The sequence below is a fragment of the Falco punctatus genome, assembly GCF_963210335.1.
Source record: "Falco punctatus genome assembly, chromosome: 12".
Taxonomy (NCBI): Eukaryota; Metazoa; Chordata; class Aves; order Falconiformes; family Falconidae; genus Falco; species Falco punctatus.
In genome coordinates, this window is record NC_137592.1 from 26,449,757 (window position 1) to 26,738,114 (window position 288,358).

The following is a 288,358-nucleotide window of genomic DNA, read 5'->3' on the forward strand; positions in this document are numbered from 1 at the left end:
TGACTCCAGGGGGAGTTTTCAAAAAGGGTAGCGTTTAGCACGCCTAAAAGTCAGCAGCAAGTCTGTACCGAAAACTGAAAAATTTGAAGGCAAAATTAAAAGCAGATGTTTTATCTATAAAGTTGATGTGGGCACACTAAACTGTACTGTACAGTGTTCATGACATTCTCTCCAGTCTTTCAGGCATTTTCTCAATGTACACATGCATCACAACGGAGAAAAGACGAGCAAAGGATACCAATGCTCCCCATTGAGCCACACAGAAAAAACCACCAAAGCACATTACAGCTCACAATACATGTTTATTATTAGAGATGTTTACAGAAAAGTCTGTGAATTACTGCTAGCCTAAGACTGACAACTGGGGCAGGTTTATGGTTTATGGCTTTGTTTTTTAAATCATTTAAAAAGTCGCAAAACTGATTAAGTTTGGGGGTTATTTCAGTCTTATTAAAAAAAGTTCAATTCACAGATAAAGGAGAAGGTGCTTTCGCTAGTAATTTAGTAACTACGACCAAATAGGGTGTAAAACTTGGCAGGGTTTTTGCCACAGACACATCTTGCCCCACACTGCAGTTCACGGAGAGGCTGAAAAGGTATGCAAAGGCTTTTTGCTCCCATGGAGGGGGCGCCAGGCTCAAGATCTTGATCCCTGAAATAAAAGCGTACTCATAAATAAATACTTTCATTTAAAAATAAAGATGCAATAAAGCGTATTACACATAAACCTCAAAAGCACACTAAGCAGTCTGAAAGTTTCCCAAGTAAGAGAGTAAATACACTGAATTATGCAGGACAGCAAGAGTCAAGGGTGAGGACTGTACATCAGTGTTATACCCAGAGGCATCTTACATCCCTGTTTTATATTCAAAACATTTTGATTTTGACTTTGGTGATACTCTCCAGTTCAGTTATATTTTACCTGGCAGTGGTCTTCTTGATCCAGTCCTCACACTCAATTTCCCCACAGAAAGGGATTTGTACAATCTGAAGGATGGGGGACGGGGGGAAGGGGAAGAAGAGAACAACAGTTATACGTCTGGAAAAAAAAAGAAATCATCCTTGCCTATGGAAGATTACTAAACCCTAACATCTCGCATACAGTCAAAACCGGAAAAGTTCCAATTGCCACAATTAAATTTTAGTAGTTCTTTCTTGTCAGAGAAATAGATAAGCATAGTCATCTCTCCATAGTGCAGCATGGAAAAACCTACACCAACCCACAGCAGCATTTAAATCAAGTCGGGGTACTGGTTTTATAATTTATTTTTTTTTTAACCCAATATATCTTCCTTCTGTGCAAACTATAATCACTGTTTTCTCCTGGAATACTTTGTTTTTCAGGAAAAGTTTAATACTTTCAGACTGCAGAACAAATGCTTGCTTACATACTGCAAGACAGTGCTTTCATGATGAAGTTTCATTTTTAATTCCATTACTATGAATTTTCATATTTTCTGAATAAGACAAGAACATACATATTTTAAGAAAACAATCAACAGCACATGTTTCTTGGGGGCAGGGTGAAGTGGTGACTATTTTCCTGCTCTTTCCTTTCGTTAGCTTAACTGAAGAAAACCGAGAAAGATGAAATAATAATCCCATACACTCTTCTCAGTACTACTCTTAATTGTTGTAGCAAATCTCTTTTCCCAAGTCTCATAGTCTATTTCACTGATTTTTTTTCATTTTATAGGGCTTTCACAGTGAAAATTCTGTTTACTACTAAAAAGTAGGATTACTGTTAAAAAAAACACCCCTTACACACATATGAACACTTATGTAATGCTAACAGCTAAGGGCAACAACAGCTACTAAATTAAGCCTTCAGGCATTTTAATTCTATCCAAACTGTGAATAAGGTTTGCTCATCTGTGGCTTGCTTTCACCAAAATTGTGTTCTTAGTGCAAAATTCTCAATTTGCCTTGAACTGGAAGACACCTTCACTAGACTTCATTTTATAGCTTCACTTTCTTGCAACTGAAAAAAGGAACTATTACCAACCTACTACACTTTTCTTGCATTAAACTGTAGTTAGATGATTTTTTTTAAAGTATCTATGCAATTATTCTTAAAGTTTCAACTAAGCTTTGCAAGCAACTTAAAAGAACACAGAAGCAGTCAGCATTTTTAAAGAGCTAACAGTCTACATTGCAATTATAGTAAGGGGAGAGCAGCAACAGGAATTAAGCTTACAAATTTTCTTCTTAAATAGCAGTCAGTGCTAACACCGTAATTTCAAGAAATTACAGAATACATATGCTATTAAATTTTGTCCACACGACATATGTAAGTAGAGAGTGAAACAGTCATAAAATGATGTATGTAATTTTTTTTCAATTCAGAGAAGCTGATTATAATAAACTTATGTTATATAAGTACCAAAATCTAGCTGTACACAATGGTGAATGTTGGACATTGAAGACCAGGCATTTTACCCTCTCCACAGGCAGAGGGTATCATCTGGAACCTCTATGGCAGGAGAAGAAAGGGGTTTCTGCAGTATTTCATCAAAATTAAAGTGCATGTACAAATACAGAATTAGCTTCACATTCCATTCCTGCTGCTCTTGGAATGAGCTTGATGCTTCATTTCAGTTTATTTTTTACGTACAAGTTTACTGTAATTTTAAAGATTTTTTTAAGAGCTTATTTCTTCCTTAACTGTTTCTTTGTCTTGAAGACAGTCAAAAATAGTTTCAGTGTGCTTGTTTAATTCAGAAGTGAAAGGTACATGATGGGCCATCTTGAAATCACAACACATGAGAGCAGTAGTACCAGCTGAACGTCTATGCAGAGCACAGTTATTTGTTAAGCCAAGAGTAAAGATTTTTGGGTTTTAAAATCGACTACCAGATGCTGTAGACACACTCGCACCAAGGAAATGGCACGGTCAGCAGAAAGAGCCCAAAGCTCTTTGGAAGCAGAATATTTCACACCTGTATTTAGTTATGCAGAGGAAAAAAAGGTAGTACTACTACTAGAGCACCTACGCACAGAATGTCTGAAAATTCTACATCCTCAGCTTCATAAGCATGCTAAATCAGTCCCTCCTCGCTTCATAATTATTTCTGTAAATCTTCTTATAAATTGAATTTAAGTGCAACAGAAGTGCAAGTTAACAAAAGTACTATGAATTCTTGGTATTTGTGCATTTTCCATCAGAAATTTTGTAGTTTTCAGAGTAGATCTAATTGATACACAAAACCCCCTGATCTCTTTTTATAAAACATATAGCCTTAATGATTGATCCCAGAGAACCTACTACTTGAAGACATTAATGTTAATACATGAACAATTTCACAAGCTGAGGTTTGTGACAGAATTTCAAGGTTAAGAACTTCTGCAGTGGATCTCTGAAAAAGAAGCCGCAGCTCAGCTCTCTACTGAAGACTTTAATCTCTCACCTAGAGTACAAATACTTTGTCAGAACTTTACATTTTTCACAGATCTCTAGATCAGTAGAGCTCAATCATCCACATTATGAGCTATTCTTACTATCAATCCAAGGTTTCAGACTTGCAGTAATTATTAATGAACCCAATGGCTTCTATTTGGGTCATAAAAGTAAAACTCTATGACGTAAATAGCATGTACTTTAAACTCCTACTTGAACCCTATTATGAGATTTGACAAGTGTTTTTCACTGTTACCATTATGATAATGACAGTAAGTTTATCTTAATCAGAGTATTTACATTAATCTCTCTGAAAAGCACCTTCTGATAAAAATGTAACACTCTAAATACAAATTACCAAACTGTAGCATTGTAAGTCACTGCAAGACACCCTGTCACTGCTGGCATAGGACTACACTTTGAGTGGTGGTAACTTGAAACACTGTTTTATTTAGTAAATACAGTATTTTAGCAAAAGAAGAAAGCTATGTGTATCATAAATTTTGGGAAAGCTGATTATTTTTGTGTGCAACTCTATAGGAGAGGCTTCATCTGCTTGTGAGGGGATGTTCCATAAAAACCACAACAGTATTCATATAAAAGCTTTGAAATTCCTAGCCCCTGATTATCTATAAGGGACAGAAAATATGCAAAGGCACTTCCTGTGATAGAATGAGGTAAAGTTCCTTACCTTTCCTGAATCAAGCTCTTTTTGAAAGTCCTCCATAGTATTGGCCACCACCATATGACTTTTTAGGTCCTCAGAAGCTCTAAGAAAACAAAACAACCAAAAATTCAGTCAGGGCAGATTTATGCACATAACCTTACTGGCCAAATGAACTAAGTTTGCAGAGTCAGTCAAAACAAAAAGTTACAAGAGAAGATACATATTCATTTGAATCAGGTTATGTCTTTCTATCATTTCCACCTTCAAAGACAAAATCTTGATTAATTGCCAATGGGGTGTTCTCCGGGCTGCTGAACATTTCACTGTGTTAATTTACACTGTTGTGCATGTCAGTTCAACGCCAACCAGCTGTAGATAGAAACAGTAAGTACTATAGATGCAGATTTTTCTTTTTTAATCATGTTCTAAAACTAAATAGCAAAATGCTTTTTAACTAGGTTAAAAACTACAACACCAGGTAAAAATATTCTGCTTGTAAGCAACTTCTATCACCACAGAAGAAAGCAGAAAAACTCAATCTGCTGTTGGTGCTGGATCAGCAGCCTGTTCTTAGTGTACTTACAAACAACAATTTGCAATGACAGACACACAAGGGATTTTGGCACATGCAATAAGTGCTAATAACAGTTCCAAATGCATTTGATTGCTTATAAGAAAGCAATCCTATGAAAGTCAACAGGATATAGGGTCTAAAATATACCTCTGAACACAGAACTTCAACTACTGAAGTTTCTTGGAAAGCTTTGTGTCTTTCCAAATCCCCTACCAAAAGCATCTTTCAGGAATGAATCCTGTGCACTATTATCCCATTAACTATTTATGGTGCATTTGTTTATTAATACTTCACATGAATTAAAATAAGTATTTTAAAAAATAATTTCAAAACCTTTAATATTCTTTTTAAGTAGCACAATAGGAAACTTCTATCACTATACATGAACAAGTTTCAGAGGCACAAAAATGAAATGTCACAAAGATGGGCCTAACTCGTCTTTCTCCACAAATGAAGCAACAATGGGAGAAATTCTTCTGACAGGTGAAGTACATCTGCAATTAGCACAGCTGTTTACTGTACTACTCAATTTACCTGTTGTAAAGGTTAGCATGGATCTCCTCCAAAACCTGCTTCAGTCTATCTTCTGCTTCATGTTCAGAAAAGGTCAGCTTCTGTCCTGTGTCTCTTCTAACAGCTACAAACTGTTGGCTCTTCATGTCTCGTGGTCCCACTTCAACCCTGACTGGAACACCCTTCATTAAAAAACATTAGGAGTTATAGAAGGTACAATGAGTAAGTCATTCTCAGAAGTCTTTGGGTTGGTTGTTTTTTTTTCCTCTCTCTCTCCCACCTCTCTTTCTTTTTGTGTTCTAAAGCCCCATCTTAATATGGAATCACTCTACACATTTAAGTTTCTTTGGAAAAGTATCAGAACATAGTCCAATGCTTTTATGCATTTCTGTCTTTTCCATCCATACTCTCTTCACTTGTGCATTATACCTTCCTCCAACCTTGCTTCACTAGCTTGGATGCTGCATCTGTGCCAACATGCAATTAATACTAAGACAGTTAAACCACAACTAAAATTACACTAAGACACGTATCCCCAATAGTGCAAATCCAGTTTTTTGAAGATTTTGAAGATTTTTTTTAATTTTAAAGAATTATTAAGACTTCTATAGTCATTTTAATGTTTTAGTTCATCCAATAATACCTTTTAATTCTGTTTTTACAGAACACTTCCAATGGCATGAACAGCAGATAGCAAAAGTTCTGTTAAATATAGCCCTAGTATCAACATAGAATATTAGACTACAAACAGACAGCTGCTTTATTTATGTAAAGCTTTTATGATTCATAAACTTCAGTGGTAAGAACTATGTAATTTCTCATCTCCCATATAACATCAAACAAAAGAGTTTCCATTTAACTAATAAGTTAGGAGTCCACTGAGTTTAACTTATTTTCTCTACATCCTGCTAACACATGTCCCAAGCTGTACACATTTTTTCATTGGAAATGAAGACAGTGGGTGTGAATGCATTTTGGTGGGTGGTTTTGGTTTGATGTCATACAGGTTTATCTTTGCTGTTCCACTGTGTGCAGCACTGTTGTGACCCTGGAGGCACTTGAGTATTAGCAGACATTTTTAAACATGCACGTAATTTGCGCTATTAATTTCATTTTCTAGTTATACGAAGTGGAGACTTGCAAGTTCAAAAATCACTAATGACATGTAAATCCTAGCGAAGAGAACAAGTCTCAAAACATCTTTTCTTCATTTATTAATGGAAGTGACCACTGATTATCAGGCAGAAACTCTTCACTTAGAGAAGTATTTGCCTTCAAAATACAAGGCATGCTTAACATGCCTCATATATACCCCCCACCTACAAGCTTCAAAACACCTCCTGAAAACAGAAGTACCTTAAGTTCCCAGTGGTTGAACTTCCAACCAGGTGAATAGTTGTCTCTTAAATCAGCCCGTACACGGATATTAACACCAAGCAGCCTATTACGATATTCATTGCATTTCTTCAATAAAGCCTCTTTGTCCTCTTCAGAAAGGGAATTTGTGATACCACAGGGAATAATTACAACCTGCAATATAACATGACATGTACTTTATGTTATAAAAAAGTTATCTCATAGTTATAAAAAACTTTAAAACAATGTTGTGGCCTTATATCACAGTAATTTCTTTCAATTTCTCAGAAGTGAAGGATACATTTCCCTTTTCATCCAAATGATACAGATAAAATTACTTGAAATGGATGGACTATTAAAGGGAGCTTGTCCACCACAATACCCTAATAATCTGTATTGACTACATACAGCAAGCTCTGCAATTCAACAGCTCCTATACTATGTTAAGTCTTCCAGGTGTCCAACATGAAATGCTCATGAATTCCACAACAGGAAAGGAAACAAAATTGTAGTTTAAGGAATTTTTACACACCTGAACACAGGCTACTCGAGGTGGGAGCACCAATCCCATGTTATCTCCATGAATCATTGTCATTACACCAATAGTTCGAGTTGTAATGCCCCAGGAATTCTGATAAGCAAACTGTTTTTCTCCTGGTTTCTTGGGATCTTCAAATACAATTTCAAACATCTTTGAGAAATTCTGCCCTAGATGATGTGATGTTGCTCCCTGAAACAGATGCACACAGAAAATTCTACTCAACTGAAAGTTAAGTCTATCAAGCATCAGTTTAAGACTTTCATCTTACTGTATTTACTGAAAAAAAAATATTCTTCTAATAGATAATCACCTGGATTGCTCTTCCACTGGCAGATATAAATGCCTCTACAGTAGTAGTATAATCACCCCCTGCGAATTTCTCCTTCTCTGTCTTCCTTCCTTTCACAACAGGTATTGCTAGGAGATCTTCATACACTTGAGCATACAGATCAAGTATCTGCATTACCTATGATGAACATATTGTCTTTAAGAATTACTCAGTATTTTGCATTTGCTAAATCATGAAATACTTTTATGTACCAGTCTACAAACTTAAAAATTTAACGCTTTCTCAAGACTGTGATTGAAAAATAAGATTTTTTTCAATTGCTTTAAACTTTGCCTGTTATGTTCTGTGTCAAATAGCAACAACTATAAACCACAACAGAAAACAAGAACAGTCACTGCAGAAATGCCAGCCCAATGGTTACATTAACTTCTGGTTTCCAGCTAAAAGTTTGATATGCCATGACAGTCAATGAAACATCCGTATTTCAGGCAAAGAAGTGTTAAAATTTCTAGCAGTTAACATGTGAACACATTATATAGATTTTTAACGAAAATAATTTTTAGGAAAAGCATTCTTTATATATCACACTCTTCAGACTCCCCATATTGTTTGAAGAGACTAAAGCCTCAGACACAGGCTACACCTAAGAAAACGGTGAGTTCTAGTACACTTGACATTTTTCATAAGGACTCCCAAAGAAAAGGAGACAGATTTCCATGAGGTCCTAGTAAAAAGATTTGTGTTGCTATGGAGTAAAGTAATTTTGTGAAAGTAAAAGCACCAGCACATTTGCTTTTTACCTCCTCTGCTGCTTCTTCATATGTTGCAAATGCTGTGTGACCCTCTTGCCAAAGGAACTCACGAGTGCGAAGAAAAGGTTGGGGATGTTTGAACTCCCAACGCTGGAGGGGAGGAATAAAATAATTGAACACCATGATTAATGCTGAAGTGCCAAATTATTGTTAAATATAATGTTTATAAATAAGTATTAGAAAATTCTCAACAAAGACAAAAAGTCAACTATTCACAGATTTCTACTTAAACAATATAAACGTACATTGATAAAGCACGTTTTACTAGAAAGTGAGAAAAACAAATCACACAAACCACATTCATACTTTTGCCATGAAATATGTGCTGTGATCAGTACCGTCATGCCACGTCCACATACAATAATTGTCCTACACTGCACTTAAGATACAACAGTTATTCAGAAATCATGTACAGACATACCACAACATTGCACCACTGATTAAGCTTGATAGGAAGATCCCTGTGTGACTGCACCCACTTTGCATAGACAGGATACATGACTGGAAAAAGAAAGCAGCTTTGGGTCTCTGCACAATACAGCCAGTTTATGCCAAACCTTTCTTTCTGCTACATACAAGCTGTATGTAATTCTCTGCTGTAAAAACTATGCTTTTATGTTTAATTCTCTTTAAAAAGCATTTATCTTAACACATACTATTTTCACTGAAAAGAATACTTTCATGTCATCCTGTTTCTCTGCAAAACTGCTTGCTTGCTAGCCAAAGTACAATCCAAGGCTTAACATCCAATGACACTACGTTTGAGTCACTGACTTTGAGCATGTAAATACATCTAGGTTCAAAATAGAAATTCACTGACCTAGAGATTTCAGGATGCTATAACATACCTGGTTCAATTAAAAACTCATCCAGCCTTAGGTCTTAAATTGTTTATTTAAATTACTCTGAGGAAATTTTAGTAAAAGCTAGTTTCACAGCCATAGTCAAAGTACATGCAAAACTAAAGTGAATTATGAGATGAAGAAATTTTCCTATGAACAATATAGAACAACAAATGTTGTTCAGTCAAATGAAATCATTCTTCAGGATACTAAAGGAAAAATTCCTAGAGTGTACATTTCCTAGAAAAGTCCATTGAAGGGAGCATACATGCTGTGACATTTGCTCTAAGCAGCAGCAAATTTAGGAAATTTTGGTAAGGAGTTACAGAAAACGTTCTAAAAAACAGGTTTCCGCTTTTCAAAATGGAAACTTGTCTATCAGCTACATTATACCTCTAACTGTGTTATTTACAGCCAAACTGCATGAAGTCTACCTGTTTCACTTGTGGGACGTATAGCAATTGGTTCAGCCAGTTCTGTTTTCCCAGATCTTGTGACCCACGCAACCTAAAGGAAGGGGGTGAGGGAAGAGAGGGAAAAAAAAAAATCAAACAAAGTAAGTTTGAAAAAAACCTTTACTATCATACTCAACCACAGACTAAGTTGTTGGGTTTTCTTGTACTCAGATTAGAACAAAGTTTTTAAGTGTACCTCAGGAGCAAAGTCAGCAATGTGAGTCTTCTCCTTCTCTAGGGCAGCCTGGGACACGAACATGGGGAAGTAACAGTTTTCCACTCCAAGTTTCTTGATCTCTGCGTCGAAGAAGTTCTTGATAGCTTCCCAAATAGCATAAGCCCAAGGACGAAGAACATAACAGCCACTCACATCATAGTATTCAATCATCTCTGATTTTGTGATCACCTTTCAAAAGATTATTTAGATACTGAAGTTTCAATTTTATACACAAAGAACATTTAGTAATTCATGTGTGCGGCATGCAATTCAAGAAAAGTCTCCTATTTACAACTTTGTGCCCAAAAAGTTAGCAAAGATATGCTTTGGTATTGCTTCTGTTTCTTGTAATTAGAAAAAGTTATGCAGGAACATTAAGTTTAATAATAGATCTAAATAATGTAAACACACTTAACTACAACTGAATTTCAAGAATCCAAATAAGAGACAGTAGCTAATTTACAGGAACCAACAAACTGCACTTCTGTAACAAATGTCTCTAGCTCACGTCAGAAAAGATTTTTATTTCTTAGGGTATAATTAAAAATTATACCAGCAAGAGGCAATGTACACCACTAATATCTCTTTACAATCTTTCGTAAGTAGGCTAATCTAAACTAATCATCCCTACTCCGGTTGTTTTGAACCTTATGAGCCAGCAAATTCATTCAGTATCAACAGATTCTGACTTTTGTTATACACCATCCTGAGGTGAAATCAAACTCCCAAGCCTGTGAAATACTCTTACTTCACTGAAGTTTTCTACTCTTAATGAAAGAGGAGTTCATATGTGAATTAAGAAAATATATAAATATATATATATTATAAATATATATATGTATCGATATATATATATATTATAAATATATATATGTATCGAGATATAGATATATATATATTATAAATATATATATGTATCGAGATATATAGATAGATATATATATATATAGATAGATAGATATATATATATAAAAGGAGGGAGGGGTGGAATGGTTGACACTCATCCTTTTTACAGCTTTCTGAAGTTAGTCAGACCTTCAAGTTAGTCAGGCACTTCTACATAAGACTATGATAGAAATGCAGGAAACAGAAAAAAGCAAGTATTTAAATTCAAACTGATGTGCACTTACCTGGGAGAACCAGTCTGCAAGATTTTCTTCTTTTTTAGCTTCTAGACCCAGCCTACAGTATTAGAAAAGAACCACATTTGTGCTGTACAGTATTTAGCAGTGAAATTTACCCTTGCGTCTTTTTTTTTTTTTTTTTTTTGAGGGAGGGTCAGGTTGGGGTGGAGAAAAAATGGGCCATGGAACAGAATATTTTAATCTTACTTCATAAAGCTAATTTTTCCTTTTTTTTTTTTCCTCCTGACAGTTTAGTACATATTGCCTATTACAAATTGCTAATATTTCCTTACCTTTGCTAACAAGATTTCATAAAAAGGGCTCAGTTCCTTTTCTACTGCTCGAACCCTTGTAATTCTCACCATAATGATGCATTAAAAATCTCAAGCACCTCCAGTAAGAATCTAAGATTAACCAGACCTGGGTGTAAGCTGTTCTACTCTTTGTTTTAAAAATTTCTTACCTAGCCAGTGGCTACAATTTCAGGAAACATATGCAACTTGAATTCAGTACTCATGTGAGCATCAATCACACTGTTCTAAGACAGAAAACTGACCCTACCATCACGATAAAGATAACCAGTAAAAGTACATGATTCTAAAGAAGGCTAAACTCACCAGACTCAAATGACAGTAGACAAAAGTAAAGTTTTTACATCTCTACAGAGAAATTTTAAGGGTGAAAAATACATTTTTCAGGCATAATTTCTATACAAAATAACCACATCTCTGTCTCTTAGCATGTAATTTGCGTATCTGAAAGATGAAATAAATAGTGCTGCATAAGACATGCTGTGCAAAGACTTCTAAAATTCAGGGTAGTAGCTAGTGAGGGAATGCACAGCAATCATCACTGGTTCCACCATTAACAACAGCAGTACCTTGCTCTGGGCTGGGCTACGTACTTCTCATGGTACTTGCAGTAAGTATTTTTGGAAACCTTGGTACAATGAAATAAGCATAAGGGTGGTTTTTTCCTCCAGGGTTTATACTGAGCGAGATACAGCAGCACATTTGCAGAAGCATACCAAGTTCTCAATGACAATAACAGTACCCACAGTTACTAGGTATGCACACTGCTTTATATTCTTCCTACAGGCTAGGCAGGATTTTCCGTAGTAGGATGCCAAGGTACAGCTGACACTAAATAAGCTTTGATCCTAAATATGAACACAGTTATTTTGCACATGTCCACACTTTCAAGTGAAATGAGAAGCCTACACAACTCTAAATCTGTATAGAAGTAAACAGTTAAGGTTTCTAGAGAACAGCTTAAAGATCGTATCTTTACCTGGTTTGTTTCTTAGGGCCTTGACCCTCTCCTGATCCATCTGAGGACAGCTCATTGCCACGCTGTCCTTGCAAAGGTTCTTTTTTGGGGCCATCATTTTGCTTCGGTTGCTTACTCTGTTTTTCAGACTTGTTGTCTTTCTCTTTCTTCTTCTTGTCTTTGTCATCAGTGCCACTAGCCGAAACTGGTTTATAATCAACTCCTGCAACAGACTTATACTGGGCCTTCAACTGAAGAAGTTCCTTAACAGCTGCATCTATCTTTTCCTTGAAGAATTAAAAAAAAAAAAAAAAAAAAAAAAAAAAAAAAGAAGAGAGAAATTTATACAGAAATCACAGGAATAAAATGGCTCTTATCAAAGAAATAAAATAGATCAATGTATGGCATTGTGGGCATCCATACAGCATTGGGGAAAAAAAATCTGCAAAAGCCAATGCTTAACTTAAATGCATTACCATTTTAAGGACTGTATCTGACAGGAATAATTTTAAAAGTATATTTCAGATCGCAGAATTCAAATGCTGCCTATTCTAAATGTGTATTTCTAATTCCCATAATCACACTGTTTTTAAAATAGATTTTTAGATTACAGTACATTTTTACCTTTTCTGCTTTTTCTGCTTTCAGTTTCCTAACTTCATCTCCTTGAAGAGCTACTTTGCTAAACAGAGCTTTAGCTTCAGGTGTGTCTGGGCCACTGGGTACTGTGTTCAATGCCTGAGGCAAAGCAGCTTGAGCTACTGGTGGATGTCCTGGCTTGTAGTCCTGCCCAGTCTTTTCCTTGTAGTCAGCTTTTAGAGAAAGAAGGAGTTTTACTGCTTCATCTATTTCATCCTATATGGAGGACAAATAGCAAGATGTACTGATAAGAATTAGAGAGAACTGACAAGCAGCATTGATTTTCAGGCTAAGAAAATAAAATTTCCATCTAGCAATAAACAGTGCTTCATAATTAGGCAAGGACTCAAGTAACAGCTCTTCTCCAAGCAACAGGAATATGAGAGCTGGCACATTGTACCGGAACATTTGCTTAGCCCACCTGGCCAGCTATAGCCTGTTAAAAACTGCAACAGAATCTGTACTGAAAAATACAAGAAACTGTTTCAGAAAACAGCCTTTTAAAAAAAAAAAACAAAAACAAAACACACACAGAAAAAAAACTAATCCAAAACCAAAACCAATTCTGCAAGGTAAAATATAAGCAAAAAAAAAAAAAACCCAGCAGCTCCTGAAAACATATACGTTTGTCTTGTGTTCTTTTCCACAACTATCACTGGATTTGTCAAGTTTTGAAGTCTTACTATTGTTGCAGGACACTACATACTTCTATCTTCACCCGTCTCAAATACAGTAAGAAAAAGTAAAATACACTAAAAACTTCTGCAGGATTAACGTCTGCCATGCATGTGTCTATTAATTTAGATGTGAGAAGTTAAGTTTGACTTTCTACACGAGCTGAATTTAGAATTCACATCTCTGAGTCAAGAAAGTATCCAGCATCAGAATAGTCTTGTGTGGTGTTACCAGACCATGCAAGTTTGATGGCTAAGCTATGACCCAAACATAAGGGAGTTTGATCATTATTTGGTGACAGATTTCCCCCCAGTGGCAAAAAGTGGCAGGAGTTACAATTGCTTACTCTATTGACTATTATACCTTGGAAGCTTTCTCTGCTTTGAGTCTGCGTACCACTTCCCCTTGTTCAGCTACATTATCGTACAGTGCTTTGCCATCCACTAAGTTACAGTGTGCCAAGTTACTGCAGCATACAGAAGATGGAAGAGTAGTAGAAGGTATACAAGAAGGAGCTGAAGGTGGGTTTCCAGGCTTGTACTCTTGACCTGTCTTTTCTTTATATTCTGCTTTTAGATTTAAAAGAATTTTCACAGCCTCATCTATTTGTTCCTGAAGCAAGAAAGGAAAAACAACAGTTGCAGATAAAGATAGAAATAAGAGAGATGCAACACAATAGGTAAGATAACATAATCTTTACTGGAATTGCACTAATGTTGCTGTTACAATAAAACTTTTAGAGCTAACTTGTTAGTGTAAGTTGTCATTATTGAGTTCTGTAGTAAAACCTGGTAGCCAGAATACTGACAAGTTGCACATCAAAAGGACTGAATCAGGCAGTATATGCAAGGGTTGATTTCTGTGCCATGAAAGCTTCCCATTCAGGCAGCTTAGCACCCTCCAGATACAGCAGTCCATGACTTTGTACACTGGAGAATGAAAGCAAATACTCTCCCATTAAAACATATGAATTTATTTTATATGTATAAAAATATATATAATATGAATTAATTTATATGAATTAATAAATAAAAAAGAGAATAAAGAATGGTTCCCTGGCCACTGTCAAATTACTACCAAATTTATTATTGCCATTCTAGCTTTCAAGTTCCAGCCCTTTTTTCAAGTTATTGCTTATATTCTACTTCACTTATCTTATATCACTACAAAAAGGACTAGTTTGTTTATTTTCCAGGCTCTCCATACACTATTACGGAACTCATTAAGTCAGTCATACCAGCTGAAGAGAATTTGGGAAAGCGCTTTAGGAAATTTGAAAGTACTTGCTTATATTTTGTTCCCCAAGCTTCACAAAACCTGTAATGAGGTTTTAGTCTAAACTGAAAACATTGTTCCACTCAGAAGTATTCACTATTAATACACCTTTGAAGCTTTCTCCAATTTAAGTTTGCGGACCGCTTCGCCTTGTTCAGCTACTCTGTTGTACAGAGATTTGCTGTCTACTGGACATGGGGATGGAAGAGTAGAAACAGGAGAAGACTGAGGAGGGACAGAGACCACAGGTGGGCTTCCAGGTTTGTACTCCTGGCCTGTCTGTTGTTTATATTCTGCCTTTAGGGATAAAAGGACTTCCACAGCAGCACCTATCTCATCCTGAAAAAGAAAGAAAGGGGAAGAAAGAGGGAGGAACAAAGATATAGATACGTAAGACTGAAGTGCATCTTAAATACTTTCATGAAAAGACCTGCAGTTTATGTGCACCTATTCCATTTTCTTAACTATTTAATAGAGTTGTTCAGAGAAGTTTTCTCTATTAGTTTCCTACTTTTAACAAAGTAATTCCTGTTAAGGGATATACAACCCTAATAACCCTATAAATTAGTTCAGACCTTCCCATTTATTCAGATTTTACAGTGCCACCAAGACACTACTATGAACAGTATTTAACCACCAGGCAAAGAGTGTTATTTCACATCTTTTCTTGTTCTGCATTAGAAAGGATGGAAAGAACACAGGTACTAGTAGATATGTTTTCTATTTGGACCTTTAGTTTCTTTTTTCCTTTCTGGTTTCTAGGGTTTGTTTTGTTTTTAAGGTCTAAATAGCAACAAGTCAATCCTATGAAGTCACATAATTTGACCATCTTGAGTTAAATCAATTAAAAAAATACATAAATACTGCAGGACATTTTAACCCCAAGGACCATATGTGAATACTTAATCAGCTTATGCTGTGGGGTGAATTCTGTCCACATTTCAGAACAGCAGTCTAAGAAATATAGGAATTTGCTTGCATATTTATGAATATTGACACAAATTTTGGCAAACATATCTAGCTAAAAGAGAAGTATCGGAAAACACAAGTCTTGACAGGACAGAGCCCAGTCCAAATGATGATCACTAGAGAAACATGGATCCATAAGCACCCATTCATCTACAGAGAGAGAGGACAAAAGGCTATGCAAACCCAAACAAAAAAATATCAATCAGCCACCTTAGGTGCTTTCTCAGCTTTCAGTTTTCGGACCACTTCTCCTTGCTCTGCTACTTTATCATACAGAGCTTTACTGTTCAGAGTACCAGAGGTCTCAAGCTTTGAAGACTGTTCAGTTACAGATACTGGAGGATTTCCAGGCTTATACTCCTGGCCAGTCTTCTCTTTGTATTCTGCTTTCAAGGCCAGCAATTGTTTCACAGCTTTATCAATATCTTCCTTTGGTGCCTTCTTAGCTTTCAAGTCACGAACTGTATCACCCTGTGCAGACACCCTGTTGTACATAACCAGGTGACCTTCAGATGAAGTACAGGTTGGAGTAGAGGTATCACCAACAAGTGGAGTAGATTTTCCTTTTACAGCTGAACCAGCCTTAACAATGAGAAGGAAAAAAAAAAAAGAGCCAAGTATTCAGCATAATAATCTTGTACAGTAACAGATGTACAGTAATACATTTTATGTCACTTTTCTAAAACACAAGGTTACCTCTTTCTTTGCACTTTCAGCTTTGGTCTTCTCTTTTGACCCAGATGTTGGCATTTCCTTAGTGTGTCCATCAGGGATGTAAATCAAAATGCATGGGGCATCTTTACAGCTGTAAGGACTATAAAATGGTTTATAGAAAATACAACGATAAAGGAAACACAAGATGCATACGAAATGTTTTTTGAAACAAATCTTTCTACAAGGTGCTCTCACACAACTGCAAGTTTACGTTTGTACACAACTGTAGTTACCCAGATTTACACAATTGTGGATCTGCATAGAATCCTGTTATGCACAAGTTTTCTTTATGTTACAATATTATGCCAAAATGCAGCGTAATTTAGATGTTTGGTAGCTTGCTAAAGAACTGTTACAATTAAATAGTATGTGCACACCAATTGGGGAAATGTCTGTTTTATTTTGTAACATGGTTTCTTAATTTATATACTTAGAATCACAAGGAAAGCATGATCTCTTCACTGAGTGGGTTAGCTGGGGTGCACAGAAGTGCCATGTACTTACTTGGCTTGGACAGTCTGAAGAGGTAGGAATGTACAAACTAAAAGCCATGCCAGTCCACAGAAATATTCCACAGAAAGATCACGGTAAAGGGCAAAATATTTGCAGGCAACATTACTCTTGCCAATGCATGTATGAAAACATCAGAACACAGCAAGCTAAAGCAAACTCTGTGAAGTCTGCTCAGGCCATTCTTAGGTAGCTTACCTCACTGGCTCATAGGGCTGATCACAAATAAAGAATCCTCTTCTCTGAAGTTGTATGATGTCCCCTTTTTTTAACTCTCTAAGGCAAGGATCACCCAACATCAGTTCTTCTTGCTGCAAGTATTAAAAGAAAGCAATCCAAATCTAACAGAGCACAAGAAATAGTAAGAAATACAGTAGAGCTGTAGAAAGATACTGGTGATTTTTTGATTTTGGAAGTGTTGAAATGTTAGTTAATTCCAGGGGCAGCAGAACAAGTACTAGCAAGAAGATGCCATATCGTAAGAATGTAACAAAACCAAAACTCAGATTATTGGTCTCAGATGTGTAAAAAACAGGTAATGTCTGAGAAAAAAAACATGAGTCAAATTTTAATTTTAAAATTATGAGACCTTAAAAGGAAACATGGAAACGAGATACAACAGCACAGGATTTACTTGTCTGACAAATTAAATCTTTAGATCAAAAAGAGTAACTGGAAATAGTGATGGCAAAACACCCCTCTAAACATTAACCTTTGTGGAATAGAGAAGACAAAAAGATAACTTACCTTACTATTTTGGTTGATGTATTGCTTGAAATCTTCATCTTTACCTAGAACTGGCTTAGTGATCAGATGCTCATAATTAACACAGACAGTTGGGATGAGTGGTGCACGTGGAGTTTCTGCTAACCAAGTGATCTTAGTCGTTTTTTTGAAGTCCTTATTCTCCAAGTTCAACTTGCCATTGATAGACACAATTTTTCCACTTGAATTTCTACAGGAAAACAGAAATAAGAGTAAAGCCTAAATGATTAGTTCTCATTTGGAACTACAGACCATCAATAGATTCACTGAAAAACAAATGTTTAGAGTTTAGTCTTGAAGTTTGAGAGATGTTGGAAATGAAAGACTGTATGTATTCACTCCTGTTGAAGTTCTTTAATTTTGATATCTTAAATATCAAGAGACAGTAAAAATCATGGGGAAAAATTCTCTACATATTTATGTTCTCTGTCCCAGCTCACCCCATTCCACCACTGATTCAACACATCCATTTCAAAGACATTACGAATGGTCTCCCCTTCCCCACCTCAACAGTTCTGCAACAGAAACTGTGATAGGATTAGGTTTTTAGAATGCAAAACCAGTATGCATTACAGGGTGAAACTGGTTAAAATTCCAGGTGGGTTTTTTTTGTCTGAAAAAGCTGTTTCACAGTGGAAATAAGACCGTAGAAACATGGAGAATGCTGGATGAGAGGGCCATGCAGTACAAGGACTGACTGGTAATTTCAGACCTGAAAATATAGTAAAATACATTCTATGCTAAAATGCAGTTTTGTGGCATATTTAAAAGTGGATATCTATATAAAGAATCACAGAATGGACCTATATGGACAAGCATTAATATTTTACTGTTACAACCTACATCTTAAATCAACCAAAAGCTGAAAAGCAAAAATTAATTTCACCTCCTAGTAAACGGGTTACCTGTCCAATTTGGTGATGATAATATTGCCCCAGTTTATGAATGTAACCACCTCTCCCTCTGTTAGGGTCTCTGCATCTGCGCCCTCGATCAGGACTCTGGAGCCATACCACACAGGTTTCAACCCAACATCGGCGTTCTGTGAATAATGATTTTAATTTCAAAGGAGAGACTGTTATTATATGAAACTGACTAAAGTTAATGCAGAGGCAAAACACTGCTTTATGATAGAAGATAGATGAAGATAGAAGATAGACAATAACAGTAATGCAAAGCTGCAGTATTCCTCCACAACTCTCTCAGGTTTCCTGTTCACAAGTGTTGCACGCGTTCCTCTGACAGTACGCTCAAGAAAATTCTTCTATCAAATACTAGCTCCAACACAACCCATAGCATATCCCATCTCCTTAAGGTCCATACATCTTAATGATCTTACAGGTAGAAACTATCTAAGTTTTTCTCAAGTTTCCATTCTGCTATGCAAATTCCCTTCAAAAATAACTTTGTAACTCTCATTTTTTCTTTTTATATAGTTAATATGGAAACAAATGTGAAGCTTCTGTCAGCTGCATAGATTTTTAAAGACAGAAACTGGAAATATGTCATAACACTAAAAATACTCAGCTTTAAAGCATCTCAGCAATGGAGATACAACTTTTTTATTATTTTTTTTTTTAAAGTCAGACAGCTGGGAGTTCAGACTTTTTCAACTGATCAGGAGTTTGAAATTGGTTTCCTCTGGTCAGTATTTATTTCATTATATACTAGAGGCAGCATTTTTAATATCAGTGTTTCAGTATATTGACTTGCATCTCCCCAGACTTCAGACTTTTTGACTCTTAAAAAGGTCACAATTCTCACTTGCTCTAAACTCTCTAAAACTGTTTCCTTGTTTATCTGCCACAGAGGAGAGGGCAAAATAGATGTCCACCTCTCAGTTACAAGAAACGGCTACAGGAACACTCAGAGTGACAAAATAAAAACAAAGAAATTAAGCAAAACCTCAGCAATATTCACTTGTTCCTCAGTATAAGTGTGATATCTAAGGGATGCTTTCAGTGAAGCTTAAGTACAATTTGAGATGCCACACTCAAAAGAAAGCATCCTTCCTAGCAGTAGTGCCAAAAAAGAATTTTATCAGTAATGCACTCCCCTTTCTCGGGGATATTATTCCATTTACTGGATACTAGCAGTATTAAATTAGGAAGTTCAAACTTTTGATAACTATCTGCTATCCAAATTTAAAAGTGACATTAAAAAATCCAGACTGGTGCAATTAACAGGTTAGTGTGTCACTTCACATTAAGTCTAATGTTATTAACTATTTTTAAAAGTCTCTTGCATTCTTCACTCTCATGGATAAACAGTATCATAATGCTTGAATAAAATTTTATATTTAAACTACTCTGTGCAAATTAGTATTAAGCAATAATAAAAACAGTCTGAGCACGACTCCACACTCCTCTGAAAACTCCCAGAGAGGCCTTTCAATGCACTGTCTATATGCACTCTATATATTATTTACAAAAGCAGTTTCCTACATCCTCCTACAGAACAAACATGTTCAGTAGTTGCCCAGTTTTTGACAATTCTGTGAAAAAAAATACACCTTGGTTTTATCTCATGCTGTCTGAGCAAGTTAAAAGCAGGACTCTCCATGCTGACTGCTCCAAGCCAAGATACTTCCAACCTTACTGATCTGCAATACAAGAATATCAAGAGAGTAAAGCAAGAACCTTTGGATGCTTAGCCACTTCTCTCATCTCCTCTTGAGCTTCAGGAATATTTACTGGGACCACTGCATCTTTCAGTAAAGCAGTGTACCGAGGTGCTACTGGGTCTATAACCTACAGAAAACAAATGAGGTGGATCATGAATATATGACATTGACAGAGAAATAAGATGTTGTATAAAACAACCACCACCAAAATGGAATATTAACTGGTATTCTTTATGTTACTGCATTTTTTTATGTTTGCTTTAATGTTACTCTAATCCAAAGCTATAGAAGACAAAAGGGAGAAAACAGTGGTAATACTTCACAATTTCCCATCTTTACTGAAATATTTTGAGTAAAAACTATGGACTGGGTACTACTGATACCAGAAGTAACCAAAATTACAAGCTAATGCCTCATAGGAAAGACAGCAAAATGTACTTTGACATAGTTATACTATGCACATAGGCTAGCTATTACATCTGGACCACTTTCTCTCTAGGTAGCTGAATTTAAAGCAATAATTTATCAGTGCAGTTTGTTCTTTTTCCAGAAGCACAAGACCTGATCCCATACTAATTTTCCAGGTCAGTACTCCAGCAGCATCAGGGACAGGCCTGGCTACAGAGGAGGCACCAATTAAATCTGGCATTTTAATACAGACGCATTAGATACTATAATAAGGCAACATCATAACACTGACTTCATCAGGATTTCTACGACATCAGTTTGGCAAGAAAAAGCTATCACTAAAATGTCTTCCTTTATTTTTATTGCCCACTTTCAAACTCAGCTGACCTAATTTTTCCACAGCATTTTCATACCTGAAACACTGGTTTGTCAAACTGTTCAGAAGCACTTAAAAACATAATTCAAGTAAGCCAGTTGTCTAGGTCGAAAAGGAATACCAGAGATCTACCAGTTTAACTGGAAACTAACAAAGGAAAACACCTGCTTTTATTAATATAAAGTTACTTTTTTTCTCTCTTTAGTTTATTCCTGCTCAAGTGAAAAACTACACAGCAATTTTAGAAATTTAGCATATAATTACATGGTATTAGCAAGTAAGGTGATATGATTATATACTTGTAAGAAGTTACATTTTTAAGTTTGTAGTCACTGAAATCAGACTCCTAAGTGTTAGATACTTTAAAAAAAGGACTTGTGTATCTATCTCAAAATATAGGTGTATTGTGTGATTTAATATCATAATTTTGATAACTAAATGACTGAATTTTACAATGTTATTACCAGGCTCTTTACTTCACTCATTAGAACTCACAATCCTTACTCAGACAACAGGTGCTAAAAAGTCAGTAACGTAATTACAGGATAACATATAAAGTAAGAGCTCTCACACTGATCAAGTCTTTGAGCTCAGAACTACCTGCACGCAACCAGTTGGTTTTGCTCATATTGCAAATTGAAAACTATCTGCACAGATACATGTAAACAAAATTGGCTAATAAATATGGTGCTGTCCAAGGAGTTGAGCCAGAGGTCTAAGAAACTCAGTTTAAAAGCCAATTCAAAAAACAAGCCCTGAAAGTCCACTGTGGATTTTTCCCCAAAATCCAGTTCTTAGTCATAAATATATTTATGCAGCAACAGAAAGAACCAATTCATAAACCTTTGTGTATGTAGCAGACCAAATGCAAAAAAAAATAAAGAAATACAAGACACATGCCAGACAAGCAAAAACTACTTAAATGAACAGATCCAGGTACTATCTAAGCAAATCCAAGCAGGAATCCCAATGCAAAATAACAGGTGTTTCCACAATCACACAAAATATGCAATCAGCATTATAACAATTCGCCTTATTATAGTGTCCAAGCATCCACTGCCAAAAAGCGACTAACCATGTCAAGATGCAATATTCCTTATTTGACATTCAGTCAGAAACATCAGCAGTGCTGGCTTTATCTACATAGGCAGTATACGCAGTGCATTGGTCCTTTTGCCACAGAACGTAAAAGCGGCCAACATAAGTCAAATTTAAGATTTCTGTTTATGTTAACAAATAAGCCAAACCAGAAATGGGCAGCCTTTTAAAACTAGGAATAATGCATTTTCAGTGGGTTTGTAGAGCTCCTGTTATATAAGCAAATGTGACAGTGCTATGAAGCTGCAAAATGATCGCTTATGTTATGTATGCTTACAGCACTGTAAGCTATATGCTAAGGTAAAAAGCATTAAGTAATACCTTCTTACAGATAGCTCGCAGCTTGAAAGCAGAAAAATGAAATGCAGTTTTCATATCAGATTTACAGCAAATACCGTTATCTTTCCCGTACTACTAAGTAAGGCAAGTAAGTAAGTGTTGGTATAGGAGAATCAATAGCATTAGCGCTAGTTCAGGTTAGACGGCGAGGGGGGACATTCCATTTTCCTGAAAGTGTGCCAAATGATGCAACATACTGCTACTGCTACTTGTTGTGATAAGCACTCCAATGAATGCTGGATTCTTTACATATCCCAGAAAGAGAATACCAGGAGTAGCAACAAATTCAAGTAAGCACATACCTTTTTGTTAAAAGACCAAATTTTATCCCACTCCATATTTACAACAGATCGAGAGGAGCCCTGGAAAAAAACCCCACAAACTCACATTAATATAAACATTCCAGCTCTTTGACTTACCTAAACCAAAGTCCTTCAAAGACTACAAGCCCTCTATGGTTTGCATTCATCAAAACAGTTTAGAAAGGCATTTTGAGCTTGCAAAATAAACACTTCTTAAAGTAAGAAACCCCATTTTGCCCGGACCTGTTCACAGGTGTTCATATTGTTGAGGTGGTACACATGAAAGCAGCATATCTTCAAAAGAAGAAACATCCCGATGACAAGTACTTTAACTGAAACTTCACAAAAACTTATCCTTTTTCAAGTGAGATTCAAAGAATCAGAACAGAACACCCACCTGAGCAGCAATAAACTGTTTTAGCCCTTCAACTGTCATGCCTCTTCTTAGGACACCACGCACAGTGGGAAATCTTGGGTCATCCCTAGTAGAAAAAGATGTTTCATCAGTGTCACATACTAAGTTCTACCTGTGGGTTACACTGATCAAAAGCTTTACTAATACTGCCACACATGAAAGGCACAGCTTCAGTGTGTTTTGCTTGCATGAAATAAGAGCTAGATGAGAAGATCTAACTGAAAAGACTGAGCTCTTATCCATACAAAAATGTATGAGCAGGTTTTCTTCTAGCTCACCCCAGAGAGGGACCTCTTGGTGAAGTAGCTCTTTTCCTGTACCTATTGAATCTTAAGTCTCTCAAAAACTGGCAAGGCAAAGTTATGTCCCTATCACGTTACTTCCTTTTCATAGCACCTGAATAATGGAACCTGAAACAACATGGCTTGATTCTTTCTTGCCCAAGAAAAAACAGAAAGATTTGAGTGACAATAACGTTATCTCTCAGTGACATAAGTGATAGAATTCTATTTTATTCTCTTATACAAGAAATAAAAAGGCCTAATCTGAAATGCAAAATAAGCAGTGGTGGGGACACAAATCAAACCTTGCTGAGGACCTTGCTAAGAATTTTGGCTCTAGCAGAGTGGCTCCGTGCATAAGCTAGGAATCCAGGCTTTCAACACAATAAAAAAATAAAATCAGAAAAAAAACCCCAAACCTCACACTTGGCACACCTTAGTAAGACAACCAGGCAAGCTAGGAACTTGTGTAAAATGATGCTCTTATAGGCTGAGCACAGAATAACCTAAAACCAGCCCAGGAAAAACACTATAAGCAGTTGTCTGACAGCATTATCCATGGATTTCTTCAGACTCCTGTACTATGAAGAGATGACTTCAGACGGCATGCTCCCACAGCTAGCCCATCACGGGAATGAACAAAGGAGCCTCTCTAGACTCCAAACTACTTGCATAAGTGTAAAACCACAGCCCACCCTTTCCCAGAAAATACTCAGGCTGCTATACCACCAAGTAGTCTCTGCAGAAATTCAGTTAAACATGAAAAAAAGAAAGAAGGCAGGGGGAGGGCAGGGAGGCAGGAAGCAGGGCAGGTTTGACTAGATGGATAGGTCCAGAAGTTCTTCAATTCAGGCCCCGTTCTGGCATTGCTCAGGAATGTATCCAATGACTCAGACTGGAAAATGTGTAAGTAGCATCTACAGGCAAAAGCCAGAGTTCAAAAATAAGCTACCGCGTGTTTATTACAGGATATGAATTACTTACTGTAGAGTAGTAAATAGACTGAGACAGTAGTGGCACAGCCAGTGGCAGAAGCCACTGTAATTAAGCAGTGTTCTTAAATACTGCTTAAATATTCATTCATGCTGCGTTGATGTCAAAGCATTGTCCAAAACAGAGAATGCATGCATGCATCAGTCATGAGTATCTTAAGGAACAATGCTGAACTACAACCATGTAACATACCATCCATCCACAAGCCCTTCATTGACAAACCACGTAAGCTTTCTCTTAGAGAGCACGGTGTTGTTGAGGTTTAGGCGGCTATACTCCCATATATATGGTTTCCTTATGCCCAGTGCCTCAATGATCCAGTAGAATTGTTCATCTCTGTCATGGTATTCAGTTGTTCTCAATGCATGTGTGACACCTTCAATACTATCAACAATGGGGCAGGCAAAATCATATGTGGGATAAACCCTGTGAATAAAGACCTTCAATTAGCAGGGCAGAAGCACAAAACACTTTCTTCACATGTAAACATTTAAACTAAGGATATGAATATTTATAATATATTAATATAAACTAATCTATGATCCTGAAAACTTTCAGATCAAGACTAAAATAGCACATACACAAGAAATTGTCCATAAAAAGATCCAGAGGGCAGTAACTTTTTAAAACAAGAAAACCTTCAAGAAATTAATTCATTGTAACCTTAATATTCAAGACTAAAAAAAAAAAATAAATCCTACACTGCTATTGTTCTTTTCAAACACATAAAATGCTGACTTATAGGGGTTTCTTCCTTAAATATCAAAAAGAATAATTAGTTAACTGAATAATGAGCAAAGCCTTCATGTTTAAAAACAACCCCCTACCCATTGCAATAGCTCTACTATTATACACACATTAAATCAAATCAGTGTTTCCAAAAAGGGATCTGTATAGCTGGAAAAAGAGGTTTCAAATAAGCGCTGAACCATAGCCTTGAACAATTGGGTAGGCTTACTTCAATGCACACCATAGTGATTCTTCATTCTGCACAAAGACAGAAGCTGTTGTGAAAACCAAAGCAGCCACTCAGGTAAATAGATCAAGGATGTTTTGCAGCAATGTAAAATTGTAGCAACACAGAATTGCCATGGTTCTATTTAAGCTCCAAGAAATAAAGCAAACAGCTCTGCTGTCCAAGATAGGGCCATTAATTCATGTTTCGACTGAAAGATCTTCATTGGCACAACATATTTACGGACAAAACTGAAACAATATTCACTGCTGACCATAATGGCCAACTCAGAGGTTTTAAGCCTCATGAGCAGAAGTTTCAGAAAGTCAAGAGACTCATTACATATTCTGACCGAAAAAATGCTAGCAGGTTCCAAGTATTAGAAGAAGTTTACTAAGGAATGGTAAATGCCCTGAAAAGAGCAAAAATCACAGGCCACACAAGGAGGAAGCGGACATACTTGTAGGTACTTCCAGTACGTGGGTGAGGCTGGTTTTTACAACGATAAAGAGTTGGATCCCTCATACATCCATTGTTACTATTCATATCTATTTTTGCTCGTAGACAACAAGTTTGTCCATATTCTGTTCCCTTTTTCATTTCTTCCCACATTTGCAGATTCTTATTAACACCTAAGTATAAAAAATATAAATAGTTTTGTAAGGTATTATGAAGTTGATACAGAACCACATTTTATTACTGCAGTAACAAAATGCAATGTCACCCCCCACTTTATGGGATTCCCACACTGGCATGCATTTTTTTGCATTTTATAATTTCAATTTTTTAAAAGTAGTAATGAATGGTGATGAATTCATACATACACAAGTTTACTACACCTGTCAGTAGAGATATGCAATTAGTCATCTCATCCAACTTTGTCAAGAAAAATGAAGTTTTGATGCCAAATTAAAAAAATAAGAAAGCAAGATGGAAGCTTAAAATATCTTACAGTTATTTCTGTGTTTAGATTCCATTCTTTGCTCACGCTCTGCTTTCATTTGTTCTGCAGGAGTATCATCCACATACGCCTTCCCTTCTTGGATAAGCTTCTCTGCATATTTCATTATTGTTTCAAAGTGATCTGAGGTATATGTAAATTGATCTGGTTTGATGTGCAGCATCGCAACATCTTCAAGAATAACCTGCAAAGTGTGAAATTGTATACTTTAACATTTGGGAAAGCTAGTTTTCTTAAAATTTTATCCTCTTTGTACCAGATGTGATGGTTGTAATGCTCCATTGTCCAGGAAGGATAAACCATAAGAATAACATGACATGCATGAAAGAAAAGAGAGGCAGGCACTTATCATTCATTCACAGCCTATAATTACAGGAGATCAGACTTCAAACAAATACAAGAAAGAGGCAGGAAAAGAAAAGGAGATCAAAGCTGAAACAAATCACTTGTTATTGACTAAGCAGTATTTATACAATGAAAACAACAGTGTATTGCAAGAGTTGAGTATCTTTATACTGTAGAATAAACACTGGAGAAAGAGCAGAAATAAGCTAACGGTAAAAAGGCTTTAAGCTTTTTAAGGTAAAGATAATAGAAATCTCTTCCAAGACCAAGACATAAGTATAATACTAATAATATAATAATCTAGTGCACAAAAAGTGTGCAAGAGCAGATCTGCATGTCATTTACCTTTGAATTAGCTAGTGAGTGGATTTCCCTGCTCTCTTATCATACCTTTTCAAAGTCTTCCTTCTCTTTTTCTGGATTTGTGTCATCAAATCTCATAATAAGTTTTCCTTTAAAGTTAACTTGGTAGTGCTGATTTAGCAGGGCAGCTTTGGCATGACCGATATGCAGATATCTAAAAAGGAAATAAAAAATTAATATATACACCAGCACTACTTCAGCCAAATATTTGTGTGTGTGAGGGAGGGAATGAGAAAGAATGGAAAGCAATACCTAAGTCTAACAAAGAAAACAACCCAGGGTATTTCTTGAAATACTCTAAATTTATGAAAAGTAGATTATGTTTTTTCTACCACAAATTTAGTAGTTAACTGTTTAAAAATACCTAAATTTGTAAATTAGAATGTCATTATGGATATAAAGGCAGGACTCCACTTATCACAAGTTTTACAGACTAACTTAAACCAACTGTTGATGATACTCAGTAGTAGCTATCAGATAACCTGAACCTACCACATTCAGAAGAGTGGAATTTTCTGAAACGGTGGTTGCTGTGTATACTTAACATAAGCTAAAAAGCTACTGTCAATTTAAACTAAATATAAAAAAACCAAATCCACAAAACAAAAATAACTCTCAATGTAAAATAGTGTCCCTAAAGAACAGTGTTTTAAGTAAAACACCAGAATTAAGACACTAAAAGCTACGAAGTAATGTGAGAACAATATATGCTGTATACATACATGCGCATAATACATAACTTATGATATCTGAGCAACAGTTTATGCTGCACTAATAGAGTACGGAACACTACTACAGAAGTCACACGATGCTGAACAGCCAGTTTAATGAAGAAATGCAATCATGGAAGTTTTACAGCTCATCAGACAATTCTAAAAAGAAACAGAAAATTAAAAGCTGGCTGAAACTCGATGTGGACAAACCTTTAAATACTCATTTGGCTTAAAAGTCTTGTCTGATAAGCTGATTAACATCCTCAACAAGCACACTTTTTTTTTTAAAAAAAAAAAAAGCACAGATAGAACCTTCTCAAAGCATTTGTGTTTCTTACCCACTTGCTTCAGGAGGAAACCTTACAATGACCTTTCCCATCTCGGCACCAGGAAGTTCAACAAACTTCCCAACATCTGCTTTCTTTTCTGTTGCCTTGAAAATAAACAGAGACATACTTACAGAATGCATTAACTGTATAATCAGATATAAAACTCTAGATAACACCTTTTGCACCAAAATCTCCTTTCAAACCAGAAGACAAAAAGCTGCCATATTGGACCCCAAATACATCTCTTCGCAACTTTCACATTATTCATAGTACATTAAAACAAGATTAATTCTGGAGTTTTAAATTTTTCTGTTACCAAATTTGATCCAGGACTGGAAGTCCCACCGAGTTGTTCTATTTATTTCATAGAAGAAAACAGATGCTAGCCAAGTTCTTATATTAGTGTTCTTAAAATGAATGTGATCAACAAGTTCAATCAACTAAAGACTGCAATCTTTGCAGGTCTATCTGGATCTCAAAATCCTCTTTAGAAAGAGCAAACAATATAACTAAAGAGAAGTGCTGATTAAGAGGTGCGGTGCCATTTTTAAATTATTCCATTTAAGCACTGGACTACACCACTCATGCTTTTCTAAACATGAAAGTGACAGCTTTATTTTTAAAAAAGAGTTTACAAAAATTGAATTTACTCTACAACTGATTCTCTTTAGCTCTTAAATCTCTAACTTAAAAAAAATAATTCTCTTATAGTGTATTCACACAAATAAAGCTAGTCTCTCCAGAGGATCTGAGTACATCTTACCATTTTAGCCATTGGTTTACCAGAAGCCCACTTGGCTCCTACTGACTGAAAAGCGTGCTGTGCTTCAAGAAAGCCATACCATCGCTTTGCATGGACAGGAGCTTTGTTTTGCTGTAATTGCTCTTGCCATATGTTATTATCTGTTACAAAACAAATAATTTTTCAAGCTATTAAATTAGAAAAATGGAATGATTACCAACAGCAATTTTTAAGAATAAAAAGATTATGATTTCAAAAAAAAAAATCTCCTTACGCTCACTTCTGAAAAGACATTTAGTCACGGGGACACAAGTAACTCTAAAGCAAATTAAATAAACTCTTCCCAAACCCAAGACATACTGCATTCTTTCTTGGATTCATCAAAGCAGAAGGTGGGAGCAACTGGGGAACACACATTTTTATTTGTATCACCCACCTCAAAATTAATAACAACGTTATTCAAGACAGAAATGTAGGATATCCCTCTAGTGTGACTACATTTGACGTTTTCTAAGCTTTATCAGAAGTGAAGCATGTACCAATAATACCCTTTATTTCTAAGGGGCTGTATTTCCACAGTCTAATTTTCCAGGAACACAACCTCACTAGAAAGATTCTGACAGAGAAAGGAAAAAAAAATTATGAAAGAAGTACACTCCCTTCAGATTTCTCTCAAGAGCAGCAACTTTGAAAAAATACCAAAAGATGTTAGCTTTTAATCTTGAACATGCATTTTACTTTCAAGAGGAAGTTGGTTATAATGAATGGTAGATTGACACCTATCAACTTTAGATACACATCTAAGAGAATATAAAACCCAAACCCATAAAAACAGATCAAAGTTTCTTTTAACCTCCAAAGGGTATTTCACAGAGTAACGTAAACCTCTTGTAATAATTCAAACAAAACACCAAAGAAATTTCCTCTATTCAGAAAACGTCATGGAAAGGTCTGTGTATATAATTTTACTCTGGATTACAATATAATTTAAATATTTAATCCAAAATTTTGGGCCACAGCAAATTTTCATATTTAGGCAACACATAATAAAAAGACACTCTTAGAGTTAACACAAAAGAAATGACAAAATTCCCATCAATGATTACATCTCATAAATTTTCAACTATAACAACCACTTATAAAAAATTCTAGTGTTTCCTATACTATTGCCATCACCAGCAGTGCACAGGCCAGAGCAGTACGCACAATAGTATACAGTCTGGCACACAGCTAAGATTTGCTACTGGCATCCAGAAAAAGGTAAATTGGAGACTCCTGGCATACACCGATTGCAAGCCAGTGAAAGTGAGAACATGCAATGATACCTTTTAGTACAGCCCAGACACACAAGTCTGCAAGACTCAGAGAGTTTCCGACCAAGTACGTTCTTAGAGACAGACAGTGGTTGAGCTCTTGGACTGCCGAAAGAAACTGGCTGTCTGTAGACAATTTTGTAGCACTAAACTCCAGCCAGTGGTCAATCTAGTTTTAAGTGACAAAAGATAGTCAAAGTTACAACAGGAGTAAGAAAGTAGCTTGTTAAAAAAAAAAAAAAAAACAGAAGTAATATACAATCCATTTAATAGCTGAACAGAAAATATTAACTGGAACATAAATATATTGGACAATAAATCACAATATATGCTTAAAGAACATTTAAAATAACATATACTGAAACATTCACCCAGAACTATACTAAATGATTAAATTTAATTTTTTCCTTCAGGATGTATTCAAACTGCTGAAAATACTGACTTTACTGAAGCTATTCCCACTGGTAAAAATAATCAGTGGGTTTTATCACACAGAGTATATAATAATCTTCATTATCCTTTAACTATTTAGATACCATATTTGCAAGCTATTTGATTTTCCTGGTACTGCTACTGCATAAGTACACCATTTTCCCCTCAGTCCCTATCTTCTCTGCCTCATCTCTTTCTAGATTTTAAGAAATCGAATCCCTCCCCCGTTTCATTTCCCTCCCCTCTCTCCTGCAAAACAGTCTTCCCCTATAACATGAAATGTATCTTGATCCATAAACAAAGAAAAATCAAGAATCAGGCCCTTGGTTAATAATGTAGCCCTGTCTATAAATTGAATCCTTCAATCCTGGAAGAGGCTAAATGTCTCTTCTAGTCCTCTGTCCCTATTTCATGTGCAAGTGTTTTAAACCGCATCAGGAATCCTTCCAACAGTCAAGCCAACGTGGCAGGCACAGATGTAATTACACCACCACAGAATTCATTTCAGTCATTTGCAGTTATACTTCAAAATATTTCCACCACAAATGCAGCTGTCACTGTAATTCTCAAATTACAACTTTATTTTTGAAAGATGCAGAAGTGAGTAAGTAGTATTTTATCAAAAATACCAGTCTAGAAAGCGCGTTCGCAGAGCTCTTGGGTCTTAAGTTAAAAGAAGGGTTTTGGTCAGAAAGTTTAAATAGCAACAAAATAACCTACAACTTCTTAAATACCTTACAAGCATTATACTAAGACACACTTCCCTTGAGACCAGCTATAAGGGCTGAAGAATGATTACTACTAGCTTCAAGTAGTTGAAGAAAAGAGCTAAATCAAGACCTTCAGTCCCTCCCCAGATCTCAGAGGAAATAAATTTCAATTTATCTGTAAGTTTCAGCTACCAACTTAAAATTCAGCATACGATTATTCTGAGCTAAGCTCAAGATGAATTCCCTCTCATATCACACTCACAGTTCCTGATAACTTTTTGTAACCTGTTTAACCAAGGCAGACCAAAGCAGTTCCCTCTTCGGCACAAAAATTCTGATGCCCTCATGGCATCATGAGGGAAGCGTTACAGAATACAGGACCGTGCAGGAGGGAAGAGTCCATCTGTGTGGTGATGTCTCAACACATTTCACTGAATAGAACTGGGGTCAGGGGTTTATCCATCATATACAGCAAAAACTAATTCAGTAGTGTTCCTTGGTGTTACACTAAGTGTTACAAGGTAGCAACTGATGGCAACAGAGCTGAGGAAAGTGAAGAGGGAAAACTGCAGACACCACCTTCAACCTGAGTTAGTGAACTGTCAGGTTAGATGTTGCTCTTGCAGGGGTGGAAAAGGGCAACCCTTTCAAAGCTCAGATTTACAACTCTTCTTTATAAGTAGGAGCAAGCTTAAGAAAATGAAACCTCAGCATAACAAAATGCAGAACAATAGACACAAATTCAAAAAAAAACCCAGATGCATGACTCCTTCTCACCTCAGTGTGTTCCAACAGATTCAAACCATACAACCCAGCAGAACCAGCAGCTCTTGCCAGATAACGAGCTATTGAATTCACATCTGTAAATGAAACATGCCTAAAAAAAGAAAGAGGCAAGATAAAGATATATTAAATTACTACCTCCAGTTCAATTTCAATTTTAATCATACACATAGTTGAAACAGGTGTAAAACAAATGCAAAATAATTTCTGGGTGAATCAACAGGTATCAGATCACCAGAATAAAATTTCAAAAAAATCTAACAAAAGGATATATTAATCTTTGATTTGCTATCACCAGATGGTACAACAAGCTTCTAAACATGAAACAATTTTGGTCAGACAGAGAAAAATCAAGAAAATAAAACTCTAATTATACTTTCAAAGAATAAAACTCTCCCCACATCTGACAGAATGCAGAAGTGTAACCTGAGCTACATATTTTCCAGAACATAAGCAGCTAAATCAATATTTGTTTTCTTTTCTTTTCATACAAGAAGGCTGCCTTTGAAGAGGATTCCTAGAGAATCTACAGAGGAAACAAGAGGTCTCCACTACGGTTTTAAGGGCTAGCATCAGGGTTAAAAAACATGTTTATTTGTTACTCACTTTACTCAATTCACACTTCATAGAGACTGTCCCCTGTTGAACAAACCTAGCTCTCTGTATTTCTGGTTTTTACCCAGTCTTCTCCAAATAAAAGGCTAATTTAAATTTGTTTTTCCCATTCTGCTGTTGGAAATTCTCAATAGATCTGCAGGCGAAAGGCTCTCCAAAGAACATAGTTCTTTCTGTTTTAATCTCCCTTTCTACCTTCACATACAGTATTTCAAAAAGCTGCATACTGTCAGAAATCTAACTTCAAACTCATCTAAGATAAATCTATTTTCATTAATATTTACTAAAGAGCTTTGGAAGAAAGACACATCATAACCATCAGTTCTCCAGATAATACTCATCTCCACAGTCCCACATAGGTGTAAATTATAAAATTAGAGCTCCAATTGCTTCTAAGCAAGCATTGACATCAACAAAAAGCATTCCTGTAAGTGTTCTGTTCCACTCAGTTTAATGGACTGAATGCTACACTTGTCCAAACAAGGTTTCATTTCTGTTCTGCCATTGTTCCGTACTTCTCATTACACCTATTGTGTCCTTTATAAAATCAAAAGAATTTTTGATAGCCCTCAAAAAGCCTTGCAAAAAATCAGTGGAAGTTCTGGAGAAGATATAGAAGACTTCTTGATATATTAACAATTATAATGAGTCCTATTTTTAATACAAATAGATCAGCCAGTCACATTAACTGCACTAAAACCTAAGGAACTTTGTTCATTTGTAGTTTTTTTTGCTTCTAGCTTTTCAAGCTTCTAGGATCCAGTATACAGAAGAGTCATAAAATATAACTAAAACCAAAAGCCACAGTGGAGGGCCAAACATACACAAAGTATGTCCTATTATAATTTCATACTTCTATCAGATTTTAATGAAGCTTTTTCAAACTTAGAAGAAAAAACATCTCTAACACACCTGCATCTACAGAAAGTGTATGAAAACTAGACGTTTTGTTTGCAGTAGTTCATACCAAACACATCCCCTTGATTACTCCAGCAAAACTAAATAAATACATGAAATGTAACAATGTTACTCTGCCTAAAATCTAACTTGTGCTTAAAAAGTTGTTTATTTTCTTTGGGAAATAAAAGATCTACTTCCACCCAAACATAGTGCTAACTGGCCTCCTTTCTTTGAAGAAGTTAAAAAACATTAAGGCTGCTCCTTGCAGCTAGCGCCAGCTGACTCCAGGAATAAGGAAGAATAAACCAGGGACAAGGTAATGTTACAGGAAAAGAGTAAGTTTCTCAAAAGCAATATAAAATGCCACATAATTAAATACTAGGGCAAATATTCAAGAAGCGAAAGACAAGATGGTAATACTACTCTGAAGTATGCATGTGCTCACAAAACAAACCAGAAAAGTTGTACTGCAGTTTGTTATCTGTTAAGATACAGCTACACTAAAACACTCCATAAAGCCATCAGCATTTAGCAGACTGGTTTATTTAGGAGCATGAAGTTTTGAAGCTAAGCCATCAAAAATAACCTCTCAAGTAAAATTAATAATCTCAAATTAGCGTTAATCTTTTCAGCTAACTAGCTGACAGTGAAGTTTCAGCTAGTTAGCTGAAAAGATTATCACCAGATTTTAACTGAACTTCAAAATATAACCCAGAAAAATAATAAATAAAATGTTCTCTCTTGTTTAAGTCAAGTCATTAGAACTAATGGTCTCCTGAAAAAAAAAGGAAAAAAATCAGCCTGAAATATCCTAAGTGAATTTCAAAGTCATGCCAAAATAAGATGGCTTCAGCAGAAATGATGCCATGAAATCCATTTACCAAAAGCATTAGTTGAGATATGAGTTCGGCTGATGCTTCTCAAGTTACAGATACACTTTTAACAGACTTTAAAATAGAGAATCAATTTTTAAAATTATTGTTCAACTGAGCAAGAGAAGATTAATGCAATATTGAGGTTTGGAATAACTTTTGAAACGTAATCCAATGGCAGGGATGAGAGGACATAAACACACAAAAAATTCCATCTGATGGAACCATGATTCTAGATATTATCCACACATGGCCAAAATGCAGAAGAGCTTTTGCTTTACGTTTCTGACAATTTCCATTACAGTTACAATGAGTGTTTTTGTAATGCAGTGGGAAGAAGGCATGGTACTATAAAATCATTTAATAAAATACTATTTCAAAGCCAAGTACATAAATTTGTATTATTCCAAGATTATCCCTGTGTGTCACAGCACTTTCGGTATATACATACACACAATGCCTGAACTCTGAAAGGAAAACAAAACCAAAATCTGACTTAATGCAACTTAAGGGGAAAACTCTCTCATGCAATTAAAAAACCACCCAATTTACCCTCTTATGTAAGCTGTATCCCACATGTGCATAACACGCACTGAAATTTTTTAATGTTGCACCAATTCAGTCCCAGTACAACGTGCCACATTCCTCTGGCTTCAGTTCAAAATCACAATTCCGTGCCATCACTAGCCACAGCAAAAACACGTAAAATTAGAGATTACAGGAAGGAAAGAACTCATATCTGAGTTCAAGTCCAACATTTTAAACAGAAAGCAATATTTGCGACCAGTAAAACAATCCTTATGATTGAAGATTGTGAATCATCCTGTGCTTTGATTTTTTGTAGAAATATATATATAGTGGCACTCTTTCCCTGAGGTTAGAAGACAGCAGGAAAAGCTCAGTCTGTGTTAATTTACAAGGATCACGTCAGGATCTCTGCAACACAACATAAAAATACTATGTTGTTTTTATAGCAATTCTATAGACATTCAGGAATACTAATTTATGATGCACTGGTGGCTTTAACAGCATCTTCTACTGAAATAGCTTACAAAATGTGAGTTTGTCAGCAAGTCTGTGAACAACAGATTTTCCCCCTGTTCTTTAAAAAAACAACCAGTATTCAAAAACTACACTTATAATCACTAATTCCAAACTCATCATAGTTTTAAGATGCTTTAAGTTAGGACTGCAATATTTATGGGTCAAACTATGCTCCTTACTGTAGACACTAGACATCAGGAAATTTCCACTGATGTGTCACTGGTACTTAAGATATCAGGATATCTCCTCTTGATATATCCAGGTATCTTACCTGATACGGAATCTAAGATGACAGTGCAGCTTCCCAAAACCAACAGCATTGGTCCTGCATTTCCGATATCCATACGATCGTACTCAGATCATAAAAACAACCTTCATGCCATAAACTTGGAAATATTTATTCCAATGGCAGAGTGTTTTTAGAAGGACAAACAACAGATTTCTACAAAAAATTCCAAGATCCTTCCTACAGGATGCAGAAGGATACACTGGATAGCATGGCACAGTTAATTAGCACTTCTCAAGATAACATCATGCCTTCACTTATATGCAGCAGTAAACCCAAAATAATGCCATATAAACCTTTGGAATTCCTTTCATCACATATGTACAAGTCCAAGGAATCATGTATACCAATCTTGCATAACATAAAATGGCCCTACTTTTGATAATCCATGGCACCTTCAAAAAGGCAAATATCTAAACACTGAAGTGACTGGTACAGCACAAATGATCAGAGGTATGTGAATGTAAATAAGAATACCAGAGCTCTTTCCTCAAAGATCAAGTTTAGAATGTATTGTAAATGTTTTGCCTGTGCGACAAGGAGGCATCAGTAATGCAGCGATGAATAAAACTGTATTCTTCTCTTTCCTCTACCTGAAAAGGTTATTGTCAGTGTTACAAGCATGTGATTTTTAAAACTGCTGACCCAAAGCTAGAAGGAGAGATGCAAAGTCACTTACTCAGACACACGGAGGATGGTTTCTTTGCCTTCTTCCACTGAAATTTCAATATCATTCTTCACATGCTCTACCGTCAGCAGAACTCCTTTAAAAAACAAGAGAAAAAAATACTGAACTTTTTTCCAGGAAAGGTATCTTTCATAGTAGAAACAAAACAGCTATGTTTCTTATCAAATAAGACCAGGTGACTGAACTGGCTCCTTCAAGTAAGATTGCCCAGGGAAGAAATCAATGTTCAGTCTCATATGCAAGAGGCTTCTTATTCTTGGCAAGTCTTACAGCTCCAAATTGATTATGTCCAGCATACAATAACCTGCAGTGAGCTCAGCAAGTGTTGGCAGCAGTACATTTTGCTTCCTAAAGGTATTATAATATTAGTCCTGTCCCCCAATATATGTAGAGAATGCAATCAAATTGCTTTTAATTTTGAACAGTAATGTACTCTATCCCAGCCCTGATATATGCATCAAAGGAGATCAATTACTTTATATACCAGTGCTTTCTGAGCAAGGATGAGACTTTTTTTAACCTGATTTAATGTTTATGGAGAGATTAGCCACTCAAAACTCAAGAAATTCTATCCATGTAGAAGTGCAGGAGGGTTACACAGGCTTTTCAAAGTGGTTCACCAGTGACAATAAAGGATGGCCTCTAGAAGTAAAAGAATGATAGAAGTTTTTAGGCTACATCATCAACTGGAAGACAGCTCTGCCCACATCCAGAGAGGCTTGATGCAAACCTTCTCTGATCTTGATGCTCTATAGCACGACAGCAGCTCAAACAAAGCACTGAGCTAACTTGGCTGTATTTCTGGATTGGCTCTGGTCCAGATTCAGCCTGCTGAGCATAAGTAGAGGAGCTCATGTTCTTTTACTTTGCTCAGAAGCACATATAAAGACAGCAAGCTTTTGAATAGGCAACTATTACTTAAATTGAACTAGGCAAAGAACTATACTCTAGGTCTCAAAAGGCATTTAACCTGCTAGTCTTCATGAAGTGTACGGCACGCTATCTTCCCTAGAGCAATGCACAGGCTACCCATGGCAGACGATGTTGTAAGCTATTAATACGCTGGCCTAAATACAAAGCACTGGCACTAGGAATTCCCTAGCTCTCAGCCCTCCTCAGCTGCAAACCCTTCTTGTGGCATTAAGCTTTTATCCACAGTAAGTCAAGGTTCTTCTTCCCATCCCTCAGTTACCCATCTGTGAAAGTCAGGATGACATCCCTTATGCAATATGTTTGTAAGACATAGAAGTATTTTAATAACATGCACGGAAGTGCTTTGAAAATTACAAGTATTATGCACACCAAGCTATGTAATTAATACTAATGATATTAAAAGCTACTACACTTTTCCCAGTGCACAACTATGGTGAATAGTACGAGGTTGGAATGAATAGGATGAGTATGCTTGCCTTCTCAATACAAATGTTTACTCAAGTGTTTCATCTGTAATATGTGATATTTCTGACATAATTATGCAATCTCCTGAATTAAATCTCCAGTACCGCTCACTAGCTATCAAAATAAAAGAATCCTCCAAAGCCCCTAAACCCATGTTAATCACTGCTCACGTTGCATCATACCTTTTCTAGCAAAGCAGCTCAAACAAGTATCAGGAGAAATGTTATTTAAAACTTAGGTATTATTACTCTTTAAATCTGTAATTGTGCAGCTTGTATTCAACTCTGAAATGCACCTGGGAACGTCAGCATGAAAAAGAAATCAGTAAGATGAAGAACGGGAAGAAAATGTATTTTGAATATTGTAACAAAATGGAGAAATGGTATAGAATACGTATAAAAGGCTGTTTCCAGCTGGCAGAAAGTGCGATGAAGGAGGTTCTCAGATTTTTAAAGGTAAGATAACACCGAAGAACAGCAAGTAACTGAAAAAGCAGGATTTTGCAGTGCAACTTCGACCCTGCTCCCCAGGCGAGCCCAGCCTTAGCAGCAGATGAGAAGTGACAGCGAAAGCCAGCCGCGATGAGGCTGAGCTCACACGCCAGCGATCCGACTCGGGGCTGCCCTGCAAACCGAGCCCCAGCCTGCTAAGTCACCCCAGGGGCTCGGTCTGCCTGCGCCTCGGTTGCTCCAGCGTGAGGCGGCGCTGGGCGCCGACAGCTGTCACCGCTACCCGACAGGCGGCCCGCGGGGACCCGCGGCGGGACCAGCCCTGCCCCGGCCCTGCACGACGCGGCCGGGCCCGACAGGCAGCCGGGCCCGGGGGCCGCCGCCTCCCCGGCGCCTCAGGTGCCAGCGGCACCCCGCGCGGGCAGCCCCGGCGGCCCCCTCAGCGCGGCCTGCTCGCGGGGACCGGCCCCCTCGGCGGCAGGGGGGTCGCCCTGGGGACCCGCCGGCCGCCCCGCCCCGCCCGCGCCAAGGCCGCAGCGGGCACACGGCGCCGGCCGCAGCAGGGCCGGGCGGCGGCGGGACGGACGGACGGACGCGGGCCTCCCCTCACGCCTCGCCCGTCCTCGTACACGGGGACACGCGGCGTCGCATGATGCAACACAGCGGCCCCGCCGCAGCCGGCCGGGCGGTGAGGGGGCAGCGCCCCACCGGACCCCCCGTGGGAGCAGGGGGAGCGGGGCCCGGCCGCACTTACCGAGCGGGGGGCTCCCCGCGCTGACGGTGAGGCTCAGCGCCGCCATCCCGCCACCGCTGCCGGCGCCGCGCCGGAACCAAAGGGGAGAGTGGGGCGGGGCGCGCGGCGGCGCCAGCTCGGCAAGGGCCACCCGGGAGGGCCCCGCCCCTGTCCCCGCCCACCGCCGCGGGGCGGAGCCGCGGGTCGTCACTTCCGGCGGGAGAAGCCATAAGGGGGCGCGTGAGGCGGGGCGTAGTTTGCTGGCTGCCGCTCTGTGGGGTTCCCGTGGTGGCTGCCGCGGTTGGGGACAGGCGGTGAGGCTGGAGCCGTGCAGGAGGTGACTAGCGGGTTGTGCACAGGGCTCTGCCGGCTGGCACTAAGTCAAGCCCGGAGGGGAGCTTGGTGGCTGTGAGGAGGCCGCCCTGTCTCTCGGCGTGGCCGGAGGCCGCTGGTTCTTTTCTCACAGCTGCACCGGCGATTAGGCAGAGCCCTCCCGAGAGCTCTGCGGGCGTTAACCGTAAAAGCTCTCATGAGCTAGGTGTCTGGCGGCAGCTGTAGAGATAGCTTGATCCTTTTTCTGTATATACTGAAACAAACAGCGCCATGTGTACCGACACTTTTGAGTACAGTGGGTTAACCTTTCTGTTTTCGTATTGTGTTACTTGTTACGCTCCTCACAAACGCACAGATTTTGCAGTGGGTCAAGCGAGCCTTGGAATGAATTACAAAAAATGCTGTGTCAGCAGTTTTTCACAGGAGACAGATTCAAGTTCACATTGTTGTAAGGACGTTGCAGTGTCACTGTGCTTTTTTTCCCCAGTCTATTTTATGGATGGTACTGTAGCGCCTAATGTGCTAGCAGAGAAATTACCAAATGCTTGATTGGTAGACCAGTGCTTTTTTGTGCAGTGGGCATCGCGGTATAGCTAAAGCATGACTGAACTTTATGTGCTGGCTTTTATCCTTGATTCCTCCTGCTGGATTTTATCTCAATTTACCTTAATATTTTCCTGTTTTAGCAGTCTTACAGTTTCTGTAAGCATGGAAAATGGTTCCATACATAAGTGTCTTTATACATGAGGTAGAAGCTGATGATATATGCTGTGTTTTGCTGCCAGTGAGGTAATACTAAATGAGCAAGCACATAAATTACAGAATTAGAAAGAAGCTTGTGCTGAGGAAATTTTCAAACAGCAGATTTCAGAGGAAAATAAGGATGTAGAGACATAGATGAAGATTACTCTGTACGTGGCTTTGTATTTTAATGATTACACGGAAAGACTTATTATGGCAGGCTTTGTGTTGTTTAAGTCATTCTATGTTCTATCTTAATGTGCTTTGCAAATTCATGGAAGACTTTGGTGTGAACACTAAAGCATCTATATCCAAGAATCCTGCAGAAGGTAAAGGTGAAAATTACATGTAATTTAGGCAGTGAAATTAGATTAATCTTGTACTTGCTATGTGGTTCAAACTTAAGTCACTATCAATATGTGGAATGAATAAATGTACAATGGGTCAAAATATGAAAAAGGCTGTAATTAAAGCAGGCTGAATCTGTCTTGCGTGCTCTTACTAGTCATGTGCTTGAGGAAGGACAAGAAAGGTAGGCTGTAGATGAAAGGATTAAAAGCATGCGTTGTTCCTATATATGCAGCTTTAATCCAGTGTCATGATAGCATTATGGACTGGCTGATGATGATAGAATGAGGTAAGTGACAATCTTGCTGATTTGTCTGTAAATGTTATAATAAGCTGACCTCACTAGGGAAGGAACTTCCTTAGATCCTTTTCCATGTGTGCACTGGGAGAGACTGGGAACAGTTTAGGAGTTGTCTTGTTCATATCTTTTGGTGTCAAGGTGTTCCTGCTTGCTGGTAATAGAACCAGGTTTAAACCAATGAAGTCACATTGGTGTTACCCTGCTGTGAGGGAAGGACAATTAGAGTTGTTAAATATGTTGTGTGATTCTGAGAGAGGTAACTTGAACACACTGTTGAAAACTGAATTTTGAAGTTTTCTTCTGTATGGAATACATAGCTTTTTGTATCTTGAAGTTCATTGCTAGCGTAAAGATGGTTTGAGTGGACCAAGAGTGTAGTTATTCACAGGAGTTAAATCTTGTGGGCGGGGAGGAAATGAGAATGGGTGCAGTGTAACTTGCAGGCTACTTTGCCATTTATAGTGTCAGGAGAGGTTAAGTTAAAAAAATGCTCAGAGAGCTTAGGTGCTCAGTCTTTATGTAAACAAGCAGCCAAGTTCAGGCATCCTCTGTGACACCACAAGCCTGAGACCTTGACATATGCCACTCTTGTATCCACACAGAGAACAGAAAAAAAAGCACAGCTATAAGCACAACTATGGTGTTGTCCATTTAAACTGATCTCTCTTCATGGTATGCCTCAGTATGTGTCACATTTGTTAGGGAGGCCCTAAGACTCCCTTAATCTGAGTGTGAGGGACTAGGGTCAGAAATTCTGGAGAAAACAAAGTACATACAGGCCCCACTGGTTCAAGATACTCCAGAATCCTCAATTCAACTTGAAGAGGCTTCATCTGTTTTGGCTGAGGTTGCCAGTTTTAGCTGATTTACTACTTGTTCTCTTTTGTGTTCAAGTGGACTGAAGAGTTGAATCCTGCTTTCCTAACTCCCACACCTATGGAAAAGTTGACTGAAACAGGCTTTCCAGTTTTCAAGTTCCTCTTAGGTAACCTTGTTCCCTGCTCTCTCCCCTCCCCTAACACGCTTGTGTTCCACAGGAAGGGGAAGTGGTAGTGTCAGGTTCTTCAATTCTTGGGGCTGTTGGAAAGGCACCTGAACTTCATTTCTCTCAAAATTTGGACATGAAATTTTTCAAGTTCTGGCATTTCTGTTGTCCCCATGTATAACAAAGTGACCTAGGATGCCCAAAGCTTTTCAAGACTGAGGTTGTATAGACCCTGACAGAGATCATCAGAGAGGTGCTGTTCCCTCAGGTTCTCCTCAACTGTGTTTGGTAGTGTGCTCCCCCTGCCCCTCCATCCTGCCCTTGGTTTCCCTGACAATGCTCAAGTGATAACTATCTGTGGTGGTTGTGATGGCTGTATCCAACTCAAACTGAATTTGTAGGGGACAGATACTGAAAATGTGCCCACCTAACAGTGCTGGTCAAGGTCTGACTTGAGCTAAGTGGGAATGAAACTAACTTATGTAGTCAGTATGCAATGACAACCATGAGTCTGTTATCTTACTCCATAAACAGTGGACAGCCCAAGGCCCACTGAGCTCTCCTGCATGGCAGCAGGCTGCACGACAGGGTCTCCCCTGGAGCCAGGACACCTCTCAAGGTTATTCCTCGAGGCTGAGACACTCCTTGCTTCAACAGATTCTCGGTAAGTGATTAATAGCATGCTAAACTTTTGAAATCTTAGCTAAGTAGTATAAAGGATCGATTGTGCAGGGTGTGTGTCCTTTAAATATAAACCATTGACCAAGTCTGAGACTAAGTCTGGACCTAGCCGCACTTGAACTCCCCTCTGAGAAGGAATTTAGAACACAAGGGCGTCCTTTCTGAACCTCAGGACTTAACAGGAGGACCTCCCTGACAGTTTTGTCTGACCCTGTCCTCTGTGCAGTAAATAATCAAGTATACCTTGCCCTTGAACCTTGTTAAACCACTGTTGCATTTACTACCAAACTTGGTTAAATTGCTTTTCTACTTCTCTCATATGAGAAGGTGACTGAGGTGTCCTGAGCCCTGCTGTATTAACGCTTCACTGATCTTCAATGGATCAGTGATCCAAGAACCCCTGCTTGAGATGTCAGAGGCCCAGCTGGACTGTGTCCTTGCTCCTGCAAAACTCAAGACAACCTAGCTCACCACAAATAGTAATCTCTGCCATTCCAAAACTGAGCGCAGGTCAAAAAATTCAAAGATTCACTTCTAAGAATCAAAACTGTCAACTTTCTTATAAATGGGCTAATCCATCCAGGCAAATTCTTAGTGCATTTGTATTTAACACAATAAACCCTTGTTGACTACATACAACAAAAATCATTGAGCAAGATCAGGTAAAGGACTTAACATGATTTTGTGCTCTGAATATTAAGATTATTTTTGGACAGTAGTATTATGATTAACAGTATATTAAGCACAGTAATGAAGAACGAATACTCCAAAGAATATGGAAAACAACTATTGAAGAAATGTGACTGTTTTGATGCTGTCTGCTAAACGCAGCAAAACAATCTGATCCTCTGTATGCCTAGAGATTCTGTATGTAATTTTGAAATTATTGAACGCCTTAATGTAAGAATTCAGTTCAGATTCTATAAAAAAAAATTTCAACCTCAGTTATCTTCTTTCTTTTTTTCCAAGCTCACTTTTTCAGCCTTCCAGGCCAAGCAAAGATGCTTTGCTGCTTTAAGGCACAAGAGATTGTTTAACGGTGTTAGGAATACGACTGGAATAATAGTCGTAATTTCTCAAAGTGGCAAGGATCCCAGCTGAATTCATGTGTTTCACTTCCTTGTTATACTGAAATGAATTTCCATGGATATCAGTTATCTTGCCTGCAAAGAAAATAAAAATTAACATTCCAGCAAGCAAAAGTTGGAGAGAGAGTATCTATTTTATTAGTACAAATGATAATAACTAAACAAAACAGTCAGTCTTTGGTGTATACATGCCTGTCTCCAGATGTGAAGTATCTTTGCTCCCAGTTCAAGTGTGACAGTTTTTCATTGACTGAAACCAAGTAATGGTTTCATTTTCTTTCAACAATACCTTAACTTGTGTTTCAGGAAAAAGAAAACAACATCTCTCTCGCATGGATTAATTAAAATACTTCCTGAGTATTTTTTTACATTGATGGTGGATAAGAAGGAAACAAGAATCCTCAGTTAAAGTAAAACCCAGGGTAAATCTATTCAACAAACTAACATAATATAGAAGTACCCCAGCTGGTTTTAAACTAGTTTTCTAGAATTACTTAGCAAGAGCAACGCAGATCTTTATCAAAGCTAATTTAACCACGAGATACCTACGTATCAAGGAGCCTAAATACAGCACTGCTGCCCCAGATTGGTGGGGTTTTGTGCCTGAGCTAACCTGTTTAAAGCTATCCCAGTTATCAACACCAGAGACTGCAGAGGACTTAAATAATGTCATTATTTATGAACCCTGTTGTCCTCACTTGACAGAATTTAGGAGATCAAACCCCACAACTTTAGCATACAGTGGTAAAAGATCTATCAAAGCAAAAAGCAGAAGTAGTATAATAATAAAACATATTCAGATACTTGTTAGCGAGACTTTTTGTAACTTCTCTAATCTCTTACCCCCTAGAAAGGTGAAGTGGCTTATGTTGGCTGAACACCACTGAATTAAATGAATGACGCAATTTTGGAGTTTGTACATTGAAGGAACAACCTCATGATTTGGCCTACTTTTGTTATTTTAAAGAATCCAGTGTCCACACTATTATATCCAGTTAGTAGGACAGTGTGATTTTACTGTAAAATAGAAGCCAATGAAAAAAAACCACATTTATTTTTAAAATATTAAAATTAATATACCCAAAATTTTGGAATTTGGCTTTTGCCATAGTATGGTTTGGGTTGGAAGGGGCGTTAAAGATCATCTAGTTCCAACCCCCTTGCCTTGGGCAGGGACACCTTCCACTAGACCAGGCTGCTCAAAGCCCTGTCCAGCCTGGCCTTGAACACCCCTGGGGATGGGGCATCCACAGCTGCTCTGGGCAACCTGTGCCAGTGTCTCAGCACCCTCACAGTGAAGGATTTCTTCCCAATACCTAATCTAAATCTACCCTCTTTAAAACCATTCCCCCTTGTCCTGTCACTATAGACCCTACTAAAAAGTCTGTCAGACCCATCATTCTTACAAGTGCCCTTTAACTCCTGGAAGGCCGCTATACGGTATCCCCAGAGCCTTCTCCAGGCTGAACAACCCCAACTCTCTCTGCCTGTCCTCATAGGAGAGGTGCTCCAGCCCTCTGAGCATCTTCCTGCCCCTCCTCTGGACTCACTCCAGCAGGTCCATGTGCTTCTTATGCTGGGGGCCCCAGAGCTGAACACAGCACTCCAGGTGGAGTCTCTTGAGAGTGGAGTAGCGAGGGAGGATCACCTCCCTTGACCTGCTGTTTTTTTAATTATCTAACAATTATTGACCATATTAGTCCAGGACAAAACAGATCATTCATGCTTTCCAGAGCATAATTTGCTGTCCCTTTGGAGTTACTGTTGATTTTACAGGGCTCAAAGCTCCTAGTGAATCATGACTATTTAAAAATATTTTCCATGTTTGGAAACTCTTTTTTTTCTATGAAAAGTATAAATAGCTTTTAATTGATGTAATTTAATTTATCTTGGAATTCTGAATACTATTAACTTACCTCCCACGGCATGTAGAATAGCTTCAGGTGCACATGTATCCCATTTCTTACACCCAGGACTGGCAAATATATAAGCAGATGCCTTGCCTTCTACAAGTTGAATGATCTGTTATGAATAGAGAGTGGCAATCATTGCAAAGGATCTAGGCATTTAGAAATGGGTAAAAATAACACCAGGAAACAGGGATTAGATCAGTGTGTGTACTTTTAGTTTCAGAAACAAGAATTCCCATCTTGTGCAAGTACTAAAAAAAATAAAGTGGAAACTATCTCCGTGTTGTCTTGTTGCCATTTTTGCCTTGCACACATTGGAGAAAAGAGATTGGACACTGCTTATGACAGCCATGACAAAACTAAGCTTTACAAACTGTAGCAAATGAGTATTCCCTATATGCAGAAAACTTTTGCAAAGGAAACATCACTGTGTACTCCTATTTTTATCCTTTTGTATGTGCTGCTAGGTAGTTGGAATAAGAACTGTATTAACATGAACAGAAGGAAATGTCTATAATTGTCATTAAATTGAATTCCCATTCATTCATTCTGGTGTTATAACTTTTAATTTTCTCCCCTAGAAACAGAATACTGGGGAAGATGGACCTCAGCCATGACCACCACAGCCACTGTTACAAATGTACCTGTACCTCTGTCTACCTTACAGCAGACTGAATGCTAGGAATGAAGAAAAAATGAGCTGGGGAAGGAAGAGGAAGTCTGCTGTACATTCATGCAAGTAAGCAAATGATTTCTTTAAAAGGTCTTTTTCTTATTCCAAAGATACCACCTTCCAGTAAAACCAAAAGATTTGGAGTTTCATACCTTGTTTCCTGCTCCTCCAACTCTGATGACACTGTCTGGATTCAAGGCACTGATGCACTCGTTGACCAGGGTACTGCTGTGAGAACGGGTGGTAACGATGATGTGTTTCCCAGCAGGTGCTTCTGTGAGCTGAAATCCAAAGGCACCTATGCCCAGGACTCCCCAGATTGTCCTGCCCAGCACAGCGTCAGCTCCTGCCTATAAAAAAGGTACGCAAGTCCAAGTGATGGGTAATCATTGCGATCAGCACTGAAAGCAGAAACGGAAAGAAGTACCTAGAGACATCTTTGCGTATCGGGGAGTGTAATATTAATACTGGGTTATGCATTTAAACAGTGGCACGTAAAAATAACTACTCTAGAGCCCACAGTGAGAAACCAGCTCTTCCCCTCTAAGACAATGACATTATTTACTCATTTATCTGTGACATTGTGGTGGTACGTTACATCCTGCCTCCATTGACCGACAAATTAATATTTGTGTATTTCCATACTTCAGGCACAATCTGTAACTGAACATATATTGTAATTTTAAATGTTTCATCATACATATACCACATAGAGATGCAGCTGATGATATGCATTACATCAGCTCGAGAGCTTTTTCTTTAAATTTTAGTAAGTTTAATTAATCAGCCTGTATCATGAGCTTTTTCCCCCTCACAGATTAATACTGAAATTATCTCCAAATGTGTGAATGCCTGTAGGTTGGCCATCCTGGACTTATACCTGAAACCTGGCCTGATACACTCTAACCCAGCTGTCAGTGACAAGTACTCTTGGTTTATTTAGGGCTGCAGATTTATGGCACACATTCACGTATTGCATGGATTTACTAAAGAATATCTAGCAAAGACTGCCAAAGCACTGATCTGTACTTGTTTTACAGTATGTACTTTATATGTAGTGTAGTAGTAAGTGCAGTATATATGTAATATATACTGTATTACACAAGCCTCAGGATTCAGTATGGCTGTTAATAGGTCCCTGAGATTCAGTTTCTCAAAACTGTATATATCTAATAAAAAGACCGAACACCTTATATTACAACATTAGTTCCACTACACACTGCTTGTCATTTGAAAGGTACTAACTGGAAATGGCTTAGAAGTGACAGTTAGAAATCACCTAACTTTTAAACAAATCAATACATTTAATACCTCATAGTTGTAATATGGCTGGTTAATAACTCCTGCTATTGCTTTACCTCCATAAGCAATTCCAATAAGAACTGTTACGTGGTCAAGGAGACCTGTACAGAAATAATATGAATGTAGATATGCTTGAAAAAAAGAATATATATATTAAAAAAAACAACCCTTCAATTAAAGTCCAGAAGTTGATACACAGGGTGGTATCATAAAAATGCAAATACTAATCAGGATTTTCAGATGTAATAGGTTGGGTAGTATTTTTTTTAGCCTTAAGGTCTGCAAAAATAATGCCCCTGATATAACTTAGTTCTATTAAGAGAATTCTAATTAACACATAATGAGAAAACTTTAAAGATACAACTAAATAGCAGTATATGATGACGTTCTATAATTGTGGTGTGAATTCTTTAATGGTATTCAAAACTAGCAATGTGTTGACACTTGTACATCTTTTTCACTAAAAGATGCAGCAGGAGGTTAGTTTCAGCATATTGATTTTGGAGGTTTTTCTTTTTAATAAATTTTAGAGTCTATGTCTATGGGGACAAATTAGGCCTTCCTGAAAAAGGTTTCTTCCCATAACTGAAAAATTATGATTTGCGGAAAGATGTTTTATTTGGGAGGGCTACAAATACAGCTGTGGTATTTGGGTTGTTTCAAGAGGAAGATGTAAATGTAATTGAGCATATTCATGTGCAAATGGGAGATTTAGTCCCTGAGTTCAAAGTATGCAAAATTTGTGAGTCTGACTGAAAATTTAACACAACCTGCCAGCAATCAAAGGCAGCCCTTTGCTCCCTGAAATGATGAATACCGGTGGACACTCAGTAGCGTGTCAGAAATATTCAGTACTGGTTAGAACTGAATAGAATGATTAAAAAATTCCATAGAACTCAAAAAGCCAGAAACAACATCAGCCTCAAGAAACAATATTCTATGTAACTTCTGTCATAAAACTATCTGCATGTATGTGCTACTTTATTACATTGCTGTATTTTTTTTTTAATTAGCAGAATTAAAAGAGAAGCCAACCTTCAGTGTACTCCTTGGTTCCATCCAAGGGATCAACCCATATTACAAGCTTTAAAAATAAAAAAGTAAGGAAAATTAACAAATGCAAATCATGTAAATTACCACGCAAAGAATAAATTTTATTTTAGTGCTTTTATTTCCTTATAGCAGCAAGGAAATAGAGATTTGAATTTTCAACATTATGATACAGCTGAAGCCACAGTAGTATTTTACACAAAAAAAAGCTTAAAAACTGACTGGAACTTCTCAGCAAATATCTTAATAGGAAGCTTAAACTGAACATGGAAATGGCATTACTTTCTTATGTCCAAAGTAGATTCCTTCCAAATTAATTTTAATCACAAGTTGTAAAAATCAAATTTCCATTTCCCATTATTGCACACAGAGCTATGCAGCACTTCCAGCTCTGGAGCTGTGATTCCTGTGACTACATTTCAGTTTTCAAACTAAACAGAAAAACTGGCAACCCTGAAATCATGTTTTTTCTTAATACATCCTTAGCTAAAATCAGTAAGTAATGTAGTTAAGAGTGTAAAATAGGAAAACATATGTATAGCATTACCTCTTCCTCTTTAATTCCCATGTATTGAGCAGGACAAGTTTTCTTCAGTATTTCTTCACAGTGACCATCTTCAATTAAGTCCTCGGTTACCTCATCAGTGGGTAGTTCCTAACAAAAGGATTCTCAGAATTATTTGGAAAAAGGTGTTTGAGTCACTTGAATTTGCCTTAGAACTGGATTTGCTTGCAGCTTACCTGATGAAGCTAATGCAGTGGAAAGATGAAATGGGATGAAAATACTATTAAAAAAAAAATCAACAAAAAAAACCCCCAAACAATTTCCTAAAACCTGCCAAAGCAAATTCTACTGCAAGTTATAGCAAGTTAAATTGTTAGTATGAAACAAACCAGGTACTTACTTCTTCTCCTATAATTGTCACCTTGGGAAACTTCCGTGCCAAGGAAGCACAAATGCTCATTTGTACCAGTCTGTCAGCTTTGGTCTGCAAGTCATTGGCTCCAGTCTGTGAAAGGATGGATAGGAATTTCTGTATTTCCAAACAACAACAAACCTCACAGTGCAATGGCCCATATATCACTCTGAGTATCTACCTTGTAATAGAAAAGAAGTCTAATTTGATAAATCATCAACCTAGTAAGTGATCTTGAGAGAGGCAGGCTAAAAACTGAAAGTAGAGACTCCCTGTACACTCCAGAACTAAGATAGACTGGTATGATATTAGAACAATATTTATATGCTGTGTTCTTCTCATGCACTGGTGCAGTTGTACGGAATATGTATTTGTGCAAATACCACACAGAATAAATTAATACAAGTATGAACCCAGATAAATACAAGAGGAGAGATAACAAAAAATTAGTAAGTTAACAGGAAAAAATATTTTAAGGCTCACTGGGGAGACACGGCAAATTAGGACAGAGGGCCAATATAGGGAAGGTGTTAGTAAAAGGTGATTCAAAGGTCCAATTAATCTAACTTTTTCAAAAAAAAAAGAAACAACTGGAAGCAATTATGATGTATAATCTTCTAAGTAGTGAGCAGTTCCTTAGTTTAGGAGAGAAAGATCAAGGAGGGCCAGAAACTAATCAACTAGACAGTAACACCCATACACTTTTTTCCAGCAAAAATACTAGACAGGAAACAGTGGATTTGGTGTCTCAAGATGACATGAAACAATGACTGAAAGCCTTCCCAAAAGATGCAGTGCAGCCAAGTGTATGTGGCCAGATGGGTTACATTCATTTCTTCTTAAACATTAATAACCTGTTATATAGTGGAATTGGGTAAGTTGTTAATACTTCCCTGCCTTAATCTTCACGTACCTATGAATGGAAGAGCCCTTTAGGTCCAGAGACAGAATACCAGTAAGAAATACTTGTTAGCAGTGGAATTAAGAAAGTCAGTTCACCCAAGGATTTACATCTTAGTTGAATCAAACACAAATTTTATCTGCTTATATCTTATTTGGTGACAACATGAAGTGTGTTCTATCCAACTACAGAAGTTAGCTATAGATAGGAATGGAATATTCCATTTAAAATCATGTTATGGGTTAATTTTTGCATGCTCAAAACCAAGTCGGTCCCATATCTGATTGCCTACTTCTATGAAACTTGATACTTTTCTTTGGAATTTCCTTCTTGTCCCCTAATAAATTGGGTTGAATTTGGCACTAAGCTTAGACTTAGATCAGGTTATTGCAGAGAATGTCCTTTGTTCAGCACAGCACATAAACCAGTATAAAATAGTTTCTCAAAACAGTTACCAACAATGCAAGAATGGCTGGATAAAATGTCTACCTACCAAACAGGGGAGAGAGAAAAAGAAGTAAAAATACTAAAGGAGAAGCAATATAAATGGAGAGCTTAGAGCTGACTAGGGGAAATAAAACTGGATATCAGGAGAGGAGCTAGCTAAAAATTCAACTGTATTTGAACTATTCCTCATCAAGATAAATAAATGGATGGGAAGTCAATGTGTTGAGGGAGAAGGTGGAACATTGGCATCCTAGCTCTTCTAAAGCTTTCAGTAAGGCCGATTGAAATTGGTCTTGATGTTTGCTGGCTGAGAATGGTAAGCAGCAGCACTTTCTGTTCTTGTGCATCTCTTCCCACCAGACTATAAAGCACAGACACATAACAGGTTCTCTCTCTTGCATTTTTCCTCTTTCTTCATCAGCCACCTTTGACAATAAGCTTGCAGGAATTCTGAAATCACTAGTCCCTAAAACAGGAACTTCTTCTGTTGGTCATTGTTGTTGATCTAATTTTGTGTGTTTGTAGTATTCATTTAAATAGAAAGTAGGTATAACCAGTCCTGTTTAGAACCAGTATCACCTGTTGCTTCTGATCATTTTTGTTATGCTATATTTATAAGTATTAATTGGTTATAGAGCTTAAACTGTGTTCATTTGCTGTTTTATTATATTAAAATATGATTGAGCAATGCATTTCTGATTTACTGGGAAATAATATTAATACATGTAATTTTATTTAAAGGGAAAGTGAATTAAACTGATAGAAGCCAGCATTTAGTTGTAGTTAAAATTACCTTAAACTTGCTGGACTCTTAAAAAATAAGCTTAAGGAAACTTGATTATGCATTTAAAATTAACGGGTTAATCATAGTACAGTTAGTGCATCCTTTGTACCTCTGGATGCAAGTATTTTAAGGCTTTCTTGTAGTGAAGCTGCATTAGTTTTTCCAAGAACCTAAAAGGAGATTATGTGGGAGAGTATAGTTGTACATACAAGTGTCTGAGAATCCTGCTATGCATCTAAATAATTTTGAAAACACAGATCATTAGTCTCCAGTTTGGGGTGTTTTTTTTAATTCTCTCCCCATACCTCTGATTTTGATTGCTTAGGAAAAAAAGTGTAAGAAAAACTTGCAAAAGTTTTCATAGTGGTGAAGATAACTGATGAAAAAGGAAAATAATCTTTTTGTATCTACTGTCTGAACTGACAGTAGAAGTCATAAAGGATTAGGCTTTTCTTTAAAACTGGCTGAAAGTGCTTGCTTAAATGTAAAAAATGTAAATACCAACAATTACTTCAACGTAAAGACAAAAATATATAGATACTTAATGCAGTCCATAATATTGTGACATACCTGTAAAGCTGGAATTAATTTCAAAAGTTAATTCCACCTATTCTAGTACTATAGTCAAAACAAAGGTCCTGGCTTATCAGTGCATCTTACTAACTCAGAGCAAATTAAGAACTTTACGCAGATAACTGATTTCATTTTTGTTTCCTATTTAGAATTAAAGTTGAAGCTCCAAATTTAAATTGAAAACTGATTTACAATCAAATCTAAGGTTCTTTATAGCTTAAGAATCTCAGCACTGATTTATCCTAATCCAAAATTAATCAAAGGCACAGTACTTCAAGCTGTACTACAGATGTTAAAACATAGGTAGGGAAATAAATGAGAAAGATGCTGCATTATGATTTCTTACATGCTATCCAAAACTTGTGTTTTGTGAGGGGAATCAGGACAAAATTATGGTGTGTTTCTTTAAAGTGTCTGAACATTCTTTAAAAATATTGGTCAAAAACCACTTCTCCAGGTTTTTTTTAATTCTTTAATAAGGAATATTTCTGGTATCAGAGAGGTAAGGACTATATTTCCTTCCAGTGCTCTTTTAATCCTTCAGTAAGGAATAATTCTTGTATCAAGAGAGGTGAGGACTGTATTTCTTTCCCCAGCTGCTGATCTCTGAAAATACCACTTGACCTGTATCTAATTCAGTATTAATAAGAGAAATTATATTAGAACAAAGTAAAAGTAATACCTTCTCCACTATGCCCAGATCTCCTGCAGCCATTACATTTCTAACAATTGTTGCAGCTTTTTCTGCAATGGAATATGCAGAGGCAACCACACGCATGAGTAAAGCTGGAGAAGCCATACTGAAAGCTGAAAAGAAACAAAAAGCAAACTTGTACATTTCAAGACAAGGAAGAAAATATTTTACATAATGTTGCAAAACAGATACAGTTAAAGCGGATAGGAAGGGGAAAGTGGGTTACTGCCAGTGAGTAGTAATGAAGTGAGCTTTGACTTTTTAAAAAATACAATTAACAAACACAGGGATATATAGCCATTTTAGACAAGATTTTTCAAATATCCATGCTCTGTGTAACAGTGAACCTAGTTCTCACTAAAATAAAATCTGGCATTAAACAAGAACAGCAGCAGAAACTCTTTATCAGAAATTTTAAGACAGGATATATCTACACACAGTACTCAGTTTTTGTACATTTTGAATAATTTTTTCAGGATCATTTTTTCAGGATCAAACCTACAGAGTTGGTTGGTGCCCAGACTAAAGTACAAGGCTCAAGAAAGGATGAGAACAGCAATTTTACTCACTACTTTAATTTGTTTAAATATAAAATAGGCTTTTGTAGATGGCCTAATTGTGGACGCAAAATAGGCTAATGATACTCAAGATACTGCAAACACTGCACTTGTACACAGAAGTCTGTTTATTTACATTTTACCATCCTTTCTGCATTTCTTTTACTACTCTTGATTTAAGAAAATGTATTACATCTTCCTTCCTCTCCTCAACACAGCATGTCCTGACATTCTTCCTATTGCATTGTTTTCTACATCTGTTCCCCAACACACATCAGAGCAAATCACGATGCCTTCAGCTCCCAAACAGGAGAGTAACTCTCACACTTGCAAAAAACATCATCCATTCCTCTCAGCTTTTCTCTGTCAGGAAAAAGAAGTACTGATAACCGCATTGTATTCTTTAAAAGGCAGAGCTAATCGCTTTTGATGTTTTCCTGTCAGTTTTTTCTGTGTAGATTACATGTTTTTTTGGGTTGGGCTCACATGTATGATATAATGATATACCTCAAGTAGACACTTGAGCACAGAGCTAGAAAAAAATAGAGGAATTGATTAATCACCACATAGAAGATGATATATTAGGCTTCCCTCACGTTATTTGCAGCAAGTATTGCTTAAGTGGCAATAGGTTGTTACGCAATACCTTTCCTTTCTTGCTTGAGGTATCTACTTGGTATAGTATAATATAATGAGGTGATAAGGCTAGCTACTGTAGATGATCTCAATGCGACCTCAAGTTCACATCAGTTTACAGCAAACAGCAGTGTTAGAGGTATCAAAATCACAGGTTTAGCTGGTTTAAGAACTTTTTCAGCATTTAGAAACACTGTTATGGGTATCTGTATAGTCTGTATATCTCTGAAGCTAAAAGAGTACAGTGATTGTATAAGTATATTCAAAAAGCACAGCTGCTACTGTTAATTATTATTTACAGCTCATGCATGGGAGCAAAGGGCTCTGGAGTCCTGTAAAACAGCCAAGGTCTATAGCCAAAGCGCACATGCGGGCTGTCTTGTACTGGTAACAGTGATTACAGAGGAAATCTTCAGTGTGCTACCTGTGGCAAAACCCAGCTCTCAAACAACTGAAAGTCATACAGAAAATATGTCATAACACATGGAATTTAGATACTTTTTTATGTACCATCATATGAAACAAGTTAACAGGAAGGAAAATTGAATGTAGTTCATTCCATACTGGAATGTGAGTGCTTCTGAGAGACAGGTAAAAAAAAAAAAGCATACTAGATGGGAAGTTTGGGTTAAAGAATTGAGCTAAGAAGATAATTAAGATTTTTATGCTCAGCTTCTCATTCTTAATTTGTCCTTTTACTGCATATTTGATCCTGCTTTGTAAAATGAGGTTAAATTGTTTTAAAGGCTTTATTTATTAATGATTGCATAAAGTTTCAAAAGACTCGGGAAACAACACAGAAGTACTATTTATCTTATGTTCTTGAAGCTTGACCCAAGTAGTTTCTGGGGCATGTTTTTTAGGGGTGTTCTTAAGGCAAACAATTATACCTTCTTTCTGTAGTGAACCTATACCTGAAATCTCTAATCAAACCTTAAAAGTAAAATATTCTTATGAAAAACATGTTTTATTAAGAGAAACTAAAATGGGAGGTTCAACACCCATTCTCCCCAATACAGAGTAACAAACTAAGGAAGCGCTGGGTATGTTACTACTGCAAAAGGTGCCTTAAATTTTTACATGGCTGCATCTCCTGCGTGCCACATTTTCTAGTGTGTTGGACCTTTTTGGTTAGATAACTATGTGTGCTAGTTGATCGTAAGTGTTTAATCTCTGTAACTTTTTGTTCTCTTAATTATTTATAAGTTTATGGCACATTCTTTCTGATGAGGGCAATGTCTAATGTATACTGCCATTATACATTCAGGAATATATTGCTTGCTTAAGACAAACAAGGTTGACTCTTAAAAAACTGTACAGTTTACAAAGATTTCACAGCAGCTGTCCTTCAATTTAAATTTGTGTATTATTTTCAAAACTTACCTTGACCTCCAAAGACCAGCCATCATTTCTCCTAGCCTAGTAACCAAATTGCTGAATGGTCTCAACCTGGCAAATCAAGCCTGCTTTGATACCTACTAAAATAAGTGAGTTCTCCAGTTCTTGTTACACGTTAATTTTGAAATATTTAAGTATCACAGGATGGCTACAATTAATTTATCAAAACAAGTATGAACGATTTGTTAATGTTATGATTTCAGTGTCTTTTCTGCAAACATCCATTTTCCAAATTTATAATTTCACCTGTCGGAAGGAGAAAATGGCCAATTGCACAGCGCACGCCTTTAAATGCCAGTGCTGAACTGGGACTTCATCCTCTGGCCTCCTCAAAGCCCAAGTGACTACAGCTCCCTGTTTCTTTACAATAAACTTTGGCTCAGGTTTAGCGAAAGATAAACTATTTATTCTGTGTGATGGAAGAAGCCAGCATTTACCCAGCAGAAGCAGGCTAGGACTCGGAGCAGGAACGCCAGGGTCCCGCTGCGGTTCACCTGCAGGCTTCCAGGGGAGGAAAGACGGAACAATCTCATTTCAGTAAAGTGCTGAGAGGCCTTCGGAGTTTGTGGTTTTGTTTTTTTGTTTTTTGTTTTTTTTAAAAAAAGGAGGGGGGGGGTGGTGGTGGAAAAAAAGCCTATTCCCTCCTGATTGATTCTTTTGTAATTGGGGTTCCCGCTGGCGAACTGCAGTGCGGTCCGGAGGGCCAGCGTGGGCAGCGTTACCGGGCGCTGACCAGGGGCTCCGAACGGGGAAGGGCCCGGCGGGTGACCGGGCAGCGCCGAACGGGGAAGGGCCCGGCGGGTGACCGGGCAGACTCACCCGCTCCAACCGCGCTGGTCCCTCGCTCCCGGCCGCGGCCCCTGCGCTCCTCCGCCGGCCCGACTGCTCCAGGAAGATTCCCGCCCCGATCGCGCTGGGCGGCCGCCGCCGCCTTTACAACTCGGCTCGAACCGCCCCCACGGTCCTGCCGGCCGGTAGCGCCGCACAGCCGCCCTCTGGCTCGGCCCCGCGGCGGGGAGAGGAGCGCGCTGTGCGGGGGGCGGCCCCTCCCGCTCGCCGTAGCGCAGGCGGAAGTGTTCCCCGCGCGCGTCGCACGGGGCCCGAGAGGATGTTTCGGGCCTGGCGGGCGCCGCCGCTGGCCTGGGCCGGGGCCCGGGCCCGGGCGCGGGTCGGGCTGCGGGCACGGCCGGGGGCCGCCTGGGGCTGGGCGCGCCCCGTCGCCTCGGAGGCCGAGAGCCGGCAGCCCCTGGAGGAGAACCGGCAGGACTCGCGGTACCGGGACACCGTCCTGCTGCCGCACAGCCGCTTCCCCGCGCAGCTGCCGGGGCGGCTGCAGCCCGAGGCCGAGCTGGAGACGCAGCAGGTAGCGGCCGGGGCCTGCTCGCCGCGGGGTGCGTGGCCCCGGACGGGCGGGGTCTGCCCTGGCCGGTGCGGTGGGGCCTGGCCCGGGAGGGAGCGCGGGGTGGCGGGCCAGGGCCCCGCTTGCGGCCTCAGCCGCCCCGGTGGGGCTGGGCTTCCGCGGGCGCCTGGCCAGGCCCTCTGGAGCTGGCCGCTGGAGAAAGCTGGAGCTCGGGGTCTCCGGCTACTTACCGATGGTCTGGGCACTCGCAGGTTTGTTATGGTTTCGTTTGGAGAAGCAGGAACGACCCTTGTGACAGTGGAGAGCCAGAACAATGATGTTACGGTTTAGTATTATACCTGTCTCGGGCATTTTGATGTCTTTAAACTACTAACATCTCCTCTTACAGACTTAGAAAAGTTAATGCTCCGTGGGTGTTAATTTCTTTGTTTGCTTTTATTACGTATTCTATCATCTAGCCAAAAGGCAGCTTTTTGGAAGCGTAAAGACCTGTGATGATTTAGGTGTTTGCTTGTTGTCTCTACAGAAATGCGGTTTTTCGGAACTGTATTCGTGGCAAAGGCAAAGGAAAACAAAGCAGGAATTTTGTCTGCATGACGGACCGCCTTATGCCAATGGAGACCCTCATGTTGGCCATGCATTAAATAAAGTAAATGTTTGCTTGTTCATACTCTTTACTAGTAGTTTTGAAGTAGTAAACACTTCCTATAATGTGCTGTGTGTTCTCTATTCCCACTTAAACCAAGAACACTTTAAAGCATTCGGTATTTTGGTAGATGGTGCTTTTAAAAAGCAAATACTGTGGCTGTGTAGATACCATGCTTTGACATAAACACCATATACCAGTATGTGGTACCTGTATGCTGAGTGTTAATTTATGAGGCAGAATGTTTCCGCAAAAAGAGAGTGTCTGTTTAGAGAAAGTCCAGCCTGTGATTCGTTCCCAAGCAATATTAAATGCTCAGATTATTTGTGTTTTGAATGTGTCACACATACACATAGGTGAATGTATATTTCTATGTGTGTATATATAATGTTACTGCAATGCATGTTTGAGCTGTGCCTTGCTATTCTTTTTTCCTTTGAGTATTTTGTAAATTTATTCTATTGCATTTATTTTTATTTTATCTGGGTATTCTCAATGGAATCACAGTGACTAAATGCTGATGACTTTTAAAATACAAATTTCAGCTTTAAAATATTACTCTTAAATATATTTGGACATGTTTAGATAGTCCTGAGAATGACAGCATTACATATTCTACAAGGTGGGAAAGACTAAAACGCGTGACCACATTTTAGACCACAGCTTCTTGCAGTACTAGTGCCAAAGCCTGGACTGCAGTAATAGGCACTAGGCCAGCGCTGTAGATCCAGGTCAACGTTTTAAAAATGAGAACGAGTAGGATTTGTTCACTTTAAGTCTTGCAAGTTTATAAACTATAGATTTCGGTTATACTGAATGTGAATGCCTTTGATCAGAGGTCCTCTGAGGTTCTGTCAAAGTACAAAATGATGCACAAGAAAAATCACAAGTGCATAATCTCAAATATAAACAAATCATGCAGCATTTTGTATTTGCTTGGATCATAATTAATAATGAAGCTATTCCACATGGGGGAGCTGAAGTGATAACAGACTCTTGTGTCTTTTCAGATTTTGAAAGACATCACTAATCGTTTCTACATGATGAGAGGTTATAAAGTACATTACGTGCCAGGATGGGATTGTCATGGATTGCCAATTGAGTTGAAGGCATTGTCAGAAGTCAAAGGAGCTGAAAATCTTTCACCAATGGAAATTCGACGGAAAGGTAAACTACTGTTCGCGATAGCTTTATAGAAAAAGTAGGCCTAAGTATGTGTACATCCTACTCCTCTTTTGTAGATCGAGTACAATGAATCTTATGAAAGGAGATAATGCAACACGGGCTTGATTTTTTTTACTGTAATGAACATACATAGCACTGACAATGGTTTTAAAAAACAAAGGCAGGGCGGAGGATTTGGATTTCTGCTTTGCTTAACTGTGTAGTGGCATGAAACTGATGTTTATCAGATTGACATCCTCTTGGTTTTTAAAGACTGAATTTGGTTAGGAGCTAAAAAGATGCATGTAAAAATAAAGCGTCAGGACAGCTTGGCTTAGTGTTTTAAGTAGGAATGTGTTTGTGCACTGTGTTTTTAGCAATACCACAAAACTATAGGGATGATCCTTTCAGAGGAAGTTAGTCTGCATTATATGGAAACTGTTTTGAAGAAATAGTTTCAAATATCGTATGTATTGGAAGACATCAACATTAAGCTGCAAAGCGTTTTGTAGCGAGCAATTTAAACTGCTTTAGCTTGAAATTGCAACAATGAAATGGGCTAACTTATTTTCAGACGCATGTTGTTTTGACAGGGTTGGATCAGCATCAGCAGTAGTAGTTAATTTTCACTTTTTTATTTTATGTTATTTGAGAAATTGTTCTTCGTATGTTCAATACTTACTTTTTCCCCTCTTCCTTAAAAAGAAAGTTTCTATTCTAGAGATATCTGTGCTTTATGCCCCTGTATTAGTCAAAAAGTGCCACTGCTGGATCTTTTTACTCTTGCAGTCACTTTATGTAACTGCTTCTCTGAAATGCATAATTTTTTTGAGCCATAATAATCTATTTAATACACATCCATAATTAGTGCATAGTTGAAATAAGTTCAGCTCAGGTTTTTGTAAAAAAATGTCAGTAGCATATTTCAAATGGTATTATATTGATCTTAGTGACCTAAACCATGTGCTTAATGGAACTATTCCCTTCAGCCAGAGAATTTGCAGAAAGAGCAATTGAGAAGCAGAAATCCGCTTTCATTCGTTGGGGCGTAATGGCAGATTGGGCTAACTGCTACCGTACGTTTGATCCAAAGTATGAAGCAAACCAACTGAGAGTCTTCTATAAAATGTATGATAAGGTATGTTGAACCTTCCTTGAAGTTTGTGTTGATTTGTCATGAGTTTTGATTCTCCTAACTTTGTTTTTCCCTCCCTGTCCTCTTCAGGGTTTCATTTATCAGGACTATAAACCTGTGTTCTGGTCCCCTTCAGCAAAGTAAGAATCAAGTTACTGTTTTGTCTTCAAAATTTTAGCGAGAATATCAACAGCTTTGCATGTTCGAGTGTGCTAACTTCTGTTTGGTATCTACCCAGGACAGCGTTGGCTGAAGCAGAGCTTGAATACAATGAGCAGCATGTCAGTCGTTCTGTCTATATGAAATTTCCCCTCTTAAAGTCACCGCCTAAGCTGACTTCTGTGATAGGTATGGCTTCTGTTTAGATTTTAAGACTGATAATTTCTATTTTTGTTACAATTGTAAGTAATGTACTTCTAATTTACATCTATAGATGGATCATCCCCTGCTAGTGCACTAGTCTGGACCACGCAACCTTGGACTGTGCCAGCCAATCAAGCAGTTTGTTACATGCCAGATTCAGCGTATGTGTCTTTAACTTTGTTCAGTGATCTGCATCAGTCCTTATCAATATTTATCAGCAAAGTTAAAATGTTCTGGACTATCATTACGTTTTATTTAAGACATCTTTTTTGTGTTTGGGGTTTTTTTTCTTCTTAAGTGACACAATCGTAAGCTTTGTTCTGTATCTCTATTAATATATTAATTATTGGTTTCGGGTTTATTTTTTTTAAGTTAGTTCTTTCTGATTTATGTTATCTTGAAATTCTTTCGAGGTTTATGAGTGATTTGGACATGTAGATCTTTAAACATATTTTGGTGTCTTCTAGAGAGCATTTAAACAATTCATAGCTTTATAGTGCTCGTAATTACTTAGTATCACAAATACATATTTTCATTGCAGATATTCAATTGTGAAATGTACAACTACTGGTGAACACTTCATTCTAGCTGCAGATAGAGTTGAATCTACGGCTGCCATTTTGGACATGCAGTTTGAGGTTATGTCAACGTGTAAAGGTAGGTTTTGATGTTGTTAGTCTTAAATTACTTAGAAATCTGCTTGTACGTGTCTGAAAACTGCTTCAGATTTGATGTCTTACTATGTTTGGTTTTGTTTTGAGAACACATTTCACTAAAGTAATACAAAGAGGAGTACTGTTCTATCAGGTTTACTGTTGGTGTATTGTAGCTCAAATTTTTGTAGCACAGATTTCCAAGTACCTTTTAAAATCTGGATTCACACTTGGAAAACTTAAGCATGGAGTGGAAGTCTGTTCAGTATCAAGATTTAATTACACTGAATGCATTTTGTCTTTCTCATCCGTGGCTGATGAGAACAAAGGGCTAATTACAAGTATGTTTGCTGACTGCCTGATGGCCAAATTCTACAAAAACCATTGACATTTCCTGGTGTAGCAGAATCGGTAGCACTATCGGCTGTTGTTGTTATGTTATGTTACTTTTCAAGGTTTTCATTGTTAAGGGGTATCTCAAGCCTTCACCAGAACCAGGAAGACTATTGAGGTATCGTAGGTGACTGTTGTCTGTACAGACAAACTAAAGCAGTTAAGTTTGTATCCTGACAAACTGCATAGTGATATTTCTTAATAGACAGACTTCTGAACCAGTGTCATGAATTGGTATTTGATGTGTTGTTTGTGAACTTCATTCATTTGCCTTTATCAGTGATTCAGTGCTGGAAATATGCATATCTAAAGGAGGTGAGAAGTCTGTTTCTATTATTTTGTCTTTTTAGGTTGTTTTCATGTCTTTCAATGCCTTCTTTGTCAGAGGGAAAAAAATTTCTGTTTCTCTGCTTAATAATCCTGGCTTTACCTAATGACAAAATTACCTTGGAGGTGTTCTTCTCACAGGTTCCACCTTCTTGAATCACATGATTTTCAGATAACGTACAACAGTAGGACCTTCTTGAAAAAGAGGAAGTTCTAATATTAAATTTCTTTTACTTTTTTCCCATATATTCAGTAATTAGTTGTATTTGTTACCTTTCTGTATTTGTGTACCTGACTGGCTGACAGCAGTTCCTAAACATCTTCCTTCTAGGAAGAAAGCATTCAGTGAAGACGATGTCTTTACTACTAAGATTTCTTCAGTGGTGTGTTTTTTTTTTTTAACCCTAAATCATCGCCAGCTTCATTTGTGCTGTACTCTCTTTATTTGCATGTAATTTAAAGGATTTAAATCAATTGTTCATGATAATATCAGTACTTAGTGGCAGAACTAGAAACAGATCCCACATTCAAGGGTTTTAGCCCTCTAAATCATTATTGTGATCTGTTTCCAGAACACTGAGGTAGTGGTCCCCAAGGAATGGGTGTATGTGAAGTGTCTGTATATGGAATACCATTGTCTAAGGTAGAAGAAAAGCTTTTACTTCAAATGAAGAAAAACTGTGCAAGATGACAATGCAGAGAATTTGAAAGCATTTGGACAGGGACCCACAAACAAAATATAGTAGTAGTACATCTGAATAGTATCCTGTGCGTGCACTTGCTGAGCAATTGTTCCATTTCTGCTCTCTGATAAAAAAAGCAGAATGCATGAATTGTGGGGTTTTTTTGGCTTTTTTTTTTTCCACCCCCAGGTGCAGATCTGGTAGATGGTTCTTGTGCTCATCCCACAATTCCTGGCAGAGTCTCCCCTCTGTTACCTGCGAATCACGTGACAATGGCAAAAGGAACAGGATTAGTTCACACAGCCCCGGCTCATGGTATGGAAGACTACAGCGTAGCCTCCCACCATCAGCTACCAACGGTACTTTTTTAAGCTGTTGCCCTTGATTTCCTGCAACTGTTTGATCATGTGCTCTTAAAGCGATTGTTGTAATTAGTGCATAAAACTTGAAAAGGTTGTGAAGCGTTCACATGAGTATTACTAATGGTCTGCAGGAATGCAGGACTAACCTTAGAAAAGTCTGCATCAAAATGAAAGGACATATTTCATCCATCTGCTAATGAAAGTTTACAGGGAAGTGGTAGAACAGAATCAGATTTCTCTTCTCTCTCTGTTTTTGTTTTTTAAAGGCTAGTACAGACAACAGTTCTCAGATACTGGCTCTCAGACTCAGAATTTGTTTTTAAAGCTGCGTCTTGCAGACCAGTAAATCACCAGTTATGTAGGTCATTATTACTAGTCTTCTTCAGCAAAGTTTGTTTTAAATACAGTTCAGTTATGCACGACCAGTTTGGGTTCGATGGAAGCGAAGATGCATCTTTTATCTTTTACCTTTTTAAAGAGGTTAAGCTTGATCTAAAACCTGATTATACTCTATTTCTGGTTGGGGTTTTTTGGGGGTAGAATTTTTTTTGAGGGGGTTTGTTTGTTTGATTTGGTTTTCACTGTTAATTTGAGAAGCCGTTTAAATACTAACCAGTGACTTGATGTAAGGCAGTTGTGGTATATCTGCAAATGTAATGGTGCTCCCTTCTTCTGATACGTAAAATTCACTTGCTTGGTAGATTACTGAATTGCAATTCACTAAATCTGAAGTGTACTTAGATATAACATACTTTGGTATTCATCAAAAAAGTAGTTACTCAGCAGAGTACTTAACTCATTTTTGAACACAAAAAAGGTGATCAATTGCCACATGGTGTTTTATTGACATGATTAACGTATTTATTTTTAGGATTGCCTTGTAGATGAAGGTGGGTTTTTTACGGAAGCTGCAGGTCCTGAACTTCAAAACAAGAATGTCCTTGAAGAAGGGAATGAAGCTGGTGAGTATTTGATGCTGAGCTATTTGTTACTTTATCAGTTACATTCCTGCAGTTATATTTTGAGGGTTTGTATAAACTGAACCCATTTTGAATATGGATGAGGCACAACCACTTCTTATGATGTGTTGATCATTTATAGGAATGAATTGAGGTCAACAGTAGCAGTATGTTCAAATTGGATTTTAATCCTGCCTTATGTTTTCTCTTAGTCATTCAGATGCTTCAGGCAGCTGGGAGTTTGTTAAAAGAAGAGAAATATGTGCACAGTTACCCATATGACTGGAGGACTAAAAAACCAATGATTATTCGTGCCAGCAAACAGTGGTTTGTAAACACAGCAAGTGTCAAGGCTACAGCACAGGTATATAATTTTGCTTTGTTAAGAGACATTTAAAGACAGCTGATGCCATTTAGAATCAGCAAAGCAACTGTGCTATAGCTCACTCCAGAATATGTTATTCTCTAGGGTTTAGAAACGGTAGTTGAGAAGCGTTAATCATTTGTGGAAGTGGTGGATGTTATTTTTTTTAAATAATGATATAATGCAGAACAAATGCACTGACTGATAGATTTGTTCAGTGTATTTACAGGAGATGTATAAGTTTCTTAGAGCTTTTCCCAAAAAAATAAATTAAAAAATAAGTTTCAAGTAATTATATCAGAAGACACGATTTTATTACAATGAAAATTGCCTTTGTTATGGTAGCCTTGCATTGTCAGACATTTTTGTTTGCTCCTCTGTTAATTTTGCCACGGTCCTGTTTTAAATAACTGTAAAACATTTTTTTTTTAATATACAGTGCTCTTTGAAATAATGTACATTCACACAGAAAACTCAGACCAGCACCTTAGGCTGTCTTGGGTAACGATGATTTCATTCTAATTAGGGCATGAGGTGTTTATTCTGTATTCATCTGTATCTAGAATGAAGGAAAATACGGTGTTACTCGTCAGGGTTGGCAGTGAGTGGTACCCCAGACTCCGTAATACAGGCACTATATATCAAGGTGGGGTTTCAAAGCAGACAAGAGCACAAGGCACATTGAGCTATTAATCTTCAGCTAGAGACACTAGTGCCGTTTCTAACTTGCCTCGGGGTGTGTCTGCTAGAGAATCGGAGCTGGCAAAAAGGTGTTGGTTGCTCTGTGGGGAAAGGTACAGTGTATACAGCGCTCAAAGTGTGTTATTGAAGAGCAAGATGCAGTGAAGTAAACAGAGTAAATGTGACAGTTGCCCAAGAACATGTTATTCAGTACTGGGAGTGCAAGTGTAGACCCATACCTTTTTTTACTGGTAGCACAGACACTGTGTGTCTGAATGCTGAAGCATGTTCAACAATTCACTATCTACTTTATAGGAAGTGCTGAAAAAAGTGAAAGTTATTCCTACGTCTGCAGTGAACAGAATGCTCGAAATGCTGGACAGAAGGACATTTTGGTGTATATCACGGCAAAGATGTTGGGGTGTCCCAATTCCTGTTTTTTATCAGAAGAACACAGGAGAATGCTTGATAAACAGGTATTTGTCTAGCTTTTTTGTACTGAAAAACGAAAGAATGTGCACTGTTTGTTGTGCTGCAGTACCACAATATTATAAGACTTCTAACTCTTTAAGTACAAATATGTACTTTTACTTGTAGCTGTTTATCCACAGAACTAATTCAGCTATAAATTAGAACAAGCGAAAACTCATTGCTGAAGGTGACTTGTACGTAAGCAATAGGAGTCAATTTACTTAGATATTTAAGTTACCTGAAAAGTCCCCTTGATAGTAATTGCTGCTTTCACCCCTCATCTTCAAGTTAAGTGAGCTGGCAGTTATCACTGGCCTTTCTATTTAAGCAAGAAGTAAGATGCAGGTTGTAGTTAGAATAGAATGCAACTGTAATTGTAGCAATGTCAATTGAACAATACAGATATTTTGTTAAAATAGGTTTTGGCAATTGAATAGGGACAATGAGATATCTGAAGTGGAATAACCAAATCGGTTGCAGAATAAATAACTGCACCTCGTTTCAGAATAAAATTAGAGCCTCGATAAATGTGAGTGACTGGCCTTTAGCTATATGATTTGGTACGTCTAAAGCTTCAGATGCTGGCCTTATTCTGCCATCTTTTTGGTTAATAGTATCCAGATATTGCAAACAATGCATTTCAGGAATTCCAGACAATGCAATGCTGAGAAAATCCAAGCTATGCTTTAAAACAAGAAAACTCAACCAAATACGATGCTATTCTGTCATTTTAAGGAGTAATAGGGGAACAGATGTTTTGAGTTGTGAATATCCTCTAAGGAATGATTTTATAGAAATAGTATTGTGGAGTTCCACATTAATTGTTTATTTCCATAATTGTTTTCTGTCTTGAGAGAAGCTAGTGTAATTCCATTTTACACACCTTTAACCTTACAATCATTTGTGCAGATTCATTATGGATGATAAGATTGCATAGCTGGAGATGAACTGTAGTGTTGCAGAACTGCTTTTACTCTGGGGTTGAATAAACACACCTCAGAGAGTCCAGCACGTTTTCCAGCCACTGGGCTGAGCGCAGAAGCATAGTAGTAGGTGAGGCTTAGGGTGTGGGGAGCAGGGAATGGACTTTAAGCAGTTAGCCCTTAGCTTCACCTAGTACGACTGGGTGTGTAGGTGCACAGATACGTACTTTGACTCTCTTGCAGCAGGCAATACCTGTGAGAAAAAAGCACAATAACTGTAGTCGTTTATAGTACCTGAATAATGCTGACACACATCAGGAAATAAATGGATGGAGGCTCTGTGGGGTGTAAAATCATTTTACGGCAAAAATTGTTACTGTATTAAAAAGTAAGTGTGTGTTCACATAAAAAATAGACAGTTTCTGGGGAATACTTGTTCTAGGCTTATCTAAAGAGTAGGCTTGACTGTATTACTTGTGCTTGCTTAAGATTGGTAAATATGTGGTTTAGCAGCAAAATAAGAGTGTAGTGAAAAACAGTTCAGCAGTTGGTAGTTAAATGTGAAAGGCACCATGAAGCAATAGCTCCTTCAGAACATCGAGGAGCTGACCCAGTTGGTACAGAAAAAGCGTTGGAAAGGAGGGCTGCATGCAAATTCCTTTAGGTTGTAGTGAAATTACCTTGAAAGCCAGTGAGCTGTATTAAAAAGCATGTCTTTTGTAAGTGCTTGAGTTGTGTGAGATTATTGCTGGGGTTGTACCTTATGTGGCAATCAGGGCATTTTAGTGTGATAAACTGCAACAGTTTAACAACTCGAACTTTGTGTGTAGGTGTTGCCCTAGCAGTCACGGGGGCAGGTGAAGGAACAAAGAGGCAGTATGGCATGTTTGGTTAGGAATGATCTGGGGGGAAAAGAGAGACACTTGGCGTGGGTGAAAAAAGAGACCTGTCCAATATGCTTGAAAAGTAGATTTATTTCATTTGACTGACAGCTTTTGATGCTTATTTGTAGTCGGTACTCTTTACTTCTAACATTGTACAGTAGAGGTGCAATTTTCAAAGAAAAATGTAAACCACTCATTTATAAATATTTAAAGTTAGCTTAGCAGGCTTCAGTAACCAGAGTAGGAAAAGTGCACAGAATATTGGCCTATAGAAATGACAGGCAAATTTAGAAAGCAGTCTGTCAATTCATAGGTCATTTTCCTGGACACCAGTTCTTACTGAAATAAACAGCTAAGCCGAAGTGTTTTGTTATTGTTTGCATTATCATTTTGTGATAGCTGAAATTTGTGATAGCTGAAAATCTTATCGCAGTGGGTTGCTGACTTACTTCTAACGCTGAAGAAGTTACATATTCAGATTGTGTGAATAATTAATAGCATTAAAACAACAGTAAAGAACTTACATTTCTAAACAAAAGCTGTTTTCTTATCTTGAATGCCGGATAAATGTGCTTCCAGTAGCAGCCGTCTGGAGTTTTTGAGTGGCTATCAAAAGTAACAGCATCTCCACTGGAAGTCAGTGTAGTCCACATGGAGTTGCTGTTACATATGAGAGCACCAATGGTTGGTCTTTAGTGATCCTGTTTGTCTCACCTGTAAAAATATTTTTAAGAAGAAAAATAAATCCCTAAAATAAACTGCTGTGTTTCCCTCTGTGAGTTTCCCCTGTATTTGTCATGTGAAAGGTTGCAGAAGGCTTCTCTTTCAAGATGCAACTGCTCGTCTCTAATGGAGTATTTTTTCTGCATCATCAATCCTGTCTTTCTAACGTGAAAGCGAAGAGCTAGATTGTAATCTTGTGTGCAACAAGTTTGGTGCAAGGTCTCCGTCAGTCTTCCTGTTTGCTGTTGTGGCCCCCATAGCCCTAAAAGACATTTGATTGTATGACACTGTTGGTCATAGTTATAAATGTAATATGCTACTGATGATTAAATTCTTTATGCAGAGTATATCACATTATATTGCAATCAGGAATTAAAAAAATATAAAATAAGAAAACCCTGCATGAGAGAGAGAGGAGAGAATGTTTTTTCATTATTGCCATTTTCATTAAGAAAACAGAGGTAAGACTCTGTGCGATTTTTCTGCAGAACTGGAGAAAAACAGACTTTAAATAGAAAACATGCACAAATAAACACTGATACTGTTTGTCAGCTTTCAAAATTTAAGAGATTTAAAGAGAATATTTAAATTCCTTAAGTTGTGGAAGAGAGAAAGAGCTCCAGAAGTAAAATGAGAGATTTGTATTTCCAGTAGTAGCTCAGACCAAGTAATAAATGTGAGATACATACTTTAATTTGACTTAAATAACTCATGCAATAACTTCTTTACAAATTCGCGGTTCAGATATTGGTGATAACGAGTACTTTTGCTAAGGTTATTGTAATGCCTGAGAACTTTTGTCCTCTTCTCTGTGACTTTGATTAACAAGTAACTTCAATTTCTGACAAAGAAAACCCCAAACTTTTTGAACTAAATCTACCCTGTGCTCTAATATGTTTTTTTAAAATATTAAGACATTTCAGTGACTTGCAAGCAATAGGAACTTACCGTAACAGAAATACTTACTGCTGCACTATCGACAGTCACATAAAAAAGAAGGTGACTTGCCCACTTCCCTGTTGTTCGAAAAGAGGTCGAGAGAACATCAGGCACTGTATTCTTCTCCTCCGGACTAGATCTTAGTGCTGCCTAATTTCTGTTAACACATTAAATAAGTGTTCAGCATAATCAATATCAGACTTCAGAGTGATTGGCTGGTGTCGTGGTAGCGTGAATTGCCGTAGGGGTGTCAGTGTTAAAACGTAGCGAGTGACACGTAATGCAAGTTCTTCTAGATAGTGTATGAATACAGGGCAAAGTTTTACAATGGTGTTTATTGCTAAGTCGGTGAATTATCATGCTCACGTTGAAGCTTGCAGATTATAAAGTGATGAGTAGCTATTTGAGAAAGGTGGTTTTCACTTGTACCTTACATAAAGTTACTTGGCAAAAATCTTCCTCCTTACAATACAGATGCAGGCTTTTCTCTCTCTTGTGGTAATAGTTAATCGCAAGGATCCTAGGAAAAGGTTAGAGGAACGGGGCGAGGGGAAGTTTTTTTGTTTGTCTTGGGGTTTTCAAACTACAGGACGACAAAGTATTTGTTGAAATGGTATCCTGGAAATCTTTGGTCTTAACTGTCTCCTCTTATAAAACACTTGCCTGTTAATCTTAGTCTGTAGGGAAACTGAATAAAATAATAATAATAACCCCTTAGATGGCTAAAAATTTTTTCCCCACTTGATTTCAAACTATGATAGAATTTTGAGAATATTGTTCAACACAACGTTGACTTCACAGTCACTGACTCCTTATTTCTTCTGAGTGATTGATAACACAAATCTGACCTTTTCAGCTTGTAGCATAATCGTATCTATTAGTTCATGTGTCATGAAAATGTGTCTTCAAAATAATGTAAGCCTTTGCATTGCATAACGCTGGCTAAAAGGTTAGTCCGTAGTAGGTTTTGTAGTAACGGTGTATCTGCAATGGTAGACAACTCTTGTGTGGCGTTGGCAATACTTACTGTAAATGAAGGCAGTCGTTTTATGATGGTTTCCCAAGGGAGACTGATAGCAAGTTTTTATTTCCTCCTTCTCCCTCTCCCCATCTCCAGTGGAAAGGAGAACAGTTCATCTTCGCTGCAGGTAATACAGTTTGCACTAACAAGATGTTTCAGGTTCCATCCCCGTTGTTAATTTCTCCAAATATTTGTGTGATAGGTCTGGCCCTTCAGGCTGTATCTCGTTTACTTCAAGCATAGAATATCTGACAAACTGAGATTTCTGCTGCAATCAAACTGAATCCAGACAGTTGCTGGAAAACGTTGTTAAGAGTATACTCCTACATGTGTCCAAGGTAGCTGTTAGTTCTGGTCTGTAGCTGGATTTGTCACCTCTTAAAAATCCCTACTAATGCTGATATCATCAAATACCTGTTGAATGCTTGAAAAATATATGGGTTGAAAATGAATTCATCACTAGAGTTTATGTCCCTCTACTGAAATGTATTTGCAATATGGAAAAGTTATGTGGATGACAACTTTAGTTCCCGTTTATGTTTTCTACTTGCTTTGTAGGGCATGCTGGTAGCTTTTTCTCTACTAGTTGTGGGTGTGATTCTTGATTAGAAAAATTTTCTGGCTCTAATTTGATGGCAGAGCCCTGAGCACTGAGTAACTTCTTCCATGAATCACTCAACATGCAGTAACATCTGATGTAGTAATAAGCACATCTGAGGGTAAATACTCCTCTATTTAATTTAGCTACCCTGTCTTCTGCTGGTGACTTTCATGGGTAAGACTTGGCCAGTAACAGGAAGACATTGAACTGTGGAGAGAGCCCTTGAAATACTCACTTGAAGACAACTAGTTATCCATAATTGTCTTTAAAAATACACTGATAGTGTATTTGAGAAGAATCAAGGATGGAGCCTTCTGTTGGCAAGGAGTGAAAAATGATGTTTTGCATTGCTTTTTCTAAAATGTTCCCAGGTGCTATAGTCTGGGTCATCATTGAAGGTCTGGGTGTAAAGCCAGCCTCTTCAGTGGAAGGTTCTGAACGTGCAAGAGAGACAAATTCCGTGGAATAGTTGAGTCTGACTGGCACAAACACACTTCTTCTTGGCCTGTTGGATTTTTTTTTTCCTGGCAGCTTTCTGAGTTTGAAGGTTTAGCCTGAGGGAGGCAAGGCGTAAGGGTTATTCAGCAGTTATCTATCAGGACTGGAGTTGTTGTTTGCTTTTCTCTTGGAGAAGTAACATTTCACAGCTGGAAATACAGGCAAATAGGCCTCTGTACAAATATTTCTGAAAGGAAAAGATACCATTCAGAACCAGGGCTCCTAAATGTTGTTTTACCAAGATAAATGTTTGCAGATATATTAAAAAGCCATAAATTGTGTCCTATCATAATTAAACTAGAAGGTGAACGATACCCGTTCTCATCTGAAAGGGTCAGAATGGTGGGGGTGTGCTGGCTGGCTGTCGCTTTGTGAGTGTTATTGGTTAGTGGGTTTTCTCTCCAGAAAACATTCTGGCGTGTTCTACAGGAATTTACTTTGAAAAGTAAATTGATTAATTTGTGATTGATTGAGTAATCCAAAACTGTTGGTCTATCATTGCAATGTTATTCCTACAATGACAAGCAAAACTGCATGTATTTTTGCTGTTGCACCTCATGCCATGCAATTAAATAATAATTTGTTCTTCATCTTCTTGGAGTATGTGGAGTTTTATGCTTCAGCTCTGTGTGTAAGAGTCCGCTAAATGTTGTAGTGATGTAGCTCAACTTACTAGCAGCGCAGAAAAAATACTGTGCTGAAGTCCAGATGCAAAACTCAGTGATGATACTAAAGAAGTTAGAGCATCTGCCTTTTGTGGTTTCAAGAAAAATATGTTAGATCGCTGTTTTACTTTTTCCCCTTTTGCAATACCGTATCAAGAAGTTAGTTAATTAGTTAAGTCTTCATTTCTCAAGTTAAAAACAAATCTCTGGTGGCTTGGGTAACGTAGTGGTTTTAGTTTGAAGTTGGCAGTTCACGATGATCTGCTGTACTCCTTAAATACAGCAGATGCCTTAAAAATCACCTCTTTAGTCAGTGCTCTGTGAGTCAGACTTGTGGGGTTTGTTTCGGTTTTTAAGCTATCTTGATTTATGTCTAGGCTTGGCATTAAATGAGAGAAAAAAATCAATTCCCCATAGCCTTACCTACTGGGGACCATGATTGAATTTGTCATAAATAGTGCACAGAACTGCATGCCTTGTGGTTGCATTATCTCTTCACATCAGAAAAAGCACTTAGTTTTTTTGGGGGGGTGTTTTTCTTATTTCTGTAGTAACTGTTTATTTCAGTACCTTTGTCCTGGCTGGCACTATACCATATGAACTCGTATATTGCCTTCAGACTGCATGTTGAATGATCATTCCTCTACTGGGCACATAAGTTTCAGTTTCCCACATTATTGGAATTAATATATTTATATATGTGTTTCTTGCCATTTAAAAAATAAATTGCTAAAAAGGGGGAATCCAGGCAACGAGAAGTCTAATGTATATGCCTGTTACTCAAAATGCTGCCGTTTACTAACTGCATTTCCACGTGAGTTCTCAAAGTCTCTACCCAGTGGAGAAAAGAAGCCTGTTGTCAAAGAGAGCAAATATTTAGGGAGGGCAGTAGTTGTTTAGTTTCTTTAAATTCAAGGTCAAGAAATAGCAAGTGCAGTAGATTTTAGGTTTTAAGCTGCTGGCATCTTTTCTGAGTGCCCAGTTCCTGAGTTTTTGCAGAAAAAAGCTGTGTTGGATACATGCGGGTTTCTATATGTCCAGTTTTTGCACAACCTTACCCATCTTGGAAAGACCAAAGTAGGAAGTCTTAATACAGGCAGAAAGCTCTGTGGAGTCATGTCTGGATTAGAGGCTGGAAAATCACAGGTTTAAATAGCTTGATCTCTGTATTAGTATATCTCACCACTTTGGATCAGGGATACTTGTAGAAAGGTATGATTAACTCATCAGTTCATAAATGTCTTTTTTCCTTCTAACCCAGTGACACTATCACAGATGTCATCAAAATAGTGGAGCAGCAAGGAACAGATGCATGGTGGACCCTCCCTATCGAACAACTACTATCAAAAGAAGCTGTAGCAAAGGTAATTTTGTGACACTAATTGAATTGAAGGTAATTTCAAATACAGAAGGTGCTCAAGACAGTTCAGCGATGGGGAATAATATAAAACTTTCATCTGCTCCCATGATCCTTCTGAATCTTGTACCTTCATAAGAAGGTGTCCTGTGAAAAGACTATTCAGCAAGTGAAATCTGAGCGTGGCAAAATACACACAATCAGATTTTCTCACAGGCAGAGAGCTCCATCCTCCTCCTTTTAGTTCAGGAGGAAAGTGGCATCCTAATAAACCAAATTATGAGGCCAAATATATATCAACTGTTTAAATATCATTAAAATAGATTAGAAATTTTATTTAGTTTTTCCTAACTTTTTATTGTTCCTTTAACAATTGTGTTCTTAAGCTAGCACACAAACTGTAGTGTTACTCTGCCATCTCCATTTTTTTGGTAATTTTTCCTTGTTCTGTTTTGGGTTTTCATCAGTAATTATCTGAAAACTGTTGTGAAAAATTAACACAAAATAATCTGGATCACTCACAAAGTTGGTAGCAGAGCCCGTACAAAACTGGTCCAAAAACCAAATCTACTTCATTTCTAGTTTTGACAAGCATTACAGAGTATTCTGTTTGCGTTATTTAATAATTGTTCTCCTGTAGGCTGGTGGTCATGATGTTTTGGATTACGTCAAGGGACAGGATGTCCTAGACATCTGGTTTGACAGTGGAACTTCCTGGGCTCATGTTTTGGAAGGTACAGAATTAATATGTTGATCTCTCTTTTAAAATACTTGGAAAACAAAATATAATTGTTTTGCACGATGGTGTTGGTATCAGCAAAACTGAACTAGGTTGTGCCAACAGCAAACCTGTTACGGCTTCTGGTATAGCTGCTCTTGCTTGTAAAGATAAGGACTAAATGTTGGCAAATGCATTTTCAGCATAGTTGAGGTTGAGATTTTTCTAATATTCTGTTCTGACTGATTCTGCCATGTGGTATACCATATATCTTCTAATCAGAACATGTTTGTTTTAAGTTTCGTGACACAAATGGCCAAGGTACTTTGCTGCTAGCTAGTAACTCTTAAATTATTTTCAGTTAACAAATTTCACTTTTTGCTTGTGCGTGCTATTTGAAGCAGAACAAAACTGAGGTCATCTGCTGAATCTAAGTGAGTTTTATAATTATAACAGCATAGGTGTACTTTTTTCACTTCTCATTACTTTCAGTAACTAAAGCAGTATATTGTGGCTTAAAATATTTATGCTTGCTATATGCTATATAAAGATCCTACTGCCAGTAGTTTCTACTCAGCAGATATATAAAAATATGTGAAATATACACTGGTTGCCTGGAGGATAGTCTGAAGTTGGGAGTCCTTTCTAAAGGAGGAGTCTGGTCCCTTACATCAAGTCTGTTGGACTTTAATCCCTCAGTACACAATTGCATGATAACAATCTTGTTGAATTATAAAACACGTTACTACCAGAGGTTTTATTTCTTAGCAACGTGTTCAGGCAACAGTACCATCAGCAAACATGTATTTTTAAATATATTTTACATATATTAAGGTTCAAACTTTTCAAAATGTTCCTGGTTTGGTTTTGAAAGGTAAAACAAAGTAGTGGTATTTTATGCACAGTTACATATTTGCATGCTTTAAGGGCTTAACACTTCAGTACGCGAAAACTACCTCTAATCCTGTGTAGAGAAAGGCATCCTGTTTTGTAAGGAACAGCAGAATCTATACTCTTGATTCACTGTTCATTTATGTAAGGCTCCCGTATGGATTCTGTAATGTCTAATAAACGTTGGGTCTTTCACAGTACAGACTTCTTCTTTCATGGAACCATTAAAAGTTCCTCTTTACCTAGTCAGCTATTTTCATGAAACTTGCTGGAACTTGGTGTGTGTAAGGCGCCTGCTGTTGCTGTCTGACGTGACTGGAGTGGCCTCACCGGTTCAAAAGCTGGGGGAAGGACTAACAGTGTGACCTCGCAAGCCCCTTTATCTTCAGAAGTGGCACGGAAGTTGCATTACCTTTTTTCCGATGTAATTGAGGCTCCCAGCCACTGCCAGAAGTGGAAGTACAGTCTCAGTGATTCATATGAAATGACTTTTTAAATTTATCTTTTATTGAAAAAATGCACTTTGCAAGAGAAGTTGTTGAATTAGTAGGTTTATATTTCCCAATGTGCTCCAGCTTTTCAAACTTTTTGCAGAACTTCTTCCTGCTTCTTTAAAAATAATTGGCAAGGCTTACAGACAGACTGATGGGATTCTTTTCCCAAGTACTTTTGGGGGGAAAACGGATGAAATACACAAATCCAAAATTGCTTAAAGGATGTCATACCAGGAAGAACTTCCCATGGCTCAAACTCATGAAAGCACAGAGGCATATGGAAGCTGGCATGCTCCCTGTAAACTGCTGCCTGGTGGGTTTGTGGCAGGAGATCAGCGGTAACAGCAGCGGTTCTTGCTTGCCTTCTGATGACAGTGTCGTGCACGGCGGTGGCTATTTCACAGCGTGTGAGTTAAGCCCAGGGCAACTGGAGAGTAGAATAGATGGCTAAAACTGAGAATAATGTTCAATTGTTTCTCTCTACCGTGAACTCGAGCTATGGAAAATTATAAATTAATGATCTGTCTGTTAGTAACCAGCAGGTATAAAAGGTGTTGCAGATTTCCCTGCCGGTTCCACTCTCGCAAAAATAAGTTGTTCTCTCCAGTGTCTCTGCACCTTGGGGAGCTTAGGCCTGAGCTCTCACTGGACTTTAGCAAGCTGTGCCCAAGCTTGCTAAATAAGATGCAGCAGTTACAAAATTCACCCCCTTAGCTGATGGCTGCACAGATTGCTTCCAAAAAATATGGCAGGTTGGGAAGGACACAAGGAGGAGGAAGGAGAGAGGGAAATTCTGCCATATGAGTGTTTTGAACAGGTTAAAGGAATTGCCCAGTGACAGCAAGCTCAGTGACCTAAATCCTAGATTGTGTGGATACAGTTGTATTTGTAACGCTTTCCCTGGTGCATTTCCTACCAGAGGCGGGGGATAGTTCTAATGGAAATGACTTAAAAGTTGTTCTTTTTCCATTAAGTTATGGTTGGCTTCCTTTTTCCAGCCTAGGTCTGTCCAAGGTACCACTTCTAGCTAAATGGGAAATTAACCAAACCGTTCTGCATCATCAGGGTGGCAGGTAGGAGAGTGCAACTTACACACTAAGATCTAAAATTTAGCAACCGCAGTCACAAACCCAAAAGTGTACAGTTATAACTAGATTACGTGTAAAATAAAATAAATACCTACCCCACTCGCACCATTGAGAGCAGATCCACAAGTGCAATGTGCTCTGAAAAACTCACTGTTACTGAAGTTTTCTGGGAATTCTGTTTGCTTGTTTAGTGCTCTGTTTGCCTAACGCTGTTTTCACTGAACAGTTTATTGTTGTGCTCTCTAATCCTGTTTCTTGCTACACGTCTCAGATATTTTTGGAAAGAAGGGTTTCCATATTCTTTTGTGCAATGTTAAATTTTAAGTCTGAATGCTTCATGCATGAATAACGTATGATAATAATACACAGTATTGCTGTGAGGTAGAAGAGTGTTGATACGCTGCCTCCAAAAAGAAGCTGTGGTAATAGCAAAACCTGGTTCAAAACCACTTGCTAATTTTGAATACACCACGTTGTGGTGCCTCGGACTTTTCTTTCTTGCTTGAAGTGCAGTTTGTGTTCAGCCTTTTGAATTTCAGTAGCTGTCTTTGGAGTATCCATTTTAGAGAATTCTTTTCTGTCTTAAAACTCTCCTACAGGTCTTGATGCTTTCCTTATGGGCAGAGTGCCAGCTGCACTACCACCTTGAGATTATTAGTTTTCAAAATATTTCGTGTAAAAATGCACACTGGACTCTACTGTGGCGTGTTAAGCCATTGGGAAAAGTCACACAGCTCTTTTTACCCATGGTTTTGTATCACAATGATGGTAGTTCTCAACATCATAACATTTTTCCCTATCTTATTGAGTAATATTTAACTGAATGAATGTGATTATTTTACAACTTACCTATCTTTAAGTAGTTAAAATTTTTGTGCTGAGTGACTTGAATTTATCTTAGCTGATTCGTTCCTGGCATTAAAATACAATACGTTTAATCTAAAAGTCAAAGTCTGTGAGATCAAAGATATGGAATCTTGAAATCTAAACCAGAAGGATCATAAATTGTAATTCTCTTTAATGACCTATGTACTGTACCTCGGTGTAAAATAAACAACTGGAAAGTCTCTTCTGGGTTGTCGGACATACTCTTCCAGTTACAAAGAAACTTGCATACTGTTCTAATTAATTTATATATAACCATTGCAACTTTCATGAAACTGTGGTAGGGGAGCTACTTCAAAGGCAGACTTTGTGTAGGCAAAACCCATGTTTGTATTTTGCAGAGATAAAATGTTCAGGCCTCCATGAAGTTTGTAAGCTACATTAGCCAGCCTGCCAGATGTAGTTCCCGTCAGAAAAGACCAATACAGTTTGCTGTTTGTCATCAGTTGTTTGTTTAAATTCTTCTCTCCTGTAAGTTGTAATTACTGCCATTTCCATGAAAAGTTCACTTCTCTAAAAACCAGTGGCTGGTAAACTAGTTGTAAATAACAAATGTGTTGTTACAGATTTTCCACTACTATTTTATTCCTCACCACAAATATTCTTTTTTTTTTTAATCTTGTTCTTATAAATATTTTTGCAGTCTGTCAACGCAAAGGCTGATCCCTACTTACTCTATTCTTAACCCCCAAACTCTTTGTAGATTTTCTTGAAGAAATAAACAAATGTGTTTAAAAACCGTAACATCCACCCACACATTTTTCCCGAGCTAGCTGGCACTGTATGGCCTTGACCTTTGTAATGTTGAACTTCCTTTTATTGCAGGATGGATCTAAATATCGAAACTTCCATGAAGTTAAACAAATAAATCCAGTGTGTCAGCAGTAGAAAGAAGCATTGTCTCAGGGGTCCTAGGAAGAGGATAAAAGGAGCTAGTAGATAAAAACTGAGTAGAGAAACTACTTTTGTCTGAATATCTGGAAAATTACGCCACCAGCTCCAAGTCAAAACTGCCAAAGATGTGTATAACGTGGCACATGTGTAGACTTAGACTTTGACTTGCGTGTTCTGCTGTGCTCCATGTTACTCTCTTCTGACTCTGATGGCAACCTGTCGGGGGTTTTTAGGGTGAGGAAGGGCTTCCTGAGCCAACAAGTCTTGTACCTTTTTCGTACAGTGGCTGAATGCCACCAGCAAAGGGATTAAAACTTTGCTGCCCTCTTTCAATCCTGTGGGAAAGCTGGGTTTGCTCTTCTGTTTGTAATATGCAACCAGTTAATACCCAGACTATGTGCCTTGTAGCCCACTATCTTTTTTTTCTGATGCCAGCAGTACTGATTAGCTCCAGTTGTTCTTCTCTAGCATTCCTCTTTTTTGTGTAGTTATAGGGAGTAATATTTCCACTCAGCCTTCGCCTGGATAAGCTAAACAAGCCAGGTTTTTCCACACCCCTGTCTCCCACAACAGGCTTTCTGATTCCCGTGTTGTCCTAGCCCTTATTTTCTGAAATTTTTAATTTTCCTGGAACACCAGTGATCAGAAATACAAGTTCTGTTGCAGGTGAGCTGCGGTCACTGCCAAAGCTTCCTGGTCTCCTCTGAAAATACCTGATGCCTTACACGGGCTAGTCAGGCACGTTACATCTGTGACTTGTATCCTGAGTAATTCCCAACTGGTGAAGTTTCAGGTTGCAGCATAGATTTTTAATAATTCCAAATCATGTGATCTTTTCTTGGGTCCTTCGGTTTCTTTAGGAGTACGTGGGAAGTATTTTGATAACTTCTTATGAAGTGCTCTGAGCATGATAGCTTCTATTTTCGTAATTTATTATTTTGTTTGGGTGAAAGCAAGCGTATACATTTTGGAGTTCAGTGAGTCTTGGATTTAAAAAAAAAATCTGATACTAATGAATCGCTTGTGTCATTTCCGAGTAACTCTACACAATTTCTAAAAGCAACTTACCTACTGGGTTTAGAAAGAGCAGAGTAAGTTTCACTAATCACTTTCAAAGATTTTCTGTTAAGCGTATTAATTGTTTTAAGATATAGGTTGATATTTAAAACAAAATCTTCTGGTTTTAAAGGTGCAGAGCAAAGAGCAGATACGTACCTTGAAGGAAAAGACCAGCTGGGAGGTTGGTTTCAATCCTCTCTATTAACTAGCGTGGCAGCAAGGAAAAAAGCACCATATAAGTAAGTGTGTGAATTGCAAACACATTGCCAGTTTATTTATTAAGTATCGGGCTTTTGATAGTGTGGGCAGCAGTGTGTAAATAAGAGAAATCAAGCAGTTACTAAGTATCTGATTTCAGTATAAAGTTTTTCTCGGATTAGATGGTAATGGATTTACTGCTTCATTTTTTTCCATCATCATTTTAATAGATGTTTTCTTTCTCAGTCACTGAGGTATATCCTATTGTATTATCAGATACAGCTCTGCTCTGTTGCCGTCCCTCCCACTCCCGTGATCAAAGGGATTATTATGGGAGGTGCGGTATGAAAATCTCTTAAGATCGTTGACTTGTGAATTGAACGTGAGGCTGTAAGGAATTCAGAATCACTGGGTGCACGTCTTGTACCGGAGCTGGGGACGTACCGTGTGTCCCCTGGAAGATGGAAGGGAAGGGAAGGGTAACGTGGCCTGGTTGCAAGGAGGCTGTGCGATCTGGGCAATGTATTGGCTTAAAGAGCAAACGCTACTTCGGTCTTCAATTCATTTGAAATACGTGTGCCCTGGATATCTGCAAACAATCTGTTGCTCGCATAGCAAAATTAAATAAGGAAAATGAAGTTGTATGTGCTACTTGGGGCAGTAGTACAGCATACTCATGGTTGGTTCAACTCAGCGGATGAAGTCTTAGGCTTATCAAGATAGAGGATTTGTGTATGTTTTGACTTAGGAACACCCTCATTAGAAACCTATTCTTAACATAGATTATTATTTTTTTTTTCACTGGGATTTTGTTTTACACTAAAATTTGGTCTTCAGGACTCTGGTAGTTCATGGATTTACTCTTGGTGAGAAAGGGGAGAAGATGTCTAAATCTATTGGCAACGTGGTTGACCCTGATGTAGTTATCAATGGAGGCGAAGTAAGTTGAACTCTTGAGATTCTTATAAATCCTAGTTACAGTTTTTCACTGCCAGATTCTGCAGCTGTCTTGTGCCTTGTTTTTCACTAAACATCTATCCTGTTTACAGCAGAACTCTGTAAGGCTTTTGTAAAGACCTCAGCTACACCGCAATTCCATTTGGCTGGAGTAAAAACCTGGAGTTGTTCTCGCTTCGGCTGTGGTGCCAAACACACCCCACGCCTTCGTTCTGTGCTAAGAGAAAAGAAAACACATTACACAGAGGATGTAGAATGGTTCATTTTTGCTTGGGAACACTGCTGAGGGAGCGATGGGGGGGATTTAAAAAAAATTAACCTTTGCTTTCAAACTGACTGAAACCCACAAGCTGGGCCTAGCAGCAGAGCAGTCAGAGTAGTGGCTGCACCCCAGCAGTCTGTCTGCCCTCAGCCTAAGCTGTTTATTGACTCTGGAAACTTCCTTCATTCCCTGGTCATGGAGGTTGCACTGCAGGTGATGCTCTGAATTTTTTTCCCTCCCCAGTCCTGCTGTCACTCTTTCTGAGAGTGTTAAGCAGATATTGCAACTCTCTAGACGAAAGAATCCATCCTTACAAAGACTCGCTTATCTGACTCAATAAACTCACAATAGTTACTATTCTTTCAAAATGGAGAGAAGCCGTTTTCAGGGTGAAAAACAGTCTGAAGGGGGTGAAAAAATGTATGTAGTCTTAGATATTAACACTGCTATTTTTATGTTAAGCGTTCGAAGGATTTTATCTCAGTTTACCTGGGTTCTAGCACTGCCTGTACACAGGCTGCTGTGAGTGTATATTGTGGCCCTGGCTTAACAGTAAATCTTGCTAAAATAGGGTGAAGGCCTCCAAATACAGGGGCCTTCTGGGCACACGTGGGGATATGTTTGCAGCACTGACAACACGGAATTGCGCTGCTCACCATGCTGCAGGACCCCCTGCAGCCCTGCTCATGTGACTTTGTCTCTACTTAGGATCACACCAAGGATCCCCCATACGGTGCCGATGTTCTTCGCTGGTGGGTGGCAGAATCCAATGTTTTTACGGAGGTTCTGATTGGGCCCGTTGTACTTAATGCTGCAAGAGATGACATCAACAAGGTGAGAGCCAAGTATGCTAACACCTGTCATTCTAACAACGGGTCCTCTTTGTATTTGGTTTTGTGTTGCCTGAGCAGGATTCTTTGCAAAGCTCTTCAATCTTTAGACTAAGGAAGGTTTTTCCAAACTCATTTAGGTAGATACTACAGCTTTTTGCATCTGTGGAACAAATAGTAAAGCGTGCTAAGGAAAAGACTAGTTTTGGCCTATGTACTTCGTGATGCTTTTGTAACTGTTCAACCAACCATTTTAAAAAACAGCCAACCTCAGTTAACTCATTATAGAATATTGCCAGTTAACTCAATATAGAATATTTTCTATAGAAAATATAGAAAATTTTGTGTTTCATCTCAAGTGCAGACCATTAATGCTTAATTTTTCTGGTTCTGTTCTAGCTTCGGAATACACTACGCTTCATGCTGGGAAACATGGCTGGCTTCAATCCAGAAACCGATTCCATCCCCGCTTCAGAGATGTACATAGTGGATCAATACATGCTGCATTTATTGCAAGATTATGGCAGCAAGGTAGGGGCAGATTGTCTTTAGATGACTGTATGTGTAACATTTTTCATGGGTTATACCTCTAGGGAAAATTCTTTTAAGAGTATGAGTAAAGAGTATGTATTAAGTAGGCAAATGATTACCACGAAGGTTTCTTTGATGCAATGTGCCCTCCCTTAAGCATACTGCAAGTTTTGAGAGGAAGGCTTTGTTTTTAACATTCTTAACTTGGTTCTGACATAGACCAGTCTTTCCCACTCTCCCCCTGCCCAAGGCCTGAAATCAGAAGTCTATAGAAACAGAGTAAGATATTTAAAAATGTAAAAACAAAACCAAAAACTTCTAGAGCTTTGGAAATCTTCTGTAGTCCAAAATTTAGTCATTCCTGTCACTCAGAACCATTCTGCTGGATGAGAAGATACAGACATGAATTTCTGGGATTCCCCCTGTCCTCTCCCCTCAAATTTTGAGTTGAAATTATTTCTTTGTCCGAATTGTTAACCAAATTACCATATTTTTTTTTCCACTCCAACAACCTTTAAAGAAAAGATTCTCCCAAGGCTTTGTGTTGCTTCTTACAGTTTAAGTTCAGGTTCATCAGAGGTTGTCATTATGTGCCACGTGATGAAAACCGATATACTGTTCCTCTCTCTGCTCCCTCCCCCAGGTTACCGAGGCGTACAAAGAATATGATTATAGCAAAGTTGTTCGACTATTGCAAGCGTTCTGTTCCAGAAACCTGTCTAACTTTTATTTCACCACAGTCAAAGACAGGTAAGTTCATTACTGCTGCCTTTAAAAGGGAAAAGACAAGTTAATCTGTTTGAGATCGAGGTAATAATGTTCCAGGCGAATGCTGAGTGACTGCGGGTGTCTCGGAGGAGATTTCACGGTTGCGTATCCTGTGTTCGTGCACTAAAGCTCACAGGCGAAAGCTTAGCTGCTTTCAGCTGTTAATGTCATCAGCGTGCTTCTGTGTTCTGTCCACTTGGGGTACTGAATCATTTTGAAAAGTAATCAAGCGTAGACATTTAAGACTTAAGTTTTAAAGATAGATTCTTGGTTGTGCATTTCTACCCAGAAGAGAGTGCATCTGAACGTGGGAAGGCAGAGGGAAGGGCTTTGGGCACTGAGCTGGGCAGCCGAATGTCTTTTACTGATCTAAAAACCACGTAAAGAATCCAAAGAATGTGACCGATACCTTTGTAACTTTTGAAAGGGCTGTTTCACGGGGGAGGGAGGTGATACTGACTGCAGGTTATACTGATCTTTAGTTTTCAGAATGCAAGTAAAGGGCAGGGTGGGGAAAGAAAAAAGCCCTAATGCTGAATTTTATAGATGAACCAGAGCAAAAGGCTAACGGAGCTGCAGGTTCACCCACCTCCCCGAGAAGAGATTCTCTGCCATACAAGTGAGGCAAATTAACATGCCACGTACAGAATCTCCTTTCCCATGAGGGAGCGTGGCTGCATATGCACATGGTTCTGTACTCACGCCACTGTGCTTGCCCAGGAAGGGCAGCTAAGGAAAACTTCCTTAGAAAGGCAAGCTAGGTCAGACTTCTGCACTTCCAGTGGCAGTCCTGGAACTATGGCTCTTAAGCAAGAACAGCAACATGAACGTGCAGATACTTTCCAGCTTTCGTCTCTGTCTTGCAGGCTCTATTGTGAAGAGGAAAAAGATCCTAAGCGGCGCTCGTGCCAAACTGTGCTAGCAGAGGCTTTAGATGTCGTGGTCCGATCCTTTGCACCGATTCTTCCTCACTTGGCAGAGGAGGTTTTCCAGCACCTCCCTTATAAGAAAGGTAAAGCACGTATAATTTCTAAGCAATTCTTCTAGTGCACTGTTTAATTACACAGAAAGAATGCAAATGCAGAGGTACACCATTGGGTTTTATGAATAGAGAGACACTAAATTAAAAATTCTTTCGTTTGCTCAGAGGGTGTGTTTCGTACTGGCTGGATTAATGCAAGCTCAACATGGAAGAAGCCCGGCATTGAGGAAGCAATAGAAGGTGCATGTGCAATGAGAGACTCTTTCCTTGGGTCCATCTCCGGCAAGAATGCTTTGGAATATGAAGTAGTTATTGTAATTGAGCCCGGATTGCTGTTTGAGTTAATGGAGGTAAAAGATGCAACTAAGAATAGTGTTGTCTGTGCAAAAAATACTAATTTCTGTAAACTTTCTTCTGCTTTGTTACTTGCCAGGAAATCACAGAATAGTTGAGGCTGGAAGGGATGGCTGGCGATGGTGTAGCCCAGGCAGGGTCAGCTTGAGCAGCTGCGCAGGACTCTGTCCAGTTGGGTTTTGAATACTGGAGGGTGGAGGCTTCACAGCCTGCGGCAGTGCTTGACCCCCCTCACAGTAAAAAAAGTGGGTTTGTGTTTCCCTGGAATTTCCTCTTTCCATTTCTGTCTGTTGGCTCCTGTCACTAAGCACCAGTTTCCTTTGCTGAACTTCAGGAGATTGCTGCTAGCCCATTTCTCCAGCCGGAGAAACAGTGCAGCCTTCAGCTGCATCAGGCACTTTTCCAAGCACCGTGTCATCAGCAGACTTGCTAAGGGTACGCTCTGCCCCGTCATCCAGCTTCCTAACGTGTTAGATGGTACCGGGCCCCGTGCTGACCCCTGGACTATGCTAGTAGTGACTGCCAGCTCTGCACTCCTTGAGAACGCCTGTTGTAGTGCCGCCGGCGGTACTTTCCCAAAGTAATGGGCTTTCTTCCTCTGGGGGTCAAAGTAACTTGAAAATTTCTGCAGAGGGACCCTTAGATGCTGTAGTTCCAGTCTGGACTCTTCCTCTTGGCAGGAGTAAGTAAATTAGGCTCGTGGTTCAAATCACCCACGCTGACTAGGAACCGGTGTCTTAGCATCTGTTTTGAAGACCGGAGTATTTTAGAGCTTGCAGCAGCGGACCCCAGTTTTGATGCTGGATGTACACAGAGCTGTATATATGCCTATATTTACACACACACAGGCACATGTGTGCGTAAGCAAACTTGTGTTCCTTGTGACAGCTGTGGCAACCACATACAGTGGTTCTACTTTTGCTTTAATATTTTCTATGGGAGGGATGTCAAGGAACAAAACCAGGTTGCAAGTTTGAAAATTAACCCTCTTCCCTAGGCACTGCAGGCTGAAGAAACTTCTAGTGTTTCACAGCTGAATGAAATAATGATGGCTTCCCAGACAACCCTGCTGAGCGAGCTGCCTAAAGAAACACCTGCAGATGCAAACATCACCAAAGGGACCTTCCTCATAAACTTGGAAGGTAAGAGAACTACTCCAGGCACGCTACTACGCTAAGCAGCTGGTACTTCTCTGCACTACACCATGCTTTGCTAACTACACCTACACCTACGAGTTGAGTACTATACACATGAAGTGAACACCGCTCTCAGCAATAACGCTTTCTTTAACAGGTGGTGATATCCGTGAAGAATCGTCGTATAAAGTTATAGCCCTACCCGTTGCCAAAGCAAAATGCCCTCGCTGCAGGAGATACACTTCCGATTCCTCAAGCACTCCCTGCCCACGGTGCCTGAAAGTCATTGCTGGAAAAGGCAGCACGTGAAGATGAAAAGCTTCTGCACAAGCTGTTCCAGAGTCTTGAGTAGTGAAGTATACAAGAGTGGTGGCTAACCAGAAGGTCTCTGTGCTGCAACCTGTAGAACCAAACGCTTAAGCCCCGGCTGAGTTTTCTGATGGTTTTGGCGGGAACCTTATGTATATATACCTACCTGTGTATATCACTTTTCAGCTTAATAAAAAGGGTCATTCAAAATAACCCGTTTACTTGGGTTTAGCAGCCTGTGTTCTTTCGAAGTTTACTTCCCTTGAAGTGTAACTGCACAGTAAAACAGCTGCTGTGTAATTTTTATATACTGCCAGCAGGTGCTTCTCAGGACCCCAGAGAACCAGTCCCTCTCTACCCTGGAGTGCCTACTCCTCTTGTAAAACAGAACAGAAGAAGAAAAGGTAGTGACCACCATTCCCTAAAAGGAAGGAAGAGACAATGAAACCTCAAATTTTATTTAATCAATTTACACAAATCCACAGCAAATTAGACACAAAATAGCACTATATACAGAGTATTACTTACAATACATTACAGATTTGATTGGTGTAGTGGGTCAGCTCTGACATGATACTCACTTACAGTAAAATCCTTTCCACAGCTCTCCCAGGATGCGGGAATGTAATGCAACTAAGAAACAGTTTTGGTTTTCCCTGGGTTTCATGATGACTGAATCTCTAGCGTACTCCTTTCTGCACAAGTCTGAAGTGCTGTCAGGCAAGGAGGTAAAGTCTCCTGTATAATCTTGCCTTGCATTTTTCCCCTACAGCTGTTTTAACCTCAGTTAGGGCAGTCACTACAGAAGTACCTAAAACATAGGCCAGGGCTGGCCGCTTACTTTTCTTTACTATGATCTTGTGTAGTATCAAAACTTCAAGAAGCCTTCAACAGCTACATTTTAAAGTGCAGTAATTAGGAACCGGCAATGCCAAATAGGTGAAGGAGGCTGGTAGAACAAGCCACCTACATAACAGTTTGGTTTTTAGGGGGAGTCTAACCCTTAGATGACAGCAGCACATACTTCAGAAAGGTAAGAACAAGTTCTGTCTCCAGCAAGGCGGAATACTTCGTTTCTTACGTCTAATGCAAGAGGAGCAGGTTACACGATGGACCTAGGAATTTCAGCTGACTCCAAAAAGTGTACACCAATTTCATTTTTCTCTCCTGACTTCCTTTAGGTAGACAGTAAACAGTACTAACTGATGCAAGATAATCATGTTTAATACCACCGCAACAGTGAGGATACTCACTATATGATTCCCTGTAGGTACTGTAAATAAAAGGGTTTTTAAGGCTAAAGTGTACTCGGTACTATAGATCTTCAGTGAAGTTGTGTCAACTATTTAAAGCAGGTTTTGACTACGAGTTAACATGTGCAGAGATCTATAGCATACTACATCTTCTACAGCGATAAGATGGGGGAACAATCTTCCAGTAAGACGTTCCTTGACCTACTTAAACTCAGCAGAGGTTAATAATAAAGGAGAGAGATGAAAATCCAGTTTTAGCTGAAGCCCAGCACCTTAAGAGACAATACTGGGGGAGACCTGGCCTGCGAGAGGAGTCCGTATTTGTGTCTGGAGAATTGGATTCTCCTTCCCAGCTGTTTCTAGCGCGGGCTGTTCCCCCCGTGCGTAAGGCCCCAGCACGTTTCACCCTGTCTAGTGCAGCTGTCATCGTCACCTACAATGCAGTTACAAGGCACGAGCCCAACACCAGCTCTAGCTTCTGAAAAAGCAGTATTGGCTTTACATGGTAACTTCAGAGACTCTTTTTTATCATTATTATTATTATTATTATTATTATTGTTCCTCGGGTGTAATACTACAGCTCGTTTGGAAAAATAAATCATACATGGAACATTGAAACTGCAGCAGTTACTGCCAGCATGAAATACAAAATTTCACAAGATGTGATTTTGTAAACGGACTAAAACTGCTGTCAAATATATCCAATTTAGATAGACTACCGCAAAAAGCACTCAAGTCAGAAATAAATAACAAAGCATTTCAGATACTAACAAGTGTACTAGAAACTAAACATCTCTGTACTAGTGCAGAATTTAAAATATACTCCAATTTAAAATTACCTTCTGAAACTCTGGGATGGGATGCATTGTTCTTTTCGTTGTTAAACAAGAGCCACACAGAAGAAGTTTCTTTCAGTTCAAGTTCAGCCTCAGTCGTGTGAAATCACGCATTACACCGCTACACAGCAGAACCGCGCCAACCGAAAGCGTCACTGTGAGATGGCTTCTACCGCCTCTGTCAGGTTCAAGGCCAGGTTATACTGCCCGTGGTTCTCCGGTAGGTGCTCCGTGACTTTGCTGATGAGTTTGGCTGTTACTGCAATTGGCACTTCTGCGTTTTGAAGTTCCCGGTGGTTCTATATAAAAGAATAAACAAATCAGAGCAATGTTACAGCTGATCATCTGCATATAAATCCTCCTGAGCTTGTATAAAACAGATTACTAAGGTTTATCAACTCAAGCTGATGTTTTGACCTGTGAAAGTGTTCTATCCTTCATGAAACAGAACTAGCACCAGGAAAAATGAGAACAAAATCTTGTTTCCGTTAGTAAGAAAGGGCCCTTCAGCTGTCATCTCTGTCTTGGGAAACAGAAGCTTCTGAAAATCAACCCGTTTTCCTAAATCGAGCTTAACTTACCATAGCTTTGAGCCAAGTGCACAGTGTTGGAGGAAGCCTGGCAAGGAGTTCCGTACCATCCTTCGTCTGCACATGAAGTAAAGCAAAGGCCAGTCTCTGTCCAGCCAGTATAAGCAGCTGGGATGCAAGCACTTCTTTGTCAGCCACCTGAAGGTAGGCCTGAAAACAGAAAAACAGGGAGAAGTAGAGAATAGAAAAACAGGGAGAAGCTGTATCAAAAGAAGCTTCTCAATACTAAAAGGACAAATAGTTTGGAGGCTGTTTCTTGTGTTACCTGTTACTGTAATAAAGCACATTACTAAAAGCTTCGTAACAGCAGAAGTGTGAACAAAGGCAGAGAATTACTCCATACACAGCAATGGGCAGGAGCAACAGACAGGTTTTACAACATATGTTAAGTTCAACAACATATTCCTAACTTCCATATAATCTCTTCTTTGCTTCCCCCCTCAAGAAAGGGAAGGATTTTCTTGTCCAAGGACTGGTAAACTTTTCCTAAAATAAGAGATTAACAGGCAAAAAAAGGCAGATTCCTGAAACTATCAAATATAGTCAAATTTCTAAGAAAAGCCATACTGGTTTAGACCAGTAGTATAACTCCCTGTCATGTTTCTGCTAGTTGCTATACACAGATTCTTGCTGGGAAATAAAATGAAGATAATTATCAGCCTTGAAAAAGTATTTTTCCAGCCTGGCTTTTTCAGCCTAGGGATTTTTTGAGCCTGGTAATACTTGCCTAAACCTTCCAGGCATCTTAAGTAAGTGAAAAAAGTAATTTTAGCAGAGTATCTGACATAATGCTGTTATCGATTTAAAATCATTAAAAGCTGTTATTACCTCTTCCCCAAGATGATCCATCCCATAACTATACAGCTCACAGACATAATGCCTTTTGACCACATCCTCAGAGACTTGAAGATACTGAGCAAGGTCCACAGCTAAAGTTGGCCAATTCTTCCCCTTTTCAAAAGGAAACAGTTCCTCTTCTGAGACTTCTTTGGCCTTTTGTGATGAACATAGTGTCTGAACCACTGCACTCACAACTTTGACCAAGAACTTGGAAGCAAAAATTGCAGGTTACTTCAGTATTATTTGAAATTTTAGAAGTTTAAGAACTTTCAGTACAAAACTTATACCTACGTGTTGTCGTAGGGATAACACATTCGGATCCATATCACCACTAGGTAGCAGCTGAATTGAAGTAAGGTCTTTGAAAAATGCATTTTTGCCCTAAAATTGAGAAACAAAGACAGGCCTCAGAGATACAGGGGAATGCAAGTAATCCATTTTGATCCAATGCTAAGAAGACTACTTATTTTTTTACATTTAATTTGTACTGCATCTTCTATTTCTCTCCGAGGATAAAAATGAATATTGTAAGTTAAAGCTACAGGACAAAACCAAACTTTTGTTCGTGCAATCATAATATGTCGAGGATTTGCTTTCAAACTTCGGACTGCCTGCCTACTACAGGTAGCTGATATATACTACCAGCAGGAGCTGAAGTTTGGATGTTATTTCCCAGTCCCTGGCTCTTGACCAACATACCAAGCATAATACGTAGAGAGAAATGGAAACTAGCTGATACAAAAATGCATTTCATCTGTTCCCTGCTAGTGTAGTTGACACCCGTAAGGAATCTTATGGTCTCTTGGAGCTCCAGACGAATCAAATTTCAGGTAAAGCCCTGAGTGATGGCACGTGGTAAGCCCTTGTTTCAGCCCATCACGCTGCAGCAGTGACATGTGCAATGCCAAGCATCTCTGGCACTCCTGCTCCGTACTGAGGCAGGGGGTAGGGAAATTGGGACCGAAAAAGCGCCTGTGTTAAAAGACAGTGATGAACGTGTAAGTCTAGACAGTGACTTGCCTTGTCAGAAATAAGGTAATAAATGGCCTTCAGAACTTTTAACCCTTTTTTCAGCCATCAGCCAAGATTCTCTAAAGACCTGCTAGAAATTGTCTCATAAAGCTCACAGAACAAATGGAAATCTTGAGTGAGTGAAGGCAAAAAGGCAGCAGCTGAGAATAAGAGTTGTATGTAAAAGCAAGGAGGCACAGGACCAGGATCTAATTTCACTCCTGAGATGTAATATGCATTCTTAAATGACAAGAGGTAGTATAATGCTTTCTGCTAACAGATAAGCAAAAAAAAAAGCGCATAAAAACAATGGAATTTGATCTATGGTAAAATGCTGAAACCAGACCCAACTGCTTCATCAGAGCTTGCACACAGAGAAGAACCTATGGCAAAAGCAGAGTAATATTCTGCACTTCTAATATTCCAGTAAATCATTAAGAAGAAATCCGCACAGTATTGCAGGACTAAATCATCTTTTCCACAGCAGGAATTAAATGAAAGTCTGTACCAGTACTTTGTGGGTTTTGTTTTGTTGTTGTTTTTTTCTTTAAATTGTAGTGTGGTAAGGCTAGGAGGAGGAAAGCTCAGTCTGTGGTACCTGCTTTGTATCAGGGTCAAGCCTTCCTGGAGATATATTGTAATGAATATTAAAAACAAGGTCACTGCATTTAAAAAGTGGTTTATATGCACTAAATGACAAGCTGCTTATTCTCTTTGAGATGCTCAGAATTCTGGAATAATCACCAGCAATAATGGATACAAGAGCGACACTAACATAAATATTTAAGGTCAGAAATGTTACGTTTTGACTGATCTGGCACTTCTCAAAGTAACTAGAAAAAAACAGTCACCCAGTGTTCTTAGGAAGCAGTATTTTCAGGCCAGCTAATTATTAAGGAGCGGATTTTCATGCATCTGAGGTCACTACAAATCTTTTATTCATAAGGAAAGGCACCAAGTTTGGGTCTCAGCCTGAATTCTGGTGACAACATCATTAATGCACCACAGTGAACTAATGTCTTTCAGACAATTGTGCATGAACTATTAATAGAGCGAACGCTAGCATGTATTATAGATAGCAAGAGGAAGGATAGCAACATTAAGATGTATGCTTTCAAAAGACATACCTTGCTATCAAACAGCGAAAGAGGCTTCACACTCTTCAGAGAAAACCTCATGATGGCGTACAAGATAGTACATAACACAAACTGGTGTTCAGCAAGTGGGTAGTGAATGCGTTTCTGCTCAAGGGCTAGCTCTACGATCGATACTGGTCCTTCTACCGACACCCAAGCATCTTCGGTATCTAAGACAGGAGCCTGCATTTCGTCGCTGCTAACATCAGCCTGCCAGAGCAACACAGAAAAGTAGTCACATGCAAAATGTCCTCTGTATTGGCCTTCTATGGAAAAGACACTGCTTTAATCACAACTTCTCTGGAGCGAAATTAAGAAGAAAATTTCACATCGTCTAGAAGTTCATTCCTATTTGTCTGAATTGAACAGTACAGAAATTTGTATAACAATATTCGTTAAATGTGAAGTTCCTTACCTTCTACAGGAAAAATAAAAATTTACCTCCAGCAATGTTTGAAGAAGATCTGAACAGCAGCCGAGAAAAGCTGTCATCGCTGTGTCACCCATACCTACGTCCTGTTAACAAACAGTATGGTTTAAATCGTTTCAGTTGGAATTGAAACAGGCTTTTATTAGCTCTGTACGTTTGAGAAGAGTTGTTGACATAAAACACATTAAGCTCAATTTATTAACCTATTCTATTTAAAGGTAAACAAATATTTGCTGAAGTACAACAACTAATTAGAAATAATGGGAAAAAATAGGAATAAAGCTAAATGTAGCCATTTATAATACTGTATCTCTAAAGAAGACTGAATTCCTCAAGTAATCACATCTAGTAAATTTCATTTTCTGAGCACATCGTGTGTCTTCCAAAAAAAAAAAAATGTAACTAATGAAATTACGCGTGAAAACTAACAGTAGTTTGTCATGTTATAGTCTGAAATCTATCTTCTATAATATTTGAAGTTATACTACTGTTCTAATTTGCTTAGTCAGATAAAGATTAATTTACATTTCTTAAAATGTGTAACATTTTCTCTAGGGCTGTATTTTGAATTTTTTTGAAACTTCCAGAAATAAATCGCAAACCAGTATTAAAATCAAGGCATTTTTATTTCTTTCCTTCCATTTAGACAAAAGTAGTATTACTTGCCCGTCTGCACAATCTGTCCTTTGGAGCTTTTCCAACCTGTTTAATAAAACATAATAATTCAGCACAATTAAATAATTTTCACCATAAGGTAACCATTACCCCATGTTTTAACCCTTTATTACTATTTTTCTCATTCAGAGGGGGAAAATAGTTCATTACAGCTACATAATGTGACACACTGCATAGCTTGCTTTCAGCAAAAGATTTGAGACAGATCATACAACTCGGAAATGAACACTGCTGATGCCCATACTTAATTCATCCCTCTTGAAGTCCAGGATTAGAAATAAGTCCCCGATGTCCTCAACTCAAATCTCAAAGGCAGCTAAAAAATTCCCAGTGATTTCTATAATACACTTGGTATTACATGGCTCTAGCTCTGTGATATTAGAAAGAAACACTAGGGAACAAGGGAAGAAGAAAAGGAAAGTGAATGCTCCAGCACTTTTCATTGAGATAGAGAAGGTCTAATAACAAAGTTCTAAAGGGGTTTCCATGCTTTGCCTGTCTGAATTCTTCAGAAGACACACCTCAATCATCCCCTTGATAACATTAGCAATGTTACTAGGAGGTCCGATTTCTGTAAATTGCATCACATGCTGCACACGACAAAGCACATACATGTAAGTGGAAGTTCTCTCTTCCATAGCATAAAAAAATAAAATAATTACAACAGCATGGCAGAGTCTAAACAACAGCTGAAGCGAGATTCCAGGGTCCTGAGTTACAGGATTATTTAAACTCCAATTCAAGTGATCTATCATCCTGTTTCAAAGTCTGAATTCAAGACAACTTTGAGCTGTCCATTATGGTACTGAGTGCCGACAGATTTGGAAACTTTATTTTTCTAGAAGCTGGTGAGTGTGCTACTGCTTCTATGACACAAACCCAAAGGACTAACTCCCAGCTTTCAAGCATACATAAGTAATGATTAAAAAAAGATAGCAACATTTGTTATTACATGATATTTGTTTAAGGTAACAGATGTGTGCAAAAACAGTTAATAAAAGCCTTTATATCTCTTCTCCTGTGAGTATTAATCTAGGCAGAAGTAATGGTGGTGGATTTCCATAAAGGCATGCAGAAAAACTGGAAGAGTTTTTGCAGAAGAAACACCTACTACAACTGAGCCTGTTTGCTGAAAGGAACGAGGAAGATGACAATCTCCCAATTCTTAGAGCTAAACAAAAAGCAAAAGCAGAAGATGAGAGGAGCAAAGGAGAAGGAAAAAAGATGACAAGACAGCAAATTCTTCTGGGTTTTGTGGGGTTTTCTTCACTGGTTTGTTTGGGGGGGGTGGGGGGGGGGTGGGTGTGCCACCATCTGTTAAATCACTGTCAATGCTTCTCTCTCTGCATCTGGACTTCTACGCTGAAAAACACTTGGCTGCTGCTCTGCCTCCAGCAAACCAACAGGCAGATTCCCCTTACACAATGTGAACAGATCTATCACTTGCTGACAGTACTCTTCCTTCCTAAACCGTCTTCCAGTCCTAAACAGGACTGACTTCCCATAAATAGATCCATGCTGTATTTCTAAGCGTGAAAAAACCTGAAGCTCAGCAGGGACAGAAGACTGCTAAACCCCACAGCAGACAAGCTGCCGACTAGAACAGAAGCTGATTTACACAAAGGTAGTGACAGAAACGCTCAACAACATCCGCAAAATGTTCTGCCTTTTGAAAAACAAGCACTTGTACACGCAAAACTTGGACCACATTAGGAAAAGCTGCTGCTTGTGGGAACCAGAAACTTTCATGGCAATAACTTAGCAGGAAACAGGCACATAGAAAACACTAAGTTATTTATTGTTTTCTGATGTAAAATGACACAAACAGACACATACACAGTTTCAAACTGTTTCACAAATACTTTTTCTTTAGCAACTACAAGCTAACACTGCACGTCTTCAGTATACATCAGCCTGTGCTGATTAGCTGTTATTTAAAGCTGCCTATAGTTGATCATTCCAGATTTTGATATTTTAAAATATGCATTCCTTCATCAATTCCAAGTTAGCTACATAACAAATGAAATAAGCAGGCTTTTGACGCTTAAATCGGAGATATCCCAGACTTTAAAACAATTGTTTAAAAATACTAGTTTCATTTTTCAGTTAATTATAAAAATTCAGCCTCAAAAATACTGTCACAACACTGCACTCACCTTTTCCATTAGATACGTAGCAGAAGAGAGCCTTTTTACTATGAATGTGTTCCACATCATCAGAGCAATACCTAGAACAATCGCAAGCTTGTAAACTCCGAAGGAACAGAAAAGAGATCTTACTAGCAATGGCGTGAAAAGCCAAAGTTTCTCTAAGTCAGGGAGGGCAGTTAAAAAAAAGATGAACAAAACAAGAAGGAACTGTAAGTTATCCTCTTTGCTTTATACTTGGTACTTTAGATTTCAGATTTCTCAGGGGGAGACTACCTTGGTGATGAAATAACAGTCAGAAATGCGATGAACCATTGATTAGAATTATTATGTAAACTGGGTTAAACGTTGTAGGTAGAACAAACTTTGGTGCTAAGCAAGGTTTAAGACTAGTTGTTTACGCATAGAGTGCACCTTATTTGTACACATAAGCAGTCTACAAAAAAGGCAACTGTCATCACATTCACTAAAATAGTATCAAGTATCAATAAATCAATCAAAAATCAAGAGTATCAAGAAATGCATGAAGAGTAATTGCAAGAAGCATGTGTCACTAAAATACAAGAAAAAATAGTTTCAGAGCAATTTTATTTTAAATGGTTTTAAACACATTAAAACTTTAATCTCACCAACTTATTTTCATGGTTCTGATGGAAACAGTGTTTCAACATGAAAAACAAAAGCTTGAATGTCAGCAGTTGGGGATTGGGGGTTTTTTTTGGTTTGTTTAGGGTTTATTTAGAAAAAATGGCTATCACTACCTATGAACTGTATACATTTACACTAGTTGAACACAGTCGTTTATTCTGTTGTTTTACAATTTCAGCAAAGATACTTACCATGCTGAACGTGAGCGTTAACAATGCATCTTAGATGATCTATGGACCTAATGAGAAAACATGCTTCCTTATGTAAAACAAAAAAGTAAAAGAGCAAGTTAATAGATTATTCAAAACTTGGTATAAATGTAAACTATTGATTCTTAAAGGGCCCAGGCAGATTAGTTTAAAGCTACTATTTTTTGACAGTTACAAAACTTGTAAGTTATTCTGATATTTCAATCTTTTCTGCTGTTATGTGACAAACATACGCACGCATGGCAAAGTAACAAACACACTGTGATTTCAGCACCATTTTCATGGCTTTGTTTTAGTATATGTTCTGCTAACATACTCCTCGCTGAAAGGTACCTCCACTGACTACAGTCACTTTTCAAATACAAAATCCATTTGTGCTAGGAAGATTAATTTTTACTCCATTTCATAATGATAGAGTACGTTTTTCACAATCTCAAAGGAACCTTCTATTCTATAGCAAGGTGTTATGCTGCAGAAATCTAAGGAGTGCTAATTTCAATTTTATCATCATCAGAACTTTGGACAACGTTCTCCAATATTAGAGAAGCTACAGGACAGCAGTGGAAGAAAGAAATTTTTCTTTCTTTCTCCTATGACAATTCCAAGCAATGGCCAGGGAATCTAAGAATATTCAAGAAATCCTTCTTTCTTCTTTAAATGGAATGGATTCTAGTTTAACAAATCTAGTATTCTGTGGTCTGTTTTAACATACCTAGAAAAGAAGAAAGGTTCATCACTATTTTTGCAGTACTTAAACTGTTTTGTACTTGCCCAAGATACAGTCAAAACCCTTCTTCACACTGCTTATTTTAATGCAGTTTCCACATTTACAGTTTTGAGAATCTGGTAGCTTAGGAACTTACAGTCCTGTATGTCACCTTCGTGAGGTGCCATTCAGCCGCAGGTCCTGCATTCATTTTCTCAAATCAGCTTCTGCTTGCCACTTATCACAAACAAACGGTAACTAGTATGCCTTCAAAATCAGTCTTCTTAACGAAAGGTGCAACGGCTTCTGTTAAGCCGGTCTTAACCATTACTCCCCGCAAATTAAATTTTTTTACCTCTGGGTCCTTATTCCACTGCACCACATATTCCCAACAGCAGTGTGCATGGAGTACATCCACTTCAAGACTACATGGAAACTGCTGATATGCTAGTTGCAGCAGCTCTAGAAAAAGAAAATCTAAAGTCACAGGACAGACCTCTTCCCACTCTGGTTTCTGCCACTTCACAATAGTAGCAACTAAAACATCTCTGCAGGCATTTAGAATTTGAAAAATTTGTGTTATTTCCTTACCTAGGATTGTTTCCAAGCCTGCATCTTCTTCTGGTTCCTCAAAAAAGATAGGGGTATGCATTTCTACAGATTCATCAGTACGATCCATATTGGTTTTGTGCTGGGCCAAATTCAGTACAAGAGGGCTGAAGCCTTGCTTAAAAACCCACTTTGCTACAGTGTCAGCAATACCTCCTAGGCCATTTTAAAACAGAAAGAAAAAAAAAAAAAGTATGAGGTATAGTCAATGTATCCCACAAGATTTATGATTCAGAATCAAAGGACAAGAGAAGAGATACAAGTTTTAACTACTACCATTAATTACATAATAACTCTACCAATTAGAAAACTTCCTATTCAAGTGATCAGACATTTACAATACAGTCTTCACAGTAATACCCTTTTACAACTTTAAAGCGGTATTCTATGTGGTTTGCATTGGTTTTTAAATTAAGAAAAGTAACGAGCAGAACCATTTCCTGCGCAGTGTATATCATTAAGTAGGTAAGGGTGGCTCGGAAGTCTACCAGAAACACAATCACCCGTCTTTCCAAGAGAAAAAAAAATGTACCTTTCCCAGCCTCAAGCAACTTCTTCACGGAAAGCCTGCCCAAAGGCTCAGTCTGCAGTGACGACACTCTTTTTGTCCTTCTGCTCACTTTGCTATGCAGTAGTGTTTGAAGTATCAGACAATCCTCTAACTGTTTCAGCAAAAGTTTCCAATACTCAGTATCAAGGGAAAGTGCTTCCCAGGACTCCGTGTCCGAACCTACAATTATTTGGGAAAACTAACAGAACATACAAACTGGTTTAGGGCTGTTCAATTAAAGTAGCACAGTTTTGTTTAAAAAAAAAGGGATAGTGTTAAAATTGAAAGCTATATCCCAAGAGCTACTGCATTTTAAAGAATAATTTAGTTCAAAGTATGTACATCAACTACTATGCAACGACAAATCAATATCCCACATTGCTCACAAGATGCACAGATTCTTAAATAGAAGCCTAAGGAAATAAAGGACCTGAAAAGTCATCTAATAGTCCCATTTTTAAGTTCATATTTAGTTGAGAAGTGTGTTAGAATCCCTTCAAAACGATTTAATTTTAAATCCTTCACTATATACACATTAATCCACCTACATTTCAATTACCTACCATATTAAAAAATACGTATCATGCACCCAGAAACACTGGATCATACCACATGGCAGTTCTGTGCATTGTGTTGCTAATTCCCACATTTATCAGCAAATGCCCTGCCAGAAAGCCCAAGAATCTTTCTAGTAGGGTGTAGACCAGATTTTTAGCTTTGTGCACCAAGGCAGTAAACTCTAGAGTTCTCAGAAGCCTGGCTATTAAGATTTCTAGGCTTTAGGACAAAGGAGGGGGGGGGGGGGGGCGGGGCAGCAGAATAAATGGCTTTAGAGGAGGGAATTTTTGAGGGAAATAAAAGTTCTTCCTTTATTCTTTTAAGAGCAGAAGAGAAGGTGATACAGGAGAGAGCCCATGGGTAAAGCATAGTATGTTGCAACATACCAACAATCCTATTTGGGCAACGCTGACTATTTTAATATACAGAATTGCAATAGTTAATTGCAATAAAATACTAAAACACTTCCCAGTAATCTAGTTACAATTTATAAGGCAGTCTACTTACAAGACTGAACATCACCTAAACTCCATCTAATTTGTTCAGTCAAGTAGAAAAACACACATATGCCTAGTGCTATGTAGGAATGGAATAACCTTTTCCATCTTGAACTGCAATGCTGCTTGCAGTTTCACAGTCTCAATCACAGCTTTGTAAAGAACATACTTATTACCGAGAGAACCAAACACCCATCGCCTTAAGAAAACATAGTAACATAAGTGTTAAGAAAATTCACCAGCGTATTTAAAAAAAAATATTGAAAACTATGTTAAAACAGGTTTAACATCCAAAGTTCAGCGGACTTCTCAAATTCACGTGGGAACTGTGTAGACTTTAAGCTTGTCAACATCATTTGCTATCAAGACAAAAGCTCACTGTACAGTTCCCACGACATATATAAATATGTTTAGTAAACAATTATGATGTATCATTCATTCGCCTCAGCATGATATTCTTCAAATTCAAATACAAATTTTCAGGCTTACCGGATGGTGCATGCCTGTGCCCGTGTTGAGGATGTTATTTTGTTAAAGACAGCAATTTGCATGGAACTGACACAGTCAATAAAACAGAAGGGGGGCATCCAAAATGACTTACCTTTTTCTCTGTCACACTGTCAACGATCTGTGCAGTGACGGAATGTCCAACATGAGCAGACAACAAGGCAGCTGCGTTATTTTCAGACTGAACACAAGCCGTTCGCATTTGCTGCCACCAGGGAGAAATGGACTGAGTGTCCCAGGACTCGTCTATAGCCACTGGAGGGAAAGGGAGGGTGGGACACCCAACTTGCGTCACCAGGTGTTCAAACTAGTAAAGCAGCACTTGTATTAATACAGCTTTTATTAGAAGCAACTTCCAATTACTCTACATTATCTTCTTCTAGATATGTAGCATACAATTTCTAGATTATAAATTAAATTTAGAATAAAGAGCATAATGTGAATTACTCTGTCTCCAAGTTTCCTTTTTAGGAAACAGGCAACAGATCTAAATCACGCGGCAGCAAAACCTGCTGCGTGCTTACTAGATATAATGAATATTACAAAATGACACTTCACAATGCAGACAGCTCCTTTTGTGATTTCTAGATGCCACACATATTCAACGCCCTCAAGCCGTCTCTCTTCAGGCTGCCTCATGTTCAGCAAAACTAATTTATTCAGACAGCAGCAGTAGCTTAATCATGCTTCCAGTTTCAAGCCAACAGTGGTGCCCTGTGGTGAACTAGACGTAAAGGAACCTGGCACAGATATATCCACAGCACCCCTGTGTGAGGTGGGAGAATCAGTAATTATTCCTTACATAGCTTACCCCAAATAATGACAAGTTGACTTTATATAGCACCCCTGAAGTAAGAGAGATGTTCAATATACAAACGCTGCTAGAATAATGGTGTCTCAAAAAGTTACAGCAACTCAAAGGACTTCTGAGAGGCAGTCAGCACAAGGGGGGGGAGGAGGGGGCAGAACTATACACCCAAAAAAGGGAGGAAGGACAGTCACCTTCTGGTGCCAAATAAGAGCTGTGTCAGCTTAGTGGAGAGTGAAACTACACGGCATGAAGCAGCCTTTAATTGTAACGCTCTTCACATTTTGATTGCATTTTTGGTTAGTTGATCAATATGCAGCATGTAGCTGTTACGTAACTGGGGGGGGGGGGGGGGCGGGGCGGGGGGAGGAAACCCTAAATGGTAACACAGGCTGGTCAGAGTAGCAGATTTCTAATAATATCAGTTGTGTTTACATGTCCCAAATGCATATTTCACCTTTCATTTTGCTCAGAAGTGACAGCATAGTGTGAAGGCAACTGACAGAATCTGGTTTGTCTAGAATATCTTTTTCCTTGGAAAGCCATAAATTGAGAAGGAGTGACTGCAATAAAAAAGAAAAATAGAATATGGAATTAAAGCAATTGAATGAAACTGTAATATTGCAACATACCTAATACAAACACTTTCTTTCTCTAAAAAATTTTGTGGCAGAGAGCAGAAATGTTATACCCATGAACTCTTACTATATGAATATAAATATTGCATAAGACACCCTATGAAGACTTTGAAATGAAACAATACAACCTGTATCTTTCATTTAGAAAGATATCTTAGAAACACCCTCTTCTGAAGGCACAGCCAGCTAATACCAGTATGTTACCAATCTCAGCTTAGTAAAAGTTATTAATACTACCCCTGAAAATCCTAATACAAGCAAATAATACTGAACTATGTATTTCCACTGTAGTGGATGGAAGAAGAGTAGCAAAACACAAATTACATGCAGTTGAAAGACCAAGATGATTGTCTGAACACTACTAGCGATTCTGAAAAATTTATTTTTAATTCCTTTTAAACTTCCCTGCTTGCAAAAAGGAATTATAACAAATGTATCAGTGCCTGAAATTAACTACTCTCATAATTTTTGCTTCTTTGTAGAAGAAAACTTCAGCAAAATTTTAACACTTGTAGTCCTAAATGCATAATCTAGAAATTCCCACTAGAATATCCACATTTTCAACTAGATATTTTTTTTTGGCATCTCTTTAGTGGGAAATACAGATACAAATACCTAAAGAACTAAACATGGGGATATTTGAACACAGCATTAATCCAAAGATCAACATTCAGAATTTTTCCTTTCAATGTTTTGTTTTCAAAATACTACATCGAAGTTTTAAAGTATGTAATAAATATCTTACCAACAAGATCTGAGGGCTAAAACCTGCTGATTCCAATGCACGACACATTTCTTCTATGGAACTCTCCCCACACAAACACTTCCAGAAGAAAAAGCTGCCTGAAGCAAAAATTAGTCAACATTATGAACAACATAAAGCCACAGCCTCTTCCCGTACGCTTACACAGGAGATCATCTATTGATCAGGTCCCACTGAGTGCAACACGAAGGACCAAGTTACATCCAGGATGCCCTAATGGTTTACCCTTAGTGGAGAAGGTTCATTACAAAGGACACAAGTGTTCCTACCGCTAAAGGAGTCATATAGAAAATGAATTTATAACAAAACAAAGATTATTGTACTGCTTGGATGTCCTGGTTTCAGCTGGGGTAGATTTAATTTTCTTCCTCATAGCAGGTACGTGCTGTGTTTCGGATTTGGGATGGGAATAGTGTTGATAACACGCTGATGTTTTTGCTGCTGCTAAGCAGTGTTTACACCAAGTTCAGTGTTTACACTTAGTTCAGATTCTCACACCACTCCACCAGCGAGAAGGCTGGAGGAGCACAAGAAGCTGGGAGGGGACAGAGCAGGACAGCTGACCTGAACTAGCCAGAGGGATATTCCATACCATATGACATCATGCTCAGTATATAAACTGGGGGGAAAGCTGGCCAGGGGCCATTTCTCAGGAACTGGCTGGGCATCAGTTTGTGGGTATTGGCCAGTGGGTAGTAAGCAACTGCATTGTGCATCACTTGTTTTGAATATTCTAATTTTTTATCACTATCATTATTATTATTTTCCCTTCCTTGTCTATCCTATTAAACTATTTCAACCCATGAATTCTACTGGTTTTTTTTCGATTCTCTCTCCCATCCCACTGAGGGCCGGGGGGAGAGAGTGAAGAGCTGTGTGGTGTTTAGCTACCTGCCAGCTTAAACCATAACAGTCCTTTTTGGTGCCCAATATGGGGCACGATGGGTTGACATAACAGATCTGACCAGAGCGTGTTAAAACAAATTTGTTCTAAGCATTCATTATATTAGTTTAATAGTTGCTGGTCACAATGTTATTTATTTGCTCTCAAGAGTTGCATTATCTAACACCTTACTTACTGTACGTGTTCCCTGATGTGCTGTTTATCCCCTCTGGGGGCTGGGTTAAGGTTATTATTCTGTTGTACTTTGTAACACTGGCCTAAAAAATGGTAAAATTGCTGGTGGCACAACTGCTCTGGTATTTCTACTCAGCGTGACCATCATCTCTGCACTTCAGGAGCCATCTATTGGAAACGACCAATAATTACACCTTTTACTTTCCTCCACCTTTCCCATCTCCAGGCAAATTACAATAGCTCTTGAGAATTTTTAATATCTTCAGGATGCTTGAACCAGCACGTTTCTATTGCTGTGTCTCCTGAATGTGTTTCAGGTCTTGCTTTGGGTTAAACAGCTGTTTAAGAATACCACCCAGAGATCTGCATCGAGGCTGGACAGGTGAGAGTGGCGGGGGAGGGGGGGGTGTGATAGTGTGGGCAAGTGCTTAGGACAGTGGTCACCTCCAGTGTTTTGGAATTTCACTTCTGAGCAAGCACAGAATCCTGAACAACTAGTAAAATAGCTGGGAAGAAGTATGCTGTCACCCTGTCAATTCTGGAGAGACACAAATCACTGCCACACGGTGGGGGAGCCCTGCTCAACACAACCCACACCCTCAAGGGAAGAGGTGTCTGGATCTGACACCATGACAGGCTCCACAACTGCTCCAACCCTGGCAACAGGCACCGTGGCTACTCCAACCCCCGCTACAGGCACCATGGCTGAACCACGGTACTTCTATCCCCATTCTTAAAACTAAATATATTGTTATGGTAGAGAAAATGCAAATTCTAAGATTGCTTCAGAACAGCCCTTCATCTTCTTACAGACGAAAGCCAAACTTCTGCCTAACTTTTCAATCCCAATTCCTCTGAAAGTCTGACAATTACAGCTAAAATAAGCAGGAGGCTACAAAGCAACCACCATACAACACCTATGCACAGAATTCCGTGTTCACACCAAAATTTCCCTGGAAAAGAAACCTTCTGGAAAGACAGTGCTTTTGAGACAAATTTAGCTCAAGCTGCTTCCACTAGTTATTCTCCAAGATCCCCTCAAGGACAGTCTGGAACAGATCTGCAAACTATAGCAGACTACAGACAGTAACCCCATCATACAACCCAACAGACAGCCCACACGCTCTCCCCATCCATAATATTTCAGATCAACATTGTTCAAAGTTTCAGCTCAACAAATGTGGAATCCTTATTCTGTCACCTAATGGTCCTATGCTGCCTCTAGTCAGCTCCCCCATCTCTGAGGGTAAAGTCAGCCCAGAAACAGCAAAATACAGCTGCTCTGTGAAGTATCTAGTTATCGCTGTCCAACTTAGTGGCATTCATAAACAAATAAACAGTCGTAACATCACTTTAGGGTAGTTATATCCACAGTTATAGTCAACTTGTATTAATATCCATCTAGGTAGAGAGACCTATAACTAAAGGTGAGAGTCTGGAAGTAGCACTGTCACATACTACTTCAAGGTAAACCAGATTAAGGCTAGAATATTTATACCATCTTAGATTATAATCAGTCTTCAAGTTATATGACAAACAGTTTGGTAGCTCTTACCTAAAGCCACATACTCTCCATCTTCCATATTTTTCACATTAATCATGTCCTTTTCATATTCCAAATATTCTAAGAACATTTTCACAGACAGTGAGTCATCCTTCTCATCAACAGTACTTTGTGTGTTTTCTTTCTTGTAGTTCTCCAGTAAAGTTTCAAGCCTACGAAAATCTCTTTCTTCCAGTCGAAGCAGTTTAGCCAAGTCCTTAAAGGCAAAAGCCCAAAAAATCCACAAGTAAACAGATGTTTTGAAAAACACAGTAAAAACTACAGCAAAAGTCAGAAGAGGCAAAATATTTCATTTTGAATATTAAAGATGTCTTTAAAAAGTAAAGATTGAATAATCTCAAAAAAAAAAAAAAAACAAAAAAACCCACCAAAACCAAAAGAGGGCAGATTTAGATTAGGTATTGAGAAGAAATCCTTCACTGTGAGGGTGCTGAGACACTGGCACAGGTTGCCCAGAGCAGCTGTGGATGCCCCATCCCCAGGGGTGTTCAAGGCCAGGCTGGACAGGGCTTTGAGCAGCCTGGTCTGGTGGAAGGTGTCCCTGCCCAAGGCAAGGGGGTTGGAACTAGATGATCTTTAAGGTCCCTCCCAACCCAAGCAAACCGTTCTGTGATGATGATTATGAAAATCAGCTATTCATACAGCTCACAGGGAGACCTTGACTAGCTTCATATTTAAGGACTTCAAACAATGCATTTCCCACATTTAGATCCTGCCGATAACATAACAATCATCCATCGAGCAAACAAGCCTATGTAACACCACTCCACATGGCTTTTACAAATGTATAAGCAGTTCTACAAATTATTATCAAAAGCAAACCAAATTATGATGCTATAAAAGTAAGTATCAGAATTTGTTATTTCTACTGGTCCCAAAACACCCCTCCAAAACTAAACAAAGGTAAGAATATGCTTTGGATAAAGGACTGAACTGTCTCAACTCTGTGACTGCTAAAGAGTATTAGGTAGATGAATTACACAGCGGGGGAAAAAATAACATTATAAAACAATGACTTCACTAAAAGTTCCAAGCCACAAAAACATGTAACTTGCTTACCTACTTATTTTATCCAAGGCCTTGAAAACATATTTTTATGACCAAATCATTACTTGATTCTATAAGACAATTGCATTTTGAAGTTACTCACATTATCCGAGGGTGGAGTGTCTTGCTGTATGCTTTGGGAATTTAGTTTGCTAACTAGTTCATAAAGATGTAACAGCTTTAACTTGTTTGCGCAGAACTGCAGTAGTCCTTCATCCACACACTCAAGCTCTGAGAAAAAAATAAAACCTCATTTGAATTTGGATATACAGCCCGGAATAGTGAAACATACTTCACAGCTGCATTAAACTTCTCCTTTATTACAACTGCAGAGACTTACGTCTCTCAATGTAATTTTTTGATGCGCTGCTGCCTGCAATTACTACATTTAATTCACAGCAGTATAAAACAAGAATTATTTTTTCCGAGAAGTATTAGAGAAAGATATCAGGCTCATTTTTAAACTGAAGAAGGTTGACAATGTGGAACTGAACAAAAGACAAATCTATTCTAATTTCCTGGTTTAAGGCCAAACCAGAAATTGCCAAAAACTGAAATACATTGTCTCAAACATACTTTCTTTTATCAAGAATACCAGACTACAATATTTTATTCATTCTTACAGTATTTTAAGCATATTCCTCGCATCAGAAGAGAGCTTAATATCTACTGAAATTAATTCAGTTTCACCTCTGCAAGACACTGCCTTTTGTATTTCTACAATCTCAGTCGGAGATTTCATGTATCTATTGACATTCAAATTTCAGTAACAATTAAAACAATCAGAATGTAAGAAACTAACATCAACATAACGTTGACAGAATCTCTATGCCAACTTATTTATTTTAAAAGAAAGCATTTTAGAGATCCTGAGAGGCCCTTTCTATACAAAAGATATCTCTGAATATATCATCTTCAGCTGAAACAGCTTCTAAACATGATTTTCTCCCTACAAACCCTTAAATACTTTTGACACGTTGCTATTAAAAATCCTAAAAACAGAAAAGAAATGCACAGAGCTTGCCACACAGCCACTTGACCTTTTCTTTGCAACTACAGCATTCAGAGCCCAGCATCTCCTTCACGTTATCTTTTACCTACTAAGCACAAGTGGAAGGATGCGCCACTACTGTTCTGAAATTAGAAGCCAGAACATCAGTCAAGTTTCTCTTTCTTATGACTGTGAGGAGAGAATGTTATGTATGACAATAAGAGATTAAAGATTAAAAATACACGAACAGACCCCAGTAGGTATACAGTTCTGTCAATCTCTCTTCAGCGTAAAAGGCCACGTTTCCATTTCTCTTCAGTTTTTTAGGAGTTCCAATATAAATGGACAATGCTAGTGATTTAGAATGTCAGACCAAAATTAGGTAGAGAACTCACGTGTGAAGCTCTCAACCTCCTCTATCTGCTTCAAGAAAATGGTAACAGAAACCCCACCACTGATACAAGTGAAAGAAAGAGATCCTCTCAAGACTCTGAAACTACAAAAATATGTTGTCACGTTCTCACTGAGGCATGACAAGGGACACAGCCTTTCTAATTAACAAATGGCTTATTCAGGACTTCCACACAACAGTGGTAGGGATTTCTTGACTCCTATGGCTGAAGCCTCATCTAACAAGCTGAATTAAATCCAGTGATAACCAAAACAAAGAAAAAGCAGCTGCGCTGCTGAGAAGTCCCAACACATGCAAAGGAAGTGGGAGGCACCTTCTTCTCTGTTCCTCAGTCCCCAGCTGGGTCTCCCAAATGTGGTCACCTCAAGCACAAAGAAGGCTCTCGCAATTTTAAAAAGATCAAAGTGTCTAATTTCAAAGAAACAATCTTGCAGACTTTCAGCAACAAGATTTTGAATGGGAAATGACATTTCCTGACACTGGCTCCGAAATCTCTACTAACATATGAAATATAGCTTCAGCAAAGCTTCGCAAGAAAAGATACCAGGCATCTGGCCAGAGCTCACATCCTCAGTAATAAGGATTTTGTGCTTCCAGTACATTAAAATTCACAGATCCAAAGTACCATATACTTACTGCCTTCCTTGGAGAGAGAACAAACTAAAACATCTACAGACAGAAGTTTGTGAAAGCTTCTTTCTGAAGGAAACTTTTACTAGATTTAAGTACCAAGCCCGGTTGTTGGGGGTTTGGGTTTGTTTTTTAAAATATAATCACAAGTTACTAAGCACACAGCAAGCATAGCAAAGCATACTTACTAGCAAGCTATTTGCAGTCTGCATTTTAAAGAAATAAATAATGTAGAAGCAACATCCTATAGTTGCAAAACTAAGCAGACCAAGTCTAGTCTTATGGAAGAGAATAGTTCTACAATAGTCTTACAGCACTGCAGACAAGGTGCAAATGCCTCTCCATATTTACAAAATAAATATCCACTTACCCTGTTTATTTAAATTATCCATTAATGTCTGAGTGATGTTTGTGAGAGATGAAAGCGGCACACGTTCACTTGTCAGTATACTTTCCAGAGCCTGTTAAGCAGACGTTCAACAGAATTAAACATTTACTTAATTTCACTGTAAAAATATATAAGGTAAGCCAACAATAGCGCAACTTCAACAATGATTTTTCATCTATATTTTGTCTTCACATATACTTGTGGCATACTTTGATCCTACAGAAAGGTCTGCTCTCTTGTTATTACTTTGACTTTTAGCACAGAAGATGCCTTGGGGAAGTCACAAGTCAAAATTAATTCCAATTAATAAATGGTAAAGAAAAAAATTAAACCCACAAAACCCACATCAGAACAAAATAGCTCAATTATTTCCTCCAAGTAATTCTAGGAAAAAGTAACGTGCTTTGAAAGACTTAAAAAGATTTAGCACTCTTAATCTGATCATGCAATTTTTTCCCTAATATTGAAGTATACTAGCTTCTACATATTCACCTGTTTCTTTGTAGCAGGGTATTTGATATCAAGTATTAATTCCTTTGCTTCAGCTTCAATCAGATCTGCAAAGAAATACAGTCACAACTTCAACTCATATTTCTCAAACTCGTTCTGAAAAGTAAGTCAACCCACACCACAGTATAGATGCACATGGGTTCAAGCTACAGAGATGAAGACACTGTTAGAGAAGTTGATAAAACAAGCTTGGGGAAAATGAAACAAAATAACAGCTAAGTGCCACCTCTTAAACCAAATCCATCTTTTGTAAGATACGTGTATTACTGACAGAAAGAAGGGTACCTATAGAGTCAAATGCTGAACTCCATTACACAGCATAACTGACCGCAACCACACTGTGTTTCATGCAAGCACTCAAAGTATAGCTTAGTTAAGATTTACAGGGCAGACAAGGCTTATACTGGATCCCTGCACAAGATTAAATTTAATCTGGTAGTTTATTAAAAAAAAAACAAGCTAAAGATCATAATTCATAGCACATACAGCTGTCGGAACGTAGCACAATCAGACCTGTGTTTGCATCCTTACAGGACAGATAACACAAGAACCACTTGACAACGTACTGTCTTAAGAAATTATACAAGAGAACCTACCTGGATCTGAGGTTTTAGCTTTGAGTAAAGCATTTAACTTCTTCACTAGATGCATATCCTTTGCTCGCTCACTCTTCTTATCACTGAAGGGAAATTATTTTAATTGTATGAGTGAAAAGAACTAAAGTGAAGGATTCTGAAAAAAAACCCTTTAATTATGTATGTTACTTTTAAGTAACATCACATTAATAAAAATCAAGTCAATGCATACAAAACAATAAGACTATTACTAGAGTACTAGTCAGAAGGAACACCAGAATTGCTTTCTCTACATAAAACATTGTTTCCAAAAAACCTAACAAAATTCATTAGGTCATACAGAGCACAAAGTCCTTACCTCAGTGCTAGATGGAAAGGTACATGGATAGTTTTTACACTTCCGGAGACTGGATCAACGAGGCATATCTGATAAGTCTGGGGCTGCCACCCCTGACTGGTCACATTGTTTAGACCCATTATTTTATAACCAGGATACAACAACCTGAAACAAACAAAAAAAACCCCTGTGGCCTTTAGAGTGAAGAAAAAATTAGCAACCTTCCCCTTTCTACACATTGAATAAAAAGTTGACAAATTTTATAGAGCTGAAATTTTATAGAGCTGAAGTTTAACAACTGCTAAATGCATTTATCAAAAAAGACGGTAGAGTGATGAAACATGACAAAGTCCCCTTGTATAAAACAACAAGCTGCATTCAGTAGAAACACTGTGGGCAATGCAAAAAGCACCTGCCAGCACTTTCCAGTTTTACCACTGGCATATCCACATATCACTTTATGGCAGCAGCACAGGCAACATGCCTACCTGCTAGCTGTTTCTTACCTACAACATTTCCCCACATTGAAGGCTCCAACCCGAGGCCCTTGCTGCGTGCTCCACACTTCCAGAATGCCTCTCCTTGCAGCATAAATCACAAGAAACTGAGCTACTCTGCTTGGACCCTGTGCATTTCCAAAAGGAGAAAAATCCATCTTCTCAGTTTCTCTTTCATGAAGGTCCTCTACAGTCTGTATCCAACCAACTTCTGCATCACGGTACCCTTCATAAAAGAAGGCAGAAGTTCCTTAGTGTACAGAAATTAATACACAATTAGTAAACACCACCACCCACTTAAGTACTATTCCAGCAGCAAACGGTCCTAAGCTTTGTTTCAAACTGTGCTACTCTGCCAGCAGCCAGAATCCTGTCAAGAACTGTGGTCCACGGGCTCTGAGCAGGGCCATCAGATGCAGCCTCCTGCAAAGATCTGGGGAGGAACAAGTTCTTCTGGAAGAAGCCACAGAAAACCCCAGACTCATCAGGTCTGGACTCTGGACATTACACCACTGCAAAAGCCTCTCAGAGAAGAAAGATCTCTTAAGTGAAGTGTCCAGATGTCCCATGTTTCAAATCAACAAAAAGGGATTTAAGGAAGGAAATTTGTATAACTTATTAAATAGGATATGTACATTTTCATTCATATCTTACCATCATTAAAATGCAATTTTTAGTAACCCAATAAACATACTCATCTTTTTTCTCTCTCAGTCAGGAAAATACTTTCCCTGATAAAATCTTCCTAAACAAAAAAGGCAGAGATGCTCTACTGACATGACTAAACTACATAATGGTTTAGCAAGTACAAATGAAGACTCCAAACCACAAGTGAAATACTAATGTATAAAACAAGTTTATAACAAGATATATTACACTGAGAAGGTTGAAAAGTATTCACAATTCAATGAGAAAAGGTACAGTCCAAAACATTTAATTCAGTAGAAAGTTTTGAAAAAAAAAAAAAAAAAAAAAAAAAAAAAAGGAAAAGAAGCTATTTCACGTCTCAACAGCCTCACTGGGGAAAGGCTGGCAAATTGTAAATATGTGTCTGACTATCAAATAAAGCTTGGGACTCTTAAAAGTAATTCCTAGATAATATGAAGCTCTCAGTAATGAGCAAAAAAACCCAAGTCCAAGAACATCAGCAAGCACCTATTAAAGCTAATAAGCTTCAAAATGTGAGAGAAGGGGAATGCACAGGGGAAATGATTACTTTAGCTATTACACTGTTAGCAAGCTGCTGAAGTAGCTGCTGTATTCATAATTAATCTTGGGGGGCGGGGGGGGAAGACAAGGGAAGCTAGAGATTTTCTACCTGTTCTTAAAACTTTGATCTCCCAAAAAGCTGCAAAATTTTAATTCCATAGAGAAAATAAAGTGTCGTAACATTAGGTATAATTACAGTTTGAGAGCTTAACATCTGCATTATTTTACAAAAAGCCCTCGGTTTAGAAGAGACTGAGCACTCCCTGCGCAGTCACCATGATGAAACAAGACTCTAACAAGTTGTGTATCCTCTTACAGATTTCTCAAACTTCTGTTTATTTTCTCAGCAGAACTGAAGAAGATACTAGAGCTTATCAAGAGAAAGAATCTTGGAGAAGACCACTAAAGCTCTTCCAAAAAAATCAGGTCAAAAGCTTTCCATTGGGATACAGTCTGTGGGGAAAAAATTTAAAAGTCTACACCAAAATCTAAACCAAACAGATCAAATGTTTACTATAGACCATATCAGTATTTCAGGGATCACTACAACAATACCCTTAAGGACTTTATGTTACATCTGCCTTTAGTTTGTAAAAACACAATGTACCAAAGTCTTAATAATGGAAAATCACTTGGAATTCTAAGTCTGAACATAAGACACCACAGTGTTGGAAGAATATTATTTGTTGTACGTAACACACCTTTCCACATGCGAACTGCAAGTCCTCTTGTCACATCCAGTAAAATAACCCTTCCAAAACCATCTGTTACTGCTGCCAAAGTGTTACATGGAGAAAGACATATTCTTTCTCCATGGCGACGGGAATCTGGGAGTCCAAACCTAAAAAAAAAAAAAATATTAAAAAATCAAGTAAAAACACTAGATACCTACTTTTCCTCAGAAACAGTAAACAGAGTATCTTATAAGGACTAAGATTTCTTTTTTTAAGTTAACATAAAGGTACAGGTAACATTAAGAGCAAATCATGAAAAAAGTTCTTGTGCTGTCTGAGAGATCTCATAGATCTGTTAAACTACTGAAAACCAAAGTTCAGAAACTAGGATAAGTGACTGTCTTGTCATGCGTTGTCCGGCAGGGATCTCAGAGCAGCAGGTTACTTTATAAGCCCTGCCTTATTGCTGAATAGTCTTGAGAATACTTAAAAAAAAAAAAAAAATCAGGAAAAACAATCAGGAATTTATTTAGTATTTTATCAGCTTCCTTGATAACACTAGGCTACAACCTGTTGCCCCCATTATCCTCTCTCCACAATCAACAGGCAAACAGGATACCACCTAATTTTTGTGAGGGGCTTTACGCTATCCTAAGTTGCAAGCACCTTACACAGCTTCTTTGAAGCACTTCAGCGATAAATTTCAGGACTGACATTTACTTATACTGTCATTAAACTGTGCATGCTGTTCTTTCACAGTCACAATGAACCCAGCACACTGGAAGTGAAGGAGATGGGTAATTATTTGTCCAGAATGATAAACTGAAATGAAACAAAGCTTAAAAACCTGCAAACTATCATCACTGCTTGAAGTCATGTTCATCAATTATGTGCCTTTCAAAATAATTCAAGTAATTAAAAACACAAGACATCTAAAGCAATTGAGACAGCATGTAAAACTCACCTCACTGCCAATGGGGTTGCAGGTTCAACCTTTGGCTTCTGTTTTTGGGCAGGTTCTTCTTCATGTTTACTCTTCCAACCAAGCCAGCCACTTGCAATAGAAAATCACATTAGGAGAATCATACTAACGGTTCTAAAAATTCTTAAACTATTCAGGTAGGTACTACAACAGAAATAATTTAATGCCATTTTTTATTTTATTACCTGGCAGCATTAAATAATGCTGAAGTCAGTTTACTTGCAACTGCTAAGGCAACATGAGACAACAGTGGCTGTGAGCTACCCTGAAAGAAAGGAACAAAGTGTTTAGAAAGTCAAAAACTAGTCAGCTGTGAGTCACCCTGAAATGAAGGAACAAAGTGTTTAGAAAGCCAAGAAATAGTTCTTACACTGAACTCAATTGCAGAATAGTTTGTCAGGCCTCCTACGGACTTTCAGCTCAGAAAGCATAGCTTTAAGACTGCAAAATTTTAATTCATTGCCCCCAGAAAAGCCATTCTGACATCTCTTTACCATTTCAAAATCCTCCTGCAAGTCACTGGTAGCTCAGTATGTTTGTCTGCAACAGAAGTTAAAAAAACCCTGTGTATGATTTATCATGGAGAGTTACCGGGTGTATGGCTTTGGCATCCTTGCAAATATCAACGTAAGCAGTTTTTTCATAAACATATTGGAAAAGCAAGTACAAAATCAAAATTCTGATTCTAGCATTTTCAATCGCTTTCAACCCTGATAAGGACAGCACACACATAGAGTCTGAATGTACAAGACACACAGCTACATTGCCATCCTTCTCCTCCAGTACAACAGAAGACAACGTAAGTGTCCTACAGATATCGTTCAGCTTAAGTCACAGTTTTCTTCTACAAGTACTAGTGTCACTATGTGAAATGACCAAATATACACAGGCCATGTGTATACAGGATCAAAGACCAAAAGGCCTCCAAAAATCACTAAGGTGCATGTTTACACAATCTCAACATAATTTTTCAAAAAAACTTCAGTTACTTAATTGGCAATAAATTAACAAATCGTAAAAAATTACTTGACTATCACATTCATTTTAAGATAGAAAATAAAAATCTCTCATTAGCAGGAACCTGTGGTAGATATTACTATCACATCCACTGCAAATCGTTCCAGTTTCAGAAGATCAAGAAGGGGAAATGTCAGCATAAAATGAACATAAGAATACTTCAGAAATACCCACGCAGAAAAGAAAAGGAGTAATTATTCAAAGTTTCAGCAAGTCAGCTTTGTAGTACATACCTCCAGGGCAAAAAAGAAACCAGTGAAAGGATTGGATCCAACAGTAACATACTGAGACATAGCAGGTGGGCTGTTTTTTATAGCTGCATAATATCCACCTATATTGGAGGCAGTCTTCATTTGATCGAAAGGAGACAGTGTCATGATGCCTAACAAAAACATTAAAGTGAATGTCTTATACTTTCAGAACAAAGGCATGCAATTGCTCTAGAAGCCCAAATATATTCCTGCCTTCTTGGCTGACCAGAGCAGCTTTAACCACAGAAATTCCAAAGAACACAGTAGAGAGTAACTGGAAGTACATCGGCTAATTGTAAAGCGTAGTTGGTTTGTCAGCGGAGTTTAACAGCAAAAACACTTCTACCCAATTCACTTCACCTGCCTTGTTAGCCCCATTCTGATCTCTTACCTGCTTTTATGAAAAGGGTGGGAGACAAATGAAGCTTACTATCCCTCAGAACTGCCTGTTTGACAAGAACCTGGGCTTCTGCAAATTCCTAAGGAGTAAAAGTCTGAGAGCCTAAAAGTCAGTTTGCCTTTTTTGGAAAGGAGCAATCTCACATTTTAGTTTCTTTATGTGCTAGACTGAGGACAGACCCTTACCAGTCTTACCCTGCCTGCCAGACAGTTCTTTAACCTGACAGAAATGGGAGTAACTGTATCTGATCTAGTCTCTCTCAGCTGTTTCTTACCAAACAAGAGAGGACAGGACAGCTACAGCTGTAACATCCTTTGTCCCCCTCAAGTGGAAAGGGGAGGCCCAACCAGACTAGAAGAGAAAGTAAAATATATTTTTGATGATGGTTAATGAGATCATTCACTACAACAGCCTTCTCCCACTATTTATTTCTATCCAACCAGTACCACTAAGTGCTCTCACTCCGAATTTCACAGCACGAAAATATTCAGTTTCATTTAAGCCAAATATCTGAAATTAAACAGAAATGCTTACCAATACTAGCATGGTCAACAATGATATCCACATCTTGCAAACCCCATTTCTTATAAGCTAATGGTGGAGGCTGAACATTCTCATTGCCAGATGCTGCAGCTGACAAAAGTTGATAAAACACAAAAAAATTCCTACTGAGTCAAAGACAAAGGAACAACATAAGAGGGCAAAAAACTGATGCAATCTGAAGACACAAAATAACATCGTTTTAAATTAACATACATTTAAACACCTGCTGAGCTAAAAATGGCCTTTTGAAATACTTACCTTAATGAAATTAGAACATTTTTTAAAAACTCACTGAATAAAATTGCACATGATACTCCATCACAACTGTATTTTGTACTTGCCGAGAGCTTTGTTTTACTAGTCATTTATGGTTTAATATTCTGTACAATTTAAAAATTTATTTCTATGGTCTGGGCATATTTAAATGGAAATTCCTCTGCCAAAAACTTGCAAAGCCAGCACTCACTAGATATGCAGCAACATGAGGTAACAACAGCGGTAAAGATAAAGCAAAGATTGAAACTTCTTAAAAGTATCTATTACAACAAACAAACTATCAAGAATGAAAGAAGATATAGCACTCTGGCTGCAGATATTACAACTAGGCGTAAGCACTTCTCTGCAAGTGGTGATCTCATTGAATGAGTAGAGTAGAGCATGTTCTGGTTGTGAAAGCAGATGGATATTTCTTGTTATAGTATCCGTTTCCTTTTGTACTTGTTGCATGATTCACAGAATACCAGTTTTAAAGTTCTGATATACAAGAGTTTTTCCTTCTCTTATATTCCATAGAAATGCTACCTTTTGATTAAGAGAACAGGCACTGTTGGATAGACCCAGGGAACCATTTAGCATGGCAGACCAGGATCTGAGCAGAGCTAAAACCAGATGTCTAGGGAAGAATAGTAGAACAAGGACACATACCTGATGCTTTCTCTAAACCCGCTTCTGAAGAGACCTTCCCCACCACAGGTAAGCTCTAAGCACTCAGTAAACCTCCACAGCTTTCTTCTCCACTAATCTATCGGTTTCCCTCTGGCCCCAGCAAGTTTTTAGCATCCATATCAACCTCAGGCAAAGAATTCCACAACTCAGCCTCACGCTACACAAACACACATCTATTTTTTATTTTGAATTTACTATCACCTAGCTTCATTTCGTGTCACTTAATCCCAAACTGGAAGAAAGAGTGACCAATCCATTCCTATGGGCCATCCCCATACGATGGGGCAGCAGCGTTTCTTAGTTCTTTACCACTCACCCCTTCTACGTAAGATTCAAGCCTCAGTTTAAGGGTGCTGCTGTCCCAACAGTTCCTAATGCTGTCATTCTGGCAGATCCACTGTGCTTCCCACCTATGTGCAGCCTCATGATTGTCTGCTGTGGGGCTCGCTGTAGAAGAAACCAGAGTCTGACAACTCTGAAGTTCAATGAGAACAACCATCAGGAAACTGGGGAGAACAATTCAGCAGCACCTGTTTAACATCTTATCTGGCAGAACTGTAACAGCACCATACTCCTGCAATTTACCACACAGTACTGTTACGTGGTTCTCCTTTCACCCCAGGAAACTGACCCTGTTTCCAAATTAGAGTATGAACAGGCACTATAGTAAAGGAACAGGATCAAGGGCTGCACAATCAAACCACCTATCAATAGACATTAACACAAAGAGCAGTGACCCTCACCGACATATCATCAGAGCATTATCACTTCCCAGAAGGCCCTCACTGGGAAGGAAAGCATTTCACTGACAGTGAAATCAGCAGTCTGACATGCTAAGAAGCACCACAGCAGCATGTGGGTTAACCCCAGTGGGCAGCTAAGCACCACACATCTGCTCACTCACTCCCTTCTAGTGAGATGAGGAAGAGAAGAGGAAGAGAACTGGAAGAGTAAAAGCAAGAAAACCTGCGGATTGAGATAAAGACAGTTTAACAGTTAAACAAAAGCTCTGCATGCAAGCAAAGCAAAATAATGAGTTCATTCACTACTTCCCATCAGCAGGCAGGTGTTTAGCCGTTTCCAGGAAAGTAGGGCTTCATCACATTACAGTTTCTTGGGAAGTAAAAAGCCGTAACTCTCAACATTCCCCCCTTCCTCCTTCTCTCCTCCCAGCTTTTAATGCCGGGCATGACTCTATATGGTATGGGATAGCCTCTTGGCCAGCTGGGGTCAGCTGTCCCAGCTATGTCCCCTCCCAATTTCAGGCAAACGCCCAGCCTGCCTGCTGGTGGGGCAGCGTGAGAAATGGAAAAAGCCCTGATGCTGCGGAAGCACTGTTCAGCAATACCTAAAACATCCGTGTGTTGTGAACGGTGTTTTCATCACAAATCCAAAACATAGCACCACACCAGCTACTATGAAAAAAATTAACCCTATCCCAGTCAAAACCAGTATACAGTACTAGAGTGAGAATGTACAAGGACAGTCAATGCTACTTGGACAACTTGTGCTCCAGCAACGAGGCAGAAATTTCCTCATATGCAGTAGATGTCTATATGTTGATGGACAAGCAAGGAAGATACAAATTCCACCTTCATTTGATACTTAACAAACGTAAGTAAATTTAATGTAATGTAAAGTACTATTAACAGAATCAGAAATAAACATTTCCTCTTAAACATACCTCTGGCTACCTGATTGCGACATGCACGAAGGGACTGAAAGAGGCTGAAGCCATCAATTGTCACAATTGCTGCTGGGTACAAGATACTTAGTTCTTCATTCTATGGAAGAAAATTAGAGAAGGGATACAAAAATAAATAAATAAATTGCTGTTGTAACAGCTTCTTTTCTGGTTTTTTATACTATTAACTACACAAAGATGAGGATTACACCCAGAGAGTTAATATCTAAAAAGCCACAGGCAACAGACTCAGGCAAAACTACAGAAATCCCATACTAAACCATCCAACACATGGGTAAGCTACTGAGGCACACAATTCCATATTTTTATCTTCTTCCAATTACTGTTACGTTTGCTTATCATTTTACGGCTTATGGAAAAAACCCAAAAGTTAAAGCAGCTTGTGAAGGCCACAGAAAAACAGGTTTATCTAGAATGCAAGTATCAAGGTTTTATGAGCCAAATTCCGAAACTGGATTAGTACCTGATTTACCACTTGGGGACATAAATGTGATAATCTGGTCATATAAATTCAAGACTAAAATTCTTTAATGATTTTGTATTTCAAAACTGATTTGAAAATGTCTTACTAAATCACATAAGCACTTGTATGAAGCAAACTTGGAAATTTCGTAACTTGGTTAGTTTTCTGCATAAAACATGCCAACTCAGCTAAGAACAAAGAAAGATGGCTTTTCTACTAAATAGCTTGAGATCTGCAAGAGCCTTTTCTGTATGATACTCATAACAACATGCAGGTTCCTAGCACTATTTCCTATAAAGATTGTTTAAATTTTCAGCTATCTTCTCTGTGAAATAATTAAGATAAGTTCTCATGAATGAGTACACAGAGCTCTTGGCACTTGTCAAGTTACATTTCCTCCTTTCATCAACACGTTATCATATTTTGTGCACATAAATGAATAAACAGGAAATGAATAGCGCCTTCCCTTGCAATGTTATCACAGAGAAAAACAGAAAAAAAAATGTATCTATAGAGCTAACAAAATATTCCAAAAAATAAAAAGAAATTCTGAATCCTCAGACTACACAGGCATGAATACTTCTAGAACAAGAAATCCAGTCTCTTGTTCTAAGGCATTGTCCATCCCATCAAAACCTAGTAAAGGACACAAGCGGATTCACGGAGAAGACTCCTCTAACACCTCCACTTTGCTTTTGAAATAATCTGACAAAACCTGTTCAGTGACACCAGGATGCCTGGGAATTTCATAGGTTCTGCACTTAAGCTGTAGGACAGGATCTTCATTTAAAAGCTGTGCAAGAAGCAGTACTCCACTCTAGAAGAGAAGGAATAATAAACATGAATATTACTACCCCTCTTCTTAGATAAGGCAAAAAACATCATCTGCTGAAATAAAAGGTTTCTAGAAATAGATGTGCATTACAACAGTTTGCTTGTGGGCCTGCCACGCCGAGAAACGTACCTCGGTGTAAAAACGAACATAGCCAGAGGTGAAGCCAACCACAATGCAGGTCCAGTCAGGACGGCCTGTGGAACTCCTGTTTCACAAAGATACACTAGAAGTTAAAAACAAATCCTGCTCTAAGCTGTAGACTTATAAAAGTGTAATGTAGTGAGACTAATGATGCACATATATATATATATATATATATATATGAGAGTATCAATCCTTACCTCTTCTGACTTGCCAATGGGATACACAATACACTACTCACACACTCACTAGAAACAGAAAGATAAAACTAGTAAGCATATTTTTTTCTCCAGTTGTGAAATTTTGCCCTACACAACAGATCTTGCCAAGTCAACATTTTTAATATTTTAAGAATATATTAATGCAGCACACAATATAACAAATTCATACAAAAAGCAAAAAAAACCCCTTTCATTTTAAAGACATTCAATTACAAGTTCAAGAGTGCCCAAATAGATTGCATGAGTGCTCATTGCACCTTGCTAATGCAGTCTTTCATGATTCACAGGCTGATTATTCTGCCATCACTCTTCAGTAAAGATTCAAGTTAAATCTCATGTATCTAAAGGTAAATAATTTTTTTCTGATCAACAATGATATAACAAGAACGGCCACTTTAAAAAAAAAAAACAAACCCAACTGAACTATATTTATCAGAATATTTTTTAATACATTATGCAATTAGGTAGGCTTTATACCCATCACATTTCACTGCTTTATAATTTGAAGAGCATTTGAAAGGCTAACATGGTCTTTCCAGTTAATGCAATAACTGAACATGCTCATTGCATGGCAGGAAACCACGCAGAAGGCAAGCAGATGAGCAGGCCTCTACATCTCAAATCAAAAGTTATTTACCTGTTACCATGATAGAAAATTGTACACTGTCTGGGGCAACAGCAGCAGTACAAAGTTTTTATGAAAGAGCATATAAATTCAAAATGACATCCCAAAGAGCACTTAAAAGCATAAATGCCCACAGTGCTGTTGATTATTTGCATTTCAGGTCACCTCTATTCCCCAAGGAGTGATTAATTAGGCTAGACAGTAACAGAAAGAAAAAGCAAGTTTGACATGAGTTGCAATTCAGTTATAACTTCAAAGCAATGTTAAGTTGAAATGAAAAAATGAAAGTGAAATCTCACCTTCCAATAGCAAAGCTTAACCACCCCAAAACATTATCAGTTGAAGGCAACGTTGCTGGAGTGGGGGGCTAGAACGTAGTCAAGTCTTTCGACAATCTGACAGTAACTGCCATACTCACACAGAAATAGAACCCACATCTACCAGTAACACTTGCAAACCTTAGATCAAGATGCAGTGAATATAACCACACCTATCTAAAGAAAGCTACCTGTTCCATATGGTAGTGTCTCCTAGGGCTGTAATAGTAGTAAGAAACACCCACCCCAAAACAGATTTTCCTTTTTTTAATAAAAGATGACAAAGTATTTTCAGTGGTGGTATGGAGGGAGGTGTAAAACAAACCTTAAAGAGATGTACATAAGAGTTCAAATGTGTGGCAGCAGCAGTTTTATTACAAAGGATTACGATTTTTACAGACTGGAGTGAAGCAGACTAAGTCAACACCTCCTGCAGCATAACAGAAGGTTGAAGCCAATAGGGAGCATGTTCAAAGGCAAACAGCAACTCAAGGCTGCAAACTTAATAATAAAATGCAAAATCCTCATCCATATGGGAGACCCAAGAAAGCATCTGTCTGGTTATTTGAAGGCAGATCAAGCAGAAATATTGTATAAATACCAAATGTATGACCAAAGCAAATTTTCCAAGTCCCGAAATGACTAGAGCCCAAAATCATTCCTTGATCAGAAAGCTGACTTTATATTTGCTTGAGGTTTTGAAAATGAAAAGAAGTATTTCTAAAACAAATTGACACATTTCCAGTTGCAACATCCCCTAACAAACTTTAATCTCTACTATAAAAGTAGATTTTTCAAAAACGGTAATTATTTTTTCCCTTCTAGAACAGGAACGTATAAAAAGCATGATAATCCAGATCTCTTAAGATGTCTAAATTACATGCAAATACACCAATTTGCAGAGAGTACCTCTGTAATTTTGTATGAACTTGCCCTGAGATACCACACTACGCATGAGGAGTGACTTTTGCAATGTTTCTGATCACACAGGTTACTCCATTTCTGTTTTCAACATTAAAGTACACACAACCATGAATGCACTTGGATGAAAGAAAAAGTACAAGTAAAAAAGCATATGCTACTAATTATTAAACATGAATATGACATTTTAATCACAGCTGCATTTCAACACCTACCCTTCTTCAACATTCAGAGAGCCGCTCCAGCCAACAGCGTATTGCATTTCCTCTTTTCCCTTGTCACTGTGCTTCCATTTAGCTGCCATTAAGAATAAAAGACACCATCTATAAAACTATGTTTTGCATTTCACAAATGTAGTTCTGTTCCTAATCCTTCTTTTCTGTACAATACATCCTATCACTCTTAGATTAAGTACCAATTACAAACCTTGAAAACCATAAAAATAACAAGACATTTTTAGTGACTTTTCTGAAGAACTCTTATGTTTTCTTTTAAATTCACATGGAACAACATGCTACTAAAATTCTGAAATGCCTAGTTTTAATTAAAAAAGGTTTATACGATAATATCTACTTCAGCAAATTTTAAAAGGTTCAATTCATGAAACAGGAAGCCTTAAGAGAAAAGTACTAAGCAAGAGCAAACTTCTTCTGTGAAGATTACTGAAGATGAGCTTGAACAAATGGAAAATGTTAATTTTAACCATCAAGAAGGACATGGGAACCCTACATTAAATCTGACAATTTTTAATCATCGCATCATAATCAAGGTTAGAAAACACTACACTTTATTATTCACAGGGTGCTGTTACAGCTGACATTTGAATCATCTCCCAGGTGCCAATGGACAACTGTTGTGTGCCATTTGTCTAACACCCAAAACCTGAGACACAGGGACACTTCTGCCACTGTGTGGTACAGTTGCTGTGGCACAGTTCAGCAGCAAGTGAGCTAAATCACCTCCTTATTCTTTAACCAATAAGAACTTTCCGAGGAGTACTGCTATCTCATCATCTTTGGTGAAAAATAAGTAACTAATCTGCATTGGGTTTGGGACACACAACTTTGCAGGGAATGACAAATGCAGCATGACAACTCAATGCAATCTGCCTAATTATGAAGTCTGAGCTTCAACAGCTTGTTTTTGTTTTAATATGGCACAGTACTACCCAGATCAGGAGGTTTCCCTTCATCACGTTCAGGTGCCACCAACCGCAGCTGTAAATAGCACCACCACCCCAGGCAAGAACACACATGTGAACAGCAGCTGGCTGATCAGTGTTCATATATTACTAAGGGTACCTTTAAAGGTTCCAATAGCCCTACTTTAGAGTAAACTATAAAGTCACCCATTCTTCAAGATGGAGAATTATTATCTATCAAAGGTGGAAATCTCAAAAATACTCCAGCTCAGTACTCCCTCCTCCAAGTGACACTGGCTCAGTTAGCTTATTTTTTTCAAGGGAAAATAAAAATAAGGTCACTTATTTCTTATTGGCTAAAATGAACACAAAACTTTTGTTTTTCTTATTGATCACAATTAATGTCAATATGTCTGAGCATCTCAAGCAACTGGGTAGTTACAGTATATAGTAATTCTACATGATATAATAGTTTTCTCAGATCAAAATAGAGTAGTACCTAGAAAATGCATGTTGTGTACTATAAAACACTCCAAATTTCTTGAAGGCATGACTAGGTTAGCAGGAGACAAATCTTGTCCTGATTACTATTAAGTATACTAGCACATATACTTAGTAGAATGTATACTTACGCACTAAAAAGACTGCTTTCTGTTCATTAGCTATTACCATCAGGTCATTTGTTGGTGACAAGGACAACACACAGCCCTGAAGCCAGTGATTTCTCTGGCTCTTGGAATTAGATTCCTCTTCTTCCTATAGGTAAACCTTCAGTCAATGTGTGCAACAATTTTTAAACACAGCAATGCTCGAAAAATTCACAACAACTTGGCTTGCCCTCAATACCAGCACTGAATAGACTATTACTTATCAACTCACTAGAGCTCCAACTTGCATGAAAAGCCATGAGAAATGCATCAACCTTGCACGAATTTGATCTGTGTGTTTACAAAATGGAAAACAAAGAAGTACTCATCACTAACTCAACTCCTCAAAATCTTCTCCTTTCAACAGAGACACTAGAAGAATGAGATTTAAAGTTTTGTTATTATTAAGGACTTGATAGAATCTCCTTAATTATTCTCGTTATAAATTAACAATTTATCAAAGCTCATACACTGACCAGCATTAAGTAAATGTACACATACACGAAGAAAGTAGCTAAGCTGCCATTCACACTAAAGCCATGAAATTACAAACCTTGTAATGTACCATGCAACAGGTATCACATGGCTTTCCACAAGGAACTTTACAAAGAAACAAAGTCAAACAAAGAAGTGGCAAGTGTTAAGGGTTTAAGGCTGGGTAATTAACAACTTAGATACCATCATGAGCTATAAAAGCAACAAGATTGCACCTTTTTTTCTTGGAGCAACAAGCCAAATATTTGCTTGTGGAACAAACAAGGTAGCTAGCTCCTGCTAACCATAGTTTGAAAGCAGAAAGTCGGTAATGGGTTTTGAGTGGTCTGCTTCGAGGTCTCTCAGAGACGATACTCCTGCTTCCTTAGCTCCATCCCCTGATCAGCCTCCATTTCCATAGCAGCATATCCAATCCCACCTCCTCCTAGCTCTCCAAATTGTTTCTGTATCCTCTAGTGTCTCAAAGCAGCTATACACAAAAAACCTGACAACTTCAGTGTGATCATTTGCTGATCTATGTGATGTATTCTGTTGTAGTAAAGCTGCATCTACTTGAAAATATACGCATTTACTCCCAGCAGATTAAAAGAACCAACAACCACAAACACCATAAATTGTAGGAATAATTTGCATATCATACTCTTGATCAGCTATTCACTGTATTCAATTCCTTTCACAAGGCTATACTGTAAAAACAGTCACTTTGTGCACATAAGAATACGTTCTACATTAGCACACTATAAGCATTCTGCTAACTACCTTTGTCTATGCTATCTCTTGAATTATGCAAGTGGACAACCTATTTTCACGTCATTTTTGTCTGTTGATGGATGCCAAGTTCTATAGGAACAATTTTTCCACAGTAATTGCCATTTTTCAAGACTTTACAAAAAGGTGATGAAGTTTTCTAGGATACCCATGACAGAGGTAAATGTATCACGTGCAAATACACAAAAATCAAAGCTCAAAGAAAAGCCTTGTACTAATTTTTAATGTAATGATTTGTAAACCAAGGAAAAAGAAAGAGAAATGAAAGGCTTGTTTAAAGATTAAAAGGAATTAAAATTATATCTCAGAGTATTTAAATAGTTATCTGTATGCATAAACAACTTGAAATCTAAAGACATAAAATATGGCCTTCTTACATTAGTGACAAAAGTAAGCTAAGGGTTAAAATGGAAAAGCACTGAATTCCTCAAAAGAAACTACTTTAAAAGGTGAAAGACAGAATTATTTAAATTAGCATTTAAGACAAGATTTCAACATTGTCATGCCTACAAAACAGCTAATCAGTTCCATTAAGACACCTTACACGGAAGAAAAGAAAACTTTTAAAATTTTAGGGGGGTTTATTTTCTTTTTTGAAAAATTTTTCCATGACTTCTCAAAAGTTGCTGTGTTCTATTATATAGATAATTGTCCAGGTGACTTGAGTAATTCCAAGAAAAGTTGGATTTTACACCAGCTATAATGCAAATCAATCAACAGTTAAAAGTTTTAACAAGGGAATTCATTGTTATATTGTACTAACAATTCTCTACTCTGTGCTAGACTGATGCACTCATTTTGGTGCGTGTTCAGACATACAGACTCACATAATTACATGCTCCTACACAGAACAACCTGTTTGCTGTGGATAAGAGTTTTTTCCTTCTGAAAAGGAAGGACTTTGACCTGCTTTGACCTGGAACCACTAGCAGCTTTGGAGGAAAACAGGTAAGCAAAGGAGTAGGACTTTAGCAAGAAGGGTGTGAACTACCCAGCAGAAGAGTTTGACGTTTAAAAAAAAAGAATGAAAAATAAGACAATTTCAACTTAGCAACACACGCTGGTTCTGTCAAATTACAACATAAATAGAAAAGCATTTGTTTTCCTCATTAAGGAAGCTATAAACATTACAGGACATAACAAAGGTGTGGCCTGAGAAACACACTCATTTCATGGCAATTATAGTGGAGCTGCATACCCATCCTACTTAAATGGTTTTATACTCCTGTCATGCCCTGACATCAGCATCAGTGATTCATCCCTGGGAAACATCATGCTCATTTCAACCTGTCATCTCAGCTGAAAAATCTGTTTCCCTGCTGAAATAAGTAGTTACAAGGCTACTGCCCAACTTCTTGGGCATATTTCCAGCATATTGAGATAAATACAGCAGATAAGAGTTTGGTTAGCAATGTGAAGTCTGGATTCTTCAATCTACCCCATTAGCTCTCTCTAACAGGGCAAGCAATTCTGGTCAGATGATTCACTCAGGTGCAGAGGATTTCTGCACAGACAGATTCCCTAACAACTTATATAAGTCGGCTCGTAGCTAGAAGTCTCAGCCCCACCAAAAAATACTAGACTAGCCACATTATTCTTAGTTGAAATAGTTGGGCAGAAGGATGTTTTTCACTCTTTAAAAAGCAACTGTGCTGCCCCATCCTAAACACATAATTTGATCCCTGCTGTAATACCATCTGCACATTACAACATAAGAGGAGTACTACAGGATCATTAGAAAGATGCTTCTGTCAGTGGTTCATGATTTAGGAGGTTCTGATTTGTATTAATTCATAGTAGACCATTATAACTCCACTACCATGCCTTACTGTCTCTGGCTAACTATAGGGCAAAAAAGATGTCCACAGCTGGAGCAGCACAAAGATGTGTGTATACTCTAGTGAGAAAAAAAGCCCTACAGAATACAAGAATATGAATAACTAACACAATAGGTAACATCCAAGCTATATTTAGAAACAATTCAGGAGCAAGAGTAGGCTGGGGTGGGCAAGACCTTGGGAGGGGACGTAGCCAGGGCAGCTGACCCAAAGTGACATTCCATACCATATGATTCTGCTCAGATATAAAAGCTAAGAGAAAGAAGGAGTAAGGGGGGGCATTCGTTATTTACGACGTTTGTCTTCTGGAACAACTGCTACGTGTACTGAAGCCTTGCTTCCTGGGAAGCAGACAAATATCACCTGCTGATGGGAAATAGAGAATAACATCTTTTGTTTTTCTTGGCTTCCGTGCAGGTGGAATTTTGCCACTGTTTCATTAAACTGCCTTTATCTTGACCCACAAGATTTTTTTTAATCTCATTTTCTCCCCTGCCCCATTCTGCTGAGGAGAGGAGTGACAGAACAGCTTGGTGGGCACCTGGCATCCTGCCGAGGTCAACCCACCACAAACACTCATATATATGAACTTACAGGTTCTTGTAATTCCGCTTCATCCCAGGCTCCCCAGCCACCATCTTCCCAGCTTGTTGATTTGCCTGCTTTAAGCAAAAAAAAGATATGTCACATGAATACAGCATAAGCAACAAAAAACACAATCAAAAAGGATTGCTGGTGGTTGTTTTTCCTTTCCCCACCAATGCATTATTACTTTGTTTATGGCAGATACTAAACGAGTTCTACAGAAAGAACCATGAAGTGGTAGAAATGGCTGTCTTCTCTGTATTTACTTCAATTTTTAAGACTATGGTAAAGTAGTAACAGAAGCTGTAATCTCCTAAGTACAAATTGGAAGCAGGTGTAATGACACCTGTGTCAAATTAATTTTGACACACTCTCTACAACTCTGGGTAACTAACATCTTACAGTGCCTGGTACAACACACCATTGATCCTTCAACAGGGCCTCTATGCACTTTAACAAGTTATTCAAACAAATTTGAGTTTTCTCAGTTTCTCACAGACATTTCAAGAAAGCTAAGACATATTTCTAGTTTTACACAGCAAGCTGAAGCAAAGACTGAGGGCATAAGGTGGGCAAACCCTATGTGTCCATGACAAAAACTTTCTCCAGCAGGTACAGAGACGTAAGACCCCACTGCAAAATTTAAACTTTAGCTTCGTTTATCTAATTATTACTGCTCCAAAGACAACAAAAGTCCCATCTTGTACGTATTAGGCAGCTACAGAGGGAAAGTAAGGGGACAGCAGGCTCTCTCCAACCCTTCAGGACTCTGTGTATATGCCAAGAGATGTTTTACTAACTGGCGTAAGACCTGTAACACACCACAAGAACCATATATGCAAAATTTTGAGAAACAGTATTTCTATACATAAGTAAAAGATCTTCCTTTCCATAATGGTGGATTTTGGTTGGTTTATGTCAAATGCAGGATCAGCCAGTAGCAACACAAGTTTATTTTAACAGGGGTTGACAGTACATAAAAATCCGTCTGTGACAACAAAACATCTGAGCCCAGTGTAATGCAGATCCCACCACTACTCCCAGTGCAGCTAAAGCTGTGGCCTCTGAGGGGACAACAAGCACAAGGGCCTTGGATATTCACCCCTTTGCAGGACAACACAGAGGAAAAATAACAAGAAACTGATCTATTTCAATTACATCATTCAGAAACCTCAGTCAAACCACAAGCTTACAAGATACCTCAAACACCTGAGAAGATGGAGACTGATAAGGACAGGTCTGTTTCTCAGTTGTCTTACAAGAGAAAATGTATTCATTTTATATAGAAAACATCTGAAATTCTTTCATCTAAAATACAGAATTTGATATGAATTTAAAAGCCTACGCAAAGGGTAATCTTGCACCGGCATTTAGCAGTAGATGTACAATTCTCAAACGCCACTATCGCTGAATAAGTCAATAAGCACCACTGTAGTTCAGTAGAAAAGCCAAGCACCGACTTCCATCTAGAGGTACTAGGCAGGAAATCTGAAGGAGTAATATCAATAAGACTTCAAGACTTTTCAAGAATTTCTTTCAAGTTTTTCAATAACTGATGTCATGGCTACTTTGACCTTCAGAAGTTTAAATGCCATGTGTCAAGTTAGCTTAAATTTAGTTTTAAGCAAGGAAGATTTTGCCATTTTGGATGGCCAAACAGCATGACAAGAAGGTTTCTATCAACAACACTCCCATTTTATTTATTCTAAAAACTCTGGTTCCTTTACCACCAAAGGCAGAATCGAGTAAAACAAAATAGAAATCTGTATTCTATCTTTCATCTTTTGTATGGATAATAAAGAAAAAAAACTTTAAAAAAATATTTTAGCTTAAGAAAGAAACTTTTCTCCAGTGTTGTTGAGAAGGTATTTCACAAGACTGTAGAAGACAGAATCGCCTACCCCATGAATAAACTTTATTAAAACTGAAAGGTTTATACCATCTATAAAATGTGTGAGTCAGCCAGGGTCACTGTGTCATCATCAATACGATCTGACTGCACAGTTATTTCAGGCACAACTATACAAGCAATAAGCTTCCAAGGGTCACGGTCTCATCTTGTGTTTGGGCTTGGGAATTGTCCAGTGTGCAAATATATAGAGGAAAATTATGGCAAATACTGTTGAATATAAACCACAAGAAGAAAACAGTAACTTAATTTCAATTCTTAATTTAAGATAGCTAACAAAATGCTACTTCTGTTTGCATTTTATTATCTCAAAAGGCAACAAAGTCTCCTTCCTATAAAACTCACAGAGGAAAAAAATTTGTCAGCGTGCCACCGTCCAGAGAGAAACATAAGGATATTCAAGAAACACAGGTAAGGCCAATGCCTTCCCTACAGCACAGAAAAGACCGACCTTTCCAAGAAACCTCGGCCACTTCAATTCTGAGTCTGAACACCCACCACAAAACTTCAACTGTGAGGACTCCTGCTGCCTCTTTGCAAATGGCTCCATTTTCATAGTTGTCATACTCCTCAGTTGAAGCTAGAAAAATCAAAAAGGATGGAAAAATGAGGTAATGGTGAGGCACCACCCCACTCATGAAGCTGCAGAGATCTTCCAGAACTGTGACCTGTTCTGCAAAGCCAGCACCTCCTCATGCTTACAAGGGTTTACAAGCTTGCTCCTTCATATCCATCCTCTACAATGCATAGACAGCTGCTGCATGCACTAATCACGTCTTCCTCAAAACCCTGCATGCATTCCTTTCTTCCATACATTAATCCTCTTCTAAAAAAGAAATTAAAATTAATGTTTCCTCATCCATATTATTCAGACATTTCACCTATGCAAGGGCTAGTGAAGCAAGGTATTAAACAATGGACAACCAACCTCTGAAACAATGGACAGAGAAGCAACAGATGGATACACCTGTCATACTTGAACTCAAAACAGTTATTCACCCGTGCCAATTAATTACAAAATGTGCCACAGAAGCTGTCAGTTTGCAGAGGCTTTCCCACGCACCGGCACCTGATAAGGTTGTTCAACTGAGACACGACACAGGATTGAAGTTCTGTTTACAATGAAGATTTTAAGAAACACCCCATCATTTCCTTTAGTAACATTACAGATCAGAACTAACAACTGTAGAACACATACGTTATCTAGTAACCAATACCTAAACAAGCCCTAAAAAGTTCTTGACTTGCAGCTTCTTCACTTTTTCCAGTCCTTTGTTGGGACAGTCAAGCTTTCCTGTGCAAATCTACATTTCCATTCACCTCCATCTCTCACTAGCAGATGTCCAGTAAATAGTTCTCCCTACTTCGATAAAGCAGCAGCAACATTCCAGATTTTGCTTTACTGGGGAGACTGCAAAAACACAAGTTCATCTACTGCATCTATAAGAACCACTTCACTCTATAATTTGAAGCATACAGCATTAAAATGCCATCAGCAGCACATCCGAAACTTTACAGCTGCTTTAAATGCTGCACATGTGCACCACTGGTGTTAATGTATAACAGAATTAATTTCAAGCATATTTATCAAACTTCATACACAAAAGAACAATATCTAATGATAAGCATGTTTTGTTTTAAAGACAACAGAGGAGAGACACTAGCAACAAACCTAGACCAATGAGGTCTAATTGGCATTTAACAGGTCAAATTCAATATGAATGATGTTTTTACCCAGTCTAAGACTTCCTCCCCAAATGGTAGAATATAACTCTGAGTGCAGAGAACTGCCACTGCCCTCCCTCCCAGGGCAGCATGATGACCTGGGGCACACAGCAGAAGCCTTTCCCTCCTGCCCTCAGGTCTATGTTCCAGCTTTACGCAGCAGGTTACCTACCACAGGACATGCTTGGCACGGGCTTGCCCAGAAAAGCTTGTATTTGCCCAGGCAGAAGAGCACATGTTGAAAACTGGACCCCCAAAGCAACAAAGGTCAGACTACCCCTACCTACATTGTTATATAGTTTTACAACAGGCAAGTTCACCTTCACACCAACCTGTCCTCAGCATGTTTCAGATTATTTGCCATAAACATCAAGTTACTTCAGCCAAAAAGCTAATACTTACACTCCTTGTATGTATAAAAAAGATAAATAAAACCAAGCTATGCATAGTTTTGTTTCATATGCTAATGTACTAGTTTTGGCTGGGATAGGGTTAATTTTCCTCATAGTAGCTAGTATGGTGCTATGTTCTGGATTTTTGATGACACAAGCACGCCACACAAGCACACTGATGCTTTAGCTGTTGCTGAGCAGTGCTTACAGAGTGTCAAGGCCTTTTCTGTTTCTCACACTGCCCTGCAGCAAGTGGGCTGCGAGTATGCAAGAAGTTGGGAGAGGACAGAGTGGGGACATCTGACCCCAGCTGACCAAAGGGAATGTGATGTCCTGCCCAGCAATAAAATCTGTGGGACAGAAGGGGGCAGGGAGAGGGGGTGACATGCAGAGTTATGGCACTTGTGTTGTTTGTCAGGTTTATGATCTTCCAGCTTGTTTCCCATCCATGCTTCAAGAATTTATAAAGTTAATATGCAATAACTTCTTGCATTATTACTGAAGTGCAAGAGTTTCAGATTTTTTTCCACGTATATTGACTGCAATTCTGATACCATTGGATTGCGTAACTAGTGAAGAAATAGAAGCAGTTTCTTTTCTCTGCAGGCCAAGGAATTCCAGAAATAGTTTGCATCTTCTTGCTATTCAGTAATCATAGGCCATCTATTACCAAAGCTCCTCCAACATGGGGACTGACAAATATATTCGGTTATTTTGCCAGCATTACTAGGAAGCCCCTTTTGAAACTAGTATTACACTTGTTCTCTCTCATCACTTCAGACATCCATAAAGGAGTGGGGGGGAATAATTACAAACTAAGTTACCTCACAAATCTGAAAAAGAACCACTTGAGCAATTTCTCTTCCTTTAGATGGTCACAATTATTGTCAACAGAATAAAGGATGATCAAATTAAAAGTAACCCAGGTACTACAAAGATTCTTTCAAGTAATGCTGCAAATTCCCATGGCTTACAGTTGTTAACAGCTCCAAAACCAAAGTTTGAGGTACCATGGCAGGGGGGCTTTGTGATGCTATATAGCACAGGGAAGAAATGAAACCATTACATATAAAACATATGTATTCCAGCTTTCTTTCAGGTCCAAGTGACAGCTTAAGTTATAGCAAGAAAGAAGGAAGTCTACCCAGTAAAGGAGGCGCTTAAAGCAGCAAAACACTCAGGTGCAAAGGTAATTTGGACAAAGTACTCTGACACATTCTGTTGTGTGTTGAGAGCATGTCATATATTCTTCCCCACTACTCAGAATGTATTAACAATTACAGGTATAACACCATTCAGATAGAGAGTGTATTTTTATGACATTTTATATGAAAACTGAAAGGAATCTTAAATGTATATAATGCAATCTGGAAAGGGAGACTCTGATTAAAAACGCAACACAAAAGAGCTTGTCAGAATGGGAACACACCAAATTCAGTAAGAGGGATACAGAAACAGTTAAGAACAACCCTACTGCTAAATGCCATCTAGAATTTGATTTTGTAATGTATTTGTAACCTTGTTTGCAATTCTGAAATGAAAAGCTTGGCTTTCTGTATTTCTGAACTTAATTAGTTGATCCAGATAAAGCAAAGCGTGCAAGCACAACTCCAAATATGTTGTTTTAGAGGAACTAGGCTCAAGAGCACTTTTTAGGACGCTGTCAGTGTTAACAGGGCTGGATTTTGGAGAAGAGTTTCTGTGCCAGGCTTAAGTCATTGTTCCTACTGTAAAAAGAAGCAGCAAAGTGACAACTCATAGCTCTGGGCAACCCCCCAAATCGGGGGGGAAAACTTTTTCTTCCCCCCTAATAAGCAGCAGCATCTCAAAGCTGTGCTGTGCCACACACGGCCCTAAAGTGACCAGCTCACATCACAGATGCAGGTGTCATTGCCTGGGAACTCCCAAGGGCAAGTTTGGTTTTGGGTTTTTTTTTTTCTTATTAATTTCATTTAGGTAATGGGACATAAGCACACTTGAGACCTAAAAATATCCACACACCAGGAAAGTACCAATTTCTTTATTTCATCTTAACGCCCCCAAAGGAGCAGGAGCTAGGAGCAGTCCTACCTGGCTATGCCACTGAATTGCTGTCATCAAGCCTATCAAATGGTTTAAAACACACAGTTCAAGCTCAGACTCTAATGGAAGAACAGAGACATCATCACTTTAATTAAATTGTAGTTAAATTTCTCAAATTATAAAGATTATAGAAAATGTTATGTGTCTTTTTTGGTCAATTTTCTGCTCTTTTCAGTTAAATATCCATTAATTTCTTAGTGGTAAAGTTCCGTTACACTTATGAAGTTTTACCACATTTTGCAAATAAGATGGATTTTTTCATGTGTGTACACTAAAAAAAAACAAAACCAAAAACTTGATTGGACAGAATTTTTTTCTTTCCTTGGTGCACAACATTAGAAGCAGAGATTTGGTTTATGTTCTCACACTTCGTCACTTCCACTTTACTTACAGCAAAAAGTTCTTCCATGTGATCAATGTAAAAGTCAAGGTACACATCAAAAAGAAAGGGCAGTAATTATGGACTGCCATGCAACAAGTCAGTTGCTTACAAAGAAAAAGGAATGGATTAGTATGTAGGCAAAAAAAAAAAAAAAAAAAAAAGGGAAGAGCGAATGAAAAACTGAATGAAGTATTTCCAACCAGAGCAGTAACTGTGGATGCAAGGCCAAAGAGACTAGCAGTAACGCAAGATCTGTATCACCTCATCTCAACCACAGTTCAAAACAAGGCTGCAGCTGAACCGTTCAGTTGGTTATGCCACACAGCAGCAGCAAAGCAGACTTGAAGGAACAAGCCTAAGGGGAAAAGAATCTCCTGTTCTGCATACCCAAACTCAGTTTTCTCTGACTTAGGATACCTCCACAACTTACTTATTTCAACTTCTGCAAGCTGTGGAAGTGTTTTCTCCCTGTCAAAGATGAATGCACTAAGGAATTCTGCTTAAAAATGACTGATCTATAATCTTACATAAAAGTTACTTTGGGAACTCTCACATGCTTACTTTTATGCTCATTTATCCTGAACTGTGAAAACAGCTGTGGTATAAAATATATATATATATATATACAGGCACATATCCGAAAGATTTCAAAGACTATGAGAAATATTTTGAAAAACACTTGATTAGAACACTCTGCCTTGTTGACTACATGAGCAAATATAAAAATAGTCCAGAATACAACCAACCCATTAAAATGGAAGAACAGCACATTTTAGTACATGCACCTTCTTTGCTTCTATCATTTTTATAGTTTTACAACATAATAAATATTTTCTCTCTTTACAGCTGCCATTTGACAAATCCAGTCCAGAAGTAATCAAAAGTTATTTTGCACAAACTTCTCTCACATGTACCACCAAATACAAGAGAAATACTTTAATTTCTTTCAGCAAGAAATTTTTTGGAGACACAAATACATTACAATATTTTGCGTTTATCTTCAGTATTCAAGAGGCGCTAACAGGACCCTACTGGTTCCAGAATCCCTTCTTTAGATACAGACAATACAAAAAGAACAGCCATACGGAATCTGTATGCACTTTTCAGAGCTTTAATTATTGAAGTCACTAGTAGCAGCACATAACCATTTTCTACCAAAGTTTTGCACAATGCAGGCTGGCTGTATAAAATCCTTACAGAAGTACTTTCTTCCAACAATAAAGTAAATTACATTCAATCTTAAACACAAAAAGGAAGTACAACACCATGCATACAGAAGTTTCAGTGGTAAAGTTAACTAGCTGACCATACAGTGTACTTTTAAAACTTTTTCACAACTATTGCATCATTTTTTTTACCTGAACCTGTAGTGACAGGACAAGGGCCAACAGTTTAAAACAAAAGAGTGTAGATTTAGATTGGATATTAGTAAGACATTTTTTATAATGAAGATGGTGAGACACTGGAACAAGTTGCCCAGTGAAGTTAGAGATGTCACATCATTGAAAGCATTCAATGTCACATTGGACATAGCTTTGAGTAACCAGATCTGGTTAAAAGATGTCCCTGCCCACGGCAGGGGGGCTGGACTAGACAGACTGTCAACGCCCCTTCCACCGTAAACCATCCTATGATCTCCCTCTCTTTTAATTCCCCCAAGATCTTTTAAGTTTTTTAAATAAGCACCTTGCTGTTTTCTCTCATTGCTCTGTTTACAGTTGAGAGGACTTTACAAACATCCTCACTAACCTCTTCAAACCCTTCCCTTCCATGCTGTTGCCAGAAAGCCAAAACATTAGCCAACTACAGTTAACGTGGCACGGCACTAACACACCGGGCAGTGCTTCATTTGCCTGTATAGTGTGACCTGACCATGGATCTGTTGGTCCTTCTTCTCTGTTGAGAACACAGCGCTGCCTTACACAACAGAGATCTGCTCCACAACTTTACACTGTAGTTGCTGTAAGACTGTCTCTTAACTTAAGCTGCCAAGCTAAAGCTTTCGTATGCTTTAAGCACAGTTTGCATTATTAGATAATCCTGCATGTGTAAGGTTTGTTAACTTTACTAGAACATTTTCAGACAACTGAAGCAAGAAAACTCCAAACTTTCACCTCGAAGTTTGTGGCACGCTGTGTCTGTGGCCAAAGAGCTTCACCTACACACTACAGCATAAGGACTGACAGCTGAGAACGGCCGGACACCTGAAATTCCGGACAGCAGGAAAGTCTGAACTTGTAGGCAAGCTGGAGCAGCTGCAGCAGGACACCCACCCTTTGCCACAGCAACGACGCCGAGCGACCGGCGGGTACCGGCCACCGGCCACTGGCACAGCCCCGAGCGGCCAGGGACGGCGGGGAAAGCGGCGAGGAGCGAGCCCTGAGCCCAGCCGGCACCCCGGCCCCGCCGCCAGGCAGCCCCGCTGCGGCCAGCGGGCAGGGGCGCACGCACCGTGGGGCCAGGCCCCGGCGGCCGTGCGCGGGGGGAGGGGGGGGCGAGGCTCCCGCCGCACGGAGGCCCGAGGGGGCCGCGGGGAGCAGCCCCGCCACCGCCGCCCCCACACGGGCCGGGCCCCGCCGGGCCCCCGGCTGCCCCGCTCCGCAGGGGCGGACTCACCGCTCTCCTTGCCGGCCGCGGCGCTGCCCGGGCGGCGCTGAGGGCACAGGAAGTCGCGAGCCGCCTCCAGGTCCTGGAAGTGGCCGAAGGGGACGAGGGTGCACGACATGGTGCTGCCGCCGCCGCACGACCCGGAAGCGGTCGCCCACTTCCCTCACGGCCGGCGCCGCGCGGCCCTGCGCAGGGCGCATGCGCGGCGCGGGGAGGCACCCCCACCCCACCCCCCCGTTGTCGTCCCTCCCCCGGCGGGAGCTGCCGGGCTCCCCGCTGGCGGCCGCGGGGGCGGCGTGGTCCCTCGGGCGCTCGCCCGGGTCCGGCCGCCGCGGCCCGGGGAGGAGCGACCCGGGTCGGAGGTGGCGGCAGCCGCGGGGCGGGCATCGCGTTCCTCCTCGCCGGGCAGCGACGTGGCTTGCTCGCCGTTGCCAGAGGCGGGATCGGCGGTGGCGGGCGCTGCTTCCCGCCGCCGTTCCTGAGGGGAATGGCGGCCTCGGGGGCAGCTCTGCTTCCGGCACCGGGGAGCGGCTGGGCCCGCCCGGGCTTGGCAGGGGCGGGAGGAAGAGCAGCCACCAAGTGCCGTGTGGGCTGCTCAGGGCCAGCTCCCTATGCAGCCAGCGGCAGTAACTGGCACTGATGCCAGCGACTGCGTGCTTGGCAGGGGAGACATGACAGCTTCCCAGCCGGCCCGGCTCTGAAGGAGGGTGCTGTGAGGTGCTGACACAATTTGATCATCCAGGCCTAACGATAAACCAGCAGGGCCCTAATGGCCTGTGTCACCCTGATGACTAGGGTACACCTTTAACAGGTAGTGAGGACAGGGCGTCTTTCAGCCTGAATAGAGAGCTTTTGTTTTGGTTTAATGTCAACCAATTTCTGTTCCTTCTGTGGAAACTGAGGCATCTGAGTGGCGGAAGTGATTGCGATGACCGAGATTTGCTGTGGAGCAGCATCGGTATAGTGTTGACAGCTGATCCACAGCCTAAAAAATCTCCCCTAGGGCAAGGAGAAGAAAAAAAAACATGCTTGAGAACACCAGGGGATGTTTTCTGGGCCCTGAAGAAATAGAAATTGCCCAGTCCACAGGAGTTTACAATTGTTTTTAATGGATCCTATTACAGGGCTTTTTGTTTTAATGTAAAATATGGTTGCTTGTTTTCGCACGTCTTATTTGGTAGATAACAATGTATGTGTGTGTCTTTAGTAGTTAAAAGCAGAAATGATTGAGCAAGTCATTCTGAAATTTTGGGTTGTGGTCTGGGGTTTTTGGGCGGTCTTTAAACACCTTCTAAAACTGAATGCATTTTTACTAAGAGAGTTTTTATTCCCAACAAATCTAGCTGGACTGTCGTGAAGGCACAGACTGTAACAGGCTATAAACTCCAGAAAATCTCTTATCAGATTTTGAAAGAACTGCCTTTAACTTACCCCGACAACTTCTAAATGTCTTCAGCTGTTCTATTTTGTTGCAGTAATTGGGACCTATTAGCAGTTTTGCCCTTAGGAACAGCAGGGACATTTTGTTTTTACATTTAAAATCTGTGGCTCCTCAGGCAATATGCAGGTTAGATTTGAATTTAAGCAGATGAATAATCCTGTGCCTATTCAATAGAGTTGTTGAATCCTGATTTTCTGAACGGGCATAAAATTACATGCTTGCTGTGTGCCAATGGGAAGGAGGTTCTTTGAAAATAAGGTCACAGTGTGGGAAAGGTTGAAAGCACTGTTGTTGAGGAACAGCTAATGACTTTGAAGATGCTCTAATTAAACATGTAAAGCCTATGGGGGGGAAATGATGACATTTTAGATCTGTAACATGCACAGTCACTAGTAATGTCAAGTGAATAAATAAAGAGTATGCAAAAAATTAAATTGACAACCTGGTTTGTCATTCTTTAGTGATACTTTTGGCACATACAAAAATTTCCTTATTTAGGGAACAGTGAACACTCTGAACACAGTGAACACTGTAAGACACCGTCACATCCCTGCCTGATTTGCTGTACACAAAGAAGTTACAAAACTGCCAAGAAACCAATTAATGCATAAAATAAGGTAATGGATAATTCAGCAAATGAGTTAGTATTTCTTGTGGTTTGACTCCAGCCAGCAATTAAGTGCCATTCAGCCACTCACTCACTCTCCCCTCCCTGAGTGGGATGGACAGGTCAAACAGAAAAAGGTAAAACCCGTGGGTTGAGATAACACTTTAATAATTGAAATACAGTAAAATATTATACTCCTAATAACAATTGTAATGGAAAGGGAGATAACAAAAAGAGAGAAATAAAGTTCAAGGGAGGGGGATGAATGAGTGATGCACAACCCAATTGCTCATAACCTGCTGACCGATGCCCAGCCAGTCCCAGGACGGTGATTTCCCCCAATTTATATACTAAGAATGACATTTTATGATATGGAATATCCCTCTGCCCAGTTTGGGTCAGCTGTCCTGGCTGCATCCCCTCCCAGCTTCTTCTGCCCCCCAGCCTTCTCTCTGACAAGGCCTGAGAAACTGAAAAGTCCTTGGCTTAGTATAACGCTACATGGCAACAACTAAAAACATCAGTGTGTTATCGCCATTATTCTCACACTAGATCCAAAACACAGCGCTATACCAGCTACTAGGAAGAAAATAAACTCCATCCCACCCAAAATCAGGTTTCAAGACAAATATTTCAAGACAGGGATTATCCCTGCTGAACTCACATTACCGCTTTGGTTACTGAATTACCTTTTGTTTGTTATACCTTCCTCTATAGTTACTCTTTTTTAAATATTAAATTATATGGGAAGTTATAGAAAAAAAAACCTTCGAAAAATCTCTGTCATAAATATTAAGCAAAGTTCTTGAAGCCATTCAGATAAAGTATTAATACCCAAAATTCACAATACATTTACAGTAACAACAATGCTTCACATTTACATAGGTCCTGTTATTTGGAGACCTTAATGCTGTTTACAAAAACACATGATTATGGATGTTAGGGAATTTCATTCGGGGAAATGAAGGTAATGAAATATTTGGTGATTCACTCAGGGTCAATCCACAGATCTGTGGAGTACTGTGGGTAAAACTCTTGCTTTCTTCATCATCAGTGATGATTTCTACCGATTGTTTCATGCTAGTTAGCATGGATGAACGTGATCATACTATCATATGTAGAGTCCTGCCTTTGGTCTTTGATAATAACCAAAAATGAAACCAGCAATTTAGTTATAGTTATAGCAGACACTTCTATACCATAATGTCAACTTGATACAAACGATCACCTTATGAAATACGTGCATAAATGGCTTCCAAGTAATGCAGTTAGCGCTCATGGGGAGGGAGTAAGAATTAATAAGCATTCAATAAAATGCAGAGAACAGAGAGAATATGGAGGATCTCAGTCAAACGTTTGTGTTTGCACCACGCTTTCACTGCTGTGTAATCACAGCTAAGCATAGAACTTCATCCTTAGATGCCTGAGTATGTGATGTCTGTCTCACATATGCCAAATATCCGTGATTGCCAAAGCTTCAATATAAATTACAGTGGTTTGTCACCTCTGAACATCAATTTTCATGTTTATATCTTTATATATATTTCTAAATTCAGTTTTATATAAAAATATAAAGATATAAAAAGAGCTGTGTGTCACAAAATTATTTGCCTTGAGAGATCTGTAACATACCTTTCTGTCTATCCAGTGGACAAGGCATTGAATTCTTTGTCCCGAGCTCCCACACAGGCACCAGGCAGAACTGGTACAAGGCTAGAAGCCTGAAGATTCATTACTGCTGTTACAGATAGTTTATGAAATTGAGTAAACGTCTTTGAAGAACAGAGAATGGAAAGATGCACTTCATATTTCTCTTTTCCTATGTATTACATTTCTTGCATGTAGAAAAAGTGTATTCTAGACCTGAGTTTGTGGAGGGAAAACAACATACTGAAGAAATTATTTCCATTTTGTCCCTAGACTAGATGTTCTGATTCACAGCAAAGGCAGGATAGAAGTGAAGATGGAGGAGCAGACAGTACATCTTGTCTGATCATCCTGAGTTGGGTTAAGCCTGGATTTAAGCAGCCTTTTTCCCTCTCTACACTTAGGTGGGCCACTGCAGGCAGCTCCAGCTGAAACGTCTCTACAACAGCCTGTAAGGCTTAAAAAAAGTCTGGCTGTGCCTTGCCCCAGTTTCATCCTTTGCAACTTAAGATAATGTGGAAGGCACGAAGACTAATATCTGGACTACTCTTGAAATTTTATTCACAAATCTTTCTGGAGACATGTGTTTACTATCGTGGCCTTCAATTGTAAGAATATTTTCACCCAAACTGTAGATAATCTGAATCCCAAATTCATATTCCAGGTTTTTATGTTTTAGGTGGTAATTTTTTTAAGAGAATCTGGATCTCTTTTCATCATTGATTGTTTGTGATTGATGTTGCTCACTCAAGGATCTTCCCTTTTGCATTTATTGATTTTCACCTAAAGATGTGGTTTAAACACTATTTTAACAGAGAGCCAAGGCATATTACCACCTACAAATACCTGTAGACAGTGGAGAAAAGTTTTCTTCCCACAGTTTCCTCTGCATTTTTGGAAGGCAAGTCTTGGGACAGAAGGGATCTGTACCATAAATCCTACATACCCACCTTGGAAATGCCAGGCCTCCTAGTTGGAGATTGAAACACTTAGTCCTGTAATTTCTGTGTAATAAAGTTACCACATTCCTCCCTGGTATACTTCGGGCTTATGTGAAGTTGTAAGTGTTGGGATTTGATTAACTGTAATCCATGCCTAATGCTTAATAATAGAATATTTTAGATTTCTATATATGCATCCAAAATACACTTTGTCATGTGCACTTGATTCCTGTCCTGCGCTGAAACAGTATTTTTTATTTGAAAAACCAGTTCTGGAAATGAAAGCAAACCCTGCCCCTGCGACATCTCTGCCAGCGTGTAGCAGGACAATGTGCAACCTCAAAGCCTAGAGGGAGGCAATCTGTCTTGCTCCTTTATTTCTCACCTTCCTGGGCCAGACTCGCACACTGGCATCCCTGCCTGCCTGTTATCCCTGCATGCGGAGGGCAGCTGTTGCTAAGCAACTGTGGACCAGGCACCACAGCCTGGTTTTAAAATGAAGAATTAACTAAATTAGTTTTGAGGAAGACAAGATACAGCTGAAGAGCAGGCAGGAGCGAGAAGGAAAAGAAAAAGCAGCTGTGATTTGCACTGGAGAACAAAAGGTGTCCAAGCAGAAAGGGGTTTTGAAAGCAAAGAGGGAATGATGTGTGTTGCCAAGCAGAAGAAATAAATAGAGAATTAGGTGTTCTTCAGGGCAAGCGCTATCTCTATAGTTATGCATCACCTGACACAGCAAAGCTCCAAATCTAGGATCTTCAAGGACATTATCATAACACAAACAAGTGGACAAAAAGTGCTGCCACAGAACCTTCCACCTCCGCCTCTCGCTGGTCCTCATTTAAACACAGCCTCACAGACACCTCTAATAGGAGACAAATAATATGGAAAGAAAAAGTGAGGGAATTTAATAGTTCGGTTTTCTGTCCTGGGGATTTGTTACCACCACTGACTCTTTGTGCCACCCTGGCTTGCATGACATCAAGCCTGCAGCAGCCTTGGGTGACTGCGCAGTGACTGGGGACTCACCATATATTTTTTGTAACCCTAACAATGTCACTACTGCATTCATGCATAGCCCATATTATTTTTTTCTTCCAATAAGGACATTCAGTGCTAACTAAGCGTGGCCAGATCTCATTCTTTTGTACTGACTGAGTTCCCTGACCTCAGAATCCGGAGTGTAGTGTTCCATGAAAAAGCACATTGGCTATTGGGCTTGATTTCTTACATCATTGTTCTAGAGGTATAAAAGCCAAGGAAAAATATGCAAGTTTTTCTGAGTGTATTAATGTTTTGTCATTAATTCACTGCAATAGTACTTATTCCCATCTATGTTCACTTTTCATGAATATTTCAGCACATAATTTCACAGGCTGAAACAGTCTTAGAAAAAAAAGTAGCAAATATTGAAGAACATTGCCAAAAAAACCCTGTACTACAATCGTGATTTTACCAGTTACACCACCCCCAGTCATGGAGCATATGTGTACCCCACTGAATTTTTGGTCTAGCTATGACAAATCAGTATGAATGAGAATTCAAATATTGAATATTTAGACTGGAAAATGTACAGGCCAAGAATTCTTACAATTAATATGTGAGTGAAATCTGAGCAAGCTTAACACAGGTTTCTGGTGTTCAGAATACTGAAAACAAAAGCAGAGAGAAATAAGTAAAGTGATTGCTTTTCAGCAACACAGCTTTGCTCGTAGTGGGTATCAGTCAATCATTTGTTCTATTTTTCTCCTGCTCTTAAATAACAGCAACAGAATTTAAGAGATCTTACTTCAGAGATATCTCTTCAGTCAACTTTCAGATACTACTTTGAGTTTTACATCAAGCAAGATAGTTAAATCTCGTAGGCTTATTCAGCAATGGAGTCCAACAAGATGGATTTCCTACACAATCCATATCTCTGAAGTACATTTTCTTTAAATAATTGGTTGTCTCAGTAGAATATTTTATATATATGGGTTTTCAGCGTGTAAGCTAGAACTGTCTGGAGAGATGCTTAAAAGTTAGGAACTGTTTTGGTTTCAGTATTTTTAAGAATGCAGCTGACATATCCATAGATGCTGTATCATTCCTACTTTGCTGACATGCTATCAATCAAGCAAAAAAACCCCAACATTCTCTGTATTTGAAGTTCATCTTTTCAATGTCTTTATGCATTACAGTGAGACTTTGGTGTCATAGATCTGAGAGAAATATCAAGAAGAGAGATAAACATAGAGGAGAACGGATGCTTAGTCTTCATGATCCTTAATGAGAGAAAACCTGAATGTCAGCAAAGCAAATTTACCATCTAGAGGATGAGTTCAGAGTGCCATCTGGGGGATTTAGGGCTGATAAATCTGGCTGAAGGGCTGAGAAATTGAGCCTTTGTAGTCAATCTAACTGGATACCTTCCAGTAGTCAAAGCATTCATTGCAGCTATCTTATCCAGTGATCATTTTACTGAGTTGTTCAGTCTGCAAACTCTTTGCAAACATGGCCTGATTTCTGAACACTTGTAGAATTATTTGGATTAATTATTTTAAATCTACAGTCTGTTGTCAAGTTTTCCTTTGATATGTTTCTGATCTGTGACTGGTTACTTACATGGGATTTTTGTTCAGTTTTGGTTGGGGTTTTTTTGTCCTTTGTTTCCTTTTAAAGAGGGAAGTAAATATATACTGAATAGTGAAGAGTAGTTAATAAAAAATCACACTGTCATAGGCCCCCTGTCTGTGATCATCACCAGGAGGCAAAAGAAGGACCAGTCTCTATCCAAGTATTCATAAGAAGTCGGGGAAATGCTTCCTTAAAGTTTGTGTGTAGAATATTGGGTTTGTGTAGAAGTTTTATGAATAACGTAACATGTAACGTAACAACTGGCTAGAGTGCTAATAGCCACCCACAAATCCTTGTAATGAAATCGCTACTGGAATGCAAGCCAGAGGCAGACCTGAGCTGTCAAGTCACAGTGGTGTGGCAGGACTTGGGGGTGCAAGACAGCTTGACATGGGTCAGCAGAGTCTCTTTTATAGAACAGACCAAACTACATTCATCCACATCATGCTGGTTCAATGTATCACCATAATTCCCTGAAGCAAGAGAAAAATTCTTATTCCAAGTAGTGGATTCTTTTGGTCTTGTTTGGGTATTTTAGCTTACTGCCATGTATTTCTCTAGAGAAGCCCTCTAGGGCAGGGGAAGGCATTCCTGCAACATTTCTAAGGGATATTGGGATGCTGCAAAAATGGGGCAGTGGCATCTGCACTGTCTATACATGTTTCCAGTACCCCTAATTTCACATACTGTTTGTCTTAGCTTTACTTGTATGTGTCCAGACAAGAATTTTGAGGGCCAGGGCAGGTTTTCTTTCTAACAGCAATTGGTTTATCACAGCTTTGGCAAAACGCTTCATTTCTTCGCATCTGCTTTCATCTTTCCTGGAGGGCAGTAAAAGTGATAAGAAATTATCCTAGGTCTCTGCATGCAAATAATTCTTCTTTTATCATGCTTGAGGCAGTTTTCTATGATTTAGATAAAAATGGGGTTCCCTGTCTATCAACCATCAGCTTAAAAGGTGATTCTAGTTAAAGATCTGCAAGAGGTGAAGCTAGTTATTTTCTGCAGTAGCTTAGATGATGGCATGAATGGAACAGTAAATGAAAATACAGCTGATTGCAGGTTCCTCTCTACATAGATTTAAGCAGTTTGAGACTGAATAAAAAGTAGATCCTGGACAAATACATTTATATAGTGTGGTTTTGAGATTTTTCTGAAATAAATATATCTGGTCAACAGTCAGTAGACATATTTTCCTATACACAGAGAGAAATCTCAACCTCATCTGTGCCAGAGTAAGCTTTACAGCCCAGCATTACGTTTGATTTTCATCTACAGTTTAAGAACAGAAGAGCTCAGCGCTGAGTCTCAGCAGTGCTCTTCAGTGATTTTTTGAGAACCACAAAATTTGTTGTTTGTAAGCCACACAGCCCTTTCCAGCTGAGATCAGGATAGTGGTAGTATCTGAAAAGTTTCACAAAACTGGAACCTGCAAACTACCATTCGTTGTTTAGCACATTCGTTTTCTTATTTTACACATTCAGCAGCATGAAAGAAAATGTAAGAGAGGAGATTATAAGTAAACTAAACTAAGGTGTGTATATCTTAGAGATGAACACAGATAGACAATGTTGTCTGTAATTTCTCTTTCATGTTTCTGCATTTATCTCTAAATTATTTCCTTTTTGTCCTGTGGAGGAAGCACCCCATCAGCAGGAAACAGATAACTGGTTTCTCTTATCACCCTCAGAAAAATCTTTCTTCCTAACAAATATCCATGTAGCAAGGGGCTTATCCACACGTGCACAGAAGGTTACAAAACTACAGTCAGCACCCAAAGAGATTCTCACAGACATTTTAGAAAGGAAAAAGTTTTGCTAGTCCTCTTTAATCCATGGCAGTGGTTATTCATGACCAGAGCAGAAACGGGGTTGGCACTATTATTTTAAATAGTGTGGATGTGGTTGGTTTGACTGGACTTGCAAACTGGATTAAAGCTGCAGCCATAACATTTCTGTTGAAGTGCTGTCTCTATCATCTTCCCACCTAACCAAGATGGGAACTCACATCAAAATCAGAATCCAGTTTATTAAGGCGTACTTAAACGTGTTTTCTCAAATGCTAAGCAAATAGTAATTTGCTTTTTAAATCCCTGTAGGTAACCAATTTGTTTCTATAATCATGGAGAATTAATGTCTGTTAAGATAGGACCAGTTTACATCTTCTTGTCTTCTGTTCAACTCCGCGAGATTTTACTAACTTTTTTAATTTCTGTATGTAACTCCAGAGAAACAGAGACCAAAGTCAGTCTCTCATTGTTAGAAGGCATAAGGAAAAGGGAACATCCATAAATGCCTCTGAGATGATGTACTGCATGCAGAAAGCAAGCAGCTTTGTATTGCTGGGCTGGATGAAGTGGTTAGGAGTCCAGGTCTTGGCTAGAACTATGAAAACTGCATGATTTGTGCCTCCTGAGAGAAATAAACAACCTCTAGATAAAGAAGGGAGACAGAGCAGCTGCTAGCTTTAAGCTCTATGTAATTTATTTAACTTCATAGTGCCATGGGCTTGTTAGATTGGCCAGTGTCACAAGCACCAAGTGTGCCAGTGGGCTAAGAGTTAATCCCATTAGCATTAGCTGCTTAGTTTCTAAAACTGGAACTGAACTACTGGATAACAGTCTTATTCAGCTTCATTATTTTAGCTAGACCTCTCCTTCAGATGTGAAGACCTAAACAGCATGAAAAATAAATTCTCAAAAGAAATTATGTTGGCAGGGAAAGAGTTTCTCTTCACCCTTTCAAACTGTCTGCACAGAACAGCGTGTGTTTATTGCGCAGAAAGAGAGTTCCATTACGGTACTTACATAAACAACTTTCTAAATTGACATTTTAAACAAATGTTTCAAGACGATCCTGTCTGGATATACCTATTATACTAATTTCAAATCGTTACAAAGATGCTAACCCCCTTTTTATGCAACCGTACTTGTATAGGTTTCGGGAAGAAAATTTTATTTCCTGTATCTTTATTTATGCTGTTATCCTATCAAGAGTCTGTCCGAGTATTACATTCATGAAGTGGAAACAAACTGAGTAGCTAACAGAGCCACCTCTGCACAATCTCATCTCCGAAACAGCAGTAATTCTTTATATACATCAGCCATGTGGCTCTAGGGAGAAGATATCCTAAGTTCTGTAGCATGGACATCGATACCTTAGCTTTTACACTTTTTTTACAGATTCGGGAAGATTACGTGTCTTTAAAACTTAGTTTGGGAGATTTTTTATTTTTTTTTTTAAATGCAACTGCAGCTGTCATTTTTGCACGTGAGCAGAAGGCACAGCCTCTGAGGGAGGGAATAATAATAATAATATTAATAATAATAAACAACAAAAAAGACCCTTTCTTCTTTAGAAGGGTTCTTCGGGTTTGGTTGTAAAGTGTGATGGTGTTGGAGGGGAGACTCCAAGCTATGCATATACTCATAGTCCCTTTACATTTCTGATGGCTGCTTAAAATCCGAGGAGTGATGGCTGGCAGGCAAAAGCAGCATGCACTAAAGCCATGGTGAACCAGGAGCAGGACGTGCTCCTGGAGTGACAGGAGGCAGGAGGGTGTGCAGCTCTGGGCAGGATCTGCTCGGGTGGTTTCTAGTTCACTTGTAAAAACCACCGTGTGATTCCGAGGCGTGGCTGTTAGAGGGCGGCAGATACCCTCGCTGAGGTCTCTGGGCACCATGACCTAGTTCTGCCAGGGCTTTGTGGCATCCGCAATGGCAGAGAAATGTTGCCCAGCACTCATTTCAACCTCCAGGGCTAGTCAGCTATGAATTTTCTAAGTTTTCATTTTGCAGGTTGATATTTTCCATGCTCTGTCTCGCTTAGCTCAGGCTTTCTTGCGGATTTGAGCAGTTTTACAACCACCTTCAGGAGGGCAATCTAAACTCTTGTCATTCTGTTAATGCCAAAAATATTTCTACCAAGCATTTCTTCAAATCACCTAATGTTTCCAACATTCAGGAGTGGAATTTTTAGAAAAGTGTAACGATGGACTCCAGAGCTTTTTTTAATTTTTATAGACATACTAAATTCTATTACAAAATTCTGACACAACCACTGAAACCTGTTGAATATCTGCTTTTTAAGCTTGCAGATATCTCATCAGTACTGTGCTTCTACTCTCTTTATCAAGATATCTGCATGTCCTTCTCCTTCAGCTCTCATTGCACATCTGTGACCTTGGGAGTAGGAGGAAAAGCAAACAAATAAAAACCTGGTCTAGCATTCCGGAAGATTTTAAACTTTCAGCTCTTTCAATTATGGTAATTTAACCATTAGTTACAGCAAACCTGCATATCCTGACTTAGGAGACAATCCTGTAGCAGATTCAATTCCCCAGTACAGGAACTATAATTTAACTTTCGTCCATTTAACTACACCACTTTCCAAAGGAAATTGTCTGTACGCCTAGCTCTGATATCTATAAATACTACTCTAAAAAAGGCATTTAATTGGCTCCCCTGTATTTTTTGTTAAATCTTCCATGGAAATGTGCATGTTCAGGAGTAATTTCTTCTTTCTCCTGTTTCCTGGTGAGTCTATTTTGAATATAGTTATTGTTTCTTCCTGTGATTTTGTACTTCAGGTATTGTATTTCTTTGGAAGAATTATTCAGAAGGTTTGTACTATACAAATAATTAGTGATCCACACCAAAAAAGAGACCGTCAACACCTGCTTAGTTTCAGACTGCTCCTCTTGGAAATCCTGACTAAACATATCAGCCTGATTAAAGATACTGAATAAAAATGTTTTGTGATACATAAGGAAAATGAAGAAAGTCAGAGGTTTGCACAGATCTCCTCTTGCACCTCTGATATTTAACAAATCCATGACACAAGGGATTATAGTGGAGAAAAGCATAGGCTGCCGAGAGGACTGTGCCATGAGAAATTTTTCATCTGGACAATAACGGGGGGGCTTTTTTACAGGCTCAGCCTAAATAAAACTTAGGTTTAGGATTGAGAGAAAGAGTGAGCCTGGAAAGCTGCAGCTGCAGTGGGGCTAGAAATGGGCATCCAATGGGAAGTGTGGGCTGTGGAGAGACCTGGGTTGTAAGAACCTTTTTCCTGGGTAATGGCTGGTTGCCCATGTAGGATAATCCTGAGATTATGGCTATTTTTAGGGTTACAATTCAGGTTTGGGTTGAGTGAAATCCTAGACCTGCAGCTGGAGTGGGAACACAAAGGGGCTGCCAAAGGAAAGCGTGAGCTGGGAAGAGAAAGGGCTGTGAGAAGTTTTTCTAATGGTAGAGATGGTACAGGGGTGGACATCAGCCAGTCCAGTGAAAATTGTCTGCTTTCCTGTTGAATGGCGATAATAACACTTAGGCTTAGCAAAATATAATCTAGTGTTGTCTTCCTTTCATTTCCAAGATTCGTTTCTGTGGATGCCCTATTTAAACAGATCATATTGTTAAATATGCCAACATCCAGAAGACTCAGGCTGCTGTACCAGTTTTATTCTAACTTCATTAAATATCTTACTTTTCTCTTAAGCATTTCTGTCTGACCTGTGGTAATTTAAGAACTCATTCCTTTTTCCCAATCTTGTACCTTTTCAGTCCTCTTCTTTCCTAATCCACTTCCCCCCCACCACCACCAGCTCAGAGGTATTACACCAAGGTCAGTAACAGCAACAACTGAACTGTATTACTTATATGCATTTAGTTTTATTAAAGAAGTCAGTGCATGACTGTGGAAACAGCTATTAGTAGCAAGAGTAATTTGTTTCAGCTGAAAGCAGAAGAGAAAATGTCAATTTGCTGACTTTTTTTTTTTTTTTTTTTTAACTGAAAGAACAGGGTAGCTCCAGAAAGTAAAAGGTTTCTCTGTACCAGTTTCTCAGCGTGGAGTTTGAGGCTGTCCAGGAATAATTTGGTTCACTGAGACGAGCCCACAGGTGGGGAATGAACAATGATGCATTCTCAAATAAAAGCTTCAACCTGCAATCTGGATACAAACACTCTTGTTTTTTTGTAGTTGCGCCCAGATGTGAATGTCACTGATGATACTTACTTCCTGTATAAATAAAGAAAAACCTTAAATCTGAATAGGGTAGACAGCAACACCTTTAATGTTTTTTGCCAGCGGACATCTCAACAGAAAAATGTGTGTGTGCAGGTTCCTGTGGGCATTTTAAGGAAACAGCATCATGCAAAACAAGAACTGCACAGGTTATTCATTTTCAGAACAATATGAACAGAATGAGGATATTAACTAAAGAGAAATAAATATTAAATAAAGAAAAAAAGAAAGCAACATGCCTTATTATCTTGTGACAGATCGAGGAGCTTTCTCTGGTGGGCCCCTTTCTGCATGCAATCTAAGCTTTGGGGGGCTGCAGCAGACACAGAGAGGATTCTTCCCCTGGCACAACTTTCTGTGAGGTGTTTTTGGCTTGGTTGTGCATCAGAGAAAGTGGAGGATGAAAACCTGGAACATACAATTTCTTTTACAGTACGTGGGAGCACGCTGGTTCAGGAATGGGAGTGGGTCCTGGCCTGGCTGCTCTGTTCCGAGGTGTCCACCTACACCTCTAGCTACAAAATTTGCTCAAGTGATTTCTGAAAAATGGCAGCAGTGAGGATAAAAGAGCAATCCATTCTGACTTTCAGAAGATATTTTTATTGTTTGGGTACTCTGACCTAGCTGAATGTAGAAATATAATTTGAGCAGACAGCCAAAACACCCACTAATTAACTTCCTCCAGTGTCACCCTAGGAGCAGGCTGTAGCTGGAAATAATCGGTTATAGGAGACCTCTGAAACTTTACTGTTTCATTTTTTAACTACTTTGTCCTAGTCGACCACAGCTCGCAGCTAGGGGGAATGAACCTGTTTGCACTTCCCTGCTAACAGTGGCCTGTCACAGAGAGCTTTCTGTGGCTGTGTTTCTGCAGACGGGAGGAATGTGACTTAAATGTCAAGTCATTATACCAGATTAGAACGAGAGACGCTGAGTTTTGCAGACCACCAGCAGAATAAAAGTCTACAGTGTACCAATGTAAACCAGTAGATGAAGCACGCTCCCTCAACCCAGGGAGCATAAGCTGAACTTCTGCAAGCAAAGGCTGAAAAACACCTTTCATCTGGAATCTGAGAAGGAACAGAGCCAGAAGTGCTCTTTCACCTCTGTACGAGGCTGTTCCAGCTATCCATAGAATCACAGAATCATTTAAAATGGGAAAAGACCTTCAGGATCACCTGAGGCCAGCCCGGCACTGCCAAGCCCCTACTAAGCCATGTCCCCAAGTGCCACATCTACACATCTTTTAAATACTTCCAGGGATGGTGACTCCACCACCTCCCTGGGCAGCCTGTTCCAATGCCTGACCACCCTTTGGATGAAGAAATTTTTCCTAATATCCAACCTACGCCTCCCCGGCGCAACTTGAGGCCGTTCCCTCTTGTCCTGTAGCCTGTTATCTGGGAGAGGAGACTGACCCCCGCCTCGCTACAGCCTCTCGTGTCAGGTAGCTGTGGAGAGCCATCGGCCCCCCCGAGCCCCCTCCTCTCCAGGCTGAGCACCCCCAGCTCCCCCCGCCGCTCCCCACAGGATTGTGCCCCAGCCCCTGCCCCAGCCCCTGCCCGGCTCTGGCCACGCTCCAGCCCCTCAGCGTCCCTCTGGCCGTGAGGGGCCCAGCACCGAGCCCAGCATTCGAGGGGCGGCCGCACCGGTGCCGGGCGTGGGGGCACGACCGCTGCCCCGGGCCTGCTGGCCACGCTGGCTCTGACACTAGCCACCCGCGCGCTGCTGGCCTTCGCAGCCCCTGGGCACGGCGGGGGCAGCCAGCGAGCCCTGGGGACACCCCTGTGCCCGGTGCTGGCAAGATGTGGCTCCGTGTGCTTTGTGCCCCACAATTTTACTTATGATCTTTATAGGTGGCAGGCTGGGGTTTTATTTTTGCTGGGGGAAGATTAAAAGATTCAGGACAGGTGTACATCACACAGCTGCACTTACTCCCCTTCCCAGGGAGATAGCTTTCATCGCCACCCCCCCTCAGCTCCTAGAGATTTCCTTTCTGTATGTCTTTTGGTGACTGAACAAAAGGGGGAAAAGGAAACCCAGTGCAAACAGATTAACTTAGGGAATCTAGAGATTCCTTGACCAAGCAGGGAAACCAACCTGCACTGGTACTGCAGCCTGGTGCAGTGCCCCCCCTTGGAGCCCACTGTATCTGGGTTCTGAACTGACTGCAATGGTCTTGTGATTTGTATTTTTTAATTGATCTAAATAGTGTAGCAATATCCTGCACATGCTTCACACGTTCACATAGCCAATATCCCAGCTACCTGCAAAGACTGCAAAACTGTCCGTTTTCCAGAGCCGCCAGCACCTCCCATGCATTTTAACAGCCCATCTGTTGCCAACAGGCGTTCCCCACACGAGGGGAACCTGGAATACAGCTGTGCAACCCCCTTAGCTTTGGAGATCTGATTTACTCTTTCTCTTTCTGCCACATATAGGAAAACCCCTGCTCAAACAGCTCCCAAATGCAGTAGCATGAGGGTTTTTTTCTTTTAAACTAGCGCATAGATGCATTTCTCATCATGAGGCAAATTCCTCTGCACAGTGACGCTAACTCCTGGTTCCAGATCATGTCACTGTGCAGAGGGAGCCTGGGCAGCTGGCTCAGCATAGCCCTGGGCTGGGAAACATGTTTCTACTTTACTCTAAAAATTAATTTTCAGTCCACCTGTGCTTGTTCTGAACCACAAACGCCACATCTCCCGAAGAGGATACAGCCCTTAGCGTCCTTCCTTCTTACCGCCTCTACAGCTGCACTGCCCTCCACTCCGAAATAGGACGCAAGCCTTGAGTGTTGTTCTTTTTTTAGCCAAAACACATCCCCATCACTCCCAAAAGCACAGCCCGTCTCTTCCAAAGAAGACACCCTTCTGGACTGCAACATTCTCCACTCCCAGTTTCAAGCCCCCACCTTTCTCCTCAAGCAGGTGTAGTTCAGGTTTAATACCAAAACCCACCTTATTTGATTTCTTTCTCGTTTAGGTGAGATTTTCTTTGAACTTTGAGTCTTTATTATACAAAGTAAATTAGTAGGCAAGGCATTACAATAAAATACTCTCCTATATCATGAAAGACAGGTTTTATTTCATTTTTACTACAAAGCTAACATTTGTGTTGCCTTTCCTCTTCTTTAATTAAATCCAGAGTCTTTCTGAATTTTATTTAATTATATTATAATAGCACTATAAGAAATGATCTTATTTGATAATGTACAGTGGCTGCTCTTGAAATAAACTTCAATATCTTTCGAAATTCTCGCTTGAAATAAAGTTTAACAGTGCCACTTCTATCCAAATCTACTCCATGCAGACGAAAGTTCATTGCCTATTTAATAGATGTTCTAGCTTAGAAACAGATTTTCCCACAAACTTTATGCTTTCTCTCAGATTTCTGTATATTCAGGCTTACAGTGGTGCAGCAAGTTACTGGGGAAGCACTTCAGCTCCACCTGGCCTTCCTCAGCCCAGGCAGAAGGGGTGAAGCAGCCAGCTATGTCTCAATTCTCCTCACTTCTGGAAAAGCACCTACATTAGCTCTCCACTCCAGTCCCACCACACTGCACAGGCAACCTCAGCCCTGCCCTCTGTGCTGCACCTACCAGCCCCCGTCAAGAGTCGTGGTTCCATCAACTCACACCAAACCACTCTTGTGCTCCCCAACATTACACCTCAAAATAAACCCAGCAGCCCTTCTACAGTAGTGTTCCACCATCAACACATTCCTGCATGAAAACTCCCACAAAAGCACTCCGCCGTCAACAAACTACAAGAAAAATGCCACAACAGCATTACCCCATCAGCAAATTTCCACCTGAAAATTTCCACAGGAATACTCCACCATCAGCAAGGTCCTACATGAAAATGTTTATGTTAGCACTAAGATTCCATAAGATACTATCACGAAACCAAGACACACCCTGCCCCAGTGGTGGGGAGGTGGATCATACTGGGAGGAAGTCAGAGGGAACCACTGGACTGCCTCCAGCTGCCCCTTGGCACAGGGCTGGAGTGGTCATTCCTGGCTGAATCTGGGACACCAGGCTCATGGGGAGCTGCTTGTGGGGACAGAGGGCTGCAGGGCGCAGGGTGACATGCAGCCTGGCTGCAGGGCTGTCACCCTTGCCTGGCTCCCAGCCTGAGCCCTCCCTTAGCACAGGGCAGCCACCAGTGCTGGTCGGTTGGTGCAGAGGAAGATCTGTCAAGCCATGGTGACCACCTGGCTCACCCGCGAGCAGGAGGGGACCGTGTGCCCTGGATGCATGGAGGTTCAGAGCACTTAATGAGCCAAGGGACTTCAGAGGCTGCCGGGAGGCCAATGCTGTAGCACCCTGAGCACAGGGGTGCCGCGCTGCTCAGACTGCCAGGAGGTGGTGAAGGGTCGGTCCTCTCCTGCTCACAGGAGACACAGGGTACTGAGGGCTCAAGTCCCCTCAGTGGTGAGGAGAAAGCAACTCTCACCCTCATTACATCACCTCAAGGAGCCACCTGGGAGATCACGGGTGTGGAAATTGGAAGAAAAGCATTTTAAAACAGAATTTTTCCCAGACAAAGGAAATGAAACTGGCAGCAGCCTCCCATGGCCAGCCCTCTCAGCCATGCCGATGCTGCAGCAGGTGAAGGCAGGAGCTGCCCCATCCTTCAGGGAGGTGTCCTGCAGAACCGTGGGGAAGCCACACGCCATGATTACTGATGTTGAAAATTATTTAAGGCACAGAGGGCAGTGACAGAATAATGTCTCGAGTGCACCGCCAGTGCTCATACCGATGTTATGCTCGCCCAGTGGATTAATAGAGGGGTTTGAATCCAATCTCAGCTGTTAATCCTTTCAATGTCACAGGAATCAAACATACCCATTTGCTATTAAGGTTGGTTGTAAGGTTATATGGGCCTGCTCCTTGTCAAATTATACGTAATTCCCTCTTTCTAAAGTATCCTGGGACAAGCATTGCTCCCAGGAAGAGCCGAGAGACATCGCTGCCCCACAGGACTGGTGTATTTCTGTTTTCAAAGAAAACATCCTCTTCCCTTTGCGCACAATTGCTGGCTTGGGTAGATAACGGATATGAAGCTGCATTACAGAAATCTGTTGTCAAAGCCAATGACATGTCTTTATTTTAATTTAAAAAGACAAACATAGCTGCTGAATAATATTATTTAAAAAAAAGTTTTCAGTAATCCTGCACTAAAAACTAATAGTCTTCATTTGTCAAGTTTTCAGACAGGCAACGGTGAGAGAAAGTCTCTCTTTAAAAACATATTGAAAGCATTCATGGGCATGTCTTTCAGTAACTGACTACTGAGTATTGTATCTTTTTCTAACATTTTTGCAAATAAAACAATTATTTTTTTCTTCATTTAGTTTATCTATCATTATTATATATTAATTTATAGTTTTAGATTTTTTTTCTGAGTATTAATTCATTTAGTTATCCTGTATAAGTTAGTAAGGCCACAGTCTGCTATTCTAGCCCAAAGTAGATAATTTCTTTTGTCTGCTGAATTTTGATAATTCTTCCTTTTTCATTTCCTGGACATCAAGATACTCCATTGCTGCAGTTCACATTACTTTATTCCTGAAAGACTGAAATTCCATTTCACAAAACCCAAAACTAAACAACCAACCCAATAACTTACACATTAAGTCAATTTATTGATGTGCATCGAGTTTGACATACCATCAATGATTCACTAAGCTGCAGTTAGAAGGACAAGTCTGCTATTTATTTTGTAATCCCTTCAGCTAGAGATCAGGCATCTGTTTGTAAAGCAATTTTTCATAAAAGCATGGGGAAGTCTTCCTGGTACCCATCTGGTTAATATACATTTCCAAGTATACTTCAATTTTTCTGGTAAAGTAATCTTATCCACTTGTTTTGCTACTTAAAATATCTTGCAGTGACCACTAACTACAAATCATGTGTCTGCATGTGTCTTGTTTCAAAGCTCTGTTTCACCTGATTTATTGTGAAAGGCAAAGAAGGAGTTACATTAGCTATGGACTGAAGCTTTACAACAAAGTGCAGCCTTGTCTCGCTTAAATAGCAAGTAAACTGAGAGCTAAACTGAATATCAAGCACATCTGAGATTCAACACCTATTAACATTGTATTTGTCAAAAAAGTATCTCTGTACATTCACCTTTGGTAAAAAATTGGGCTTATCCCAAATTTATTTTTTTTTAAAAAAAGAGGTAACTGCACCAGACCACAGGTGCTGACAGCACCAAGGTGCACCTCGAGAACCTGTGTTCACTCCCTGCTTGAAAGGGCTGTTAAAAAACAAAGCATTACCCTTATCAACCCCTTCAGGGGTCTTTTTAGGCTATTCAGTATCACAAGTCACAACGAGTTCATAGGCTGGTTCCCTGGCTTCCATGTCTCCCGGCTGCGGTACAGCATCCTCTGTGGCTCTGAATGCAGTCTCGGAGAGCGGAAAGATGCTATCTGAAGTGCTGCTAAAAAGCCCTACTTTAATTCTCTTTGAAATCCCATTCCTGATTTCTGGGGAAGGGCAAACCAAAGTGCAACAAATGTTTGCAAGGCTGCAACCAGCTACAAGGACACTCCCTGCTGTCAGAGGTTAACATGAGCAGGTATTTATTATGAGAAGGACATCATCTCCATCATTTTAATTCAAGGGGTGATCATGGCTTTCTGATTAACTAATAATTTCAGAATTGAAGAATGTACTACATCCTTTCGCCTTTTTTTTTTTAATTATTTAATTTTTTGCCACTTAAGGGCTCATAAAAGTGATTTGGATGAGCTTCAAGATTTAAAGCTAAGGCTTTGAAAAATGCATGGATACTTATATACATGTGCATTATGCATTAGCAACATTTGTAGCATATGAACGCTAAAAAGTGTAGCCAGATCCTCAGGAGATACTAAGTCTGTGGAGCTATACCAGTGTACATTAGTTGTGGGTGGAAGCCAAAGAATCCAATGATCTCTGAAATTAATCTGGTAACAATAATACAACTTCTGCTGCAACAAACTGTGTTAAAAATAAACAACCCCCCTGCCAGGTGCTGTTTCAAGTTGGAATGTTTTATCAATCTCAGCAGAGGACAAAGACTGAGTGAACTAAAACTATTCACAAACACAGGCTGAAAAGCACCGAGGTAGATGAGACAGAAAAACGTCAGCTTGCAAGCAACGATAGGATGACTTTCCAGAGTTTCCTCTGAACTGGATAAAAACTTCACATCTGTGAACCAAGCAGCTCACAGTGGAATTTAATTCACACACGGATGTGGAGAAAACAAGGCAATTCAGCTGGGTGGTTTTGTTGTTTGAACAAAGTGAGACAAAGCAGCATTAGTCCCAAATATTGAAAACTTCCCATAAATTATTCTTTCCATTCTTTGGCCCAATTGAACTCTGGGCTGAAGCTGTGAAGCTGTGTGGGAGTATTTTATAAACTTAGCTGAAAGCATGATGTGGTTTTATATACACATTTACGCAGAACATCTTGCATAGCATTCTACAAGTAATGACTTAGGTACTGGTAACGCATCAGATATGTAAGCAAATGTGGCAGCAGCTCTATTTCAGTAATAGCTGGCACCAAGTTGACCCCATCTTATGGAGAAAGGAAAGTTGGCTAGGCCATCAGAAGGAGCATTGTTCCCCAGCCTGTTTCTAGAGGAGTGATGGAATCCCAGCCTCCTCCTGGATGCTGGCAGCTAAGGGAAGGCAGGACCCAGATCACAGCCTTGTCAGGAAGAGTGAAAAATTTTACGCTGAGTATAGGCATTCTCCCCTTTTGCCCCATCATGTTTTGGGGATATGTGATGTCACCTCACCTAGCTCCTGTCTTTTTAGATAAACACTCCTTAATTTTAGCTTTTACGCACTTTTCAAGTAGTAAGAGCAAGGTTGAAAAGTTTATGTTCCCACCTGAACACGAGGAGCACATCTTACCTTTAACAATACTGCTAGTCCTAAACTCGCTCTTTTTGTCAGATTTGTAGCTGTCCTTTTACTTTATAAATGAGAAATCTCTGACTGGGTCTCTTCAGGGGAGAAAACCACAAGAGTCGGGTAGCTTCCACAGTAGAAAGACCAACTAGCTGAATTAGTGATAATGCCACAAGATGGTGCTGAACATTTTTTTGACAGGGCCCTTGAAGCTTTTCGGTTTGGTGCTTAAGAATTATTAGCTTTGTCTTTTCTCTGACTAAACCTCTCCCCGGTTGAAGTTTACTCTGTATCTGTGCTGGCTTACTGCACGGGGGTACCCAAATGGGCTGGCATTTCACTCAGACTGGGTAACAGGGTTTCTGTTTTATACTTTTCTTAACACATCATCTGTGTTATTTTACAGTTGTTTGTATCCCAAGACGATTTCGTGGCAGGTCAGGAAAGCTTTGATCCTACTATGGAAAAGCCCTCCAGATTAATAATGTTTTGCAAGGCACCCTGTTGGTCACAGCAACCAGGATGGTGACCTGACAATGCAATTCAATTTTCATGACAATTACGATGCTTTTTTGTTTTTAAAGAGAAAAAAATCATACAAGCAGGAGCTATAGGATTTCATTCCATTAAATAAAAACCCTTAGAAAAAAATCTCTCAGGAAAGAAATTGCCTGCTGTTATGAGTTACAATACACTCTTGAACAGAAAGATCTGGTCATTAAATTTTTTCCACTAATGACTCTCTAAAATGAAATTTTCAGCATTGTGAGGTTTAATGAACCATTTCTAACATTTCCAGTCCATGACTGATAATGCTGTTAAGTTTCCTAAACAGAAGTTTAGGAAAAAAACAGAACATTAAAAACTTCTAGGTCAGATTCTCAGTGAGATCGAAGGACCTAGAAAGATTTATAGCCACTTCAGATTAGGCCTTCAAGTATAAAAAGCATTTCATTCATGCTTTTATGAACTTGATGGAGTTTGGATTTGGATCCTGAAAAAAAAAAAAATGCCCTGCATTTTATAATGGAAAGCATTCAAATCTGGAATCTGAATATCCTGAAGTCTAGGAGTGTTTATGTTTCTGTCTGAGCTTGAGGAGCACATCCTATCTTTAATCAGTGGTGCCTCTGTGCTCCACAGGATTTGCAGTCTCCTTTCCCACAGACAATACCTCCTACAGCCTCTTTTTCCAGATGCTCTGCTGATTTTATAACCAGTCAACCCAGAACAAACAGCAGACACAGCCTTCTAATATAGAGCAATCTCTCCGCTTGTTTATTTTCCTTACCAATAGAGATGAGTGGTGTCAGTGGTAACAAGAGTAATGCGTCCAGCCCCAGTTTTACCTCCAGTTTGGAATATGGTAGTCATCTCTCGTCCTACTTCTGTTTTACACGTCGTCACTGTAATAACCTTTTCCCCAAACTGCATGCCACCCACTAAGGCAAGGAAGGGTGTGACCTTTGTTTATAGTCGGCATCACTCCCAGGCTTGTGTTAAGGTTAAAACCCACTCACTGGTCAGTGTTTGTTGAAAATCGTCACTGTATTTTCTGTCTGTAGAATGGGAACGGATTGTATTTGTGAATAAAACCATGCATAGTGATCTCACAGTGTTTTATTAAGATTACTTCCTCAGACTGAAAGGCAAAGGAATTAGGACACAGAAAGTTCAAGACAATTACAGAAAAATGAACTGAGTCCAATGCCACATCTAAATTCCTGGATTTCTAATTGTCTGTCCATTCCTTTCACAATCTGCACACGCTATATCGAATGAGAATTACATAGCGTTTAACACTCCATTTTAAATAATGCAATCAACTGAAAAATCAGCAGCTCACAAAGTAGTAATTCCAGGTCTATTTTTAAATAAACCCATCCAAATATTTCACCATAGCTTCTCATTATTGATTTATTACCACTCGGTCATTTTGCAGTAATTAATGTGAAATTGTTGTTTTTTAAAAATCCATTATGTAAATGCGGTGTCAATTAAACTTAGTGCAACAACAGATACCAGTAAGAATACAACTGTTCTTAGAGTGGCATTATGGAAAATAGTATATTTTCCTAGGCATTCTCCTATGCGTGTTTTGCAGGGCATGAGGTTGGCTTTCCTCCCTTACCCTTCAATGTGGCTGTCAGATTGCATTCTTTGGTTTGCTATTGTTTTTCTAAACTGTGATGGAAACCCGGTAGATAGCTAGTAAAAAAAAAAAATTAATCTAAAGAATTCTGTGTTTTCCTAAGCACATTCAAGTCTGGAACATGACTTGGATTGCAACAGATTTTTAATGGGAGCAAGAAGCTCGGTGTTTGCATAATGTCTTCTGTACCAACTGTTTGGTTTCTGGAAAATGTGGTGGAATATTCATACTCCACACCCTACATGAGTGATATAGTTAGTGTAGCCTTCTGACAAGCGTAAATTACAGAACAAAATCTGCATTCAAAGTCATTCATGGTCCTCTCACACTCACTGCCAGTTTACCTGCTGGGTTTAGGATTCCCTTGTTCTACAGGAATCTAAGAAGGCCTTAATGAAAATAAAACTCATGGCCTAATGCTTTGGTCATCTCCATTGCATCATCCTTTCATTGCATCATCCTTTCAGCTACTTAGCTGAAGTCAGTGGGAGGGAAAAAAATCTAGGATTTTACAATGCAAAATGTTACCAAATTTATGGTGACACTTGTAACAGTGTTATTATTACAATACTTCCTAAGTAGACCTGGATATAAGTAATGAAAAAAATGAAGAGCTAACACTCTGAAACTTCCCGCCTCATCCTTGGGATGTTTAGAAATACGGAGAAGCCACATTGTCTTGTGATTTCCATGGCAATGACCAAGCCAGCCACCATTCTGCCTGCCCTGGCCCATGGCATCAGGCAAGGGAGGGCCAAGACATGCCCAAAAGACTCTGCATTTAGGGCTCGGTTTTGTGTCACCCTCAAACATGCAGCTTGCTTACAGCTAAGCAAAAAAGGCAAAAACCCTGCAGGTTTTGTGCTTCCCTGACACATAAAGGCGGGATATAGTGACTTTCTGCCACTGTACTTGATACCCAACTTGATCCTTACTTGGCTGGTTGTCCTGTTGCAATCATTTATGTACCTCTCCTGGGCAAAGCAATCCATAACTTTGCTTGTTATGTGCCATTATGGACCATTCTGAGGGAGCACACTCTATGAAAAAGCATATTGAATACAAGGTTTGGGTCTATAAGACAACTTTCACAGAACTTTGGGGAGTTTGGGTTAGAAACTGTCCCTAATTATCTGGAAGCACCATTGAAGTGGCATAAATTCTGACGTGTGTGCGTTAAAGGAGTAAGGGTAATACTTCATACTGCTGGGGGTATTATCGTTATTCCAGATAATGTGCACCACCACAATACTGACTTAAATCTTGGCTTAGCAGAGTGTAATACATGACTTGGAGCAGTCATTGAAAAGCCTTTGTGAATACTGTGGCAAAGGCTAATGTAAATAAAGGAAGATCAAAGTAAACTTTGAAGTAGGAATGGAGCCTGACATAGCCTAGCAAGACATACTGTACTTAGGCATAACCCAACAAGCTGGAAATATTTCATTTTAAATTTCCTGTGCAAGATGCCAGCCTTAAGACTTGCTTTATTATTATTATTATTATTATTATTGTTATACGTTTTGGTTCTCACTGCCATTAAGTACAAGCTGTGCCAGCAACTTATTTTACAAGCTTTCCATAAAGATATGGACTATATTTTCTTTTTGTAAACACTGTTGATAGCATTTTACCATACAGCAGAACAGTGCAGTTTACCAGCTCCACTAGCACACGATGAATGCTGTCAGTGCCCCCACAAAACCACGGTGCAGCAAACAGAGAGCCCCACAAAGGTCCAGGAGAAGGTGTCGGGATGTAAGTGCATCAGTCCCTTGGCAGTCTCCTTTCAGCCACCTCTGTTTTCATCTTTATGTTGAACCTCCCATACAAGCTACAGCGCTGGAAGCAGCTATGCCGAGTCCCATTTTTGAGACCTGTCAAATATCTTTAGACAAAGCTTATCTCACGGTTCCAGCCGTGTATGCAGGTTCCTGAGGGAAGCAACACCTTTCACTCATAACCGCACAGGTCTTCACAATTCTCAGTCTCTAGTGTTGGAGGCTCCACAGGGCAATCCTTCTGTCACTGTGGCTCCCCAATGCCTACCGACGGGGCCTTTATTCTGCCTTTCATTCCACAGAAGAAGGCGAATGAGGATCAGCTGCAGAAAAATCTGCATCTACCCCAAGTGGATAGCACCCTTACACACAGGCTCTCACCCGAAGGCGTACTCCAGCCAGCATCTTCTCACCAACATGTGCAGTGCAGCTGGTCGACCACTGGGCTATAGCAATGAGCTAGAGAGAAGGCAGAGAATCACTCTTGGTGAGTTATGTCTACTGGAGACAAGCCTGAGCAAGAAACTCTAAGCCCTAACCTGGATTTCTCCAGAGCCCTTGTGTAGTCACATCCTACAGGGTAATGGGCATCTTTTATTGCTGCATGATAGACAAAATTTAAGTGATATAGATTTATTACTTGGCAAGTCATTAATAATGACTTCTGGTAATATTCTTCTCTGCACAGGGAGTACTGGCTCCACTCTCCTCCGCCTTTGGCGGTGTGCAAGTGGCAGATATGTCCTGTTCTGTTCATTCCTGGAATCCTTGAAGGACATGGTGCTGGGCAAGCGGCATGGCTGCTCTGGACTGAGCAAGACAACAAACAGCAGCCTGGCAGCCACTTGCCTCCAGCCCTCCTGGCTGCCCTCCCAGATGAGAGCTAAAGCCACAAGGTAACAGAAAACTCCTTCACATACCCAGCACATCACTCAGCTGCAGCCAGCAAAACACCTGGAAATCGGGACTCCGTTTTGAATAGTTGTTGAGCATAACGTGAGGACAATCTCCATGTGAAAAACTCTGGGTCTGAGTGATCCCCAGTAGATCAGCTATAGCATAAACACCGGCATTTCTGAACAGACTTAGGCCATTGTGGAGATTAAAGTAAATCCCAGAGTATTTTATTCTAGATATAAACCTAAATAACAACAAATCTGTATCTGCTGTATAATACTAAATAACTCCTCCCTTGCTTTTTGTCTTCCCTGTGTCAAAGAACATCATCAGCTTTGACAGTCAAGTACTCAGAAATAAGGGAATACTGGAATGCCAGCTGTTTTGTTCAAACGGAGGAGCGGCTGTCCCCTAATGTGCTGTGCACCACTAGCTGGATTAATTGCATTACATGCTCTTTTTCTAGAGAAAGAAATTCTACCCAACTGAGCAATCTCGGGGCCTGCACTCAGAACGCTGATTGCTAGGTCAGTGCTTTCATTATTACGGGTTCTTGGTGGAAACATAAACCACAAAGAGTAGGGAGTTCTCGTGGTTTGTACAGCTCAGCAGAACATACAGACTATTCAGTTTGGATGAATTTTCTTAACGTTGAGCATTCATTGCACGCACAGATTGCTTTTGACATTGTTGGCACTTAAGTAACAATTACAGCCCCTGTTATCCAGTGTATTTAAAAAAAAAAAAAAAGCTCTTTTTCTTTTTCAAAGGCATTTCCCTTTGCAATGTGAGGTGTTTCTGTATCATCTCTCTGCCTTAAGGGATGTGGTATGGTTGGTATATCACTGCTCGTGGGAAACCAGGCTCTGGGGATGCAGCTGTGTTGCCAGAAAGTCTGCACACTACAGACATATCTTTTGCGCGTTGCCAGTAAGTAGCGACTGTGACTATATCCCTAAGGGTTCCTGAAAGGTTTTGGACTGTAGGTGTATCCCTGTGCTGCCAGAAAGCCTGTGGTTGTGGGTGTCTTTTTCTATAGGGCTGAAACGTTGTGGGCTACTGATATATCAGTATGTGCTGTCATAAAGCATGTGCACAGTAGGTGTATCCCTCTCTTCTGCTAGAGGCCTTTGGGCAATTCCAGAGCTATTTGTCTTCACAGCATTTGGGACACATGCTGCTCTATTTGCCCTAGCATATCTACATGGTAATAAAGTTGTAGGTGTGCTAACACATTTGTGCCAAATTACTCACTCTATGGGCATATGCACCATCCCTCTGAGGATCTCAAGATTATCTAAAATTGCTAATTAAGCTTCCTACACCGGAGACAAGTAAGGATTATTTATGCCCATTTTACAGACAGGTTGCCGTGTTCCCTGGAGGGCTGGTGTGCTGCCTGCTGGGGGTGTGCATAAAAAACCCTGTACCCCTTCCGGGTCCCTTAACCAGGCTGATCTGGGTAGCAGCTGAAACTATCACTCTGCAGCAAGTAATAAATCTTGAAGCTGAGGTCAAAGGGAGCTTAGCTGGCATGTATACAGCATACGTAGAAAATACCACATGCATTTATCTTCCTGCTTTCAGGAACTGCAACTTTTGATTCCAGGACAAGCCCCAAGAGACTGCCCAGGCTCTTGCTGCAGAGCCTGGGCAGTCTCAAAAGACCTAAATACCAACTTCAGTATGACTTTGTAGCACAATATAGCCATCTGTACTATGTGCATTCCCAAAGGAATGAATTATCCTGCAGGACACAGGGTGCAAATGCACAACAAGGTTCCCATCCGAATCTTTGTATTTGTGCCTGCTAATCGGCTCTAAGGATCCAGTCTAGACAACTCTCTTTCCTTCTCAAGATAAAAATAAGGAAGTGTGAAAAGATGCTGAACCCAGACAGACATAGAACAGGCTAAAATTTTCAGAAGATTGTGGAGATTCCACTTTTTATGTTCACTCATTACAATTGCATCATATTTTGCCTTCTGCATGGAAAGAAATACTGATCGTCTCACTCAGTACTAACATAAAGCTGCCTGTATTTTTCTCTGTACTCAAAAAATGCACATACTGATATGTGTTTAGCCAGGGAATGCATCTGATCATGTGCCCAGATGAAAAACCAGGCTCCAAATACCCATCTGGATTCAGAAATAAGCTCAGCACCTTGGGCTCATCACTAATGGAAAGAATGACAGACACAAGAACGACTTCATGGTCGTAAGGCCCTGAAAATGTACATCCAAAATGTTTGTAACAATATATATTTTATCAGCTTTGGAAGCTGCTAAAAATAAAGAGCCAAATGACGACAGTGAAGAGTATCTGCAAGGGAAGGTGCTTTGTGCCAATAAGTTGGGGATATTACCTTTGGCTCACAAGTCTGCATCATTTTTTTGGCCATACACTCAAACTTGACTCATGCACACCCTGCAAAAATATAAGAGAAGCAGAAGATGTCACTTGCTTCCTTAGGTTCAAACCCCATGTTTTAAAAAGTATATCGAACATTGCATGCAACGTATGTTTTTCTACCTGTTTTTCTTTCCTTCTAATACAGAGAAGCAGCCCTAGAACTGGGTGAATATTGCAAGAAGGTTTTGCATAATTACTTCCTGGTTTGAACATTTAAATGAACATGCTTGAGGCATAGCTGTTAAGTATGCAACTGCACTAAACTTGACAAGCTGGAGAAGCCCAGGAGGAGGGTTGTGAAGAAAAAGCGAGCAATGATTTTTGTAGTACTCGTGGCTGAGTGCAGGCTCTGCTTCATTTCCACTACCAAAAGTCCAGGTGAACTCTGCTATCCCACCGGTTTCCTTAGCTTTAAATGGATTTCTACCCATTTTGTATTTCCACTTTTTAAGGACTCAAGTAAATTATTTTACTGGCAATGGTACATGGTAACAATGGCATTGTAAGGAAATATCACAAAAGGATTTGTCAAAGTTTTGGGTTTTGACCCTGCCACCCTGAGGATTTCCACTGCAAAGGCATTTCCTAGAGCCACCTTTCTCCCGTCGGAGAGCAGAGTGATGCCTGGCGAGCTGTGTGTCAAGGCAGCTTGAGGTGGGAGGCGCGAACGTCCCAGCGAGCCACGGATACTCGTTATCTTGCACGGACACTTGTTCAGCCCAGTGGAGGGGACCCTCAGCTCCACCTTCAGTTACTTCAACCATCAAGGCTACTTCTACCTCCCTGGCCTTACCGAGGAAAGCTGGCTACAGTCCCAAACCTGTTCCAGCTCTCTCCCAAGGCTGCTATGGATGACCTGCCGCTTGGGCTGACAGCTGGGATAAGTGGTAAGTGCCAGGTTGCAATGCTCTTCCCTCAGGCAACAACCAGTCAACCCAAAGTAAAATGGGTAAGAAGCCTGGGGCTGGACTGAAGGTAGTTTGAGGGGTTTTTGTGACCCACAGAATAGACAGGATTCTCTAAAAAGGGATAAGGACTAATATCCGGCAGGAGAGCCTGCAGCCTGTCCGCTAGACCCTATTACAGGTCACCCACGGGACATGGCAAGGAATAATGTGGGGAGAGGAAGGGCGAGGAAATCTCTTGCAGGATCCTGGGTGTCTTTCAGGCAGGGAACACCACCAGGTTGTGGCTGGAGAAGCCTGGACTCGCTCTTCCTTCCCAGACCTGCTGCTCCATCTGCTCCGGCAGTTTCCAAGCGCTGCCAGTGCCGTATCAGTTCTCGCAGCTGCGTTGGTGGTGCGTGAATGCCTTTCTTAAGAATATTTGTAATCAGCTACAATTTTGATGTGCTGCCAATATTTTTTTTCTTTCAGCAGTTCCTCCAGGACTGAGGAAATAGTAAGTTTTCAATCATTTCCATTGTGGCAATATCTGAAGAGAAATTACCAGAAGGAAACCAAGGTACTTTTCTGTGCTGATCACTTTCTTCCTGCCAGATTTCAAAGCGTGAGACAAACTATAGGTGTTGGAGCTTCTCAGAAGAGGTGGCAGGAACCTTTCCCCACATGAAGTGTTGGCCCAGTGACAGGGATCATGGTGCATTGCCTACCTCTATAAAGCTGACAGGTGAATTTGGCCCGTGTGGATTAAACAGACTAATAGAAGGTGATAAAGGAAATTCAACCCTGGGTAAATAAAATAAAGACGCAAAGCCCTCAAAGCCAAACCTCCTTTTGTGCGAAAAGTCATCTCTCACAATGGTAATCTCAGTCTTCCCCTCCTCCTGTCTCAGAAGGTGTCTGTGGTGAGACCTGGGGAGCTGCTCTATTTCTGTGACACCCTCCTGCCTGCAGATAAAGTTCACGGGAGCTGACAGCACATCGGAATTTTATTAGCAATTTTCCATTGCATCACACCAGACAACCACCAACACGAAAAGTAATGTTTGTTGAGCTGCTGTGACATGGGTTTTGTTCTAACTCAGAAGTATGTCTAAACCTATTCCATCAACACTTTTTGTCGTGTATGAGACATGTAATGATTAATGTAGAGAGACTTCATCAAGAAGGGCCATTCCACACCCTCATCCACGTATTACCAATTCCCACCTATAGAAAACATGTCCGGGCAAGACTCAACTCTATTTGCTCAGTGAGATGTTTTCTCAGGAAAAGAATGAGATTATTCATCCAGAGATTAGGGAGTTTGATTTAACCTCTCCTTTGAAAGACAGACTCTGTAATGACACAGCACTCTCCTGGCGATACCACACAGCTGGATTTGCCATGTTGGACTCAGACCTGAACCCCCTGACTCAGGTGTGTAGTTGGACAAACTGCTTTCCACTACAAAAGCAGAGCTCGGGGGAGCGTAATAACTTCAAAGGACTGTATAGGTTGGAGTCCTGGGCTTTTAAAAAATAGATTTAATTGAATATTATTATTTTTTTCTTAAACAGAATAATTAGGCAAAGTCACGGCTGCAGATGCATGAAAATACTTCTCACCAGAGAATAAGCTGTATGTTGTGTACATGCCTCAGTATTACAGTTGGGTTTTATTAGTTTGTTTGTTCTACACTTTCAAGTGTACTGGTGTAGTTAAAGCATTTTCATCTGGACAAAGGTTTTAGTTTTTGCTGGCTAGTTCACTGGAGCTGCTATTGCATGTTTGTAAATTCCGGTTTAGACATTTATAAATGTTTGTTTCCTGGATGCCATTGGTGAACTGAGCTTAAACGCTAGCATGGAGATATTTTTACAGCAAGAAGGTAGCTATTTCGCTTTATGCAATGTTTATTTTGAGAGTTCTCCTTGTGCCCTTCCCCAGTTCCTCACTCAGGGGCACCTTCACAAACATTTGCTGCGCAGGTGGTTGAAGTCCAAACATAAAAAGCAAGGCAGAAAGCTTTCATTTCAAACCCCATCTCAGGACAGCTGGAATTTTATAGAAGCAAGCACATTTTTGTTAATTTCTCTCCCCCTTAATTGTCTGTAATTTGTCATTTTGTTTGTTTGTTTCTTGAGGATTGTTACTAGCGAACGGCAAATGAATAAAATGCAGTGTGGTTTGAAGCAGATTGACTGCCAACTAGGTAAAAAAAAAAAAAAAAAGGCTGTAATAAATCAGTGAGTCATCTGACATTCACAGGAAAAATGTGGGATGTACAGTAGGAAGGGAAAGTATAGAACGGAATGGGTTGCTGCGGCATGCCCTGTTCTCCTGCCGTGCCTGTGTTACTGGCGGTTGGAGACTGGGTCTTAACCACCGTGTAAGAAAGAAGCTGCACAAGTATTTCACAGTGGGAAAGGAAAGAGGAGAGTTCATAGCTTGCATCGAGGGTATCACCAGAATAAAAGGTCGAGAAAGAAAAAAAAAATAATAAAAATTGCCTCTGGATATTTTTATGCGTGGCATCGGTTGACAGAGAGCAGAAAACCTTTCAGAAAGCCAAGTGAAAGTCATTAGTGACTGTGACAATGGGAAGACTCTAGGGCAGGAAGAAAAATGTATTCTCTCTTAATTACACTGTAGACTTTTTCCCTTGGGTTCTCCCTTGGTTGGAGTGTTAATGCTTCGTAGTTAATTAGCTCTTCCCTCCTTCAAAGCAATTTTATGATATTAATTAATATAGCATTGTTAACCTATTAATCCTGCCAATTGGCTTGAGGTATTGCACAAATGGTTAAAAACAAACAGCAACCGAAACACAGCCATTATTTATCAAAGTTTTTTTTTTAATTGGAAATGGCTGCTCAGCCCTATGGACACAGAGACTCCAGGATCACTCCTGTCGGAGATTTTATGCAGGCACACCAAAGGCTATAGAGAAATGCAGGTCCCAGCCCTGAGACACGGTCCACATAAAGCCTTAAATCCTGATCCAAGAAGCCTTTCCAAGTCATACTTAGCTCTCAAGATGTGACCTGTCTCACAGAAATTGAAAGAAATAAAAAATTTGCAAAGACTTAAGTGGTGCATCGAACCCCCAGTGATGCTGACCCCCACTCTCAAGATTCACTTCGGGGCAGGTTTCACATGGCTGGCAGATGCCAAGATGCTTCCAAATTTTTGAAGCCAACCTGCGGAGGTCATTATAGATGGCGTCAGGGAAGATGTGGGAGATGGTAAAGCAGGAGGAAGAGTTGGTTTTGAGACAAGCAGTAATTTAATGTTCTGCAGAGGGTCCTCAGTAAAATATAGAGTACTGTGGTTGAGTCTAGACAGCGCTTGTACTGAGCTACGCTCGTGGTACAACACATTGGCAGCTCCCGTAAGAACTGGCAGCTGCCAGAACCTCAGGTTTCTTGAAAAGAAATAGAGAAAGGTAGAAAAAATGTGAATATAAATAAAAAGGCATAGAGGCTGGGTGGAGAGCAGAGTGGAGCCTGCACAGAGCTACAGAGAGGTCAGAGGTGTTAACTCAGCAATGACAGATGAAATATCAACATTTTAACTGGTGTATTTTCTTGTGTAATGGCTGAATATATGGCTCGGGCACACCCTGCAAGCACCCCCCACCCCCAGCTGACAATGAACAAACGATCTCTGGTAGCTTTTGACCATGCGCACACAGTGGCAGAGCTCTCCTTTTAAAACAAAATCCAGGAGAGGGGGGTAGCTGTGGCCCCTGCGTCAGCACATTTTCATCACACAAAAGAGGAGGCACAGGATCACAGATCTACCCTGCTGACTGCAATTTGCCATCTCATAGAAATGGAGGGGGAGGGAGTGTTCCCTCCTGTAATGAAGGGACCAATCCTTCAGCATCTACTGAAGTTCCCACATATAATCAATATATGAGGCAAAACCGAGTTCTCCATTCTTAAGTGTTCCTTCCTCCCAGGTAAGGATAACCCAAAGAAAAAACGTGGGAGTTACTTGAATGGGTCAGTTCCAGGTGGAATTTTATTTGGAAGAGAAGCATGATTCTGACAGAATACTGGCAGCATTATTTCTTGTATTGTTAGAAAATAAACTGTAATGCATTGCAGCCCAGCATTAACAGAGAAACTTCACAGTCATATTATAAACAGGAACATTAGCAGTTTTATCATCTTGTTCCAGGTAATCATCTTGTTCCATATAATTATTAGCTTTTGCTTCTTGGATGAAGTAATCTTTGAAAATCTGTTCCTATTTAATTAGCCACATTCCCTACTGACTGCCACAGGCATCTCCTGTGCAGGTGTAGTCTTGAAGCTGTAAATTCATTTTCAGAAGCGATTCCAAGAAGGAGCTGCACAGGCTGGAATCTGCAGCAGAAAACCTCTCCTGCATCAGTCTCACCACGTAAGACAAGACGATCAGCTCCGGGGCTGTGTAACAAGCTCACTTCTGAGCAGGGAACTAGCCGAGCAATGAGACCTGGTCAGGGGTAGGTTTTCTTGTTGTTCTGTTATGCTCAGTGCTTGGAAAGCTCGGTCTTAGCTTCCATTGAAGTTACTTGGAGTTTAGGTGTACTTAGCATCATCCAAAAGTAGATCCTAATTACCTGAGCAAAAGGCAAGATTCCGAATTAATAATGGCCTAGGGATGGGCTTTGAATTCCCACTGACTGAGGGGTAAGTCCTGTAATTGCACACACATGTTCATGCCCTGCCCTCGGTCCATGGTGATCAGCTCCGTGTGACCCCAAGCTTTAATGCCGATGGGAAGGATGTGCATTAAAGCTGCCAGCAGTGTATGGCCACTCCCAGGATTTCAGCCTGTTTCCTGACTGGCTAGGAATTGTTTTTAGGCAAAGAATGATGACAGCTGTGATTGTCATGGAAAGAAGAGACTGGGAAAATGAATAAAGGATAGGGGGGGGCGGAAATTGGGGCTTTAGTATATTGCACAGTAAACCACAATAAACACAGTAAAAAAAAAAAAAAAGTAAATTGGTCTATGAGCACCTCTGCCATGCTGCAAGGTAGGGCACAGCCAAACCAGGGTGACTGTGCCGTAGCCTTTTGACTAACAACAGCAGAGAGAGAAAGTTTCCAGCCTTCTTTCATATACAAACCACAACTATGTCAACCTGCCTAGGACACAAAGATTACACAACATCTCCATTAGAAAGCAAAAAAAAAAAAAGAAAAAAAAAAGGCATATGCTGAGTCCTACCAGCTGTGGTGATCCAGCAGTCGTCAGAGTTCAAAGAAACGAGGGACTGGGGGCAAAAAAGAAGAAGTAAAAATGCTCAAACAAGGCCAGACCCCTTGAGGAGGTCCTGCTGGCAGTGGTGGTCTCCCAGCATCGACACCTTCTCCAGGAGTTTCCCATTTGTTGCCTCAGTCCAACTGTGCCTACCCTGGAGCACCCAAACCTTGATTTTAGGAGGAGGAAAGTTAACTGCCTCACCTGAGCTTTAGATGATGCCCGACTTAGAGAAAGCAATAACCACCTGCTAAGAAATAGAAGTCATTTTTAAAAATTAAGGCTGGGACTTCCAAAAGAGCTGACAAGCTATTTACCTCAGACCACAGGCTTCAGAGAATTAAAAAATTCCCATTTTAACTTGTGAGTTTATCTGTTAACTTTTTTAAAATAGATCTCTATAGTCTTGGAATTTCACATGGGGCTTTGGAAATCAGTTCTTGGCTTCTCTCTCCTGCTGTTATAGGAGCACGTATTTCCCCTGACATTGGCCCAGCCTCTTCCCTCCACAGTGTTACACAATGTGCTTTTGGTACCCGCAAATTCAGCTCTAATCTTTTCATCTCCAGCAGCAGCTGGTTTTCTTCAGGTGCTGTAAGAAGAGACTTTGGGGATGCTCTGGAGGGGAGAGGCTGGTAGGTCCAATTCCACTCTGTGTTCACAGTTAGAACGAATAGCCTAAGGTAAAGAGAATCCTCCTCTGCTCCAGGTTTATTCCCCTGGCCCCAGGCCATAGCAATAAAGAAGTCCTTTGAAATTATTCCCCAGTCCATGATAACCTTTGTAAATCCCACATCAGGAAGGGGTTTGGCAGAGTTATAGCCGCCGGCGTTGCCATTATTCTTTCTTTGACCCTCATCCAAAGCGTGTTTGTGTTGCAGACGACAGAATGAGTTTTCCCTGGGTGCCTGTGCACAATGTGGATGGGGAAAAGCCATGAAGGGTCTCTGTGTCCTCCCTCCTCTCTCTCCTCCTTGCTGCTGCACTGGGCTCCGGTAAAGGCAAAAGCCAATCTTCATGCAATAGTATCATAATTATTATTAGTCTTGGATGATATCCCAAAATGACATCAAACTCACTAGAACATATAATAAGTCATTAAGAGGATTAAACAGATCTTAAGCCCTTTCTCACTGTCGACGTCTATTGCCTACGTACCGGCAGCTGAAAGTGAGGAGCCTGTCAGTCAGAGCCTGGTTTTAATTTCCACTGAAGGAACTTTACAGAGGCAAATCCATCTGTTTCAGGAGAGATGCTTTTGGTTTGAACGAGAACAAAAAGGATGAGATTCAGGCCCCTAATATTAATATATTAACCTTCTGCTTGGCTGCCCACCATTGTCCCTTATGCCTGCCATAGAGACATTGATGCTGGTGGGATTTCTCCACGTAGTTTAACCTGGCCCCGCTCAAGGGGTTTTGCTGGGGGGAAACTGGTAGCATGCCGCTCCGTCCCTGTGGTTGGCATAACTGGAGGCTCATCAGAGGCTTATTCTACTTTTCTATATGTTGTCTTTGACACACTCTGAGCACTTCAAAAACATGCAGGGGTTCAGCCTCACAGTGCCCGTGTGCGATGGGACGGTATCCCATTGTACAGGGGATTACAAACTCACACTGCCAACCTTTAAGCTTCTGGCTTGGCACATAGGAGCCTTAGGCTCCTTACAGAGTCAGTTAAGTCCCCAGCCACCTAAATTAGGTATTCTGAATTATCGCAAAGAGATTAAAAACCTGACTTTCAAGCATGGCTTCTAATTTGGGGATACGCCACTTCTGGTTGTTCTGGGAGCATCTTGGCCTTGATTTACACATGGTGGAAGCTGCAGGTCCCACGGGCTTCATATGGAGTTGAAAGCGTTGAAGGCCAGGCCTCCAACTGGGCAAACAAACCCAAACACAACGAAAATCAGAAGTCAGTTTGGAAAACAAGCCCTACAGCTCTCTGCCAAAGGAGGCCTGGGATAACTTGTAGAGGATTGCTCCCCTACATTTTGAGCCCAAATGCCATACCTTAACCACAGTGCTACCCTTGCCTTGTCATGAGGGAAGTTACAGAAAAGTCTAGAAGCTATGGGTCCAGCCAAAGTGTTTCATATGGGTTTTTTAGGCAATAATGCAAACCTCAGCAAAAGAATGTATGGTAGATATGGACGAGTACTTCTCTGTCTGGGAAATTATGGCTCTTTAAAGAGGGGCAAAATCATTTATTGGGAGGAGGGAAATACGTGGCTTCCTCCTACAAATTTATCACTTCTTTGTAATGACAAAGTTATGAATAAGCATGTTATTTCTTGATCTGTAACTACTGAATTTTTTTCTGTAAATGTTCTTGTGGTTGCCCTGCCTGTCTCTGAGAAGTCCAGGGGTTTATTGATTGTTACAGAGTTGTTAACTACATAGCATTGATTTGGTCTTTTACCTTTTCTCTCCTCTTTTTTTCTTTTTAATATTTTTGATTGCTTTCCCAGCAGATCTGCCTGCCTGCATAACATTGTGCTCTGCCTTTTCTACAGTGAAATATATTTCTCAAATACTACCAGCTATAAAATGTGCTGGGCCATGCAAGTAATGTACCTCACATATATTCACTGCATATACTTGGTGCACCAAGCATCAAGCACTCCTGGAAACTTGCACAGACTAAAAGGATCTTCTTGTAATGAAAAAATAGGCAGAAAGTTAAATTTTAAGGCCATGATCTGCCTTGAGTACTCAGAATGCAAGGAAAACAGGGTTCAGAGAATAAAATACTACATAACTGCAGCAGTCAGTACTGCTGGATCCATGGGTAGAACTACGCCATAACTGGCAATGCAGGTGAAATAGCATAAAAAGTGAGAAATTAAAAGCTATGCAATGTGCTGGGATAAAATAAAGTTGAGAAAATGGATCTGTTTTTGTTCTACCCTCTTCTAGTTACTTTAATCTCAGACATTGCTACAAAGAATGGAAGGATAAAAATAGACAAAATCATGGCACTTTCTTAAGACATTGAATTATTAATGGAAAGCAAAATAATAACGCTCATATTAAGCTGTATGAAGCACCTCTTGACATAAAACAAAAACAAAACCAGTGGGGAATTCTGAAATTGCCAGCGTGAACTACTTCATAGTGTAGCAACAAAAGCCCTTTGAAAAGACTTCTACAAATCCTCAGTAAGTCCCTATATCTGAGGTAATCCAGAGTTGACTAACTGAATGATAAAAATGTAAACTTTCATATTTGGGGTCAAAGATAAAAAAGGTCTCCAAATGAGCCTCATTTTTTCTTGTGAGTCTGGGCCAATATCCTTAATCTCTACTTCCTGACCAAGCAGAAAACTACACACGTTATGAGTCTAGGGACAGAAGATTTCACAAGACCCAAATCAGCAGCTTTCTTCTCTCTATTTTTAAGGTTATCTGCCTTGAAAGAAGTAATTTTAAACTGATTTGTCCTTTCTCTCTCCCTTTCCCTCTTTATGATGTTGAAAGGCAGCCTGAGAAGATTTAACCTCTAAATGATACTGCCTTGCTTTCCTTTCATCTCATATCATCTGGATTGTCAATTCTGGGTCTTCACTGGTTTTGCATGAACATCTGTTGGCATCCTGCAAGGATGCATGTCGATACTTCTCACAAGCTGGTTAAAATTGCCAGGAGGAGGTGATGTGAAGGGAAAGACACACTCAGTGCTGGATAGCTTTACAGCAGAGGCTTCCTTCCTCAACATGTTAATTAATTTAAAATGCAAACACTAAATAAAGTGTGTTTCAGGGGAATATACGAATGGAAAGAAACACAGAGCTGTCATTCCACCACTCCCTGTAAACTAGCACCACCGAGTGAATGCTGATGTCATGCTGTCAAATGATGCAGGATTAAGTACAGTCAGCTTGTTTATTCTGGGGCTGCATCTAGGCCTGGATTAGGGCAGAAAGGCAGAGAGCACGTTTTGGGTTTAGACAAACCACAAAGAACTAAAAAAGAATAATCTGTCTTTTAATGTTTGGCTTTTATTTCTACACGGCAGGTCATTTTCAGCTGATACTCTGTGAGTGGCACAGTAACCTGCCCTGCGTGCTCATCTTCAGACGTATTTGGACTGTGCTGCTGGTGTCTGTCATCACTTGTTGGTGTAACTTTTTAATTAAAAACCAAAAAGACCAAGAAGACTGACTATGCAGTTGTCAGTGATTGATTTACAAGAAGTTTCTTGAAAGATCTCTTTATGAATGGAGGTTCTTTGTTATTCAACCAACAGGAGAGCATGCAAGCCACGGACATGTTCTCAGAATCTGAGAAGGCATTAGTCATGACCGAGCGAGAGTATTCATTTGAAGTACTCAGGAAATTTGGCACGATCGGTCCCATTTTAAAATCAATCCATTTTCTCAGCCTTGGGGGCACAAAGTGAGACACAGAGGAGAAATTTGACATCATCCAGTTGTCTGACAAATCAGATGACTAGTAGAGTAGTTGTTCAAACAAAACGTTGGGATGGGCAAATGATTCATAACACTATCTAGGGAATGATCTCTGTGGAGTCTCTGGAATGTGAAGTCAGTCAGTGTTTTTAAGAAGTTTTTAAGAGACTGGTATGTTGCTCACCTCTAGCAGTAACTGCTTATATTTGTCTTGATTTCCTCTATTAAAGTTGTCTACACAATGATGTTGGAAGAGATCAACAACACTTCAAAGTTATGTTTCTACAGTATATATATTTCTGTGATTATTTGTTCCACTTCCCAATTAACCCTATTCCACTGTATTAATCGTCTGGCAAAAGATAATTGCTGCAATGTTTTTTGTACCCATTACTTTATAAGTTCATCAAGTTACTTCATCAAATGACAATCAGAGTTAATTTTGCAGAAGAGATCAAAACCCTTTATGGATGCTAAAATGAAATTAGGTGCTCCTACATACCGGTATACTATCACTTCCCGCTTGAGAATGCGAGACAGGCCACTGTTGCAGGCAAGGCTGGCTGATGTGGGGGTAGAAACCTCATTATCAGCCCCCACCAGCTTCCCTATAAAGTGTAGTGCATACAGGCCATTTGTGATTTTAACAAAACAACAAAGTTGCACCTTTCAGATTGGAATAGGAGATGCATGCGTTGATCACATAGCTTTGAGTCTCCAGAAAACACTCCGCATGTGAACAGCTGTGTCGAAGATTACAGAACCTGTATTTTCGCATAGACAGGCAGGGAGCAGGTTGCTATAAACATGCAAATATTCAGCCTGAAGAAATCAGAACTAGCTGCTCTTTTAACAGAAGTGCGGACTATAAAATCGCAGTGCATGGTTCGTGACCGCCACAAGCAGCAGTATGAAATGATAGACTGCAGCCCTGCAATGGAGCTACGGAGCAAAGCTGAATTGTCTCATCACGTCTTATCTGAAAGCAATTTTCAGAGGTAAAATGAAAACTAGCATAGCAGAAGGCAGAGGCATCATGCAAGGCTTATAAGAAAGTGACCATCAGGAACAACTTAGCAAAAGCAAACAAATCTTAATGGTCTTGCAGAATTTCTGTACTTTGCACCACATATTCCATACCTCTCCTTCCTACAACTGTTGCTGCAGCTCGTGGGCTCAGGCAGAGGCCATGGTCACTGCAACCTCACACCTCACAGCTGCGTGGTGTGTAAGTGTTGGCAAGTTGTGGTTAGGGCTGGGACTTGCCAAGTTTCCAGGTGAGATTTAGATTAGCAGCTAGAGGATTTGGGGTCAGCACTTCATATGGGGTTAGTTCTGGGGTCTATAAAGACCCCAGGTTGGAATACTATGTGTGAATTTGCTACTGGTTATTATTTTAAAGGAGAATAACTACCAGCACCATAGCGTGCTTTTTCTGAGAGATAAAGTTTTACTGGCACTCGTACAGACAGACCTTTGTGGTGCCTCTCAGGAGACCCACCAGAATGCGGACACCTTTAGAGAACACTTCCAAGACAAATAGGGAATAACGACTACACCGTGCTGGCCACTCTACCAAGGCAAAGCTAGAGACCTCCAGGTGAACTACCCAAGGACAAGCTGGGCCACTTTTTTGGAAGTATTGCAGGCAGAGGCTCTGAATATTTTGTGGTGGTTAGCTATTTGCAGAGCACTCAAGGCTGCAGTGCAGGCACTGAAGACAGCCAAACAAACAGCGTAAAACCCACTGCAAGCTCCTTTGATCTTGTGTATGCACTGGGATTCAGTCAGGAGATTTATGAGAGCAGCCAATGCTGCACAAATCAGCAGGGCTAAAAATTGCACAAGAGCCCAGCACAGGGAGGAATATTAAAGCCACTGGGCCACCATCATGACAAAGTCCTTTCTCTTGCACAAGACCCTTGCAAGGCTCTTTCTGATTCCTGAGGCTGCAATATCCTCCTGTACAAAGAGAACCGGGGGTACAGCAGAATTGCTAACCTGCTGACCGATGTCCTCTATTTACATGAACCACCACAGCCCCCCACCCCACCCCAGCTGATTAGCTAATTGTCCCCTGTCTTGCCATGTTCCAAAGCATCTCATCTTTGCCACATGAAGACCTACAGCAAGCAAAGGCAATTTGTATTACACTTCACTGCCTCATCTGGACTCCAGAGTGTGAACTGAAGAAGCAGTGCTAAGGGAGCAGGTTTGTTGCATTTAGCATGAGGACTGATATTAAGAAGGCACAATATTAAATCCCTTTCTCTTTTTTAAAATCTGCTTTAGGCTTTTCGATGCCACAGTTACCCCGAAGCAGTAAGTACTGTACAGGCAGAATGGCCAACATGTAGTTCAAAAAGTAAAAAGAGCGAGAGAAGGATCTGTTCCAGCAGCTACTGGACGTAACCCAATAGAAGGCCCTAAAGCATTTCCCGGAGAATCCTCAGAGGAGTGAAATGGAGCTCATTGCCCTGGAAAGAGCCCTGACACAGGCATTGCAGGGGAGGAATGTCATGGATTAACTTCTTTTATAATCGACTTGAATGACTACATCCCGAAGTACTGCACTCTGGAGTAGATACACCATTCGGGGGGGATTGGAGGGGCCTCCCACAGCATGCAATGTGCAGTCCCACCCTGCAGAAGGTGGTTGAGAACAAACGCATTACCTACAGTGGTCATTCTTAACCAGTGGTCTGTGGTTTGCAAACCTCTAGCACTTTTCCAGTGGAGGTCCTGATTTGTATTCCATTAATTTACACCATCTGCTTGTTTTATTACTTACCTACCTAGTTACCAAAAGGTCAATTCACCAGGGGCTTGTTTTTCAAGAAACAATGTGCTACCTATACTTTTACATTTATTTTCTGTTATTATTTATCGCAAAATAAACTTATTCTGATACCACTCAGCTGCAAAATTTCATTGCAGTACCACCTGTAAATGGCATAATATCCTTCCATGCCATTAACTCCAAGTATGAGTAAATGCAAACACATATTCCTGCTTACATGACACTCCTTCCCTCCAACTATTTTCTGGTCTCCTGACCACAGGAGGCAGCTCGCCAACATGTCCTCTTTGGCTTACACATGCCCAGAGGATCTCTTGAATTCCCGTTCCCCCAGTCCTTCAGCATCTTTCTCTTACACTCACAAAAATGTTCAAAACCCACCAGGCACTTGGCATGACTGACTCAGGATGCTAAGAAACATCAGCTTTTACACAGGTGTTCCTACTGACTTCAGCTACTCCAGAGCGTATTCATAGCACTCTGCAAACACATCATTCAGAATTATACCACTGTTTTCTCCTGTCCAACCAACAGATAAAAAGTGTTAGAAAGCAGAGAACCATAAGGCAAGGTGTTTCGTCTGTCATGATATGGAGCACTGAAGTGACATACGTCAAAATCCACTAAGAAACAACCATTCTCACTGATGATGTCTTTGCATGAAGGGCGTGAAAGGAACTTAAGTGTGCATAAATTACCTCTTCACCAAAGAAGGAACCTGTGACCTGGGGTATGTGATTTAATTTTTTGTGGTCATCTTATTTTTTATGTTATTAGCACTCAGAGTATTAACGTGTTACCTGCTAAAGGTATTTGATAAAGCCCATTTGTCAGTAAGGACTTTTCCTAAACTGTTTGAAATGCAGCACAACTAACAAACTAATAAAAAATAAGTGATACAGCAGCAACCTTCTCACAAAATCACAGATGCCTATATAACAACAACCTCTACAGTTGATCAGCCATTGCAAAACTGGCTTGCTACAGCCATTAGCAGTCCGGAGTGGAAATTGGAGAGGAGTTCTCTGTGTGTGTGCCTGTTGCTGACACAGGCGTGAGTGGAACTTTTAGCTCTTCCGTGCAATAGCTGCTCTCGTTGGTGACCCCAGGATGGCCCCTCTACCCTGCTGCACCCACCGCTGCACCCAAAGTGGTGCTGCACTGGGCACAGCTGTTGCAGGTAAATGCTCTTCTGAAGTGCTTGCTCAGTTTCTTCATAACCCATAGCTAGAGAAGAAGCAGGGACATTAATTTCCAGGCCCTCAGCTCCTATACTTCATGCTGGCCATCCCATGGCATGCTGCCAGAGAAACCATCACATGCAGAATACAGGGCCGTCTCATCACACTGGAGGCTGTCTTCCCTGAACACCACACTGTTCGGTCAAACAAGGTCAGAGCTACAACAGTGGGCAGCAAGGAGGATGCTATAAACCATCACGGCTGGGGTCTATTCAAACACCACATAGTTTAACGAGCTTTGAGCAAACAAAGTAACACAACACAGTATCTATGTGTAAATGCATAGCTGGCATAGAAAACACCGTTAATTCTACAGAGGGGACCTCTGCCTTTGCACCTCCAGAGTGGACTCCAAGCCAGCCCAGCAGCTATGCTGCAAACCATCCTGCCATTAGAAAGAACTAACGCATAGGCAATATACATTAGCATGTAGCCCATGGAAAATGTTTGAGGAGCCTTTTGGCTGCCATCCAGCCTCGAGTGAGCTGAGCGTCTGTGGGAGCGCGGGGCTCCTTGCTGCAGGCATTGTCTTTGGGCTGACAGCATCCCAGCTGTGAAAAAGCACACTGAGGAGCCTTAGCAGAATGCTCCACATTACTCAGTTGGTGCAAAATATTGGTGTAACATATGATGTTTTGGAGTAACTGTCTGCATTATCACTAAAACCATAAATGTGATGATATTCCTCCGCTGCCTGAAGTTCACAGAACCATCTGTTTATCAGATATGAATGCAAGGGACTGGATCACACTCCAGAATTTTTTCATGTTGTCCTAGTACAGGCTGCCTTAAGAAAAAAGAGAAATTGAAAAGGAAATTGCTGAATAAAGGCAAAAAGTTCATACCATATATAGCCAGGAATATTTGAGGAAGATGTGCTGATAAAAAAAAAAATAAAGATTATAGCTACACAGAAGTTTATTGCCAAATTGTTCTGACGAACACTTTTGGCACATCTTATCTGATGGTGTCCAGTACTCCTTAAGCACTAAAAAGAACTGATGTAATGACAAATAAAATAAATGGAATCTGCCTTGTGACTCCATTGGGATTTGGAATTTAAATTCCAGAACGCTATCAGCATTTTATCCAAGTTCATGGACTTCCTAGTGGTCTTTCTGTCTCTTGCGTTTGAAGATCACACCCCTTGAACAGATCACAGGAACTCCAGAAAGAGGCAGGCAGGGAAACCTTTACAAATGTATAGTAAGGGAAATGGATAGATCCAGTAGACTGATGACATGATGAGCATGGGCATGAATAAAGATGATATAAACACAGTATGGTCAGAATCATAGTTCTTTTGGTTTTGTAGTTGTCCTCTAAACTGCAAGGGGTGACATTCTTGCCCCACCGAAACCAGAGGGATTTGTGCCATTGACTTCAAGACAGCTGGGATTTTGCCCCATGTAATTAGCTATGAAGCCGAGCCAAAATGCCAAGTGTTCCTTGAACTCTGACTGACTGGAAATCCAATTTCAAACTTCAGAGCCCATGTTCAGGTCTGTATGTAACAGACGCAAAGCAGAGGCTGTCATCTTAAGAAATACATCTGTAGGGGAGCTAGTCCCACAGACAACTTTGGGGAAAAAGAAAACCACAAGCAAAAAATCTGTTTTTCATGTTGGTCATGCTACTGCAGCTAACTGTGTTCAAGTCAGCATGCCTCCCCAGTTCCCTCCAGTCCAAATGTCTTTTCCTCCTTTTTCTTGAAGGAAAGCATTTGAAGCACCAAAAGCTATTGCTAAATGTTTGCCTGTTAATGTTCCAAAGTAATATGGGGGATTTTTACCAACAAAAAGGAAAAGATGATTTGTGACCGTATTTAGAAGATAACCGGGGTCATGATCATTCCTATGGTATATGTGATTTCCCTGTGGAGAATGTCCCCATTTAACAGAAGAAAGAGGTTCCTCTGTTGATGATTCTGTAACACAGAAGAATTTGGGGTTTAAAGATCACATTTATAATATGATATGCATGAATTTATTTGCAAGTGTAACAGCTAATTGTACATAAAGAAAGGGCTGTATTGCCTCATCGGCAGTATACAATAAATTATTGACACAAAGTGTAGGCGCCCAGTGGCTGCAGATTCCTTTCTAGAGGGAATCTGGAAGAACCTTAGTTTCTGAAAGAAGTCCCCAAGTGCCATAATTAGTAGACCCTTTTCACTGTCTGTTCCATCATTTTCACTCTCCATGTTTCCATCCTTGTTTCACTCTCTTTCCATCATTGATCTGTACTCTCATGTCCACTTTCATTGTATATTGATCTCAGTGGACTTTAAACTCAAATGAAGAGCTGAAAGTAGTGAAATGAGACTCTGCTATTGGGGAACTGAGAAAAATATGCTGCAATCAGAAATTAGTGATGGATTCTGGGGCTTGTCTTCCTCTATTTTCTGCTCCTGCATCTCGTAGAAGGGAGATTTTACATCTCCCTTGAGCAGACATTAGCAGCATGGAGAATCTCCACCTCAGAGTAAACCAATGTGTGGAAAAATAAGTCAGAACTTATTCTGGGCCCAGAAGGTGGTTGAGGTGATGCAACGTGGCTGCCCACCACACAGATTTGCCCATCTTTCTAAGTGACTGACTGCAGAGCCGACAGTACTAGAGGCCGTCTGAAAACTGGGATGCATCCTGGATGTGTTCCTGACTGAGAGCACTGAATACAGGCAGCCAGGGAGGAGAAGACTTGCACAAGGCTCTTCACCTGATTTTCTGACTGAAATTAGGAAACCTTGTTATAGTCAGGCTCCAACAGCAACATCCTGAAAACAGTTAGCAATAATACGTTTCCATTATGTTCACGATTTATTTTAACACAGCTATCCACACACTGTTGCCCATCGGTAGCACGAGATTATCAATATGCTTTCCCCCACACACAAGAGTAAAGACAGCAACTTTCACCTAAATGCCAGCCCCTTAGCTTTTTAGCAGTCGTACGTTTCTGTTTAGTCTTTCTCTGGATTTTATTAAAATCGCAGTGCTACATGCACTCCGTGATTTTTTTGTTCTGTACTATCCAGCTTGATGAAGTATTTTGCAAGCAGGGAACTACAAGTGAGATTTTAACGGAAGCAAAAAGCTATATCCTGGATACAGTACGGTCCATTTACCGGTATCAAGAAGAAATGTCACACTGCAATGTGTGACACCACAAGATAACACACGCCTTCTGGGAATTAGGAAACACTTTGCCTTGCTTGTGCCTTCAGCAGACTGGCATGAATTATCTCATGGTAATAAGTAACCCAAAATGTCTAATACCTGCAACAAAATGGGAAGGAGAAAATAAACAATTGCTTCATTGTTATGAAAGATCACGTTCTTTCCCACTGTGTTAGTATCTGAAATTACATTTCAGATCACATTACAAAACTGAAGATGACTTGGGAATGTATCTGAACTATCTATATGCCTGTACCTAGTCTATCTACAGGTGTGCAGTTTGTTATGCATACAGGTATGAATATATAGTTATAAGTACCATTTTCAGATGTGTGTAGACATTTGAAAAAATTTATGCTATACCTAATAAATTATGCACATATATTTAACTTTATAACTGTTTAACATGATGTTACCCTTTAATTGGAATTTGGAATTGCTTTGAACGTGTGGCACTATTGTACCTTTTAAAATGCTCTAAATGCTAATGCTGCAAGGTGAAAACAGAGCTTTTGCTACAAGGTTTTATGTACAGGTTCATAACTCACTTTCAGAAACATCTAACAATATTCAATTTCAAAAATAATTAAATAGGCATATTTGAAAGGATTATATAAACCAAATTGTTTCTATAAATGGCAATTAGGTTTTTTTACAGACTTTTAGAAAGGAGCAGCTTTAATCTAGAGAAGAATATGTTTTATCCTCCAAAAATTCTTGTTTTATAGGTACTAGGTATTGAACTTTCTTTTGTTCAGAGCAAACTCCAGGACTATGTCACATCATAAAGCACTTCCCTGCATATTTAACTTTTGAGTTTACTGTGGATTTATATGACTGAAATCTGGCACAGACAGGCAGGCATATGGCTATCTCATTATTTTTGTAATCTCTGGCCAAAATTCTACCACTCTCAGCCTTTCAGCCTTAGGTTCTTTAAGAATTCACCATAAGCCAAAAAAAAAAAAAGAAAAAGGAAGAAAAGAAAAAAAATAAGGAAGGATGTTAATATTTGACTTTAGGATTAGGAAGTTTTTATGCTAATTATTTATTTGTATCCTTTAATGTATATGACATGTCCCTTGAGACTGATGAGATGGCTATAGAATACTAACAGCCTTTCCCTAGACTAACATTAAGCAAAATATTAACGACAAAAATTGCATTCCTTTAGTCTTATTATTGGTAAGAGATCAAAGAACAAATTTGTAGCTCCATAAACACGGGCCTCAAGACACATTCCTCATACCAAGGTGCAGGAATCAGCCCCATTAATCCATTCACAGGATCTAGCCTTTGGTGCTTGTTATTATTTGATAAATGGCTAAAACATATTGCAGCCAACGGCTCGCTCGTGAATTATGCATTAGGGCGACTGCTTAGAATACCAGCTGCCTATAGTTTGGCCTGATTTGTCAGATGGCACCATTTCTAACCCCTGTCTGTATGTCTTTCCAACCCACAGGAAGGTTTCAAGATGGTCAAAGCATGCAGTTAGTGAACTGGAAGAACATTTGCACAAATATTTGCAGAAGTTTCTCGCTACCTAGATACACTTGCAAATGAATTTCTGTTGATCAACATTGTCGGAGGAAGCAAGAAAACATTCTTAATGAACTCAAGACCCAAAAATATGAGTAAAAGAAAAGAGAAGCCTGGATTAACATATAGAAAGTACAGCTCTGCAAAAAGAGTCTCGGTAGCTAAGGTAACAGCCTGCATGTGAGAAGATTCATTTTTTGGGTCTCTCTACTGTAGACCTTCTGGATAGCCTCATTTATTCTTTCATGCTTCTGTTCCCATTAGCATGAAGGGCATAAGATTTCCCAAGAATCCCGAGACAGCTGGGTAAAAAAGAATTTTGTAGTTGCACTGAGCATGTCTGAAGGGAGGAGGGCTGGTAAGATCAGTGAAATGCAGATGGGGACAGGAAGAGTAAGAGTTTACTTTCTCTCTCCAAAAAGCAACAGCTCTCCCTTTCCCCAGAGAAGCAGCACTCACAGACTTCTCTCCAAACCTTCTGTGCTCTGGGAATAGAGCAGAAGGAGGCTGAGATCACAGCGTAGTCCTGCTGCAGGGAAACAAGAAGTAAACATGAAGAGAAGGATGGGATGGGATGGGATGGGATGGGATGGGATGGGATGGGATGGGATAGGATGGGATGGGATGGGATGGGATGGGATGGGATGGGATGGGATGGGATGGGGAAGCCCTGGAGAGCTGCTGCTGGGTGATGGTTCCAGCAGCTGTGCTAGTAGGAGGTAGGGATCAGTCACTCAGGCTAGGACAACCCATCCCGGCTGTGCCACCCCTGGCAGCCTACCCCCTCCCAGGGATGCCTGCTGCTCTGGGCCAGCTCTAAAGCTTCCCAATTGTATGGAATATGAGGACTATTATGAGAAAGATGTTCAGGTGCCATGGTAAAAGAGTCTGTATAAGTACCGGAGGTAGGATTATATTCCTTTTCATCTTGTCAAGGAATTCCCATATTCATTGATGGTATTGTTTTGAATCTATATTAAGGGGGACAATCCGTATATTTCTTTAGACGTTCATTTTCTTATTGCTGGTCACAACAAATGACTCTACAGTGAGTACGTAATTGTTAAATATTAGTCAGTTTTGTTGGACCATCTTCCCTAAACTGAACAATCATTTTCTTGGCTTTGTCCCTTGGTATTCCATTCTTGCTTTGCTATTTGCTATGCCCATTTATTGCATAATTTGAATTTTAGACTGCTTTTCCATTTGTCCTCCACATCTTGGCATGCTATGTACTGGCAATAATGATAACCAAGATCCATATTCTGACCTTGTTAACAGAAGAATAAATTTGAAGCTTCTGTGTTGGCTTCACCAGAGGTCTAGAGAACTTGTAAGGACCATGATCTTGACACTGAAGTTGCATATATGCCTGGTTTCTTGTGCAGATCATGTAACATTGAGGCTTTTGTTTGTCGGACGCCTTAAATGCGCCAGGCTCCTGATCTCTCTGAGTATTAAAACAAATAAGTGTTATAGAGAATAAGTAACACAATTACAAGGAGGGTGGAACCTATCCCCGTGTGCTATTTTGATATTACTACTGTGCATTAACATTTGCTTTGGCCCATAAGATGAGTCATATGGAAGGCTGTCTGCATTAATGATGATGGGGACCAGACTGTCTGCTGGTATATACTGGGATAGCCCCAGCGGAGTCAACAGAGAGGATCTCTCTTACAGCCCTGGGGATCATGGCTTTGGCAGCTCCACTGCGAGCCTTACTGGGAGTCAGATCCAGTCAAGGAGGTGAATAAAATGAATAGCTAACTAGGAATGAAAATTAGGGAAGGAAAAAATAGTTGCACAAATGTGTGGTTCACTTACAGCGATTCAAGTTTACTGTACATGCTACATCAAAACAAATCCTTGCAATTACATTTTTCTTGGGGGAAGGGAGGTGGTTTTTTTTCTGAACTCCTACACCCTGGTTAAAAGCTTAAAACAGGCTGAGTTGTGCAAGGCTGGGTTGAGACTGATTAGGCAGGAAAGTGCGCTGTGACACTCCCATCCGTGTGAAAGAAGAATGGACCAGCTTCTGAAGCCTGTCCTTGCTGGAGCTTGATCCTCCTCCCACTTGTTCATGTCAGCAGTCCTGACGCAGGAGCAGGAGACGCATCCAGTTCTTACTCAGCAACAACTGCTATGGAAATCAGAGGGAAGGGTGAGTGCTCAGCTGCATTTTATCCATCAGGATTTGAACTACTGCACACTGTTTCTAGTAAGAGCTCAATAAAAACTGACCAGAAGGCCTTAAGATTTGATCAGGTGGATTTTCAATGTACTTCTGTGAGGCAGATACTGGCAATACAGGAGCAGTGCCAAAAGTTAAGCTTGAGACACAAATCTAACCTGAAAAATTTCTACATATGTATTTCAGTTTTGCAACTGAAATAAACTTCAGTGTTCTCAAAGATGGACTTGCAAACCATACTGGGAAATGTTTTGGTACTCCAATGAGATCTTCTGTCCCATACTTCATTGCAACCATCCCAGATCTCTGTTAAAAAAAGGAACTATTATATTAAGTAATCCATTACCTTACTAAACTTCTTCTCAGATATTTTAGTTAGCTTTTTAGTGCCCCTAAAAGGTGCTGGAGTGCTGGACTTGACAGCATTTTAGCTATATGTTCTTAATTCATTTTACGTCACTATTACCAACACTGCTTAGTTGAGTTTTTAATAGGTTATCCCAGAATAAAGACTGGTATTTTTTTCACCCCTGTAAATGCTGGCACCATCACAGAGCATTTTCAGCGGTGTTGATGAGTTACAGAGGGGAACAATTTTCCCTTTAGCAGCAGAAGCATGCCAGGTGTCAGAGAGGAGGACATGGTGAACCCCTGCCAGATTTGAACAGTGATCTAGATAATCAGAAGCAGCATATCACCTAACAACATGAAATACAAACGTAATCCATAACCTTTATTAAATATAGTGTTGCATTTCATCCTACTGCAGAAACGTCATTATTGTGCTGTGGGCAAAGACTAAAATAGCATGCCTGATATTATGCATTTATATAATGCATAATAATGCTTAGCATACATATAGCACTGTTCATTCTGAACACACTTAAAATCATTTAAACTTCAAAAAACTGTGAAGTATGTTGCTTCTATTATTTTTTTTTAAATAATTACTTTTCCACTAAAACTTACGTGGAAGTGCATCACATCAAGGAACAATAGATCTATGGCCAAATTCTGATCAAATTACTTTGGTGAAACTACTAATTATCTTTGAAGCCAATGGAAAACTTCCAGCAATATAACCAAAATCAGAATCTGGATCCTATTCCTACATGCTGTAAAGCTGAGCTGCTACTGGATAACTTGGTACATCCAAAAATAAACCCTTCGGTTTATTTTTAGCTCATTCTGAAAATTGGGTTGACATTGTTTCTTATTTCTCTGGCTAACTTAAAAAGTAAAATGTGACAACGTGCTTCTTTTCTTGTTTGCAACATTCTCCTGTCTCTTCCCAGGCAGCTTCCCTTCACAGGCTGGGAAAGCAAGATGATGTGGTTTTGCAAGATGATGGTGGCAGGCTATAGCCCCGTACACTCAGTTGTCACATCTCGGGGGTGACCAGGTAACCCAGAGTAAAGTCCTCTCCCCTCTCTCCTCTCCCCTCTCCCCGCGCCTGACTTTGGGGTGTTGTTCCTGTGCAGTCACTGAGTCCACACAAAGCAAACCCTCCTGCCGATCATTCTCCCTTGGTCATTTCACACCCTCTTAGGACTCTTTAAAGGAGATCTCTAGAATCCATCCTTTTTTAAGTAAACGTTGATGGTTATTATGCAGCCAAGGTTACGGCCAGCTCTGGCTCAGATGGCCTCTCTTTGCTTCTGACAACCTCCAAGGCGGCAGGACAGATTTCAGCTTAGCCTTCAGTCTGCTTCAAAACACAGTCAGTACAACTCTTGGCAGTAAGTGTTTCTTTGACATTTTGTTCTGCATACAAATTCTGGAAGGGATAAAATTTACTTTCTCTTGCGGGAGTAATGTGTTCACTTGAACAGGCCATTGTGGTTTAACTGTTAAAAAGTCCAGGAACGCCTGTGTCAGTTCTTCCCTTCCAACATTTTCTTCTATCCTGTCATTTTGTCAATTATCTTTAAGGTTATTCTGCCAGCTCAGTGCAGTCAGCAGAAAACAAAACAGGGAGACTGCTTTTTTGTTTGGTTGGTTGTTGTTGTTTTTTGGGGTTTTTTTTTTGGGGGGGGGCATTCGGAGGGGAGATAAAAAAAAAAAAAGTACCCAACATCCCAAGCTATTTTAAGCCTCTAAAGTGGTAGAATGACTCAGTAAAATGCAACCTAGTCCACTTAACAAGGTATCTGAACCAAACAAGATATTATAAAAATATGAAATAGAAGTAAGTAAAAAAATATTCATTCACACAGACACACATATATGCTTAAATGTTGCAGTCAGGAGTTTACATGAAATCTTTCGTTCCTTAGTCACCTTCAAATGGGGGGGAGGAAAGACTGTTGGGACTGACCCTGCACTCACTGACAATTAATGTAGGGTCTTTGCAACAGTTAGAGACTTCCCTGTCACAGAATCATTTATTGGGTTACCTCATATCAGACCCTGACATTATTCCTGGATCAAAAGCTGTTCTGGTTTGCATCAGAACATGCAACGCTGCTGCAGCATAGCTTTGCACCTTTCTGCATCAACAAGCTCTTGTTGCGCTACTGTAGAATACATCTTTGGAAAAATTAGATCCTGCCAGGGATAGCAGCTCCATTTAGCACAGTTTCTGTTTCCACAGAAACCACACCACTGAAGTCTGCAGAGGGCAGATGCAGAGTGAGAACATCTGTGACCACTTAGGTTAATTGCCTTTCCCAACTCTTCCCCCACTCCTGGTCTCTGATGGCCCTCTGAAGATCAATGGCAGATCACCAGGCATCTTGTTGCAGGCTTTCTGCCATCCTGCCCCTTCTCCTGGGGTTATCTAAAGCTGGTTTTAAATCTGTACCCAGAGGGTCCCGAAGGACTACTTATAGAGAGTCTGCTGTCTCCTTTGTCCCTGGCTTCCTCTCTGTTCCTGGACAGGATATTTAGTCCCTCTGCACCACTGGTCTACAGCTGAGCAACAGCTAGAGAAGCTTCCCAGGTTCACAGTTCTAATGCAGTGGTGTGTTACATCTTATGTGATATCTCAGATACAGCTGTGATAGAAATCCTGTAAGTACCTGTAAGTATTTAAATAGTCACTTTACTCTTTAACATGCCTTCATAACAAATATTTTCAGGTAAAAAGGATACCAAGATACTGCAGTAGGTTACAGGTATTTTCAACATGTTACGCTATGGTTTTGTTGCTATTACCCTCTGATACATAGTCTTTTCTAAGAGTGTTAGTATTTCCAAAAAAGTATCAAAAAAGATACTGTCAGTGCTGATGCATGAAAATTACCCAAGCCTTACCTCCTCTAGCAATATACTTAATCTAAACTCAAGCTACGAAAAGGAAAAAAAGAAAATGAGAATTTTAAAAAGCAAGTTTGAAACCACTACTGAATGCCACAAGAGTCAAAAAAAGACTGCAGCAGATGAAAACAAGGGCTGAAATTCATGCAGTTGCCATTGCCCCAGGTTTCATTGTGGTTCTACCTCAGCACTACGGTGGCTTGCTAGTTTCCTTTTTGAAACTCTTCAGATGTGGGAAGAAGTTGGCTGTGGCTGTAGAGACTGGGGGCGTCAAAAGAAAGATGAGATATCAAAGCTGAAGGAAACAATCGAAACTAATTATTTTTAGCAATGATTATTAAGAGCCAGTACAGAGATCTTTAGCAATGTAGGACCAATATATAATGCCTAATAATCAGAGGCACGCTCAGGGACAAAGCAAATGTCATTACTAACTTCTTCAGACCATTGGCAACCTATGATTTTTAGAGCTAGTCTTCCTTCTGTGAAATAAATTTGCCGATACCGTTTCAGAGGCCTTGGAGGGGCGCAGTAAAGCTCTGTATGATTCTGTTATACTCCTCCCACAGATCCAGGCTGATCAGTGACAAATGCTGCTTTTATTTACTGTTTTCATATGAAGTTCTTACATGGACACTCTTATGGAAGTTTCTCACAATGGCATCAAAACTATAAAAATCTGCAGCTACCCAGGAAATGTGAAGACTTAAACTTAACTACATTTAGGGATAAATTTCAGTACAATTGACCTTGAGACAAGTTCTGGCCTGTTAAACATATTTAAACTTTTTTTTGAATATACATGACAAGAGTATTCGTAAGAGGCATGTCCCTATTAAAATGGAAAAAACCCAACAACCTCCTTTGTTTGGAGGCTTAAAGTATTTCCCCCAAATGATATGTTATTTAACTTTTCACCAAGATTTTACTTTCTAACGATACTTACGGCAGTATCAGAATCTTGACTATAACTAATAATATATTTACAAAGACTACATATATTCAGAGTACATATCATTTTGTCCTGCGTCCCTCATGAAAGCAAATAATCCAAGGAGCCCTGTATCTGTAGTTTGTAATGACCTCGGGAGTCCTTAATGCTATTGCAGTCTTATTATGTGCATGCAGCTGGAGGTATATTACTCTCAAATATTTGCCAGGTCTTTCATTTCATTTTCTGCAACACATGTCCTGGTGCAATGAAAGGCAATAGAGACCAAGATTTTGCTCTGTTTTATTCACATCTCATGGTCACCTGTTCCTGCATTATTTCTGAGCCTCTCACCCTTTTGCCGTTGAGGTTTAAATTTTAAAATTGTGGGAAAATATTTCGTTCAAGTCAGTGTCTGAAATCACTACTACAGTTGTGGACAGGATTCAGTTACTCTTAAGATGGTGGAACATCCACCCTCCCAGTGCTGGAGTCTGAGCCAGTCACTAAATGAACTACAGGTCATCTGAGGTGGGTCCGGCGGGAGTGCTGGAGCTGGGAAACCAGCCTTGTGCTGAGCCTGAGGGCTCGGGGTTTCTGCGCTTGCCTGGCTGCACTGCTCCCACCCAGCACATCATTGCAACCAAGAAGAAAAGTGGCCTAAGCACCAGCCAGCTGGCTTCGTGGAGAAGGAGGCATATGGGCTTGTCTTCCACAAGGCACAAAGCAACGAGTCCGTTCTGCCTGTGTGCTGGGGAGCTGCAGCTGACTCACTGCTGGAGCTCCCCTCGGGAGGGACAAGTGCCTACAAAGCTGACTGACACCGTAGTTTCCTCACTAAACGAAGTTGTTTAATCATAAATAAACATGTCATTTCTGGCAAAAATGCAGAGAATGAGCACATTTCGGAATAATAATGGTGTAAGAGCTTAAGTCTTGTGCTCTGCATCCTTTCCCTTTGCCTGAAAAAACAAAGCAACTGGGTATTCACCCAGGCATGAGCACAGGCCTGTGCAGGTTTCTCAGAGATCAGGGTAAAAGATCACAACCACTACCCAGGGCTTTCTACTGACAGCAGTCGGTCCTTTTCATTTCTGATGTGAGGATTCAAGATGTGAGGAGTCAAGGTTTCCTCCAGCCCCTCAAAACGTGGATCCCAAACAAAACACTCCTGCCGGCTCCTGCCTTCCCAAAATTACAGCCTTCCCCTTGCTGCCTGCTGTTTGCACCCTTCTGCAGCTGCAGGGGCTGCACTGCCGCCACCATCCGAGCCCTGCTTTGTGCTCTGTGACTCACGCTGGGCACCAAGCAGGACTTTGTGACACTTGAAGCAGCAATAACTTTCTGTATATTTTAGTGTAGGTCTCAGAGGGTTTGGAGCATCCTTCTTGCAGGCCATTTTTGTGCTCAGCCCATTGCCCATCTCTGTTTTGTCTCTTTGGAGAGCGGCTGGGGGACGATGGGACAATCTCTGTGGCCACTCTCTCTGCCATGCAGCTCCTCAGTCATCATCCCTGCATTTTCTTAGTCGGGGGAGACAAGAGGCCTGTAGTAATAGCCAAACAAAATTAAACTGAGCTATTAAATGAATGAGTGACCTTATTAGTCTGAAAGATGATAACAGTAACAACCATGACCAAAACAACTGCAAAGCAGATCTTCAGATAACAAGAATTATTACATTATTATGTTTTTAATTTCTGATGAGCCAGCATTTTCCTACACATTACTGACCAAAACATATTCAAATTCTAGGGCAGGAAGTGTTTCTAAGCTTTCTCTTAGTCATTGGTGCCATGAAACACATTTAGAAGACATATGAGTTTATACTCCTTTCTCCTCCAACCACTAGCACATACACAAATCCTTACCACGACGGGCTTGCATCAGTGGGAGTTTTGACCAAGTAAGGGTTGCAGAGTCAGGCCCCACGCAGAGCCCCAGACACAGCCTTGTTCTTATTTGGGATAAAAGTGAATGCACTTTAATGAGCTAAGCAACCAAACTGGGTTAATATCCAGTTTGTCAACAAACTTGTTTTGGCATGCTAGCTAGACCATGGCTGTTTACCCTGAGTAAACCAATTCTTGGATTATTTTGTTCCCAGAAGAATGAAGAACCCTGACATTCCCTCGCAGTCGGTAGTGCCAGCTGTGTGAGAAGAGAACTAGGAGCTCACAGAGGCCCTTGCAAGGATTTGGGAGGCTTTGAGCTGAGGACTAGGTGGGAACCTCTACCTTTCCAGACAGGCAAATCATGCATGCTCAGAGCAACATGGTGCTGAATGTGCAAAGAGCGATTCCAGTCACACTGCTCATACAATGCGGGGATGTTCTCTGCATCAGCTACAGGGAAAGAGCTGCTTTCCCAAACATCTGGAAAACTCCACCATCAGCTGACCAGTGCTGAGGAGCTGGGGACACCTCTTGTATCACACCAGCACTAACACAGCCAGAACTAAATATACTCTATTTAGTGTGTTCACCTACAAATATAAGCACACATATGGAGATATATACATAATCTATAAATAAAAGTAATAAATAAGAGTGCATGCCCTTTCACAAGCACATAAAGGCTTCCTGGAGACAAGACATACAACCCATCAAGTGCCTTCCAAAGTGTTTTTCGTACGGAAGGTCTTTCAGAACAAGGACTGCATTCACAGCATTTCTGAAGATGTTCACAGCCCCAGCTACAAAAATCTGTCAAGGTATCGCAGTGGAAATCCAGGCACATTGCTTGTCTTCTGGTTTTGGTGCAGGGGAGGGTTTTTTTACAGATTATTGAAGGGTTCGACTGGTTTTATAGCAAACACTGCTGCCATATAAACACTAGTAACTTCTCAAAGACAAAAATATGTGTATGGTTCTAATTTTAAGCACATGAGGTCATCGCTTTAAGTGTTCGAGGACTGTGTGCCGGTCAGGCATGAGCAGATGGACATGTCTCACAGTCTTGTTGATCTGCTCCCAGCTTTGAGCGGGTGAGGGAGGCTGGTGCGGGCGTGCAGATAAACCACACCGTGTACGCTGGGCTCCGTGCACCCTGGGTTTCACCACCCTCCACCAGGTCTGAGGCCAGCGGCCTCCGCACTGTGACCGAGGCAGGCCGGGCTGCCCCACCGCCCCTTCCAAGGCCGAGTCCCTGTGGTAACCCACTCGCCAAGATGGAGCAGGCCCCCACACGGGCCCCGTCCCGCGTCCCTCATGCTGGGGGCTCCCCGGGCGACTGACTGACCGCCCGAGCCCCGCCGGCCTCCGCCCGGGCCCACCATCTCGGCAGCCTGAGGGGTGCGGCCGGCCTCGCCGGCGGGCCCTGAGCCAGGGACACCGGGCCGCCCGCCCCCCTCACGAAGCCGCACACCTGCCCCGGCCCGCTTCACCGCGGGCCCGGGCCCAGCGCGCCCTCCCGGCCGGCTCCCGCCCTCGCCGGGCCCGGCGCGGCGACACCCGTCACGGGTGCCGCGGCGGGAGGGACGGCGGCACCGGCGGAGCCCGCCCGCCCGCGTTTGCCGCGCCCGCCCGCACCGCCCGGCGCTTCCTGCGGCGCGGGGCGGCGGAGCCTGGCCGGCGGGGCCGGGCCCGGCGCGGCTGGGCGGGGAGGGGGAGGAGGAGGGGGAGGAGGGGAGAGACGGGGAAGGGAGCGCGGGGCAGCGGCGGCAGGAGGAGGAGTCGGTGCCGCCGGATGCTGCGAGGAGGCGCCGCGGCCCCCCTGCGCTGCCGGCCGCTCACCTGAGCGGGCAGGAGGGAGGAGGAGCCGGCGGCCGAGCTGCGCGGAGCCCGGCGGCGGCGAGGCGGGCGGAGGGGCGGCCGGGCGGGCGAGGCCATGGCGCCGGGCGCCTAGCGGGGCCGGCAGCGCGGCAGGAGGCCCGCGTCCCGCCGTGTGCGCCCGGCTGCCGGCGGGGGCGGCCGGCGGCCTCCGCCGCGGCCTAAACAGAGCGGGCGGCCTTCCCCTCAGCGCGCCGGGCGCGGCGCCGCCGCGGCCCACAAGATGTCCACTCGGACGCCGCTGCCCACCGTCAACGAGCGGGACACGGAGAACGTGAGTGCCGCGCCGGGCCTCCCCCCGCCGCGCCCCGTCCCCCGCCCGCCGCCCCCCCCGCGGCCGCCTCTCCCCGGCACCTGGCGGCGGCCCGGCCTGCCCTGCCGCCCGGGCCAGGTACCCGAGGGGTGGGCGGGCCGCGGCCGTCCCCAGCGCCGGGCCGTCCCCGCCGCCTGCCCGCGCCTCAGGCTCCTCCGTGCGGCGCTGCCGGGGCGGGTCCGGCGCGCTGGGCTCCACGTCGCCCCAGCCCGCCCGCGGCCCGGGCCTCCCGCGGGGTCGGCGGCCGGGCAGCCCCTTCCCCGCGTTGCTGGGCGGGCCGGGCCGGGCTGCCCTTATATGTACTTGGCTGGAGCCGGCGGCTGCGGGCGCGCACGGGCGCTTGGCGTCGGGCCCCCGCGGGGAGAGGCCTCCGGCCCCCGCGGGCTGCGGGCCGGGCCGCCCAGCCCCCGCGCTGGCACCCCGGTGCCGGGGTCGGGGCACCCACCCCTGGGCTCTCTAACTGCCTGGCACTCGACCCCGGCTCGCCGCCTGGGAGTCAGCCGTACTTGGCTCTTTGTTTGCACCTCGAAGGTGGTCCCCGGCGTTGCTGTTTTCCTCTGGTTTTGCTTTGTGTTGCGACTGAGCGGGGCTGTCGTCGTGTGCCCTTGGTGCCTCCCGAGTTGATTGTTTGTATCTTCCTTTGTGCTGTTTAAACATCTTTCTGCTCTTCCTCTGCTCCACCCGGACTTGACGGAGTAGGAGCATGGTGGTGTTCTCCGTTGTGGTGGTCTTCCCGCAGAAAATAACCAGTCTTGGTGTACCTGAGAAATCTTAAGATCCTGGCCCGTATCTGGTCCTATCTGTCAGTGGTGATTATTTAAAGAGAGGGTAGTATAGGAGGTGTGAAATTTTTGTTTTAGGTGAGGGGACCAGTATTAAGAGGTATGTTTGGAATGTGTGCTAGGTATCGTTGGTTGCCTTTGGGAAACTGGCAGAATGCACAGGAGGGGAAAAAAGTCATACGAGATTTGGCGCGTGCAGGCGCACTCAGCTTCCACTTGGGTGGAAACTGATCAGTAAGAAACCTGGTGGGTTGAAATAGGTTGAAGAAGATGTATGTTTGCATTGCATCAATCTGAAGAGGTTCTGGTCAACAGTAGGAGCTCATAATGTTTGTTACTGTACAAGCCAAAGCAGCAGTGCCTGATGAATAGGTTACTGAATTATATGAAAAGTGGATATGAGAAGAGAATTTGGAAGACAAAGGTAACAAGTGAGATAATATAGTTAAAGAAGTGAAACACTACCTTGGTGTCTTCATTGTAATGAGCTTTTAGTATCAGTCACTCAGTGGAAGTTTAATTGACAGCAATATCAGCCTGGGCACAAGTTAAAGCAAGTAGATGCATTTGGTCTGTCCTTACTCTTCGTGGACTGATGAGTCCTGTATTACTGTCAGAATGAAAACAAGTCCTTGAGATGAGAAAGAAAGTTTAGATGTAATTAAATGACAAAGGCCAGGTTTGAGTGATACATGTTACTCCTGAGTGTCCATTCAAGCATGTATAGGAATGTAGATGAGAGATAGATGACAGGAAGGGAAATATTTATGCACATATCCAGTAATATAGTACATAAGACTCGCAAAGTACATTTACATAAGGCAAAAGGAAATATTCTCAAACATCACTAACTTCTGTAGAATGAAAACTTCAGATACAGTGTTAGTAGTTCATTTAGCAAATGTTATGCTACCTTTGAATGCTCTATTTTGATACCTAGAAATAAGTAAGGATTCTTTTATTTTTATTATTTCAGAGAGTGTGTTGGGTATCTAAAAAAACAGGTTTGTACAGGATATCAAAATACTCTAAATTGTACATTTGCTTCTGAAAATCTTGGTATTAGTCTGTAACCGAATACTAATGAATATAATCCTCCAGTCAGATGAACAGTAAAGAGCTGTGCAGTAGTAAGTTCCCAAATGTGCACAAAGTAATTGTAGTGCTGCTATTAGTATGGCATCTGCTGGGTTTGGGAGCAGAGATCTGGAGGTTGGTTCTGCCTGTCAGGGAGCCTCGGGAAGCCCCTCTTTGCTACCTGAGGTCTTCCTTACATCAGACCTCCTGCTAAAGTGGCAAAATGTGGGTGGAGGAGGTGGTCCGTTGTAGCGTTCGTTGATTTAAAATGGACTCTGTCAGGGTGAGGTGAGACTCTTAATTTACTTTTAATATGCTTCCTCCTGCTAATAAACACTAATGGACTGGCAAGTGTTTATGCTGATGGGTCTTGATGCGCAGAGTGTAGCTAGTAAGCTCTGGGTAACTGGGGTGGTAAGAACTTGGAAATAAAGGGAGAAGTTATTGGAAGGAGTGAGGAGAGCAGAGTAAGTATGAGTGGTTTTGGCCTGGTAAGTAAATCTATCTTCATAGTGCATATTTGCAGTTCCTGAGTACGTATATTAGCAAAGCTCTCCCAAGTTCTACAGCTAATGGTGATCTTCAGGAGATCGCTCTTTTCTTCCATCTCATACGCGTGGCCATCTCAGCAATGTTGCTCCATTGTGTGACTCTCAAGGGACAGACTGTAGCTCTGTATCCCGGAGAGAGCTGATTGATGGTTCTGAGTACAAACCTACGTACGCGTCCAGCTGTGCTTTGCACGTGGCATGAGGTCGCTGCATGAAATCATGGCGAACTAGCCTACCACCCCCCCTCCCCATCTCTTGGCAGCTGCTTTCAGTGCTCTTTATAATAGAAAATAAAAAAAATGTCAGTGTGTGCTTTTCTCAGTGAGTATGCAAGCATATGTTCTGTCATTTGGAAAAAAAAATTGCAATAATTGCATATATCACCTATTATAAGAATATGCGTTCCTTGAGGAATTACAGGAGTTCCTGGTGGGATGGGTGAAAAACATGCTTATTTCCATAATTCTTTGTACCTTTTATCCCACAGGACCCTTTGAAAATAGTCTAGGAGGGGTAAGATCATGCAACAGATTACTTGATAAGTCTTATCAGAAAGCTGGATGAAAGGTACAGGGACTTTTTGCCGACAATGGACAAACAACAGGTGGAGGGAAACGGCAGTTGTGAAACAGTATGTGTATAACTGATAGGTCTGCGTTACAGAAATTCACACCCTTCTTTTTCTTTTCCTTTTTACTATTCTTTACATCTCCCAGTGCTATATTTAACTTTTCTAGCATACGTCCATAAATATTTTTCATTGAAAATGTTATTTCTCTTTCATGAAAGTTATGTTTGAGGAAACAAAATAGACTATGATTGTCAATCATTTATTCCTGTTGAATGGTTTATTAGGAAACTTGGGGAAATTAATGGGTGGAGGCAGTATGGTAAAGATTATTTTCATGCTTGTTACTGGATTTATTTTTTTCAAGTGAGGGGTGAGAGTAATATTAAAAATAATAATTTTCCTGTGTTTTGATTTTGTACATGTAACTATTTACAGCTTCCTCTTGATACATTGTAAGTAGGCTGCGGTAGGTATTGTTTCAGTGCATTCAAACACTTGCAGTTGGGGTGAGTTTAGGTAAACTGAGCTTCCCATTTCTTCTGAGGCTGGAGAAGGAGAGGGACACAAATCAAAAGCTTTGAGCTAGAGTAGCTCTTCTGTTTTCATTGAGTTGGTATTAATTGACAAAAGAGAGGCTTTTATGTTTTTCCCTTCATACTGTGTTGTATCATGTCATTAAATTGGGGAATGTTTTTTTCTGAATTAAGGGAAAAGAAATAAGCTGGTAATACATTCTCTGTATAAGGAAAGACTAGAGATTCAACAGTCAGCTACATACAACTTTAGTAAAATTAATAAAAATGAGAATGTTGTAGTTAGCTTTTTGTGACATAAGGACCTCTTAGTCTGGCGTAAGAATACTATTTTTTTTCCCTACAGTGAGTGTAGTTTAATCTTTTGAAGGTATTACTATTATTTGTGAAGGTATTACTCTTTATTTGTGTTGTGATGTCACCCATTAGCTAAGTTTTAAGGTATTATTTTGCTTTGTACTTTTCAGACACATAAAAGTCTGTTAATTCCGTTGCAGAGGTCTTGCATGTTTACAGCGGAAGAAAGACCAAACGAGGCAGGAGTGCTGGCTGGTAACACTGGCCAGGGCTGAGGAGGAATGTGGGAATTGTGGTTGGTCTTACCTAGCCAGTGCCGTATGAGAGTGATTAAGAGATGTCATGGCAAAGGGAGTTTTAAGGAAGGATAGTACAGTGACCGATGATCATGTGATTTGCTTAATTATCATACAAATAATTATAATTTTGACACACGCACACCCATTTGCAAGCTAGCGAGGGAAGGGCGATGGCTGGGATGCCAGCTAAAGTAGGTGTGGTTAAAGATGACTTTCTGATAGGGGAGGCTACTGGACAGCTGCGTTTTAAAGGGGAAAAAAATTGAACAGGGCAAGAGATGAGAGGATGTAATGGAGTGGTCAGGTCGGTGTAATAATTAAACTATGTTTAATTTCTTTCTCTCTTTTTCTTTTTTTTCTTTTTCTTCCTTCTGGATTTGCTTTTGCACAATAAGAACACATGGTTTTGATTTGGGCAGAGGGGGCGTGGGAGAAAGTATCTGACAAGAATTCTTTCGTTCAGTGCCTTAAGCAGAAGAATGGCCTAGTTTCCAAGCCTTATGGGTTCAAGAGTACAGCTGTATCTTTCTTATCCACAGGAGATGGGCCTTAGCAAAGTAGAGAATGCCTGGGTTTTTTCGTTGTAAGATTATTTTCTTTGATCATTAATACACCATTAGGTGTATGTTTGTTTGAATGGTATGAACTGGGTATGTTCTTCTAATCTTTATTTTGAAGGTTTGTGTTTTCTCTGTGCAGACTTTTTGGGTTGGTTTGGTTCAGGTCTTGAGCAAGCTCCGATGTTGTGGGGAAAAACGCATTTAGCTAGAGTATTGTGCGCAGAGAGAGCAAGGTTCATTTTGTTATGAAGTATGTTATCCATTTTGAAGTTAATCTTCTGTGTGAATCATAGAGAGTCACGGAACAGGTGGCACAGATGTTTAGTTTTGTTTTCCTTCTGTAAAGAGAAATATTTCAGAACAAACAAATGAAAATGTAGCTTCACATTTCAGTGTTCTTTCTAGGCGTCATAAAAGACTATAGTGTTGAAGTTCAGAAAGAATTAATGCAGTTTGATTGTAGTACTTTTTAAATTTCATACTTCATGGGGTTTTTGAGGTTCATAGGTAAACATAGATTGTGGTTTGTGTTCTGAAAACTACTTACACGGTCAGTGGAGTTAAACACTGAACTAGAACAAGGAGATTATGTTCCATGGAGCCTTGCTGCTGTTGGTGGGGTCTCTACTATCATTTTTCTGATGATGTGGATTTACTGTTTATATTAATATAGCTTTTAAAATTTTCTAAGTCTGCACTTAAAATGTTTTAAACATCAGTAAAGGCAGGATTCCCCCCCCCTGCCCATGGCTCCCTATTATATTTTGAAATTAATGTTTCTGCTATAAATGTGGTAAGTTTCTATCATCACAATTGCGGTTGTTTAGCAGAGGGAACTCCTGCTAACTTCTAATTGATACCAATAGTTTAAACACAGAAAAAGTAGTTATTGAAGTGCAGATAGTGATTTCTGTTAAATTATGTAGTTGATCAATTATTTGTATTTGCAGTTGCAGAGTTTTTTTTCTTGTTCTCAGAATTCAGTATAGACCTAGCCTTTAATATCTTACTGATGTTTGAGAGAGAACTTCAGACACTATTGTCCAGATTCATTGAGAAACTATCCTTTAAAAAGGAGAGATTATTTTACTACTAATGTGGAGCTAGAAATCTGATGCAACTAAAGCCCTAAGACATTTCTTACAAATCGACCTACTAACAACTTCAGAGTTTGAGCAAACTTTTCAGATTTTGTGATATCAGAGAGAAAGCATTTTATTGCTTCTGTTTAGAGATTATCTTTTAGTAGTGTCAACCCCTCTCTCTCTCATATGTGTTTATGCTCTGTTTTGCCCTCCAGGTTAAATATACTACTTGTAAACTGTTGCAGACAGTGACATGTTTCAAACTTAGCTTATTTGTGTTGTGGTCGTGAAATGATCTATTAAGTTGTTGTTGCTGTTGGAAATGTAATGCTTGCTTTTTGTGGTGTTCTTTGGGTTTGGGGGTTTTTTGACTTTCTGGAATTTCAGAATCACAAAAAAAGATCTTTTTTTTCACAGTATTTTCTGGGTCTTCATTCTTGAATGTTTACTTACCTCTAGGTAGTGGTAAATTAAGAAGAAATGTTCTCCACAGCTGAATGTTTCTGAAAACAGCTATGAAAACAGGAAAGTTCTATTGAAACATTCACATTGTTCAGTGTAATGGATATAATGCAACTCAATCATCTGAGTTTTAATAAGCTCTTTCTCAACATCAACTACCAAGCCTGTTTAATTGTTAACATTTTTCTCCTTTTTTCACATTGAAAATTAACATTTTTTGTGTGCTCTCTCTGCTCAGTGCTAAATTAAACTTTAAATGGGCCAATTGTATCTCATTTAAGAAAGAAAATTTCTCCTTTTTTGTTTTTCTGTGAATAATTTAGTAAAATAGTAGAATCAAAGAATTGGTGAGATCTCGAGGTCCATTTAAGACTTCATAGCTGTATGTGGTGATACAGTTTAGTCTTGGTGAGCATCTTAGGAAATCTAAGGTTAAAAATTCCAAGGGGATAAGATGGTCCTTGTTAAGGCAAGTTTCCCTGTGCTTGTTTCAGCTTTTTTTTTTCCCCCTCTTCTCTCTAAGTACTGACCAAACACACTATAGCTATCAATGTAAAATAGTTTGAGGCAGAAGCACTGAAAGGCACTCTCTGTGCTTAACATAATCCTGCTGCTTTTTGAACTGATGGCAATTGGAAAAGTTTGGTTGTTTGTTTTTGGGGATTTTTTGGTTGGTTTTGGTTTTTTTTCAGATGAGCATTTTTCCAGGGATTTCTTTATGTATGCTTTCAAAGAAAACACCAACTTATGCTGAAAGACATATGTTCATAGTCACAGTAACTGTGTCTGCACAGTTAAATTCAGCTGGGCTACAATTAACCTTTAAAGCAATGAACTGGACGTGCTCATGGAGCAGTGCCATGGCTTAGGCTGTAATGATTGATCAATAGTGTGTATTTATGTAAAACCCAAAAGCACAGGTTTTCTGTGCATCTCTGTAGAATAGAAGATCATTACATTATTCTGAAATCCTCCATCTTAACAGGACAGCTGATTGACAGTCACTTTACATCACTTGAATCATTGTGGAAAGCAGGCACTCTTCTGCTGGAATGAATGAATGCATTGTCTGTGTGTTTTCAAGTTCTGGTATTCTGCAGTTTGTTGTATACGGATCCCAGGAAAAAGGACTTTTCCTTATCTTGCTGTTCCTATGCTTATGAGACACCTTACTACACTTGTTTGGTTAGCATTAACGTGGCTTACTATCAAGATGACTTTTGTAAAGACTCCTGCTGAGCTGTTCAAGATTTAAGTGCTCAATACCAATGACTCTTGGTCCTTTTGTGTGCAAACTATTTCAAGTTTGCAATGTTTCAGAAAAATGCAAGACGTGTTATAGAAACCTGTAATCATAGTACAGTAATAAAACATGGTTTGAAAGGGAAAAAATGCGTTCTTTTTCTTTGCACTTGCATTCTTCAAAAGACTGGTGGCAATATGTCAGAAAGAGGACTCTTGGTTACAGTTTTTAGCTGTACAAGCTTTAGCCATTTTCATTGTTTAAATTTCTAATCTGTATACCAAATCTAAAGAAGCACTTGCAAAAAAAGGTGCAGTAAAACATTCTTTAAATTGTTCAGTCATTTTGAATGCCCAGTAGATATAATACCTTGATATGTGTTCATAGTTCAAATGATTTCTCAGATAAAGGTTGATAAACATAGTTAAGTTAACCTGAGGAGAGAATGAAACATGTTCATGATTTCACATCAAGTGTCTGCCTTGTCCACCATGACCCTAATGGTGTGTTGGCAGTAAGTACAGTAATAATCCTGGTTTACATTTAAACATGTGGCCTGTAGAATTCACAAAAGTAGAAAAACATAGAAAAGCAGAGGATGATATCCAAACTTATTGTATATTTTAATTGATTCAACATAGGGAGCTTTGTCCGGTTGTGTTGCTACATAGTTGTGATATGAATAGGTTGAATAATAGGACAGAACTTTATTTCACCTCTGATGAAAGCACTTGTGTAGTACATTGATGTTCACAAAACTGAACATACAGAGTTACTGGATAGCCCATGGCAATCTTTTGCAAGAACAGGTAATGATAATATTACTGGTGACAAAGTCTAATTGTTTTTGTATTATAAAGTAATAGCAGTGCATGATAACTTTTAAAATCTCAAACAGAGACAAAATTAGGCAAGGTTGTTAGAAAGAAGTGGTACCTTTCATTAGGCAGATGTGGTTGGAGGAAATAGATTAGATTTTGATAGATTAGGCTTTAGCAGGGCTTGCTGTAAAGTCTCCTGCCCAAGGCTAACCTCATGGTAAAACCTGTAGTGCCTCTGCTCCACTGTGCTTCTGTAGGAGGACCCACGCCTTACTCATGATGCAGTAAAACATGCACCTTCTTGTAAGTGGAGGCACAGCCTTAGTCACTGTGATAGAGAGCTATTTTCAGCTCTCTTGGAAGCTTTCCTCCCAGCTTCCGCCTTTCCCTACTGTTAGTTCTTATCTTTTCCATCTTAACCCAATACTTGGGAAGAAAGTTAAAGAAAAATAAAGTAAAATATCTTTCACTTGTCTCCAGGCACCCCCCTTTTTCAGAGGGGAAAAAGGCCATTGATTTGTAATCTTAATGTTAAAGGTTATCACATAGACCATTTTTCTTACTTAGTCCTTCAAATATTTGACCAATTTCATTTTAAACCTGGTGATAGTCTATAACCTGCCTCCACACCAGCTTTATCTTTATATACGTAACAATATTCATCTTTCTGAGATTCCATTTACCCATTGTGAAGTTGCTGGCCATTTAATGTCTGTAATTTCCTGGCCTATCACGTTCTTGCCCCTCTCCCCCTTATTTTCCCCCACATTTTGCTTACTAACATGCTTTTGTGCTTGTGCTTGCATACTTGTTGCCAGCTTCCTTATGCTTCTCACTCTTTCTGGGACCTTTTCCAGTTTTGCTCATTTAATGACATAAGCAAAACCAATACAAAGCTTTACTAAAGCTATGTAGTTGTAGCTTCTGTTTATCCTTCAAATAATACCCTTGTGTATGAATCCCAATGAACATTTTAGTATGGGAATAATCTGAACTGTAAAGCTAAAGAAAGTGAAGAAATGCTTTGCTGTGGGTGGGTTGAGTGGAGCTGTTTCTGTTTTGGAGGCTCTGCTTGAAATTATTAGCAAAAAGGATTGTTACAACTTTAAATAGTCATGTTAGATTATGTTTTCCTCACTCTACCTTTCCTTCCCTCCCCCCGGTAAAGTTACTGTGCTTTCTTCTCTCAGATAACAGCAGAGAGTAACCAGAGCTTTATAATGTTTATTTAGAAAGGACATACAATTTTATAACGTTCTTTGTAGAGAGAGATTGTCTTAATAAACTCAGTAGATCCACAAGGAATTTAACGTGCAAGAATTGCAGAGTTAGGGAAGTGAGGTGTAGGGCGTACTGCAGTACGTGTAGCAACAGCGTAAATTACTTGTGCTTAAACAGTAAATATCTGAAATTCCTCCTGAGAGTGCGTGCTTGGCTTCAGTTGTATAGAAGTATCTTTCTAATTCTTAGATGTTTCTGTCATTACTTTAAAAAAGCAGAGGCATAGCTCAAAAATTTAGAGAATCATGTGTGTTAAGAAGAGTCCGATTTTTGCCATAGAAATTACCTTAGCCTGTTAAGTGCTACCTTGAGCTCTTGCAAAGGATATGGTTGTTCTCCACAAATGGATTACGTGTGTAATGTATTTACTCGTATCTCTATTCCAGATAATATCATCGATTGAAGGTAATAGAATTCCTTAAAGCATTTGGGGTTTTATTTAGTAATTCTTCTTTTTCCCCAACAGTAATCAGATTTTCTTCCCCTTGCAATTATTACAATAAGGACTGTCTACTGGTCCTTAAAAAAAATCAGGAAAATGTCATTACTTGGTGAAGGACTAAAATAGCATTTTCTCCGTAAGATCAGACTTCAGAAGGAGTAAAAATTGTAATCATTCAACACAAGGAGATATAACTAGAAAATATTAATAATACTGTTTCTGAGTAGTCTTTGCCAGGTGTACCTATGAATAATAGTTTTTCAAATTTTCTTTTCTTAATTTGATATTAAATGAACAAGGCTGGCTGATTTTAGAGTTCTTCCAATGATGGACGTAAGATGCATAGGAACAAAGAACATTTATGAAAGCACTTCACAATGAAACTCTTGCTCCATCTGCTGCATAGTGCAGAGAAATCTTATCTACAGAAAGTTGGTATGAGCAATGAGGGTCGATCTAATATAGATACTGGAATTAGTCAGTGGAAGACATAATTATTAGAGAATGTATGCCTACAGCAGTGTTTGTAGACAGGCTAAGGGTAATCTAATCCTTCAACCTGTGCAAAGCAAAGTAGGCTGATAAAATAAAAACTGCCTTTAAAGGTCTTAAGAAAATTATTCTTGCTTATCCAGTGATTGCAGAAGTATAGCGCTTATATAAAAATAAAATTGGGGGGCTTATAAATACTACAAGATAAAATATTAATGATGATTATTAATATTATTATTGCTGCTGCTATTTGTGAGTGTGTGTGACCTTTTGTAAAACTTTATATTTCAGTGTACAAGGCTCTTCACCATTACTCATTAAACGTCTTTCTTAGTGGCATTTAATATATTGTTTTGATAGAATTATTTTCAAAGTGAGTGGTGTCAGGCATTCTGGAGTAGCATAGAAGAGAGAAACTGGATTCCTGTATCCATCTCTGTTGTTTTCATTCCCTTCACATAACAATTGTTAATTTGAAGCTGAATTAAATGTAGCAGTTGACTGTTACACTAAAGTTACTATGATAAAGTGAAATATTAATGGTGCATGAGCCATTTTCCTAATATTGTCTTAATTGAAAAGATTTCTAAGACTAGCTCAGTGGGTGACAAACAGGAATAAAAGAAAGCAAACTGGGAGGCTGTTGAAGTTAAGTTTACCTCCAGGAAATTCTTGAGAAAGAGGAGAAAGCTGTGCCTGACTTCATGTTGGCTGTCGGGTGGTAGGAAAACAGTAGAAAATTAATTTATTCTTTGTTAGCTGCTTGGTGAAATGAGAAGGATATTTAATGCGATAGCTCTCATCCCCTGGGATCAGAAGGGTTCTAGTTAGTTTGGTAAATTAAGGAAAAATATTACAGACGGAGTTTCCAGTGAGCCTGTGATAATTCAGGGATCATAACATGGCACAAGGGGATATGTGATCGTCTCTCTTACAGTGCTGTGGATTTCCTCATCTCTTACGAGGCAGAGAGCAATCTTAGGACTGAGAGGGGCCCTTGGCAGGCTGATGGTGGAAGAAAGAACATAACATTGCTGTCTGACCCATCCTAAGACTTGGAATAATTCAGTGATGTCCATTTGAAGTCTGCATAAGGATGACTTTCTTTTAAGGTTTTGAGGATGGATTCTCAGTTGCTGGTACAGAGATTGATAGTCCCTGTCACCTGCTGACATTGTCCTTGGGTTCCTGTGACTTCTCTGCTTTCCTGCCTTTTCTTTAAGGCTGAATCAAATTAATTCCTATTTTAATATGAGAGAGCATTGGATTAGGTAAATCACCTCAATTTGGGATTTGCAGACTGTAAGACTTGTTGCTTTAGTGTTACCCAAACTGTTTTGATGTCCGGCTCAGGCCAGAACCAAATTACCACTGCTAATGGTGGGCTGGAGGCCACCATTGCTGCTACTGGTTATTTAAATCAAATTAATTTAAATGGAATTTAAACTGAAAGAGGGTAGACTTAGATCAGATTTGAGGAAGAAATTCTTTACTGTGAGGGTGGTGAGGCACTGGAACAGGTACCCAGAGAAGCTGTGGGTGCCCCATCCCTGCAGGGGTCAAGGCCAGTTTGAATGAGTCTTGCAACAACCTGGTCTAGTGGAAGGTGTCCCTGGCCATGGCAAGGGGGTTGGGACTAGGTGGTCTTTAAGGGCCCTTCCAACCCAAACCGTTCCATGATTCTCTTTGCTGTACCTCACAGTGTAGGTAAAGAAGTCTGGAAATGCCTGACTTTGACAGCTTGCAGGCTGGGGTACTGTCTAAAGACCATAGCTGGGGATCTGGGATTCCTCACCCACTGATTGTCAAGGACTCAAGAGAGAAAGTCATACTTTTTGGTTTTATTATTTTTTTTACTTTCTGTTGGATTGGCTTTTGGATTTTGAATACATGTTAGTTTTTGTTCAACCCTTTAATCATGAAATCTTTTGCTTGTATTCTTAAGCTTTATCTATATACATGTACATTATTTCTTCCATATTTTCTGACCTTTTTATTTTAATGGGCTGGGGAAATCCAGCATCTATTGTTTTTAGGATTTTCTTTGTATCCTGTGATGTTTTTTCTTTCAATTCCTTTGCTGATTTACATAACATAGAGTATTTAATTTGTTCATTCTTTTTTTTTTTGTGCTTGGCATTTACATCTCAGCTATACTCACACATGATTTCTGTTTATGGTTTGAATTCAGTACATTGACAGATATCTGCAGTATATGTGTGATTGTCAGTGTTAATTATCTACTGTATTACCGTGTTTGCCGGTGTAAAGCATACAAAGAAATATATTCTTTTTTTCTAGCTATGTTACATACTTCGCAAAATCTTTGAGCCATGTTGCTGCTGTTTGCTTTTTCTTTTCCTTTTTTTCAATTTAGCTTCCCAGTTGCATATATTTCTGAAGTGCTAAATCATGGTAGTCTGTGATCATAAATAACTGAAGCTCAAAGGTTAAAATAGGTGGTTGAATAGGGCTCTGAGGAGACTGTAGTCTGAGCTCTCTGTAGAGCACACTCTTTGATCATAAGATATGAGCAGGTCCAAGGGGCATACAGTGTTTGGACAGCTTAAAGTTAAGCATAAATCTGTGCAAGGCTGGGAATGTATTTGCTAAGTTGAAATGTGGTGTAGCATTATCCACATAAAGGTAAATAGTTACTACAGCCCAACTAAGGACATTTTATTTGTTCTGTTAATTAACACTTATATCAAAAACGGGGCAGAGAGCACTCAGCAGAAAAGACTGTCTTCATCTTGCTTTGGTTTTTTTCCTTTGAGTTCACCATGTCCCATTACACCAGCTTGCTTGGATACATCATCATAATCTTGCTCTGTGTGTAAAACGTGGGTTATGCTTTCAGAAGACCAAGTTTAGTGAGGTCCTTATAACTTACTTCATCTGTGGCTCCTGCTGTCAGATCAGACTCTGCTAGACTGTTCTTGGTAGACAAAACCATTGTAACTGAATGCTGCTTGAGTGCAGGCTCATCGGTAGAAGTGTCCTACACCATATTAAGGTGTTTCTTCCTCTTACGAAGGTGGCTGGCTTTGTGTGCCAAAATATGTGTTACTACTCAGAGGCAACCTTTGTATCTATGCTTATGAAAAAAACCCCTAATGTCTGCAGAATGCTGAGTCTGATTGTATCCTGGCTTAAATATTAAATTGCATCTCCTTGGCAGATGGGGTCCAGTAGGCACTCTGCACTTCAGCCTTCTGAGGTAAGACTTGTTAATGACATGAGGAGGCCTTGCTGCAGAGAGATGGAACAGAAAATATTATCAAGCCTTGAAGGTGAAGAAACTAAGTTAGTATGCTCTAGTGCAAGAGGCCATCCCTGAAAGTGCTTTCCAGGTGAGGAAGAATTCCCTGCCCCTCCCTTGAAGGCCGTATCTCCTGTGGAAGGGATGAGAGAGGCCCTGGTAATTTACTGTAGGTCCATGCATTTTTTTTTCCTCTTCTAATTCTCAAATTAACTGGTTGCCCAACTACTTTAAACACATTTGTGTTGTATGTACTGTATTGTATGAAGGGAAATATTAATTAAGATGAGTCTCCGTACCCTTTAGTTTAGACTTCCGAGATCCCTAAAAGGTCTATGTCAAAAGAATATTGGAAAATCCTCCTGAATATTGGGTAACTTTGTTTGAAGCATAGCTTGACATGTTCCTCAGAGTCCTGTACTGCCCCACAGTTTCCTTTCTAGGACATGTGTGCATCAATTAGGATGTATTGCTATCAGGTTGGATATGTTAATTGATCATCTTATCACTTTTTAGAAGCAGGCTTTACTTCAGATAGTTAGTAAGACCTTGAGGTAAAATAGTCTGCAAAATAAGATGGTGATCTGTCTCGATGGATGTATCATTGGATGAATCCAGTAATGGGGCTGTAAAGACTTTGGAAATGCTGTCCACTTTGCTAAGTAGTAACTTCATTTTCTCTTTTATGTAGTGGAAATGTTACAGGTGCTTTGCCCATGCATGTCACTTCTAAAAGGTAGCTTCTTAAGCTCACATTGTCTGCTCTTCTGTCTCACACACCCAGTGCAGGTAAACAACACAAACAAACAAGTCTGCTAACTTGTTTGTGGTATTTCTTTTGTTTGGTTTGAGGGTTGGTGGGTTTTGTTGGGGTTTTTTTCTGTCGTCTTTCTGGGTTTTTACCTTGTTTTAGAATGGGAATAAGTATCTCCTAGCTAAAGTTTCACTACTGGTGTCAATTTGCCTCTGGATTATCAAGAAAAGCGGTGTGATCAGTTTTCTTTCCCATGTTGTTCCTGTCCTGACAGTGTGGTTCCAGCAGAGCTTAACATGGAGCTGATGTGGCCCTCTCTTCCCAGTACTGGATGTTCCCCTTCCTCCTTGGGCCTGCACCGGTGCTTGGGAAACTGTCTGTGGGTACACATGCTCAGGGAGCTAGAGGTTACCCTGGCAGAGGAGTTGATATGTTTTCTCTGGTTTGCCTTTCCGTCCTGCCACCCCAGTGGTAGTGTGCTTGTAAGTGGGTGCAGGCATGTGAGCAGTGTTGGGTTGGCTTCAGCAGCCAGCTGTCATGGATGGGCTGATGCACTTCACTCAGAAGAGACAAGTAGCAATATATTTATTGGTATAAAACAGTGATTCAACAAAGTTTGATAGTAAATGCAACAGTGGTTTAACAAGATTTGCTGGCAAGGTATACTTGATTATTTACTGCACAGAGGACAGGGTCAGACAAAACTGTCAGGGAGGTCCTCCTGTTGAATCCTGAGGTTCAGAAAGGACGCCCTTGTGTTCTAAACTCCTTCTCAGAGGGGAGTTTAGGTGTGGCTAGGTCCAGACTTAGTCTTAGACTTGGTCAACAGTTTATCAGTCCTCTATGTTACTTAGCTAGGATTTCAAAGTTTAGCATGCTGTTAATCACTTACAGAGAATCTGTTGCGGCAAGGAATCTCTCAACCTCAAGGAGTAACCTTGGGAGGCATCCCTACGCAAGGGGAGATCATGGCCTGCAGCCTGCTGCCATGCAGGAGTGCTCAATGGTCCCTGGGCTGTCCACTGTTTATGGAGTGATGGTCATCTTTGCATACTGACTACAGAAGTTAGTTTCTTTCAAACATGGCTTGAGTCAGACCTTGACCAGCACTGTTAAGTGGGCACATTGTTCAAATTAGCCCTTGGCTAGCTATCGTATCGTTATCTATGTCCCCCTGAATCCACTTTGAGTCAGATACAGCCATCCCAACCAGACACATCCATTTTGATGGCCGCAGGTGGTTATCATTTGAGCATTGTCACAGAAACAAAGGTCAGGATGGAGAGAGGGGGGAGCACACCACCACACTCCACCCCATGACTATAGTCAACTCATCTTACCCTCACAGAGTGGTGGTGTGGTCACCTTTTGCCTCTGTGCCATAAATAGTATATTCGTAGTTTGTACACTTACAGACCCACAGTAAGTAGATAGTCAAGCACTGCTCTTTGTAATGTGCTAATTTGCATGGTTTGGATGGTTGAAGTTGGATTATATGTTTTATGATGTAGCAGATCTTTATATATAATATATTTATAAGTAAGACATACTAAAGTCAGAGTTAGTAAAATCATGGCTGAGTGAAATGTGAAATTAAAAAGTCCTTGCTGTCAGTGACCATCCAAGAAGCGTTTCCCACAAGTGTGCTCTCCATCCTTCTTCACTCTTTCCAAGACATGGTGTATCTCTTCTGTATCATGATGAATGTTGATTAGAGTTTTGTGTCCGTTGTTTTGGACATGTTCTAGCAGTTTACACAGGTCATCTTGTTGCAGTAGTTTCTTCATCGATGTAAGGTTCATTCTGATGGGGGTAGGCAATAAATCTTGACTCAGTGTATAATTAGTTTATAATAATTGATAAGGAGCAACAGGGGCTGAATAATTAAGTCACCCCCCATAATTTTAGTAAAGCTACAAACACAAATATTTGAGTGATTGCTTGTATCTACAGTAATGTTATCTACAAGTATAAAATCACAAAGGGTTCTCATACAAGCACATGTTTTTCCAATATATACAGGTACAGTTCCAGGGGTTTCATCAGGATGTATTTCAAAATGACACTTTGTTCAGTATGAAGACAAATGTCTTGGGCTTTGATAGTGTTGCTCTCACAAATAAATCCTTGTTGTTCTGTACAATGCAGGCATTAACATCAATAGTTTGCCATTCGTTTCTGTTTCATTGGGCCCATGGTCTGTGTTCTAATGGATGGAGTATAGCTCCATTGTGATTTAATCCTAGTGCAATGATTGCATACATGGTGTATACCAAAGCACTGTGTACCGTTAAGACAAAAGATATGGCCTTATTGTTGATGGGGTCATAAGTGAAAATGAACTAGATACCACCAAGACCATCATGCCACGTGTGGACTCTTCCAGAGTTGTTTTAGGTATGCAGTCGTCAAGGAAGAAATTCCCATTTCATAAACTTTGAGAGAAAGAATGAGTTAGAATTCAGAGCCTGGTCCCAATTAGCTGCATGTACGCTTTCCTTCTGTAGAAAGAACCTCAGCTGGCCCAGAAGACTGGTTGTTTGATCATGAGTGTCAGAGACACTTAGTGCTATAATCAGGTCACTCTTTTGTGAGTAAACCTTGCCTCTTGCTGCTGTTCTCATCTGGAGGCAAGCCTCAGGTTTCCTGATTGTAGTCTCCAGACTGAAGAAACAGCTTTTCTTCCCTCTGTTTTGAAGTTTGATATTAAAGTAGTCTCCACTTCTTGTATTCCTGCAAATGTTTGAGAAGCTCTGTGAGCTTGACGTAATCCTGAACTGTAAATTTTTTCATGTCTCTCTTCTCCTGCCTTTCATCAGGCCAGTTGAAAAAATGACCTGGCTGCATCATTTATAAGTGCAATAAAAACTCCTGCAAGCTTCCTTTGCCAGAAGTTTCGCTTTCTGGGTGTGTTCCTGTTCTTGTTTGGTTGGTTCAATTAACGATCAACACTAGCATTTCTTTTTTGTTGTTGTTGTTTTACTGTGGGTTTTTGAGAAAATTGTGAGTGCTGTGGCATTCAGCAGCAGCGCTCTGTAGCTGCCTGTGTTCCCGGGTGCTGGCAGGATGTCCTGGGTCAGTTGGGAACACCCACTGGGAGCTCTGTGCTGGCAGGTTTGAAGATGTAACAAAAAACAGTCAAAGACTGGTGAGGTTAAACTGATCACCTCTTGAGGAAAGGCAAAAAATATTGAAAGAACTCTCTCTTTGTGAAGGGCAGTGTTCAAATGCATGCAGGAGGCTGGAGCAGGAATAGCTTTTCTCCTTCCTTCCCCCCCTCCTGTAAGTGCTGTTCTCCAAAAACACAGGTTCATGTTAGGTTTCATGGGTAAAGGATGTGAACTGTTTTATTTTGACAAGAAAGGAAATGTTTTACTCCTTTGCTTGGTAGGGCTGACTGTAGCTTCTAGTATTATAGCAAATGACAAAAGTGAGTAAATGGAAGGGGATTTTAGGAAAAAAATAAATATATTTTTTGCCCCCACGCAGTTCCGCCTGTGGTTTACTGCAGCAGCTTTTAGCTGGCCAGTTTCATTTTTCACCAGGGCTACAGGGAGGGTTCAGTTTTTGTCGTAGCAGTTAATGGAGATGATATGGGCTGACTGTCCTGAATTAGTCCTGGAAAATCTTGTTTGTGTGTTTGGGATGAGTCAGGAAGGAAAGTGCCAGGTTGAAAGAACTGTGCCAATTCCGAGTGAAATGGAACAAAGGCAGGAAGGTCCTGTTCTTCTGCACCTGCCCCCTGGCCAGGCTGAGGGCTGCGGGCCCAGCCAGAGGAGGAAGCGTGTTAGCTGAGTTCGGTGACCAGACCTGATTTAATGCTGTGAAGGCATTTGTTTTTCTGAAATGTTTTGACTGACTTTTCAGGAGAGGACCAGTGCCTTTTTTTGTTTGTGTTTTTATCCTTGAAATAAAAAGTATCTGTCATTCCATGTGATAATGAACTCCACCCTTCCATGAGACATCACTGCTGTGCTTAAAAAAAAAACAAAAAAAAACGGTGAGCAAGCTTACTACAACATGGACAGGATTTTTGACAGCTTAGTGTCACTGTATGGAAATTGCAAGTATTCTGAAGAACCTTGTGTGTAAACTCTTGAAACAATTAGCTGTGTCTGGCTCTGCACTGGTAGATCATGGGCTCAGTTTTCTGTCCTAGATTGCTTCAAGTACAGAGTTGTAAACATTGCATGCTGTGTAGTTTGTGATTAGAAAAATAATTCTGTCTCTAAGTTAGCAAACTTATTTCTGATATGTCAAAAAAAAAAAAGCTATGTTCAGCACCTAAGCAAACAAACCCCCCAAACGAAACAAACAAACAAAAAAACCATCAAAACTTCTAAGGGGCTTAGGTACCATAGTAACAAGCACAGGATAAGATTTACTCAGTGCTCAGTGTAAGTTTGCCTATCACAAGTGTGTATGTATGCTTTTAGAAAAGAATCTTCATTGTGTATTGACGTTAAGGGATTGTATTTCACCTTGCTATAGAAGTGTTTTACTATTAGCTTTGAAGATGTTTTGTTGGGTTTTTTTTTAAATACAGGCTATTACAATTGGGAAGAAAAGGAAAGAGATTAAAAAAAAAGAAGAGTAAGGGGAAGTTAATTTGTTTAATAACTCACTTGATACTATATATTGAAGTCCATGGTTATAGTTTGGATTTTTAAAAAAAAAGTTTTACAAAATGCTTTTCAGAGTTACAGCATCAGTTAATTAAATGTTTCCATATGCTTGACTGAGGCCAGCTTTATTCAAAGTCTTTGTTTCTTATTGTTGATAGCTTCAAGCACTTTCAAAAGTTCATGCCTGGAATTCCTACATATTATGTAAATCTGATAGAAACAGCAAGATGCACATGCATGTGTGTGATTATTTTCTGTGTACACCTCTGGAAAGCCTCTGTGAATAGGTTCAGGGTATGCATGTAAGTTAAAGACAAACATCATGGTTTTGTCTGATTCGGTTCTGTCTGGCATGCGTTGACCTTGGTATCTAATTTAAAATCTATATATACTTTTTCCACTCACTCTGTGTGTTTGCTTGTTTCATGGGGTTTTCTGAGCCAAGTCCTTCATATTATCCTGTTTCAGTGGAGTAGGTTGATTGCTTTGGCTTTGGGTTTTTTTTTAATAACCAAGTTTCTATCACACATTCCCAGTCTAACATGCTTTTAATTGCTGATAAAAATTATGAAAAGAATCACACGTACATGCATTCAGACTTTTAGTTGCCTCCTCCAAAGCACTTTTCACATGTCTCGGAGAGACGAAAAATTAGAGTAGATAGTGATCTATTAATGTTTTGATTGAGATCAGAGGGGCTTTAGTAATTGTAGTATGATGCAACAGGGTACATGTGGCAAGGGTAAGCTGTGGGTTTGTGCAGATGTGAGGTTCACCTGGGAGAGGAGTGAATCCCCTTCTTCTGGCAGTAGCTGATGGATCACGTACCATCATCATCTTGTGCAGTTCAGAGTTGCATGATGCTTCAAACCTGTAAACCTGACCCTCTGGGTGCTTTTGGTATGTGATGCAGAACCAGCTGATGTGAACATTTTTGTTGGTTCCTACATTGAGGTTTACTGAGATCATTAAAAAATGTGGTTCTTCTACTTTACTTTGATTGTTACTTCAGAGGGGAAAAAAAAATACTTGTTTGAGGTGGTTTGCTAGAAGTTCCTGGGTCCTAAAGGAATAGTTAGGGATAGCAAGCAGTTAAAACATGAAAACAGCTGGACATCCAGGACATTACTTCTCATCTTTCTCCCCTTTCCTTCCCCTGAATTGTGAATCAAAGCTGTGGCAGATGAGAGCTGTTTAGAAGACTGTCTTCTAAACTCTTCAGCCTCCCTCTGTCTGGGCTAGCTGTTTTGATTACCTTGCAAAACATGACAGCTGTTACAAATGCTCATGTGTATGGCACATGCTTGAAAATGTTTGGAGCTATGAATATAAAAATTGGCTGTAAGAAGCATAAGTTCAGAACTGGAGATAATACTGAGAGAGGAAGTGTGATGATGTGCTTTTTTTAGCACCTCATGTGCATACTTTGCTTCCATGGGCTGACTGTACCAAGGAATTTGCCTTGCAGTAATTCAAGAAGGGGAAAATTCAGGACTAAGATGTTTGCTTAATCATATGAGGTGTATTTGTAGGCAGGTCAATGTGTAGAAGTTATCCTATTACTCAGAAGGACTATAGAGGCGTTTGGTGTTGTTTGATTGAGAAAGGCTGTGTCGTTTGGTGGCCAGAATGGTTTTGGGGACTATTTAAGACTAAGCTATAAAAGCAGTTAATATATGTGATGATATAAGTTTAATTATGGTGTATAATCTGTGAGAATACTACTCCAGTGGCTAGGTAAGTGACTAAAGGACGCTGAATAAGTAGTAGACCACACTTGTTGTATCTGCTTGGTGCGGGTATTTCTTCTGCACTTTCTCAGAGATAATGTATTGGGCATTGGGTCATCTTGCTTTTGCAAAACTGCTTTGGGGAAGACGATAGCTTTGAGTCTTCGGGAAGCAACGGGTCAATCTCTTGTGATTTTAATGCCACTGACTTTCTGTAATAACACTAATGGAATGTGTCAGAAACAACCTTAGTTAGGAGTAATAACTGTTAATTGAGCTCTCTTCAGTCGCAATCTAAAATTGAATACTAGAATTACTCTTCTGAGATTTCTGAAAAGGTGGTAAATTTGTTTTGTATGTGCTTTTCCTTTATTTTTTTAAAAACACTTGACTAATGTGAAAAATACCTAAATTGCTGTTCTAATGTACTGTTTCAGCTCTAAACTTTTGTCACTACTGCACCTTTTTTTGTTTAAAATTGCATTTTATTTTAAGAAACATCTAATTTTTATGTGTTTATTTCTAGACATTTTATTTAACAGTGATATCAACAACATACAGGGAGTCATGTTTATGATATCCTAGTAAGACAGTGTTTCCCACTACATGACATATGTACATATAAAGATATATTATCAGTGTAGCTAGAGAAATATCAGAATCCCTAATTAAAATCCTGTGTAGGAAATGAAGGTTGTTAGCTGGAATTGGTTTTAGATGGCAGTGAACTTCAAGGAGCATGTTGGTTTTTACAGCCCACTTGTTTCCAGCACCCTGAAAAACTTCTCAGAATTCAGAGGTTTTTCTTCTGAAATGGCGTTTTTAGATAGTCACGTAGTAGCTGATGTGTAATGAATGAATGTATTGTAATGGACCAGAAAGATCTTAAAACTACGTAGCCTGTCTTTCTAGGCAGTGTGGATATTGCATGCTTCTGTGGAATTCAGCTTTAACATTGTTTGGAAATAATCTCTGAGATACCGTTATTTGACCTAACTTGGTTGGTTTTTTCAACATCTTAACTTTGTTATGTTTGGATTTTGTTGAATGCTGATTTCTAGAAGTTCATGAGTTTCTAGTTTAAATTCCTCCGTACTTTCCAACAATAGAAGCTGTTTATGTGCAAAAGGGAGGCCTGTTGCAAGACTTAAGAATAATAATTGGAATTTCATTCAGTGCTGTTCAAATTCAGAAATGCTATATATATGTGGCTCACAAACTAAGAAACTTGGCCGCCTTTATGCATATTTTCTGTCATCCTTGGGCATAGCTGGGGAGAATGGTTGACTCTGAAGATAAGTCTGTCTAAGAGGGAATAATTAAGAAACTATCCAGAGGGCTTCTTTTTTTCTGTCCCATAAAGACCAAAATCCAGAACTGTCATGACTATGAACCTTCTTACTTTATTTTTTTCCTCTTTGGATTTTGTTCTGTGTTACATTGTCATTATGATTAAATAACTGCTTTCCCTGTTAAATCTGCGTGAAGATGATCTGTCCTGTAAAGCCGTCTTTTGCTTTGCCTGTGGCATTGGTTTTGCTTGCCTATCCAACTGTTTATCTGAAAGATACCTTCAAGTATCTACTGGAAGTAGGCTAATCCTCTGAAACGTGTGAAACTGGCAATTGGTATTAGGGTTGCTAGTACTTCTGGTAGGCATTTTATTTCAAGTAGTGAAGATCTAATTCTGCGCATGAACAGGCTTAAAGACTTCTAAAACTTGTTTGTGTAGCATAGTGCTGTAGCTCTGGATGGGGTTCTAGGTACAGCTATAATATTCATTATTAGCACCATACAAATATTGATATTGCAGGGTGTTGTCTTAGGCAAGACTTCTACTTGGGCTCTGGTTTATTGCATGTACGACTAGTGTCCAATGTTGAAGGAATGTTTCAAAGCCTCTTTGCCTGGAGATGTCCTTCTGATCCTCTCTTTCCAAGCCCAAAGAAAGTATTTTAAATATGTGCTTCTAAAGGATAAATACTATTGCTAGCATGTTATTTCATGGTTGAATAAATTTGTCTGATATGCTGAATCTAAACATGCCTGGCTTGCTTGGTTCTGCAGTGATTTGGAAAACAGTTTAGCAGTGGGGGTAAAGTAGTATTTTGCAGAGACGTGGGTAATGAAGACCAACAGAAAATTCTATTTAGGACCATCCTTCTGGCATAGTGAATAATTAATAATGCTGGAGGTGATGTAAGCAGTGTTGTGCTACATTTGGGAAGAATATTCTGGTTGTGATATATTCCTTGTTTTTTCCGGTTGTGTTGCAGCTGTTTGCTAGTTTTCCCAACTCTACTAGTCCTTATGTCCTGAAATAACTCTGCTTGGCTCAGTGGGACTATCTGTAAGCATGGGTGTTTACAGGAGAGGATTGACTTTGGTCTATAATAAACACACATAGAAGTTGGAAGCAGTGCTTTAAAATGTGTTTTGTGTAAGAAAATAATTACTTGTGTAAGGAATGACAGGTGATATCAGCATAGACCAGCGTTAGGCTGGGTACTGGGTGGAACAGTGGAACCTCCCAGTGCTGAGGCGCTGAGTGCTCCTCTGACTCTGCTCTCAGCTTAAGGTCAAAGATCTTGAAATCTTTGATCTGTAAAGGAACAGGCTTGGTTAGTGCTCTGCACAGAGATATTGAGATACCCACTTTTTGATTGAAGCAGTGAATAATGGGAAAATATGAAGGTGCCTTGAGTTTTGTTGGTGCTTGATGCTTAGCAGGAACTGAGTGACCTAGGAGTAATCATGGCTTTCTGTTACAAATATAAAAACTAGTCTGAGAAGACACTGTTTCTACCTACAGTTTTTGCCTGCCTTAAAATCTATAACTTAAAAGATTAGAGGCTAAATTTTACTTGTTAAACATTTGTACCCATCTGCCGCTAATCTTAGAAAGCATTTGAAATACTGAAACACTTAACACCCCATTGACATCTTCCTTTACTTTGGTTTCTCCTTGGAACATTTCCAAGCCCCATCTCTATCTTGCCCCTTACATACTTGGAAGTTAAAAGAGTACAGAAGCACTGCTGATTTTGGTGACTAACATTTAATGTGGGATGATGGGTTGGCATGCATTAAAAATAACATCCTTTTAGTTCTTCAGACTTTTTGAGATTTAAAGTATGTTTTCAAGGTATTGTGGAGTTTTCTTTTTAAGAATAAATTATTATTTTTAAATAAAGATGTAAGTTATTTGTCACTTGAATGAGAACTTCTGTGACTTCCAAGGTTTAGGGAGCAAAGCTTACCTCAAAAAATCTTTCTCGTAATGTTATTCAAGTGAAGAAAGTTAAGAAAAAAAATTTGAGTGAACCCTTGTTTCCAAATATGCCAAAGTACAAGTATTTTTTTGTACTGTGTATTTTTAAAACACTAAATTTGGTTATGATTAGACAAGTTTATTTGCAACATAGTGGTATAGTGTGTAGCTTGGCATAGTTCCATATTTAAAAAAAGTCTGCAATGGTTTGTTGATTACTGCCTAGATGTTCCTAGTTTTACTTTAGGAGCTGATAGAATCTTTCTGCAGACTTTTTTCTTGAGACATGAATCAAACTCAGCCCAAAGACAGCATATTCTGCTTAGGCTACCATCCAAAATATGGTGAAAGTAAATAAATTACTTCCCTTTACACCTTGTTATGCTTTTAGTCTATTCTGCTGCAACTGTCTAAAATCCAAGTAGCTAAATTTGCAACTGTTTTATCTGCTTTCCAGCATACCTCTGTGGATGGATACACTGAACCACATGTCCAGCCTATCAAGTCAAGTAGCAGACAGAACATTCCCCGATGTAGAAACTCCATTACGTCTACCAATGAAGAGCATCCTCACATTGGAAATTATCGCTTACTGAAAACAATAGGAAAAGGAAATTTTGCCAAAGTGAAACTGGCAAGACATGTACTTACTGGAAGAGAGGTAAGCCTTCCAAAAAAGAAAAAAAAGACTGCCAGTGTTTTTTATATTCTCTTTGGCTATCTTTATAATAAGTATTTCTGCTATTGTTTTACCTTTCTCTTCTGAATAGAAAAAGCACGGTTTTTTGTCATCATAAAGGAAGATGCAAAGAGGCTGTTTCAGGATATAGGAAAAGTTACCTGAGGTGCCCGAGTTTTCTCCCTCTAACCACTCACCTCTTTTTTTAAAATGTAACCTCTTGGTGAAGAGAACAAAAAGTTTGATGCATATCAAGGGATATTTTGGGCCTGGGAGGGCACCTGTTCATCCCCAAGTATTTCCAAAACCAAAGAGAAATCTATTGATAGATAATTTCATTGATATTTATTATCTATAGAACCTTGATATTGAAATCTATTGATACATTGATCTTGTGTTTGGGGGGCCTGGTTTTGCAGTGGACAAGATAACATTGTTCTGTCCAAACACTGACAGAAGTATAAAACTGATTCCTTGGTGGTACCATTGGGTGGCAAAGTTCTGAGCTCCTGCTGGTAGATCCCAATAGGTGAGGAAATTTTGTGTGGTAAAATACATAAAAGCAGATACATATGCATGTCATAGAGGCACATCCATGCTTTTGCTTACAGAGGTGCAGTATATTTTTGTTCAAACTTTTTTCTGAGTTTAATAATCCATGGTTGGTTGTTTTTTTCCTCAAGGTTGCTGTGAAAATAATAGATAAAACCCAGCTAAATCCTACTAGTCTGCAAAAGGTAAGAAATACACCATAATATCTGAAATTCTATAAACAGTTGAACTGTGATCTTTTATTTACTTGACAAAAATATTTGGTCCCTTTACTTTGCTAAACACCCATCTTTGTGTACATATGGCCTTGGGAGACAGCAGTATGCTACTGTCTTTGCTGTAGTGTGCATGTGCAGTTTTTCTGAGAGCAGTTATTCTGTGTGGTTCCTGTCTAAGCATTGCTTCTTTGCTCTTCCTTCCTCCAAAAGCTTTACTTTTTGCAGACAATAAAATTTGTATCCAATTAGGAACATAAGTAGTTTGTCTTAATACTAAATCAAGATGTAATGCTGTTAAAGATAGTATTTTCCTTGGATTTTTCTTTAATGTAGTAATTGTTTTTTGTGGACTTGTAAGAGTGACAGTTTTCATGGCTTTAATGTTTGGGGGTTTTTACCTTTTTTTGTATTATTTCAACTTGAATAAAACATCTGTCAGACTCAAGGGACCTTTGGCATTACTTTTCATGTACTAAATTGACAAAATGACTGAATGTAATCACAACATTCTTGTTCATGCCTGTAGATAGAAACTCAGAATCCTTCATAACCATTACAGTAAGTGTTTTGACAAAACCTTGGGGGTTTTTTTTGTTTGATTTGGAGTTTTTTACTATTTAACTATACATATGTTTGGTTTTAGCTGAAGCACAGAAATGTTGTACTGGAACTGGAGGGTGCCTATTAGAAAAATTTGGGATATTTTTTGTTTACAAATACTAGGCTGCTGCTGTCTGTAGCTGTAGAATGAGAGAAAGAGGCTAGGGCTTAATGCTGTTCTTTTATCTCTGCCTGCCATTGCATTTATTTTATTGTGTAACTTTGGTTATGGGGAGTTATAACCAACTTGGCTTTAATTTCTCTTCTGTAGAATTTTTGTTTGAGTATGGGTTCTTTAGGATTATTTTTTTAATTCAACCTGCTGTGCAGAGTCCATGCAAAAGCTTTGCTATCCTTAAGTCCTATATCCCGTATTAAGCAAATCTCTTTGCTAATATTTGAGCTAGTGAAGAGGGACCCACAGATGCAGTACGTGACAGAGCATATTGGGGAAATCCTTTGCTGCTCGTGTAGCTTGTTTCCTGCCTAGCTTGGTATTTACACTTGGAGAGCTGGGTGAGTTTGTCTCATTGGTGAGCAAAGAGAGGGTAAAAAATAATAAAACTTTCTGGAAAACTAAGCATGAACACCTTACTTCTGGGATAATTGCTTTAATGATAAATATATTGTATTTTACACAAAAATACTAAATAATAATTCAATAAATCATTCCAAGTATCAATGAAACTTTCATAGCCTGCAAAAGATGCTGTCACACTGCACAAGTAGCGCACAAAATACTCATGTAATAGGACATCGCTGCTGTTAACTTGTTTTTTGAGTGGGAAGTTGATAACAAGAAACGTTTTTAGGTACAGTTAGAAGTATCTTATGGCAGAACTAAGGACAGAAGTTAAATTTAGTCATTTAACCACAATTCCATTCTTCTTCGATAGCTAATAGAAATATTTATACCATGCATCTTCTGCTTACACTGGAAAGTGATAGTTTGTTGTACAAAGTTTTCCTTTGTAACATTTTGATTGTAATTTTCAGAAAAAATAATCTTTGTTTTGAAGCTTTAAATGTCTTCAGCTTCCTACAGTTTTCTGAGAATTCTGAGTGAAGCTGAATATTGATTTCGTGAAAGCTTTTAAGTAAGCTTAAGCACAGTTTTTTGCACAGTCATTCAAGCAGCTGTAGTTTTTTAAAGCAAATAAGGGTGGGAGGGTGGTTCATCAGCATGCTTAAAATTACTTCTGCTAGTATTTTGATAGGTCATTTGTGTATTGTAAATAAAACAATAAATTCTTATTCTGTTCTGTGAAAGCAGTCATCTGTTTTTCTTTCTGCACTGAGCTATTATATAAAGTTTGTGATCATGTTCTACGTAGTATCACTGCAATGTGAAATTTTATAATTTTGTCATCAGGTTTAACTGTACATAGGATTGTTAAGTAGTCGATTATTTTTTTATTATTATTTCAAGAGGTAATGTTGAGAATACTACAATAGTAGTATTGTTTTAGTAGGAACAGACACTTTTCTAAGGAAAGTCTGTAGGGGAATACTGGAGTGTGTTACTGCCACAAAAATACCACTCTTGAGTGCGAACCCATCTAAATTAGCATAGTTGAGAGGACAGTCTCTAGAACTTCAAAGCGGGTAAATTGTATGCAGGTCAGCAAAATGTTTAGGCTTTCAACCACTATTGGTTATTGTTAATCAAACAAGACAAATATAGGGATCTTAGGTACAGGGTCATTCACAAGACCATCCCCTTTCTGCTCACTACAATATAAAGGATGCCAAGTATCGCCATAGTACTTGCTACTGACCTAATTAAGTAAAATGAGTTGAGGCATCATAGCTTCTCATGCACTGTTCTGTTTTGTAAACAGAAATATTTGAGCACATACGTCAGTTGCTGCAAGTGTCATACAAGCTGGATCTGTAGTTAGTCACGGGTATGAAAGCAAGGAAAGTGTTTAGTTTGTTCTTCGCCACTCCAATGTTGTTTATGCCATATAGTATGGGCAGGGCACTTCACAGATGCAGTTATTTTAACTTAAACCATCAAATGTTAGGAGACAACACAAGTAAGCTGACCTCGTGAATTTTTAACTTTGCATCCTTGTGCATGCAATGCGATAGTCTTAAGTTATATTACATTTCTTGCTTCAGGACCTCTATCTATTTAAATAGATAAACAATGTTGAATTAAGGTCACTGCCTTTTATTTTGTTTTCAATTTGTTCAGTATGTGGTTCCCATCTTACTCGGTGAGCACCTGTTTAGAAGACAGAGCTGGCTTTTTTGTGAACTTGCTGTCTTGATAGTAACATACTGTACTGAGTTAGCTTTTTCCACTGTCATGATTGTAATTTTTACCCAAAGGTAAGTATTGGAGTTTTATCATAACTGGAATTTATATCAAAATAGCTGTTCTATTTTCTGCATGTCTGCTGCTTTTACAGTGTCATCTTGTACTGGCTTCACTAGGGATGTTTCTGAAATAGCATTCTGTTGCTCTTCTGCAAACTGCTAGTGGAATAGAAGGTGCTGCTTTCCTAATAGGTTTTATTAGCAAGTGGCGTTTCAAATTTTCCCTTTTTAGGGGTCAGCAGGCTTCTTTTTATTCTTTAAACATATCCAAAGCCTCAAACTTTGGTTCTTTCTGTTGTTAAGAGAAGCAGAACAGAAGCAAAGAAGTAGAAGGTTTGGAACAACTTCAATATGTTACCTATTGAAAGCTATGCTTTTTTTGCAACATCCTTTCTCAGTAATGACTTAGAAACTAGAGACATATTCAAGCACATCTTTCAAAGCAAGAAAAAAACTTTGGTTAACTGAAGATTTTTATTTTGATTGTAGTGACTTAAAATAGTAAATTGTAAATGTAGATGTCAACCTGACAGCATTTAGAAGTGTTAGCAATGGTGTGACAGAAGGTCTTTGTACTTTCTGCAGTCTGTGCCCTGGAAAATGAAACTGGAAAAGCAGGAATCAATTGTTCAAGCCTTGTGCCTTTTCCATAGGTCCAAGTTCTATGAATTGAATATGGTGCTGGCGGTCCTCTACTATTAAGTGAAGCTGAGGCTACAACCCATTTGCAACAAGGAGATACTTGTTTGAAAGCTTTTTTGAATGGTAGCACTTGGTTAAGAATGAAGAGCAGTCCTGTAAGTGTGTGGTGGGATGGGGGGACAATAGTCAGGGAGCACTTGCCACCTTCAGAGAGAGAAGTATGCTGCTGCTCAAGAAAATAGAGGCATGTGAATTCTGAACGCACTATTTTTTTATCAGTAAAATAGAGCATTTTATAATCCTACGGTTTGCCTTGTCATGAAAGGAGAGCTAATCTCACTGTTCTGTCCAGATTTCTATAAAATTAACAAACTTTTGTAGGAGGTAGGCATGATCTTGTTTTAATACCACTGTACACAAAGGAAGAGATGTATCCTGGGTGTTATTGAGGGGTGTAGTGGCTATTGTGTAAAGATACATCTATTTGTAAATACATAGTTATTGACATAACCAGTGTTAATGACCAGCATGCTTCTACAAGAGGAAAGGTGGCAGCGGGTGATTTCCCAAAGCAGTGCTCCACGGAATGCAGAGTTGTAAAGTAAAATAATGTACTCTGACACCTGAACACCATTAATGCTTTTATTCAGGTGTTATCCATTGTTCAGGGATTTTCTAGATTGTTTCTCTGTTGTGAGAGAAAATTGGAGGACTGAATGCCGGCATTTTTTTAATTTATATAAATGTGCATTTATACTGGACCAAATAAAATCCTGAATATACACCAGGACTCCAGAGCACAGTTTGCCCAATTTCCATCCCACTCCCCCTCTGCTGTCTGAACATCTGTACTGAAGTAGGCTTCTGTGATCTTTCTCCCCACTCTGCATTTTAGAGACCCTTACACATCCCCTTGGACTGTATGGGCCAGGAACTACACAAGGTGTAATGTGGCTGTGTTTGTGGTCTCTGCACAGTGCTGTTCCATTATTTCAGTTCTTTCAGCCTTTCAAGTAAATTCTTTCTTCCTGGGTTGGAAGGTATTTTGGAAGGTATTTGTTACACCAAGCAGCTTTAGCAAAACTGCTTGACTTAGTGATGTAGCAGTATTATGGAATACCTAAATTACATATGTCTAATTTGCAAGGTGCCTAGACCTGAGTTACTTCAGAAAAAGATCTGAAAATGTTGGTTTCAAGGTAAGCAGCTGCTGGGAACTTGTTAGAATCCAGTAACAACTGCAAAATACAAACTCTGAGGAACATAGGTCTCCCTGTGAAGGTGGCAGCCTTGTGTGCTGTATTTTCAGCAGTGGGCAGACAGCTGGGAGAGGAATTTTGTTTTAAAAAAAAAGACCCTAAGTCTTTTAGGTAATCTTTTCTCAGGGCAAGGGATTTAGTCAGCAGGTACCTGCAGGTAGATTCCAAGATTTCAACTATTCTTTCAATTCTTACTCTGCTAATTTCTTTATTGCCCTGCTCTTATATGTTTGTAGGGAGGCTGAAGCCATCCCCTCTGTAAAATAAAATAATCAGTTTCCATTCAGCTTATGATTGACATGATTTGTGTGGATGAGCATCACCTAAGATAACTTCAGCTATTTCAGCCTTGTCCAGTTCTGCTCTAAGCATGCAAATGCATTTCGACCAGCATTAAAAGTGCCTTTGAGTCAAAAATCCCCAAAGAAGCAGCTCACTTCTGAGCTACTAACCAGCAAGAAAATACCCAAATTCACCTCATGACTTCGAGTTCGTTTAGAATTTGCCTTAAAATAGCTGCTCTCTTTCAAAAGACTGACGAACAACTTCCTCTTGATGTACCCATGGTGGCCACCATGACTGCGTACCTGCTTTTATATGAGAACATACACTTCAGCTTTCTGAAAAATGTCTGTTCAACAAGATATATAATACAAGATGTTGTAAAGAATTTTATTGGCATTTGTACAAAATAAACCTAAGCCCGTACTTTGGGTCTTGGTGATGACTTCTATTCAGAGCCAGAGCAAGTAAGTATTTTTTTCACATAACAAAGTATCTGCATCAGGCTAGAGGTCAGTATTGTTCTGTCTGGAGGAAAATAGACTTTTATGTCCATTTCCTAGTAGATTTTTTCCTTTATGGAAGAAAGAATTTGCATACTGTGTGGAACAAAATAATACCACTGTGAAATCAACTTGAATCTTAAACCAATAGTAAACTTACAAATCTGTGAGAATATTGATTACAGTAATGCACTTTTTTATTTACTATGTGCTTTACATTACACATAAAATTGCTTCTTAAATGATCTTTTTTCTAAATATGAAATTATTTTTATAGAAGTCTAATATTTTAAGCCTGCTTATGAAGACACATACTCATTGCTGTAACTTTTATACCAGCATTAATACTGTTAAGTTATGAAATACCTTTCCAGTCCTCTGCAGAAATTGCAGTTTTCCACACACCTGCTTAGAAGCTGTTCTGAAGCTGTGCCATCTATTGGTTTGAATTTGTTAGTTTCTGACTAACTGATACTGATTTAGCTGAGAAACTTTTTCTTGTGCAAGACTTTCATATATTTAGCAAAAAAAGAAAAAAAAATGCACAAAGAACAACCTGGTATGATGGTTTTTTCCTGGAAATAACTGACTTTATGAGGCAACAAGAATTTGCTGAAGTTAATTCTAGTGCACAGTATTACATACCCATGTGTTACATTTTGAACACAAGCAAACTGCATCATACTGTTCATGTTTTCTCAGAAAAATGCTTTTGTAGTCTTTGCTTCCCTCTGAAATTGTTTTAGTGGCAATTATAAGGTGAGTAGTTAGTAACTATCTTGAAATAATAATGTGAAACAATAACTGCAATATTACTCGATCAAAAGCTGGATTTCAAAAAGGTTTTGCTCTATAATCTTGTAGAATAACCACAGAATTTTAGAACTGTTATGACCAAGTTGTACAAATGGAGTAAAAAACCATCAATGTTGTCTAAACAAAAGTTTTAATTACTTGTTTAGACAAGTAGGCTTGTAGCCTCAGCTGTCATAAAGTAGAAACTAAAGTGCTAGTCTTTGAGGAGGTGTTTGCTCTCTGGCTTGCATCACTGTTTTGCAAAGGTAGCATCCAAACAAATGGGACTGATTTTGAAAATTGAGAGAGTTGTCTCTAAGACATCATTTCTGCATTGAGCCTTTTCTCTCTAAGGAGGACTGTAGTGCTAAAATGTTTCCAAAATGTAAGCATTACGTGGAAGCCAGTGGGCTTTTCTTCCTTCCTTTCAGCATCTTCCTTCAGCCCAATGCGGGACTAAAGAGCATGCAGCAGAGTAAATAGGTTTGACGATGGGGATATGCTGTTCACTTGAAGTAAAACAGTGCAAGCTTATCAGTATTGACAGCCTTAAGTATAGAGTAACAGAACTATATAGTCATTTTGGATTCCTTTTGTTCGCCTTCTTACCTCTGAGCACCTAGGTTAGTCTTGCTTCACCTCTTATTTAATCAATAAACCCAGGAGTGCTAGAAATTTAAGAGCAAAGACCTCTTGTTTCTGGTTTAAAAAAAAAAAAGTAAACCCACCATTGTCTTAAGTATATACACTTAAAGTTATATAAAAGTAAATACACTTAAGTATATACACTTAAAGTATATATAAAAGTAAACCCACCATTGTCTTAAGTATATACACTTAAAACTATAAGTTTGTCCAGTTGTTCTTAATTATGTGACTTGGGATCATAAAATGGTCTTTCATCAATCATAAATCTTCAGGACATCTCTGTGAGAGACCCAGTATAAAATCTGGTATTTGTGAGAAAAGCGAACTTGCCCGCTTCACCTCTGTGGAGTGGTAGGACGGGGGGGCATCAGGGTTCCTGATACCCCATTCTGTTTTAACAACTGTGCATTTGACTTTTTTGTAGTACTACACCTTGTATTTTCACCCACAGTTATGTTTGTGTTCAGGAGTAGTTAGTTAGCTGAGCTTGCAAGTCACCAAAGAAATTGAAGCAGAGATATAACAAAAACTTGTCTGAATGATCTGTTGGGTTTGGTCAATGTGAAATTCCAGAAGGGGCTATAAAACTTACCTGTGTCTATGTAAAGCTTAAAGATTGGTGTGGTTTTGATACGCAGTTGGTAGTGGTTATTTTTATGTGACATATAAGATGCAGATTAAGTTTTCTGAAGTTCATTGCACTCTATTTATCTGTATTTTATGCTAATGCCATTTTCTGTGGGGTTATGTTGCTTCTTTTTGCCATCTAAAATAGCATATCTTGTGTAACTTTTCCTTAATAAACACACTAAGAAAATTGTCTTGCTTCCTTGACAGTTGTTTCGAGAAGTACGAATAATGAAGATACTGAATCATCCCAATATTGGTAGGGACCTTACATTTCTGCAAAGTCTTTTTTTCTTTTTGTCTTTTTTTTCTTAATTATCCTGTTTACATTTTATTCTCTTTGGCTTTATTTGAATGTACTTTACTGCTATGCTTTTGTTCATTAAACTTTTTTGAGATAATAGGACAATGAGCATTCAGTAAATACTTCATTGTCACTCACCTCTTTTTATTGACTGTGCTTGAGACAAGAATTTTGCTCAGAGGAGATAAACTGCTCAGTCCAAAAAAGCTTTAAAGTAGGAGATGCTGAGCAGTCCAGTCTGTTGAGGGCCCCAACTCCCCTCTTCCATTTAAATTACTCTGGAGGCCAAAAAGCATGAGTTTCTTGGGTGAAAGTAGCAAAACTCCATTAGTTCAGTCTAGGAAAGACTCCCGTTGACTGATATTTCCAGAAAATTAGAATTACAAAGTATGTAATTTTCCCTTTCTGCTTTAGTTCTTTCACCTACCCCACAGCTTCAGGGCCCTACTTTGTGATGACAATTCTTCTGGCTGAGGAGGGCTGGACAGTCTTGTTCCAGAGACAGTTAATGGTCCTGAATTGGCCAGAGGGCTTGTTGCATACAAGGTATGGATGAGGTGTACAAGTTATTACATGCTAGGCACTCCCTTCTCATCCCTTGAATTGTTTGTTGCTTTTCCAGCATTCTTAGCTTCCGCTGTTTTTTGTTTTCTTGGGGGTGGCGGTGGGCGTGTGTTTGTTTTTAAATGAGTGGTTACTATTACAATCTGAGGAAAGTCTTTCAGACTTAACGTTTCTGGTATCCACTCAGTTTTCAGTTGGTCAGAATCTCAGATTTCTAACTGGGAGCAGTTTACTAGTGAATCCGGGAAGGTTTGTATAATCTTAAAGATGTCTGTGTCAAATTAAACCCTAATTTCAGCATGACCTTGTTTCTACAGTATGCATAAACTTTTGAGAAAATGATGAATTAATGTGCCTTATTATCAACCGTGATTTAGAAATTAATTTTGCTTTTTTCCCCCTCAAAAGAATGCTAACCTAAAGGATTAAAAGTTTTCCTATGGTTTAGTGTTATCACCGGCCATAAAGTATACTCACTTAATGAGTATACGGTTCTTGTGCTGTGCTTTTGCTCCCTGCTGCAATCTCTCTCTCATTCATTTTTCTTACAGTAAAATTATTTGAAGTTATTGAAACTGAAAAGACATTGTATTTGGTAATGGAGTATGCCAGTGGTGGTAAGTAGATTGTTAATTCTGATTTAAGGATAAACTGCAATATAGAAAACTGTGCTAGTTGCATGCCTAGGAATACATGATTTAAGGATTTTATGGTTAAACAGTTATTCCTATCTGGCCTTCACAACAGTCCTAGCAGACCTCCCAGGGCACACTTTCTTGCTTGCATCACGTTCTGTAACCTATTAGGCTTGTGCTTAAGGGTAGTTCATATTCTGTACTGGAATGCTGGGAGGTAATCTGGTACTGATTCCAGCAAAAACTTGGCTCAGTATTTATCTGCTACATTTAGGCAAGCACCGATGCCCTGTTTTATTTTGAAAATGTGTGCCAAAGCACTTGGAGAGGCGGGTTCGAGGGATGAGAATAAGGAACACTGGAAGGGGGACCAGCAGGATCATAAGAGTGTAAAGGATAGTGGGTGCCCGCTTGAGAAGCGGCTTAGCATCTGAATGGGGAATGTTTGAGTGTGGGAAGGGAATCCACCACAGGGCTAGTGACCAGCTAGGAAAGGCTACTCATCAGACAGTACAAAGATGGGGATCTGAAGGGCATTTGAGCAGCTTTATTAGAAAGAAAAGAAGCAGGAAAAAACAAAAGTAATAAAGTTAATTTTGTTAAGTGAAGCCACTAGAGAGATGTGAAACAAATCTGGTACGTAAGAAGTTGCCTGTTTCCCAGTGTGTCTTATGCAGTATGAATGGGTTTTTGTGATTAAAGTAAATTATTTTTTTGTTTCGCAGTGTTAAGTAATTTTAAAAATTGAAGAAGCCTTATTAGGGAGGGTTCCATTTTTATATTTCTTGACATGTCTGAAAAATTTAATGCAGTGCAAACAGTAAAAAGGAATTTTTCCTGGCTGCTTCTATTTCCTTTCTGTTCAAAAAGGGGAGTGGGGGTGGGGGGTGTTTTCAAGCATGATACAGTTGTGCATGACAGTCAAAAATAAAATAGGACAATAGGACTGATGTTTTGTCCTTGTCGTGGTCAGGAGAAGTGTTTGACTACCTAGTTGCACATGGAAGAATGAAAGAGAAAGAGGCTCGTGCAAAATTCAGGCAGGTATGGAATTAACATTCAGTCTTCCTTTTGTTTCTATTTATGGTGTTTTCAGATAGAGATGAGTGTGAGCATACTTCTTTTACTTTTAAAAAAATATTCATTGTTGTGATAATGTTTATTAAAGCTAGAATGGAAAAAATCCCTGAAGGGAAAAATAACTGCTTCCTACGTACTATCTAAAAATAGTAACACTGTTGTACATTCTTTTTTAGTGGATGTTCCTAAGAGCCACGTTTTTTATTGTGACTCACTTGAGGTTTTAATCCTTTTCTGAGTATTTTAGAATTTTAACAGATGTTCTATCTAGAGATGTTGATACAATGACATGTATTGCTGTGTCATGTCACACTTTTTATATGAAGGGAATTCTGTAACAAGTTTTCATGTTCTTATTACAAACTTTCTCATCTTAATCTTTTTCCTACCCTGTTTTTAGTGATTATTCTGTGAGAAGCTTTAATTAGATAAATAAACAAAATTGGGTATTTTTCAGAATTAAGTTATGTAATTAGCATGTAAAGAAACTGCTTTTAACTTGCTGTTTCAGACTTGTTTTTTGTTGCAACGCATGTATAGGAAAATGTTGAAGGAACTGTTCTGTTAAGGATGAATTGCAGAGGTATGCTGCAAATGTTTCAGAAGATAAAATCTGAGGCAGTACATCTGGCTGTTGGGTTGGGATGGAATAATTTTCTTTTATAGTTATTGGTATGGGGTGATCTGTATTTAAAATAGATGTTTCTCCTATTACCTTGAGGAGTATGTATTAAACTTTTTTTTAATAAGAAAATAAGCTGCTTTTAGGGACTTCTTAATTTTATTATTTGGGCTTTAATGAAACTTCCATGAATGTTTTTCTAAAATGCAAGCTGTTTTTATTAATTCCTTATGTCCTACTGGATCATATCAGGAACCAAAATTACTAAATTATATATGAAAACTTGTACCGAGATTGAAATAAAGTATTTCACTGATCATCTTGGTGTTTCAGATTGTATCTGCTGTGCAGTACTGTCATCAGAAATGCATAGTTCATCGTGATCTTAAGGTAGGCTGGTACTTATTTTTCGTTTTTCTATTTGGCAGAAATTAATGACTTAATTTCATTCTATATACTTGTCCTTGCTACTGTCTGAATGCCTCAAACATGTGAATGAGGGAATTATGACTTATATTTTATTCTCAATTTTCTGAAGCACAAAAATAGTGTAGTTTGCCTGGTAGAGCAGGGGAGACAAGAATAGAACATGTGTTACTTTCATTCCAGTTTTGGCTTTAAGAAAAAGACATGCTCTCCAGAGAATTATAACTGCTGGCATGCAGATATCTACACTGCGAAGCTACAGAAGTTCAGTGATACCAGTCAGCACTACTTAATTAAAATATTTTCAGTTAAAATATATTGCAAGATACTTAAAATGATCTTTTCTTAGTGATTCGTAAGAAATATATTAGGTTTTTAATCCATTTGAACTTCTGGTTTATGCTCTAGTGTTTAATTCAGACAGAAAATAAATCAAATGTAAACAGAAATAAGTTGGACTTCCTGGCTAGTTTTTCTTTTTTTGATGCTTTCTGATATATCTATCTGTATAAACGTACCAGACCCTGTTAAAGAGTTCAGCCATTGCAGGTACAACCTAAGCCTTCAACCTGAAGTTGTCTTTGTGCCAGGTTTAGAAACCATGGGACGTGGACACAAGAGCTTCACCTGCTTAAAAGTTGGGTTGTGCTCTTGCTTTCGTCTTGTACATTTACAAAGAAGATATTGGTGTAGGTTCTTTTTTTACTGATGTATCTAAATACTTGTGAAAAACTGAGGTTGAATAATTCCTAAGGGGTTTTTTTTTCACCAGTATCTTTTGTCTTAACTTGCTTTTAATAAACTGCAGCATGCTTACAACCTCTTTCTCACAAATCTGTTCCCTAATACCTGTCAATCTGCCAGCTCCTGCGTGTGCATATGGTGCTGGATAATGCATCTTTTTCTGCGGAGTACTACCTGCCCCACGACCATTGTCATCTGGCAATGAAGGAGGTGCCTGGCCACTCTGAAGTCAGAATGCGAGGAAGGAAAGGGCTGGATCTCATTGAAATCTTAATCAAAAAAATTCCTCCCCATCTTGCATGGTGGTTTGAAGCCCATGAATGTTTTGTCAAGCTCCCTGGAGCTTACTGCAGCCACTGTTGTTGAGCTTTCCAGAAGGCTGCGCCTAGGGACCTATTGGCTTGGCTGGATAAGCCGCTTTCACTGGTTGTCTCAGCCCTGTGCTTGGCTGGCAGTAGGGAGCTAGCCCTCTCTGCCTGCTTATCTGGCACTGGCTTGCTCAGCCCAGCTATGTTAGTGAGCCTTACTGCATTAAACTGCATTAAACCCTGCAGTTATTTAGCATCCTGCATCTCGCTCTTCCTCCCAGAGCCCGTTACAACCTCCAACCCCTCTCTCATTTCTTAGTTCCATAGCACGCGTACAGCTCACCGCGTTGGTCACAGGACTATCCAAAACCGCTTCGCAGTGTTCGCACAGGATCCCTTTTACCATCTGTCACGAGTCCTTTGCTGCTGAACTCCTTCCTATTTGCAAGACAGGCAGGCAGGCTCCAAAATAATGTCTTTGTCTGCTTTTCTCTCTCTGTCCTCTCTTGGATGGAGTTGTGCTAGACTAATTTGAAAAGTTAAGCGTGGTGCTGTGATGTGATCGAGAGCCATTCAGCCTAGCCAATGAAAAATACATTACCCAAAGAAAAAAGGCCTAAACGTCTGGCTTTGAGGAGGTGTTCTCACTTTCTCTTCTTTTCAAATGTTATGTGTTATCTCTGTTTTACTTAAAACTCTTCTCATGGAGCTGCAGAGAAGGCAGAAGCAACTTTAAAGATGTGTCTGCTTTTGTATCTGCCTCTGTTGACTTTCTCAATGGTATCAGCATGCCGACCAATTGACACTGTTGGTATCACAGGGCAGATGTCTGGCAGCACTTTGGAGATTTTTGATAAGCCTTTTTGGCCTTAATATCAGAAAGGGTAAATTCTATCAAATATAAGTTACTTCAAACTAAACTAGGAAGAAGCACAAGAAATTGTGGAAGCTTGTCCAGGCTATTCTGGCAGAAGAGGAGTGAGTGCAAGGCCTGTGGGTACTTAAACTGTATCCTTTTAATTTTCTGTGATGATAAACAGCTTGCATAGAAAGGCCTACAACCAATTCCAACTTGGCTTATCCTGTGATGCACAGAACTTATCTTACCTTTTCAGTGACTGTTAATATTTTTTGCTCTGAGCATGTAACCAACAAAAGCACAGTCTTTGTATTTGGCATATTAAAAAGGGGTTTTTGGTATGTGTGTTTGAAGTAAGAAACCTAAAAGCATGGGGTACTTGGGTAGCAGAGTACTGCTGAACTGGGAGGACTATTGTAATCGCAGAGCAGCTGCACTGACAGTTATGTTTTCACCACAAGGAGAATGAAGTCTTTGTGCAGTAATGTAGAAGGCTGTCAAATCTGGAAAATATCTCTGTGAGTCTGTCTGCAGGCACATCAGCTGGAACCAGCTGAGATTACAGGTCATGAATTGAGAAAATAAAATATTTTCCAGGGAAGTTAGTTTGTAAAAATGGCCTGTGTTTTTTTCCTGATAAAGGCTGAATTCTCACACAGCTATTGCCTTGATATACTGGTAGCCAATTGTCTCCTGTTCTGTTCATTGAGTGCAAGTGAAATTTTTAAAAATAAAACAAAATTTAAAAAATATGCATGCAAACAAGATTGTTTACCCTTTTAATAAAAGCAACTAACAAATTTATTGCTGCTTCTCCGATCCTGAACTAAGACTTTTTTATTTTGTGAGCTCAATTCAGAGTGCAACATCCAATGACAGATGTCTGTGTTTGCTATAAAACTGATGTTTGGCAATTAGGTGAGTCCTCTGCTCTGGTTAATGTCTCTGTCCTCTTGCTGAAAAAGAAGGATTCCTGCACTGCTCAGTGCTGCTCCTGTGTTGCTGATAAGCAGATCGGGAGCTGGGTCCCAGTTATACGAGTGAACATGGCCCAGTTCTGCTGCGCTCCTTGCACAGCATCCTTGCGCTGTGAGAAATGCACTTTGGTTTTTTCCGGTAATGTATCAGTATTTCTCTGACCTAGCTCTTTTAATCATCTGACCTACCTTTGATACTAAGTATAAGATTCTGTTTACTGATTCTCCAGATTCCGGAATACTTGCATCCGTGTGACGCATTGCATTCACATGGTGATTGCTGCACAGGCATTAATATTCTTAGATGTATAATACGTGCATTTTTTCATACACAATGTAATACTTGCGTGTTAAACACATTGGTGGTGTTATTGCTAAAGCAAACATTGATAACAAAGGGGAGAGAATTTTCTGGTACAGAATGCTAAGATACAGCACGTAGCTTGAAGTGTTTCATCTTGTAAGCAGAAGAGATTTTCTTTCAACGTCTTAAATCCCTTCTAACATTTACCCCACCAAAATGGTAGGTGGTGTTTGGGATTAGATTTATGCTCCTTGGCATCAGAAATTGGCATGAACCTGTCAAAATCTGAAACTGCTATTCTGAGATGCCTAGATACTTCTGTCTAAAGCTGAACTAAGTTACTTCTTCCAGAAAAGAAAATCTTCCTAGTTGACTCACTAGCTGACTTAAGTCTGTTTAGCTGCTTTTAAGACTTATATTTTCCTGAGTAAACATAGTCATTTTCAAACTTTGTAATGTATTCAGGGGGATTAATTTCTTTTGTTCTGCAAGAAGGATACAGATGGTTAACCACTTTAGAAGAAGAAACATCTTTGCATTTAGTGGTAAATGATACACTGTAATATATTGATGTTATTCTGATACATAAATTGTCCTTTTCCTCTTTTGTTTTTCTCTTAGGCAGAAAACCTTCTGCTTGATGCAGACATGAACATTAAAATTGCAGACTTTGGTTTTAGTAATGAATTTACAGTTGGTAATAAACTGGACACGTTTTGTGGAAGCCCGCCTTATGCCGCTCCTGAACTTTTCCAAGGAAAGAAATACGATGGTCCTGAAGTGGATGTGTGGAGCCTTGGGGTGATTTTGTACACGCTAGTGAGTGGATCATTGCCATTTGATGGTCAGAATTTAAAGGTACAGTTACAATATGAAAGCTTGGCTTTTACTCTCTTTAAATCTTCTATGTCATTAGAAGGCTCACCTTTTAAAACTCTGTTTTAAAGGAACTGAGGGAGCGAGTACTGAGGGGGAAGTACCGCATTCCATTCTATATGTCCACAGACTGTGAAAATCTACTTAAGAAGCTACTAGTACTGAACCCAATAAAACGAGGCAGCTTGGAAGTAAGTAATTTCATCTTGGAAAAAAAGGGGGTTCAGATTAAGAAAGGACAAAATAGGATAATTGCTTAAGACTTCTTTATTTTTCACAATAGGTACCTTCTTCCTGTTTTAAGGGCCCACAAGTCTTGTTGAAAAAAATTGAGGAAATGTCCCAGAAACAGTGCAGCTTGAAAATAGAAAGTGTTAATGAATGAAAGTCTAACCTTAATTGCAGCTCACTAAAGACTATCATTTAAGAGTGTTTCAAAGTGCAAACTTCTCCCACTTGTTTCAGTCAGATAATGAAGCTAGTTCAAAATATGTGGAAAGTAGGACAAGATTGTAAATACCTTCTTGGAGTTTTTCAGAAAAACAAAAACCAGCAGCAGGCAGTACCATAAGCATTTATGAATTAACTTACCACTTCCAGCATGACTTCTTAAAAAGAATAGATGCAAGAAGAACAGCTGTGATAGAAAACTATGTGGGGGTTTTTGTGAGTGTTTATCTGTATTATGGCACTAAAACAAAGAACTCTTTGAATGATAAGCTAATAACTGCTAGTTATTTCTGTTCAGTCCTTTCTTTTCCCCCTTCTGGTATCTGTTTTGAGGATTTCTAGGGAGTTACAGTTATTATTAATTTTTTTTGTTAGTAAATTAGGTTTTCTTTTTGTGGTATGCAGAGAAGATCTGTGCATAACTTGTGAGGTGTCTGAAAGGTTCAGTGTTTTTAAGGGGCTGTTTTGTTCAGGATTGCTGTGGTGGTATATACTTGCCGGGTAACTCTGAAGTTGATAACAAATATTTTGTGTAGAGTTCCCTCTAAATGCTGCTCTGTTCTATTTTCTGAATTCTTTCATGAAGAGAGACTTTTAAATAACATCTATTTACCATAGAGATGAAAGTAGAGCAGAAGATAAATAGAACGGTTTTAAAATAGTATTTGCATGAGTTAATCACCAGTGACTTTTGTTTCATCTTTCTGTGCATACTTGCACAGCAGTGGATGGTGTTCCAGAGAATAAATCCCATTTAAGCAGCTTTTTATTTGTAGTGGCATGACTTATGCTTCCTGGCATGGATGCTACCTGTGCAAGGAAGCATGCATTCACTGAGCTCTGTCTGCGTGTAACGTTTCGAGCTGATGCTGATTTGTTACTTGTTATAAATAGTCTTAACTTGGATAAAATCTGTGCTGAAGAGAATAGTGAATGGTGGCTTCTACTTTACTGATATTCAGTAGTTATGTTGCATTTATTACTGTCTAGAGGTCAAAGCGGTAAGAGCGTAGTCACTCAAAGATGGTGAAAGATCACTTGTTTCCTGTGGTGTGTTTAAGTTTTAGGAAAATAGATTTTCCTTTTATTGACCTTTCCTCTGGATTTTCAGCAGTTTCTCTTCAGACCTGATTTCACTTTCATTATAGATATTACAGTGTTATCCAGTTCTTCTAAAATTCCTTCCCATCCCTGGAAAAAGGTGTTGGATAGCAGCTTCACTGGAACGGTGTAGTTGTCAGATTGAGAGGAACTAAGTGTTATGTGTAACAGGGGGTCTTGAGCCAGTACCAAAATGCTGATGATAACGGGTATTGATCAGTATGCTAATCTGAGGAAGAGAAGCGTCATAAACTTTTTTTAAACTAATGTTCCTGAAATCACGTTTCTTGTATTAGAAAACTATGATGCATGCTTTAGAAAGAAATTACTATTTCTTCTGTCTGAGCACTTCCTAAAAACGCATATTTACAATGAAAGCTCATATTTATTAAGTTTCTAAAGGTAGAAAGACAACATCACCTTAGGTAGGGGGACTTTTGTTTGTGCTTTGTCTTTTAATTAGTTGCTCAGTCCCAGCCATACACCTGCCCAGTTCCCATTCATGTTTTTCGCAGAACATCCAATACAATGTTTGTCAGTCACATTAGCCTCAAAGCTGAGACTGACACAGGATCAGCACCGTATGAGTTAGGCTTGGCACTTTTCCTCTGGTAAGGACCAGGCAAATCTTATTTAAATGGTTTGCCTAGTCTTTTTCATGGTTGTAACAGAGACAAAACATTTCAGAAGCAAGAGAATGTTGTTGTAAAACAGTCAATCTTCACAGGAAGAGATGGGAAAAATGCATTGACAGAAAATATGTGGACTTCTCTTAATTATCAGTATTTCAACAAATTCCTCCCTGCCCGCCCCCACCCCAGTCTTCTGAAGCAACAATGTGAAATTCCCACAGAGCAGATTTACGCTTACAAAGAGTAGTAAAGCAGATAATACTGAGACAGACAGGTCTTGAGCAAGTCCAGGTCTTTATTAGACAGTTTTCCTGAGAGTTGAAGGAAACCTCATCAATAATATCTGGTTGGTTGAAATTCAGTTTGGGTTGATCATTAAGGAATACAGTTTGGGACGGACCTTTTAATACCCTGACCAAGGCTGCTAGGCTGCTACTTTTTGATCTGCTGACTGAAAGCCCAGCTGAACTTACACAGATGTAGTAGTGAACCTGGAATGGGATCATTTCTGTCACTTCAAAATGCTTGATTGTAAGAGCCTGTTGTAGGAGTTGTACAGTAACTTAGTATGCCTATGAGATCATGTATTTAAAAGACAGAACCTAGCAAAAGTTCAGATGTTTAGCAGGTGGAATGCTAGAGCAGATTACATTGAACTATAAATCCACCTACCAAAGAGACATGAAAAACTCTTAAGTGGGAGCTGTTGGGTTAACCTATTAGTTCCAGAAGGATCAAGAAAGGCAGGCAGGATTTGAGCAGTGTGATTCCTGTCATCCAAACACCTCATTGTGCTTAAACTTCAGATTTAACAGTATCTTTAAAAAAAATTGTAATTGTAGATACTGTATAGTACTCTTTGGGGGAATCTATCATGTTACTGCAAGGCTACAAATTCGTAACCAAAGTCTATTGTGAAATAGATTCATACTCTGTGTGTCAGAAATGCAATATAGCAATGTGTCTTCACCATCCCTTCCCCTTTATCCTCCTCAAGAGCCAAAAAACTCAGTTCTGTGGCAGAACTTTGAACAAATCTTGAGGTCTTACAGTCAGCAAAATGTTAACTGGGCGGAGTGCAAAATTCTGTATTGTTCTTGTAAGGATACAGCTATTTGGGTCTGTAATTTGGCAGCAGCACTACATACAAAGAATTTGGTTATATCAGTGGAAAACTGAGTCTTTTGCTCTTTGTGAGAAATAACTTAATTCAGTGTTTGCGAGGCATATTTGGAGCCTGTGGGAAACTTGACTTGCTGGCACTTGTTTCACTGTTCTGTCAATCTAGTGAGCAATATTAGCATCTGTCCCTAAAGAGGCATGTGTTCCTGTTGCTGTAGGAGGGAAATTGGTTTTAGCTGTTTTAAAGATGAATATGTCCTTAAGGAGAAATTCTGGTGGTCAGAGATTCCAGCTGATCAGTCTTGCAGGCATATAAAAGATCCAGACCACAGCAGAAGGGAAACTTTGCAAAGAATGCGGGAGAAAATTTTAAAGTAAATATCTGCACGGCATAGATAGAGTTAAGAGGCCTCTCTCCCTCCAGCCAAACTGTGAACGTATTTAGGTCAGGTGCAGTGAGAAGATCCATAGGAAAAAATGACCAGTTGGCATCACAGTCTTGAAATTAATGACTGTAGGAAGCATTGGCACACTCCTGAAATATTCCTTAGTTTCTAAATACTTCCTTTGTTATTATTTGAAGGAGTTATTTATTGTGATAGAGTTGGTATTGCAGTTACATCTATGGATCTTAACCAAGATTAGGGCATGAGTGTCAGGCACTCAGCAAGACAAGATTAAGAGATAGTGGAAGTGAAGAGTACAAAATGAAAAAAAATTTGTGTGCTGGAGCTGCAAGTTTTTTCTCTCAGTAGTTTGGGTTTTTTATATTTTTGGTGGAGGGCTTGTATTGTAAAGGGTAAATAGTAGGGGGGAATGAACTAATGGCAACATAATTATGTGAAAGATAAGAGGAAACTGTAAGATCTGAGGAGAGGAGCAGCATTCAGATCATTGTGAATTTTAAATTGGTTTTCCCCAGACCAGCTAGTACAGATCTAATCAGGTATGGTAAATGGCACATCAACCTAAAGCTCATTTCTTCTCTTAGCAAATTATGAAGGATCGGTGGATGAATGTTGGCCATGAAGAAGAAGAACTAAAGCCATATACTGAGCCTGAACCAGATTTTAATGACACCAAGAGAATAGGTAAGACTTTAACAAGGATGTTGCATCTGATGTACTTACACAATTTTATCTTCTAAATCAAACTAAACTCTTTTCTCGAATTAGAGATACAATCTCATTGTACAAGTAAAACATTTTCTTTTTATTTAAATGAGAAATTTCATTACAGTGCCCTCCTTATAACTATTGTTGTGACTTCACTGAGCTGACATGAATCTACAAGCACAGAAAAAGGCAAATAAGATTACAGAATGCAACAGGCAGAAGGAAACGGATATTTTTTTTCGAGGGCAACAGTTTTTATCTGCTGTGGCCAGAGAAAGATCCTGTGCTGGCCCTGTAGCTATTCATAATTCTATTTGCCAGTGTTTTACTTGTTGAACTGTGTTGAAAAACACAGTTGAGAGCTTTCAAAAAGAAAATAACAATGAGAGGAGTTGTAGCCTTTTTGCTTTTGCACAGCAAAGATGATGCTGGTTGAGTTGAATCCTAGTTACCTGTTAACTTATAAGTTTTTCTCTGTTTTCATTGTTCTGAAGTTGTCAGTAAACCCAAGCAATTATTCTGCTAAATTATCTAGCTCTTTTTATTTTTAGACATTATGGTCACAATGGGCTTTTCAAGAGAAGAAATCCATGAATCTTTAGTAAACCAAAAGTACGACGAAGTCATGGCTACTTACCTGCTTCTAGGTAGAAAACCACCTGAAGTAAGTGCTGCCTAATTTACATCTTCTATTTTGGACTGTGTATCTGGCTGAGTTGAATATTCTGGTTGTCAATGTTTTTATGAACTATTCTGTAACACCTCTTTTTAAAAAACCGTGATTGATAACTTATTAATGCCTTTCTCTTCTCACATCTTCTTGGATATCTAAATGCTGAGTGTTCTTCCTGTCACGTGTGTTTACAGTTAAAATCTGAAGTAGTGAATTTGATGAGGGCAGTTACTCTTCTCAGATGTGACATCCTTTATTTCCCAGAAATGTACTCACCCTTTCTCGCTCGTGTACTGTTTTATAGTATGTTGCATTATTTAATAAATAATTGCATCATAGTCACTAATAAATTTGTGATAGAAAATCTTTTGACTGGTTTGGAACGAGAGGGACCTGTAGATTTTTGGGGGGGAACCACAACGTTTTTTCAGGGAATCAAGCAGAGACCAAGGGATTTATTTTTATTAAGGACTTTTTTTTCCTGCTGCTTCCTTGCCCTTCCTTCATTTCCAGGATAGTGTAGATCTGATATGTGCGTCCTTGAGTGCATTTTCCCACAACATCTCTGAACCAGAATTCCCTTGTGATGGCAGAGCATGAAGGAAATTGGTCTAAAATGATTTCTGACTCAAACTTCTTGGAAGAGGATATTTGTCTTTTCCACTGCTCTTGCTTACAGCTTAGGCTTCTTAGATATCAGCAAACTGGTGGCTGAGTTACATCTTATAAATATGTGTTCAAGGCAGTAAAGAATACTTGAATCAGTAGCACTTGATTTTTTTAACCCTTTTAACTCAATGCAATGCATTTTGAAATTGTTCTGAAACTATAAATGCTCTTTAAGCTTTTTGAATAAAAAAGGCAAAAGGAGACATTCTTTGGCTTAGGTTCTAAAATAGGCTTTTGTCATGGTCAAGATTCTTCTAGTTTTATTTTGAGCATTTATTAACTTCTTAGCTTTAGCTGCATGTTTTTAAAGCACATTAAACAGAGATGAAGTGGTAAGTTTAATTTTCTTCAGGATTAACTTTTAGAGACAATTTTAAATTTAAAAAATAAAAGGCTTTTGATTGGAACTCTGGGCTTTATTTTGCTGTGAAAGTACCAATAATGTTGAATTACATTTTTTTTTTAATGCTTTGAAAAACTTTTTCTTGCAGTTTGAAGGAGGTGAGTCCTTGTCCAGCAGCAACTTGGGTCAAAGGTCTCGTCCTAGCAGTGACCTTAACAACAGTTCTGTGCAGTCTCCCGCTCACCTGAAGGTCCAACGGAGTATATCAACTAATCAAAAACAACGGCGGTTCAGTGATCATGGTGGGGATGACATTCCAACAAGTAAAGTAACATACACAAATTAAGTCTGAATGTGCAGTGTTTTGTGAACCTGGCAGGTCCACCACTCTGTGCATTTGTTGTGTATCTCATCATGCTCCTCTGTGACGCTTTTATTTGTATGAATGCTTCAATGTAATTCACAGATTTGATTTTTCAGACTTGTTACTTGATTGGCTCACTAAATAAGAGCTTGAAGATGTTTCCTGTTTAGGAAGTAATAGCAAAATACTGGTCTGGATAAACTCAAAAGAGCAAACCCTTATGTTTATCAGTATATTTGGAGTTGGGGCCAAATTGTTGGTTTCCAAGAGACAACAGTTTTACCAAGTATTCAGGAAGCATTTTCAGGTGAAAGTGGTTACATCAAAAAAGAGTGCCTATTTAAAACACTGAGGGGAAAAAAATCACCTGTCACTTAAAGAAAATTACCAAATTACTAGAAATACTTCTAAAATCTTTGGCCCTTTTCTTCGCCTAATTTACACTGTTATATGTAATTTCTCTCCCCCCCCCCCCCCCCTTTTTTTTTTACTATTCTCTATCTGTGTTAATGTGGTGGTGTTTTTTCCAAAAAAGTAACCAATATTGTGAAGATCAATAGCTGATCTGATTTTATTTCAAGGGAATGTAAAAATCTACTGATGGAGGATTTGCCCCAGTGCGTTTTAAAGAATGAGGGGGAAAGAACTGTTGTTTTTCCAAGTATAAACATGCTTTTAAACAAAGTAGTTCTAGGGTTTTCAGGGGAAAAGGATCTTTCATAGTGTTCAGAGAAAAAAATATGCAGCAAAAAGTACTGAAAAAAAATTGAAAAGTATCTTGAATTCCTTTATTCTTAATATTGCACAAATAGCATGAGCTTAAAATGAGGATGAAGATACTATTTCAGGTTTTACATATTGATGTAATATAGGAACTAGTTCTGAACTGCAAATTGCTAATGAAGAGAGAGTGGGTAAAAAGAACGTAGGCCATCAAAGCTCAATTTAATAGGTTGGTATATGTGCTGAATTTGCAGTCATAGCTATTCAAATGCTTTTTTTGGACTCGGGGAATTATATTTAGACTATTTTGGCCAAGGAAAATGCAGTGATTATTTTTAGGTATTTATTAATACTGTTTTTATTTGGCAGTTGGTCCCTCAATTCCTCCTGCTGTGTCATACACAAAAAGGGCTCAGGCAAACAGCGTGGAAAGTGAACAGAAAGAAGACTGGGACAAGGATGTCTCACGCAAACTCAGCAGCACTACAGTGGGATCCAAAGGAGAGATGGCTGCAAGTCCACTTGTGGGTCCAGAAAGAAAGAAATCAACTACAGTTCCCAGTGTGAGTGTGTGTGCTTTTAGCTTGTTATATTTATTTTTCCCTATTTAAACAAAATCTGCCACATAAGGTTACTATAGACATAACGGTTACTGAATAAGCCACTAAGTCTATTTCTGGCAACTTTTACTGACAGACAGAAATAGGTTACAGTGGATGTCTTTTAAAATAAACCTTTCCCCTCCCCCCACAACTTTACTTTTTCTAACACTGACATAACAGTAAGCAAGTCTGCACTTGGGCAGACTGAAGATCTCTCAAGACAAACTGGATATTTAGGGAAAGAATGAAAGAACAGAACCAATGTAGAGTCCTCTTTTTCTGGTTTCTAATGTATGTCTATCTACAAGGAAGTCGAGGGACTTCCTGAATCGGAGATTTCATCTTGAATAATCCTGCATAATATCCCACATGCAGTTTTTCTCTGTAAATTTGTCTGTTTACCCTTCTGAAACCAGTTCATTTTTTTGGACTTCAGAAATGGGGTGAGGGAGAACAGCACACTTGTTCCCTCATGTGTATGCGTCTTGATGGTATTAGTTACAACCTAGCTCTTGTATTAAGAAATCATTAATTTGCTAGTTCTTCTGTTATAATATAATTTGTAATAATGTTACAATATCATTTGTAGTTCTGTAAACTGCTATAGTATTACTGCCTCAGACATCTTTTTTCCACACAGAGGAATCTCTCTCTTCTGAGGTGAAAGTATCTATTTTGCCTTGTGGAAGTTCATGTGCAGTAGTATCAGTATTTAGGATACATAATGGAAAAATATTTTTTTAAGTGTTTGGGTTTTTTTTTTTTTAAGTTTTAAGGTTTTTAAAGACCTACCTGGGAGCAAGACTTCAAGGGGGGGTGGGTCTGGGCAGAAATATGAATGAATCATAATTTAAGATTCAAGTATACTATTTGCTATTTAAGAGGCATGCTGTATTAAATACAAAAGTTCTGGCTATCTTTTAGTACAGTTGACAGGCAGTAGGAATTCTCATTGTCCTTTGGGATTCTATGTGCTGGCTCCCATCTTGAATGTTCTCTGAAGACAATATGCATTTCTGCTAGAATTCTCTTTAAACAAATTAAATGCTGAAGTTCATTTAACTCTTAATGTTCTGCAGGCTGTGTTCGCAATACATCCACAGATGCAAAAAACATTTTTTTTTCCTAATTTTAAGTATTTTTTTCCCCCCAACAAAGAGTCTTCAAAACTATGGCTGTGCGGGTTGCTTGCAGAAACTTCTAAGATTAGATTTCATATCTGAGCCTTTCCAAAACTATATTGCCCCAAAGCTGATAACAGTTGTGTATGGCACAAGCTGATATATCAAAAATATTTCTCTGCTTTGTGAGAACTAACTAAATGGAGTATCCTTGCTATGAAGAATGAGAAGTGGATTTACTTGCTAATAGCAACTTCAGTATTTGTACATTTTGGTTCTGTTACTATTTTGGGAACTTTGTGAAAGGAAGGCTTTGTATGGGCACAATTAAGCAATAGTGGCGTCTGATGTTGCACCAGTAGTTAAGGTTGAGCAGCTTCCACAGAAAAGTTAGGTTTTTTTAAAACTCAGACATTTTAAATGAACAAAACTAATTTAATGTGGATAATATTTTAAAATACTTCTGTGCAACTTTGGGGGTAACTATGATGTTAGTGAAGGCAGGATTTCTTAAGAACATATTTATCATCTTCAGTCATACTAGTCTAACTTACAAGAGTTCAATTTCAAAAACAGTTACTGCAGTTGTTAACCTTCCTTATTATTTGGCTTTGAAACAGTTTATTCAGTAGTCTCTGCAGGACGATACTAATGCCAAAAAGCTGTAGATGAGGGGAACCTAAACACACAGTAAATCTTGTGTAGTTCCTGATGCCCTACAGTACCCAAGTTCAGAGTATTTGAACTATTTTGCCAGAATGCATCACTACGTAATGTTAGCCCTTTGCAAACTTCTCCCAGCCCAAATCCAGTATGTACTGTATTAAAAACTGAGAATCGTACATCATATACTTGAAGTAAGTCTTCAGCAGCTAGTCTGTGCATGGCAGGTGGCGGAGGAGAATGTTTGTAGGTATTTTATGAAGTCTGTGCCAACTGAAATTTGTAACAGAAAGAAAGTCCCATCAGTATTTCTTGCTACAAGAGCTATTTGCCATGTTATCTGCATCATAATTTCTGGCTTGACTGACACAGATCAATAATATTTTCATTTTTCTCTTGAAAACTCTTTTGACAGGGGGCAACAAACTGTAAGGCTGCACAGGGAAGCTTTTGATAGATGTGTTCTCTGGGATTCCAGCTTGTTCCTTCAATCCCAGAGACCAATAATTCAGTAACGCAGTATGTGGGAATTGGATAATAATAATTAGTAAAGCAAGTGTCAGCAAAATTAAATTTCTCTGATTTCTTTTAGCGTGCTGTCACTGGTACAGTAATGAGATGATGAATGAGCTACCGGAAGATAATAGCTGATGATACATATAATTTGTGTCAATAGATTAACCTAGTACATTTGAAGGCATTAAGCATATACATCAATGGCTAAAACTCTGTCTTGATTTGTTTCCAATGCTTGCATTTTTTAACAACGTAATATACAGTATAAGAAAGTATTTAATTTTAGTCTTAATTTTCTTCTAGAGTAATGTATTTTCTGGTAGTGGAATGACAAGGAGGAACACTTACGTTTGTGAACGTTCTTCAGATCGCTATTCTGCAATACAGAATGGGAAGGACAACAGGTATTCTTCAACTTCCCTTGCTTATTAATTTGGGTGCAATAACTGCGGCGTGGAAGCAGCAGGTTATGCAGTCAGTCAATACCATTGTAAAGCTGAAGCATGGTGTGAAATACATGAAGTCTGACTGTATGTTTTCATCTCATTTTCCACCACAATTTCTATGTTTGTGATGAAATATCATAACTAATTGTGTAGATCTGCCTTTGCCTCTTTTTATGTAATCACATTTATTACCAAGGGTTGTCCTCCAACACAAAGTAACTATGCTCACAACTAAGTAGGCAATAACTTGAGATGGATCACCCTAACAGTGTAGCCTGATCCTTTTTTACTTCTCCTAGTAGTCACTCAAAAAGTTTAAATTGTTAAGACTTGTCAATCCTTTTTGATACGTTTTTTTTGGCCTAAATAGTATTTTAGTAGTGATGGTAACCATTTTGTATCTGTATGTGGGATGATCCTTAAGTCAGTTTAGTATATTTTGTTAAATACTATCTTATTTAAGACTGCCACAGTTACAGTTTTAAAAAAAATGTTCTTTGTTCATCCTTGGTGTTAGTTAACCCCTATACCTGACTGAAAAAATAAAAAATTGGGTTTAATGGAGAGTAACAAAACCTGGATTTTTTTAGTTTAAAGCAATAGATCTTACTCTGTTGGGGGTTTAGGTACTTAAATAAAACAGTTAAGATAAAATGAACCAAAAAATCCCTAGCATGAAATAACATGATCTAGTAAACTAGTTTGGGGTTTTTTTCTGTCTTAGTGTTAATCTTCTAATGACGCCTTTAATTTTGGAAATAGGAAGAGCATAGGGCTGTTGATATATAGTAAAATGATGAGCTATGGAACACGTAAAGTACAGCACAGCTATTTAAAGTGCTTTAAGGAGGTATGTTAAAAAACAGGAGACTAATTTTCAGTATTTATTTCAAATTATTAAATGGGTGTTTTAAAAAGCATCTTTCCAAATTTTTGTGTATAGTTTAAAATATTTGAACAAAGTTTGTAACAATCCTTTTTCAAAAAGAAGGAATATATGCTTTTTAGATTTAGGGTTAAAATACATACTAAAACAATTTTTGTGATCTCAAAGATTGATAAAGTTTTTCTTTCGATAGATTTAACACAAAAAACTAATGAGAAGGGATCTTATTTTGAAGTTTTTCATTTTAATGTTTATTTTTTTTAATATTGAAGAGACAGACAACTCTTAATCCCTATTCCTTTCATGAGTGCAATGAATATGCTCAGCTCTCTGAGTATATTTCGAAAAGTGAAGGATAACTTTCTTCTGAGTTGTCTATTTGCCTTTCCTACAACACATTGTGTTGCAGTTGAATTTGGGTTTGATGTAGCTGAACTGCTTGTGTCATCGGATTATTCATCCGAAATCTTTACCTCTTTGCTACAGATATTTTTTAGCTTTGGGACTGTTGTTGCTAATACATTATTAATGCAATTTTGTTTATGCTGGTAGAGGCAAAGCTTTAGTTTGGCTTAAGTCATTTGACTTTTGTTTGAAAAAAAATCAGTAACACAGTAGTTTTTGCCACTACTTTCATCTCTTCCTCGCCACTTAGGCAAAGCAGAAATAACAGTACCAGTAGAAGGAACTGTATTTTGAAAGGGTTGGCTCAGCCCAGCAGTGGCTGGGACAGTCCAGAGAAGTACAACTTGGTCTTTTAAAAGCACAGTCACTTTCAAGTGGTAATGTGACAGCAGTTCCAAATGTTTCAGCTTTTAGGTGTTCGAGTTTGAACTGAAAATAAGGATGTTCACTTCACAAAAGGAGAATCTATTTAATCAATCTATTCAAATCGTTTGTGAATTTCTTTTTCAGTAGTTTTTACTATTTCCATGTACTCTTTGTAGTCTTCCTTTATTATTTTGAATAATGTGTCTGTAAGCTTTAATCTTGGGAGGAATGAAAAGGCCTAATTTAACACACATGGTGATTTGATTTATGGATGAACATAATTTTCTGAGAATTCTCTATTCTTCACTTTAGCTGACTAAGGCAGCCTGGTCGCTCAGCATTCTGGTTATTTAAACAGTACTTGCTATGTTCAAAAAGAAGAAATTAGTTGTTATTTTCCCTGTTTTCTGTGGGGTTTTACATTAACTTTTCTCTTCCCTTTTCATTTGCCTGTCCCTCCTGCCTTGCTGCCATGGTAAAAGCCTAACAGAAATGTCTGCGAGCAGCACATCTTCTGCAGGCTCTGCAGTAGCTTCTGCTGTATCAGCACGGCCTCGACATCAAAAGTCTATGTCTGCCTCTGGTCATCCTATAAAAGTTACACTGCCAACCATCAAAGATGGCACTGAAGCTTACAGACCAAGGTAATGAATTGATTATTGTTTCTTTAATGTTGTACACTTCAAAAATCTTATTGTTCAGTTCATGATAAGCTCCAGTAATCTATTCAAAACTGTCACGTTGTATTCTGCTTCGAAACAGTAGCTTACTTAAGTGGTGTAGGTATTTAAGCCTGAATTTGTTCATCACGCATGTTTGCATACAGTTAAAGACGTTCCTTGACTGCCTCCCTCTGGAAGCTTCTGCAAAACTGAACTAGTTGAGTTTTAACTGATATAGCAGGACCGTACAACACAGACCATCATAAATTCAAATGAAATACTGAAATGTTAACATCTTAGTTTTGTAGATTGCTAGGCTTGTTTCTGTCTAAAAGCACAATAGTATAGTTGCTTTTACTATTAACTGCCCAAACAGCCTTACACATTGTTTTGTGCCAGATAATTACTTATTAAGAAATATCTGTTAAGTTTTTGGAGTGCTTGTGTGTTAAAAATTTTTGAACATACTTTTCTGGAAGAGGGCTGGGAACACTTTCAGATCTTACTACAGGCTTTTCTACCATTTTCCTGTGTTCTATTCTCTATGTATATTTTTTTAACTGCTCTTACTACTGGAGATAATTTGATTTTGCAATGAAAATATCTCTTGATTATTTCTAAGTATGAATCATAAAAGCAAATCAGCAGATTCAGGTTTAAAAAAAAAAAAAAAGAATCAAAAGTGATGTTTCTGTCCTGTCTTTGAGAAGTGGTTATCATGTAGGAGGGTTTCTAGCATAGTCTTTCTCTTTATTTATGCTTCTGTTTTCCCAGCAGTGCAACTCAAAGAGTGCCTGCTGCTTCCCCGTCTGCTCATAGTATTAGCACTACCACTCCAGACCGAACCCGCTTTCCTCGGGGGAGTTCAAGTCGAAGCACTTTCCATGGTGAGCAGCTAAGGGAGCGGCGTAATGCCACTTACAATGGACCGCCCGCCTCACCATCACATGAAACCGGTGCTTTTGCACATGCTAGAAGAGGGACATCAACTGGTATAATAAGCAAGATAACTTCCAAGTTTGTTCGCAGGTTAGTACCTCGATTTTTAAGAGAAAAAAATAAAAGCCCAGCTTATAACTAGGGCCATAATTGCAAAGTCATTGAGAATTTCCAGTTTAAGTCTGAAGTAAATGTAAATTTAGCTAGAATGCTGCTTGTTTTGTGTCTACCTTCTAGAACCTGTTTTGTTTTACTTCTCTGTGTGCATTGTAACCATTATGTTTGATGAGCTGTTCTGCTGCTTTATGTTAAAGGAGCCAGAGAACACTACTCAAAAGATTTTTTTGCTCATGCTTTACAGCTAAAATACAAAGATGCTACAATTAAGTTAAGATCGAATTAACTTAAATACTGAAAGCAGTGACTTAAAAATCAGTCAGTATTTAATGTTAATAATACTTCACTTTTTTAATGGGATTTAGTTTTTGGCAAGGGCTATATTTACGACTTTATTGCTGTGCTTAGAGGGAATTGGTATTAACAGATTATTTCAGGGAATTCTAAAATCTGAATAAAAGTTTAGAAGTGGGCAGAAGTCTGGATGTCTGGAAATACTAGTATTTCAATATCATGCAGCCTCACATCGGGTTATCAGGTTCTTCAAGTGTAAGTTCAGGATTCTGAAAGGAGAAAACCCACACATCCTGGACCTGCGTTCATTCCTGTGATGATGCTAACAGTAATAATACTGTGAGGATAGGCGCTGGGAAAGATTTTCAAATACATTGTTTAATATCAAGTGACTCTTGACTTAGCAGTTACAATCGCTTTCCCAAAAGGGGACTTAATTTTCAGTTTGCCTCTTTCTAACAGTGATATACCTATAATTTTTAACCCCACTTGTGGATGTGTCCATACTGCATTATTGTGTTTTATAACAGAATTGTATCTGGAAAACCTCTATTTTCTTTGTAGAATCATGCTGTTATGTACTGAACTCTTGTTATTTCTGTGTATTAAAAAAAAAAAAAAAGACAAATTCAAAGCTAAGTTGAGCTAGTAGTCATAAACTTGTAAGTAAAATATCATGAATTGCTTAAGGTGGTATTACAAGGGAAAAAAAGAGAGAAAAAGAGTTAGAAAGCTAGAAATGCAGTGATGTTCTTCATAAAATTCATTTTACCTGGTGAGCTGTTAGTGTGTCAGTGTGTGTCTAAGTAATACCTCCTATGATAAACTAAAAAAAAAAAAAAAAAAAAAAAGTATGTGAATTATTTTCTTTTTTCAGAAACCTGAAGATACAGGACTATGATCCTCCATTATTGGTACCTCCAGCATTTACATAGTTGGGGGGGTAGAGAGCTTATTCTCTGGTTTTAAAAAGAAAAAAAAGTTACCATTAAGTTAGTCAACTGTGGTGTCAGTGTAGATTTCCAGATGGCAAGCAAGGTATTTTCTGTTAAGTAACTAACCAATTTCAAGAGCACAGGCTGGTTTTTTGCGTTGTAGCTCATTGTTATTTACAGGGAATGGTATCTTGAACTTTTTTTTGTAGAGTGAGGCCAAAGAATTAATTCTTTCACTATGTTAAACTACAGTATTAAAATAATATTGTAAACTATGTATTTAGAATTAACAATGTAAATTGATGTCTTTTAAAATGACCTCTACTATAGAACATTTTTATACAATTTCCTGTTATGTTTTATACTGCTAAAAATACATTTTCCTATAGTGAAGGACATGTAGAGGTTTTTGTTTGCTTTGTTGCTGGTGGATTCTTTTTGTTGTTGTTTTGTTGTGTGTTTATTTTTTTAAAACTTCGGGTTGTTTGAGACTTTGAGTGGCTGGGATTATATGGGTGGAGCTTCAGGGCAGGGGGTTGCTGTTCTTTTAGTTGGTCACATAACTGCATACTTTTTAACTTCTTACTGTTCAGGAAATTATTGTTTAAAGCACACTTTGATTAGAAGGTGTCATGAAAGAGTTTTTTACTATCTTTTGGCAAAGGTAAATGCCTTTTCTGGTAAGTATTTAAATAAAAACATAATGACAATGCTTTAATGAATAGGGTAATGAGGTATTTTGTATTAACAGTTTATGTCAAATGATACACCTCTGATGTTAGTTACTAAAGTGTTTGTGTTTTGAAAGTATTAATTGAAAATGGGTGCTAAAATGTTTGTACAGCAACACTAGGAATGTACTAAGTTGGCTTATACAATCTATGGATGTTTTTCAAGTTGCTTCAGACTAAAAAGGCATAATACAGAACAGTTCCTTGGTAAAGTACAGCTCTAATTCAACAAGACAAAAAAATGATATGTGTAACCTAAAGCTCACTGGTAATCTTACCCAAGTCAGTGTTAACAGCTGATTTGCTTAAAGTTAAGCAGACGTTGAAGTCGCCTTTCTGAACTGGGCTCCAAACATTTGGTCTCGCAAATTCTTAGGCGCGTCTTTAATTACTTGAACATCTTTAATTAATTGAACGTGCTTAAGCTTGGGCACGGGACCAAGGCCTAAAGGTCTGGCCCAGAAGGGTGCAGAGTGGAGCCCCCCTGCACCACCCTGAGCCGCTGCTCCTCTGTGCTGCTGGAATTACATGTGGCCATTGCTCCGTCTGCAGTAGGTCGACAGCGTGTTAATTTTACCATCAGTTAAAAACACCAACATTAAACAATTACATGTCAGAGTGGAAAGAAGCAAAGGTATTCATAAAGGGAAATTAAAATTACAGCTGTGCAAAAATACTATTAAACAGTATTAGGCTTGACATTATTTTACTGGGTTTTTGTTTTGTTTTTTTTTTTTTTGTTCAGTAGCTATTTAACATTGCTTTAGATGTAGGTTTTCTTAACTTTTATTTTTCACCTTTATCATTGAATCTCAACCTTAACTTTGTTTTGAGGGATCCAAGTGAAGGCGAAGCCAGTGGCAGAACTGACACCTCAAGGTGAGGAGCCACTATTAATACTTCGCTCCTAGGTCTTTCGCATCAAGGTTTAACTGATTTCTTAAAGACTTTTTTAATCAGGATGTAAAATAGAATAGTGCTTAAGTAATGTGCATTTCAAAAATGTTTTTTATTTGAGGGGGGGAGGGGGAGGGGGTTTTGGTGAGGTCCTTTATCCCTCATTTTTGCTTTCTTGCGAAGTATTTAATACAAAACTTTATTTAAGCATATTCCTTTGAATAATAAAGCCCCCTGTAGGAGTTAACCAATCGTTCAGGCACTTAAAATCATGTTTTGGCTTATAAATATTTAATGGTGTTTACTTTTGGTTTCAGTGGAAAATGCAGTATACTTTGTGTGTGTCTGTGTATATATATGTATATATTAAATTTTTACTATAGTTACATACTCTGTTCATTACTAAAGCTGCTGTTTGCCAGAAGTAAACACCTTATAGTCCCTGAGAAATGAATGTCACTTTGCACCGAGAAATAAGTGACACTCAGACAAAAAGGGTGGTGACTGCTAAATACTGAATTTGTATGGCAACTGCTGTACATAACTCTATAGGTGCTTTGTTAGTAATAAAGCATTCCTTCATATGCTCATTTTCCAGTATATCTGCTCTTTTGCCATGTTTCAGCATTTGGTTCTGCATTTTTGGTGTGCTTAGCACAGTGCATAATTTTTTATTTTTATGCTCTCTAATGAACAGGCATTGTAGTTTGCATTCTAAACTGGTCACTTACAGAAAGTACCAACTTAGTTTTCAAAACAGAAGGCCTTTATTTAAAAAAAAAAAACAGCACATTCTTAACAGGATACATTGTATAATACACAATGCGTTCTATCTATGTTAGCCCTTTGCAATTCAAAGTCTATTAGCTGTCGAATTCTTGACATGGAAAGGGAAAAGAGATTAATCAAATGTTCAAATGAAATGAAGTGTGAAGTTGCTTTCAGCTCTTGCTTTCATTCTCTAGCTTCCTCTACTTTTTGTCATCCTACAGTGTCTGTTTTGGGCTAAAAGTCGTTTGAGATCTTATCCCTGCCATGCTCTATCCCTTAATATTGTTGTGGTTCTCTGGGGATCACTCTGAAAGTTAAATTAAAAATGCTTGTTTTGACTCCTCTCTGAATAGCGATGGTTTATAGACTACCAAAATGAGAACAGCACCTTTCCCCTTGTGACGGATGGGGAGGCATCAGGCATCTCAAGTACTTGGGACAAAAACAGAAGTAGCTGGCTGTGGAATCACTTTAAAATAATTAGTGCTGTTTCTCAAAATGATTTCTACAATGGAATAAGTAATCTATTTGGTAGGGAAGCATCAGAGTAAGAATATTCATTGGAAATCACTCCCTTGAAATTTTGTCCAAGTCATTGTGTCAACTGAAAATACTTTGTGTCTACTTGTCACTGTTTGTTCTGTGAAAAAGCTGCTGGCTGTGTGCTCAACTGGTTGACAGACAAGCTGTTCACAACCAAATTACAGCACAAAATTCTGCTTCATCAATTAAACGAAAGCATGTTATCATAAGGTCTTTTTACACAGAGAGAGGTCAAAAATACGTGATAAATGCAAAAGGGGAAAAGGCGGAAAAGAGGGGAGGGAATTAACTGAGGACTTGTGAATTGCAGGGTGGGATTTCTTCTGCTGCTGCTTTTATAGTATGATTTATGCTTCAGGATTGTGTCCCTCAACTTCAGTTCTATTGGTGTATGGCATGCTCCAGATCATGAAATCAGCAGAAACTCAGTCATGCTTTCACATAGATTCCACTTTCTTTGGAGCAGTACGGAGTAATGTGTGTCTGCTGCAATTACCATTGCACATGTCATCAGAACATTTTGGAGCAGGGGTTTCCAAACGTGCTTTGCTCCTGTGCCACTACTGGGAGCTGCGCCGGTGCTCTAACAGCTCCCAGCACTGTGCCAGAGCACGCGCACATGCAGGAGATGGTGCACAGCCGTTCCAGCAGCATCCATCTGACTCTTTGAATTTGCTTTCCTGTGACTAGTGGTGTGCCAATTGCAGTTTAGAAACCCCTGTTCAAGAGCTGTATTTCTCTTCTGTGTCGTGGTTATACCCCTTGTATCTTTGACTGTTCTGTATGTCACTTCTTCCAGGAGTGCTTCTGGGGATCCAAAAGACAGAGAGAAGGAGGACAGCAAAGATTCGAAGCCGCGCTCCTTGCGGTTCACGTGGAGTATGAAGACCACTAGTTCTATGGACCCCAACGATATGATGAGAGAGATTCGGAAAGTGTTAGATGCTAATAACTGTGATTACGAACAAAAAGAGAGGTTTTTGCTCTTCTGTGTGCACGGTGATGCACGACAAGATAGCCTTGTTCAGTGGGAGATGGAAGTCTGCAAACTGCCGCGATTGTCGCTCAATGGAGTTCGTTTCAAGAGAATATCTGGGACTTCTATCGCATTTAAGAACATTGCATCCAAGATAGCAAACGAGCTTAAGCTGTAAAGAGAACCTAAATTTTTTGGGATCAGGGAAGATTCATACATGATCTACACTTTGAATGTACTGGTTGCGCCTAATGTGATTGGCCTGTGAAACCCCCATGTAGAAATTGTCCTTATTGCAATAAGGTTATACATAGTTATTCAGAATTGTAAAGTTAAATCCAGTATGACCTATATTAAATAACTGTAGCTAAAGAAGTTATGTTCACATGTACAGGTAAGTATATAGAGCATTCTGTTCATTTTATGTTCATAGAGTTGTATAATAAAAAGATGACTGCTTAAATTCAGATCTTGTATAGTTGTCTAGATTTCTGCACAGAAATGTATGTTTGATGCTTTGAGTTGGAAAAGTTCTTCCCTATCATTTACATTTTTGGTGGGTTTTATAAGTCTTACCTCTATTGTGCGTTTTTTAAAAAACTTGTGTCCTGAGTCAAATGCACAAAAATAGTTTTCACAACTGTAGCATGACCATTTTTAATTATTTAAAGATCGTTCATGATTTGAACCAAAAGTCAATGAATAATTGGCTTTTGTTCTACACGAGACTGTTCCTGCTTATCTTTGGCTCTTCTCCTTGTTATTGGACAGTGTTTAGTTGAAAAAATACAAACATGTTTACAGTGTTGGCACTTACAGTTTAAAAACGTTGTTCTGCCTTGGGCCAGCTCAGAGCTGTGGGGGAACAGAAACCAGGCGTAGGTGACGTTCTGTCTGCAAATTACAGTGCTCACTCCCATGGCCCGTTAACAAATGTAGCACCAAAATGGAGAACCGTAATTATTTCATTTGAATATCATGGTGTAAAATATCACTTGTTTGCTGCCTTCAGAATACTCGAAATTCCATTTTATGGAAATATATTAATATTGGGACTGTTTAATAGCACAAGATAATCTGAAGTGTTGACCAATTGTATGAGTTAATAATACCACCTCAGGAATTAGCTTGGCTTTTGGAACATGTGCCCCCAAAGAGTACATGCAATTCCACGTAATATTTTACAGCTAAACATACATTGTTTATAATGATAAATTGTTGATTTATGCTTTCGTGGTTGTACAGTTTGTTCCCATGTAACCTGTTTGTGTTTAATATTTTACCAGATTTCTTGTATTTATTCCACATCATTATGCCTGTAATGTGCAGCTTTGTAATTAGGCACTTGCCTACAGAAAAGACAAAAAAGAAAAAAAGAAAAAACACCCACATTTTTTTCCTTCATAATGAATGATTATAAACTATGTAAAACCACTAGTACTGGTACATTTTAATACTTGTTATTTTGTACTGAATTAACCATAGAGGTTGGTTGTGCAATGTTATTTAATGTCGTAATTACTGTAATATCAACATATGGGCCCCATCTGCACACTCTTGTGAAGAATAGAAAGTTCATTAAGAAACTGTCACTTTAAAAAATAAAAATTAAAAAAAAAAAAAGATGTGGTAAACTCTGTAACCCTAAGTTAGAAGGCTGTAAGTGTAGTAAATGTGCCATTCTCTAATGGCTTCTTGACCGAGATGGACTTTTACATACTGTACTGTGATGTAGCTTTCCTATGTAACAGTTATGTTCGGAAATGGACGTGTATTGTTGCCTTAGAAAAAGGGTGGTGTTGGAAAGAAAGAACTGTAGCCCCTTTTCTTTTTCCATCTGATGTTCATTGAAACAAAATCTGATGCAAGTCATCTTGATTCACTGGTGCACTCTATTAAAACTTACTTGAACAGTTCTCATACTAAAATACTTGTTGTTTGCCCTTTATAAAAGCGCAGTAATTACTGCAGGTAGCAAAATAGTCTGAAGGAGGCCAGGCTTCATCTTCAGCATCGTGCGAACTCAGGATTAGCATTGCATTGGTTCTGTGGTCCTGCGCTGTCCAGAAACTATCGGTGGTTTAGCACTCAGAAATGGATGTCCATGAGCTTCTCCAGAAAGTCACCAAAAGCCAGCCTCAGGAGGGGTTTGTGTGTCTGCTCAATTTACCCGTAAACGTCCATGAATGTTTAGTTATCCTTGAAAAACACACCGCTGGAACGTAACAGTGAGGTTAATCCAAGATCACATACGAACTTAGTCATGAAACAAAACCCTTTGCCTTTTCAGAGCATTCAGTAGCAAAAATATAGGTCATGCCGAGACGGTAGATTAAGTGCTTAGGATAGCGCCCTGCTTTACGTGCCCCGTGCCTACGTAGCTAACTTTGCCCTAGATTGTTGCTGGGTTTCGGCACTTTGTGTAACTGGAGATGTATTAATGTTCCACAAAACACAGATAGCGTTTCCAGAGAACAGGCTACAAATTTTACTTCCACTCTCCCATGAAACGCTGCACCCCAAAGTGCTGGTGTAATGTTTCTGTATACAGACAGCTTGCTAATGGCAGTATTTCCAGCAGCTGCCAGCGATGTGAAATTGCCGTGATTCCCAAACCCTGCTGACCTCCTTCCTTCTGCCCTCTTGGAAGATGAGCTGTGAACCACCTTATGCTCTCCCTAGCAAATACGCTAAGGAGTATGATCTGTGTGAAGGGTGTAGCTGCACCCAAACTCATCATTTGGCTTTCCAAATCTCCTCTGCCTGGCAGGAATAAGACGGGAAGATCTGAGAAAGGAGCTTTTTCAGAATTGCTGGCTTTATTGGCAAGCAGAGCGTATTTTGTGTGGAAATCAGTGACATGTTGCATAGTGAATCCTCAGTGCCTGTTTTTTGGGTCCCTCAACTGCTGCCTTGTTACATACCTGTTTCGTGTAAGTTACTCCTTGGGTAAGAATGAGATAAGAACATTTGGATCAGAAATGCAGCTTGACTTTCACACGGGAGGGATCACTGCAGCATTATGTCAGCGTGGCTTTATCCTGAGAAATCCAAAAGACAGTTAAATGCCACGTCATGTTCCACGGCCTCTGGGAAGTGATGGGTCTCTGATGGATCTTCAGGGGGTTTATGTGTTTGATCGTAACTTCTTGGCAGCATTTCGGGGGGGGGGGGGGGGGGGGGGAAGCAGTTGGAATACCACATGGTTCTGCTGGTTTGGTTGGGGTTGGTTTTTTGCTTGCTTTCTTTAAGGGACAGAGACACTTCCAAACTAAGTAGATCCCTTTTCATGCAGTCCAGTTTAAAGCATTAACAGGGATATGGGTGAATGAAAGGACTATAACCATTCACTTCTGCTTCTCTGGATGACAAATAATGCTTGAGCACCAAGTGGCATCGTTAATGCTAGGTAGTTATGATGATGCTAAGATTCCATGAGCTGTTAGACACGTGGCTTTGGATACCCGGTGTCACACACCCAAGAGGTGCCCTGGACCTCTGAATCCAAGAACTTGTGGTTCCCCTGCTGCCATGCAAATGGAGACAGTAAATCCCAGCTGAGAGACATATTCCCTGAGGTTTTGACAGTTGAACTCTGGAAAATGAAACAAACTCATGAGGTACAAACCCAGTCTGTGGGGAAAGGTACAAACCCGTCTTGAGAAGACCGATTACCTTTGACTATCTTTGCAATTCTTGTTTAGGGGCAAAGTATACATGCAGTAATGGATCTATAAATAGAAACCTAGATGCGAACACTTTTTAAAGTCCCAGAAAAAATACTTAATGCATTTTTCCCTTCAAAATTTTTCAAGAGACCTTGAGGTTAACAAGATGAAGGATCCCGTTCAACAGCTGCTTACAGATTACCGATCTTTTATTTCTTGATGCTACTACTTAATCAGCATCTAGCAATTATTTCACCCCTCAAACCATTTAAGGACGTATCACGTGCACATCTACAGCAACGCAGCAGAGATGCAAAGTGTAACTCCTGTCCTTTGCTGCTTCAGGCTGCCGGCCACGGGGTTATCAACAGGCACTCGGGACAGGACCCATGGTGCTCCTCTGTTTCACTGTCTCTGTGGTGTCGAGGACACACCTGCAGGTGCAGGACATAGGCAAGTTCGGCATCTGGCTCCAGGAGGTTTGGGGAAAGAACTTGGGTGGCTCAGAAAGGGGCCCTGCGGGTGCTGCCGCAGCCGGAGCCTGGAGGAGGGAGCCCGGAGGAAGGAGAGTGCCGAGGGCCACACGTGGCCTGTGGAAGGTGTCTGGGACAGGTGCACTGAGCATGACACTCTCTCCTGGGTTTAGGTCTCCACTCGACCTCCTGGAGATGTAACTTAAAAAACCTGGTGAGGGTAACAGGAATGCCGATGCCTTTAATATAAAACAGGGGAAAGGATGGAGCACTTTTCCTACGATGACAAACCCAAGACTCGGCCCATGCCTTCTACCCTTCTGAGGAGCGGCCGAGCCGCCCGTTGCAGCTCTCCGGCTGGAGCGGCAGTGGCCAAGCGCTGTCCCCAGGGCAGGTCACAACGCCAGGCACCGGAGTCACTGGCTGAGCCTTAAGGCTGCGTCTCGGGGAAGGGGGGGGGACGATACACACACACACACACACACACACACACACACACACGACACCAGCTCAAGGCTTTGTTCCTCGGTAAGAAAAATCCACGGGAAAGGATTAGTCTGAACCGTTATTGCATCTGCTTAGCTGAAGTATTTGCACGTCTATCAAAGGTCGATAAATACACCAACCGGTTCGATAAATGACATCGATAAATGCTCCCGACACCACTCTGCTTTCTTGGCCCGCGCCAGCGCCGGTCACGGCCCGCAGCCGGGCAGAACCCACGGCGGAGGCTGCCCGTGGGATGGCGGCTGTGGCACCCCAGGGGTGGCCGAACGGCCACCCGGGGCTGCGGCGGGGACACCGCCACAGCGGGGCTGCCAGGAGCCCGGGCTGCGGGGGGAAGGCAGCGACCCGGGCCGGGGCGGTCTCGGTGTCCCCCCGCGGTGGCGGCAGCCGGGCTGCCCCTCCCCTGGGCCGCCAGCGGAGCGAGCCCCGGCTCCCCCAGCGGCTCCCCGCCGCCCCGGCGAGGCGAGGTGCTCCGCGCCGGCGGCCCGGGGGTGCCGGAGCCCACCCGCCCCCCGCCCGCCGCCGCGGCTCCGCCGGCCGCACCCGCCCGCCCCGGCCCGGCTTCCTCGGGCAGGGCCCGCAGCGCCGCTTCCCGCCGCCGTCCCGCCCCGGGGAGGGGGCAGCGGCCGCCTCCAGCCACACCTGCGGCGCGGCGGCGGGCGGCGGCACCATGGCGGTGGGTGCGCGGCTGGGCGCCAAGGTCAGGGGCCGCTACTCCCGCCGCGGGGCCGGCGACGACCAGGTCTCCATCCTGCCCGGCGAGGAGGCGGCGGGGCAGGAGCAGCAGCAGCAGGAACAGCAGCAGGAGCCGGGCGCTGCCGCCAGGAGGGTGCGCTTCGCCCTCCTGCCCGACTCCTACGAGCCGCTGCACCCGCCGCGGGCCGCCCGCAAGCGGCCCTACGGGCAGCGCCTGAGGAAGTACGGCAAGGTGAGGGCAGGGGGCGGGCGGGCACCGGGGGTCTCGGCACGGGCTTTTCCGAGGGGCTCTCGGAAGGGCCTCTGGGTCCTGGGGCGCCGAGCTCAGCCGGGGCGGGCAGGCAGCCCCCCGGGCAGGACAGGACAGGACAGGACAGGACAGCCCCCCGGGCAGGACAGGACAGGACAGTCCCCCGGGCAGGACAGGACAGGACAGGACAGCCCCACGGACCCGCAGCCCCCGGGCCGGACAGGACAGGACAGCCCCCCGGGCGGGACGGGACAGCCCCCCGGGCCGGGATCAGCGCAGGGAAAAGCTGCCGGTTGGGAGCAAAAATGACACTAAGCCGACCCATGTGATGAGTGCTTTGCCCGGCTTTGTTCAGCGTTTCCCCCGGCGTCATTGCTTTGACACTGTTCCTTAAAACTTCCCACGAATTGCCCTGGTTTGGGGCGGATTTTTCCCTCTGCCCAAGTGCCCGCAGGGAAGGGCACCGCCATCCCTCCCCACTCCATTGCCACCTCACCCGTCGGGTGTCCCCTGAAAATCACTGGTAGGTGTTAAAAGAAAAAAAAAATGCAATATGTTCTTCCTTGTGTGGCACCTGGTTGGGACCGAAATGGTTCTGTGGCTTTGCGGTGCGGAGCCGCCAGCCCTGCAGCGTGGTGGGTTGTGTGTGGCCCCCCCGGGCAGGTGCCTTTGGTTACAAAAGTGCTATTGGGAAGTGTTTGATTATTTTCCACTTGTTCATGTCACTCAAATACAGTTAAGGTATGTCTTGGATATGTAGCAAAAAAGAGTTTTGGTGTTAGTAGGAAAAAATCCGTCTGGTGTCAGGAATCCTTTTCCTACCAGAGAGATCACAGATACCAGTACGAGACATGATTTTCTACGCATTCTTTTAAAAACCGATGATACGCTTGTGATGTCCGACACGCAGAAAATGCTGGTTAGGCTGGCAAAGTTACTCCGAAATTCACAATGTTTACAGGTGTAAGACATACTCATGAGCTGCCTGACCAACACTACTGTTTCATAAAGAGATGAATATTTCCTCTTTCCTGATGGATTTGACGCTTCGAGTTCCCAGCACTGTGATTTCCAGTAAACCACAGCTTACACCAGTAAACCCCCATCAGCCTCCAGTCCACCGGCTGATGGGTGCTGCTGCATCGCAGCCATGCGTCAGTGCGCCCTCGCTGCTGTTGCTGTGTGTGCTGGTGGCATGAGGGCGTCGGGACGGTGTTTAGAGCCCAGGCTGGTTCTTGGATGCCGCGTATTCCCCTCCGTATTGCTCAGGCCACATCCCCACGGGGCAGGTTTGCCAGTTTGGCTCCGGCGGTGAGGAACGACAGGTGCGGGCCGGGTGGGTGAGCTGCGTGCGGGGCGGGAGGGAGGAAAGGGGTCGCTGGTGTGGCACAGTGGGACGGGGGCAGATGTGGGAAGGGAAGGCCCCGCGTCCCCTTCTCCGTCCTCGGGCTCGAGCTGCCTTTTGATTTTGCCATCTTAACTCACATCAAGCCAGTTTCCATAGGAGTAAATGCAGTGCAGTTCAGCTATGTAATGGCATGCAGTACTACTGTAATCCAGCTACCCCAGTAATCCCAGTAATATAACAGATATTGACTGGATTTCACCCATTTAGAAGTATATTCTCTGTTTCAGTGTTTTCCATATTACAAGAGATGATTTTGATCTAGTCCCCCACAATCAGCAAGTGTTACTAACAGTTAATTCCAATATTCCTCCCAAACTGACCACATTGTATTAATTCCCCAGTCACGAGTAGCCATATGAGCAAAAACTATCAAGAGTGAAACTAAAATTGGATTAAGGTTTTTAGTTTAAGTAATCTGTAGTGAGTTGTCTCTAACACAGTACACAGATGAGTTCTTAAACACATACAGACATGGAACTGGGTCAAAACATTCTTATTTTGACCAAAAAAATCTTGTTTTGACAAAGAACAAGGAAATTTCTGCAGAAGTATTCTCAGTGGTTTACTGCTGCCTTGTTCAGGGCCAGTTTTAACAGCTTACATGCTTTTAGGAGATACTAACAATCTTAGAACGTGTGTGTGGGAAACATGTACCTCTACAGACTAGGTATGAACTTAAACTAATTTTATTCTTGAATAGAAGCCCATGTGAAAGCCTGGCTTCCTGTGGAGGCTGCATCCGTTCGGTCTAACTATACTCTGTGGGGGTGTGTTTCTGTATAAAAATAGATGGTAAAATGTTATTCCATGCTCAAGCCCTCATTAGTTACGGGAGAAATTAATTTTCTGGGTCGGTGACGCTGGCTGTCAGAACGATTTTATGTGAAGGTATTTTCCATCACCACTTTTTTCTTTCTTTTTTTTTTTTTTTAATCCCCTTCTCCCATCTCTCTGTGCAGAACGTCGGCAAAGCTCTGCAGAAGGGATGCCACTACTTGGTGGTCGGCCTGCAAGGATTGGCGACGGCCTATTCTGCTCCCTTCGGAGTGGCGGCTCAGGTGGCATCCTTCGTCCGCTAGCGCAGCTCCACGCACCCCACGGGGGAGGACCTGAGGACATTGCTGCTTTCTTAGGATTAAATCTGAAACCCGCACCTGAGAAACCTCTTGGACAAACATTCCCAGCCCGGAGCCCCTCCGCCAGCCCCTTCTCCAGGACTGGGGGCTCTTCTCTGCAAAAACTTCCAGCGCTTTATGAAATCAGATCAGGTCTAAGAAATGCAAGGATAAGGAAATAATCTTCAATTCATTGAGCTGAAGTTTGTTCTCAGATATGAGTTGGCTTTCTAGAGCTTTGCGTTGTGTGTGGAAGGGAGCCAAGGATGGATGGAAAAGCAAGTAGATGAGGGGGAGAGAAATGAAAGAAAATAGAGGATGCAGGAGCAGGTGGGGAGGTGGAGGTCTGAGTCTGGCTAGTGAGAGGAACTGTCAGAGCAGTGGAGGAAACGGGTAACAGGGGATCAGGAAAAGATAGTCTTTGGGGTTCTGAAGTAATTATTTTTTTTTCCTTCAGAGGGTTAAGATTATGAGTATACTTAAAAATGTAACTGGATAGAGATGGATTGTGGTCTGAGACGCAGAGAGCTTTGCTGCATCGCAGCTGTTCAGTTCAAACACTAGGCATAATGAGTTTATGTCTTAAGACTGATGCAAAAATCCAGAAAGAAAATGAGGTGTGTTTGTCTTCTGATTTGGGGGCATTAAAGGTTCACTGTGATAGGTATTTCAAACTTTTCCTCTGCTGCTGTGCAATCTGCATGTATTTTTTTGACTGAGAGCTGGTTTTATATCTGATATACCTGATTCTGGAAGCTGGGGCATAAGAACACCCAGTTCTGTGATGTTCGCCAGGAAAAAAAATGAATGATTAACTACGTCTGCAAAAAAAAGTACATACAGCATTTGGTATGAGAATGTACAACTGTTTGGTGTAAGAATGGGGCCACATAACCTGCCAGCTCCATCTTTGTTTCCATTTGTGGAAGTTTAGCTAGAGGATGTCAACATCAGACGGCTCGGCTCCATGGTGCGGATGGAGCAGCTTCCATGTCACACCTCCAGGGATATAAATTTTGTATTGATGACACAGAAACAAGAGGGTTGATGTGCTTTCAAAATTTTGGGGGTTTGGGATTTTTTTCTGTCTTTTGTGGTAGCAGGAAATTATTTATTTCTCTGCTACCACTTTCTCTATTATAGATCTTTCTAATTTTGATACTGGGTTTTGTAATCAAGGCATTGATTTATCTGGAAAAAAATGCTGTTTGCTTTCTTTGCCTTTTTTGAACAAAGAGGTTTGCATGTCTTTGCAAGCCTCACTATTTCTTTTCAATGTAGCAGATGAAACAAAGGTGGCTTTTTTATTGCTCTTTTCTAACTGGACTGTAAATAAAAGTAATGTGGTCCATGTCATGTGTTTACCTACATGTACGAGTAGGCGCACAAAGGAGTTTCTCGGTGGTGGCCCAGGCAGCGAGGGGAAACTGCAGTGTAAACATCCCCGTGGCATTCTGCCCTGCCGTGCCCTGCTGGAAGGAGCCAGTTGTAGCCCAGGCTGCATGGAAACGCAGAGGAAAGGCAGGGTGGGGAGATGAGGCTGCAGAGGATCTAAGGTTGGGGTAGGAATAGCCACAAAGGGATTTCAGTCATTGATTTCATGCCTTTGGTTGTTCCTCTTGAGCTTCCTGGTGGGGACAGATCTATCCCTTCAATCTGCCCCACCAGCATCCCAGAGGGTGTTGATAACTGCTGTGTCTTGCAATAAGAACAGGGCTGTCCTAACATCCCTGTGCCACACCAGCCTGTATATTTTGGGATTCACTACAGATTTTTTTACAACACTCTATGTTTTACAGTGCTTTTACAACATGAATCATTAGAGCTTTTTTTTAAATGACTAAAGCAGTGCAGGGGGAGATTTGTGTCTCCATTCTTCTGTGAGAAAGGAGTGTCCGTCTATTTGTCCCTGTGTCCTCCAAGTGGAAAGGCTGCTCCCTTGTTGCAATTGCAACACCCAGGGTCCAACCCATTCAATGCAGGGACTTTCCACAAAGGTAAACATGAACTTCAGCTCATGAACCGCTTGCTCAGCACAATTGTTGCCACTGGTTTTTGCCTGCTAACCTATGGTCTCTGCCCACTGGGAGCAACTTTAAGGGAGTAACGCGGTTGCTACCTATGCAGAACCCAAATGATATGTAAATGGTGCTTCTGTGTGAGCCTGAGAAAAGAAAAGCTTGATGCATACTGGTGAGTCAGCTTCTGCTGAACAGTGTTTCTAAAATAGACCAAAAACCAAGAGGAGAAAGATAAAGTAGGCAAGTAACCTATGCTGTTGCTATAAAACAGGTGGTGATTTGTGCCAGCCTATTTTCCTTCCTCAGAATGAATTGAAGGTTCTCACTGAGGCTACCAATTAGTGCTGCTTATCAGTTCTCCTTGAGCAGTAATTTACTCCTCAGCTGGTGGAGTGAGTTTGTGAGGCCAAACCTTGGCCTGAGGGTTTGCTGCTCTCTTCAGCAGCCCCAGCTGACAACAGCAGTGTCTAGAAAATCTGAATCGGGGCAGAGGCCTGAGGTTTGATTTTCATTCAGCGGGATAGATGGCAGAGGGCTGTAGTTCCTGTCAATCACGGCAGCATCCCTGCTGCGCCAGGTCTGGCTTAGCCATCACGCAAACAGGTGGGACAGGGCAGGTCCTGCAGCGCTGTTGCTAAATGTTGTCTCAGTGACATAATAGGTGAGGAAATATACCCCACCTAGCTCAGCATTGGGCGGCAATCCTGCTGAGCTAGCAAGAGATGGCAACCTCCACCTGAAGTAGAGCTGTTGTGCTAGGAGTTTGCAGGTGACCCGGAGGAGAGGCTGGTGCCGGTGAGGAGGCTGGGCTCGCCGGGGCAGCCCTGACGGCGTGCCAAGCCAGGAGGGCAGCCCAGGATTCACCTGCAGCTTCTGCACGGGCTTCACGTGCTCTTGATGAGGCTGGCTTTGGGGGAGCCACCCCAGCGGGGAGAGCTGTCAACCCACAGGCACAGGCGGGCTCCTTATTAAAATGGGTTTGCCTGGTGCCTTTGAGGAACAAACCAGACGTTTGACCCTCTAGTAGACAAAGGTGGGATGTGGCGGATATTACGGTACAGCGGGCACGAGGGGAAGATGTGATGTTTGAGCTGGATGAAATACGTTCCTCCCTTCAGGCACTTGTTTGGCACCTCTGCCCTCCACTTCACCTTGCAAGTTTTTGTTTTCAGCGGTGTGCTGTTGTGCTACCCAGTGTGTGTCCCCAGGTTTCCACCCGCCTTTCACCATGTCCTATAACAAACAACAGGATAAATAAGTTCAGGAAGCTGACTACATGCAAGCGTGGCAAGAAGCAGTCAACTGGTCCAGGCTTCTCTCAGGAATGAACTCCACTAACGTGACAGCCTAGCAAGTCGCTTTTAAATGAAATCCCTGGCCATTCCTAGTGCCTGCTCGGTGAGTCACAGAGCAGTATAAAGCTTATTTCTGTTGGTTTTCCAGGGCATTCAATTACTATCGAGCTTACCGTAGGCTCTGAGGAAATGGCAGAGCTATTGTCCTTTGTCCTGCGAGGTTAGCACAAGGAAGCCCTCTTGCACAGCTTGCTTTTGAAGTGCTGTAACTGAAGAGGGCCGTACCACGCCACACCGCGTCACTTCGGTGCTTTGCCAGTCCCCGGCCAAGGTTCCCTTCAGGGATGAACGACCTTTCTGTCTTTTGCCGGTCTGCAAGACTGGCAAGAGGGCAGGTTTTGCACTGGGGTGCTGTAAAACCAGTTCTCTCTTTTTCTGTACCCCGAGCCCCTTGTTAGCTAGGCACCGGCCTCTTCTGAGACAAAACTGGTCCTAAAATGTGTACCGAGCTGCTGCAGTTAGCTGTACAGAGTGTGCTTTGGAAATAGTTTTCCTTCAAAAAAGCAGCAGAGAGCCTAAAAAGGTTGTAGATTAATGAAGATATTTAAATTAAAAGAAAGTAAAGGAATAAAATTCTCCTTTCATTCTCTTTGTAGGAAGTAGTATCAGGCTGCCAGGCCTGTTTGGGGGTGAAGTCTAGCCTGAGCTCAGGGAGGGCAATGCTCCTCCCTAAATCCCGCGTCGCCTGCGAGGAGAGGCTCAGGGCTCCGGCTTTGTTCAGCTGCAGGAGGGAAGACTTTGGAGGGACCCAACAGCAGCTTTTCAAGACCTAAGAAGGCATTGCCAACAAGATGGAGCCAGGCTCTTTGCTGAGGTCTGCAGCCAGACAGCAAGAGGCCATGGCCATAAATTGAAACTGGGGAGTTTCCAGCCAGATACGAGGTGGGGAAAACCCAGTAATACGGTAATTAAGCATGAGAAGAGGTTAGTTCAGGAGCCTGGGGAGTGTCCGGCCCTGGGGGCTCTCACGGCACATGACTGCACAAAGTGGAGAGCAGCCTGGTGCGAATTCCGAATTCCGTGTTGACCCTGCTGTGAGCAGGGGGCTGGAGGATAAACCTCCTGGGTCCTTGGTCCTGTGGGTGGATTCTGCCAGGAGAGGCAGAAAACTTTTATTTACCTACTGTATGGAGATGTAAGAGACTGACATCCTCACTCTTGCTAAAAACCCAGACACTAAGAATAAAGCTTTGCTAGGAGCGCCTTGGGAAGGTGGCAGCGCGAAGCACCTGAGGAGCAGTCTGGCCCCCAGCGAAGTTTCCACCGCATCGCACTTTACCGGTTGAAAGGCGATTGTCCTTTAGTGCCATCTCCTGGGAAAAAATCAGATTTCCAGCCTTGTCAGCTTGCCTCCTTGTTGTGATTCATCTCCTGCAGGGATTTCCCGTCCTCCCGGAGGCTGGCCTCCCGGTTTGTCCACACCCATCGTCAGGATGCTGGGTCCCAGCAGTGGCATGTGCGTCTCCATATACCAGTGTTTTCTACCCGGAGCCTCCTGTAAGCACGTGTTTCAATAAAGCCGTAGAACACTGTTCTTGAGCTGGTTTTTTTTCCTTCAACACATGAAACTGCATTACGCTTTGTCCCGAGGTTCTTGCTGTACCTTAGAAACGTTCATTAAGGATGCTTCAGTGGAGGGACAGGGATGAACCACGGCCACTTCTCGTTTCTGAAGGTCATCCTCCACTGGAGGGATCACAACTGCTTGAGGCAGGACATGTGATTTCAAATGCAGGAGGAATGGAGGTCGGCAGGCTGGAATGACCTCCCCCAGGAGCTGCCTTGGACCCCAGCTCCAGCACGCCACGCGTACTTGCCTCCTAATACTTTGGAATCCCCCTCTTTGTGCTGCCCATGAAGGAATCCTTGTTCCTTGCTTTCCTGGGACGCTAAGCTAGCATCAGACTGTTTTTTCAGCTGTGGCTGAATCACGGCATGGACTTGCCTGCCCTTGGTGAATCCCATCCTTCCCCATGATGGCTGCTGAACCATAGCTGCAAAAGTGCTTGTGCTGCAGAATAAATGCAGTGCTCCCCGGTAAAGCCTCTCCTCTCATCCTTACCTGCTCTCCCAGATGACATGCAGCTCTACCCTGACTATTCAGACTCCTGAAGCTGCCTGGCGGGTATTATATTCACCTGGAGAATTGCATTTACAGAAGATTGGGAGAACTTGTAATGCTAAATTAAAATTAAAATGGTAATTTAATTTTATTGATTAAAATTTTAATGAAATCTAAAAAAATTAAATTAGCCTGTGTTAGTTAATACTGGGACGAACATTTGCCTGGAATAACCATTTCTGTATTGTCTTGGTGAATTTAAAGAGACTGAAGTTTCCCATTTGACTGGAGGAAAAAGAAAAAATTCAGTCCATCTTCCTATATGACTGGACAGTGAACAAAGCAGTCTACCAACCTGCCTGGGTTTTTGGTATTATGCTTCTCTGTGTAGAAAAAATCACACACACAAAAAAAATCCCTTTATCTCATTGCTCTGGCTCCATTAAAAGGCATTTATCATTAATGGCTCTATTTTAAATTCTATCATCGCCAATTATTCATCTGAGATTTTTCCATACATGAATTTCACTTGGCTCATTTCTAGTGCATGACTCACTGAACTCTGATTTCTTTGAAGATTTTAAGAGGAAACAGCAATGCTTTTATCCTCCTCTCCTCTCTATGAAGATCTTTTGAATTTATTGTTTGTTCTAAGTTTGGAAGAAGGATATAACTTGTGTGGGTGTAATATAATTTTCATCATATCTTGTTAAAATCAGCATAGGATGACTGCATGCTTGGCCACGTCATCTCCACATCCCTGCCTTTTGCTGAACTATCAGATTCACTGGAAAAATAACTGGCATATCCCTGGTGTGGTCATTTAACCCTATTCCTTCACTGAGACAAGCCCAGCCTGCATTTAGCTCCGTCCTAACACTCTGTCACCTATTCTAGGCAAGCATTTTGCTGTCTTTGTTACTGGATATTTATTTATTTATTTATTTTTAATGCCCATCCAAATCTCCACCTCAGGGTGATATTTTATGCCTTTCCAAAGTACAGCACTGTGCACATGCTGAAGACCTACAAGACCCTAGTCACTTGTCTTTTTTTCAGTGGAAGCAAGTAAGATCTTTCAACTCCTTCCTCATCATTCATCTTAGACCTCTGGTTGAGCCGCTGCTACAAAAGAGTCCAGGTTTAACTCTAGAAGGATTATCTCCAATTGCCTACTGCATCTGAAGGCAGGGATGTCATTACTTTCCCCATAGTATTTGTTCCACCTGAAAATGTGTCATGTGGATGCTTCTGAGCAGACACCATGGGTTTTTTTCAAGATAGGCCAGCATCTCCCGCTTTCATGGCTGAGAGTGCCCAGCCCCAGTTTGCTGTGGGACCGACACTGCAAATCCTTCATCTGATCAGACACATTTTAAGGTGCCTGAGCAAAGAACCTGGTCCAGAGAATTTGAGCATAACTGTCCTGAAGTCTGATGAAGTTCTAAGCAGTTGAAAACACAGTCACTTCCTTTTACCGTGCCCGCTCTGGCTACAGCAAACAGAATTCTGTCACACGAGATGCTGCGTTTGGACTGTAGCAAAAGCAATACCTGCTTTTTGTCTGCATGGCTCTGTTCACATTGCTTTACAGCAGCAGGAGTTGGCGGCTGCTAGGTAAGCACAGGTGTACCTGGGATGGAGGATTAAACAAACCTGCGGGTCAAGCTATTTACTGGAGGCTTTCTGAGAGGTGCCTGGTGTATGGATGAACAGGGCTTTCTTCCAAGGCTGCAGCCTTAGACCTGAAATGGTAAGCCACAACTGTGCTCTCTGCAGCTATTTTTGATTTTACATTCCTTGTATCACAGCAGGAGAGGAGAGATTATGCAGATGCTGCCGCCTTCTGTTACTCCTCTTTAAGCTCTTTCACACCATAGTCTCCAAGAAAAGTCAGGGCTGAATGTGACAGCTGCTTCTTGGGCCTGGGCTGAACAAAATCTCATTAGGCTCCAAGCTGGTAGATTTAGAGAATGAAAATGTAAGGTCCTTCTTGGATTTGGAAAGAGATTTTTCTCTAAATTAATATGCAATTGTTAGCAAAGCTGTTATTTCTGAATTTAGCTAGTCCTTAACTAGTCAGTTTAGTCCTTCAAACTGAAAGAATCTGGTTTTGTATACCATTGTGCTGCCTGTAACTAGGGAGGAGCTGTAGCAATTCACACCACCATCACACTATATAGGTCCATACTTCTCCAAATTCTCATGCCAGCAAAATATGTATACACTCCAGATCTATTTTCTCTCGCACCCAGAAGAAGGGAGCAAGCAATAAATCACCCTAATTTTTTTCCTTTATTCCAAATCCTGTCATTCTGATGCCTTGTAGACCAAAGTTCAGAGGGCAAAGGCTTTCTGCATTTTGTGACTTGCACAGCAGAGCAACACCAGTACTTGAGAAATCAGAGGAGACAGTTACTTACTTTTGCCTTAAGCTTGTGAAAATAAGCATGAATGTTCATCAGGAGTGCCCATGCTTTTTAAAAACCTTGTGGCCAACATAAGTAATAATTTTTTTTTCATTTCTTGCATTTGATGCATTGCTTTTATTGTTAGATTCTAAAACCAGTTTGTGGTTTTGTGTTTTTATCCCTTTAGTACTTAACGTTAATTTGTTTTGATTCATGCTTGTAAACACTGCTTATCAGGCAGTGCTTACTAATTAGGCAGTCACTGCAGATTTGTTGAACATTTGCTAATACATTAGATGCCTGGCTCTCCTTACAGTGTTTTTCTGCTCCTGTGGGTGCAGTTGCAGATTAAAGATCTCCATGTGAATTCAATTAAATTACAAAATATTGACTCCATATTAAATGAGAAGATTAACAGTTATCAAAGAGCGCAAAGGGCTCTCAAAGCGGCGTTAAGAAGGGGTTTCAAATTATGTGGAAGGTGAGCAGGTGGCAGACTGTCTCTGCACGTGCCTCCCATGCAGTCCAACAGCAGCACAAGGCTCTGCTCATCAATAATCTCCAGAACAAACTGGGCTTGTTCAGGGGCAAATTCAAAACAAACACCAGTCCTGCTTATCCTTAGTGTTGTGTCCTACTTGTAGAAGCAGAAAGGTCTCAAAAACAATGACAGGCATTTAGGGCATGATTTAAACAGCAAAGTGTTGCGCAAGAGGGCACAAGCGTTGCCCTCTCTCCTGTCCTTTCCCAAAGCTAATGTTACCAGAAACCTTCACCCCCAAATCAGTCAGTAAAATGGGAATAACAGGGAGCAATTACCCAAGGTGGCCAGGAGACCACTCAAGTAATACTGAGCATCCTGATGTGGAATGTTCATTTCACTCCCTGCTGCACCACAGGTGGTCTGGTAGACTGCTGGTGTCCCTGCACTGCTGCCTGCCCAGCACACCCTCCCCAAAAGAAGCAGGCAAAGACATCTGCAACAAAATCAGGTTTATCTCCATTCTGGCCTACAGCAACGACTGTGCCCCCCTGCTCGGGCAGATGATGTCTGTCTCTTCTGTGATGTTTGCTTCATGCTTTCATGCCCACAATCATATCGTGAACCTTTTGATTGAGGGCTCCTCCATGGACTCCCTTCTCACCCATGAGTAAGATCAGGGCTTTGGGGGTCTTGCCAATACAGATGGATCTGCTGTCACTGCCTTTGCTTCTGACATCCAGCACGTTGCCTTCATCCACCAGCAGGCTGTCACAAATCACACCACACTTTTTGCCAGCTACAGTGATTCCCGTTAGCAGGAACATTTTCTGATCCTGACTTGTGATCAAGCCCCCTTCTTGAGGCGAGATGGCTGCGAGGAGCCCCCCTGGCTTGGCCACCCACACACACTTGCTGCCAGAGGCCCCAAACAGCCCCATCATCAGCGTTCCTGCCCGCCGGGATGCCACTGACATAGTACTTCCAGCAACCCATGGCAGCTGGGCTGTCCGAACCGCTCAGGAACGCCCAGCGCCGAGCTTCCCCATCTTCTGCCTGCCAGGGCTTTGGTCTCGGCACTCTGATCCTAAAATTTTAGATGGGTGAGTTTGGCCAGATTCCTGCAAGGGGGAGCTGGGGGAAACCAACAGCCCAGGCTCTTGCTTTGCCTGTGAGGTGGGACGTGTGATGGCAGCGGCGTTCACTGCTCCCGTCCACGCCACGGCCTCCCACTGGCCTGGCGTGACTCCCACCCGCGCCGTGGCCTCCCACTGGCCTGGAGTGACTCCCACCCACACCACGGTGTCCCCCCGGCCTGGCATGCCTCCTGCCGCGACCCTGCGATGAGGGGACCCTCTCGGCGGGGCCTGGCGAGTTTGCTGGGAGGCGCTGGCGCAGGGGGCACCCCGGGGCGGCCAGACCCCACGGGACCCCCCAGCCCCGGCGCTGCCCCCCGCGCCGGCCCTTCGCCACCCCTTCTCCCCGCCGAGCCCGCCCTCTCCCGGCGACGCTGCTCCGAGCGACCGCCCGGCCGCCAGGAAAGCGCGGCTGCGGCCTCCCTGCTGCCGTGCCGGGCGGCGCCAGCGCGGCCTTTCTCCCACCGGAGGCCGCGGAGGCCGGGGCGGGCGCGGCCCGCTCGGCGCGTTGGGCCGCGGGGGGGCGGCCGCCAGCCCTCGACCCGCCTCCGCCCGGCCCCTCCGGCCCCGCGCCGCCGCCGCGGCCCAGTCGCCATGAGCGGGGCGCGGGGCGCGCTGGGCCCCTGGCTGCGGCCGCGGCCGGGCTGGCTGTGGGGGGCGGCGGCGCTGGCGGCGCTGGGCGCCTTGCTGGGGGCCTGGCGCTGGGCCGGCGGGCGGAGGCGGGCGCGCCGCCGCCTGCAGCGGGTGGGGACGGTGTTGAACCTCTTCGTGTACCCGGTGAAGTCGTGCCGGGGGATGGCGGTGGCGCGGGCGCAGGTGACGCCGATGGGGCTGCGCAGCGGGGAGCTGCGGGACAGGTACGGCGGGGAGGCGGGGGGCTCGGGGCCGGCCCGTGGCGGGGGCAGGCCTCCCCCGGCCGGGCTGCGGCATCGCCAGCGCTTCCCTTCAGCCCCCTGAAGAGGCACCTGCGGTGTCCGGCCCGGCCTGTAACGGTGCGGCGTGTTTCTGTCCCCCGGCGCCCTCAGGTTTTGGCTTGTGACGAAGGAAGATGGGCACATGGTCACCGCTCGCCAGGAGCCGCGGCTGGTCCTCGTTTCTGTCGGCTGTGAAGATGGGCACTTGACCTTGGAGGCCCCCGAAATGCAGAGGCTGTGCGTGCCCGTGAAGGTCCCCAGGAAGAATCGCGTGCTGAACTGCAGGTACTGAAGAAGGGGGGTTTCTCTCCCTTCTCTCTAAATACTGCCTCGCATACACGCTGTACTTTTCAAGATCGTGTGCTAGTTTGTATTTTCTTACACAGAAATTAGAGGGTGAAAGTTGGGTGCTGCTGCTTCTCTGCAGGGGTCTGTGTCCCCATCTGCGTGATGGGGGGAGGCTTCAGAGCAGGGCCTGTACTGGCAGGACAAGGGGTAATGGCTTTAAACTAAAAGAGGGTAGGTTTAGATTAGACATAAGGAGGAAATTTTTTACGATGACACTCAGCGGTGAGGCACTGGCACAGGTTGCCCAGAGGAGCTGTGGATGCCCGATCCCTGGAAGTGCTCATGAGGCAGGTTGGACAGGGCCTTGGGCAACCTGGTCTCATGAAAGGTGTCCCTGCCTGTGGCAGGGGGTGGGAACTAAGTATCTTTAAAGGTGCCTTCCAATCCAAACGACTCTGTGATTCTGTGGAATTCTCTGCAGCGTGTTACACAGGAGGCCAGAACTGATTGTTGCAACAAAAGAGCTGGTCTTAATCTGCTAAACACTGGTAGAAACAAATCTTGAGAAAAGATGACACAGTATTCAAAGACCATGTGTTATACATCAGCCAAATGAACAGTGATCTTGGGTGGGCAACTGCATCTCAGCCTGAGTCATGCATATTGGTAATTCTTGATCACCACTAGTATATGCACCAGCATTATTTGGATACATGCTGGTCATTTGGAATTAGTGAGATATCAGAGTTTGGATTCCCTCACCTCTGTGTGCAGGCGTTTAACTGAGGTGCCTAAATTAAAAACTTGATTGTCCAAGGTCTGCTCTGTGGTCACAGGGGAAGGACAGGCATCCCCAGAGAGCCGGTCATTCCCTGTAGGTGCTATCTCAAAGGGGTTTCAGGTGAACAGGTTGCAAACATAGTCATTTAGCTGTGTGCTTAGAGCTTTGGTGTGTAAATGCAGGCCTAGTTATTTTATCCATGTATTGAAATCCATATGGGAAAATTGCCAGGGAGAAGCAGGAAGCCTTTTCTCTGCTGAAATGTCAATTAGGATGTAAAACTAGTAACTGTAAATGGTGTTAGCCCCTACAAAGATACCGATAAGTGTTTTTTCTTTGGGTAGCAGAGAAGGTTAATATGTCAGCTGCTATTAAGAGACTGCTGGAAAGGAACTGTGTTTGCTAGCTTTTAGCATAAATGTGTTGTTGTGGAAATCCATTGTCAGCATAGCTTAGTATCTCTGTTTATACAAGGCAGGTGCAAGTTACAAATTATAGCATTTCCTATGGAGAAATGGGACAGTCTTAAAGATCTGCTTATAATGCCTACATGTTAACCAATGGCGTACACTACAAAAACATGCAGTTTTCAAGCTGTTATTTTTCTAAAATATTTAGGGTAAATAAATTTCAGTAATGAAAAATTGTCTTGGATTTTCCAACTTCAGATCTCAGTGATTTGTTTTTCTTTTTTTTTTTTTTTTTTCCTTTCTTTGTTTTAAAATTGCTAGAATTTGGGAATGCAAATAAGCAGAAGTTAGATGCGTGTAAATGGACTTTAAAAATAACTGAGTTGTCTGGTTTTGTAGGGAGTGTCATAGGATGTGGAATTAGTAATACCCATAGTTAAACATTGCTTTGTACTTCACAGGAAGAATCCTGAGATTTTGTGTGACTGCCGTGCTTAAACAATTTACCATTTGTCAGCTCAAGGCAGATTCTTTCTGATCCATTCAGCCATTTGTAAGAATGAGGTTTGAGAATAGTACTATGTTCAGCCAGACGAAGATTTGGCTTTTGCTCCTAGTTTCTTGCCTTCCAGCTTGGGAGTGGGAGTAGCTCTCTTACTGCACAGTATGCTCTGCCAGCAAGGCCCTCTGCATGGACTTGTATTTGCCTTCAGACTGGTGCTAGCTCATGCCCGGGAGTTCGGAGCTAAGGCAGTGCAATAGCGTGTCTGGCTCCAAAGGCTGTGCAGATGCTGGTCTTTAAAGCTGTCAAGTCCGGTTGCAGATTTTAATGTGGATATTGAAAAAGCCTGTGTTTGAGGAGGTCAAATGTAGGACTGAAGCCATTGTGTAGGTACAGTTTCTATCTGTGCAGATGTTAGAGGGTTTCTGTAGCCCTCTGGTTAAGAAGCCTCATGTTCATTTGTGCCCTTTGTCTGTATGTGTTGCAATACTTAAATCACATTATCCCTATTCCACCGAGTGCTCAGGGTAGATCTGCTTCATGGGTAGAAAACAGTAGTGTTGGAAGCTCTAAGACTCTCACCTCTGTTGTCCTGCCAGCCAGAAGGCACACAGGGAATGAGAGAATGGAGGGAAGAGAAAGGCGGATGAATGTTGTCTGGGGCAATGGCACTTAATCCCAACCTGTGACACAAGAGTTGATACAGGGATCCCAACAAACAGAGCAGGGACATTGCTGCCAGCACCCTTATGGTTCATCTCTCTGCCAGCTGAGTGAAGGAGGGCTCCTAGGAGCTGGGCTCAGGCTAGATGGACTGCCAGGGCATCTCTGTGCTTTAAACTGTCCCGGATATGATTGCAGAGGTAGAGGAAACTGCAGTGCTTCTGGGTCAAAATTGCTACTGTGAAAAGAGTAGTAAAACTACTCATGATTGGTGTTGAAGTTTAATAAAAGGATGAGTTGAGGTTTACCTTTTCTTGCCAAGAAAGTGTTCATTGTGTAAACTTGTTTGTATTCCACTGCCGTTGGCTTTTTGTGCCTCGTGGACTTTGCTTCCATTATAAACCTTTGACTACGCTTAAGGTACTAAGCTAGTCTGTATGCTAAGTTTGGGCTTAAGAGTTTCAGCTCTGGCTAAATTTTTACAGCAGTAAAGTCTGGAGGAAAGTTTCCTTAACAGCTGGGGACATGCACAATTAATAACATTTACAAATGTCAGTTACAGTAACTAACCTCATCCTTTCAAACTGTCATTCGTTTTCTGAAATTAGTTACCTTTCAGTTGATTTCTGGGTAGAAATCTTTTGGTGTTGCAATCACATGCAAACAAACACAGGAGTAGACCCTTTTTTTGCTGAAAGTGTGGCCAGCAAGTAGGTTTGTGACTGGTCATTGATGTGGCAATTAGCTCTGGGTACCTAAAGGCTACTTCTTGGCTCATGCGTTCACCAACTGGCATCGTCCAGCCATGTCCATGTTACTTAGCTTTCAAAACAAGGTGGCCACATTTGCAGATTGCACACTGGGAATGATTCTCGTGCCAAATTCATAGACCCGACTTTCACCTCATTATAATCCAGGTGGTTTGTTTACTGTGTCTTGCTACTGCTATTAAAACAAGTTGTTTGCCTTTGAATAATAAGCATCCTTGACCCTTTGGCTTTCGAGCTAACTCGCTGATGCGTCTTGTGACTCTTCAGGGTGTTTGGACTGGATATCCAAGGCAGGGACTGCGGAGATGAAGTGGCTCAGTGGATCACCACTTTCCTGAATTCAGAGCCGTATCGACTGGTGCACTTTGAGCCCTCCATGGTGCCAAGAAAGTCAAAGGACATAATAAAACTTTTCCGAAACACAGATGAGGTAATGAATGTTCTTTTTCTCAGAAGTACTTTCTTTTAACCATTTCCCAGCCACCCACTGAAACCTGTCCATTCTGTCATTGGTGAATGACCCCAGTTTAGCAAAGTTTAGTAGGTGTGTAGTCATGTGCTTAAATCACATGAATATTCTCCTTTTCTATGACGAGATGACTTGCTTAAATTTTACTTTAAATCTGTTGTAAGCTTTTGACCATTCACAACTAAAGAGCCTGATACTAATATTTAAAGAGTGACTATTATATTGCAGAGCAGCATTCCTGTTGTGCCACAGCAAATAGAAAAAAAGTTACATTTTTAAAGATGTTTTGATGGTTTAATCTGTGTTGCATGGAAATACTCCATTCCTTATCCCTTGTTAGGTCTAGGAGTATACTGATATAAATTGTCACCTCATATTTAAAGGAACAATGCTTAACCCAGGGGCCTGTAGTTGTGGGCCTAGGAATTAAAGTCCAGAGAAGGTTACAGATGTTTCCTCTCTCTCTTTTTTGTGGGAAAAGGCTTGAAGGTATGATATTAGAGAAAGTTAATGGAGGTAGGGAAAGCAGGTGCTGTGCTCAGGCATCCTCGTATCACTGGAGCCACTGATGCCCTTCTTTCTGTCTGAACAACTCTCTCATGTGAAGGTGGTTTGAACTGTACCTGATAAGTATAAGCTTTTTAAGCAAATGCAAACTGTGAGTACCTTGCCTTACCGATGTGATGGTATTATCTATAGGACATCAATGTTTTGCTTGCTGTTGCACAAAGAATTCAATTAATGGACTTTTATAGATATGCATTTATTGTGTGAGGACACTGAGACCAATACAGAAGACCAGGTTTCAGCAAAAGGGATGTCAGATTAGGAGGGGTGACGTTCAGGGATCCCAGCAGGAAAAGAGGGCAGAATTATTTGTGTAATTATTTCAACACTCAACTTCTTGTGGTTGTAAAGGCATGTACAGGGGGGTAGAGGGAAGGATAATATAATAGAAAGACAGGAGGAGGGCTGTATACTAACATTATTGCCAAATTATTTTTTTTTTTGGTCTGTGGAACTAGCATATTTAGTAGTTTTCTTTTAATACTGTTAGTTGGCCTTCTTTGCTACAATGGCAGCCCTCCTGCTTCCAAGCAAATTTAGGCTGACGAATGGACAGTTGCAATTTAGTATTGCTATTCTGCATGTGAAACTCCCTCTGGTGTCGTGATAAGATAGATTAATCATATAGAAAAATCCAGTTAGTTTGTTATGGTCAACCAGGTAAATTCAGCAGGTCCATAAACATCTTAAGTACATTTCATGACATGTTCTACTGATATACTAGTTCTGTCTGTAACATCCAGAATAAATATCTGGGACATGCATACAGTATTATTTTGTAAGAAGTTGTGGTAGCTTAAATAATTTTGGTTAAGTTCTCTTAAGTAGAAGATTACTTTTACAATTTGAGCAAATGAAACTTGCTGTGGTTACTGAAATAGGAAGGGGTATGTTATTTTACTTGTTAACCTACTTCCAGGAAAATGAAAACGTGAATGAAGCAGCCTAACGGGCAGGCTCATATGTGGCCACTGGTTCCAACATATCAGCCCTTTTGCCATTTAGTAACTTTCCTCGCGTGTTCTTACAGCAGCATTAGGATTTGTTTGTGTTTGTTTATGCAGGTTGCCTATCCTGACTGTAGCCCAGTCTTGATCCTCTCAGAAGCTTCACTGGACGATTTAAATGACAGGCTGGAGAAGAAGGTTAAGATACAGAACTTCAGGCCAAATATTCTTGTGACAGATTGCAGTGCTTTTGAGGAGGTAAAATAACTGTCTTAAATGTCTTTTTGAAGGCTTGGTTGTGTTTCTTTGTAACTCAGTTTCCTTGTGTGATGGTGCCTACAAGGGTGAGGAAAGCTGCCAGCCTGTGATTTTTACAGCTGTATTCCAGAGAGATACAGCTGCTGCTCCCATCAGTGCATATAAAAGATTGAGGGAGGAGACGGGTCTGCGAATGCTTATTTAGCTTAGCAAAGGATAAAATATGTGTATTTAAATGACAGGCTTGTTACTGAAAACTCGTCTTTTAAGTGTAAAGTAGGGAAAGCTGTGCATGCTGTAATTGATCAATTAGTGATATCACACTGTCAATTTACAAATTGTTAATTTATATTTTATAGCCTTTGGCACAGGAGTAAAACTGACCTTTGCAATACTGCAGTCTATCACTGCATCTCTGACAATATGCTAGTAGTTCAAAAAACGCTACCTAGGAAGGTATCTGGTGATGAAGTGAACTTGTAATGGTGGTGTTTACGTGTTTTTATGTCATGTTGCTATTTTTCCAAAGAATTTGCTCTGGATATATTTGATAATTTCCCAAATCTAAGAAGTTCCTAAAGTCGGAATGGGTTTTTGTCTTCCAAGACAGGTTGCAATAGAAAGCTTGTGTAGACAAGAAGTGAAAAGTTACTTCTACTAAAAATTTTCTACCTGCAAAACTGGTGACTTAACAGACGTCACAGTTCAGATTATCATACATACAGTAAGAATAAGCTTGCTTTAGGTTCAAACAAGTGCACACTGCAGAACGGGATTTATTATTTGCATATCTTTCTTTCCAGATATAATTACTAGCTGTTCCTGAGTTGGATGAATGTAGTAACCGTAGGGTTTTCATTAGAATAGTGCCGTAATAGAACTGTACTTTGAAGGTACAAGTAAAGGTGCTCGTCTGGAATGATACTGCTTCTAGGAATGACTGTGGTACCCTGGCAAAAATGGTTGCATGTGGCTATGCCTAATCTCTGCATGTTTACCTTCCTTCAGGACACCTGGGAGGACATTCTCATTGGTGATGTGGAGATGAAAGGGACGGTGTGTTGTGCCAGGTAGACATTTGAGACCATTATTTTATATAGATGTATAGAGATTTATGATAAGAAGCTGTTACTGATTTGGTGCTGTCTGTCATTGCAGGTGTATTTTAACAACTGTTAACCCAGACACTGGGGTCCTGGACAGGAAGGAGCCTCTGGAAACACTGAAAAGGTTGTAAAAATACCAGTGCTTCTTAGGCTGTGGGAGTGGATTTAGGCTAGATCCCAACAGATGTTAGACTAGTGTTTTAAAAGTGGTTTGAGGTATGTGTGGGACATAATAATGCAGCGTAAAGGTCTGTGTGTATTGGCTTCCATTCTACTTTCTGCAATTCTATATAGTAAGAAAATTCAGGAAGTTTTCTCTTTTTTCTTTCAAACTTTACATTCCTTGTCTCTTTCATCTCTGCTACGATGAATGCCTGGGGTAACAGTTACTTAAGGTATTTAAAGGTCTGACTTTGCAACTTTGGCAATTCTTTTTAGAATGTCTCTTGTATGTGTATTATAGACAGATGTGTGCATACAGACAGGCTTTTCTTCCTCTATTTGAACTGCTGGGTTCTCTTAATTACAATATTTATTTGATTTTTAGTCTAGCGTAGTGGCCAAAACAGGGCATCACTGCTCATATGTCCTCTCGCTTATCACTGATATTTTGATGTTTAGAATTTGCTACCACTGATTCTAAAGGGGTGTTCTCTCTCTGCAGTTACCGTTTATGTGATCCATCTGAGCAACACATATACAAATCCAGCCCTCTCTTTGGGAGGTACTTTGCTGTTGACAGAACTGGAACGATTCGAGTTGGCGACCCTGTATACAAGATGGTCCAGTAATGAGAGAGGCTTTGATCGGAAGATGCCTTTTCACTTTGATATGCAAATTGTTTTCCCATGAACATAGTCACCAGCATAACTTTTTCTTATTCTTTGCAGTATTTTTTGTGCTACGTTCCTAAGGTGCAGGGTGGTCTTTGAGGCTGTGAAGTGCCAGTCATTTCAGATCATGTAATCTACTAGCACGCGGGTAGCAACCGTGTCTTTAGTTTTTCTGGAGGCTGTGATAGAGGAAACTGATCCAAGACAGACTTCACAGCACTACTGTGGGTATCATGCCTCCTAAAATTTTATGTCAGGCTCGATATCAGAATCCAAAATCATGTACAAGGGCATGTATTAGATACGTTCAGTGCCTATGAAGAACCACAGAACCAGTCATGCCAAGCATTAAGTAAATGTGTTGGTTACGGAACTGCCTTTACACGTGAATGTGGAGTGCAGGTGGCAAGTCTCTGTGTTAGATTCCACCCTTCTTTGATCCTAATCATCCTAACCCTATCTATGTATGGAGGTACTTTTTTGCAATGTTTCTTACCCTGCAATTGTTTTCTGAAGATTGCTACTGTCTTTCAAGCTTGGAGCAAATCAGAAGGAGGATTGCGAGCTGACTGAATGCTGCTCTAGTCTAGAGGTGAAAACACTGGCTAATGATGTGTAAGGCTGTGGGTTTGTTTAGTTTATGACCTCTGCTTGATGGAGTTTGAACCGTTGATCTTTTTTCTCCTGTGAAGCATACTGTAATACCGAGGGTGTAGGGGAGTGATGCATTTGGTAACGTATCAGTAGAACTTCCAGTTTGACTGAAAGAATTAGGTGTTCGCTGTGTCAGACACTTCATGCACATTGGAGGGGAGGAAAAGTATTGGGATGGATCTAATTCTGAGCCTGCCCCACTGAAGCTGATGCCCAGGCCAATATTGTGTGGCTCTGTGTTCATGCATAGTTCCTCTCTGGCTCAGTGCATCTCTTGCTATAGTAAGGCAGGCTGCTAAGCAGATAGTTGGAAAGCTGCAGTTTTAGGCTGAGCGTGTGGACATCCTTGCTGGTTATGCATTTAGATCTCTGGTTGCCCCCTCCCCTGCCCCTATTACAACTGAAATGTCAGCCATTTGTAGGAGGCTGATAATTATATTTTCTGGTATATTTTATACTGCATAAAACAGAGAGGGCAGGTAACTAGTTGGATTATGGCAGCAGTACTTTAAATATTATATGACTTTTTTTAAAAAAATAAGTGAACTCCAAGACAAAAGCCAGCCATCTTTCAAATGCCTGTTGCTTTGTTGTGGATTACTAGATCTAGGAAGTGTGTTAACTAGACAAAAAGAAGAATCTAATTAAGTGTGAAGAGGGATAAATAAGACCCAATTTGGTGTCTAGAGTCTTTGTTTTCTGTTATGAATATGAAACTGCAATTCTGCGGCATGTTCAGAACTCAGACCTGTAAAATGAAAAGCTGTTAAGCCTTTGAGCAAATTCAGACAGAGGTATGAAGCATGAAGAAGGCATATGAGGAAGGTAGTTTTATTTGTGAGCTCAGTGTTGCTTCGAATATTCTTTTATTAGCAGAGTGCTCTGTAAGTGTTAAGTTTTTCTGTGACAGATAAGTGCCCAGTTCAGACTGCACGATGCATCTTTGTGTATTGTTATGCCTGATGCAGAAACTAGTGGGAGGAAGTAAGAGAAAAAGTGTCTTCTGAAAAGGAAATAATCCTGAAGTTCAGTTTTGAAAAGCGTATGTTAAAGATCCTTAATATTAGAAGCTGAAACCTTGGGGAATTCCTAATGGCATTATTAATTAAAGACAGCCTGCTTAAGTGTGAGTCTCTTCATTAAGTCAAAGAAGCACAAGGAAAAGAAAGAAGAAAAGAGCTGAAGTTTTGCCTCTAGCCAGAAATTTTTTTTTCACTGTTGTTTTAGCACCACATTAAAATTTATGTAACCTACATTGTGTGGAATAGGCTATTGTCAATTGGGCTAATTTGGAAATGGAACTGTCTTTCCAATGAGAAACTGCATCTGCGTGCCTGTTAAGAAAGTGCCATGGATCTAAAACTGATTTATCCCTGTAAAAGCACCTTGGAAGCTAGAATCCTAAATCAGGTATGCCTCTAGTGTACACCAGCTGCCACAATGACACTTAACATCAATTATGTGATGAAAGAGGGCTGTTCTGGGAAGTGGAGAGCATAACTTACAAACATTACAGTATAAATGTATTCATATAAATGTTGAACTGCTGTAACTGTAGGAATTGTATTTGATTTTCCTAAGCTGTTCAGGAAATCGACTGAAAACATGTCAATCATCAAACACTTTTTTAAATTGTCTACTTAAAAAATGTTAATTGCTTTTTTAACTCTGGAGGGAGAAAACAAAAAGTATCAACTTCTATGAATCCAAACTCTTCTAAGGTGTAAAATTTGTGAATCTTCTTTTTTCTTTGTTTTCTGTTTCATATTTAACTTCTGCTGTTTCCGGTCCTCATATACAATTAACAGTGATGATTTATTTTTATTTTTTTAATTCTTATTTCTAAGTTCAGGAAAATACACAGTTAACCAGAGGAAGCTATATGCATAAGAGAACAGAACCATCAGATTTAAGTAGTCTGTTTGCAGGCTATCTTCTTTTTTCCACAGACACATGAAACTAGGTCAAAATGGGTTTGAAAGCTGAAAAGTTTTGCACACTCAAGTCAACAGAAGGTCGTGTTTCCTATTTCAGGTCTCTTAAGTATAAAGCTAGAACTTTTTTTTACAGCACTTAATTGCACCAACATAATTCTTGCAGAAGGCCGTCAGAGAAGACAGTCCTTGCAGGCAGAAATTTCCTGTTTGGTTTAGATTTGAGGTGGGTACATCTTCAGGCATGTCTGCCCCCCACCCCCCACCCCCAAAAAAAAATCCTGAGAAATATCTATGCTTCTGCATCTTAAGGAGAAAAAAAACCTTCCAAAGCCATTGCTGCACTTCTCCCTAAGAAGAAAAGGGATTCCTGGCCCTTGCCACTACCAGTGGAAAAGGTTTCAAACAGGGCTGCCACAGATTGATCATTTCTGGTCTGTTCTAGCGCTTTAAATTGCCTTATTCTCATTTGGGATCTGTAAGAAATGCCCTGTGCTGGGCCACTGCAGGGCTGAGGACTACACCTGAGAAGCCTTTGTTTCGTTTGGACAAGGTTCTTAAAAGATAATGCAGGCATCAAAACCACATGTTTCAGTCTTCCCTTCAACTGGAAGAGAAGCAGCACTGATACCTCATAAAGGTTATTGTTCCTATATATTCTACATAGCCGTTGTGTTAATATTAACAGTCTCTACTTTGAATGTCACTGTTGCTAGCAATTATTTTTGCATTTTACCTGGAGAAATTGGTGAAGTCAGTAAGGGTTTCAGACACTGGGCCTCCTCTGAAACAAATCTGCTTACTCAGCATGATAATAGTTGGATTCTGGAGCCAGAATCTTCACTTGTATTGAGTTTCCAGGTATGGGACAAGGGGTTTCACCTGTAGATGTACTTATAATTTTCCTCGCTTTTATTTGTTGGTGTTTCTTTTCAAGTATCTTGCAACAGTGCCATGCCAGTCTGCTAGCAGAGCTGCTGCCTGGGCAGTGTATGGAGGTGCAGAGGGGAGTGCTGGATGTTGCAGCGTGACTGCATTGTGTTGTGTGGAAGCACATGGTACTGGTCAGTGCTGGTGAAGCAGGGGTTAATACCTCTTGGCTCATTAGCTGGGAAATGCCTCTTTGGGACTGTTAAACCAGGATGCGGGCAGTCAAGCCTAGCAATGAAGCTTGGACTGAACTTGTGGTGAAAGCGGGTATCATCTGCCACAGCTGAGACTGGCGTGGAGCCGTGAAGCAGAGAGCTGCGGAGGTGCCCGTCTACAGCGAAGGGAAGGATGGTGTCAGCATGGCAAGTGGCAGTTTGTTGGTCAGGCAGGCCATGGAACAGGGCTGGGTGGAAGGGTGGGTGAAGCTCAGGTGTGTAGAGGGGGGGTGTCAGGGCTGGAGCTGCAAGAGACGGGGCTGTGAACCAAGGCAGGGAACAGGGTGGTTGCACGTTCTCAAGGTGTGTCTGTGCAGACAAATTGAGAATGAGCCTTAGTTCTGGGGTAGTGTCAGCTTCCGATATGCATCACAATGACTTGTAGCCTGGCCTGAGGAATGCCATGCTCCCAGTGGGCAATGGCTCATCACATTGACTTCAGGAGATCAAAACACAAGTGAGTAATTGAGCTAAACAGCAGGTGGGGACTGTCTCCTACCTGTGCAGACAATAGACACACAGAAGGCTGTGGTACGTCATCGTGAAGAGTTTGGGTAAGAACCTCTCATTTTTCTGCCCCTATGTAAAGCTAAAGCATCTCTCCTTCACCCTTGGACCGTTATGCACTAGGCACCTAGCCGAGTGAAACTTTGCTTTTCTCCAGGGTTGGTGTTGTAGAGAAGAACTGTATCTGCTGTAGTGCACAAAATTGCTCTGACAGTTTATCACTGCTTGTTGACCAGCTGACTGGTCTTTAGGGGCGAAATAATAAGCACGGTGAAGCAATTACCAAGCTTCATTGATGCACTAACCCTTATGCTGTTAACTCCAAAACCCAGCTGCATTCACTGTTAATTGAGGTTTGGCTTCCAGAGATTATGAAGAATGATGATTCTTCAGTCATAGCAGGAACCATTATATGCACTGACTCGTGGACGGTTATTTTTGACAGACCTACTTGTATCACCTTGGCATGAGTAAGAGGTGATCGCTAAATCTCTTCTCTTACCAAGATTTCACTCATGGAAGTGTAGGACAGATCACAGAATGCAGTCTTCTCTTAACTGCAGAAAACAAAGCAATAGACATTAAATTCAGGCTTGGAGAATTCCTGCTTCATCTGGCTTCACATATCATGGGCCACATGGGCCTGTAGCGCTTTGGAAACTTTAGTTTTTTAGTAAAAGATCAAATGCTACAGGAATAATTGGACTACAAGCAGCTCATGGGAGAGATTAATAAGAGTACCAGCAATGTCCTACATGCTTTCAAAGGTAAAGACTGAGCTCAAAATGCAAATTTTCCACTGTGTTTGCAGTTGTGTGGTTTGATGGTCAATACTAACTCTCCATTCCTTGGGTTAATGTAAGGTAGAGCAGAATATCAACCTTTTTGCAATTAGCTCAAGGGACAGGTGATACAAAGTTTTTGTTAGAGTAAATAAAAAGATTAGTGTGCTTATTTAAAAAAAACAAGTTCCCCTTCTTTTATTCTGTTGCACTTACCAGCTGTAGAGAAACTGCAAACACAGATGGCATAGGTAAATGTTCTTGCACGGAGAGCAGAAGTGGTTAGCTCCTGCACCCAGAGAGGTCCGAGGTAGCAGTGTATCCAAAGCGCTGTGCTTCCAAAGCCTGCTTGCAACTCTGCTGCTGCTAAAAGTACTCTGGGACCTGGGCATCCGTGGCTCTGGCTGAGAGCTTCTGAGCCCCAAATGCCACCGGATCTGCGGGCAGGGTGTGAGGAGATGGCAGCTGGGATTTATTCGAACATTCCAGTACAGCAGGTTTCCTCCAGCATGGCAGGAGGCTGAGCTCCAACTGTACTCTGAAAGTGGTGCTGCACAGGTATGTTAAAATATCATTCATTTTACTTAAAAAAGAAAAAACAAACTTTAACAAAACACCACCCCCCAAAAAAACCAACACCCCAACCCCCTAAGAAAAAACAAACCTCAACCCCTAAAACCAAAAAATCCTGGGGGGTTGGTTTGTTTGTTGTGAAAAGGATTCCCAACAACACAGCTCCAAACAGTAGAAAAGACCTATCGCTGATCGACAAGTAGAGTCCTTAATACATGTAATCATCATCAAGCTATCAACCAGCATCTTTTTACTAAAGATGTGTTTTCCTAAAAAGCCCTGTCAAGTTTAGCATCCTCACAAGAGCTTTGGAACACCAATGCTTAGCTTGCATTCCTCTGACATTTCTGCAACCCAAAAATAGCTGTTCCTACCCTGCTGAACTTTCTACGTACATAAATATATTTGATGCCAGCTACGTTTGAAGAAAATAGTATATTTAAAGCTATTAGCATCACGGATAGTTCCTGCCCTCCCCAGTCCCCTTGGGATTGTTTGCCCTTTTTAAAAGGAGTAGGTTTGGGTAAAGTATGTGTCTCTGGCCCGTTCTGAAGGGGCCTCCCACAGGTGCTGTTTAATATATCCTCTGTTAATTCAAGTAGGAGAGGTCAGTGTATTTTATCTATTCATCTAGGTGGAGCTGTCAATGTGGATTTGGAGCTGGATTTGAAGACATCAAGATGCAAATTTAAAAGGGGGGAAGGGAAGCATGCCCACAGGTGAGTCTGAATACAACCACACTTAACCAAGCTTGTTTATTCCTTTGAAAAAATAAAATTTGGTTGTGCATTATTTATAATAGGCTTCAGATAATGCTTTTGGTTTTGTTTAGGGTTTATTTGTGGAGTGTCAACGTTTAATCTGCATATTCCCCCTAAAATCACAAAAACCTGAAGTTCTCCACAAAAATCATACAACACAGATGTGGGTTTGAGAAAGCAATTCAATTCTTCCAAATTCTCACTTTCTTTAGGGGGTAATGCAATATGGACATTGCATTTGCATCCCTCTTAAACCCTTACTGTGGTCAGCTGTTTGCAGAGTGTGTGTGTCTAGGTGTATATATGCATGCATGCATATTTATCGTTGAATGTATAAGAAACCAACCTTTGTTTCAAAATGTCATGGTTTGCATTCATACTCAAATACTTCATTTTGTCAGGCTCCCCTGCCCCAAACACATGTTGGAAGGCATCTCAAGTTGGCAAGATAATCAGCTCTGACCACTTTATTTCCATTCCTGATTGCTTACTTTTTCCCATGAGAAAATCCTTTTGAATGACATATTTAACTTGTGTAAGGGAATGGAAGCTCCGTTCCTGCAAAATCTGAAGGTTCCCTGGCTTGCTATTCTGGTTTCACGTTCACCACAACCTATTATAGATGCTTGCATGGATTTTTTTGTTCTTTTTCCTGGCAGGTTTCCACTAAAAAAAAAAAAAAAAAAAAATGGAGGCGTCACTTTTGGTACATCCTATGGATTAAAAGTCTCCTGGCACCAGTGAAATAAAGCAAGATGGTACGTAGTGTCCCAGCCCTGGATGAAGTTGTGATTCTTGGCTGAGTTTTCTTTCTCCTTTCTCCATCTTTAGTGACTGGGAAGTTACCTAGTGTCAGGGATCTTAAAGGAAGCTTTTTCTAAATGTCTGGCCTCGGTGCTTCCCTGCTGCACTTTATATCCCTCTCTGTCATACAGATGGTGCATCCCTTAGTGTATTTGAGTACTCAGTCACCTTTTCTGCAAGTTGAAAATCTTTCCTAGACCTACAGTGGCTCTTGGTGCGGTTGCTCACATATTCTCTCAGGGTGTAGTGCAGTCGGGTGGGAAGCAGGTGGTGGGATGGCACTGGGACTCCGCTCACCTGAGTGTGTAGTGAGGTTAGGGGAAGGAAAGGGAGAAGAACAACGATCATAATTCATTAGAATGGGAAATAGTTTGATATAAGGCCCAGGGGATAATGTGTTTCTGCTGGATAAGGGCATGTTCTGTCGAGAACACAGGACCCTCGCCATTGCTGGCTGGTTTCCATGTTTTACCCCGGTGTGCCTGGCAGGTTCCGAAAGAGATGAGCACATGGTCGTAAATGCAGCCCCATCCTGGAAACACCAACCCCCAGTGCCTGGTGGGCTGCACCTGGCTGCGTCGCAGGTGTACGTGCTTGTGAGGGAGTCTGTGATGCTGGGGTGAGCTGGGGTTTCCACCAGCCATCCCAGTGGCATCTGCAGGGGTAACTGTGCACGGAGACAAGGAACTGGTCCTGCAGCCTTCCCCTGTGCTGTGGAGCCGAGTGACAGCTCCAACATGTGCAGATCTGTGCAGCCTTGTAAAAGAAGCCTCTGCATGCTGGATGGCAACGGGTGGCATCCCCAGAGGTATCCAGTGGAACTGGAAACCAGCCTGGTGGGTGTTAATGGCCAGTTGCAGTGTGTAGTCTGCTTTAGCTTTTGCTGTGGCTGGGAGGTGCTCTCTGCGGAAGGCTGTCTTCTGGCCTTCTCTGGAGAATGACGTTGCTTATCTAGGTTTTGCAGCTTCAGTAAATCTTTCCCTGTCCTTCCCAAGTGATCTCTTAGGTGCACTGTGCTGGGACGTGGGGTGTTCCAGTGCGATACGCTTTCCTACATGTTGATTGTACCTGTGCTGTCACAGAAGCTTTTGATTAATGTTATCACCTGGCTTTACTGTAGACGCGTGCCAAATAGCTGCCTCTTGAGGATGATATATACTGAGAAAGAAAGATGCAAAATCAGTTTGGGATGTAAGATGTCCCAGGCTTACTGGGTTAGAGTGAATGTATTTATGTGTAATCCCATTGGTGTCAGGGGTTCTGCTTCTCTGCTTTGAATCTCCACACCATATTGAAATTAAAAAATCTTGGCAATCAGCAGCACCAAGAAATAAATAACTGACTGAGATTCTCTCTTCAGAGCTGTCCCAAGTGAAGTTTTGTGCATGATTATTTTTGTTTCGGTTGCATCTGTCACTGGAACCAGTGCTTTAGGGAGCCTTCCTTCAACTGCATGGGACAAGCCAGGCAGAAACACAAGGGTGAGAATAAATGCATGAAGATTTCGCACAGATCAGCTTCTTGGGGGAAAAAAAAAAAAAGCCGTGCACACTGTCAGTCTCTGAAAAGGAATAACTACTTTAGGCAATATCTTGCAAGCTGCTTTTCTGCTTTAAGATACCCTCACAAATTCTGCAACAGGGACTAAACAAGTGGGAAAGCAATCATCTAGATCTCTGGGAGCTGCTTTCAAGGCAGGCCTAAGTGACATTGCAGAAATGATGCTTCGTTCAACAAAGCAGTTCTTTCAGGGAGTCTTTTCTGGAGTCGGGGCAGGATTTATCTGCAGTAACCTATGGTTGCTGAATTGACATGTGAATAGTTGCAATAACTGAGAAGTTATCTGTGGACACGTGGGTGCGTAATGACTGGGCAGCGCACCCTGAGCAAGGGTGCTGGGGTACTGGTGTTCCTGGGGTGTGCAGTACTGGAGAGGGGCATGGCTTCCTGGAAGCGGTTTGCCTTCTCACATGCCTTCCTTTTGGCCAGAAGTTCGGTGTTTTTAACATCATTCTTTTAACATCCTTTTGATGGATCGGAAGACGTGGAAGAAAGCACTCTGTGCATGTTACAAAAAAATAAATGGACTTCCACTACATTTTGGAAGAGCCCTAGGGAAATCCCTCCTCTGGGCACCAGGATGCATGGCTCAGCCCCGGGTACCATCCTGCTTGGCACTGCTGCCCAGCAGTGCTGTGCCGCCTGTGTGTGCTGGAGGTGGCAGCAGCGGGGGGTGGAGGGATAAGAGTCTCCAGTCTCTCTTGGTTTTTATCTTGGTGGTAACAAGCTCGTGAAAATGTTGTTGAGTGGGCAGGAGACCCCTTCTGAATTAGAGCCAGGAGTCACGTAAAATACTCCAGCGGCTGCCCCGCAAAGGGCTTCCAGCACCGCGGGCATGTTAATTCTGCACCTGGCAGCCGTTGGGCTTCTTGCGGCCCCCAAGGGGCACGGGCAACCGTCCTCCCTTGCTCAGAGAGGGGCAGGGTGAAACACGAGCGGCAAAATGCTCCGGTCATGACAGCCCGGCTCCTGCCAGCATTTCACAGTCAGGAAGCGGTGGCTTCTGGAGGGCTGCCAGGCGATTTTTGGGCACTGGCCGTGCATGGGGTGTGTGCAGTGAGCCGGCAGCATCCAGGAGCCCCCGGCGTGCCGGGGGGCACCCTGCGCCAGACCTG

The 288,358-nt window shown here is 40.3% G+C and overlaps 8 protein-coding genes across 25 annotated transcripts; 4 read left to right on the forward strand and 4 right to left on the reverse strand.

The window, feature by feature from the left end:
* Positions 1-282: 282 nt before the first annotated feature.
* EPRS1 (glutamyl-prolyl-tRNA synthetase 1) lies at positions 283-39,248 on the reverse strand. Of its 7 annotated transcripts, none has more exons than XM_080408528.1 (35): positions 39,091-39,248; positions 36,481-36,565; positions 32,079-32,178; positions 30,172-30,328; positions 28,868-29,007; positions 28,114-28,208; positions 27,090-27,216; positions 26,346-26,538; positions 25,854-26,025; positions 24,631-24,864; positions 23,147-23,231; positions 22,750-22,809; positions 22,430-22,450; positions 20,243-20,353; positions 18,509-18,645; positions 17,586-17,793; positions 17,037-17,149; positions 16,311-16,419; positions 15,825-16,196; positions 14,754-14,984; positions 13,734-13,982; positions 12,681-12,911; positions 12,078-12,343; positions 10,794-10,845; positions 9,643-9,852; positions 9,426-9,498; positions 8,571-8,650; positions 8,138-8,239; positions 7,359-7,514; positions 7,040-7,237; positions 6,508-6,681; positions 5,173-5,333; positions 4,089-4,167; positions 923-987; positions 283-652 (listed from the first exon to the last, which is right to left on the reverse strand). In XM_080408528.1, the coding sequence occupies exons 1-35, from the start codon at positions 39,134-39,136 to the stop codon at positions 502-504; spliced, it is 5,043 nt and encodes a 1,680-aa protein (XP_080264654.1). In that variant the 5' UTR covers positions 39,137-39,248; the 3' UTR covers positions 283-501. The 7 variants fall into 7 exon arrangements, with proteins under 7 accessions (XP_080264654.1, XP_080264653.1, XP_080264655.1 ...); XM_080408527.1 differs by having other exon boundaries at positions 16,311-16,428; XM_080408529.1 differs by lacking the exon at positions 22,430-22,450 and having other exon boundaries at positions 16,311-16,428.
* Positions 39,249-43,042: 3,794 nt separating this feature from the next.
* Positions 43,043-56,351, reverse strand: BPNT1 (3'(2'), 5'-bisphosphate nucleotidase 1). 2 transcript variants are annotated; one of them, XM_080408558.1, is made up of 9 exons: positions 56,208-56,342; positions 52,786-52,910; positions 49,387-49,491; positions 49,029-49,136; positions 48,467-48,515; positions 47,441-47,532; positions 46,282-46,479; positions 45,463-45,568; positions 43,043-43,621 (listed from the first exon to the last, which is right to left on the reverse strand). In XM_080408558.1, exons 2-9 carry the CDS (start codon positions 52,900-52,902, stop codon positions 43,473-43,475), a joined length of 924 nt encoding a protein of 307 aa, XP_080264684.1. In that variant the 5' UTR covers positions 52,903-52,910; positions 56,208-56,342; the 3' UTR covers positions 43,043-43,472. The 2 variants fall into 2 exon arrangements, with proteins under 2 accessions (XP_080264684.1, XP_080264685.1); XM_080408559.1 differs by lacking the exon at positions 52,786-52,910 and having other exon boundaries at positions 56,208-56,351.
* Positions 46,392-85,129, forward strand: IARS2 (isoleucyl-tRNA synthetase 2, mitochondrial). 2 transcript variants are annotated; one of them, XM_080408545.1, is made up of 23 exons: positions 46,392-46,490; positions 57,275-57,397; positions 58,405-58,561; positions 59,548-59,696; positions 59,784-59,833; positions 59,932-60,041; positions 60,127-60,217; positions 60,598-60,713; positions 62,302-62,471; positions 63,346-63,436; positions 63,646-63,797; positions 64,794-64,954; positions 72,465-72,567; positions 73,201-73,294; positions 78,720-78,828; positions 79,625-79,727; positions 80,715-80,840; positions 81,236-81,367; positions 82,011-82,117; positions 83,002-83,147; positions 83,283-83,467; positions 84,469-84,613; positions 84,765-85,129. In XM_080408545.1, exons 3-23 carry the CDS (start codon positions 58,435-58,437, stop codon positions 84,914-84,916), a joined length of 2,619 nt encoding a protein of 872 aa, XP_080264671.1. In that variant the 5' UTR covers positions 46,392-46,490; positions 57,275-57,397; positions 58,405-58,434; the 3' UTR covers positions 84,917-85,129. The 2 variants fall into 2 exon arrangements, with proteins under 2 accessions (XP_080264671.1, XP_080264670.1); XM_080408544.1 differs by lacking the exon at positions 46,392-46,490 and adding an exon at positions 56,494-56,751.
* A 229-nt stretch (positions 85,130-85,358) lies between these two features.
* RAB3GAP2 (RAB3 GTPase activating non-catalytic protein subunit 2) lies at positions 85,359-134,393 on the reverse strand. Of its 5 annotated transcripts, none has more exons than XM_080408541.1 (35): positions 134,186-134,393; positions 125,089-125,156; positions 121,379-121,502; positions 119,821-119,902; positions 117,722-117,769; positions 117,510-117,585; positions 117,261-117,362; positions 116,062-116,161; positions 113,424-113,516; positions 112,472-112,620; positions 111,407-111,486; positions 111,204-111,293; positions 110,267-110,406; positions 108,366-108,606; positions 107,881-108,024; positions 107,544-107,626; positions 106,930-106,994; positions 106,420-106,510; positions 104,120-104,247; positions 102,961-103,165; positions 100,310-100,407; positions 99,384-99,489; positions 98,213-98,373; positions 96,539-96,755; positions 95,989-96,162; positions 95,753-95,859; positions 94,674-94,740; positions 93,844-93,914; positions 91,679-91,714; positions 91,024-91,098; positions 90,574-90,792; positions 88,727-88,816; positions 88,424-88,642; positions 87,587-87,745; positions 85,359-87,304 (listed from the first exon to the last, which is right to left on the reverse strand). In XM_080408541.1, exons 1-35 carry the CDS (start codon positions 134,292-134,294, stop codon positions 87,158-87,160), a joined length of 4,164 nt encoding a protein of 1,387 aa, XP_080264667.1. In that variant the 5' UTR covers positions 134,295-134,393; the 3' UTR covers positions 85,359-87,157. The 5 variants fall into 5 exon arrangements, with proteins under 5 accessions (XP_080264667.1, XP_080264666.1, XP_080264665.1 ...); XM_080408540.1 differs by having other exon boundaries at positions 113,424-113,522; positions 125,089-125,153; positions 134,186-134,392; XM_080408539.1 differs by having other exon boundaries at positions 113,424-113,522; positions 134,186-134,392.
* Positions 134,394-191,106: 56,713 nt separating this feature from the next.
* MARK1 (microtubule affinity regulating kinase 1) lies at positions 191,107-254,360 on the forward strand. Of its 6 annotated transcripts, none has more exons than XM_080408562.1 (18): positions 191,108-192,364; positions 216,999-217,202; positions 217,904-217,957; positions 225,882-225,930; positions 227,091-227,156; positions 228,148-228,218; positions 229,210-229,266; positions 233,116-233,352; positions 233,442-233,561; positions 237,667-237,766; positions 238,342-238,454; positions 239,624-239,798; positions 240,932-241,125; positions 243,768-243,868; positions 246,050-246,211; positions 247,004-247,258; positions 250,080-250,124; positions 252,256-254,360. In XM_080408562.1, the coding sequence occupies exons 1-18, from the start codon at positions 192,314-192,316 to the stop codon at positions 252,608-252,610; spliced, it is 2,409 nt and encodes an 802-aa protein (XP_080264688.1). In that variant the 5' UTR covers positions 191,108-192,313; the 3' UTR covers positions 252,611-254,360. The 6 variants fall into 6 exon arrangements, with proteins under 6 accessions (XP_080264692.1, XP_080264688.1, XP_080264689.1 ...); XM_080408563.1 differs by having other exon boundaries at positions 191,109-192,364; positions 247,007-247,258; XM_080408564.1 differs by having other exon boundaries at positions 191,109-192,364; positions 239,624-239,777.
* A 2,706-nt stretch (positions 254,361-257,066) lies between these two features.
* LOC308072184 (required for drug-induced death protein 1) lies at positions 257,067-261,902 on the forward strand. Its single transcript, XM_080408696.1, has 2 exons — positions 257,067-258,008; positions 260,394-261,902. The coding sequence occupies exons 1-2, from the start codon at positions 257,211-257,213 to the stop codon at positions 260,511-260,513; spliced, it is 918 nt and encodes a 305-aa protein (XP_080264822.1). The 5' UTR covers positions 257,067-257,210; the 3' UTR covers positions 260,514-261,902.
* A 7,570-nt stretch (positions 261,903-269,472) lies between these two features.
* Positions 269,473-269,856, reverse strand: PFN3 (profilin 3; the record flags this gene model as incomplete). Its single annotated transcript, XM_080408691.1, has 1 exon — positions 269,473-269,856. The coding sequence occupies one exon, from the start codon at positions 269,854-269,856 to the stop codon at positions 269,473-269,475; it is 384 nt and encodes a 127-aa protein (XP_080264817.1).
* Positions 269,857-270,389: 533 nt separating this feature from the next.
* MTARC2 (mitochondrial amidoxime reducing component 2) lies at positions 270,390-281,373 on the forward strand. The gene is made up of 7 exons (XM_080408693.1): positions 270,390-270,872; positions 271,041-271,214; positions 274,611-274,773; positions 276,444-276,584; positions 277,593-277,654; positions 277,743-277,814; positions 278,355-281,373. Exons 1-7 carry the CDS (start codon positions 270,610-270,612, stop codon positions 278,479-278,481), a joined length of 1,002 nt encoding a protein of 333 aa, XP_080264819.1. The 5' UTR covers positions 270,390-270,609; the 3' UTR covers positions 278,482-281,373.
* The last annotated feature ends 6,985 nt before the right edge of the window (positions 281,374-288,358 follow it).

Bases quoted from the DNA above. Each gene is read 5' to 3' on its own strand.
- MARK1 (XM_080408562.1), top strand. From the start codon at position 192,314: ATGTCCACTCGGACGCCGCTGCCCACCGTCAACGAGCGGGACACGGAG. The intron at 192,365-216,998 runs GTGAGTGCCGCG...TCTGCTTTCCAG, and splicing joins ACGAGCGGGACACGGAGAAC to CATACCTCTGTGGATGGATA. The intron at 225,931-227,090 runs GTAGGGACCTTA...TTTTTCTTACAG, and splicing joins ACTGAATCATCCCAATATTG to TAAAATTATTTGAAGTTATT.
- EPRS1 (XM_080408527.1), bottom strand. From the start codon at position 39,136: ATGGCGGCGCTGAGCCTCACCGTCAGCGCGGGGAGCCCCCCGCTCG. The intron at 26,026-26,345 runs GTAAGATATTTT...TTTTATACTTAG, and splicing joins ATCTAAACACAGAAATAACT to GTGTTAATAAGAATCTGCAA. The intron at 8,240-8,570 runs GTATGTCTGTAC...CCTCCCCTCCAG, and splicing joins ATCAGTGGTGCAATGTTGTG to CGTTGGGAGTTCAAACATCC.
- IARS2 (XM_080408544.1), top strand. From the start codon at position 56,497: ATGTTTCGGGCCTGGCGGGCGCCGCCGCTGGCCTGGGCCGGGGCCCGG. The intron at 79,728-80,714 runs GTAAGTTGAACT...GTCTCTACTTAG, and splicing joins TAGTTATCAATGGAGGCGAA to GATCACACCAAGGATCCCCC. The intron at 82,118-83,001 runs GTAAGTTCATTA...TCTGTCTTGCAG, and splicing joins TTCACCACAGTCAAAGACAG to GCTCTATTGTGAAGAGGAAA.
- RAB3GAP2 (XM_080408539.1), bottom strand. From the start codon at position 134,294: ATGTCGTGCACCCTCGTCCCCTTCGGCCACTTCCAGGACCTGGAGGCG. The intron at 113,523-116,061 runs GTATGTTTAAGA...AACTTTTGTCAG, and splicing joins TCGCAATCAGGTAGCCAGAG to CTGCAGCATCTGGCAATGAG. The intron at 110,407-111,203 runs GTGAGTTTTACA...TTTTTTTTTTAG, and splicing joins GCAACCCCATTGGCAGTGAG to GTTTGGACTCCCAGATTCCC.
- LOC308072184 (XM_080408696.1), top strand. From the start codon at position 257,211: ATGACATCGATAAATGCTCCCGACACCACTCTGCTTTCTTGGCCCGCG. The intron at 258,009-260,393 runs GTGAGGGCAGGG...CTCTCTGTGCAG, and splicing joins GCCTGAGGAAGTACGGCAAG to AACGTCGGCAAAGCTCTGCA.
- BPNT1 (XM_080408558.1), bottom strand. From the start codon at position 52,902: ATGGCTTCTCCAGCTTTACTCATGCGTGTGGTTGCCTCTGCATATTCC. The intron at 48,516-49,028 runs GTAATGCTATAC...TTATTTTTAAAG, and splicing joins TGGGAATTAAAGAGGAAGAG to CTTGTAATATGGGTTGATCC. The intron at 43,622-45,462 runs GTAAGTTAATAG...TTTTCTTTGCAG, and splicing joins TATTCTACATGCCGTGGGAG to GCAAGATAACTGATATCCAT.
- MTARC2 (XM_080408693.1), top strand. From the start codon at position 270,610: ATGAGCGGGGCGCGGGGCGCGCTGGGCCCCTGGCTGCGGCCGCGGCCG. The intron at 271,215-274,610 runs GTACTGAAGAAG...GTGACTCTTCAG, and splicing joins AATCGCGTGCTGAACTGCAG to GGTGTTTGGACTGGATATCC. The intron at 277,815-278,354 runs GTTGTAAAAATA...CTCTCTCTGCAG, and splicing joins CCTCTGGAAACACTGAAAAG to TTACCGTTTATGTGATCCAT.